Raw genomic sequence first — 266,355 nt, 5'->3', positions numbered from 1 at the left:
GTGAGATAACCCCGCCCGCGGGGGATTACCGCCGCAGCAGGCGTCACGTGGAGGCACTAACCGCCGCCGTGATTACTATACTAAAAGTGTCGTATCCTCATCACCCATCACTCCTTTACTCCAAAACTAGCATCGACCAACACAGTGAAAACGATGAAACGTTAGCACGTTGGGCTCAGATACCTATCTCTGCACGTGGTTGGGATTGCAACTGATGAAGACGGTGTTACATTGACGATACAGACATATCATTCTAGTAGAGCCGGCCTTCTCCCTAAACGATTCGGACGATCCACAAGGACCATACGCTCCACTCTCAGTTCATCACGCGCAGGCCGCCGTCTCCCATTATGATCCACACATCTCCACCATGTCTCCAACAGCATTATTATTCGGCGCCAAGTAGGGCTGTTCCGCCAGAGACGCTCTACTGGCATGGCTCGCGGAACTGAACGGTGAAGCCGCCGACGCTGGACCATTTGCCGCCAGCGTTGCAGGCTGCGCCGTCCTTGTTACGTTTCTTGTCCACGCAGACAACCTGGCAGTCTTCTGCAGCACCAAAGTTGTTCTGTAAAGGAGCGAGGCTGCAATTAGCTCAAATTCATGGTCAAGAGCTTTGAGAGACTTACGACACTGGCGCAGCAGTGCGAGCCATCCTGGAAAAGACATTGGCAGATGTGGGAAGCTTGAGCTCCGAACACGATCGTGAAGAAGACCGCGGCGACGGAGAGAAGGCGGACCATGATGACGGATTGAGAAGAGAGTGAGTAAGTTGAAGTAGAGCTGGGTGTTGAAGTTGTGAGAGAAGTATTGCTGGTTGCTGTGATATCTTCACTGCAGAGGCGAAATCACCTGCCTTTTTAACATGTTCTCCTGCATCTATCACATTGTCCTGAAGGCGAAGCATTTCGTTAGTATCGTGATAGCAACACGGGTAAAGCGGATTGATTGGTCTGTTTTCGGACCTTTTCGTGTATCTCTTTCGGACCTTCTACTACCTGCTCAACTAGGTACCAATCTCGGCTTGCTTCCCCATACTGTTCTTTACACACCGCAAATTGCAAAGAACAGAGAAGATCTAAAGCCTCATCGGTACATCTTTCGACGATACTTCGGTGGCCATTAGCAGTAGCCCAGGCACTGGACTCTTTAGCTTAGCTGAGCTTGTCTTTCTAAGCCAAGATAGGCCTTGGTCCTCAACACGTGGTTATGGTATACGAGGTGTACTCGGGCTTCGCGTGTCAGGTACTGTGTTCATCGCATGGCTTCGTCTAATCAGAATAGCCCTGAGGTCGTATTCTGCTCGGCCCTCAAGTGTCAGGGAAACAATGGCGATGACCGTGACACTTGATTCCACCGCAGTCACCTGCGAGATAGACTGGCTCATTGATCCAGGATTCGCTCAGTCAATACATTCGTTCTGACCACTGGATGTCTTGGATTCTATAAAGTACCTAGACTCGTCCTCTTCATCCATTCACTCGACTCCAAATCAACCAATCTCTATCTTCTTCCAGATCAACAGCAAGATGGTCCGCCTCTCTGCCGTCTTCGGCCTCCTCCTTACCATGGCCATTGGTACGCAGGCTTCTATCTACTGCCAGTGCTTGTACCAGGACGGCTCCCATTGCTGTGTCGCTGTACGTGCCTCGAACTCCTTAGGAAGAGAGACACGGGACTGACCAAAATTTTAGGATAACAATGGCGGCTGCACCAGATCTTGCTTGAACGTCGCGCCGCTGTTTGAGGACGACAAGCCCTGCAATGCTGGAGGAAAACACTCCGACGTGAGCTTCTTCACCGCCCAGGGCCGCCATGCATGCAACGACTAAGTTCGTCATGAAATATTCGGGGGGCGTAACAGGGAGGTAGGGGAAAGGACGATCAAGACAAAAAGTTGGAAAACGTATAGCGAGCTCAGAGATGACCGGCTTTGGTGGTGCTGGATGACATCTATGTAAACCATGTCCTCATAATTCCATTGTCTTCCTGTTCTTAGGATGAAGGGGTTCTTCGCACTGGCTTTGCAGCTTTTCGTTATTATCTAACATTCGTCTCCCATTACTTCTTGTCATGCTGACCGTTGCTATCATACTTCGCGTAATATACATGCATGTAAGTCATTCAAGTGCCATATATGACAACTAGCATGTCCAGATCCAAATCTGCAGCTGGAATGAAATCTAACTCTTTCTTCCATAAATTATCAGGCCCCTCATCTGCACATTGCTTGTTATCATACAGCCATGCCCGCTATGCCAACTCCAACAGCTGCAGCAAGACCCTTGGCCCAGCCTACTCCTTGTGTGGGCGCAGCATTCACAACGATCGTTCGCGTCACTCCTGTCTTACCAGTGAGCGTACCCATACCGATCGACCCTACGCCTGGAAGTGGGGCGTTTGTCTGAACAGGCTTGAAGTCCAGCGATATAGTGTATGGCCACCAAGTGGAATATGTCCCGCCAATCCATGTTTCAGCCCACACCACAGTGTAAAAGGGTACGTTGCTGAACGGTTTCGCCAATCGCGTAACGTCTGCGCCTGCGGTTCCGGCAACATTGATGGGCGGAGCTGCCGGCGCGATTGCATTGACAGGAGGCGCAAGAGCTGGTGGTAGTATAGGATTGACGACAGGATTGACAGCGGGAACAGGTATAGCTACAGGCGCAGGTAATGCAGGAACCGGAAGCGCGGGGTCGACAGGAAGAGTTGGGGCAGGTTCTGCAGCTGGTATCGCCGTAATCACGGCAGGTGGTTGCTGAACGGGCGCGGGTGCACCCTCGACTGGAGCAATGCCGGGTCCTTGACGAAGCCTATACGATCGTTAGTACCCTGTCACATCACGATCTCTTTACTGGGAAGTTACTCAATGCTGTCCACGCCAGCGATAGATGTCACAATAGGCGAACCCGATGTAGGTACCGAAGCTGGGCTCGCGCCTATTGTTGTCGTAGTCTCCTCTACATCTGGCAGGTACTCAGATTCGGCGAAGAGTCTACCGCTCACGATTGCCGACAAAAGAAGGACGTAGAAGTCTTGGACGCGCATCCCGTCCGGTGCCGAGAGGTGAGAGAAGGACGGTCGGCTGCTGTTGTCGAATATGAGAATTTGAGACTGAAGCACCAAAGCCCAACCTCGAAAGCTGACACACCGACCGGCAGATGGGATGAGATCCCGGAGTCGAGATTCACGCCAGAAGAAAAACTGCTGCAGTTACTCGCGTCGAAGTTGGGACAATGTTGCGATGCCGGTTGGAATTTGGTATGTATCGTACTGCACAATGGAAAACAACAGGTAAAATCTGAACAAGCCAAAAGAGCCAAAAGCCTAGAGACGCGCGCAAGCTGCTGAAGCCAAAAAGAGCGTAGACGTGCAGAAAAGAGTGTGGTTGAAAAGCTGCAGTGTTGATACCTTGCGATAAGGATACAAACGCAGCGACTGGACCCTGAACCACAACAGCAGGAGCGGCTCTCCTTGCGGATAGGAAGCAACTGCCAGCATCTCCATCACGACTGCCGTTATACATTACGGGAAGGTGTAGCTCCTGCTTCATGGCCACGGTACGACTTTGGAGATGGCTCTAACTTACCCGATTGATCTCACGGCGTTATTTGACACCTAAGCATCGTTTACGCTGCGGGTCGTCGGGCATACCTGAAAGCTCATGAGATTGAAAACATACTTACGACTTCCTGTTCATGCATTGTGTCCATACACCCTATCCGCGATGCAGTCCTTGGGCTAGCATTCACTGTGTACTGAAGTCGTCGGTCCTGAAACATCCGTTAACAGATCTCGGGATCGGCTAACTAGTTCCATGCATGCACATAGAGAACGAAATGTGGCTATGCAAGTCGCAATCGAAGTCGGAGGTCGTCTTGACAACATGGTCTCGCCGACCTGGTTCATCGCACCACCCGCGCACGCTAATGCAATGCCAAACAGAAACAAGCCTTCTCCCGCTCAATAGTGCACCCCGAATGGAGCAAGATTGCCGCCATGCTGAAGCTTAGGTGGCTGCAAGAGATTTGAGCAACGCAGGGGGCGCGCAAACACAAGCTTCATGCAGGATGCGAACAGGAGCAGGAGGGGATCCGATGCAGCGGCTGGTCGACAAGGGAGCGATAATGAAAGACGCGTGAGAGTTCAAAGGACGAGATAAAACCAACTATCTCCAAAAGCTTCGGTGGTAACAACTTACCTCGATAGGTGTCATCTCACAACAAAGTATCTCAGAACATCCTCTCGCCACTCTCAGCTCCCAATAGACTTGCAGCCCCACTATCACGGGAGTACCTGGGCCGTCCTCAGCAACCGCCGCTCCACCAACATTAGAGTCCAAAATGCCGGTGTGCAACGGCGCCGAGTTACAGGCCCATTACGTCACTCACTGAGCAGCTAACCCCAAGTACCGAAACGCACCGGCAGACGCCACAGCAGAAATTTGGCGCGGGTACGGCACTAGATCGCGCCTCAGCGTGCAAGTGCAAAACAACGCACCGGGGAGAGTTTAGCGGTCGCAGTGGGAGGTTTCCCGGGCCTTGTAGGTTCAGTCTATAGTCGTAGTTTGAGACTCGCGTTGAGTTGAGGTGCAAGATCTTCAGGCAATTCAGGCAAGCTCGCCGGATGAGTTACATGCCGCGAACATGTTCTCTGACAACTAAGTCGCGGACGCGTCCCGACAGCAGGGCAAGATTTCGATAGGCTTGCATAGCGCGTCTGATTGGCGTTGTTGGTTGCGGACTGGTCGAGACGCGATGGAGGGTCTTCCGACGCTTCCGGAGTGAGGCTCCGTTGGTCGTAGCCCGGCCAGCTCCACTGAGCAAGATATCAGCCATCGCAACTCCGATGCTAGCTGAGTAGTTCTTGCGCGTATGCAAGGTACAGTTGATGCAAACTGGGATCTCTGCAATTGATGAGATGCAGGGCAACACCCTTTTTCATCCTACAGTGCGTGTCAGAAATGAGATGACACGAACGACCGCAAGAGCAGAGATTAAGTTGAATTGTTTAATTTCTTATGGCAGTAGCTGTCATAGGCTAGGATATATCGACGCATAATGGTCTAAGATGGTATCTTCCGATTCTTTTCTCTTTCCAATGCAAAAACAGGCGACGCGGTGGTATGCGGCATGGGGGTATGAGGGCCGAAAGGACGGTTGTGGAACAACAGCATCCGGCGGAGTGCACTCCGATACAATAAGTAAAATCTCTGCCAGAAAGGGCCGAGGTAGAGAAGGAGCCGCTGCTGGACCAGGGCAGAAGGCGTGGGCAAACGGGCTGACTGCGCAGAACCCCGTGCGAAGGGTATATACAAGAAGAGAAAATATAAAAGGGTAAAGACACTATAGGCGGTGTTGCGCCATGAGTATGTTGCTGAATCAAAGAAAAGTGTGAGGCGGTGCGAAGACGGGCCCGTGTAGAAGTCGAAGTGAAAAGTGCAAATCGGACTGCAGTAGTCGTATTACTCCAAGAACGCTGTAGAAGTGGTCGTATGCTCGTAAAAGTTCCCAGCCCATGAACCCGGATATGGGAACAAGCGCTTGTGGTAAGAAGCGGTATTAATCATCCCGATTATGTCTATTACGCCAGCGTTAAGCCGAGAAGTGTGACGAGGAATGGAACTGCGATTGATAATGACGGCGCACCGAATATGCTAGTCGCACTGCCGGTGTAGGTTGTTTGGCCGGGTGTCATATCGTCTCCATCTTGCGAGAAGAAGTAGGTCTTCGCTGCCTCGGGGCCCTTGCTCTGATCCGGTGGGCTCATCTGGTTGGGGATGGCGCAAACTTTCGCGGGGTCATATGTCGGGCAACGCTTCTTGTAGTCGTTTTGCGAGCGCTCGGTGTCGGTCGAGTTGAAGTATGACTTCATGTACGAGATGGTCATGACGGTGTCTTGATCCGGGGGTCCAGCAGACCACGATGGGTCACCGTTGCTCCAGTGGTTCAGGAAGATGCCGCCGCTCTCCGTGGGAATGTTCTCGGTCATCTCGTGGAGGAATACACCGTCAACGTAGAAGGCGACGCGGTTAGGGGTCCAGTCGAAACGGTACTCGTGAAACAGTTCGTCCGGACGGAAAGGGAGAGCCTTGACTTCGAAGCCGTTTGTTCCTTGAGCAGCGTAGCCGTGCGTAACGGATTCCGGGCTTTGGAGTACGAGGTTTACGGCGCCTTGGGAGTTGTTGAACTGGTGAGAAAGGAACTCCATGTCAATTTCTTGCGAGTTGTTGTGGTACTGTGCTTGTTAGTCGCGTTTGAGGTTGGTGAAGAGGGTGTGGGATCATACGAAGAAGAAAGCGCCGCACGTTCCCGAGGAGTTCGACAGCTTCATGCCGACACGGAAGCTTCCAAGTAGAGAGTCGTTGCGCATCGTGACAAGCTCGGCGCCGCTAACAAGACCATCTTGATGGTCGCCCCGAACCCACAACTCTAGTCCGGCATCACCGCCATGGTCTGCATCACCCGACCAGCCCTTCTTGAACGGGTTCGTGACAATGTTTGTCAACTCCATGCTCTTTCCAAAAGGCCCTCTAGCGTTCGTCGAAGTAACATTGTATTCCTGCGGCTGCCAGCCAACCTCTTTCAAGTCGTCGGTCGAAGTATGTAAAAAGTCATTTTCCATGAGCTCTGTGAAGACGGCATAGTTCGAGTCGCTTGTGCTGTTAACCGAGTAGCCGCATTCGCAGGCAGCGTTGGCTGAAAGAGGTTCACCGGTCAGCACGAGTTCACATTGGGAGTCAGAAGCGAGGAGCCGACTTACAGAAGCGGGACAAAGCGAGTAATAGTAACGACGACGTCGCGCTCCAAGTACTGCGGGACAACATGTTGAGAAGATTAGATTAGAAGCGAGTGACTGTAAAGGTGAACCCTTTGCGACGGACGGAAAAGAAAAGTAGTAAAGAGCGTGCGAGGCGGGAGTCGGGTGGTTGATGTGCAGCCGGCCAAAAGTAAAAGAGGTCGGACGGCTGATGGCAGGCAGCGCAGAGGCCGATGATGAACTGCTGGGCCCTCGTGTGCAGAAAGGCAAAGTCCGGCACGCACGCCCAAAGCAGCGCAATTACGGACGCAGGAACCACTCACGTCGCCCTTGGGGTCTGGGCACCTCCGCTATTTTCCTCAGGGATCGCCCGTTAATGCCACCGAAATAACGTGTACGAGGTAACTTTGTGGGTCGCCAGGAAGGTCCAAGTCTGGGCTAAGAGACGTAGCGCACGTCTAAGCTGCTGCTCGAGCGCGGAGTGTCAGTAGCTTTGGCGTATCGTATGCAGGAACCGCCTTTGGTCGGCTGGCTGCTATGGCTGGGACGTGGTGGCTGACTGGGAGAACTACGATGAACGCTGGAGGCGGCTGGTGAGAAGACAGGACTATCTCCGCGCGACTCCATTCGCGCCTCCCCCGTGCCCATCCGTCAACGCTGCTGTCACCCACGCTGGGAAGCGCGATAACACATGCACCATCCCTCAAACCCCTCAGGCTCTCGGAGCCACAGAGTCCATCGACTGGCCAGCGTTCCTCACAGCCGTCGCACTACCTCGCCCTCCTTGATTGGCCACTGCCTTGATTCTGCCCAGTCACAATCGAGATCGCACCCAGCACAATGTCTTGTGATTATATCCAGGCGAGCGTAGTCGCAATGCCCTCCTGAATGCTTTGCTACGTGCGTCGCAAAGCTCCTATTCCAGATTCCAGAGACCAGGCACCCCCACTGCGGCCGTCTTAGACGAGTAACAGCTCACGAGCGCCATGCATCCTCTGCATCCTTTCAAGTCTTTTCCGCTCCTAGTGACAGCCTCGGGGAATAGCGAGCGTATGGTAAGCCAGAGAAAACGCCCCTGCCGCGCCGTTGCTGTGCACGCCTGATTACAGGGTAACGCAATGCCTGCGAGTGCAGCAAGAAATTACCCATCGCTATCAAGCGAGGAGCAGGGGGTACGACGCTCTGGCCGCATCGATGATTACAATCTCAACCTTCTGCTTGACGAGGTGCCATGACGATGCGTGTGCTCAACATGTTCATAACGAAAAGTTGGTCGCATCCATAGACGAGAAGATGTGCATCTGATTTTGTTTATTGTTGATCACCCGAAGTGATAGGCGCCAAAGCAACGCAACACCCCTATTCCCATTCCGGCGGACCTCGGATCCCACAACCCACAACACCAAGGCCCAGCAACATCAGCAACCCGCCCAAGCTCTTGTCATCCTCTTCGCACAATCCCAAGTCCTGGCAAGGCAACACATTGTCCACCTCGGCATTATGTCATAAGCCCTGATGGCTGCACACTGCACCGTGCGACCGCGTCTTTGACAGGCCAGAAACACAAAAGCTGGGGTATGCTACCACAACGGCTGTCGTTCTTTTGGCCACTTTCCCTTGTCAGTAATCTCCCTCAGATTGGATGTGAGGGTGATCCTCGTCCGGCGTCACTCGGCAACGTCCGCATTGGGTCATATCTAAGACGGCACGCTCCTGCCGAAGTCTCATGGCGACTGCGCATGCCATGGAAGGATGGAAGTCTGGGGCAATTATTCCATGAGGCCGTCGCTGGGCGCCTCGGTGATCGTTGCGGGGGTGAGGTTACTGTAGCGCCTGCCTCACCTCCGATATGTGTACCCAGTACCATGTTGCGCTGACCATTGCAGTGGGTGTGCATTCGGAAGCAGCGTTCCTAGCTCTGGATCAGTCACGATGCTCACTCACGTCGGATGGACAACATTCCTGCGCGGAATCTGAAATTTCCGCACAGGACGATCTGCCGATGAGGAACACGAGAGTATCCATCCGCGAGCACTAAAGCAGTCTGACATGTTTGCACTGGGGTGCAAAGTTTGCGTTGCATCGTAGAGTGCTAGTGCTCATCCACGCGTGTCTGCGATATGCACTACCACGCTGACGATTTGACGATGTGAGCATACCAGCCCAGATTGAGATCCTGAAGCTAGGGCGGATTGCTTTCATTCCTTCACACGCCGGCAGAAAGTATAGAGTAAAGTTCAAGGCGAGACACCGGCCAGCAGCGACGGAGAATGCCTCACCCTCTAATGGCATCCACACACGCACAACTAAACAAATGAACAACTCATCGCAGCACAAGTGACGATCCCCACCCTACAGCCCTATCGTGAACTGGTGTTTTGTTCACCGTCACTTTCGCGTCTGAGTCGCTCCGTTAGATCGGCACCCTAGCAGAAGTCAGAGTTAGGGTTGACGGCGATACGAGGTGGAAAGAAACGCCGAGCGACCTTTGCCGCTCGTCCAATAACCAGACACGAGCCCTAGACTAACGGACAAGCTACAACACGAGAAAGCGTCCAGGAATATGCTTCATACGGGACCCTGGGTCATGATACTGCATGTCTTCGCCACAATGGCTGCAGACACTGAATATAGAAATCGTAATCGCGTGTGAATTAGCTACGAACTGCAGAGATGCGCGCCGGCGACAAAAAGACATGCCGTTCCGCTACCTATGGAACAAGAAAGATTTTCCCAACCGCAAGCGCCCATCATGATATCCCGTCCCATGAGCGGAGCTTACCGGTTCTTGCGAGACCCGAGAGAGAGGGAGGAAATTATACGCACCCGCGTGAAGCGTTCGCTCTACGCCAGCAGTAACCAAGCTGAAGATCAAAAAGCCCAACTCGTTTCATTCCATCGTTAGGGGGTGTGGGTGAACCAGAAAAGCAAACGCCGAATACCAAAAAACAACCAAAATACTCCAAAGATTCCTATGAGAAACAACAATGCTAGTGTTTCGTGCGAGGGGGGTATCATCGTCATTTGTCACAATCTCATCACAAGAATCCACTCTCGGAGAGAAGCCTAAAACGCCGTTAGCCCCATCTTCTCTCCAAAAGACGCATTCACATCCCCGCTTTGTTGCTGTGTCCTCCTCTTGAAGCGGGGGTTTGATTTGAGTTTTTCTCTCTATCCTTCTAGCCCGGTTTTGGAACGATCAAAGGAGAAATAGGTAGTGTACCTTGCAATCTTTTCGTCCTCGCGTTCTCGTGGCTCGACGCTCAAACTCATCTCGTACATCTCGTGCACGTCGCCTGCAGACTGCATGTTGGTGAGGATGTAGTCTTGCAGCTCGGGCACGGGCTGTAGTGGGTATGGCACGTTTTGGTACTGCTGGATGTCGCGGATCACTTCGGCGGTTTTGGCGCGCTTTGCGAAGTTGATGAGGTTTGTGCGCTTGATCAGCGATGGAATACCATCTTCAATGAAGGTCAAGTCGGTGAGATAGACACCTGGCAACATGGATTAGCCGGCTGATGCAGGGATGCTGCTGGGGCAGTACATACCGAAGAAGGGGATACAGGGTGGATTCGCTCGATGGAGCGTATCTCGGTACTCCGCAAAATTCTTGGTGCTACCCATGAGCTTGCGCATGCTTTCCAGGGTTGCCATAGAGCGCTGGTTGACGGCGCTCCAGGTCCTGTTCAAGCGGTGAATAGGTGCTGTTCCTAGCGCTGAGATGATCGAGGTTAGTGTAGAAAAGTTGTTCAGTTGCCTGCATTTCTGGTTTGTGTTAGCAATGGATGTCGCATGCCCGCGTTCGTTGACTTACATCTGCGACATTGACGAAGTGCTTGATGACGATCACTCTGCGCTTAACGTCTTGTTGCGTAAGAATCATCTGTGCGACCCAGTTCGTCAACTGATTGGAGTGGAGAATAAGCGCCTTGACGTTTGCGGCCGGATCAGGTTCACCGGGGGCAAGCTTCTTCTGCCACGTCTTGTTCAAACACTCCGTAGGGCGAATCTTTCCGTATAGTCTGGATTCGATGATCGTGAGTTGTCGGGCGAATTCCGTCGCGTCAATGTCCAGGAACTTGAGCTTCTTCATGTGTTTGGGCAGAATAGGCTGCGGCGTTTGTGCACTCAACGTGAGGACTAAGCGTTTCGTGGGCATATCTGGGCCGCGAGACCTTTGCTCCACTGATGTCATCAGTGGTGCCGCTCCAGGGGTGCTTGTTGTGGCAACATGATCCTTCGCAAAATTGTACACCCGCTGGATCAGGATGCGTGCTTCCTCGTCGTTACCTTCCATCCAGTAATTGTCGAACCAACTCTTAAGAATATTGACAACTCGGAACCGGATCGGCTTTTGTTTCTTGTCTACCCAGTGCTGATAGTCCTCCTTGGCCAGTCCATGGGGTGGTTGTATACTCCATCGTTTGACCAGCATCTCGAATAGCTCAGAAGCCGTGGTGAATGATCGATACGTAAGCAGGAAGGTGTTGTTGAAAGCTGGATCGAGACGGTCGTGACGCGTCAGTTGCTCGACAAGACCAGCCAAAGTACCACCCTTCAGCTGTGGTGGTACGGATTTGTGATCGTAGGATATTTCGCCCTCATGGTCGAGCTTCAAGTACTCGGGGGTTTCTTCGATCGCCTGCTGTGGAATAACAGGGACTTCACCGAAGAAGTCCTTGAGCTTCTTGTTGCTGTTGGCTGATCGTACTGGCTCGATCTTGCCCTCGTCGACACCAAGAGGTGTGCCTGCACTGTACGTGTCTGCCTTGGGAATGTTGCCAAGCAAAGGTCTCTCTTGTCCAGATGGCCCTCGGGTATGGTTTGGTAGCTCGCTATCGGTGTTTCTCCTTGGGTCTGCACGGCTCACAATGTCGGACAGGGGGACTGTATCCGAAAGTTGTTGCAACAGACCGTATTGCTGGGTGCACGTCGATTCCAGATCTCGGACAACTGCTCGCACCGCATTGATGCGGTCCTCAAGTGAATCACCACGTAGTTCCGCCCACTCGTCTCCCAAGGGTGCGGCTACTCCTTGACACGCAATCACGAGTTCAGATACGACGTCGTAGGCCTTTTGCTTCTGGACACTGAATTCGCTGAGTTGTTGCCCATGAGTATCTGCGTCGAGAGAAGCGAGGTTGATCTGTTCAATGGTCGAGATCCAGGGTCGGCACGCCTCCAACACCTTTCCTGCGGCACTGCATACGTGATCACCTATCGCTTGGTGCTTCCTATGTGATATAACTGGGTCTCTGACCATCAGTTGCTCATCCAATCGCCGGAGACTGGAAATGATCAAGCGCTTAACATCCTGCAGTCTCTCCAATACGCGCGAGTCAAGCTTGAGAGTTGGTTCAACGGAGGGCTCATAGTCGTCCTGGTCAGAGTACATGGAATTGTTGGAGTCATGGGTGTCAGTTCCGTTATTCTGCCAACTGCCTCCGGTGGTGTTGCCGGCTACAAATCCAGGCACGAGACGGGGAATCTCTTCTCCGCGCTGCTGGCGTGCTACTTCGACAAAACCAAAGACTCCGTTGAGGACGCCCTCTGCTTCTTTCAGACACTTGGAATAGGAATCGGGGGGAGGAAAGTCGGAGGCAGCGATATGCGAAGACAGCACCAACTTGGAGAATCGCGACATGGTCTCGCGGAAGTGAGGGTACAAGGCCTTATTTGTAGATATGATAGAGGGGTTGCCGGAGTGGTTGTCCGTAGTCCCTGAACCAGCAGCGAGCAGTAACCGCAGGTGGTCCGAAACGTCCTCGGCGCGCTTCACAAACTCAGACCTGTCGCTATTGTTGATAGCCTGCTTGTAGCGCTCGATGGCACGGCGCATGTCCTCCACCATCCTGTTCCAGGTGAGAGGAACCGGGCTCACGTCGTCGTAGAACTTGCGCGTTTGCGTCGTGGTGCCGTTCGACCCGCTAAGAGCTGGGCTGTTCGCAAAGGAAGTGGCCGTGGTGCCGGTGGGAGGCATAGCGGAAGAAGCTGCGAAGCTCATGCCGCTTTGGTCGTAGGACCTGCCAGGGTAGCCCGCGTTCATTGACTCCATCGAGGTTGCCGAGGAGAGGCCATCGGACAAGCGCTGCCTGTGCTGTGGTACAGTGTCAGTACTCGCTCCACGTAGAGTAGCGCAAAACTTACGCGCGAGCGGAATGAGCCCTTCATGCCGGGGCCTTCCAAGTCAGACGCTGACGTCTCGTCGTCGGTATCCTCCATGTGGTAGCCGGAGCCTGACGCGAGCAGCTCAGCTGGCGGTCGCGACATGTCGGGGATGAAGACGTCGGTGCGGTTGCGTGGGCCGCTCTCGTTCGCAGAAGGCGACTCGAGAGGCAGCTCCATTGTGCTGACACCGGTGAGGGTGTTAAAGTAGAACAGCATGCCGTCTGGCGTCGCCTGGGGTATCCAGAACGCGGCCTCCTCCTCTTTGTTGTGCGGCACATTATTGCGCTCGAGGGGCAGGATGGTGTCGTTGCCGCCGCTCAGCGACTCCCCGTCCGACGTGTCGAACTCGCCGCCGCCCGTCGACCGCGTTTCGTGGTCGTCGTCGGCGTCGATGCCGTCTCTGTCGCTCTCGATGTCCTCGCTCGGGCGCTGCACGACGGCGCAGTAGTTGCTCGGGAACCAGCCGCGGACACCGTGAATGACTCCGTCCCACCAGCCGCTCTCGAGCTGGGTAATAACCTGTATTATGTCGCCCGTCCGGAAGCTGAGAGATGTGCGGTCGTCTGCCTGGTAGTCATACAGGGCGCGCACATACATGCCGCCCGCGTCCGTGGTGCCGAAGCTCATGGCGTTGTAACGAGTCTACGTTGTTGGCGCGACCGGCGTGTGGGTGGAGGAGGCAACAACAGCCCAGGCGCGAGTGCCCCTCTGCTCAATCCAGGGTTAAAGTAGACGCGGTCGCAATGTGGGCCGACTGAGCTTACGCCTTCGAGGATGTGTATTAGAGCCGGGGGTTGCTTGATTGGACTAGAGAGGGACCAGGCAATGAGGAGCCTGACGTTCGCGCTTAGCTGAGCCGGAGCAGCGAATCCAGCCTCGTAGCAAGCTCTCTCGTGTGATTATGGTTGAGCAGAAGAATGGGCTCGAGCGAAAGAAACGCAACACCAGGGTGGGCGTCGTGAGCAGCGGTGGAGTGGGGACGCGCTGTGCCATCCATGGATCACGTGTTGGGCGTTGGATAAAAGCAGCTAACAATGTGTCAAGAAGACCCGGACCCGTCCCAGGAGGATTATTCTCGGAATCCGCCAACATGCTACATATTGCCCTCTCATGCACATCTATCTGCCCTGCCGACCTGCAGCCGTTTGTGCATGTACTCAGTGTAGCCAGATGGTAAGCGATGGTCCCTGAGCGGGCACATCTCCATGGTTCACGCCGCAGCTGTCAACGAGGCTGTCGTGGCTGTCTACACCGACCATGCATGCTATACATATGCCATTGATAATACGGCCCCACCGGGCCCTCATTGTGGTACGCAACATCTATTGACGCCGCAGAGCCTGGCGATGCAGCGGGGACGGTGGACTTTCAGTCAGTTGTCATCTAGAACACTGTCTGACTCGTTGCATATTCTCGGGATTTTGCGCTATGAAACGTGGTCCTCCAGGATAGCGAGGACTTCCCTCCCGTTGCGGGCGGATACCGGCGCATCGAGCATTGTGCGACCGTCTATCTTGCACCACCTGTAACGTTTTGCATCTACCGTCCCTACGCATTTCGTTTGCACGGGATGTTGCTCGATGCCCCGCAACTCAGCGGGGGGCCTTTGCTTGTTTGTGCTGCTACTCGTCTGAGCCTCCAAATCCTTCGAACAACAGGCAGCGACTGAGGCGCGGCAATGCTACACCGTGATACTACAAAAGCATGCCTATATCACTGCATCCGGCGCTGTATTCCGCGGCCCTTTCGGCCATCTGGGTGAGAGCGGTGACTGACACGCGCATCTCATCGTGGAAGGTGTGATGGAAGCTCGGAATGATTATTGCGGATCTTAGTGGCCGATACCAGTCTCAAACTTGCTTGGTTTGTCGCGTGGAAGCGGAAAAGGCATTTCTTGGGTTTCGCGACACTGGCTGGTGGGCCGGAGGATCAGCCATCAATTGATCAAGATCTTTGCTGCTCCCGAGACATGAGCATTGTTGAGAAATGAAGAGGTGCCGTTGTAGAAGGAGAAGCTCAAACGAAGATCAGGATGCGATAGCTGCCGTGCTGCACGTGGGGGCCTGCAGCGACATGCCGTTCAGATGTCATCGAAGTATCCGCTGAACCCAATGGCAGACTCGCTGCGTCCTGCAGGGCCGACCCATCGAATTACAAGTTGAACAACCCAAATCAGACACCTGGTGCAGGGCCGAAAGGGCGTACCTTTCACATGGGACTGGGCATGATGGCACGTCAATATACCGGCTTGCATTTGCAGCCACCATTCGTCTTCACTGAAATGAGCTAAATGTTTGCCTCGATCAAAATGAAATTACCTGACGGCGTAGGCGGATGAGTACGGCCCTGCCGCGTCCGTGAGCGCGCGGAAGGGCCATCCAGTGCCACTTGAAACCACCATCTGCTTCTAAAGCATTACGGCAAGCGTGCTAGCGCGGGGGGTTTCAGTGAAAAGTAAAGCCCCTCGCTGATACAGTGGTCAATGAGGGGCCGTTAGAGGGGTTGCAGAAGGCATGTGTAGCGGTGGCTTGTGTTCAGGAACGGTGAGGGTAAGAAGGTGTCATGGCAGCAAGAGCGTTTGCTAGGCCGCGACCGACGCTATAAGGTCCAGGATTATACGCGCTCCCCCGATTGAACGAAGACAAGCGGGGCATAATTTAGCGGACTCTTCCACTTTCTGCTGACGGGAAGCTCAATCGTGTGTAGGTGTTGTCCCGAGCCGAAAGACCTCGGCCAGACGGGTCGGTGGAATCGGTGTGTCTGTCGACACACGCAAGAAGCACCGTGTTCGCAGCGTTGAATGTTCGTGTGAGCTCTGCAAGCTGGCGCAGTCTACTGCATGTGTGGACCTGACTAGATGCCAGTGTGGGTCCGGGGAACGGGATCCTGGCCCGAAAGTATGGATAGAGTTCCAGAGGGCAGCCGACGATCGTCTTGAAATTACTCGTGGCACGACTTGCAAGTATACTGGGCGTCATGTTGTGAAGGTGATTACCCCTCTGCAACCCCTTTTCCCGCGCCCTTCGTCATCGTGCAACACAGACCAGCCGCCCTGGAGGGAGGGGCGACGGATCGTTTGGCATTGAAAGCTGTTGCAAAGAACTGGCGCAGGCGTCCCTAGGTGGGAAGTGAGGCGGTGAGCCACCATCTGCATGGCCTGCATCTGATAACTGGCGGCCCACTACTCCTCCAAGAGTGTACTCGACCTTGTTCTTACCGCCACTTTGTCTGCTGGCCAGAGAGCGACAGCGGGTGCTCGTTGAGGCTCTTGTGGGAGAACCATTGGACAGGCGGCTGCCATGTCGCACACCTGGGTCTAGAAGCCTAATGGTTAGGGTTACCCCGGGATGTAAGAGTTCGTGATGATTATCGTAGTATCAGAGGTTGTTGATGGCCTCGGTGTGTGATAGTCAAGAGAACCTCGGAAGAGTCGCACGCAACCTTGGGTGGTAGTGGGGTGCCTGCCACTGTTAACCAATCTGCCAGATACCTAGCTATACAAACACATGGCAGAGCTAGCAGAAGCAAGGCAATTAATTGACACTGGACAAGTCGTGTTAGATAGGTACACTAGCGTTCCCGCAAGCAAGGATGGCGGAGTATGTATGGTGTGCCAGGTGAGGCTGGCTTCGGAGCCCTGCCTGTGCGCGGCCGCCCCTCTCCTCCTTGAGCCCCCATCATAATTCACCATCCATCTCGCTACCAACAGCAGTCCTATCGTTCCATCATCGCGCGCGTAGCCATACGGTGCTGTCGCCTGCATCTTCCCATCTGAATCTGTCACCGGCATCCCTTTCCAGCTTTTTCCGTCGCCGATACGCGGGATGTAGAGCTGCACAGCGATTTCAACACGACGCCTATCCATCACCACACGCCCATTTCATCCATTGAGATGGCATCAAACTCTTCGCCCGCCGTGCGCAAGACAGGCGCGCCCGAAAAAAAATACAAATGTCAGCAGCGCCCTGTACGAGGAGCTGTATGTAAGAACATCTACTGACCTTCGTCCAGGCCAGTTTTGCAACCGCGCTTTCAGCCGTAGCGAACATAGATCGCGCCATGAACGCTCACGTACGTCAAAACTCCCGTCTTTTCCGTCGCGATGGAGCTTCGCTGGGCGGGGTAGCTGTTTACGCGTTCGCCCCGCGCGTGCTGTCGTTGCTACCTGCCCCGCGTTTGTTGGAAAGATTGAAACTGACGTTTGCTACGACATATAGACACCAAAGAGAGACCCTTCAAATGTGCCAAGTATGTTCCCCTGCACATACTTGTTGTGGGAAAGATGCTGACTCCAAATTTAGGTGTCGCTCGACATTCGTACGTCGCGATCTCCTCCTACGACACGACCGCACCGTTCACGCGAAGGATGGTGGCGCGCCCCTCCCCAGCGAGCAGAAGCGCCGAACGAACACAAAGGCAGCCGAACAGAAACAAGCCACGGCCGAGAGCGCGACGACACTTGAACGCATCGAAGCCGAGAACGATGCGATGCACGAGGATGAGGACCTCAACGCGGCGGCCATGTTGATGACCGACTTCCATCACAAGGCAATGGCGAGCCAAGAACCCGAGATGATTCCCGAGCACAACGAGCCCGTCATCTCGCCCACGGGCCCATCAATGATGGAGCCTGTCATCCCATACACTGCACCCGGCCAGAACATGCTTCCGCAGATGCCGTGGCGAGACTCAATGGTGCCTCAATCCGAGCCCAAGTCGTCGCCCAACACCCACTCAGCCTTCAACAGCGCCAGCGCGCTCGGCTCACATCCCCACCAGCTTCCACCCCTGATGGAGCGCACCATGTCTGGCAGCGACAGCCTCGCCCCTACCTTTTCAGCAATGAACGGCGGCAACGGATTGGGTACTCCGGGTGCTCTATCGCCCTACCCCTCCATGATGGGACCCGTATCACCGGTCGACTACCGCAAGTCGCCCGGTCCCAATCAGGCTCTGATGATGACCCGCGCCCCTCAGCTGGACTCTGAAGAGCAGTGTGCAAGGATCTACGAGAACATCAAGCAGTACGACAGTGAAAACTCGCTCTTGGAGACGTTCCACTTGCCCAGTCTGAACACGCTGAACCGCCTGTTGAAGACGTACTTCGATCTGTTCCACCACCATCTGCCTTTCTTGCACCCCGCCACCTTCAACCCCACCGAGGTCTCTGCCCCGCTATTGCTTGCTGTGCTATCGATAGGTGCTCTGTACATCTTTGACCAAGACCAAGCCTATATGCTGCACATCGGATCAAAGGTCCTCGTCAACCAGTTCCTCCAGAATAAGGAAAACTTCAGTTCGCGCAAATGCCCACTATGGACGATGCAGAGTACCCTGCTCAACATGATTTTCTCTAGCTGGAGTGGTGATCCAAAGGGCCTTGAGTGGGCTTGTTCGATTAAGAGTCTTCTTGCCAATGTACGTATACGTCCTTCTCGCTCGTGATCGCCACTAATACATCGTAGATGGTCGCTGGAAACCGATACGAGCTCAAGCTCCGATCTGATGCCCGTGATGGCGCTCAGCCAAACCACGAAGAATGGGTCGTCGACGAGCAATGCCGACGGACTTACTATGCAGTCTACATCTTCTTCGGCCTACTGACGCTCACCTACAACCACACCCCTGCAATGGGTTTCAATGAGTTCGACACCTTGGAGCTGCCTTCTTCGGAGTCGCTCTGGACCATGGAGGTTTCAGACGACGAAGCCTGGCGCGAGAGTCTGAGTGCTTCCAGAATCATCACGTTCCGCCAAGCGCATGACAATCTGTTCCAAGGCGAGACTGCTCGTTATAGTGCTTTCGCCACACGCGTCATGATCAACGCATTGTTCCTCGAAGTATGGTACCACAAGCGTAGCCCTGAAGCTCTCCAAGACGTCGTCACCGAGTACAAGCTTCGCCTGGCCCTCGAAACATGGGAGAAATCGCTTGAGCTCTGCGAGCCTGAAACAGTCGTTGTCCAACTGAGCGCTCCACACAAGGGCCATCCTCTCATTTTCAACGCCATGGCGCTGTACAGGAATACTAGGGCCCGACTCGTAGTCGATCTCAAGTCCATCCAAGAAGCTCTCCGCTATCACGACTCCTACGAAGTAGCTGCTGCTATGACGAATGCCCGCGACAAGGTCCAGCGTTCGCCAGAGATGATCAAGGTCATCCAAGAATGCTTCGATTGCATCGAAGTTGCTGCCGTGCAAGGCATACGCTGGGTCGCTCGAACTTCCGCTACCAACTGGAGCATCGAACATCCACTTACCGGCATGGACCTGATGGTCATCTTGACGCTATGGCTCTACCGCCTGGAGCACGACGAAGAGCCAGCTACCGAGGAAGAACTAGCGATGTACAACAAGCTGCGCAATCTGTTTGATGACGACTCCGTGGATGTCTACGGTGCAAAGCTGAGCTCCACTGTCGCGCGACTATGGGGCAGCATGATCGACGAGGTCGTGGTTTGGGGGTACGTAAATACTTATCAATCTTGCAGTAACCTGGCACTAACGATATCTAGCATCACCAAACTTATGGGCGAAGCTTTCAAACTACATTCGCAAGCACTTGTTGGCTACGAAGATGCCATGTCGTCTCGATCTGGATCCGCTACGCCATCAATGGCTGCTGGTGGTGTCCAAGTGCTCGAGATGCAGATGGCCTACTAAGCGAGGGACAGCTTCCAGAGCTGGTCACGATCTTCCACGATCTTGTTTCCATCTCGCGTTACTTTTACAGACTGTGGATTTCTTCCTATATTTCGTCCTCTCCTTGCACTTGGGAGCATGGCAAGGAGTTTGGCGCCCCCCAGCATCAGTCTATGGTTTATTTCATTTCATTTCATTTTTCACAAGATCGGGGTAATACGGCGCACAGGGCGGGTCAGGTCCAGATTCCTACACTCTCGAGCTCATGCTCTACTCATTTGGCATTCTTCTAATACCTCTCCCTCGCTCATACCCATCGACATTTCTGGACTGTTGAAGGCTGGCCCTAGGCGCGTTATTGCTTCACTTCGGTTCTGCTACTAGCGCTGCCTTTGTTGCATTCTTGCTAATATCTATTTCTTTTTGCCTGTACTTCGGTAATGCCTTTTCTTGGTGGCATTGGGCTATTTCCTTACATATACCATAGTATGTCATGATTCGACTTCGCGGTGACGGAGATGGGAGATATTACGGTAGTGGATATGAAGTTAAGGTGTAAATCGGTCTCAAATAGTACTGTATGAATACGTTTACTTATGCCATCATAACTTGAACGCAAATCAATATATGCCTTGCTGAGACGTTTTTGACCTAGCTGGCCACTAACCCATGGTTGTTCACATATGCACGGACCTACGCTAGCGCGTGCTGTAGAGCTTGAGCCTTCGAAAATTTCGCGAAACCGACTTCAGCACGACGCATTACCAGCCACCACATCTTCGCATTTCTAATTCCTACCCAAAACCTACAGTCGCTTACCCACACAATGTCGAAAGATATCGAAGAGAAGAGGCTGAAGAAGGAGAAGAAGGACAAGAAGGAAAAGAAGGAAAAGCGCGCAGAGACAGACGGCGTGTCCAAGAGCAAAAAGGACAAGAAGGAGAAGAAGGTCAAGGGCGATGTCGAGATGGTAGACGCGCTCGAGGCTGAGCTCGAGAAGGAGCCAGAAGTCTCAATGGTCAACGTCGTGGACGGTGATGAGCCGCGCGGCGCACTCGTTCCCTTTGCCTTCCCTCTCGCAGACAACGACAAGGAGGTCAAGAAGATCCTCAAGACCGTCAAGAAGTGTATGTTTTCCACTTCATATGTGTTAGCCCGTTGGCGCACTTGAAAGAACAAGACTGACATTTATCCTGCTACAGCCGCCAAGTCCAAGACCCTCCGTCGCGGTGTCAAGGAAGTCGTAAAAGCGCTGCGCAAGTCCGCTGCTTCCGGCGCCGGATCTTCCCTCGATGACCCCAGCGCCATCGTTGTCATCGCCGCCGATATCTCGCCCATGGACGTCATTGCGCATATCCCTGTTCTCTGCGAAGACCACAACGTACCCTACATCTACATCAAGAGCCGCGCGCAGCTCGGCGAGGCCAGCGCAACAAAGCGACCCACCAGTGTGGTCATGATTGGAAAGGACAGGATGGGCAAGAAGGCCGGCGAGGGCGACGAGGAGTTCACCGAGGCATACGGAGAGCTGGTCAAGGTTGTTGGCAAGGCTGCTAAGACAGTCAAGAAGTGAGAGCAATGCGACAAGTGGAGAAGAAGGCGATCGGCCATGTGTCGAGTGTATTGTTCAAAAGGGAAATGAGGAGTCTGGCGTTTTTCACCCATGGTTGGCTGATCAGTCCTCCTAGTGTTACTGTTTCAATTCTAGGCATCGAGCTAGGCTTGCAATATACCTCTACAAAACTTCACGCGCTCATGCCAACGGACACTTTGCTCAGTCATCATCTGGTGAACCAGCTGCATTCACGGGTCTCGTGGGGCCTACACAAAACATACAACGGAGCTCCATGAAGATCGTCTGCAATTTGAGGTTCGATCCGATAAAAGAATGTTGGGGTTATGTACATATCAGGACAACCAAGTATAAACACGAAGTGAACTCGTTCACCACCCGCCCGCGGTTGACATCGTCAGTCGCCAGTTCACAACCAAGGCCCAAGAGCCCCTAGCCCTCCAATCCTCTCCATTCGAGCACAGAGCTCTGACAACAGCGCCTAGTTAGCAGCAGTCCACAGTGCCGGACCGGGGAACGTGTAAGTCGTAGGATTGGTGTAGATGTTGAACACAATACCAGGCATGTCCTTCGTGTACAAACTAGTACCGGGAACGCCAGCCGTCGGCGCGACCGAACCGCTACCACCGACTTTGAGGTTCAAGCCTACAGCAATACTTAGCATATGATCACCTCCATTTGAAGCAGCTAGAGAGATGAAGGGACTTACACTGGGGGTACAGCTGCGCGCCATTCACGTTCTGCCCACCGTGAAGAGCAATGATCTCATGACGGATAACATAGTTGCCAGGAGCAAGTTTGGCGGGAAGCACAGTGGAGACCTTAAACTTGTTCTTGATAAGCGTGTCTGTAACCCACGTTCCTGGGCTGACGATGGCGGATTGAGAGATCTTGGACCAGCGGAGAGCACCGGGGGTCAGAGTGGTACAATCGCCTGCAGGGACGGAGTGATTAGTGAAAGTGCATGCTGTACTGGTTCATGGGGCTGACTTACCGTTGCAAGGCGCGATGTAGTTGATAATCGGTCCCTTGTGACTATCAGGCCAAGTGCTCCACTCAAACTCAATGGTGTCTCCCGGGTTGACGTTAGCGTAGAGACGTCCCGCAGTGGCACTCTTGTGGCAGTTGACGTCCGCTGTGCCAACGGACGCGGGCTCGACGAAACCGATGTCTTGGTTCAATGCATCCCAGCCGGCAGTTTGAGGGCGACTGTCCTTCGAGAAGTAGTACCACACGGGGTCGGATCCGTTGGTGAAGGTTCCCTTCACGTTGACACCTTTGACGAAGCCGTGGGCGGATGCTGTGTCGAGAAGGGCAGCGATGGCGCTGAGGAGGAGTGCGGATGTGTACATCGTGGAGTGTGTGTGAGGGAATGGTAGCGAATGTTGTTGCTTTAATGCTGATCTGTTATGCTTGTTTCTACCTACTCTTATATGCCATCCCAAGGTCTTGATAGTCTGTGTGGTCTCTCATGGTTTTCCCAATCAGAGACGGAGCACATCGACCGATCGTCTCAGGTAAGTCAAGGATCGCATAGTACTGTTAGATGACTACAAGTCATTGCCTAGGGCTCTGTAGCAACAACGGGCATAGTCGCTAAGGCGAAGCATAGCTTGTTGCTCCATGGCTACACACGTGTAGCGTGCCGTGTAGCTTCCAAGGCTCTTGATAGCTCAGTATTCCGGTCACAAGCGAGAAAGTTGATATTGTGGTGATATTGAAACCGCATTCGAGTGTGGTTGTGGCGCACAGAGGCGCGCTTCGCGTGTCCTGGTTTTCTTTTGGGGTAATCTATTCTCCCCGGGAAGCCGCAAGCGAGTAATTTAAATACCGAGAGATCAGCGAATAGTAATCACATAGTGTGCAAATTGGGGTCACACTCGTCACACGGGAGCGTCGTAAAGTTGCGGACGTTGAAGGGAGTTTTTCCGTTGGCTCGCTACCTAGGTGCTGCCACAGCAGAAGGTGCACGTGGCGAGTGAGTACCTCGTCCACGACCAAAGTCTAGCCACTTTATTCCTGACAAACTCTCATCTTTTGCTCTCTATAGAGAGGTCTCAAAGAGGCTGTGTGTAGGAATCGATATGCTAGACGCCGGCAAAGGTGCTGGATTGTCTGGTCTATCCTGTTCTGTGCCACCGTAGACTTAAACCTGATCGTTCGATCAAGCATATGGCCTCCAGGACTTCTCTGACACGATGTCTTTGTTTTCGCCCAAAGTGGGTCAGCGTATGTGTCGCGGACGGTATGGTAACGCCTGCGCGATGTCAACACAACCTCTTCGACAGCAATACCTTTCAGACATACCATCTCGCCCTTTGGCTTTTGACCCTGTACTGCTGTCTCCTTTTCGGTAGCCTTCTGCGCCTCGCTCTCGTCTTTGTCGCCCAATTTCTGCTCGACATTGACCTTCGTTTCCTTGTCGCTCACTTCCTCTTCGCCGCCCATGTCCTCGTCGCTCATCTCGTCCTCTGACCACGTCTCTCTCTCTGCCTCTTCGATCTCATGGTCCTCCTCCAGTCTGGCATAGTAATTGTACTCTAGGGTACGAAGCACATCTGTCTCAACGTCCGGGACTGGTGTGTCCTCGGGCCGTTCCTCGTCGTTGACCAAAGCTTCCCTGAAGGCACACAATTTAGTTTCTGTAACCAAATAGTGTAGAGAGAACCCACCTTATCTCTTCCAAGCCCTCGTGAAGGTCATCCAGCGCCTCTTTCAGAGCCGGATTTGGATCGTTACCATGCCATTGCTTCGTAATACGCCAAAGGGTTTCGCCTTTGACGTAAGAGACGTATGCTTCATGGAAGTCATCCAGAATGCCTGCAAGCATTGTGTAACATTTGATGCGGTGATACCTAGGGATATCGGAGTCGGCGAGCATATTGCGCAAAGCCTCAGTACACTTCTCGAATTCGTCTTGTTCGAGCAGCGCAATAGCAGCGTTGAAGTCCGTCGTAAACCGGCGATCGGTTTCATCAAAAGTGGCCATCTGGAACGTGCATGGGGTTGATGTGGGGGTGGGTGAGAGAGATCGTGTCTGCGGTTTGTGAAATGTTGACCTTACAGGGCAGCATAGCGATCCACGGATGAAAGATCTGGCTGCACGTGGCAGACAAACGCGTCAGGATTTCTTCAGGCCCTACGTCATTGTGTGGCACCCGGAGGTGAGTGACAGGTGGGAGGCAGGAACGTTGGGTGTAGAAAGTTGAGATCTGATGATGAATTACTCTCAAATAAGGCGTCTCGAAGTATCAGACGTTGATTGGAGACTCTCACGAAGGTCGTTCTCTCCCTAGACAGTCTTCATCCAGCTCGGTTCCTCCTGCTCAAAAGACTTGAACCCTGGAGCGGGAATCTTATCAAACAGTCCACCCTTCAGCGCAATCTTATCGCCAGCCAGTACAGACGTGATTGGGCTTTCTCTAGTTAGCTAGACCTCTCCCTAACGCTACATAGGCCATCAACTCACCAGCCGCAGTTGCTGCAGAATTGACGAGTAATCGGGTTCCCGCTCTTCGTGTCGTTGTCGCGGTAGTCTTTGAGATACTTGTTCGGATCGTTGATTGTGACTTGGGGACTGTCGAGGATGTATACGATTGATCCGATGCTTCCTCCTGCGCGGCGGCAGTTGGCGCTTCCACGGTCAGTATGGAGATGCATGTAGAGGCTCTAGTGATAATGCGTACCAGTAGCAAATAGCGGACTGCTCAGGCATGGAAGGCATAGAAACTTTGATGCTTCCGCAGTTGCAGCGTCCCTCGGCCATCGTGATTTAATGCGGAACGGGGCTTTCTCGGTGAACAGTGTGCTGGAAGTTTTATAATTTGCAATGCTGAGAGGATTGCAAGTAGACAAACTTTGACGAGAAGATGGAAGCAAAGATCTTGCAGAAAAGAGGTGCTACCTGGGTAGTTACTGGATTAGAGACAGAAACTGTTTGGCTTATGACGTGTTATCCATAGCGGAGTAGGCCTCGGCAAACTAATCAGGGCGAGTCGCTACCAGTAACGCGCATCGTGTATTACTATCGCCGTCCAGAATCGTGTTATTGCTTCATTGAGTCGTTGCATTCTATGCTTAGATGGCGATGATGACGCCTTCGATGAGGCATGCTCCCAAAGGCGAATGCCCCTTGACTACCTACCTAGTTATCTACGTAGGTACTGGGTACTCAATGGAAGCGTGGTGACGTTCCTGACGCAGTCAGTTGAGGAAACATTCTGTATTCCATGACAAGACGGGTAGATGGCCTCCATCGATTCGATGAACCGATCGGCATTTTCATAGTGCTGTTACTGATCCGTCGCACAGGAGCTTCGTGTATAGTGGAGTGTGTAAGCATTACTCATCCTCTCGTCCTCAAAACAAACAGTACAGCAGCTGAGGAGATGTCTTTCATAGACAACGTTGTAGAGAAGATCACTGAGACGGAATGAGGTTAAGGCGTGTAATGCGTAATCCCCAAAGGTATCCAAATCAGGCTAGCGCGCCATTCAGTCCTAACGCGGCGCGATTCCGCGTCTACAAACAATGACCAGGACAACACGGCGATACAACCACAAACCGACACCGACACTACACACGCCTTCACAAACCTCTAGCACCAGAGTTCTATCCCAACATGGTAATCGGGAATCTCCCCAACTCAAGCAATAAGCCCCATACTAACCCCCACAGACGCGCGACTCAACAGCAACCTACCTCCACATGCACTCGTCGCACCACGCCGACCTCCTCGAGCAATTCACCAACCTCACCTCCTCACAGCTCACACCAGAAGACATCTACATCCCGCCGCACCTCCAACCTGTAAACCCCGAAGACGAAGACGACGTCGTCCCAGACCAACACGCGGCATTCGGCATCCAGCGGGCGACACAGACGAAGAAGGAGCCGACGTGGCGGGATCTAGGACTAGATGAACTACTGAGACGAGGTCCTATGTTTGGCGGAAGCGGGAGTGGCAGCGGGACTGCTGTTGCGAGCGGTGGTGGGATTGTTGGGCAGGGAAGAGAGGAGCCGTTGAGGTTGGCTTTGGCCAGGCAGCCCGGTGCGAGGATGGGGGTTAGAGCGGGGAATGGGAGTGGTGAGAGTTCTGGGAGTCGGGGAAGTGGTGCCAGTGGTGCTGCTGGGAATGGTTTGCCGCGATGAAGGGAGACTGCACACTTAAGGACAGGTGCTGTAATGGCAGCAAGACACGGCTCTCAGCTCTGCGAAACGAGACACAGGCAGCAGGCAGATTGTAACGGTACTCTGGCTCGAGCTGCAACACCGAACTTTGGAGGCCGCTCCGACAGGGACACTGACGTCGGCTTCACGACCTACTACAGTCGCCGATGAAGGCCACATGAAGTGGTACTTTTCTGCGCGTACCCAACACTACGGATGGCTCCACGACAATTTTATGGACGAGAAGCATCGACATGGAACGAGCCTGAAAAATCACTACTCGCCCTGGGATTCAAGACTTGTGTGGTGTCTTCATACAGGGTGTGACCACTTCGTAGATGGACAGGACGAACTTGCATTCACAAGAATCGATACGACATGATACAATCACGCACATCATAGATAGCACGTTGGGTGACTAGACGTGACAAAGTTTCGAAAAATGCAAAATGCTGTCTTAAGAATATGTTATACGACCAGACCTTCTCAGCCCACCTGATATGTTCGGACACCCTCCTCTGTCCTTGTAGTATCAACGCTTACCTGCCTTGTACGCAGGCACATCAACCTACGTGCACGCTCGCAGTACGCTTGCCAGACAAACACTGCCTTGATCACGCACCACACATAGTGCCGCCAACGCATCCGGCCGACACCTCCGTTGGCCTGAGGCATCTTCTGTCGAACGATTCTGTACATCAATGCCCGCGCTAGAGTCTCCCAGTTTGCGCATCGACCGCAGCCGTCACCTACTGTGCCCTCAAGATCCCTGATGCGGTCGCACACGAGCCGGTACATCTCAAAAGCATCTGTGTGCTTGGCGAGTGGTGCGTCAGGGCGCCCGAGAGTCTTGAGATCGTTGAACCGAGGTTCAGCCGTTACGAACTGTACTGGATTGTGTCGCTTCATGTACGAGGGATCTCTGGGTACCCCCTCCTCCTGTCGCAACGACTGGTAATGGAAGCGACGAGCAACGTTGATCATCATAATGGGCAGATCGTGGATCATGGCTGCTGCACTCCACTGAAACGGCATCGGCGCGGTAGTGGTGAGCAGTTCTCGAGTCTGCAGGCTGATGATTCGATATGTCTCCTTTGCCAAAGATGTTGGTATATGGAGGGCTAGGGAGAGGCCCTGGATGCCGACATCGCGTCGACCGTCGTCTGTGTTCTCTAGTTCGTATAAAAAAGGAATCTCAATCGGCTCGCGACACATGGGGCAAAGACATTTTCGCTTTCTTTTGAACCACACACTCAGACAAGAAAGGCAGAAGACATGTCCACACGGTGTCCGGATGGGTTCGACAGTTTGTTCGAGGAAGGTCTTCCTGTATGCTCCCGGTAGTTGGCTGAGGAAGTCCAGGTGTGTCTCGACGCCTGCACCGATGTTTCCATATTCTCGACCACAGACAAAGCACGTCGGCTCATCCCGTGGTGCTTCCGTGGGTGTAGAGACGGCGAGTACGCGATCAACAACGTCTTGGTATGTGGCAGATGATGAGTCCATGTTCGGTTGAGGTCTATAGTTGTATAAACACATTCAGACTACTGGGTAGCCCATTTATCCTCCATGGCTCTGGGTTGCCACCAACGAATAGTAAAATTCCTGGTTGCATTGAATGATCGCAGACGGAGTCCAGTCGCCACAGTCATTCACCTTCGAGCTGTTTAGCCCAGGCGATGTGTGATGCTATGCATGTAAGCGTTCAACCGACACAGCTTTCACATATTCGTGTATAGCTCGTGATATGGTATTAACAGTGGGTGTACTTGGTATATAGCGGTGAATGCTGAGTTGAGACAAATATGCTGCTCAGTCATCCGTCAGATCAATACACTCAACCCCCACTGGTACCTTATAAGTACTTGTTGGTTGTTTGTTTGGCATGACAGCAAGCGAAGAAGTACGTGGCTCGTTTGCGTCCTTGGCAGGGTCGGGAGATGTCGTTGCGAAGTGTCGAAGCCGAGCAGCGCGTATCTCAGCCGCGGTAGGTGCAGGAGATGGTGTACTTTGATCTTCTGTATTTGGATTCGAAGGTGGAGTTGCAGACACTGGCAATAGATTAGTGCGCGGAGAAGGGCGCGACCAGTCAGGTATGTCGACTGGTTCCCTTCCTATAAGACCTGCGTGAACACCTCTCATTGGCATACTTGATATGCGCGATTCATTCTCCACTCGTCGGGGATTTTGAGAAACTCTGGAGGGCACAGCCGCGCTGAGTGCTTCATCAAGCGACCAAGCAGGTACAGAGGCCCCGTGTACATCTCTACCGGCTTCTCTCATTGCAAAAATGCTTTCATATCTGCCACGATTTGAAGAAGGTAAAGCGGAAGACCTTTGTATTGGGGGGATCTTGGCGCCTTGATCTTGCATGCTTAGCCGCAAAGCTAATTGCAGCTCTTCGTCTTCTTCATCTGGGATATCGAATGGCAATGTGTTTGCTACGGGATTCCGGAAAGGATCCGAGACGGGTGAATCGTTCTCCTGATCTGACGGCTCAGGCGAACCAAGATCGATAATATGAGATGTCGTCGGTTGATTCACTGCAGATGCTTGAGAGCGTGCATCGGCTGGTAGAGAAAGCCCACCTTCATCTTCAGAGTCCGAGAGTGCAATATAATCGAAGATCTTTTGTGCTGTGGGCGTCATTTGCGTTTCTTGAGACTTGGCCTTCGCGGCTGGTCGTCTGGATTTCCTGGGGGATGCACTGTATGTAGCCCGGGTAGCGGAGATATTGTCTCTTTTGTTCGTACATTTTTGCTTAGCTGTGCCTGAGGCTTCGCCGTCCTCCCCAACTTCAGCTATTGGTCGCTTGCGTTTTGGCGTACGCTTTGGTGGTGCAGGGGGCGGTTCCAGTACGTCCGGCGGAAGAACTTTACGCAGCCAGTACTCAGGATATTCGCATTCGACACGATGCTCTGGGTCAAACAAGGTCTGCTTGTCTCCATTCCAGCACCCTAAGCGCTCACCCTCGAAGTCGGCTCTGCTCAGGGTAGTGACGCCAAAGGGTGAAAAAGTCAGCTTACGTTCGAAAGTGCGTATGGCCAGTTCGTTGTCGGTCTTCTTCGCTTTTTGCTTTGTGAGCCTGATGCCGTGGACCAGTTCTTGTGGTAAAGATGAATCTCTTGCGGTCAGGCTTCGTGTCAGCAGCACAGGCCCAACCCAGTTCATGTATAAACGTCCCCATATGTTGAAGCGCTCGCTGGTAAGTGTAAGCAACTTCAGCTCCTGGATCGGGCGAAGATAGTCAAGGTTGAGGCGCGACTTGTTAAGTAAATCTGCGTCGCTGGTGACTTTCGGTTTGTAGTATTTCTGTAGGGTCTTGAAGTCTGGAAAGGCTGGCGGGATTTCGATAGCGCGCCCGCGAGCACTCCGCTCCAGGAACATGGCCAGCTCCACAGTCCAGATGCCGCACTCCATCTGATCTCGACAGGCACAAAGCCGCCGACCGAGTCCCTGCTTGACTGCCTGCAAGGCTAGAGCCGGCCCACACTGTGGTAGACCTTTCACGTCGTAGTCCCCACCGACAAGCATGGCAAAAAGCACCAGCCCTTCTCGGTCTAGGCCATATTTCTCTTTGAGGTCGTGTGCTCGTACAACGTTGGCGTATTTCCCATTCTTCTTGGTGTTCTCCTTGGATCTGTCTGTCGTGCCCTTTTCTTTCGCGACACGGTGATCCCGTAGCCAGAGGGTGCAGCCAAACATGAGACAGTCAGAATCTTGCGACCAAACAGCGTCAACCATGCCCAGAATCTGCAGACGAGCGCATTCTGCCTCTGCTTCCCCCGGGGCCTCGTGGTATGGGATCCCAAAGTATTGAAGCATCTCCTTGAGCAAGCGCTGCTCCTCGTAGTTTATCCGTGCTCCACCTCGCTTTCCCCGCTTCCAAGGTCGACCGGGGCCATCGAAGACGAATATGAGCTGAATGTTTAGGGTAAGGAGGCGGCAGATACGGTAGAACATAGCTTTCTCGATGCCTTGGTAGGCGTACTCGTTGGAGGCTGGTCCTATTAGCAAAAGCAAAAGCAGAGACGACGCGTGTACTACTGACTCTCCCGTATGGTGTAGACTTGCTGCACCGTGAGGTTGTTGAAGCGCCAATCGGCCTCGTCGACAGCAATGCGGAGTGACCTGCCATGACGCCGGTGATGCTCTTCGGCGAGTTGCGCGACGGGTACGCTTTCTTCGTGCTTCTTAATCGTGTCCCACAATCTGTCCAGGCGTCAGTACGAGCTCCAATCCCAATTGGTCTGGAGGCTTACGCTGGAAGGCCCATGACGTGGGTGTGGGGAAGATGGGAGGTCGGCTAGCCGACCGTTGCACGCGTCTTAGCGCGATTGGCGTGATTTGGGAGAAGGCTGGGGTGTCGGCGCCCAACAAGATGGTGAACGGATCTGCTATATTGCGAGGCTTAGGTACCTAGGCATACATGGTTTGCTGGTTTAGACGACGGTGAAAGGGTGTGGCGCGGTCGACCGTCGCCAATCTCCTTATCGCTCCTTCCAAAGTTCCATTGCGCGACGCGAGAACACGTGATTTGCCTTTTCAGTCTAAGCGCCATTTGGGCATCCTCTAAGGCTCGATCCATCTCAGTACTCACTCTTTCACTTCATCTTGTCAAATTGCGCATCATGGTCACGAGAATAGTACATTGTGGCTGGCTTATAGTTCACAGTCCACCTCGAACGCCCCTTCCAAATCATGCCACAGCTCACTCTCCAAAAAGACGCTCATGTCGCTAACCCGATCTTGCGCACTTTTGCGTCGCAGCTTCAACGCCTCTCCCAAGATATTCGCCGCCGAGAGGGCCATATCCGATTTTCTACCCAAAAACCATAACGCCTTAATACAAGCATCCGCGCGTTGAAAAGCATCCTCTCGATCCAGGTCTGACGGCAGCAGAGTATCTGACTCAAGCAACAGTACGCCTGCCTTGGCGAACGCGCGAATCAACACTACAGTCCATGGCTCCGTCAGCAGTGCGCCTTCGTTGACTGCGAAATGGAACTCGGACTGTGCGAATGATGCGTCTTCTCGCGGGCATGCACAGCTCGCTAGGTCTGATAGGACCCGGCATTGGTTCTCGCGGAATTTCGCGATGAAGGCACTAATATTCCGTTGATGTGTGGCTTCCTCAAGTCCAAGCTCTGATTCGTCTACCACTTCCATCAAGTCCGCAAGAAGGAGAGTCGCAAGGTGCCAGTGTCCGGTGACGCATACGTACCATGATTGGACGCGTGGTGGAAGGCGGTCGTGGTTCTGTATGCAGTCTCGGACGAAGGGCGCATACAGCGCATCCCAGTGGTTACACACGTCCATTGCGGCACTGACAGCCTCTTCGACCTTCGCGCCTCGTGCATTTCTTGTGAGAAGCGTTTGGATCCGACAGACTCTTCTGAACAGCAACACCTTGACCGGGGCTGCGTCACACAACGCAGCTGCGGCTTCATCGAATGAGCATGGCCATCTTGTGGGCGCATGTTCTGGATTCTGCTGTTGCCGAGAGAACAAGTAGTCGTCCCACAGTCCATCGTCTGTTGAGGAAGGTGTTGCCGCTTGTTGGGCCGAGTGCTCAATCTGCATGCTTTCGCTCATGACTACATCGCTATCTTCATCCGATACCACCAGTGGTCGCTTGTGCATGGCTGCTGATAGCGTGTCGAACATGACACCGACCCAGAACAGAAGGTCCACTGTCGCACGATCGGCGTCTTCAAGACGCACAACGGGCGAGCGTCGTTGCCGTGCAGAGCGCCCTGGTCCGGGGTTGCTGTATCGCGCTTCTCTCGACATGGTCATGCGCGACCTCAAGGAGTGAATGAGTCGAAGGCCTGATTCAAGATGTACAGGAGGTCCGTCGGACTCAATAGCGAGATCCAACTTCGACATCAGATCTGCACACTCATCGACGTCCTGATCGGTCGAAAGCATAGGGGTCTGTTCCATCGGGACTTCCGTGCAGGCGTCGGTCGCCAGTAGTTCGGTCTTCGAAAGAGCGTTCTGCTCATCCTGAGCCCCGTCTGCCTCCACAGGCCGTTGTGTCAGGGCGAAAATGATCTGTGCAAGTACCACCCGGAAGGACTCCACTTCACCGGCTTTTTGCAGTGCATTGCGGGCCTCATGCCACGCTGATATCTGCAGGGTACGATCAAAGTTCACGCCAGCCGGTGCGCATTCGTCCTCGATACTATCAAAGACGCTACTGCCACCATCGGTCGAGGTGCTGTGGAACGGGTACTTCGTTCTGCTTCTGGGACTGGACTGTGCCCATTGTGAAGCGAAGGAAAAGACCGCCAAGTCTAGAGCTCTAGATGCTGCGCGGTCTTCCGTTTGAGTAAGCTTGCGCCCTCTGATGGCTGAAGCTAGCCTATCGAGGCGCACCACTCTGTGATAGATTCGATTCCAATCAGGCTTAGCGTTTGTGGCTAGCAGGTTATCCGATTTTGCACTGTAGGGACAGGTTCTTTCTGTGACCCAGCATGCAAGTGCGTTTTCGAAACTATCATGATAGATCCTCAGCAGGCTTTCAGTCAGATACGCATTGTTGCTTGATGAAAGAAGATCGCTGGCATATGATATCACTGGGTAAGGTTGCGCACCGTTTGAGATTGATGCTGAGGAGCTAGAGCGTCGCCGTTTGAGACTAGTACGAGCGATCGTTCCATCCGATATGGTAGAAGGCGGATTACTTGGACTTATGCTGCTGGTGTCCTGACTCTCAGAGGGGCTGTCGCGTTCGAGCTTATCATCGCTGATCTCCGATGTTGTCTTCAGAGACGAGCCTCTGCCAGAGTCGCAACCGAGTATAGTCCAGCTTTCTTCGGCAAGCCCTCCAGCGAGTTCTGGTTCATCTCCGGTCCCTTCTTTCTCGAATACTTGCGATGGTTCTTCAAAGAATGCGATTGTAGGATCGGTGGTGAACATGGATGAGCCACACGGAAAATCTGCAAACGTCACGCCCAGTTCCACGGGCGTGGTATGGGACAGAAGGTCATCGCCGTGCGGATGCCGGTCTTCTTTCAGTTTCACGGTTGCGCTGGATTGGCACGATAGGTTTGGCTTCTGTGCTCGGCTGGTCGAATTGCTTCTTGTGCGGCGCCTTTTCGCTGGCGGTGAAGTTGTCGACACTGGTTGCGCAGCTTGCGATACGCGTTGTGAGCGCAGCCATTCGAATGTGCAGCTCTTTTTTGTCTTCTCACAATTACCGCACGATGCTAGCGGCCCATAAACGTCTGACAGGTTAGCTTGCGCGTTAGGTACCATCGACGAAGGCATGACTTACCACTATAATGGAACACCGTAGGGGTTGCTCCAGATTTGCTCGTTTCTAAAAGAGTGTCTTCTAGAATTGCGGCGTCGCACGCTCTTTTCCCTTTTCGACATTGGTCGCAGCATCTGTTCTGTTTCCGACTCGTTTTGGACGGTTTGGTGGCTGCCATCGCCCCCGAAGATGGCGACGTCCAGGCATAATCGAGGAACGACTTTGGTTGCACGTCCACGAAGTTCATGGCTGCTGCTCGGATTGTCAGTCGAAAAGAGGGAAAAGCACGAGAGGTCTGCTTATGCAAAGAGGCAAGTGCGTTGCTGATATGCACACCCCGCGTCGCCGGCTAGGACCCACATCCCAACACAGAAATGCGGGGAAAGCTAACGCGTGGCAGGGCACAACGATGCTCAACGCAAGCTTCAGTCCGGCTCATCACTGACGATTATGGATGCTGCACGGCCGTTTCTGTCGATCGAAGCTATTCTATCATATGTTCCTTGTCTTGAGATGCCTGTTTCTCCCCAAAGGAAGCACTGCCTCTTCCATTGTAACGGCATCCAGACAGCTCACGGGACAGCTTGTACCGGACGCTCGGTCTCACCTAGGCACTATTCTCTGAGCCTGCAGCCATCCTTGTTATAATTGGTCCCTCGAATGGCGATCGGACTGTTCCGAAACTTTCGAGGCAGGCTACTTACGGAGAACGAGCATCGGATCGGCCCACACAGGCAGCCACGGACGGGTTTCAACGTCTCAGCCAGCACGAAAGACCACTCGAATCGCAGTTCAAACGACAAGTTCTTTACATGTTCATGCGCCATATCCGTTCACGGCTTATCTCTCGCCCATATGCAACCCTGTATGGCACACATGACGCTAAAAAGATGTGGGGGTGTGATGTGCACTACACTCATAGCACAACTCAAGGTTTCTCGACCCAACATTACGGTTTTGACGTTTCTCAAAGATTGAACCAAGAGAGCAAGGAGATCGGCCGGTCCTCAGGGTGCAATTTGACGCGAGTTTCGATATGAAGACAATGACGATCACGTCCATCCGGCCGAATCCGACAAAACAAAACGGACCGACTGCATAAGCAGAGTCACCCAACATGACATACGATCAAGCCCCCAAGGCTTTGTAGATCTGCGTCTCAACGTCGAACCACAATCCAAGCACTTTGGGATCGCCAAACGGCAGGATCTGACTGCAAACGATCCCGCCGACTCCCTTCTCTCTGTCACACCACCACCAGCAGTTCGGAAGCCCAGCCCAGAACCCAGTACTCTTGGACCGACCAGTCGGGCCTCCGTTGGACAGCATGAACGTCAGACCCCAGCCTTGAGGAGGCTTACCCTCCACTGGGTATATGTCTGGAATAGCGTTTGTGAGCTCAGGCTTGGCCGCCGGGATTCCCTGACGACCAAAGTCGGGGAACTGTGATATCTGATTCGTGAACATGAGGTCTACCGTCTCTTTCTTGAGAAGTTGGACGCCGGTCTTGGCCGACTTTCCGTCGTTGAGGAGCGTTGCGATGATTTCTTAAACTCTGTCAGTGGTGTCGTATACATATTGCTTTATGGGCAACTTACGCGCATAGTCTGATGGTGTTGCGAAAGCACCTGCGCCTCCGCTGTTCAGGATGCCGCCAATCTCGTTGCTCGAAGCTTTCAAGGGCTTGAGGAGTAGATGGTCTCGCTCGACCAAGCTGCCATCTTGGTTTCGTTGATGCATGGACGCCAGCCGCTTCTTCATATCCTCGTTGGGGAACATGGTTATGTTCTTCAACCCTAGCGGTTCGTAGATGTTCTTCAGGCAGTAGTCGTTTAGCGACATGCCAGTCATGCGTTCGAGAGCCAGGCCAGCGAAGTCGATGTTTACGCCGTACTGCCAGCCCTCACCCGGTTGGAAAGTCAGCGGCTGAAGTATGTCCTTAACGTCCCCAGAGAACTCATCGAACCCGTCCAATACGGCACACAGAGATTCGTTGAAGAACGTGTAGCCGAAGCCAGCTGTGGGTCATGATTAGTGAAAGTATTCAACTTTGCAAGGACGGCCTCGTACCGGTATGCGTCAAGAGCATTCTCAGTGTTATCTTCCTCTTCTTGTCCACCAGGCTACCATCCTTTTGCAACACTTTCGTCTCTTTCAACTCCGGAACCAATCTCTCTATCTCGTCTCCATCATCCAAGTGTAGCTGTCCTTGCTCAACAAGCTGCATGCAGGCAAGCCCGGCGATCATCTTAGTGCACGATGCGATCCAAAACACGTTGTCGAGAGTCATGGTTTCGTTGCTTGCAACACCACGTTGACCAGCGGCGTGCGCAAAGAGTTCTTCGCCATCTTTCCCTACAACAACGACGCTAGTTCCTGGGATAGATGTCTTTGGATCCGCACAGGCTGCATCAACGGTCTGCTTCAGGTTTTGGACGACTTCAGTGGGCAGCGGCATGGTGAGATACTATAGCGGTACGGGTTTACAGAAGAAGTGCTTCGCGTATTCGGTAACACAGTAGGTGCTGTCGGTATGTACTTTTGGTACATCTATATACCAATACATGATCTGCGGCACCGGACGTGCGGGCGTGCGGGGTGATTGCCATTCGGTGTCGACATCGGGTACTGCCCCTCACGTCGCACATCGTGACAAAGCCTAAAACATTGGCAACGAGACTCCAGCCAAAAGCTCCAGCCATGAAGATCATCCTTTAAGTTTCGTGCGTAGGTAGGCCAAAACGAACGCGATGTACGCTCTCGGTTGGTGCGGGCTACAGCGCGCGATGACAGCTAGCGTGCTGAGCTGGAGCTCGGCCGAGGCTTCTGCAAGCATCCAAGCGTACCTAGGATCTGGAGTCGTACTATACTACCATCTCCAGGTAGGTCGCGCCGAAGACTTGAGTGCTCACCGCATTTGTCTAGCAGCGGCAGCGCTTAGCTGGCCGTTACCAAATGGTTGCTCAATCTGTCTCGACCCAGGTAATCACGAGTTACTACTACTACGTCTGTTCCAGTCCGATCTGACCTCAATATCTGTGCATGCAGGCTATCCTGTTTTCACAAAGTGAAACTGTGGTTTGATCACGAGTTGCACTTCCTGCTCTGTGTACTTCCCATGATATGCCCACATCCAATGTCTTCGCCATGAACAGTGTAGAAGCAGTCCCCTTCTTCATGACCCTTTGAGTAGTGCGTAGACGATTCATGGTCATTCGCGGAGTCCAGCATGGCCCCCTTTGCCTCCATAGCGATACAAGTCAGGTCGTGCGCGAGTGGTGAGTCCTTTCTTCCATCTTTCCAGACCTGTCGCAATCCGTTCCTAAGCGCATATCGATCCCAGCCATTCTTTCCTGCATGGCGGACACCCGGTTTTTGTAATTGCCCATGAATTCGATGACAATTAGAACAATGTTCAGGCAAGTAGCGATTGCCAATGATACGAAAGGGCGTACAGCCATCGGCCCGCCAGGAGTAAGTATGCCCGAGGCAGCGAAAGCACTATACAATGTACAACCAGTACATATTGTAGGAGGAACAGCGCTCAAGTATGGATGAGTGAAGGGGTTGGCGAAGGTTGTGACATTCGGGGAACCCAACGTCGAGACATCGTAAGTCCTATGAGGTCCTAATTCTTCTTGATCTTCTGTATCGCCTGTCTCTATATCTTTGAATACATGCCATCCCATGCAGAGGACGAGGCCCGCCAGTTTGACGATAATGGCTAGCATTATACCAAATCGAATCGGAAGGACCGTTGTCCAGTCTGTTGATCCAGGGTTCTTGCGATGCATATTCGCTCCGTAAGCTATTATGAAGAGAGCGAGAATGACTAGCGATAGACCAAGCTTCTGTGCATAGCGCCATGGGTAGCGTTGTATAATGCTTCTCCAGAATCTTTCCTCGTTGATCGTCCCGGAAACGTCAATTATTGCCGGATCTACTCCGACCGCACGTCGAAAATACGTATCCTTGAAGAAGTACCAGCCCATGCAAGCTCCGATACCAATATAGACTATGAACGTACCCAGAACGCCGGCGAGAATGTTCGAGCAACCGATGGCCTTACCTGGATAAGGGTCCATCGTCCAGTAATCAAACGAGTGAGAGAACGTGAGCCCTCCAAGAAGAATTGCATATAGACCGGGTATGTAAAGGTATCGCCACGGTATGTTGTTGTGGACTTTGAGCGTTATGCGGTTTGATGGTAAGGTGTCTTTCATGGTTGGATGTGCGATTTGTTGTGATTGGAATGATCTTCTGGTGAATTCAAGCACTTAGAGAACATGAGCATTAGTAGTGCGTTTACAAGGAGGTGCCGAGATACCGGAACGCCTGTATGAGATCTCCTTCATACGTCATCTGACTCCTCGAAGAGTACGCGCGCCTATGAAGGATGCAGCTTGGATAAAGGCGGCAATGCGGCAATGCGGCAACATGATATCGCGAGAACAAAGGAGATCAGGCGACTGGTATTCGGGTAGGTCGGTGGCCTCGGGTGGTACAGGCGCTGCAGGCTCGGCGCATTCCAGTTGGTCGCATGTCGCAATATTCGAGATAGAACCACGACCCCAACTGCAAAGCTTATCCTAGATCATGGTACACGCTTGCTCATAGGCCGTCAGCCCATACGCCAGACGTAGAGGTGCGCGTACAGTCGTCAAAGGTTTGGTGGTCGCACAATGATCTCGAGATAGCGATGGGCGCCCCATCTGGCAGCGCCAAGCTAAGCAACACCCAGTTGGCAGGTACAAAGCCACAAAGCCCGCGGAGCGCGACCGTGTCACTAAATTAGTTATGTGCGTTCGCGTCTTCTGTCACTACGTACATTTACTGCCTTACTCCGTTACAGCTCGACGCAGCGAAACCTTCGCAAGCCTTTGTCGCGGAGAGGAGCTTCAGCCGTCACCCCTGCATCTTCGTGCGCACACACACAATTCCACGAAAACTCTTCCTCAATCCACCACCAGGGTAGTGGGATCAATGAAAAGCTCGAAAGCAGACCAGCAAAAATTGCCCCGCCGAGATCCCCGAAGGAAGCTCGTAACAGTCCCATACCGCGCTGTGCAATGCAGACGAGACTGTTAGATGAACCCAATCTTTGAGCTGGGTCATCGCAAGAAGGTAAGTATGCAGAATAAAAGAGGAGGGAACAGCGGTATTTAAGCACTCAGAAGAAGGGCCAGTGCTAGATGCATGTGACCTTTGCACTAGAGAAGGCTGACCGCTTTCTGGCGTGTGCGGAAAACACTGCAGTGGTCCAGCTCCACCGGGCATTGCTTCCGGGTGGCCTAAGCGGTTGTGTTCCGTCTCTGCCGAAGCGGCCATCGTGAAGATTCTCCTAAGCTTTTCCAAGGTCTGCTCTTGGCTGAACGTCATAGAATGTGGAAGAGCGATGAATTCGATGAACAATTTTCACACGCGTCGGCCAAGAGTCGGCATCTACGATACGATCGAGCAGACGGGAGATCAGATCGCGTAGACGATGGAGTATAAGTTGTTGGTCGCGGTGGAACCGCAGAGCCAAGTTACATCTAACCAAACTCCTTCAGAATGATCTTTGGTGGTGCAGGCCGCCTTTCTCTCCTTGCGTTCGCATCGTGCGTCTCGCTTGGTAAGGCAGCGACACTGTTTGCCGGTGGGACAGTAATCGGCTGGGACACTTCGGCCAATCATCTCGATATTATCAGGAACGGTTCTGTGTTGGTCGAGAACGACACCATAACCGCTGTATTCTCTGGATCATACAACGGAACTCTACCGGCTGACCTGGAGGTCGTCGATACCACCAACGACATCATCTCCCCAGGCTTCATAGATACTCATCGTCATAGTTGGCAAACGGCCTTCAAGACCCTGGGATCGAACACGACCTTGATGCGATACTTTGAACGCTATGGAACCGACTCGCCCGCCAATACATTTTTCACGCCCGAGGATGTGTACATTGGCCAGCTCGTCGGGTTGTACGAGGCCCTGAATGGCGGTGTCACTACCATTCTGGACTACCCTCATTGCACCTGGTCCGCAGCGCACGCTATGGCGGCGCTGAACGCGACGTTCGAGAGCGGTGTTCGGACTGAATTTGCCTCTAGGCATCGACACACACTTCACGTTCTCGTCGGATATACTGACACAAGCGCGATTGTGGCTCCAGAGTGTCAGGAAGATCTTCTACCGCGAAGTTGTTGATCGACGCCATCTTCCCGCCGAGAATCCCATGTCTGTCAACCAGGCTTTCCTTCTCGCGACTCGCAGCGGAGCGCTCGCACTTCGACGATCCGACATTGGTATCCTGGCACCTGGAGCCAAAGCAGACCTACTGGTATGGAATGGGCGCGCTCCAAGTGTACTTGGCTGGACCGATCCGATCGCTGCCATTATGTTGCACGCGAACGTAGGCGACATCAGGCATGTCATGATTAACGGAGAGTTCAAGAAGCGAGACTGGCAGCTAGCCGTAGCTGGATACACAGCGCTGCAAGACCGCTTCTTGGAGAGTGCGAAGAAGATTCAAGATCACTGGAGGGAGATGCCGCTGCCAGTTACCGAGGGTGAGGCAGACAACGGAGTGGCTTTTGAGAAGCCGATGATGGCAGATATAGAGAGAGGTGATGGAACTGGGTACGGACCTTTGTTCGTGTAGCGCGACCTTGGGTATACTTGGGATAGATAATGACTTGTAATGTAGATGCTTAATTAAGAACATAGCATATAAGACTGCTGTTCACGGGCCCAGTCTTGTTTGACTCGTTCGTCTCCGGTATGACAGCGAAACGTGGCAAGAGCCTAGTACTTTCCACAGGAGCCGTGGATACTATGAGTGACACCGCTAGTCTTCGAAGAGAGTTCGAATCGCCCGTAGCCATTCATCGGGATTGTGCTCCTCCCTCGCCGCAGGTATAGTTCTATGATCGTCCCATAGATTACCTATCTCATGCCAATACATCTCACGCACATCCCACACCCCTAATCGAGACCTCATAGCACGCAAGAATCGCTTTTTTTTTCTGGAAGCGAGTTGCTTTCTATCCGGGATCGAATACTTAAGCTGAATGAGTGTGATCTGTAACGCCTTCTTGACCCGTAATAGACCTGTGAGATCTTCCCAAACATCCTCGTTGTTGATGAAGCTGTAGCCGCTGTAATTCTCATAAGTCCAGTCATCCATTGAGATTCGATGGGTTCTTTCGTACACGCGGCTTTCGTCGAGTAGAAGGTTGAGCTGCTGTAGATGCGGAGCGTTGGCGATTGCATTGAGAAGCTGACGGATCGCCTGATTTGGTGAAAAATCCATCCGACAGAGGCTTGGATTGATGGCGTTTGGTTGCAGATCGTAGTCAGATGCGCTCGACAACCGATGCAGCCGGTTTTGAAGGTGGTCGACGTATCCCCGGAACGGTGCTGGGATCGTGAGCTCTTTGAGATGACGAAAACTAGATCGGGGAAGGTAATCTGGGATGCTGCAAGTCATGATCTCGGACATGCATCGGAACTGGTTTTCGCCATATAAGACATTCGTTGCCTCGGCGTGAATTCGCGTACAAGTGCGTAACAGGGCAACACCAGCCGGTTTGTCATCGCAAGACCGAAGACTGATGGTAGGGTAGCGAGATAACACGATAGACCCCGACGATACGAGGGCGAATCGATATATCTCTACCCTAAGCTCCGCAGGTAGCGAGAGGAAGGGTGATAAGCCCCTGCTAGTACTGCCGTCTTGAGAAGCGTCGCAGCTTCCGGTAGGGTTTGATTGGGCCATATCGTTGGTATTCGATGTAGGGTCAGTGTAGTTAATTGTAGTGTTCAAAGATGTATAAGGATCGGACGCGACGGAGAGTCTTTAAATTGGTACCAGAAGAGATTTTTAAAGGCAGTGCTATTTGGTAGCGAAAATATATTCTGCCTCTGACTCACATCGCTGTGTGCGCGAAGCTGTACTTTAGTAGGTAATGTTACTTCTGTACTATGGTACTCCTAATAACCTATCGCAACGAGCGACTTACAACTTCTAAAATCTATATGTACCTATCCAATTAGGTCCTCTTGAAAAGAGAAGTATTGTCAAGTCAAGGAGCTTGGTAGCAAGAAATCTCCACGTGTACCGGCCGTCCAATACCTCTACGTACATATCGACTCACTTGTCAGTGCGTCGTCTTTCCAGTGTGAGTGCAAAGATGGCTCTTTGTACAACCTGTCGAGATTGTGGGACGCACAAACACTCATGGGCCGCAACACCCGCTTCCTGAAGTCCGCAAAACGTGAAGTTCAACGCAAATGCCTCTCTCATTGTGCCTTATACCATCAAATCCAGCGAACTAGCCCCAATTCTAGGGGTAGTTGAAGGGCAAACAGCATTGAAAATTAGCATTGAAATCAGGAATAGAAGGATCTGCGGACATTAGGACACCGTACGACAGTCTGATATGGCGAGGCTTACGGGCAACCCAAGGAATATCGCATGCAGGCGTGTGACTGGATCGGGAACAATAGCCCAGATGCCATAGGAGGCAAGGTGGACCAAGAGGGGTACAGGGAGAGCTAGGAATACTCGATTGGTCGTTGGATGGGTGGCAGAGGCGAGTTTTGAGAAAGCGGCGGAGGTAGCTACAAGGACTATCATGAACAACTGTATATGCTTAGTGCTTCCTCTGGCTATTAAGAGCGAGTATGCGCTCAACTGGTAGTTCCAATAAGCAGATCGAGTATATTTGCGACTCGTCGGGTGTGCCGGATAGGGTGACGTAAATGCTCAAAATGAGCACAAAAAAGATGCACATAAAAGCTATGGTTCCCAGAACGCTGGTGATAGTATTGTCATCACCGCCGGGGGTGGTGACCGGTCGGTTTGGCGAGCGTGCGCCTGTCTCGGATGCGGGAGGTGTAGCTATCGGGGTGGACATCTCGCTGCTGAGTCGTACCATGCTTAAGGAAGTCACCCGCAAGGAGGTGATGAAGGGAGATGGGATAATCGATGGCCGGAAGTCGGGGACTTTGACTGTGCCATACATTCTTCAAAAATTCCCGAGGGTGCTGTTCTTGGTAGCGGGAGGCTTGCGCTTCGCGAGGAACCGCGGGTGGGCCAATGACCCTGCGCTCAATTGCCAGCGATTACACGGCGAAGAGGCTGCATTCTCATAGCGTGCACGTCTTCGAATGCGCCCACATGTATTTCAGAATTCGCTGTGGTTCACCAGAGACCAACAAAGCTACAATGTTCCACCGCGAACGAACTAACGTCCCTCGCTTGGTACGTGTCATAACCTGTGCTGCAGTCTCTTCCTTCATAAAGTCTCGTAATGCTAAACGACCGATGACATGTACTCCAAGCTTGCCTGTGCAGCGGCCTTTACCTCGTCATCGAAATCTCCTTGAGACAACTCCTCCAAACGTCTCCTCCAAAACGACCATCGCTCAGCTCCATTCTGGAATTCCCTTGCTTCGTCTGGCATTTGACCCCTTGACCAATCCCCTAATCCCTTCGTCACAACTTTGTCGTAGATTTCGCGCCCATTGTACTTGAGCATAAATGAGACGGCGGGAATGTGAAAGTCCAGCTTGATTTGATCGTAGGCAGTAGCTTCATCTGTGGCAAGCTGCTCGTCGCTCTGGTCGATTTCTTTCTCGAGCGCTCGGATGATGAGTTTAATCATAGCCTCATTCATCTTCAACACGTGCTTCGCAACCAACTGGGCTTCGATATCTTTTCCCTTTAGATAAGATTTCCGTGCCAATGCAAGCAAGGTTGCGTCGGAATACTGCCGGCAAATTTGGCCTGGCTGGATGTCTGCGCCAGTGCTCTCGTTCCAGGCCATGCCAAAGTACGGGAATTTTGCCCATGTGAGCTGTTCTCCCACATGGTTAAGAGCCTCGCCTTTGTGGATCTTACCCGGCGCCTTCGCGATCGCATCCAGTAGCGTAAAGATCTCCGGGACACGTGTGGATGGCCATTCCATGAGAGCGTCTATGATAACTCCCCATAGGTTATCAACAGCCAGGAGATGATCAGCATAGCCTCCTAATGCTGGTACAGGCGAGGTGGACAGTGGGTGTGTCATGGACAATCCCGCCTCATCTGCAGTAATGTGGCCATCGTGGTATGCTTTCAATGCGTCGACCTCCGTAGCAAGCCAGTCGCGAAGGCTCGGGTCATGGCTCTCAACAGGACGCTGCTTCTGTCGCTCAAACCATGCAGGGCTGACATTGTGCTCATCTTCACTGGGTAATTCGTAGCTGTCGTAATATGACATGGCGGCGTTGGGTTGAGGTTGAGAAACGTTCCACACTTCAGGGTATGCTTCGCCTGTAAGTGCACTGTAGGAGAACGAGCTGCCTTGTAATCATGAGTTCTGGGCTACGCCTGCGCTTTGTCCATTCCTCGCTCGGTTTGGCAAAAAAGCGCGGTAAGTTCCACGGTGCAAAAAATGGCGAAAACATACAACAGCGGGGATTCGCTAGTGGTCACCCACCTAACTACTAATCCGCCGGTACACTGCTTGTATATGGCTGAGCGGACGGGAAGCCTAATTCTCAGTGTCCTATGGTCGTATGTGGAAGAATGGACGGTGGTAGCGGTATATGATGACGGTTGGTGACTACGGCGGCAAGCAGACGGAAACTGGCACGTAGCATGAGCCGCAGCAGTATATCCACCTTTTGTATCAACAAGTAATGTGTGGTCGGAGATCGTAGCGAGGATGGAGAAACGCAGTGGATTGATCGTATGAACAGTCGTACAGCGAGGAAATGTGAGCGCTGATTGCGAACGGCTTCGGTGACGCATGCAGGGTGCTAGATTCACAAGTAAGCCAGAGGGTGACTATAGAAAGCTTGCAACATCATGTGTAGTTGTCCGAGAGTGTCGACGCAACAATGGGGAGGAAGAGGAGGAGAATGAGGCTGTTGGGTTGTGCTTGCAACGAGCGGCGCTGGGCGCGATGGGGGCGATGGATTGCGGCACAGTTAGGAGGCGTCATCCTTGTGCGCATGTAGGTGCGCTTTTGTTGCTATGGCACACCTGAGTCACTTTTCGTGTGTCGCAAAGGAGATGCGGTGGCTGATGGAAGTATCGCGACGTACACGACAGAAAGGCAGTCACGTCGTGTGGGTGATTGCGACGCGCTACGCGAAGAGCCCTGGGGGCGTGTCGCGCCCACGACGTCGAGATCGCCGCTAAGCAACGGGGTCTACTTCCGCACCGCGCTCGCTCTTTCTTGGAAATGACTGCATCTAAAGCTATCACGGTATTGTCTCATACTCACACCTAACAGCGCCGTACTGGGGCTGCTGAGGTGCAAGTGGCGTGAAGCGCTGATGTATGGACACAGCACTATTGTAGGTAGCGATGCCTCAACTGCCTAGTAGTTCATTTGTAGAGGTCTACATGTCTCAGTCAGACGGTCTATACGACACTTTGCAGCAGACTTCGGAAGCAACATGTACGATGTCGCTTTCTATCCTAAGTTCAATATCATTGAGTATGCAAGATAGAGTATTGAGCCTGTCTATGACGTAAACGTCGTAGTTCGACTTGGCTACACCAGTATCAATATGCGACATAGGGAAGAAGCTTCAGTCTCGCGAATTGCTTCGTTTCTCCGCGTACGATTCAAACTCCAGCCCAAGAAGGTCAGGATGAGAAAGCTCCACATCCATAATGTGCGAACGAGCCCGTCTCTTCTTCGCCCTTAGCCCCACCTCAATCAACGCCGTACACAGATCCAGCGCACGATTAAAGGCAAGTACTACTAGCGGGAATACTATTACCAGTATGCAGAGAGATAGCACGAAGCTTTTCGCATTGCGCTCAAATCCGAAGATATTAACTTCTGCCGAAAAGTACTGAAGGGTCACCAAGGCCGGAGTAGTAAGCTAAGCCAATTCTTTAGCTATGTTTGTTGTGTCAACCAGGATACCAGAGGAGCTTACCCATATGATGATGGTATTCCTTCTCGCTACCATGGATGTCGCCTGGACAGCCAGCGTGTTAGCTCTGCTCAGTGATTGCATATCTTTGTTGATCCGGTGGGGGTCCAAGTTGACTTCGTGAGTTCGTCGGCTCCGTAGGCTATCATCAAGTTCGAGTCGTAGTTTGAGCTGCGCAAGTCAGTTGACCATCAAGATATAAGAGTAGATAACTTGCCGACTTCAGGCAGACTTTGCGCCAAACATCCAACGCCTCCAATTTTACTTTCAACTTCCTCATAACTTCCACATTCTCCTCGATTTCTCGCAGCAGGAAACGGGTATCATGGCCTTTGAGATCGGAAAAGTAACCTATATCCCCATCAGGCCGTACGAAGTGATCCCAGGCATCGATCGTCGCAGAAAGCACCAGGCGAACTTCGGTTACTATACTTTCTAGTTCAGCCAAGTGCACGTAAGATTCTTCAAACGAGTTTCTGTTGGTGTTGGATAAAATATTCTTCCTCTTAATGCGCATCAGAGTCAGTATAAGCTGATGTAGTAGAGGTCGAGATGACTTACCAAGTTCATTGAACCATGTTCAAGGCTATAAACAAGGTATGTCCATTCTCGGCAAGCGATACCGATGCGGGATTTGATGCAACAGAGGAAATATCTGCGTGAGCTTTCGTACAAGTCACGGTGAATGTACCGTGGATTATCACCGTCGAGGCTCGCGAACAGATCTTCTTGAGGCATAGGTTCTGAGGTCTCTTCCTCATCAGAGGACTCGCCGTCAGAGTCTTCGTTACTGGGCGGCATATTGTTACCGAAAGCATACCCTGTCCATCGGTGTTCACTCCAACCACAAATTACGAAAGATGTCGTGGCTTCTTGTATTCTCCATTGAGAACTGCCTGGCCTTGTTGTGGATCCTGGTAAGTTGAGGAAAGACAGATCGGCTCGTCGGCTTATATCTTTCGCTGCGTGGTGTTCGCTCACAGATGAGGAAGCAGTGTTCCGCAGTGTGAGGTAGGGAAGCGAAAGCTCCATGCAGTATGTCATGTCAAATCCGTGTTGCTGATAAATGTAAGCGCTTGCGACAAAGGATTGTAGTGCGGCTTACAGGAATAGTCACACTCAGCGACATCTCCCGGTCGACGAATCTAGCGATGATTCCTCGTAATGCATCGACACAGCTCCAGGATACACTGTTCACAAGGGCCGAGAAAGCTGTGTGATTTAGGTGAGGAACGTATCTATACAAGTAGTCAGTGAGTGCATCCATGTTACACATAGCAAGCTTGCTTACATAAGGTGCCGGTGACGAGACATAGGTATATCGCCAAAACGCGACTACATATCGATTAGTACATTATCCAGGCTTTTCATCATGCTACCTTACCTTTGTCCACATTTCATTTTGAAGATCTGATAGAGGCACCCATGCAGGGACTGCACTCTCGGGCCATGATATCTTGTAGTACCAAACTCGCTGTTCTGTCTTATATGCAGACTCTGAAATTGAGTTTGACGGTGGGATTTTCTCTCGGTGGATAGTCTCCAGCGTGTGCCTTTCCCAGGAAGGTATGCCGTTCTCGGAATGGCATATAAAGGTAGCGAGAGGGTCGAAGTCGCAAACTATACTTCTCAGCCCCTCAATGTATGGTTGGTCTGTGAAATGATCAACTGTTCGAAGTCTCCATACTTTTGCGCCACGATTGATGGGTGTCTGACGGATAGAAGATCTTTTCTGACAACCCTTGAGATGTGGAAATCGAATCTTTGGCTTCGAGATAGTTACCAGGTGTGACAAAGTTGCGGGGCTTTTAGGACGAACCGCGGCCGCTCCTTCGTTGCATTGCGACTTGGTAGGCTGCGCACCAAGGAGATCAGAGGCGGTTGGTAGCGTCACCGATATAGCTCCCAAACATTCTCTCATGTTCTCGAAAGTATCAAGAGCAGGAATCATGTAGGCTTCTCCAAATGGGTTTGTGGCGACAATGTGGCCGTAGAGATGAGGGGCAGTTGGGTGGACAACCCATGATCCTGAGTCACCTTCACGTACTGATAGATTGTCATTAGCATTGCGTCTACTGAGATTGCTGGTAACTTCTCACCGTCGCCATGCCAGAGGTTCAGCATGTATGCGTCCACAAAGCACTCGTTGTGAGAAAGCCATAACCTTGCGGAAAGACTAGAGAGCTCTCCGTCGCGAGAGCCTTCTGTAGCGCCTAGAAGCTGGACTGCTGCTGAGATGTCGTCTGGGAAATGCGGCTTCTCCGCTATCAATATAGGCCGATTCTGAAGACCCTCGGGTTCGTGGGCTGACGCATGCTGGACCTGAGTGACCGTATTCGGCAAAGGAGTAGCCACGTCAAAGAGGGCCCAGTCATGCGTCAACGTCGATCGACCGGCAGACACACCTGGTAATGCTGATGGAAGCAAGACGCAGCCGAGCACGTCATCATCGGCAATCCACTCCAGAGGATCGAATCCGTTCCGCTTTGTAGACGGTTCCGTATGCATTCCAGGTAGTACCGCAGTACACTCTTGGAGCAACTCTTTGACTGCGTGACCAGCCGTCATGCCATGAAACCCAGTCTCACCACTGCCATAGGTGACCTTGAGCACACCTCCGAATGTGGCTTTCCGGGTGAGGGTCTGCGAAGGCTGCTGTAGATTTGTTCGCAATATGACCGGACTTCCGCAGTAGGTGCTATGCCGAGCGAAGAAGGCTCTCTGACCGCAAGCATCAATTGTGAAGTCGTCGCTCGCTAATCTTATAGGCCTCGGTACTACAGTTATGTCTAACTGAGGTACCGTTTCGCGGCTCGAGCGTCGGAGTTCGAATACGACCGGTAGCTTTATAATCGCCTCGAGGGATTCTGCTAAATCTGTTGCGCAGAAGATGAGAACATGTAGTTTGGCTGCATCGAAAGTCCTGCCAACCATTCTAAGCTCTATTGAGACGTCCCTTGGACGGCTCGGATCTTTCGCAAACACGTCCTCCTGGATCTTTCCTTCGATCGCATGCCGGACTCCAAGGCCATGTCGTAGCGCATCCTTATTATACGCTTTCTTGTAGATGTACAGGTCTGTTCCAGGTATTTCGTAAGCTTCCGATTGCGTTTGTGCTGGCGCCTGTTCTGGTGTCAATGTTGATTCAATCGCATTCGTTGTCATGGATTGATAGGCAGAGTCAGCGACAGAAGGGGTGGCTCGTTTTCTTGCTGTCTCGTCCGCGTGTTGTGAGCTATGTGTAGAACGTAAGACACAGTTTTCGTTGTTTCGGCCTGAGCTGATGCCGCCACGAGAATTCAGGGCTTGTAATTCGTGGGTCATTATCCTCATGCAACGTCCGTGGAAGAACCGAAAACATCTACAAAGACGGTATTGAGAACGCAAAGGAAGTTGCGACCTAGCTCGGATCGTGGGACGAGTGGGCAGAAATGGGTTGCCAAAGCGGGGTTCATGCCTCAAGATCGCACCGGTGAAGGAAAGGCGTTCTCTTGGCACAAAATCAGCCGCGCCCATATGGTGGCTCCAGTCATACCCCGGCCTAAACGTGAAGGCTTTGCAGCATCTGCAGCCAAGGTAGTCGGTCCTCATCCTGTTGATCCAGTCTTGGGAGTCAACGTGGCAAGGCACGGACACGTGATGAGGCTGAAGAAATCCTGCAGCTACATACTCGTCAACTTTAAAAGGCCAAGACTACCCGCACAGTCAACTTCCAGAGCTCTGATGGCCGCAGAGTTCAAGATATTGCCATGCATGGCACAGTTTCCTTTGGAAAATCCTTCAGTGGACATGAAGGATGAGGTCTATCGGGGACTATTCGGTTGGCGAGATTGTGCTGATTGCAACAACAAGGGAGACTGTGTGGCGACGGGATGCCCTTGGATACGGACAGCTCGACTCGATCACTACCTTCAGTTCTATTTCGAGACCACCAGGTGGAGTACGCCTACCGATCTGAGTGAACGACGCTGGGCGCTGCGCGACCATCACGACTTACTCGGTATTGTTCGCCTCGTCAAAGATCAGCCCAGGCGTAGAAGACGAGAGTTAATCGAAGACCACTTTTCGACCTACGGCCACCCGCAGCCCGCTCTTGCTGACCAAAAGCGCGCGTTCGATCTTGCCATCACTGTGATCACAATGATCTATTGTTCTGAGTGTAATCCACACTATCAGGATCCGACGCTCGATCCAGTCCACTGGAACGACGGGATTTCAGCGTGCGAGTTCGTAAAGTCGAGGCTGCCCATTGTAACGGAACGTGGCCAATGTAGCGACATATCTCGAACAGCATCCAGACCATCAGTGGGAGCACTCGACCGTGTGGGCATCACAGTATATGGAACCGACGACCTTCGAAAGCACCTGCTTTACGATACCGAGGCGAAGGCGGTCTATGTCTTCCACTTTGTTGGCTTCCTAGAAGAGCAACTGCGTCAAAGCTGTCCCAACACTACAGTCAGCCGGTCAGTACGCCTTTCTTTGTTCTTAATACCTAGGTAGTCTGACTGTAGTATAGCGAGGTGATTCCCGAAAGGCTTGTTACAGAGACTCTCCTCACACTCAAACTCTTTCTATTTCCATGGGACGATCCAGCTAGTCGTACCATAGCTGTAAGCCATAGCTTTGATCTGGGTTGTCTGGAAGTCAACCTGATTGACCACGTTGGAGGTTATGCTGCTCAATACAATTACTGGGGTGCGCGCCTTCGGATCTTGGTTGGGGTGTTGGATGACCGAAAACAATGCCGATCGATGGCCGCGTGGCTCAAGCAACGGAGCCTGCTAGAGCTCGCGACACTGGCAACGCTTTTCCTAGGAGTAATTGCGATACTTGTTGCGATTTCATCTGTAGCTGTGGATGCGTGGAAGGTTCAAGGCAAAGATACCTGATTGACGCTTGTAATCGCGATTGCGTAATTGTAATGAAGAAGAGCCACTAGGCACCAACGCCACGAGCCGATAGAGAAAAGAATGCGATAGTCCATGGAAGCGTTGCGACATACGCGACAGCGAAGACGTGACGTCGTCGCATTGGTGGTTGCAGTGACGTTGCCTTTGGGCAGTCGCGATACAAGCCCGCGCACATGAATCCCGAGGTCCAACAATGATCGCCGCACCTACGCCACGATTTCGCACCCTTGCCACCCACGCGATTCTAGGCCCTGTGCACCGCCACACCCGCCATTTATCATCCCATCTACCCTCTTCCATCCCATTCTCTCCCCATCACATCCACACCCACCCGTCCCATCCACCTCTGCCAACAGGCGGCAAGACACGGCACAATCAGGCATCAGGACACGTAACACGTTGCACCAAACGCGCTAACACGCTGTCACATGGCCTGGCCTGGCGCCCAATCAGGTCGCGACAACGACGTTGTTGGGTTGTTGGGCGATGAGGAGAGGCGAGTGGGAGTCATACTTTCGCTCGACGTGGCTGCTGTGGCTAAATTTGCCTCAGCGGAATGTTACCCAAAATTTTGAAGCTGAAGCCTGTGTTGAGGCGATGTGACTAAGAAGGCGAATGTCCGTTCGGAGTCCGTCGGATCAATCATCACCGCATGAAGAAGGCAACAACTATAATCACAACGCCCAAAGGAAGCGTAAGCCGGAAGCCATGGAAGGCGCAAATGACGTGATGCTACACAGTACATACTCTGGTTCTCGCGATGCACCTCGTACTCGGATATCACACCCGTAACGGCATGAATAGCGGCACGGTTGCCTGGGCATATGCGAACGTCTGTCTAGGCAGATAGCGCACGCGCCCTTCTGCCATAAGACATCGCGGGTAAGGCAATCCTGCTAGGCACCAAGGGCGTTGCGAACGAGGCTAAGGTATGCATTGTTTTTGGGGGCCAAAAGCCAAACTCAACCTCATGCCGCGGCAGACAAGAAAATCACGAAGATTGCAAGAAGGAGCGAGACTGTCGAGTGTCTATCTTTTCAATTACAGTACAATAGTTTAGAGTGGCATATTCCATCTATAGGTTCGAGCGAGGTATCATCTGTCCGTATCCCCCCTTCCTTCCCCTATCCAACCCATTCCATCGCAGTCTTTGGTATCATAGCTATCGTGGGTGAACATGTGCCAGCCATGCGTAGAGTGCGTAAGTAGTAAGGAGATATTACAGTTTAGGGGTGTTACAAGGAAAGCAAAAACGCTCAAGTGATATGTACAGTGAGCGACAGTGAAGTTATGGAACAGAGAATGAGGCTAAGCGGAAGAACGCCGGGAAATGCATCGAGTGACAGAAACAAAAGGATCCCATCATCATCTATGACTCTGTTGAAGGGCCATGACTGCCTGCTCGAGCTGCCGTAACCTCGAGTCCTTCTCTTCATTCTCCTGTCGGAGGCGCTTGATCTCAGAGCGCATCTCATCGTTGCCACGGTCCGAGAGGCCAGAGTCAGAGCCAAGTCGCTTGCGCTTCAGACTCATCTCATCTTCCTCGCGGTAGTCCATGGTGCGGTTGTACGGTGACTCCGAGGTGCGTGACTCAGGAATGGGAGAACCCCCCTCCATCTCACGCCTGACCATGTCGCGGCGGATGATCAAGCCATGCATATCTGCCGACATTGATGTTCTGCGGTGAACACGACGGACATGCTCAGCGAGGTTCTCCTTCCGCGTGAAGCCGGCGCCTGAGCTGCGCTTGCAGTCGTGGAAGGGGCAGAAAAGGGACTTCTTGGTACCGCCGTGCATCTTGTGAACTTCGCGTTCGTGGCGAAGAAGGCCACCGCTGTAAGTGAAGCCTTGGAGCTTTTCGCAGCCCTTGACGTTGCACTTGTAAGGCCTGTCATGCTTGTCCATGTGTTTGCTGTAAACGTCAGTGTCTGTTCATGTGAGTCTGGGAATACTATCACTCACCTCCATTCGCACTTTCGGTCAAAAGATGTACCACAGCATTCTTGGTACTTGCACACCATCTTGCCGTCTTCGTTGCGCGGTGGTTCTTCGGCGCGTTTATAGCTGTGGTTCTTCCGTAGTGATCCGTCGTCATCGCCGTCTTGCGAGGAGTCTACAGAGAGTCCCCTGCTGTGGCTTCGAGGCGGGCTTGTAACAATGATTTGACGTTCGCCAGCGGTCGGAGAGGTCATGGGTGATCGAGCGCTCATGCTGACCGGGGTAGGCATGTCGGTGAGCGAGCTGATGGAGATGTTCCGCTTGTGCTCGTGCGGCACTTGCATGGAAGTAGGGTTTGGCGAAAGCTCAGTCATGATGTCTGGATATCCAAGGTTGAAATACTGAGGGTTGTAACTGTGTTGCTGGGCCTGAGGCTGGCGGCTTGGTTGATATATACCGGGAGACGCGAAGGCAGTTTGTGGCTGAGCAAAGAGATCGCTTCCCGCCGCTCCGGTGACTCTAACTCTCGGATCTTGAGTAGAAGTGATCAGATGACGCGGACTGTCTTGAGGTGGCAACGTATATGAGTGCCAAGGAATTTCGTGGTCGGAGCCCAGATGCGGAAAGGCCGTTAGAGGTGGCGCAGCAATGCCTTGATCTTGAGGCGAATAAAAATTAACGGGCGGAACTGCCTGGAAGTTTGGTGCGGATACGCCATAATAAGTATCTGGATTTGGATTTGTTAGTCGCAGCTGCGAACAAGTCCAGCCTGAAACCCAGGGTAGGCAGAGAAGTCGTGACTCAACTCAAACGGACACGGGACACTAGGCACTTACTTGGTCGCGGCTCTGGGTCCGCACCTTCTCCAGCCTGACTAACCCGCAGGACTGGAACTGGCAGCCTGTCCGCAAGACCATTCAAACTCAGATCGGGCTCCCAGGTTTCCGTGTTTCGTGCCTGGAATGGAGCATGGTCCACATGGACGTTTGTCGCAGGCGTCGCATGCTGCGGTTGCTCGCCAATCAGCTCTTGGCCAAAGCTGAGGTCTGCAATGCATTAGCACCAATCGGGATAACCACAAACCTTCTTCGTGTTTTCACGCTCGACCAATCGCAACCAGTCATCCACCTGAGCAGAAGCCTCATCGGGCGGAAAGAAATGTAACACATACAGTCTGACGATGCATCGGTATCCCACGAAAGATTGAGGTTGTGTAGCACGTTGTTGTACGGCACGCGGTCTTTGCCAGTTCCCTCGTAAAACATCCAGCAAACTCCCCACAGAACGGCTAGCGACGGTTTGATAGTCCATGGGAAGGTGCTGAGCGCTTGTGGCTTCTCAGCGAACTCTGTAAACCAGGCCAGGAGTTTGCGCTGCCTCTTGTCGTGATCGCCGCAGAGCAACTCGTCCAGGGCCTTGCGTGCCAAGGACTCGATTAGGTCTGTCTGTAGCCGCAGCAGTAGATGTTCATAGTTGGCAATGAAGTTCTCGTCAAGGATCAGTCCGAGGTCAAGCCCTTGGGCCAAGAGCCAGTCGTCACCATACTGCCGGCGACACCCCGCAAGCACGTTGATCGCTTCGTGTACTGCCACGAGGAGCTGGATAGTTTCGTTCATGGAACGAGCCTCCAAGATCGACGCGTTGTCGTGTTTGAGAAAGAGCCTGTCGCTGTCCGCGATAGACGAGAACGCGTTTCCCGCTACATGGAGTTTGCCGTCGACGTAGCGAAGCATACTAGGCCCGCAGGTTCAGTAGTTGAAACTAAACAAAAGCTTCCGTGAACGTACTGTTGCACCTCATTCCCTAGGTTTCGACTTGCGGGAGCAGCCGAAGCCGGCGTCTGCAGGTTGCGCGACGGTCGAGTGAACGTCGCACCCTTCTGACTCTTGCAGATGCGATTGGCGACGCGACGCGACTGCTTCGCATCCTGGACGCTGATCCGTGATAGATTCTGGGCGACACTTCGGAGGCTCGGCGCGAGGCTGATGCCAAGAGGGCTCGCATCGATTGAGCCATGCTGCACACGCGGCTTGACACGACGACGAAGCTGTTTGACAAATTGGAGGATTCTAAAGGTGAGGATAATGCTCGTTTGCTTGTTGCGCTGCTGGATCGCCATTGCTAAGCGAGACGGGCGGTCCGAAGACGTAAGAAGAGACGACGTGTACTCAACCTTCGCCTCTCGCGTTCGCAGCTAGCATGTATATACTTGGAATCATCCAAGGGCGGAGCACATTGCAGAGTGCCTGCCGGTGAGCCTGCCTCGATGAGAGGAAACCGTCAAGCCACGCTGTACGGCCACACGCGGCGTGATTGGCTGGCTCCCGGCTTGTTGAAGTGCTCAGCCACAACAGAATGCCGCTTGATAACCTGGGGCATCAACGCCAGACTCGACACCACTTCTCCCACCCTATCGTTTGGACAGCCTGGTAAAAGACAAGGTCACGCATTGAGTGAATAGCGTGGCGCAGCGGTTCTCCTACCTTGCACGAACACTTTATGGGCAGGCCCCCACAAATGTGCCGTGTTGCAGTCGTTTGACCGCCATCGTTTTGTCGTTGCCTTGAGAGACAGCCTGTATTCCCCCAGCACCGGTGTCGTCTTCATGCGGAACGTTCAGCGACCATCGGAAAGTATCGCTGACCGCTTGACGTCTATGAATCCTCGGGATCTGCGGCTAGGATGTAACGAGGTCCCCCCGCCATGTTGGTGTTGCGGCCTTCCGAAACAAGGTGGAACACAGATCCTGCATGACGTCTCATAGCTGGGGATGGTTGCGGCTGATCATCGGTAAAGAGGACTCGAACGATAAGGACGAAGCTTTTGGTGATTATGGACGTGGTGTGGAAAAAAAGAAAACATGTAGGCATTGAAGTTGCGGTGGTTGGATGCTTCCGATACCATCTATCTCTCACGTGGAATGAGCGACCCTCTCCCCCCAACTTCAAGTCGCCAAACCTCTTATCCGACTCAACGTACTCCGCCTCCCGGACAGCAGCATCCCAGGCCTATAACCCGGCGTCACACGAAACACCCCCACACCCCATTGCCGAATCGCAACATGTTCGCACCGAGTGTAGATCCGGATGCCAAATGCAGACCATGCATGCGAACTATCACGTGCGGCCTCGCGGCTTCCGAAAGCCCGTTTCCTCTCGGACAATGCATGAACAAGTTTTGAATCTTTGGGCGGAGAGATGTGTACCGAAACCTGAGAGGCCTCAGGCGGCAAGGTTTGTCAAACACGAGCCGAGGTGTAGGAGGTATTTCAGTTCTCGCGACAATATTTCGCGTGATCATACACTGGTCCGTTATTCTCTCTGCGATCGTTGTGCAAGCTGCTGTCTCTCGAAGCATGCTGAATAATGAGCATCGATCGGCTCGATGCATAGGTGCTGTATATTGTTAGGACAGTGTCAGCAAGGCAAATAGTGGGGATTATTCGTAGACAACCTCCCAGCTGACACTACGCCTGGTACGTGAGAGACAACGAGAGGTGAGAAGAGACTCCGGCCTTCAATTGTAGAGAAGCGTTATCATGCTCATGTCAATATATTGTACAGCAACCCCGCTGGCTATGCATTTTCGCCTTTCGTCCAGCTCTTTGTTATCTTCTTTTCCTCTTCCGCTCAACCTTGCACATCCTCAAACGCTCATGACCTTAGGCCCAGCAAGAAGCTGCCTCCACTTGAACCACCGCCAGTGCCGCCAGAATTACCGCCGGGTAGATAGCTGATGTTGGGGTTCCTCGCCAACATCTGCGCAATATCCTTCTGTGTCTCAATGCGCCTGATCAGCACCAAGCCGTCACCACTCTTGGCCACTGCCTTTGAAATTGTGTCGGCAGCCTCGGCTTCACCCTCTGCCCTGATGACGTTGGCCTGCCTCTCCTGCTCGGCCTTCTCGACAATGAAGCGCGCGCGCTCGGCCTCTTGTTGTGCGATCTGCTTCTCTTCGACGGCCTTGGTGAACTCTTTGCCGAAAGTCATGTGGGTGATGGAGACGTCTTCGAGGGCAATGTTGAACTCGTTGGCGCGCTTGAGCAAGTCGGTGCGAATGCGGTTCGAGACGGCCTCTCGCTGGGTGATGAGCTCGGCGGCATCGAACTGGGCGACGATGGCTTTTAGGACTTCGTTACCGATGGAGGGCAGGACACGCTCGTCGTAGTCGAGACCGAGGTTCTACTAGCGCGTTAGATGCAATTCCTCAAGCTGCCTGCTGCACGAGTGGGGGGTGGCATAGACATACCTGGTAGATCTTAGGCAGCTGCTTGACCTCTGGGCGATGCAGCACCCTCAGTGTGAGTGTGACCATCTGCAAGTCCTTGCTGCCCGTCGTGGTGCTGATGTTCCGCGGCCTCGTCCTGACATCGAAGACAATTGCCCGCTGCAGCCATGGTACCAGAAAGTGGGTGCCCTCGTTGACGACTTGTTCCTTGACTCCCGACAGACGATCGAAGATGACGGCGCGGGTTCCGCCCTTGACGTCGTAGAGGGAGCTCTGCACGACACTGGCGCCGATGGCGGCAGGAACGACCCAGCGGAAGAGGGAGGTGGGTATCGCAGCCATGGTTGGCGAGTTGTGCGGATTTGGTGTGGTGAGGCGGCGGCAGGCAAGATGCGGAGAATCGTGAGAAGTGGATGATGCTTCTACTGGAAATATGGTCCGAGCGTCTGCGGCGAACGATGCCCGTGATTGGCGCAAACACTACCACCACGGATGCACAACGAGAACATGCTGGCGGGTTGAGGCGTCTTCATTGAATAGTTCAGGCTGTTGCATCATATTCTTACTCGACCCTGGTACGTTTCTGCGTATGGGGAAGTCACGGAAGAGGGGCTGTCAGATCAGGGAGGAGGCACTCGGTAGATAAACAAAGAGACTCATATGCGTGTCGAAAAGGATGTATTCATCAACGCCGATGCTGATATGCATATGTGTGGCTTAAAGCCCGTCTACGTACTCCCCGCCTCTTCCATCACCCCCTCCACCACCTCATTCTCATCTGAGCGACAGCTACCAGTACAAGGTCGGCTCACTACTGCTCAATGAAGCCCTTGTGCTCCTTGTGCGCCTTGTACCAGTAGCTGTCCTCCTTCTTCGGCCGGAGCTCCTCTGACAGCTTGTCCAGGATGACCGCCAGAAGCTTCTGACGGCCATCCTCGTTCTCCGCGTCCCGGTTCCAGACGGCGATCTGTACAGCGTTCCAGCGAACGCTGTACGAGATCCCGCAGATGTCGTCGTTGAAGGCTGTTGATGATTAGTTTTGAATACGTGTGAAATGTTGGAGAGGAATGAACTTACAGGCACGCTTGGTCTCGACAGCCCCCTGCAGGACGTCACCAACCGCAAGCAGGCACATCTCGTGCCAGAATTGCGCCGCCACGTCCTTGCTGACCTTGAAGTACCATGCGCCGCCGCGCGTATTCCGCGGGTCTTCCCAGACCGGCTTCACACCCAGGTGGAAGAGGTGTATCGAGTCTCGCAGCTTCAGGTTCTCAACCGGGATGTTGTTGAAGTGCTGGTAGAACTCCTTGACGGAGACGATCTGGTCTCCGAGCGGCTTGGGGCGGGTGAGGTACTCTTCTGAAGCCGCCTTGTCCTTGGGCGCGGCTTGCTGACCCTTCTCTGCCCAGAACATCCACTTGAAGCGGAACTCGGGTACTCGCACCGACTTGAAGATGTTGTTGAGCATGGCGGTGCCGCGTGCAGGCGAGGCCGTGGCCGACTGCTCTTCAGCCGATGCCTTCGGGAGGTCAGAGGTGCTGAGCACCGGGAAGCGACCAGCCATGGCGGGAGATGTGATGGGGATGCCGAGGTTGCTGCTGATGAGCTGGAGTTCCTTGATGTTGGAACGCGCGGTGAAGATGCGCTTGCTGTTTTCAATAGCGAGGTCGTTGGCGAGGTCCTCGGAGGTCTCCTTGGGCTGGACGTTGGGGACGACGAGGATGGTCTCACGGGCAATGGCCTTGTTGAGGGTGACGAGGATGCGATCAGCGGCGGCCTTGGCCTCGTACGTCAGGGGCTCGTTGGAGTAGGGTACGCCGTGCTTGGTCGCGTAGATGAGGTCTTCAAGAAGAGAGACGGAGGTGGACTTGCGGGCAGCTGCTGCAGTCCTGAGCTTCTTGCGGGTCTCGGTGGCCGAGGCAAAGAAAACTTCGCGCTCCTTGAGCTTGGCCTGGTCAGCGTTCTGAGCAGCAGAGGCCCTGAGCATGCCGATGATACGAATGGTCTCGTTCATGGTCATGGTGATGGATGTGAATGCGGTATAGGATAGAGTGATGTAGAGAGGAGAAATGACGACTGAGAGTCTCTGAATAGATATAGAAAGCTGGCGGATGGTGGTTTGCAGATTGTGAAGGCTTGTGAAGAACAGGAGTGTGATGGACGAGAGACAGTCAAGGACGAGCGATTGGAAAGTTTTTATGCTCTCCCAGCCTCCTCATTGCAAAGACAAACAATAGCAAAGAATTCTATTGTGGGCTTCGCTTGAATGACGGTGGTGAAGGTGAACGCTGGAGGTGAAGACGAGTGGACCAACCAGCGCTCAGCGTTGGGCTCGATGAAAACTGATCATGCTGGCACAATAGCAGAACGTGCAAGACGATAGCAGATGCTCAATAGGGAAATATGCAATCATCTGATGCTGATGCTGGATTGGGGCAGATCGATCTTGATAAGATCCATGGATGGGTGCATGTGGACAAGTCTGAGGCCGACTTTCGATCGGGTGGCAAGAAAGAGACGATGAGAACGGAGATGGATGAATTTGTAGAGATTGTAGCGACATGGGAGAATGAGTACATACCTAATGTCTGATACTCAGAACTCTGGCGCAAAGACAGTTGAGCCTTGCACACGGTTGGTGAATACTGATGAAAGTCTGAAGCGGGGCAGCGACACACCGACTCTTGCAGACAGCGTCACAAAAGCTATGAGAACAGGTAGAGAGGAAGATCACAGCAGCGAGACTGTAAAGATTGACGAGAAGGGGTGAGGTCGGATATGTACGAGGCCAGCTGGAGCTTTAAGAGGCTTAACCCCTCGGACAGCACAAGTCAGCCATGCAGGCGCCCGCTCTAACTACGTTTCAAGACGCCGTTTCACGACCCCTGCTGACACCAACGAGTCGCTTCTGCCTCAGGCCAATCTGCAGCCGCACGCCTTGGACTGTGGAGCATCTGACGGGATATCCCATTATTATACATGTACTTGAACATGTCATGTGTGCATATGTGGTTGGCATTGGCTGTCGGCGCCATGTGCTGGAGAGGGCGGTGACGTAGCCAAGGGTCTTCTCCGGCTCGCTACCCTGGCGCGAGATCTGCACCCGTCTGCGCGAAACTTTGAATCTTGCCCAACTTTTTCCCCAGACTTTTGTAACCCACTTCCAAACGCGTAGACGTCCTTAACCGTCTCTCCTAAGATTACCCATATCGAACACCACGGAGGAATTATGTCGCCATACGTCCACGAAGCCGTCGCGCACCGCAGCAAACGCGTGCGCTTCTCCAACGAGCCTGAGTCCTCGCCGCCCTCGATATCCTCTGACCCCGCCCTCGCGTCGACAAACGCTGCAGACGATTCTACCACGAATGCAAGCGACTTTGGCACCTCGGATAGCGACAGCGAACTGTCCGAATCGAGCGAAGAACCCAGCAGCGACGAGAGCTCAAGCGAGGAGGAAGACGACGATGGCGAGGACACAGAGATGGAGCTTGAAGAGCCACAATCACAAGACGGCGTCGTAAACCTCCGCGCCAATAGAGGCACGAAGCCAATTATGAAGTTGGGCAACGAAGATCTAGGACCAGACATTCGCGGCTTCCTCAAAGACTTTCTGCCGCAGTTGAAGGCTGCAAATGAGGAACTGGAGGCGCAGAAGAAGGCCGGGACGCTGAAGAGTCTGGAATCTGTAGAGGGACAGGACGAGGGCGAGCCGTATATTGAGATGGTGAGTAATGGATCTTGGAGGTATCGTAGGGCGCTGCTGACAGTGTCTAGGACCTTGGACTAGGTGTTCTCGAAGAAAAAGACCCGAACGCGGATAGCGACAAGGACAGCGCGAGCGATGCGGAAGACAGCGATAAGGAAAAGGATGTGTTGGGCAAGCTGATGGGGCGCGAGAAGAGAGATCCTGCGAGCATCGAGGTCGTGCAAAACACAACAGAGTCAACATGAGATGCTGGCCAAGATGATTGCCGTCATTACGGGCGCCTTCAGAAACGGACTGAGCTACGGATACGACAGTGTTTGTGCGCGATCCGCATGCTCATACTGAGGCCTTCACCTATCCAGCCACTGGTTCGCCTGTCAAAGGCCTGATGTGTGAAGAGCGAACGAGATTCGGTATAACCCCTCACCTGTGGCTCTGTGCGGAAGCTAATGTAGCATAAGGATCACGCAACCTTCCGGTATGCTCTTCAATGTACAATGTAGACATTGCAGATATGGGACCTGGGCTCGGAGTTCAACGACTGGATATCAATATCACGCATACACAATCACATACTGCAAGCACGCAATGCTTCGTCCTGTGAAGAACCCACGATGCATTGGTGGCTATAAGTAGCCGCCCCAGCACTTACACTTACCCTTCCTTAGACCTCACAGACAACGCATACACACACTACCATTTACAGCATCATTCGACTATATCGACAACAAACTTGATCATTATTCCAGCTCCACGAGACACGACTACGCTCAACGACCGTATCTGTCCCTCGTCAAACACAGTTGGGCCCAAGCCTCTTTTCTGTACCATCGGCCATTATGAGTGGAGTACCAGGTAGGGGTAGGGGTAGGGGTTCTGGAGACAAGGATGATGAGAAGAAAAAGGCCGATGAGAAGAAAAAGGCTGATGAGAAGAAAAAGGCTGATGAGAAGAAAAAGGCTGATGAGAAGAAAAAGGCTGATGAGAAGAAAAAGGCTGATGAGAAGAAAAAGGCTGATGAGCAACACCGCAAGGAAGCGGAGCAAGGGCAAAGACCGATTCCTCAGGGGAATTTTGCGGTGACATCCTCTGGGAAGTTTGGAGCACCAAAAGCACCACCCAGCTATATGACATCCTCTGGGAGGTTTGGACCACCAAAGGCAGAACCCAGATATGAGGGTGAGCGAAAGAATATCTCGGTTGATTCAGCGTTCAAGACGGCCAGCTCAGTGTACAAGTCTAAGACTGAGCCTCCTGATTATGCCCATGGACCCAACAAAGCCGCCGTGGACCCATTCTACAACCTGAGCCAGGGCTCTATTGAAACAGGAGCAAAGCTGAAACCGGGTAGACCACGACGTAGAGTTGCTACTGGCAATGCACAGCCCCAAGGTCCACAGCTGGGCCCTGCTTACCCTACAGCTCCGTCGATACCACAAACACGGGACACGTCGCATACTCATAGCTTCCAGCAGCCCCCGCAGCAACAATTACCACCCATATCGTCGATTCCTCATGCCTCTCAAGCTCCGACAAAAGCACGAACATGGGAAATACCACCTGCTCAAGCAGATGGGTCACGGCGGCCTCCAGTGCCACTAGCAGTAATGCCACAGATTTCCCATCCCACTACAACTCCGGCGAGATCACAAACATGGGACACGTCGTATACTCAAGCAAGTAGCTTCCAGCAGCCTCCAGTACCACGATCGGGAATGGAGTCGATTCTTAATCCCCTTACACCTCCTCCGGGAGCTCAAACATGGGCAAGGCCGGCTACTGAAGCAAGTAGCTCCCGGCGGCCTTCACGGCAACAGCCGCGTGCGCCTGTGCCACAGTACCCCCCACCTGGACAATTCGCACAGGAAACTCAACCTCCACGTGCCTTCCAGCAACCCCCACCTAGACAAGAGCTAGGTTACGCTGAAGAGTATGATCCACATCGCCGTCAAGGACATGTCCCCCATCAAGCTGCTGGCTATGGTTCACTGCAAGGCTCATATTCCTATGACACACAGCAACCTGGATATGACGCACGCGAAGCATATCCAGAACCTCCTCGTCGACGACAGACAGACCCAAGTTCGGACCCGTACGCGGCTAACCCGTACACGGCTATTACTCAGCCTCTTGAGACTCTATACATAACCCCACGTCCGATTCGAGAACCGACTTATCAGGCAACCCCGATGGGCGCTACAACCGCCAACCCATCCGGAAGGCCAAGACATAGTCCACCATCGGAGGATGATGATACACGACCGACAAGGCGACGGAACACTGGAGATAACATTGAATCCACACCTAAATCAGATAAAATGGGCTTCGGTTACATCATGGGTCCGAACAAGAAGTAGGGCCGACCTAGAAAGCAGAACGAGCAGATGAAGTTAGGCATAAATGTTGGGATTGTTTCAATAGCTGGATATTAGATCGATGGTGTGTCTTAGCATTCTTACGCGACAGGGTTGGAGCTGGCTCTGTACTCTGGAGGGGGGAAAGATGCGCTTGGGTATTTCTTGTGTTGCTTTCTTCAGTAGCAGATTTTGGTTCTGGTTCTTACTTGTGTGCTTAGTATGGTGTAACTTTATTATGACTTCAGCATAACTTAATCTGGATTTAGCGAAAGATTTCTGGCCCACCCGTACTATCCTGTTGTTCTTGCCCACCTCCACCTTTCAACATGCATCACTAACGCCTCGCAAATGCCTCGGTGACACCACATCCCCCTCAACAAGGGGCGTCTAATGACCAACACCCCCCTTCGCCCACGTCGCATCAGCATTCTCATGAATCTTCGGCACCTCAATATACTCCCTCACCCCCTTCTTCCTCTGATAATCGCTATCAAACCGCTGATCCCTCTCCTTCAACCTCTTCTCAAAATCCGGCATCTGGTCCGCTGCCGTATAACTCGTCATCAGCTGCGGAGGTCCAAGCGGCAACTTGTCACCACGGTCAGTCTGCCAGAGATGGTAGATCTTGCCGTATAGCTCGACCACTTCTTCCATCTCCTTGTTCTCGGCTACCTCCCATGCGGCTTCTGGTATGCCGGTTGGACGCGGCATGATTAGCATTCCGGACTTTACTTCGAAGACGTGGGAGTGCCAGAGCTTTTGCTCTTCGGCGTCGAGGGTTGAGTAGAGTTTGGGTGAGATCATGTACTCTGAGATTGTATTAGTATGCAGTCTTGCGATTGAGGACGCAGGATGCTTACCAATGCCGATGATCCGCGCGCCTTTCTCGGGCGAGTCGTAGAGGATGCATTGGCGTACTTCATCGTTCAGGTGCGCGCAGTAGTGGTTTGCTTCGACTGCATCGCGCTTGGGGTCGTGAGCGTATGCGTGAAAGGCGTTGAGGTGCGCGCATATCCTCTTGACTGGCGCGAAGTTCTGTACAATTGGTTAGCGTAGTCACTATACGAGCAAAGTTATGCTTACCTGAGTCATACCAGCACCAGTTTCAAGTGTGTTGTTGTATGCACTCTCAGGCTCACCGGCCGTTTTGTTGTTCACTGGAAGCGAGTCCATGTTGTGTTGTGTTCTGGATGATGTCGTTTCTGAGTGTTGACTGATGGTGCTACTGGTAAGGCCTTGGAGATATGAACTCTTTCCTTGCTTTTAATCTCAGTTGCTTGTCGAATTCGCCGATGATAATCGCCGTTTAGGAAAAGTTATCGGCGTCTCAAATGGCGAAGTTTTGAGAATGCACATGGGACCATGAACGGAGGTTGACGTCATGATGACTTTTGATTGGGTAAAACACCGAACCCTGCATCCCGAGGTCTTTTCTTGGGGAAGCAAAAGCCGACGGCCAAAGACACTGCAACCTCAACTAAGCTATTATCGGCGTCTTCTCCAAGATGATTATCTCATTAATTTTGGAAACCACAGGGAGGCCTGAACTGTCTTTGGAGCAACACAGCACTAAACGCTGCTAAAAGCGATATTTCGAGGTCTAACCGCGCACAACATGGAAAGCTCAGTACAATGCATACAACTTCTGAATGTGCGTTTCGGCTGGGGCGATGACCAAGCGTCTCCGGTATTGTCTATACTCTAGACTGCGACGGTCTTGCACATGTAACCGCAATACTGACTATATCTAAAAGACTAAGGTGTAGTCGAACCTCTTCGTTTGAACTTGCACTCAACACCAGTCTGGACGTTGAAAGAAGCATTGTGCGTCTTCCATGGCTTGTCATGTGCCATCTCAAAGTCGAACCGATGTAATACTTCGGCAGTTACTTTGTAGATCTGTGTCAAAGCGAGCTGTGCATTGTTAGTACTTTCCTACTATGTGATCACGGTGCACTCACAGGCCTTCCAACGCATGTCCTTGTTCCAGCACCCCAACCCAGAATTGTCTTGTCCATCGCCCGAGTACGATCTTCACTCTGCAGCCATCGCTCGGGAACGAAGTCTAGCGCATCTTTTCCAAATACGTCTTTGTCGTGCGAAACGATCGAAGGGTTCATTCCAACTGTGTAGCCCGCTGGGATGTACTTCCCGCACAGAGTGATTCCTTCGTTCGGAGCGTACCGAGGCATCGATACCGAGAATGGAGAGAATAATCTCAGGGCTTCCTTTACAGTCGCTACGAGGTATGGAAGAGAAGATACCTGACTGTACTGTACTGGTGATGAGAGGGCACCGTTCTCAAAGGCCGCATCAACTTCTGCGCGCGCCTTTTCCAGTTTATCGGGGTTCTTCATCAAGAAATAGAAAACGGAGCGCATTGCGATCGACGTGCTATCAGCTCCAGCCATGCTAATAACAGTCAGCATGATACTCCAGGGTAGCTGTTCTGTCAGTACACATACATTGCAACCCACATGTCCGATGTGATCTCTCTGTGCGAGTAGTTTACTTTCTCTCCCTTTTCTTGCACAATTGCCAGAAGCTGAGAAAGTAAGTCGGGTCGCTTTCCCGTCACTTCAAGGGTTCTCTCTGTAGCTGCCTTTGTCTCTATAATTGCTGTCTTCTTGATGTCCTCCACAGCCAGCACAGCCTTCAGTAAGCTCGGGATGCACACAGCGACCAAAAGCAGAAATGGTCGTATGTAGTACGGAGTGACTGTCAGAAGGGTAAGAAATGGCATTGCAAGATGGACCGAGTGGATGTAGTTGTTGTAATCGATGCTGTCCTTGAGAAAACCAAAGGCTTGACCGAAGAAGGCGACACCGACGCTGTCAAACGAGTACCTAATCCACAGGTTAGACTGTGAAATCCTTGACAACCAATTTGTAGCTCACATCTCGAGCCAAAGACCAAAGTCAAACACTTCGTTGCTGTCGGCGAAGCTACCCAACCGTTCAAGAAAGAGTTCCAAGGTCGCATCCAGATTCGGTTCGTTTTTCAGTATGCTGGAAAGCGAATAGACACCTCCAACAATCCTTCGATACGCTGCGTGCGCTTTCTCGTTGGTCTGCGTGAACAAGTCCGGCTGGCTGTTTAGTCCTGATGGTCGCCATGGATTGTACCAATCCGTCTTTTGTAGGGCCTTTTGAACCGGGTAGATGTGTGGAATGGCCGTGGTGTCGGTCGTCACTACCTCATCGGGTGCGATTCGAATGATGGGGCCATATTTCTGGTGAAGAACGCGCTCGATAATCTCAATGTCGCCTTTGTGATGGTGCCACATAAGCCATGTTCGTGATACCGATGCCCAGAATGGTCCTGGAACCTTGGCTAGTGGATGGAGGGTTCGAGTATAGATGGTCCAGACGAGATAGTATGAGACGAAAGATGTAGAAAGGTAGATCAAGAGGACAGATCGAAGATGTGCACCCAGAAAAACATCATGTAGAAGCGTCATGTTGCATATCCCGACGTTGAAGGACAGAAACACCACGCGAACGATGGTGGAGGGGACAGACGGAATTATCTTCCATCGTCGCTCATCGCTAACTGCAGCACACTGCAGCCAACCCTTTCAGGCCCCCGATAGCGAGCTACGACTCGAACAGGCCGTCCCAGTATACTGAAAGGAGAGACGATGCCGAAATGCGGGTCTCTCTACTGTGGGCACACTGCAAGTGCCGGGGCGTACCGCAGACCCTCGCGTTCTGGCCATGGTGTGCGCTTTGCACGAGTCGCAAAAGCAAACTCATGACATTCTCAGCTTCGCCAGCTGAACCAGAGTCGCCGATGAACCCCGCGAACTATTCGTTGTTCGATTTGATGTGTCCAGACTGTCCAGCATCGCTTTTTCTCATTGCCATGTGGCGGGGAGTCGGAAGGATGCTGCCGCGCTCGGAATGGCCGAATGGGGGTTGCTTTTGCAAGGGGGTCCACGGCAGCACCCCAATTGTAACACCCTGTTCATAGCAGGCTCAGCCGCCGTCCCGTGTCGCCTATCCCGCCTGCCGCCTCCAGAGTTTTGCATGACTTGTGACTTCTTCAACTTTGCTGTCGCCTATCGACGCAGCTTACTCGTGTGTCTGTTCACAGTCTCCTCACGCTCCACGAAGCGAAGCGAAGCCAGCCCTCCACACACCTACCGTCCCCCAATGCCGCCTCAATTACTCCAGAGATGCATAATCACGACGCATGAGACTATAGTCTACAAATGCGCAAGCCTAAGAGCCGCTTCTTAGCTCGCAACAACGTCTAGACTATCAATTTGACGTTGTGTGGATATCTGGACTTCCGCGGGGAGCCAATAGGATCTGAAACCGCGATGATGGATGCACAACCTTGAACGCCTCTCCATCTTTTTTCCTATGCCACCAGGAATACTATGGTAATGATGGCAACGCTGTGTAGTAGGCATTCGGGCCTTTGTACACTGGCGTAGCCACGCATTCTAAGAATTGATCGGATTACTCACAACGCGGCTTACTACATCTTCACAAAACAACTTCCGCATCGATATGTACTTCGGCGAGGACTCAATTCAGCTAGGTTTCTGATCCCATTAACCGTTTCGGTAGTCTCCGGATGCCGAGCCGCCTGGGACGGCACGTCTGTCATGCAGCCTGCTCGGTAGAGTTCGCCTCGAATCCTACGCAGGTCAAGCAGAAACAAATTCTCCTGAATATCAACTGGGATATCGAATACCGGGATGCTGGTAAGGATGTACGGAAACGTGCTGATGATACCTAAGATTCGGGATGGCATTTGGCCATGGCAGCCTCTCTTCTGCTTTTTCACCACCATCGTATGCTATATGTATCAATGATCATTGAACGAGGATCGACAGCTCGTCATATTTGTGGCTCACTTTCTTGGGTCTTTCATACTATTCAGCATGCGGTGGAACGAGATGCTCGTCATAGGGCTCACAACATTGAATAGCTTTGTGCATACAACTCTAGCACAAGATGGCTTGAACATGCTACCGCCATGCGCAGTAAGTCGTGGTTCCTCCTCCACTTCTATGAGAGTCTATCACTGACAGTACTAGGCAAAATGCTTCCAGAACGCTGTCACTGCTCAGAGGACATGCGCACCCACTGATGTGCAATGTATCTGTGACAGTGAATCGATAAACGCGGCCATCCAGACCTGTGTGGGTGGCGCATGTTCAGTCAAAGAATCCCTCAGTAAGAATCTCCACCAACCTCTACATCAACCGCGCTGACCTGAAACGAACAACAGCTGCTGTCAACGTCACTTCCACCATGTGCGAGAGGCCTGTCCGCGACCGATCCAACGTCATATTCTTGACGGGTATCACAGCGGGCTCCGTCGCTCTGGCCGCCGTCACCGTTCGCACGTGGTCAGCAATCAGTCAGAACTCGTTCGGGCTAGATGATGTCTTTGCAATAGCAGCCGAAGCAGCGTGTCTCCCCGTGACGGTGATACAGTGCTACACGCCAAAGCTTGGTTTCGGGAAAGACACTTGGGTAGTTCCCCATAGCGATATCTACAAGGTTTTGAGGGTAAGCACACAACACTCAATGTGTTTGGATGACTACTGACTGCTCGACAGCTGACCTACGGCTCCCAAATATCCTATTTCCTCTGCTGTGGGCTCACCAAGCTCGCCTTCCTATTCTTCTTCCTTCGCATATTTCCCTCGGAGACGACCCGGAAATGGATCTGGGTGTTCATTGTCATATCAGTGCTCTGGACAATCGCATTCGCATTCACAATGACCTTTGCCTGCAGGCCTATCTCCGCAGTATGGACTTCTTGGGACGGGACGAGCACGCCGGACTACTGTATAAACCAAAACCTGTTCTACCTGGTAGCAGCGGCGTTCAACATTGGTCTGGACGTCGCCATCGTCCTGATACCGATCCCCAACCTGATGACGCTGAAGCTCAGTTCGCGTAAAAAGGTCTTCCTCAGCGCAATCTTTGGCGTTGGTGGCATGTGAGTCAATTCACCCACTCCACATGATATCATTGCATGCTAACAAAGAAATCTCAGTACCATCGTAGTTTCCTGCATCCGCCTCAGCGCGGTCGCCAAATACGCCACATCAACGAATCCCATGTACGACAACCTCATGTCCGGCGTATACTCCATCCTCGAGATCAACGTCGGTATAATTTGCGTATCCATGCCAGCCTTCCGGAGATTTCTCGCTCAGCTGGTACCCAAGTGCTTTGGCTCGACGCAAAACAACTCCGACCCAAACGAAGACGACGACACGCCTAATCGGCCATCGAAGAAGAGGGGTAAGCCAAGCAGAAGCATGCTGGATGCAAGCTTGTTCAACACAACGATGGCGAGGACGGTAGACGAGACGCTAGAGGGTATTGGAAAGGCGGACGACGAAGTACACCTCGTAGAACTGCGGAGAAGTGGATCAAAAACTTCGACACAGAATAGGGATGGAAGTATGCGAGGGCATGATGAGGAGAAGATGCCTCCTAGCTACCACGCTTCATGAGATTACGAATCATGCTTTTATTTAGGTTGCGATGTCTATACCCATTGCTTGACTTTAGCGTTGTATTCAGTTCTCTTCTGGGGCTCTCAGGTCTCATACTCGTCTCCTGAGCTTCCCAATTACACATGCTCCTCACTACATCTCTCTACTATCCCTCTGGATCTCTGCATAAGCAAAAACAAAAACATACAACAGCTGGGATTCGCTTATGGTCACCCACTAAGCTACTAGCCGGCCGGTTAAAGGCTTGACGTGTGGAGAGCAAACGGGATCCAGTATATTCCTTTACCTGTGGTCGTATGTTGAGATTATCAACCAGTGAAAGTTATATGATGTGAGAGCCTTCGACGTTCTTGGACTGAATGCTACGAATGGTGGAGCAAAGCGTTTGTGTATTAATGGTCTACGAAGATTATAATGTGCAACTGAACAATACGGCTCCATGCATGCCAGCAGGTGTGAGTGTGGTTGTCACGAGGTCTTCTTTAAGCGCCTCACGACGTCTTTCTGAAAACCATTCCGAACCAAACATTTGTGCCGACCCACTTCCAACCCCTTTCTCCCACAGCACCACCCTCAACATCCTGCTTCCTCATCTCTCGCTCGCTCACACTCACTACCTCAAGCCCTGCCGTCCTGGCTGCCGCAGCAGTCTCTTCCACAGTATAAACGTAGCTGCTTCCCCTAACCTTGACACCGTCTGCGTTGACAAAACCAGCTTGACTGACGCGTCCCATGTCCGCGTGCATGTTTGTGATCAACGCCGTGCCACCAGGTAAGAGCAGTGCAGCCAGTGTGGCGAAATAATCCTTCAATGGGATGTGCTCTAGGACTAGAGTGGATGTGACGGCATGGACGGGTCGCAGGTTTGATACCGCAGGTAGCGGAGAGACTGATGGGTTGTCGACGGTCGGGAAGCAGTCGCAGCACTCTAGTCTTGACCGCACCCCTTGCTGGTCCTTCTCCTTCAACAACGGCGACAGCTTTTTCGCAGCGACATCCAACATGCCTTGTGAGAAATCGAGACCAATGACTTCCACGCTCTTTCCGTTCCAATCATATCGTACAAGCTTCTCGGTGTTGCGTCCAGTGCCACATCCTAGTTCCAGCACATGGAGTTCCTGTTCTGCGGCAGTGCTGCTCTTGACTTGGGATAAGAAATCTGGGAGGAGGGTTTGGAGCTCTAGATCGTCAATCGCTTGCAACATGTTGCCATCGGTGTCGTAGATGGCGGCCCATTGGTCGTAGGCGGCTTGAGTTGGGATGTGCTGGACTGGAGTTGAAGGCTTTTGTGGAGCCGTAGTCGGTTGTAAAGTCTGAGTACGCTTTGCTGTTTGTTGGCCGTCTACAGTTGAGTCCGATTCGGTGGTCGAGAAGGAGGCATTGGCAGCTGCGTTGACATCGACGAGGGACGTGTCGAACGTCATGTCGATGGATGTTGGCTGTGTCATGTTGATACTGGTGCTCTCGAAGGCGGAATGAAAGACTGTTTGCTGACTGTAGATGGCAGTTGGTTGGCTGGGCCTAGAAACAGATGACGAACAGTTACTGCAGATCTGAAGTGGGGTAAAGTTCCTGCGGATTGATGCTTTTCCTGCTCGGTGCCTGGCGAAGTCTTATATGCCAGCCTGCTTCAGCCAATGACTCTTTTGCACGCCCTCTCCACGCCCAGCATGCATCCAGCATTGCCCAATTAGGCGATATGTCGTGCATCTCTCCGTAGCGTGAGTCACATCTGCATCTGCTGGGTTCTGGCTCGCGCTAAACTGCCCCCGGCGTCCGCCACGTCCGAACTTCACTCAACATGCGTTCGGTCCTTCCAAGCTGGCATGAACAGAGCTGATGAGAGGTAGACCTCGCGCAAGCGCGTAGTCGCTGTTTCGTGATTTCCATGACTGGACTTTGATGGGAGATCTGTACAGCGTTTACTCCACTACTGCTCCCAGGAATCATCCTACACTCAAGACCCATCTTCAAAGTATCTAGCAAGTATCCGGTCTCGATGCGTGACCAGGCGTGTGCGCGTCGTTAGCGCGTCGCGCAAACGCGTGTCCACCCAACCCTTGCCCAATTGCTCATCCAATAGCAGATGTGTATACGCAAAGACACTAGCATCGAACAAGCCCGGTCTTTGTGCGCCGAAGAACCAGTCGTCTTTACCCAGCAGTGTCTCCAGCGTTGCGAAAGCTTCGTCTGCCTGGTTGTAGAGTGTCTCATCGTTGATTATGCTCGAGAACTTGAGCAGTTCGGTTTCGGCGGCGAGACGTAGTTCGCGGGATATCGTGAGGCGCACGAAAGGGTTGCGTGAACTTGGGAGGATGTAGAGGGGTTCGGCGATGGTGGTGAAGTTGGGAGAGAGGTAGACAGTGTAGAGCTGGGATAGGTTAGCCATGAGCCAGGTCGTCCTGGCGATGAACGTACCCAAGCTCTCCGTATCCGATGGTCTAGCAGACTCAGGTATGCTTCGTAGCGCAGATCTCCAGGCTCTTCTATTGCCTTCTCACTGTTGTTCATGGCCCATCGTTGCAATTTGTTCGAGGGAACAGGCTGTGTTCGCTTGTAAGAATCTGGCGAGGAAGGTATTACAAAGGGCAGCGAGCCGCTGGGAGAGGCATGGTTGTTTGCCGACGCGACTCTGAAGGGGATTTTAGAAAACTTGAGGTACGTCTGCGACAATGTGAGCTTGGTGGTGGGGTATGGGCACCTGTCGACGTGGACTGACCTGCCACTTCAAGCACGCTGGGTTATGAGATGGTGCGCCTCGAATTGCTCCTCCATCAGTGGTGAATACATAGAGTACATGGGCGTCGTGATGTTGTGGTGCGCGTTGTGGGAAGTCGTTGACGGGATACGTGATGAGTGGGAATTGGTCGAACAGCTGCTTTATTGGAGTAGGCACGGAAAATAGGCTGCGCGACGATGGCTGTCTTCTGATACTTCGAGCGGAAGCGTTGTCATCGTCGTGTCGAGACATCATGGCTATGCGTGGTGATGCTGGCGATGATGTCGCAAAAAGTTGATGATGCGGCGGCCTCGGAGGAGAGCCCGCCGACGTCGTTGCAGCTACAACCCCACCCAACCCACGCGAGACCCTCCTTGACACCTCTCAACCAAATGTCTCCAGATACTCTTCAGTGCTCAAACAATCCTAGCAGCAATATCATCGTAATAGAATCAAAAGTACCAAAGCTTGTTAAGATTGCCGATGACCCACAACGACATTCGATGTTGACGCTTGTATTTATTAATATAGTTAGAACGCTGGATTGGAGAGGGTAATTACAGGTCAACTCGAGACTCGATTTGGGTTCACCCTATCCACACTCACAGGCAGCTTTGTGTTCACATGTTTACAAGATCTTTGGTCAAAGGGGGAATCAAATTCTATACATTCGGGTTATGACTTTCCCTTCTCCTCCATGAAGCGGGCTGCCGCTTCTTATATATCATCACTCATTAAAAGCCAGAGACGATGCTCCAAAACCTCAAATACTTCCAGAAAGCAGATCCTACGCTACGCAAACGCTTAGATAAGCTGCTGGAACGCACGGTCGAGAGGAGATCGGAGAGGCTTGACCTCCTTGTAGAAGTCAATGGTAGCCTTAGCACGCTTGGCAATGCCCTCGGGGGTGAACTCGAACTTGGCGTAGACCTCCTTGTATGGTCCGGAGGCACCGAAGCGGTTGAGACCGAATTGCTCGTGAGAGTACTTCTCCCAGCCCATGGTGGACATGACCTCAACACTGAGCGATGGGATACCGCCGGGGATGACCGACATCTTGTAGTCCTTGTCTTGCGCGTCGAAGACCTCGAAGCAAGGCAGGGAAGCAACACGAGCGGTGATACCCTGGTCCTTGAGGGTCTTGACGGCTTCCAAGCAGAGAGAGACCTCGGAACCAGTGGACACGAGGGTGATCTGGGCGTCCTTGTCCTCAAGAGCGACGTAACCACCCTTGATGGCCTTCTCGAGAGTTGATCCCTCGAGCTGGGGCAGGTTCTGACGGGTGAGAGCAAGGATGGATGGCGTACCCTTGGAGGTAAGAGCCATGTAGTAAGCAGCAGAGCACTCGTTTCCGTCGGCCGGGCGCCAGACCATCATGTTGGGCAGAGCGCGGAAGTGGGCGAGAGTCTCGATAGGCTGGTGGGTGGGGCCGTCCTCACCAAGACCAATGGAGTCGTGGGTAGCGACGTAGATGACGCGCTGGTGTGAGAGAGAGGACAGACGGACGGCACCGGCGGCGTATGAAACGAAGTTCAGGAAAGTACCACCGGCAGGGATGATGGTGCCGTATGCGGACATACCGTTCATGATGGCGGCCATGGCGTGCTCGCGGACACCATATCTCAGGTATCGGCCAGACCACTCACCAATGCCGAGCTCAGGGGGCTGGAAGTCGACGGCCTTCTTCCATCGGGTGTTGTTGGAGCCAGTCAGATCGGCGGAACCGGACAGAAGCTCAGGGACGACATCGTGGATCGCCTCGAGGACGCTCTCAGAGAGCTTTCTTGAGGCAATAGCGGCGTCGGTGGGCTTGTATGTGGGGAGGGCCTTCTGCCAGCCTTCGGGGAGGTCGCCGGTCAGACGGCGAGAGAGATCGGCGTGAAGGTCCTTGTGCTCCTCGCCGTACTTCTGGAAGAGCTTGTTCCACTCCTCCTCAGCAGCAGCACCCTCGGCGGCGTGCTTGTGGTACATGTCGTAGACCTCTTGGGGAACAGCGAACATCTTCTCGGGGTCGAAACCGAACTTCTCCTTGACCTGCTTGCAGTCGTCGGCCTTGAGGGGGTTTCCGTGAACACCGCCGGTACCCTGGAGCTTGGAACCGAAACCGATGGTGGTAGTGAGCTTGATCATCGAAGGCTTGTCGGTGACCTTCTTGGCCTCAGCGATGGCCTTCTCAATGCCCTCGAGGTCGGAGTCACCGTCCTCGACGTGCAGTACGTGCCATCCGTAGGACTCGAATCGCTTCATGACATCCTCAGTGAAGGCGCACTTGGTGTCACCGTCTGTATGACGTCAGTCCCCGTTTTTCCTTTCGAACTCTCTGCCAAACTTACCAATGGAGATGTGGTTGTCATCGTAGATGGCAATGAGGTTTCCGAGCTTCAAGTGACCGGCAGTGGAGGCAGCCTCGCTGGCAATACCCTCCATAGCGCAACCATCACCGAAGAACATGTAGACGTGGTTGTTGATCAGCTCGTAGCCGGGTTTGTTGAAGACGGCGGCGGTGTGCTTCTCGGCAATGGCGAGACCGACGGCATTGGCGAAACCCTGACCAAGAGGGCCAGTGGTGACCTCGATACCGGGGGTGTCGTGGGACTCGGGGTGACCGGGTGTGATGCTGTCGACTTGCTGCAGCGGAATTAGTTTTGACAGGCAGTAGAATTATCATGAATACGTACACGGAAGTTCTTCAGGTCGTCAATGCTGACGTTGTAGCCGAAGAGGTGAATCAGCGCATACTGGAGCATGCATCCGTGACCGTTGCTAGGCACTCAGTCAGCTTTTCCATCTGATAAAACATGGGATGTTGCAGCCCCAATGCAAGCACTGTATCTGCGCGGAGATGATTCTGGTGCAAAAGCCACAACTGGATCTCCGACAGCGGCTGACATCAAGAAAGCAATGCTCTCTTATCTGCCGTCGCCGCGGAGATCCGCAACTTTTCATCCAAGACACCCAAGAACCATTGCGCGATTCCAAGCCTGCCATGACTACCATTGTATGTGTTGAGAAGTACAGAAAAGTACGTACGAGAGGACGAAGCGGTCGCGGTTGACCCATTTGGGGTTCTTGGGGTTGAAAGTCATGAACTTGTTCCACACAACGTGGGCCACCGGGGCCATACCCATGGGGGCACCCGGGTGGCCGGAGTTTGCCTGGAATGTGGCATCGACCTATATGAAAACACCAAAAGTCAGCCATTGAATCTCTCAAACGACCCTCAACAGCCTCCAACAAGCTGCTGCCACTTTTGTTGGGAGCAGGACTGCTAGCGGGGTAGCTATTGATAATGGTGGGGCGGCCTCCAAAACAACAGAGGGATGTAACGTACCGCTAGGGTGCGGATGGTGTTGATAGCGAGCTCATCGGTCTTTCCGTACGGCATGATGGGCAGATCTGTCGATGGGGAAAAGATTGAAAGAAGAGAAGTTGTCGCAGACGTGCTGGTGTTTAGGTTTTGTAGTTATAGTGGGGTGGCTAGCCGTCATGCCTGCCTCACTCATAACGCCAGAGTGGACGTATTAGTGGGGTCTCTCAAAGCCCGATTACATCAACCAGTCGCCGCACTTTCTGCCACAACATGCCACATCCCACCTGCTGCTTGTTTTGTTTTTAGTAAGCCTGCGCCGTGTGCTGACATGGTTTGCCGTGTCTCGTCCTGTCTCGTCCCGCCGGTCAATGGCGCGCTGCTGCAGCTGCAAGTGACTGTCCATTACTAACCTCTTGCCCTGGCCAGCCTCTGTTCCCTCTGCATCCGCCATGCGCCGAGAACGACCGCACTGGCGGACCACAGTGCCCCGATAGCGCAGGGAACGCCTCTCTCAAACTCTTGCTCCAACGTGTTGCGCCATGCAGAAAACTCACGATGCGACAGAATTCTTCCGGGCGGCTATCGCGACACCCGGGATCGGCGCCGCGGCCGAAACAGAACTGCGTACATGAGGCTCAATCGTGAAAGCCCCAATACAGATGTCTCGACTAGAGCCGGACATTTAACCTGTTTATTCTCCGGTTGCGCTGAGAGACTGCGACGACGTGAGACTAGGCTGCTAGGGCAGTTGGGTAAATAGCGCTCCCGCTGTGCTATATACCGCTGGCTGGCTAATCACCATTTCAACACCAAGGAGTCCCTGTACCAAGGCCGCTCAACCAGGCTGTTTGATTGACGGGCAAACCATGGAAAATCAATATGTGTATTGTTACAATTTCGATATACGTAAAAGGATGAATGAGCGCTGTGGGTATCTATCTCGTACTATACAAACATGTAAAGGAAATGACAGTCTTGTCGTCTCCCATCCTCTCCTCCATTTCCGCCATCGTCATTCATTAAGAAAATCTATACACATGAAAAGGTTATGTAGTCAAGAATTGAACTTCGCCTCACAGTTCTTCATCTCCACCCGACCTCCAGGAATAGGTCCTCGCCCTTTTTCCTCGGCGTGAGTCGGGGTACCCATGCAGGACTCTTCAATCCGTCCCGATCGAAGTCGACGTTTACATCTCGGCCGATGTTCAACTCGGACATCTCGTCTCTCTTCCTCCTCACATTCAACGGCCGCACGACGTCTTCCTCGTACATGACAGGGCTTCTACCCCAAGCGCCACTCTGCACGCGACTCTTACGGTCGATACCCGTCTTTGAAGCAGGTGTCGTGCTCCACGACTCTGTGCTGTTGCTGCGCATGTGTGACCGAGCCCTGCGCGGAGGACTAGTCACACGCGGCGGGGATGTAAACGGGTCTCGGTGAGGGCTCTCTAGTCTAGGCCGGGACTCGAGTAGTAGTGGCGGAAGAGCATTGTTGCGTTTCTGAAGAAGTGCTGACGCGTCTGGGGCCCTACGTGGACTTCTGAAGTTCTGCTGCTGTGGCGAACTCTTTGGGCTACGCGGTACCAGCTGATTCGAAGACCGAGGCACCTTTGGGTATCGCAGCTTGGAGATTGGCGACTCAGCGACAGGTGATAGCTGCTGTTTATTGCTGGCACTGTCATCCGACAGTTGCTTGTCTTCGTCCTCATCTTCGGGTGTGGAGTCGTTGGCATTTGTCGTCTCAAAAGATGTCTGGCTGTTCAGGGAATCGCGTAGGCTGGTCGAAGTTCGCGATGTAGTACGCGACAGTGTGCTACCGTGCGATTTCTTTGACTTAATCTGCACAGTCTTCGGTGACTCTTTTGGGCGGACGATGCGCGCTGGACTGGCCTTGGGTGTCTGGTCACGGCTCTGGCCACTGGAGAAATAATAGTCGATGATGTCTCCAGATGTGCTTGCGTCGCGCGAGCTGGCAGTCGTGGCTTTTGATTCGTACGAAGTGGCTGTAGATGTCATCTGGAAAGGTGGTGCCAAGCGCGGGCGTGTTGCAGGCTGCGCTTGAGGTGGTAGTGGTGCACCATGAGAGCGTGTCGCTGCCGCAGCAATCTGCTTCGGCTGGGGCCTCTCGTGACGAACAGGAATATTAAGAAACAACTCGGATCCACGTCCTGCTGAACGCTGGTTGACGGCGAAGTTTGGTGCTCGTCTAGAGGGCTGTAGAGCGCGGATCGGAGGAATGGGTACTGGAGGCGTGGGCAACAGCATCGAGGATCTCCGGTGTGGTGAGGTCTCATCTTCTTCGAAGACAGTCTCCTGAGTCATCGTACTGACAGGCCGAAAGGCTGTGCTGGTATGCGATTGTGTCGCGAGAGGTGCCTTTTGATGCGTTGTGCCGACTTTTGGCGCCTTCTGAGGTACCACGGGCTTTCCATCCAGCTCGGCACTGATGGCCAGACCTATCTGATCCAGTGGCAACGAGGAATTTGAGGAACTGTTGGAAGTTCCCACCCCGAGTCGTTGCGCTGGACGTGCTGGGCCTTGCTTGCTGCCCCTGCGAAAAGCTCGCGGAGGCGCCAAGGGGAACTGCTTCGGTAGTTCAGTACCGTATCCTACTTGGACATAGTGCGAGAATCTTGTCGAAAGCTGCTTTCCTCGCTGAGTCTCTCCCTTTTCGTCTCCATCGAAGACCACCCGTCGCTCCTTTCGTCTGCGCAAGCACACACTGAGCGCCATCAGTCCAATCGCCATAACAAAAGCTGCTACTGCAGCTACTGAAAGTCCAGCAATCTGCGCAGGTGTCATTCTGGGAGGATTGTTTGAAGCCGTGGTTGCTGCGACAGGCGAAGACGTTGCCGACGATGTAGCAGACGGGAGTGAAGGAACAGTATCGGCAAAAGCGGTCTGGGTAGAGCTGCTTTGAATTCGTGAAGAGGATGTGATGACCGGTGTGCTCGTTGTGGTTGGTAGACTGAGAGTCGGCGACATGGTGCGAGTTGCGCTCGTCACGACGTACGTGAGAACACTCTTGGTCGGCATGACCGCATCCTTTTGCCCCAGACAAATCCCGTAGGTTGAACTGAGTGATGCCTGGGCATCTTCCATGGGGCACGATAGGTAGATGCAGCCGAGAGCCACTTCGCCAAGTGACTCTCCAGCATTACTATAACGAGAACAGAGGCATTGAAGACTCTCTTGACCAGAACATGCTACGGGAAATCTTTCGTCCAGCGAAGACCGTAAACATGATTGTGCGCATTGGGGTACACTCTGTTGAAGCGCCTGCGGAAGGGAGTTTGGTGTGGAAGCGACAGTGGGTGCTGCCTGCATCGGCGAAGCTAGTATTATAAAGACTGATGAGATCCATAGCCTTTTGAAGTGGCTCATAAGCATAGTTGTACAGTATCTGTACCAGTGTTAGCTACATCTTCAAGGATGGACGTATGACAATAGTTTACTCACTAAGAGATCTAGACATGAGGGAAGATGCGGAGAAGCGCTGAACCTGCAGCGGAATGAACAAGGAAATTGAAGGAGAGAAACTCAAGGAAATTCGTAACGCGTCCACCGTCTCATGAAGTTTTGTTGATGTATACAAAAGCCATTAAGTGGGGGATGGTAGGCTGACAATATGTATTGGCATCGTTGCCAGCCGCCATGTCAGAGCCCTGCGTGAGCAACCGCTGAGGCGCCACGATAGCGGCTTCTCGAGGTCATTGACACCCATGGTAAGCGCTCGCAGAATTGAGAGAGGCTGATTGACTGGAGAGTCGTCGCTTCGAAGATGTGGTGGTGCAAAGATGCTATTCTAGGCGCTCGCGTCGTGCGCTAAGCGCTGGGGTTCGGGCTAGTCTACCACGTCAGCCAGTCGTTGCACGGCGCCTGTATAAACTTCGAGCAGAACACAAAAGCGAGCCTTGGCCTACGTGCATTACGTGGGACGAAAACACGCTGCAGCCCAGCGTTAGCGACTACCCGAGAACCGCGTCATTGGTGTTCGTTCGCGTTGGTGACGCGAAACTCGACTGACGAGGTCATGGACTATTCTGGGCCGTCATCTGGCTGTGCGCGTCTGTTTGGCATTATCGTCTGTCTTCGTGACAACGGCTGCGACATCTGGTGCTACCTCTCGAGAGAACCATATTCGTCCCAGTTTCTAATTGAAGACTGGAGTAACGCGCAAAAGATGACAATTTCAGTCTTAGCGCAAATCGTACACTGATCAAACCGATACCATGGCAAGTCAGCGATTACAAAGGCGATCGACAACAGCTCGTCAGCTACCCGTTGTCACTACAGTATGCATGACTTGTAACGGCGCCCAGAGGCCGAGATAACAGAGCTTCAAGTAGAGAAATATGGATGTTCTTCGGCACCCACCCAAATCGGTTACCAGATGGCTAAATGCGCAGGAACGTCGTCGCTATGTGGAGACGTCACCACCAAAGCGGGTAACTTGGTCTGCATGTTGCGTAGCCATGTGGAGCTCACGGAGAGAAGAGGTGGAATACAGCCATACTCCGTCATGGGACGCAGATCTTGACGATAACAGGAGATGAAGTTATCGAACAGGAGAACGCGAATATAACCACGATATGATATCTGCAAAGGCGTGGAACTATAAGGTTCGGCATTAGACAAGCTGGGGGAATGCTCGTGCTTCGAGCCATGAACGAGGTGTAAACGTAGTCACCTGTTCGCGTGGCCAGAGCTGTCCCCCTATTCAGCGGCATTCACGGGCGGTCATTGCTCCCACGTGTCGTTCGTGGGTCCTCCCGTCAGTCTGACTCAGGACTGTGCGCAAGAGTTGAGACAGAAGTTGAGACTGTTGATGCATCATCCCAGGAGAAGGGTACTGGAACAGCACAACGCTGGTAAGAAGTATAGTGTTCAGACAGAGTGTATTCGGCACGGCTAAGCCCCGGCTGCCAGTCAGATTAGTGATTTATAGTTTCGTCAAGGACGGGACGAAGATGGCAGTCGCATGACCGCGACACGTTCATGTTCATAAGTGCTGAGTACCCCAGAAGAGCATAAATCCAGCATCCACCCAGACCTGAGGCGACATGACGAGCAGGCAGCCGAGTGCAACGGCAGAAAGGCGAGGCGAGGATACTTGGGAAAATCCAAAAATCTGATTGCGCAATGATTGGCCGAAGCGCGCGAGTCGGGGAGATGAAGCGATGCGACGGACGTTTGGCGAATGTTCGTGTGTTGCGGGGCTAGCCGCAAGGGGACTAGAGTCAATAGCCCCCCGGTCAGTGCTTGGCCGAGGAGCGACTCGAGTGGCTGGCAGAAGCGTGATACCAAACCTGTCAGCGCACCACCACGGGCTGCTGATGGAGGTAGAACAGCAGCAGATAGAGCGACGCAGTGCGAGGCCGGGACCTTGCCTGCAGATGCAAGACTGGACGGGTGAGAAGGAGAGGCCAAACGCGACGGCGTTTCAAGGCACCGTGCCTGGATGCTTTGCCGGCTCCAAGCGTCAAGGCCCTCTTCTTTCGATGGGTCCAAAATTTCCATAAACCTTCTAGAAGCGCAGCTAGTCAGACTCAGGCGGGACGGGATTTACGGGAGTCGCATCTGGCGGTGTTGTCGACAGCGCTTCCATGTCAAACCGCGTAGTGCAACAGAGGCTGAGGAGGCGACACCAGGGCCTGCAGCAAGAGCGGGCGAGCTGCAGCGAATGGAGCTGCTGTGCCCGGCGGCCAATGGCGAAGGCCAACTTACGGTGAGCGAACAGGCGAACAGGTGCCAGACGGGCGGACGAACAGGCGGGCACGTCTGATGGGTGTGGTGTTGGGTCGGCAGTGGGTGGGCTCAGACAGGTCTCCACGTCAAGACAGCGGACAGCGCAGAAGCAGCGAAGATGGCGAACCAGCCAGGGGGAATCGGCAAAAGGTGTTAGTGATGCTAGCACCTAGTCGTTGCAAGATGGGCATCGGAGGGTTTGGTGGTAGAGTGGCCCGGGAGCAGCTGCAGGCTAGCTAGGCCTGGCGATGCTTCCTTTCGCGGGCAAGCGCCTCTCCTTTCGCGGCCTTCATCAGCCTTCTTCATACTCGCCTCTTGTTCTTTGCTTCTCCCAAACGTCAATCCACGGCTGTACTTCGTCGCAATCGCTGCAGTCCCAGTCCCGGCCCTTTTCTGCGCCTCTTGTTTCTTGCTGCGACACGTCGGCGAGCGCGCAGCCAACGTTGCTTCCCCCAGCCGATCCACCCCCGAGCCGACCGTGCAGCAACCCTGAGACCTCGGAGCGAAGCGAGCCTCGTCGTCTCTCATACGCCAGCCATCCCTTCACCTTCGTCCTCCACCCTCATCCCTTCCACATCCGACCGCTGCCCACCGCGCCTTCCATTGGGGGTCGTCTTGTAATACCAGGTGAGCCTCCCTTTGCGTCTCGCCGCCCCGTCGCGCCTGCCGCTGCCTGAGCTCTGGGACCCAAGCGCCACCGTCGAGCGCGAGCGAGCAAACATCGGCATCGCCTGCCTCGCCTCGCCCACGGCTAAAGTCGCCAACCCTCTGCACTCGCACGACGCCGCCACTGTCTGCCATTGAGCTCCTATTGACTCTGCCCTCCAGATTTCCGCATTGGCCGGCCTCGACGGAACATCACCCACCCTACCCTAATAATCACCCCGGACACCGTCCCCTACCGCCATCATGGGTTGCGGAATGAGCACAGAGGAGAAGGAGGGCAAGCAGAGGAACGAGGAGATTGAGAACCAGCTCAAGCGCGACAAGATGATGCAGCGCAACGAGATCAAGATGCTGCTCCTCGGTCAGTATTGCGACGCCCGCCACGTCGCCAGCCTCTAACAGCGCGCAGGAGCCGGAGAGTCCGGAAAGTCGACCATCCTCAAGCAGATGAAGCTCATCCACGAGGGCGGATACTCACGCGACGAGCGCGAGTCGTTCAAGGAGATCATCTTCAGCAACACCGTCCAGTCGATGCGCGTCATCCTCGAGGCCATGGAGTCGCTCGAGCTGCCGCTCGACGACCAGCGCGCCGAATACCACGTCCAGACCATCTTCATGCAGCCGGCACAGATCGAGGGCGACAGCCTACCCCCGGAGGTTGGAAACGCCATCTCCGTCCTGTGGAAGGACGCCGGTGTCCAACAGTGTTTCCAGCGCTCGCGCGAGTACCAGCTCAACGACTCTGCTAAATAGTGAGCATGCTCCGTGCAGTAAATGCGCAACATCGCTAACCGTTGACAGCTACTTCGACTCCATCGACCGTATCGCTGCGCCCGACTACATTCCCAACGACCAGGACGTGCTCCGATCGCGTGTCAAGACGACTGGTATCACCGAAACCACCTTCATCATCGGCGATCTTACTTACCGCATGTTCGATGTCGGTGGTCAACGATCTGAGCGTAAGAAGTGGATACACTGCTTCGAGAACGTCACCACCATCCTCTTCCTCGTCGCCATCTCCGAATACGACCAGCTGCTGTTCGAGGACGAGACTGTCAACCGTATGCAAGAAGCTCTCACATTGTTCGACTCCATCTGCAACTCGCGGTGGTTCGTCAAGACATCCATCATCCTGTTCCTCAACAAGATCGATCGCTTCAAGGAGAAGCTGCCCGTCAGCCCCATGAAGAACTACTTCCCCGACTACGAGGGCGGCCCAGACTACGCTGCTGCGTGTGACTACATCCTGAACCGCTTCGTTTCGCTCAACCAACACGAGACAAAGCAAATTTACACTCATTTCACATGTGCCACAGACACTATGCAGATCCGCTTCGTCATGGCTGCAGTAAACGGTACGACTACCCAATACTACTATGCTTGTATCACGCTGACATGTTCTAGACATTATTATCCAGGAGAACCTGCGGTTGTGCGGTTTGATATAAGTGCAATGGCGGCGGGATAAACGAACATCTTCCAACTGATCTCGAATCACGGGTTGCATGCCTCATGTCCTCCACAGGCGTTTGTGGACATTGCTTTGCATGTTTGCGCTTCTTTTGTCGAGAAGTGGTTTTGCTCAGGCCCGGGTCGCTACCTCTTTGATACCCTGCGGGCGGGCCGAAGAGACCATGGAACACACCACCAGCGAAGCGTCTTTTCATCTTCTTATTTCTTTTAACGTTTTCTTGGGCCCAACGAGGGATTGGGAATTGGAACGTGTCCTTTGATATAAAGAATCTTCCAACGGCGTGCGAAGCGTGTGTACAGCGGCTGCCAAAAGAAGCTTTTTTCCTAATACTACCTGTTCTTCCAAGTCTATTTTCACCGCAGCATGCACTTTTTTGGCCTTCGTATGTATACAGCATGTGTGAGATATGTAGTGAAATGATGAATTACTTTTAACCTCCCAATCATCTCCCCTCATCAGATCATATTACAAATCGACTCGTCCCAGTCGCAACGACTAAAGCCATGCCAATCGATTCGGTCCCAACCAACAAGTCAATGCTCGCACACCTTGCATAATCGGACCCCAGAGTGCGGGAGCAACCTTGTCTCCGGAAGAAAGAAACAAAGGGACAATTTCGCGGAACAATTGCGGGAACAAAGCAAGGGAACCAGCATCGTGCACACCCACACAAACATGGACAACTTTCTGGCAAACCCGACACTCTGGTTTCCCCCCTTCTCCATAGCAAGTCAGTATTCGGGCCGGCCAAGACGAACTGGTTCGGCTGCTGTTGCCCTTGGAATACGGGCACAGATCGATCTACGTTGTGACGCGATGCGATACGATGTGATGTGATAGTCTCATTACGGCTATCGTCACGATGGTGATAGTGGACATGCGCGGTCAGTCTCACAATGAGCAAGGGTCACGGCCCTCTTCCAGTGCTTTTGTTGGTTCGCTACCTGATGTTTGGGTTCGGAATTTACATGACGCATCTTCTGCCTTGCGGGTTTCGATTCAGGACCCGTGGGCATGGTAAATCTGATGTTGTTTGTGCGGGCTGATTATCAAGGTGAAAGTGCGTAAGGGAATGCGGTTAGCGCGGATGTGGCGCCATTCCAGAGGGCTGGTCGTGACTTCCCTTCTCCATCACATCATCAATTCGACGTCTGTCCCTCAATGATTTGCAATGCTCACTGCATATAGAGAACTGTATCGAAATCACCCCCAGGGATCATATCTGCCCCATACACCGAAATCTCGGATCGGTGCGATACTGGCAGCTAGCGGAACGCGACTGGCGGTGCGTAGTCAATGTTTGACTGAAGGCTGCATACGCGTCGCCGTCTAGGGAAGCTGCTTCCAGCTGTGGAGTATATCTGCATATGCTATTGCCTAATTGCAAAGTCGCAAGGCGGTGAGTGTTGTCTCGGCCGCGAATCTGCATCAGTCAATGCGGGCACGCATACATACACGGTGTTTGTCTCAGCACTCGCATTGGACTCCGAGGACTTCGCATAGATGCTTCTGAGTTGGCATTCTCGTTGCCCTACTATCTGGATATCTAGTATCTTCTTGCGTACCGTCAGCGGATCAGGTTCCGTCATGCAGCTACGTGGTTGGAATTGTGAGCGGGTAACGGTGGCTGCGTCGATGTTGTTTGCCGCGGAAACGGTGATCATCTTGCATTGCCGTCTACACCGGAAATGATATGGTCAGCTCCTTGAGGAACAGGTATTTACATGGCCTCTTTCCCACTCAAGTCTTTATCATGTCTCCTTTCCTATGTCTTGCATCTTGCTTTGTACAACTCCCTCTCTTTGCATCATGTACTTTCCATCTGATTGAGAATATATACGTCTCATCATGTTCCCTTCCGGTCCTGTTTCTGGCTCATGCCTCCTCGTAGTACACTTTGTCTGCTGGCCAGAGGACTCGTATTCCCATCTTGACACATACTGTTCGCCCAGATCAGCCATCCAGGCTTACTATTACTGAGTATCCAAAACCTCTTATATACACACCCGGACCGTTGCACTCTGTTCACTTATATCCCGTCTCCTTTGTTCTTATATAGCACACCTTGCTAGGCGCAGAGGGCTGCCACGGGGGCTGGAACATGACCCTTGCATTCGCCGCTGCTTCTATCGCACCTGGCGCTTGACAACAACCCACTACCCCTTGAGACGCTGATAATCCGCCGGTATATGGAGCCCCAGGTACCGATAACATTGGAATCGACTTCGGGCCTGAATTTCTCGGTGAAGAAGCTTATGTCTGATCCTGACGATGGATATGACACCCGACATAGCTGCTCTTCAAGATATGCGGGTACTTCCATAACTTCCATCATTCGCACAAATTCGGAGAGACGAGAAAGATGGACGAGCGCCTTTGGACGAAAGAGAGGTCAATACTATTCTGCGCCGAGCTAGCTGTTACTGCCACAAAGCATTACGTCGACGTATCGATCCCAGCCTTCCACTCTCCAGGTCATGGAACTTCGACAGACTCTATAGCCACGGCGTCTTCCGCGGAACTATCTCAGAGGCAGGTTCGTCGCCTATTGCGCTCAGTTCCTTGCCATCCGCGGCTCTATCGACTGCGCCACTCCTATCGTCTCTGCCATCCCCATCGTTTGCGGTTCCACAGGCGTGCTCAGTCCAACAGTTTCGCCACCTCGAACGCACCAATATAGCTTTGTATATACACCACTCCTGAGCCTTTCGGCACATTCTGTGCTATTTCGCAATCCTTCAGAACTATATATAGCGCATACCCATCTGCATGCACTTATGCTGCTACCAATGTTTGCGCAATAGTCGTTCGACTCATACGCGAGGAGATACTCTACGAAAGAGAGAAGTATCGCATCTCCAAGAACCTCCGCACTAGTCGTCAACCCACTCGAACGATTGTCCTTCGACATCACGCCTGTGGAGCCTGGATCCACTCCGAGATATTCCATGTGCCTACGAACACCCATACCTTCTGTACTACTGATGTCGGAACCTTCCTCATCAATCCTAGGCTACCACAGGCCGATCCACTCAACAGTAGAAGGCATGGAGTAATCTGGGAAAGAGTCAGAAGCCTACCGTCATGGATGACTGACTTCTATGCCTCGCTCGGCACGCCAAAGAGTCTAGTAGAGACACTGCTGCTCTTCGAAAAGTTTTATATAAAGTCTGGATCATTCCAGCAGGTGTTCAACGTACGAACTGCCTACGGTTTCATCCCGTGTGGTCTCTTCTATTTCTGCTTACGGCATTCGGCACGAGTTATGTGTCCTATTCCACCAAGCCGTCGGCTGAGCCAAGCGCTGGATAAACCTGCGGCCTTCCCCCAGTACCGACCTTACTAGGTGCCATCCAAGCTCTCCGACAACACTGACGACACTCTGGTACGTAGTCTGCCAACATAGCTAATACGTAATAGGCTGACAGCCACAAGGTCTTACTATCTGTGTTTCCTGGATATGTACCGCTTCACCGTGTAGGAAGCCCTTCGTATTGATATATATATACGATCAGATCAGATCCGATGGACCTATTGTCTGGACTGTATCTTCGACACCCAAATTTGGAACCGCCAATAACGAGGACGACGAGCACTCACATAGTTGACACGCCCGCGGGGATCGCTAGCAAGGCGGCTGAACTTCTTGCCATCGAGCGCCTACGCTCTAAGATCCTCCAGAACGGCACTAAGACACTCGGTGAAGAAGCCTACTTGCGCGGAATGGCAAGCAAGCGCATGGAGGTAGGAGAGGCCCCATTGGAGCACATTCGCTTGCCTCTCATAGCCTCTCACGATTCCCTGATTCCGGTACTCCCACGCATGTCCGATCTGCAAAGATAGAGGAATATATTTATATACACGCGAGCCAACTAGACATTATAGACGAACTCGCTCTGGACACCAAACACTCCGATACTCACGCAGCGGCGCCTGAACCTCTCTCCATACGACACAACTATGCAGATATACCATGCAGGAGAAGAGGGTGGTGGATACGTCGATGCTGTGATGGAACTTGAGAGCGAGGACGAAGTGAGGGGGGCATCACACCAAGCTCAAGGCGGGAAAGTAAGACATTACGATGGCAAGCAGAGCGCTACTTCGATATCATCCCTACCCCGGAGTCATGCCGAGACGAGAATCACGAGTCTATATATACTAGGTATGAAGCAAACCGCTTCGGTTTACCCCTACCAATGTTCCCTACGAGGAGCATTGTGATTCGCAGGCTACGAGCCACTATGCAGCCAAAGACGCTGAAGACAATGCCATCGCCCAGGAACAGGAAACTAGACGCATATATGAGGATGAATTTGCCCTCTGCTCTTACGTTATATTCTCTCGTTCGAGAAAGGTCGGCCATGTCGAACCTTTTACCATGTCGCATTCCTCGTTCACAACCGCGACCAATCAGCCTATCGCATCCTCTGGCCCCATCCTCGACGAACCGTACCACTCTTTTCTTTACGAGATAAGAAGGTCAGAAACACCTATGCAGAGGCCAGCGCCACCTCTTTAAAGACCAGCAACACCCGTTACCGAGCCTTGAGACTAAATCGCGCCTCTCTCAAAGCAACCCCAACCGTATATATATCTAGATGTGGAGGCTGACCAGCTTCGATCCAATGCATCGCAGTGTTGTTACCGTTGCCAAGCCAACTTTCAGTACGATGTACTGTCGACGCACTTGACGCCTACAATTGTCGCCTGGAGGCCGTAGTAGCCACCGCTATATATACACTCTCAACGGATACCCTGTCACCTTGTCGTTTTTATGCCTGGCTTGGAGTTTGTATCACTCTACGAAAGCACCCACAATGCATTATCATGGCGGCAAGTTCCTTTTGGCCGGCGTATCCCTCTACCTTTCGGGCTGTGCCACAGTACAGCGCAGTACAACAGCTGCCCCCCAAACTACGCGAAAACGCTTGACCGACTGTGTACGAGACAACGACGAGATGACGGATTTGATTCTCACGTATATAACTCCCTGTTGAAGAGAGATTATCTCAGAGAGAATGCCGGGCAAAGCGCTCATAAATCATCTGGAGAGAGTTACGCCTGATCAGCATTTCCAGGAGTCTCATCGAGATCTAGTGTCAGGAATTGAGCTGATGACATTGCTTGCTTTCGTCGCCACTCTCAATGCATACGTGCCTTTCGGCGGTGACTGAGGGGGCTGGTGATCGCCATTCTCGTGGACCACGTCGCCGGCTACATCCCAGCGAATGGAATTGACGCCTCATCGGAGTGCGTTTGTGCGTATGCTGCGAATCCTTCGAGCTGACGATATACGCGTCACCATTCAGCATACTGCTACTGGAGTTCAACACGCTCAAATACACTCACTCTTCGAATCGAGTAGAACACCTCTCATGACTTTACGTATCGTCAGGGATCGCCTATATATCGATGTCGCCCTTTCTTCGGAAGAAAGCCAAGAAAGTATATATAAATGAAAGAAGATCAAGCCCATAGTTCCGGCATGGCTCTTTGAGACATGTTATTCCGCAAGGTACCGACAAACCCTACCAGAATGTTCGTCCATCCCTAAGTCCTGGAATCGCATTTAATGACAACACCAACGCCCTGGACGGGCAAGCGCACAAATTACCTTGTCTGCAATCTTGCATGCGAAGAGAACAGCCGACTGGATGCAGAGCTTCCATGCTGGTCGCGCAACGAAGGAAGTGGTACACCTTTGCGACAAAGCCCTCCCGAGCCGGGGAAAGTCCGCGAGATGGACCGACTTATCTCCAGACGACCCGAAAGACAGCGTCAGTAACTTCTCGCCAATCGCCCTCGTGCTACTGCAACATCGCGATAAGACCAGCACTCATGCTCCGAGTGGAAGCAGGTGGATGAGACGAGACAATGCGGAATGCGAGAACGGCCTGCTACCGGGAGTACCTGAACGAGGCTGCTGCAGTTATATACGGATGACGAGAACAACCCAGGAGAGTCGACGCCTGAGACCATGGAATCATGATCCCAGCGCCCTCGACATCATCAGTGGATTATTGTGTCCACGTCCACAAGTCCGACTCCAGGAACAATTGAGAGGAGCTCAACCCCCAACTCCACATTCTTCATCACTCGCGACTACGAACACGATGACAGAGCTCGGGAGATGGAACAACTGAAGACCCAAGTTTCAAGTCGTGTACATGTTTTGATTGTGGTCGGCAAGAGGTTCACGCTTCATAGCTAAACAGATAATTAGAAAAGAGGAAGACAAATTAGAGCAGGGTCGGAAAGCCTTCGTGTGCGAAGTGTTCCAGAAGAAAATGGTGATTCGACGACAAATTACGCATCTTCCACATCCGTAAACTAGATTAGTTGGAAGTCAAGAAAGAATAACATGTCGCTGGACGACGATGAAATCAACATGGATTGTTACCACAAGGAGTCTTGCTGTTGACCGATTGTTTGAGCCTGCAATGGTGTCCCTTTGAATATCGATGAGAGAATGCAATTAGTAAATTCCACCACAGCCACAGCCACAGCCACGTCATCAGCCACGGCTAGCGGAACGGATGGGCGGACCAAGAATGTGGAGAGGTGGTATGACGTCGCGTGCGGATCGCGACTGCCGGTACAGTATCCAACAAAAGCCCCACCAACGAGGTCGTTTACCCGCAGTCGTTGTGCGTCTTGGAGTTTGGTACGACATATCTGACGGCATGCAAGGCGCCCAAGGCGCGCGTTGAATTGACGGCAGCCAGAAACTTGACGAATCGGGCCAAGCGACGGGCGTGGTACAAGTCACAGATTCGAGCACAAGCTCCCGGCTGACAACGTAGACAGTATAATTTGTGGTTCCATGTAGTACATCAAAGATGAGATGCTACAATACCCAGCAAAGATCGGAAGAAGTGATGCGCGGGCTGGGCAGGATCCCACTCGTTCACATGTACCCCGCTAAAGGTGGAAGGTGGTCTTTGGGAGTACAGTAGGGTAGTGTTGATGTGGTTAGAGGATTTTGTTACAGGACGGTTCGCGTAGAGCTGCAAGCTCTCCCAGGTAGCCCCATTTAGCCCCAGTGTAATAGTCCACCATAGTCCCGGAGCATCTCAATCGAGATAGGTATCCGCGATGTATACGATGTGTTGTTGGCCCGGAAGCCGTCAGCGCGACGCGTTAGTGAGACAGAGGAGACGGCATGGGATATGCGGCATTTGTGACAGGCTTGCGCGCATAGCTATATATACTGCGGCCGGTTGCTCGGATGGCTAGCAGGCGAGGAATGAGGGGTTCCTATCGAGATAATACGCGCAGGGCTGATTAGGGCTGCTTCCACTGAGTCTTGTTGGTTGCGGCTGCCCTGATGCCTTGCGGTGGGTTTCGAGTGGAGATGGAAGACAGTTCTCGGCTCTGACTATTGGCGGCTGAGTCGCGCGTAGATGCAGCAACTGGCAGCGGGCGGTATTTGCTTTTGGCCGTCTTGTCTTGGGCCATGCATAGAAGTTCAGCATAGTCGTCGATCACACATGGGACAGGCACATCCAGAGGGCCCAGCCGCAAGTTCCGGCAGGCGCTGCTCCTATCGACGCCGCAAGAGACACATTGCGGGCCTGCCCTCCTTCAGCTGGCTGCGCGTGCACATGTACCGACACTAAGGTATGCGGCGGCCCCCAAGCTTAATTCAATTCACTCTTGACCTGGCCGCTGTCAGCACTCGCACCGCGTCCTTCCTGCTGTTTCTTCTACCTCGTGATATTGCATGCTCAGAGCCACGTTCTGCCAACCGCCGGCGCGACGTCAAGCACTCCCTAGGCACTTGGCTACCGCGGTCCGGCCAGCACGTTCCGATTGAACGCGTAGCCACGCCGGCCGTAGCCCACCATGCCGCGACCAGCCTTTACCAGCAAACTCTCCCTTCCCCACCGCCTCAAGCAGCAGTCGAGCTACACCAACGGCGCCAATTCCACCCCAACCTCAGTCCCTGCCAGCCGCAACGGCAGCCCCAAACTGCGCGCCATGAACGAGCAGCCCACGCCCGGCCTGGTCCTGAGGGCCAATGTCATCAAAGTGCGCCCGCCCATGCTTCCCCGCGGAGGAGCCCCAGCTAACAGCGACGCAGGGCAGAGACCTCGCTGCAAAGGACCGCAGCGGCACTTCGGACCCCGTGAGTCGTGCCCCGTCTGAACTGCTACCAAACTCCCGCTGACGTGCATGGCCGCAGTACCTAGTCCTCTCCCTCGGCGACGAGAAATTCACCACGCCCACGATAAACAAGCAGCTGAACCCGGAATGGAACGAGACGCTCGAACTGCCCATCGTCGGCGAGCAGAGCCTCCTGCTCGAGGTCGTCTGCTGGGACAAGGACCGCTTTGGGAAGGACTACATGGGCGAGTTTGACGTCATACTCGAGGAGCAGTTCCAGAACGGCCTCACCAAGCAGGAGCCGCAATGGTTCCCGCTGCAGTCGCGCCGCTCCGGCAAGAAGAAGTCTGTCGTCTCCGGCGAGATCCAGATCCAGTTCTCCCTCATCGACCCCCTCAACCTCGCCGCCACGCCCGAGCAGATCCTCCAGAAGTTCTACGCCATCGCTGGACAAACACCGAGCCCCGACGAAGACGACGAAGACCTCCTAGAGCGCGGCGATAGCAACCTCACCGATGCCGAAGACGACGAATCGAGCTCAGACGAGGCCCAGGACGAATCCAAGAAGGCCGAGAAGCGGGAGAAGCGGCGGAAGAAGCTCAAGCTGGCCAGGCTTAGGAGGAAGGTCAAGGGTAAGAAGGCCTACGAATACTCCAGTACGGGAGACATAGCTGGTGTGCTCTTCCTGGAGATCCAGAAGTGCACCGATCTGCCACCACAACGCAATGGTAAGTCTCCCCAACAGCGCGCTACTGCCTGAACTTACACATGAATAGTGACCAGAACCACCTTCGACATGGACCCCTTCGTCGTAACCTCCCTCGGAAAGAAGACGTACCGTACCAAGACCATCAGCCACAACCTCAACCCCGTCTTCGACGAGAAACTCATCTTCCAAGTCTTACGCCATGAGACCAACTATTCTGTCAACTTCACTGTCATCGACAAGGACAAGTTCTCGGGCAACGACTATGTTGGTACCGTCAATTTCCCAATCGAAAAGGCCGTCTCCACAGCTCCACAGGAAGACCCAGAGACGGGACTCTATAGGCTACCGGAGCCATCAGACTCTCCTGGTATCTCCCCTTCGGATTCGGGCAGTTCTAAGAAATCCCGCTTCCGCCTTCCCATCTCTCGTTCTGCTTCAACAAACAGTCTATCTCGTCTAGGCCGCCCGTCTCTGAAGAAGGAAACCTCGACAGGTTCATTAACTGCGCAGGAATCCACCGCATCTCTGGGTGCTCCGCCAAACGCTGCAGCCGACTCCAACGGCAATCTTGCTGTCGCTGGCGATGTCAACATCAACCCGTCCTCTGTAGATGATGAGGATCTGAAGATGTATACTCTCCCATTGGAGCTGAAGGACAAAGAGCGCTGGGGCAACAAGCACAACTCTACCCTCTATATTCGCGCAAAGTATCTCCCATACAAGGCCCTTCGACAGCAATTCTGGAGAGCTATGCTCAAGCAGTACGATGCCGATGAGAGTGGCCTGCTGGACAAAGTGGAATTGACTACCATGCTCGACACACTTGGCTCCACTCTGCATGAGTCGACCATCGACAGCTTTTTCGAGCGGTTCGCGGATGCTCACAATGGAGACCTTCTGCTTACGTTCGATGAAGCTGTCATCTGCCTCGAAGACCAGCTCCAGGCCACGGAGGCCAGAGACTCCCGAAAGAACGGTCTCGCATCAGGCACGCAGACTCCCTCGTTGGCATCCGGAATGCTCACACCCATCAACCAGGACAGCTCGACAACGTCAATTCCAGTACTTGAAACAAACACTCTAGGAAAGGAGGGCGAGGAAGGCGACAACATCCAGATTGATGATCTCGCAGACGAAAAGGGAGAAGAACATGTCATCGAGATCCGTGAATGTCCCATCTGCCATCAACCAAAGTTGAACAAGAGGTCCGATGCTAATATCATTACACACATTGCTACATGCGCGAGTCAAGATTGGAGACAAGTTAACAACATTGTCATGGCTGGATTTGTCACTTCGAGTCAGGCCCAGCGCAAGTGGTACTCCAAGGTTATTACCAAGATCTCATACGGCGGATACAAGCTAGGCGCAAATTCGGCCAACATCCTTGTCCAAGATCGCCTTACAGGGCAGATCAACGAAGAGCGTATGAGCGTATACGTCCGTTTGGGTATTCGATTGCTGTACAAGGGCCTCAAGTCGAACAGCATGGAAAAGAAGCGAAGTAAGTCACTCAGCTTTCGTTAATTAAACGTAAAATACTAATTCGTCGCAGTTCGCAAATTACTCAAGTCTCTCAGTTTCAAACAGGGAAGGAAGTACGACGATCCTGCTTCAGCCTCGGAAATCTTGCCATTCATCAACTTCCATCAGCTTGACATGTCTGAGGTGTTGTTGCCAACAGACCAATTCAAGAACTTTAACGAGTTCTTCTACAGAGCATTGAAGCCTGGTGCGCGTCCGTGCTCTGCGCCAGATGATCCCAGGGTCATCGTCTCCCCCTCCGACTGCCGAACTGTGGTCTTCAACACGATCGACTCAGCACAGGCTATCTGGGTCAAGGGTCGCGACTTCACTGTCGAGCGGCTGCTTGGTGATGCATACCCTGAGGACGCAAAGCGCTACCACGGCGGTTCTCTTGGTATCTTCCGACTCGCGCCGCAAGACTACCATCGATTCCACATTCCTGTTGACGGTGTCATGGATGAACCGAAGACGATTGAGGGAGAATACTACACTGTCAACCCAATGGCTATCCGCTCAGCCCTGGACGTGTATGGCGAGAACGTGCGCGTTGTAGTACCCATTGACTCTGTCGCCCACGGGCGTGTCATGGTCATCTGCATTGGTGCTATGATGGTAGGTAGCACCGTCATTACGCGCAAGAAGGGTGAGCACGTGAAGCGTGCCGAAGAGCTGGGGTACTTCAAATTCGGTGGAAGCACGTTACTGCTTCTCTTTGAGCCAGGTCAAATGCGATACGACGAGGACCTCGTAGACAATTCAAACGCGGCTCTCGAGACTCTTGTAAGTCGCCGCCTCTTGCGATGAATTCGCTTTACTAACTACGGCAGATTCGCGTCGGCATGTCCATCGGCCATAGCCCCAACAGACCAGCTCATGTTCCCGACATGCGCAAGAACAACCCCACCAATGAAGAGAAGCAGGACGCGAAACGCCGCATTGAGGGCAGCTTTGCACCGCCGGGCGTGAAAGGACCCATGCCTGGAGCTGGGATGTAGAATAATCCCCACTGAAGTGCAAAAGAAATGGAATACACAAAAGGAAATGGGCAGGCTTGGATATTCAACATTGTTCTGGCGTGTCTGGAGTAACGTGGTCATGAAAGTATGAGAGCATATGGATTGGCGGCATGGGTAGTCGCTTGTTCTTGGGCGTTTTTGAGCGGCTTTACCTTCGCTTCCTACGAAGACTTTATTTATATACATGCAGCGCAGCCGGTGCGGATCCTACAAACCATCATCATCTTCTGAACCTTGGCTTACTGCACCCAAGGCCGAGTGAGAGCAGCCGAAGTGAGCGCGTTCGTTGGTGTGGGGAGCGCTAAAGGCTCACGTGAACGCGCTAGTCCCAAAACCATTGTTTTGATGATGCTGGCGGCAGGTGCACACACCAGCTTCCTTGCTCCCGTGTGACAACCGTTCCCCTCCACGCCCGACGCCTAAGGATATTCGCATTACCGCCAAATCATTACGAGCCCCGGATACCCAGGCACATACCTAATTGCACGCGTACCAGCCTCTCGTCGACCGCACATCCTGCGTAGCTCGCCCCGTCTGCGCTCGCCCGTTTGTCGCGCCAATGCACGCGCTTTGACCGAACTTCAACTCCCCGAAACTCCCGTGACGCAGCAACTGGACTCATGACTACCGTCTTCGCGCGCCCACCGCTCCAATCGCTTCCTATGGCAACAAACCGACCCACGACGCGACGAAGGAGCGCAAGACAAGCCTTCGACGACGATGATGCGCCGGCGCCGACGACCAAACGAGCAAAGGCGGACGTGAATGGGACGAGCAAAAAGGCGACTGCTGCGCCAAAGAAGACAGCAAAGGCAGCTGCATACGACGAGGACGATGATGGCTTCCAATTTTCGCGTCGCACGTCGTCGCGAAGGACTACCAAGGCACAGGCTGTGCTGGCACCAGAACCAATACCCGAGGACGAACCAGCAACATTCGCGCGCGCTGCCGAAGCGCAACCGGCCAAATCTACTGCGCGGCGGAAGAAACAGTCAATCGCGGCAGCCGATCCGGAATCCTCAGACTCGGGAAAGCGTCGGCGTTCAGCGCGCATATCTGGTGACAGTAGGCAGCTGGAAGTGCGACCAAAGTCTACAGAACCTCCACCGGCGAAATCACGAACAAAGAAGACCGCGCCCGTAGAGAAGGAAAGGAAGAAGCAGATCACACCAGCTCCTGAAGCACAGCCAGAGCCTAAGAGCGCGTATGCAGGCGTGCAAACACCGACACACAACAAGATACAAGTCGCAAAGAAGCGCGATCCCAACGCTCAAAAGATCATGCTGCCCTTTGCGGACACCCCAGTTATTACGAGGAACAAAGAGATGCGGAAAGGCGGCAACAAAGATGGGTCGAGAAGGAGTAGCACAGGCTTGCGAGGGAGAAGGGCAAGCTCGCTGATTGACAGCGGCCAGTCGAATGGTGAGTCAAGCAATGATGCACAGGAGGGCTGGGCACAGGACCCTAACGGCATGGAAAAGCGCCCCCTGGGGATCGGTGGATACTAACACTTCCGCAGCGCTACCGCACTCAGAAGTCGAAGTTCGAGATTTCTACAAATATATCGAGCAGAGCCTACCCGAACCACGACGGATGAAGCAGCTCTTGACATGGTGCGGATCGCGAGCTTTACCAGCAAAACCATCAGGCGACGTGAAGAACGCGAATGCGATTATGGCTGGTATGTCCAAACGAAGCAGGGCGGACAAGACGAAGACTGACAGGAGCGCAGCGCGAGCTATTCAACAAGAACTCATAGACGATTTCGCAAGCAAACCCGAGCTTTCCGACTGGTTCAGCAGGGTATGGGGATCAATTCCATCGAGGCAAGAGCATGAGCTAATAGCTTTACAGGAAGAAGTAGCCCCACCACCTGTGGTTAAGAAGCCGAATCCTCAGAACGAGAAGAACAAAGCCACATTGGAGGAATTGGAGGAGGAAGTCAAGCGGTACGTCACAGAGTCCGCGTGTCCTATATTTGCTCCATGCTAACAGCGAAGCAGCCTCGAAGAAGAGAAAGCCGCATGGGAAGCCATTGCATCAGCTTCGAAAACCAAGCCCCCGCCACCCGCGCCCTCAATACCGACATCAACACCTACACTGTCCGAAATCGACACGTCTCTCCTCGATCCCGCCCAAGCCGCCATACTTTCCTCCCTCCAGTCATCACAAATACAACCACCAACGTCAGCATTCACATTCACTTCGCCTACAGCACTACAATCACATCTCACGTACCTCGCCGACTCGCTAGAACCGCACATCGACCTTTTCGCAGACGGCGTTCATAAGATCGAACAGTATCGCGCAACGGCCGAACGGGTAGCGGATCGCGTGCTGGGTACTGCGGCTAAGAGGTTGGAAGAGCGAGACCGGGAAGCGAAGGAAAGAGTGGGCACAGAAGGAATTGGAGTCGGCGATATATTGAGAGGCCTTGCTGGTGTACTTGGCGAGCACTAAGAATAACTTCGCTGCTGCAATCAATACCAAAGTTGCCGGCAGGAACGGGCAAGGATTGACAATCCGAACAGACACTCCTAGGAGGTCTTATGAGAATGATCTATGTGGCGCACTTTCTTTGACCCTTTTCACCTTGTTTTAGAGACACACACCATTGACGCATCTTCGCATGGTGTTTACGGGCTTGGGAACGGACTGGGAGGATACGATATACCCTTCTGTTTTCTTGACTCTTTCGTGTAAATGTTTTCGAGAAGGAATACCATCATACCCATTTTGAGCCACGCCAGGCAACTCATTCGATCAACGTAGTGCGCTCGAACATTCTTGAAATGTCATGACAGATCTCGTTCCCAGAACCTTAGATCCTGTTCATCTCTCTATGTGTCTCCTTCAGTCACTCTCACTCAGCTCTTGACACACCACACAGCCAGCCTCCCAATCTCATCTTCAAGCTTCAGCGCAAACCCCACCGAGATACGCAGGAACAGCAAGCGCTGCTCCAGATAACGAAGGACATCGAGACGGGTATCGACGAGCTGCTCTGGCGAGCGACCGAGCAATTGGGTCCACGCGACGTCAGAGAGGATAAGCTTACCGCTGCTGATCTGGCCGGTTTCGTCGAGGAGGGGACCGAGCTGCGAGAGTCGAGAATTGGTAAGAGAAGAGGATGTGGCGAACGGGGGATGCGAGGGGTAGATGTGACTTACTATCCTAGGATTGATTCTCAGCTCAACAAGCTTCTCACACTGCTTACACATGACCTGAGTGCTGTTGGCGAAGATGGGTATACCACAGCACTCATTACTCATGAGCATATTCCGTTTGAACGGCGTGACGATATTGAGTTCCGTGATGATGACGCTCAGGTACCCAGCGATAGTTTCTCTGGACCTTTTGCTCGACAGCGAGCGAGCGACATCATCAACATCCGCAAGTGTATACAGTGCTCTCACGGCTGCATTCTCGAAGCCCTCGACTACATCGTCGGCGATGGGGAACGGCGGGTTGACATGCTCTTTCTTCGTCAACCTTTGTGCTAGGGCTCTCAGTCGCCGCGCATCACCCATGTCGGGGTCGATGTCGACACGTGAGTTGCCGCTGATTGTGAGCTTGGCCATTTTGTCGATACGCCATCCAGGGTTTGAGATGAGGAGGACGGTTTCTGAGGGGACGAACAGGGAGGCTGAGTCGCACATGGAGGAGTATAGCGTGAGGAGGCCGTCGGATGTGTCGTCGAAGATGCCGAGTGTTATGAGTTCAGAGGTTGTGCTGTTGCGGTTTATGTCTGTTGGCAAGTTAGCCGTGAATCATAATCGAGGATATCGTAAAGAGGAAAGCCACGCACACTTCTTCCGCGCGCCAATACTCTTGACGCATACCAGTAGTTTCGGCTCTTCGATGTCATAACCGCCATCAGTAAATGTCTTCAGTGTCATCAACCCACTCAGCACTCTGTTGTCCCGCACACCATACGGTCTTTTGAACCTTGTCCCATCATCGCTATTCTCATGCACCATGACATGGCAGTGCCTCTCGCCTTCGGGGAATATCGTAGTGAACAGCGGCGCAGTATTCGGTGCCAGTGAGTTGTACTCTGAAGAGTTCGAGATATGCACCGTCCACACGCTGAGCAGCTGCCCGAGCTTGAGCTTGTAGTGGGTATTGTTATACCAAAGGCGGACGGTGAGTACTCCGGTGTCGTCTGCAAGTAGGATTTTGATGCAACCCTGGGCTGCTTTATGTGATTTGCTGGGTTTGGACTGGTCGTTGAAGTAGACGATACGGCCCATGAGGGTAAGGTTGCAAGGGCCAGGTTCAAGTGTGTCTAGGTCTGCTTCTTCGTAGTCGAGAGTGGGCTTCCGTACATTAGCGATGGGTTGAAGTTCATTGAGGGAGATACGTTACAGCCCATGTACCTGCCGTGGTCGCTCCTTCCGCAGTAGTGGATTGTACGTCCTCTGCTGTGAAGACATCACTGCTTTTCGTAGGCGAAGATGAGAAGTAAGACTGTATTGACGAAGACGCGGGCATTTTCTCGTTTGGCGCGAGTTGGAGGTATTGGTGTGGCAGTCTCTGAAGTAACTCATGAGGTGAGGATCGAAGCAGGAACGTTCCTGCTGTTTGCGTAAGTGCGACCCACGTTGGAACCACGACAAGGAAGTCGCACCATCCACACCACAATCGGCCATATCTGTTATGTGCACATGCGTAGGCAATGAAGCGTATGGCCTGATCACCACTATTAGCTCACCGAAAACCGACAATGTTGCATATGCGTGCGGATTTCGTAAACAGAATTTTATTGCTTTAAAGAAAGTAGTGAGTTGGTCAAATCAAATGGTGAGTGACATGTGCTTCAAGAGCTCATGCACCGTCTGCCAGCTGGCACCATCAACATGCATGCCCGCCATCAGTTCATCCAGAGACCTAAAAGAGCTTGTGCTCCAAGGTCATGTCGTTCTCTGGCTCAAGTCCGACGCAGGCGCGGAAGATGTTGGTGAGAGCCGCACGCTGCTTGGCAAGAGCATTGACAACAGGGGTGCCAGGAGGAGTGAGAGGAGCCTTGAGCATGTAGCTGAGGACACTGAGCACGCTGTGGAAGTTGTTGAACTTGCCATCGCTGCCTTCGGCAGTGTGGGCCTTCCACTGGACACGGGTCATCATCTCAGCGACCAGAACTAAATCGATAATCAGAGGCGAAGCCAGGAGAGAGTCCTCGCAAACGTTGAACAAGCTGATGGTCTGGTGGCCGTCGAGGAAGATCTCCGCGTAGTACTCGTCAAGAGCGCGCTTGTCGTCTCCAACAGCAGGCATGTACTTGATGACGACGCAGTGGTCGGGGTGTTCGCCTTCCTTGTACAGAACGTTATTGGCAGCGACCATGTCATCGACGACGTTGGACTTGGAGATCTCCTTGGAGCGGAACTGCTTCTGAGAGCTGAGGTTCATGCCGTCGTTGTTGCCCAAGTGGTTGTAGGAGGCAATCGAGGTGAGCTTAATACCGGCGCTGATCATGAAGTCGACGAGGGCCGACTTCATCTTGGTCTGACCCGACTTGAAGTCGTCACCGCCAATGAAGGCGTTGTGCTTCTCGGCGAGCTGGATAGCACCAGGAACGAACGTGTTCTGAGGGGAACCGTTGATGAAGGGAACACCCTCAAGAATGGAAGCCACAGCAAAGACAGTCGACGGGGAAACCTCTTCGTGACCAGATTCGATCGCTTTGAGCAGGTTGTCCGCCGTGTCGTTGACGCCCTCGACGATGTCGGCATAGCGCTCAGTGTTAGCAGTCCACTGCACAATGACCTTGTCGAGACCGTTGGCAGACTTGAAGTCACTACAATATCGTCAGTAAAGGTGGGTTTGATATGCATCGAGTCTCGGCTTACCGGATGTCCTTGCGGATCTGCTCAACATGGGCATTGGAAGCCTTGGTACCTTCGAGAACATTGTCGGCACGTTCCTCCTGGTTGGCAGCAATGAAGTCCGGGTAGTAGATGCTAGGAAGAGGCTTCATGGCGCTCATCTCCTTGCGAACAAGAGACTTGAGGGACGGTGACAGAACCTTGGCGCGGTCCATGGCCTCAGCGAGGTTCATCCCGCTGATGTCCCATCCGCCAACGACGAGGTCGTTGGGGTGGACCATAGGCAGGAGGTCATGGAATGGGATGTGAATCTCTTGACCAGTCTTGCTGTCGACACCGAGCTTGGTGGTTGATCCCATGATGACCGAACCATAGTAGTTAGCGCCACGCTTGCCCTCCTTGGTCTCCCAAACGAGGTTACGCTTGTTCGCGATGATGCCGGCCGTGACCGTAGTACCGTTGTTGCCGCCCCAGCCAACCAGCATAACACCAGTCTTGGGGATCTTGCGGTCGACCTTGAAGTCGTAGAGCGTCTCCTTGGGGATAGCTACATACTTGCCGTCGTCGTTCTTGGTAACGTCGGTGGTACGGTAAGTGTACTTTGACTTGATAGTATCCTCGGTGTATTCTACGTTAGGAGAGCTGACGACAAAGAGATCCTTGGGAGTTGCCTTCGCTTCGAACCCATTCGCGTGACCGACGGCCTCTTCTGCGTGTGGTGCCATGATGATTCAAGTTCTTGTTGAGTTGGTGAACTTAGTTGCGGAAGTCTAAATCCGACGCTGCCCCAGAGGGAGAAGTGCGTCGGCCGGCGAATGGGTTGTGGATCCTGTCAAGTGTAAGTAAAGGCGACCCCATGGGGTTATGGCGGGGCACATACGAGCTGAGGAGATTGGAAAACGTCTTGACAGCTGGGCAATGGCCCGGGGAAATCTGGGTGTGGTTGATAGAAGGGAGAGAGATTGTAAGCTTGACAGTGGGCTGCTGTTTACAATCGGTGGTGTGCGGTGGGGTGAGAAACGAGGGAGAGAAGTCGCGATATAAATGCCTCCCGTGTCCGGCTGACTTAGCAATAATCGTACGCAATCGCTCCCGCTTCCTGCCGGACAGCGTGTTCACCCACCGCTTCTTTGCCTGTACCTTCCATACTCCCCACTTTTCATGCTAATGTCTATCGCCGTAGCCGTCTTCGGGATGTGCAACACCAATGGCGCGTAGCCGTGGTATTCGCGATGCTCGCCTTGCCCCACTATTTCCCTCACTACCTCAACAAGCAGCAGCGACAACCGCAGTAGGGAAGGTGACGATGTAAGCGACGCGACGAGAGCGCTCTGTTGGCATTAAGCGAAGGCACATTGCATGGACAGCTGTCTCTGCATGCTCGAGTGTACCGCTGTGGGAACTGTTTAATTCCTCCTATGAGCTACGTACTGGACAGGTGTGTAGCTAGTGCTAGAGTACCTAGGTACGGGTACGGAGATACGGACCCCGCCATCACGTGCGCAACACTACAGAGAGGGGATCTCGGGAGCCGGGTGTCGATGTGTAAGAGTTTTCAGGCATATGGGAATTGGCCTGGCGCCAGAATGGCAAGCATGGCATTTGGACGGTGTCTGAGCCACGGACTGTTTCAAAGCACGGTGATGTCGTCAGTCAAGCACTGTGGTAGCACCCGATACGCTGTGTGCGTCAGACATGTTTACGGAACGAAAAAAAGGCACGCGACACAATCCGCAGCGTATTTTTGTGTGGAGTCTCGGCGATGCAAGACGGCTACTGTTGACAGATGACAGATGCTGCTTGCTGGCAAAGTGTCCATACGAGACCAGTGTTGACATTATTTTCTTGGTGTTATTAGCCGCGATGGCAAGCAACATGGGGGAGACCCTGGGGTCGGCTGGGAGAACGACGAATGCGGCAACCTGCATGGGAAGTTTGCTGATCGACAATCAGCCTCGCCGTTCGCCAAGGGAACCATGTTAGGCCACCATGCTGCATGCAGACGGAGACAGGCACGCAGGGAGATGGGTCTCCCCAGGGCAGCAGTTGGCGCAACGGCATGCGAGCAGTTCGAAACTTCCAGCACCTGCGACATGTCAAGCACTGTGTGTCGCGGGCCACGCCGACGTGAGAACATGGCTGATGGGAACATTGCGGACGAGAAACTGTTGACGTAGCGAAAGGGGCGCTTAGTTATGGATAATTTGTATCTGCAGCGTCGATCGACCAACGAGAACGATGCCGCGTGTGGCCAATCAAGCCCGAGAGTAATGTCCGGCCCTGGTGGCTTATACCAGCGCATGGGCAGCAGGCGACCAGAGCCTCAAGCCACCTGCTCGTCGCTGCAGGACTTGGCTATACACGGTGCACGCATCTGGCAAACGTTGTTGCCGCGATTTGCGACCTCCTGGAGCTTGCGAACTCTGTTGGTCTTGGGTCGCAACCGTGACATCGTCACTGCGACGGTGCTGGGTCCGAGACTTTACGCCAGCGACTATGGTTTCATCGCAGCCGGCCGCCTCTGGTGCGTGCAACTGACACGGAGAGGACCACACGATGTGCCCATGCCCAGGTAGCTAGGTACAGGCCGCCGTCCCGTGCACATGGCCATCGAATCATGGAGGCCGCCGTGCTCGACCACTGACGCCGCATCTCAGGGACGCGCGAGTTACGTGCAGGACACACAAAGACGCGCAGAAGGGGGCGCGTCGTCCCTTGCGACTGGCTGGCGATTGGGTGTTCATCTCTAATGCCGATCAGCCCTGTTGTGCTCAGCGGGCTGTGGGTGGCCGGCGCTCAGACGCGGTCATTATCTATCTCATGAGGATAATTCATTAGCATCAAATACCCAACATTGCGCGTGTCGATTGTGGGGCCCAGCAGCCTCTTAGACCGCAGGACGCAGCGAGGCTAGCCATTATCCCGCTGCCGTCCCTGGCTGCTAGCCACTTCAGAACGACGCCCGCATGTGCTTCCCCTGATTCAGCAAGGCCCACCCACACCGTTTCTGAGGATCCAACAACCCTGCACCTTTGTTTCTCGGCGCTCCCGCCCATCATCCGTCCTCGACCACCGCCGCATACCTTGCCTGCTCCCACCTCGTGCCACCATCTTCGAGATAGCCTTACGACGATATTCCGCTGGACGTGAACGGCCTTAATACTGAATGTCCAGGCACGAACCGCCTCGGACTCCCTCTCTGAACCAGCACCGCATACGCGCCCAACATGGAACGAATGAGCACGCTTCCGACTATCAAGTGTTCATCCTGCGCGGTGGACATTGACATCCTCCATTTAGCCGACCATGTCTGCGCTGCAGCACCCCCAGCGGGTGAGTACGCCACGAATGCACACTATAACACACACTCATCAGTTGCAGCAACGCCCGCTCCTGAGCCAATGTCGCCCACCTCGACCATCTCTATGGGTTCCCCGCCCTCTATACTGTCGCCCAAGATGAACCGCGCAGCAACCTTTGGCGGTCCCACGTTCAGCAACCGCTCGGAACGTCCAGCGCAATCGGGGCGCATGCCTCCCCCGCCCAGAATCGATTCAAATGCAGCGAGTAAGCATCCAGAAGAGTAAATCAATTTGAGTAGTAGACATTGTGCTGATCTGTTTAGACAAACCATTCCGGCCGCTGGAACCATCGCCAATGAGCAACCAAGTTGACTACAAGAGTCGATCCCCAGGTCTGGCGCCACCAAAGTCTCCTTTCAAGATGAACCGCAGTGTGACAACTCCGGTTGGGCGACCCATGGCACCCCCATCGCCCGATTACAGTTCCAACTTGGACTGCGCCTTTCCCCGATTTCCCTCCAAGAACGGTACTCCTAAGAGCGCTAAACCTCAACCACGAGAACGCCTGGAACCCTTCCAGCAAAACTATGCTCAACCAAGCCCTCTATTCGCACCCCTCAGCCCCCGGTTTGATGGTGGAGAGAACATCGCCAAGCGCATGAACAGCATTGCACCAGGACCCTTCGACGGAACGGCAGACCGAAGGCCGAGCACATCAAGCGCAGCAAGACCATTCGCGGAAGAAGGACCGGCGCTTGGGCATAGAAGGATGGGCACAAACGGCAGTATCGCCAGTAATAAGAGCGTGTCGAAACAGCGTACTTCCACAACATCGAATGCGTCGCGGAGTTCAGCACACTCCAATCGCAGCATAGGTCTTCCTGCTCGCCCGAAGCCGGGTATGGGTGGAGCCAATGCGCTGCCACCACTGCCATCCACGTCCGAACAGGCTGAGGGTATTGATGCTTTCCTAGACCGCTTGCAGAAGGAATCTACCAAGCCTTCCAGAGCTTCCCAAGAAAACCTTGCAAGGTCAATTCCGTCACGACCGAACAGCAGAGAGCGAAAAGAACCCCCACCAAGACCTAGGAGGCCTTCAGAAAAAGATCTACCGCCAGCAGACATGACCGATCTGGACCCCCCGGAGTTCATGTCTCTCTCAAACAACATGTTCCCTTCTCGCGGCTCAAGCCGAAGTGGCTCGGAAAGCGACATGCCACGAGGCCTTGCGCCAACGCATTCCTTACGTCCACCGCCACTAGCAGCTTCTGGGCTCGGTGATGCGCCCATGAACGCACTCCACACCCCTTCGGACTCTGGCTTCTCAGACGATTCATACGCCAGCTCGGGCTACCGCAGCATGACAAGCTCCAGATCAAGCCCCCCAGAGTCCGAGGCTGCGCACTCACGCCAGACTTCCAAGATCAGTCGTCCTGACAACATCGTCGAGGAGAATGTTGAGAGAAGCGCAAGCCCGGAGTCCTACGCCGAAGCACGGCCTGTTCGAGCGCCGAAGAGTTACATGCGGCCCGATGGGGCGGAGCCGTACCCAAGGTCGCTTTCACCGGGATATCGCCAGGACACGTTTCCGCCTGGAGGATATGCGAAATACCCTGAGTCGCCAATGGACCCCGCCATACAGATGGGCGCGTCAACACCGCGTGACACATTCGAAAGAGAGCCGGCAACACCCCAGGACCCGGCGCAAGTCAATGTAAGCCCACCAAGACGCATGGCCGAGCCTGAACCCCAGCAACAAGACGTGCGCCGACCTAAGGCTGCTAGCAAAGGCAACTGTCGTGGGTGCTCGGAGCCAATTGTTGGAAAGTCCGTGAAGGACTCTTCCGGCCGCCTTACGGGACGCTACCACAAGCATTGCTTCACGTGCAGAACGTGCGCTGATCCCTTCCCGACAGCGGAGTTCTATGTCTTCGAGAACTCGCCATATTGCGAACAGCACTACCACAAGCTCAACGGATCTTTGTGCAATGCCTGCAACCGGGGCATCGAAGGCCAATATCTCGAAACCGATTTGCGCCAGAAGTTTCACCCAAGATGTTTCACGTGCACGACCTGCCGCATCGTCCTCCGCGACGGCTACTTTGAAGTCGCTGGCCGGCGATACTGTGATCGACATGCGCAAAGCGCCGCAGCACCTCCGAGAAGTAACCTAGGCCCGGGCAATTACAGACCGCGAAACCTCCAGAAGCGCGGTACAAGGCTCATGATGATGGCGTGAACCATGCACCTCTCGCATAACCGTTGTCGTTGCTTCTTCTTGCTCATATTTTGCTTTTCATTTGTCACGTCCTTTAGCGATCTGGTTTTTGTTTGGGCCTTTTGCATGAATATTCACCCTCTTCATTCTTTCTGATACCCGGCCAGTCCGCTGTTACTTTACCATATGTTCTGCGTTATACCCCTTACTCTATACATTCGCTACATCTTATAATTGTCTTTTGTATCGATGTTGGATGGTGGTCAAGCACCGACTTTTGGGGTTGCTTTGGGTGGTGCTCGATATACCACCTTTTGTTGGAAGGTTTCAGTCGCTGGAAGACTGTTCTTACTTTGTTGATAACGAGGTCCGACTGCACGTGTACATATATGTAACATACTTAATGTTTACTGCTCACCATGGTGGGCTTATCAATATCGATTGAAGAATCATTTTGCGTTGCCTTGTTGGGTGATTCCTTGTCATTCCCGCGATGCACACAGCTAAACACTCAAGGTGTCCACATTGAGTGATTGGGCGTTCCCGCAAACGTGGTCAGGCTTGGAAGAACCGGCGAACCATCAGTCGGCATCAATCAAGGCTACTCCAATATCTGAATATTCATACTAGAACTGGAGTCGGGTGTTTGGTCCATCGATCGCAAGTGCTATAACGGTATCACCTTCAAGAATCGCCCGCTATCGCAATCTCGCCATTCCCTATCCTGTTCACGGCACCATCAATACCCTAAACGCCATTGCCCTTGAAGAGCACAAAATCATGAAGATTGAATCAGTTAGAGAGGTATATAAACCATGTCCGCTATGCGCTCCATTGGTTCCTACATAACTACCACTGCAACTTCTACCACCACCCAGCTACAGCATCCACTACAATACTAGTAACAGCACCCTACAACTTATTCAAGCAATAACCATCAGTTACACAAACACCATGTGCGACATCGACCAACCTCTGTTCAGTGAACAGATTCCTCGTCTTCCGAACTCAAGCAAGGGTCCCGAGCCCAACCCTCCTGACACCCCACCTCCAACACCTCCGGGCGGATATAAATGTGTAAGTACCCAGAATGTAAAAAGACGTTCATCATACAGAAGCTAACATTCATACAAGAACCTTGGTCCGGCGCCTCCAAAGCCTCTGGGGCCACCTTCCGGTCTTCCATCATCGCCCTACAGGCAACGAGAAGACTTTGTGCTTCCAGAGCCGTCTGTAAGGATCGCTTTCCGAGAAACCGATGAGCAAGTGAACTGACTGTTGTCTCAAGGACGCTAAGACTGGTTACACACCTCCTTCTTCGCCAGCACCGCCGCCTAATACGCCCGAAAAGAGACGAGGAGACCTTCCTCTACCAGAGCCCTCTGTGAGTACTATCTTTCGAGAATCTAATCCTGTAGTTGAGCTGACCGTTTTGTCAAGGACGCTAAAACTGGCACCACACCACCACCGAGGCCCAAGACTCCACCAAACACACCCGTGAAGCATTCCGCGGTTTTTAGTTCCAACACTCCTGGTCCATCTTCTGGCATGATCTATGTCATGGCTTGCGCTTAAATGCCGAAGTCCAGTGTTCGACTGAGGATCATGAGTGAACGGAAGAGGGGGAACGGCCTAGCTATGGCTATGAACAGTGATTGCGCATGATGATCATTGGCAGCTCTGCAGTACATGTTTGGACTCTATAGCTCCCAATGATAAACTAAATCCTTTGACATATCAATGATTGCCTTACAACAATGCCAGCAGCTGATATCACCTATACTCACTTCGTAGCAATGACCACCCACTGACTAGCTCTCATCCACACTTCTTCGTGCCCTCTTGCTCCAAAAGATGCTTCACCAGAAGCTCAACCGCCTCCTCCCATCTTTCTCCATCTGTCTCCGCCCATCCACCTATGCCACCCAAATATGCCCAAGATTTCTCCGCCCAGTCTCTCAAATCGCTAGTCTTTGCCCATGCCTCACTTTTCTCTACCCTCATGTTTGTTCGCGAGAAACCTGCCTCCAACACCACTTTCTGGATCTGCTGACCGTCTTTCCAAAGTATAGGCGGTGCGGGGTACGGTTTCTCTGGACGGAGGGCTTGATGCACGAGTGCGAAGGGCGGGAGCCAGGTGACGTCTTCCCAGCAGTTTACTACTGCGGTGCCGCCGGGTTGGAGTGTGCGGTAGATTTCCTTGGCGCCGTCGAGACCAGCGGAACTGGTGAAGAAGATGCCGATGTTGTTGATAGAGTGTGTGAAGTGTTCGTCTGGAAACGACAGGTTCTCCGACTTCTGATTCGATACCTCGATGGGCCAGGAGTTCTTCTGCACGTCTGATTGGAGTGCGTCGAGGAAGACTTGGTCGATGTCTGTGGCGTGGATCTTGAGACCTGAGGGTTTGTTTGTGGAGAGAATCTTCCGAGAGACTGTACCGGCTCCACAAGCGTTGTCGTGGATGATGGCATTCGGAGGTATGGGCGGAAGGAGCGAGAGGTTGTGTGCTGCGAACTGGGAAGTCACGGCACCGCCTGTAGCCTCGTACACATCGACCTTGCGTTGGCCTTCAAGCAGGTCGGCGACTTGCTTTGGTTGATGTGTGGAACTGGAAGTCATAATGATAGCTTTTGAGGTTTTTGTCAATGTATGTTTAGGTAGGTAGGGTTTGATGTGCTGAGCATACAGCAAGACGGCTGCCTCTACGTCTTATGTAGTCATCTCTACAGCGCCAAAACGCCATGAAGCCATGAAGATTACGGCATGCATACCGCGTCGGACGTCTATGAGACCGACGAATCGACCTTAGTCATACTGCTCTGTTTTTACACCTTTATAGGGCAGACTAGATTGGCTGGTGGCGTTCAAGGCTGACATGCGTTGTGCTTACGCCCAGCTACACTATACTAACGTAAATGACTTGTAGCGAGGACTCGCCAGTGATTCAGGCGTTTCCAGAGCTGCAATCGACGTGGTAGTGTTGTGGTTGAGAGATGATGAACGAGCGGACATCTGGAAGTAGCGCCCGGAGGAGGCTCGTCCGGACATGTCGGATCCGAAACGGTTTGGCGCAAGTCCGCCGTCCTCCTCTGCTTGTCGCGAACAACGCGACTTTTGAGCACATGCCTCACATCCTTCCCCCAGCGAACGAAAGCAACGTTTGACGCGTCGTGCCAACACTTACGTATCCCATCTCGCCTTCGTGGGTCGTTACCAATCGATACTGAGCTTGCGCGGTGCCGACTCACACGAGCGCGAACCTCCGTCTGCCCAACGCCCGGAGGCTCTGCCAGCAATGTCGGAAAGCCATACTCGCGCGCTGAGACCTACAAAGATGGAGAGACTGGACAATATATGTGAGCTGGATATGTGGAAATATCCGGGCCTGTGTGAACAGGACATTGTAGGCTGTAGATGACGCGTTGGCCTCCCAGCTGCGTCGAGACGCGACGCGGCCGGGCAAGCTTGCATGGTCATCACACGCTATCGAGCTGATCAGATGAGCTGTCATCTATATCGTACGCAGTGTGGTGTGGGGAAAATATAGGCTCGAAACAGTTGCGCACCTGGAAAAAAGAGACCCACGGCATGCTCATCGTGAGCGCAAGCACGCGGGGATAACTTGATTCATCTATGGTCCTGCCTAGATAGGCATCTACGTTGACACAAACCCCAAAAGTCATGTTCTGTATAACACGATGCTGCGAGGAGCCTTATCGAGGTAACGTTCCGGTTATTGAACACCATGCCTTCTGACAGGCGCTGTGCGCCGTTGAGCACGAGTACAGACCTTTGTCTCTGGATGCCTTCTACATATCACATCATGGGAGACAGTGTCGTGCTGTATGCTCAAGCAATGTCAGACAACATGTTTTCATATCTTCTGCTTCTCCTCTTTTGTATAGCTAACACCATTGCGCAACAAGCAGGGTAAGACAGCGGATTCGTCTTTTTATAACCCGTCTTTTACATTGCTCACTCTCTCTAGACCGGTTTACTCACCTTTGCGACCACCTTCCATCCCTCTCGCAGTCCGCTCCCCATACACTAGCGCTTGGAGCACCACCTCCGGCGGTAGCACGCTTAATAGTCGGAATGTCACCTTCTGGACCGGCGATCCCATAGGATGGAGTGGCATCATACGCGTAGACGGAACGGCTTATGAGTACATGGGAGACTCGCCCTCCGTACAAGGTCTCCAGAAAGCAACTCCACTTACCGTATCTTACGACTCCCACTACAGTAACTTTACATTCGACGCTGGACCTGTCCGAGTAGAGGCGCGATTCTTCTCTCCTGTTCTACCAAAGGATCTTTGCAAGAGCAGTATTCCGCTCAGCTATCTGGAAGTCGAGTGGGTCGCCACCGACAAGCTCTCGCATGATGTACAGCTCTACTCAGACATCGATTCTATTTGGCTTGGGGGCGGCAACGTATCATTCAACTCGACCATTGACTGCCCTGGTGAGTCTTTCGGCGAAACCCAATGCCCGCCCAAGGGAACGGAGACGCCCGACACATTGTTTCATTGGTAAGTTGCTGGATCAAAGTATGTTCAGTATAACTCTAACCAGCTTCAAGGGAAGCACTAATTGTAGATGAGCTTTCATGGTCCGATCGTGGCCACAAGCAAGAACCATACTGGGGTAGCCTACACTACGTCTCTTCTCCCGGCATGAGCACCAAATTCGATAGTGTGAACGGTCCAGCGACCACTGTACGACGCCAGTTCGTCAAGGACGGCACAGTGAATAATACCCTTGACCAGGACCAGTCTCAGGGACCACCAGTTGATCGCATGCCAGTGTCCGGTTTCTTGCATAGTTTTGGGTCTAGTCAGTCCGGGTCAGCACTGTATACTGTTGGCACGACTCAAGAGCCTGCTGTGAACTACCGCACTGCTAGCGGGGACGTCGAGCTCCGACCATGGTGGCTTACGAGCAACTGCTATTATAGTACCAACTACATGATCCGCAGGCACTACCAGGACTACGCAGCTACCGCAAAAGAGGCCAAACTTTGGACCATGAAGCTGCGAAATGATGTGGAGTACTACTATGCCGAGGATAAAGCAACAGATATGCATGCAGAAGCATCCTCGCTATCTGAAGAGGAGTCGTATTACGCCATCGTCGCACTTTCTGCCCGCCAGATCCTGGCCGCAAACGTTCTCACAGAATCCGCAGATAACACCACGGGTCCAACTATCTTTCAAAAAGAGATCTCATCAGACGGCAAAGTGAACACGGCCGATGTCGTCTACCCTGCGTTACCTTTCTGGCTCTATGCAAACCCGGAGCTTCTCCGCTTACTGCTCAAGCCAGTATTCGAGTTTCAGGAGTCTGGACTCTATCACGAGCGATACGCCATGCACGATATCGGGCGCTTCTACCCAAACGCCATAGGATACTACAGCTCCACCATTCCTGATGAAGAAGGAGAAGAAGCGATGCCCGTTGAAGAGAGCGCGAACATGGTTATTCTGGCAGCTTCGTACTACTTAGCCACCAACGACACAGCATTCCTTATTAGCCACTACGATATCCTCAAGCGATGGTCGGAATACCTCGTAGAAAATTGCCCATACCCTGAGCATCAGACCACGACAGGCAAGTACAGAGCAGCATGTGAACACCAAGAACGTTGTACTAACGAGCCTGAAGATGACTTCAACGAACCCATCGCCAACAACACCAACCTCGCAATAAAAGGCATCGTAGCCCTAAATTGCATGGGTATCATAGCCCAAGCCAATGGCGACAGAGGCTATGGAGCAGGCAGATGGATACGCAACGCATATTTCTACTATACCCTCTGGTCCGAATCAGCCATAGACCCCGCAACCAACCATACTCTTCTCGCTTACAACCTCCCTGAGTCCTATAGCATCCTTTACAACATCTTCCCCGCCCTACTCTTCAACCTGCGCGCAATCCCCAAATCTCTCTTCACCATGCAGTCAGACTTTTACCCGACTGTCGCCCAGAAGTATGGCGTTCCTCTCGATAACAGACGCCTGTGGACGAAGAGCGATTGGGAGATGTGGGCTGCGGCTACTAGTCGACCTGAGACGCGGGCTTTGTTTGTGAACTCGTTGGCGAAGTGGATCAATGAGACGAGTACAGACAAGGCGCTTTCGGATCACTTTATGACGACGGGGGATGGGGGCTATACTGATTACCCGTTTGTGGCAAGGCCAGTCGTTGGGGGGCATTTCGCGCTGCTGGCGATGGGTCTTTTTGGGAGACATGGGGTTCTAAATGGAGAGGATGAGTAAGCTAGCTGGGTAAGATTGCCAATGAGATGGTGGATAGGTCATGTCACGACATCACTGCACATGCTAGAGTTCACCCGGGATGATTTGAATGGTATCATGTTTCGTATTCATATCGCTTCGATGCGATCACCAGTTGCCTTCTCTACTTCCCATTTTCGCGCCATTCTCATATCATGCATTCGAACATCCCTTCATGTCCTTCTAGTGCTATCTCATCGCGCAAACTTTTAGCGGAAACTGAAATATAACGGATGGGAAGGATCGCTTGGGTACTTGTTGAGGTACCAGAGAGGGGGCCTAGTTGTGCGCCGCTAGCGATCACGCTCCTTGAGCTCCTCTGCAACAGCCTTTAGACCCTTCTCATGTTCCTTCTGGATCTGATCCCAGTACTGTGCCCAGATGCGAGACTGTGAATCGTCCTGACCAATACCGGCTTCGGTGCCCATTTGCTTGTTAAGCTGCATTGACACTTTGAGCACGCCCTTGGCGCCTTCGTGAATCTTCTCGATCTCCTGCTTGACAGCATTCTCTTTTGGCTTGACGGCAAGTACAGTGCGGAAGTTCTCGGCAAGAGAATCCAGACGCGAGCGGACCTGGTCCGGTGCAATGACCATAAGCTTGGTGAGCATGAGGTTGCACAGAACTCGGATGTCATGCTCGTCGGTAATACCAGCGACAATGCGATCGAAGAAGTCGGAGACCTCGATGGGTGACAGACGTGCAAAGGCCTTCTCAAGAAGAGCATAGAGGGTCTCGTATGCGCTCTTACGGATCTCTAAGCCATCATCGACCTTGAGCTTGAATGGACCCATTTGCACCTCGCGGATAAGCTCAGGCTTGATGACAGTCTCCTTCATGGCGAGTGGAAGCAGCTGGTCGAGCGCAGGGAGGATAATGTCAGGCTTGTTGTGCATGGCGGAGTTGAACGTCATAAGAGCAAGACGGCGATTCTCGAGATCAGGCTCGTTGAGCATCTGTACAAGCATAGGTACAACGATGGGGCGGAGGTATTCGTCGTAGGCTTCATCGGTATCGGTGAAGGTGTATCGTAGAGCAGAAATGACCATGGCGCGTAAGCTTTCCTTGCGGTCGTTCAAGAACGCCTAGATTATAAGTTAGCTGTTGAAAAAAAAAAGACTATGAGGGCTTACCTGAAGTTGAGGAAGGTACGTCTTCGGGTCAATGATAGTAAGCCTGCCAATGCACTCTGCACCGATCGCTTTGTTGTCTTCGAGCTGCGAAGCAACAACGAGGTTTTCCCACAGTCTTGACGTGTACGGGATGATCTCCGACTCCGTGTCGTCATGCTGAAGGACTTCCTTGATAGCGTGTAGGAACAGATACTGCGGTGAAGAAGGCTGTCCCATAGATGAAAGAATGACGGGAAGATATTTGCTGACACTTCCAGCACCGGCTCGGCCAAGCGCAACAGCGGCCGCAAGTGGTACGTTCTCGGACTTAGCAGAGAAGTACTTGATGAACAACTTGGGATCAATGGTAGATTGCGAACCAAGGCGCAATGCAGATTCTCCAAGCACTACCAGGGCAAGACACTTGCGCTTGTCGTCTTGTGCCGTCTCAAGCTCGGTGATGAACTGCTCAAGTTTTACGCCAACACTGTTGCCACCATATACAAGCAAGTTACCAATGACCTTGCCTACCACCTCTGGATGCCCAGATACACCGACTTGTTGTAGCAGTGCTTGCATCAAGGCCTTTCCGGCGCCTTGCTCTCCGATAGTGCGTACTAGCTGGAGGAGTGCATCCAACGGCGTTCCGCTTATCGAGCCTTGAGCAACTTGACAAAGGGCATCGTTGAGGCTGGGCGTCATGATGACTTGCGCGTCGTCCTTGACGAATGTAGCCAGGATGATAAGAGCCGGTCCCAGGAGGTGCAGATCGCTGGCGTTCAGCAGCGGAAGCAGCATCTCCACCACCTGCGCTTTTGTCTTGTTGTCGAGTTGGCTCCGTGATAGCGAATTCAATGAGAGAGTGCGTAGTGCGCTTAGGCTGGCACCGCGTAATACGCGACTGGCTTTCCGTAATTGTGCAGCGAGTTCCAGTGCGACATTCTGTACCCATTTGGCTGACAACTCATTTTGCGCCTTGGTGTGGGCAGCGACAGAATCAACAGCACGTACTGAAGCAAGCCTTGTCAATTCGTTCTTCAGGCGCTCTACCAGAAGTTCAAGTCCAGCCGTTCGCTTTGGCGAGGAGAGGAGGCCTTGTTCACCAGAGCTCCTACCAAGCAACAATCCAAGGACGTGAATAGCACTCCGTCGAACTTCCACGTCAGCGTCGTTCGCTGATATGCGGTTGACTAACGCATCGAACAATTGCTCTAGATGCTGCTGGTTCTCCGTTCCTGCTGTAGCAGCTCGGGGAGGTGTGAGGGCCTTGATGACCTGCTCTGTTGCTGCCAGAGCTTCGATAGACAACTTGCTGTACTTATCCTTGACCCCACGGAGGAGCGCGTCAATGATAGCCGCTACATATGGCTGGATAGATTTAGACGAGTGAGTATCGGCGATGGCTCCTATCAGCTGCAAAGCTTGAGTGCGTAAGGTGTTAGCGGTAGCGGAAGCACTACTTGTCGAACCGCCAGTAATCTTCGCAGCTTCTACAACAGGGTTGATCAGTTGGTTGAGGTACCCATCGAGACCACCACGCTGAGTGATGACGATGTCCTTGATCAGAGAGATGGACGCCTGCTTGGTGGTAGGCGGGCATGATGACTGCTTCAGAAGCTGCGCAATGCCCTTGACAATTTCCGGGCTGATCTTAGCTAAGCTTGCGCGAGGGCCGACCGGAGGCGTGCCAGCTGGTGCGGGTGAAGCATAGCCCATTGACAAGGACGAACTACCCTGCAGATCAAACATGCTGGCATCGCTACCGCCGCGACGACGCTTCTTGCTAGGCGGTGGTGGCATTGTGCCACTCTGAGGAGTCTCGTCGGCGAACTTGACAGGCGAGGGTCCGTCACCCGACTTCTTGATCAAGTTGGATAGAGTGGCCAGGACCTCCAAGCGTACGTTGTCTTCCCGCTCTTTGAATCGTGTTATAAGCGCTGGCGCAACCCGGTCGTAGAGAGTTCCGTCGTCGAGAAGATCGCCGTTACTCCGCGTCGAGATCAAAGTGTAAAGCACCTTGGCCGCACACCTACGAACCTTCCAGCTTGCGTCCTCGTCGTCATCATAACCCGTCTCCTCTTCAAAGTCATCGCCCTCGAGCGCGTCTTCTTCGTCGCTTGGCATGTCATCGTCGTCCTCATCGTCGTCGTCTTGCGCCAGATTAGGGTCGTACTTGAGGTAGCGCGTCGCGGCTTCGATGGTTTCGTCGGTGTACATGCGCATGTCTTGCGGACAGGAGGCAAGGAAACCGTCCAAAGCAATAAGGGCGGCTTCGAGTACCTCGTCGATTTCGGGGTCGCGCTCACCCTCGTCGTCTGAGACATCCATCTCCTCGTCTTGCTCCTGTGTGCTCAAGGCGCCCAGGACAAAGGGCGCCAGCGTCTTTAGGTAAGGACCGAATTTACGCGGGATCGACCGGGCCATGGAGCCTAAGATGGTAATGTACAGCTTCCGCTTGCTGCGAGTGAGGTGGGGATCGCGCAGAAGTTCGATGATCTTTGAAAGGAAACTGCTCAGAAGCTGGTCTGAGAAGTAACCGGCCAGGACCGAGATGGCAGTGACGGACTTCTTCTTCATCATAGAGCTAGCCCGATCGTTCTCGAGAATGGCGAAGGTGATCTGCTGCAAAGCCTGGATTTCTACATCCTGCAGCATAGGACCAAAGCACTTGGCGACTTCGATGAGAACGTCGAGAGCGTTGCTGTCCGAGCCTTTCTCGAGGTCTGACTCCAACATGCCCTTGGGCGGTTGAGTCAGGCCCTGTTGTGCTGGTTGTATAACATTGTATCCGATCAGACGCGGTATCAGGACCCTGCTGATGGCGCTGTATGCATCTTGTACCGACTTGCTGCGCGCAGCACCGGTGGTAGGACGGGGAAGGGTTATAACGACTTCGCGGAGGGCCATAGCGGGTATAGACTGGTCGACCGTGTTGCCAGTGGGAAGCGTAGAGAGCTTGTCAATCATGACAGGCAGCGTCTTATCGCTGATCTTGTTGACGAAAGGGCCCAAACACTTGATGGCCTGGTTCTGGACCTCGCCGTTGGTGTCGACCAGTGTTGTGAGGAGACCCTCGACCGTCTTGGCCGAGACGACATCATCGTGGAGGAGGAGGCCGGGGTGAGCTATGAGGAGGATGTCGTGCAGGTCGCTCAGGGCCATGAAGCGGAAATCGGGGTCATCGTCGGCGAAGCGGGGGAGCAGCTGGGCGACATTATGGGAGGTGGGGTTAGGCGGGACCGAAGAGGGCGCCATGGCTGATGTTTAGAAGGCCTGCAGCACTTCGCGCGTCTGGTATCACAGATGTGAGCCCGCAGTCTGGGGCGCGTGTGGTGTGGCGGGGCAGCTTTGGCGGGGTTGACGGTGCTGTACAGCTTCAATGTCGCGGTGGGGAGCGGAAGGGAGGGAGAGAAGGGAAAAAGCTTGTGAGGGAGCTGCCGTTTTAGTATGCGAGGGAGGCACCAGTGGCCGGGTTGGAAGAGCTTTTGGACAATTGTTGCCTGCGTCGCTTTCAGAGCTCCAACCCGCGCACGGCCTCTGTGCAATTACAGGGTATCCAAGAGCTGCTTCAAACGCGTGAACACCTTATACAAGGGGAAACTAAACACCATAGAACCTACATCAAGATCAAGCTATGCAAAGTAGAGACCTGACGTCAACGTAGGCTCTATAGTGTTCAGCTGTTCCCTTGTATCAGGTGTGAGCAGATGGCATTGTTTTCACATAATCTCTTTCATTCACAAAGCATGATGAAACACTCTTACGCGAGCTCTACGGATAATGGTTTGATACTACGTGCACAATCTTTACGCGATGGCTCTGCAGCCTCGCGCAGGTTCGCGAGTGTTCGAGGTCGGGCACACGTGATGCAAGAACGCGGAGCTAGACCTCGGAAGCAGGGGCCACAATGTGACGTACCGATAATTCTGACTGACGTGATCTTTCTCTTGCGCGCATCCCAACTCCGAGTCTGCCATCAATTGCCCGTCGCGAGCTTCAATTCGTCTCTCTACAGCTTCACCATGTCTTTCATCAGGTCCTCTGCTCTCCGCGCTTCTTCATTGGCACGCGCAGCTCGCCCGGCGAGGTCTATCCGCGCTGCCGAGCTCCAGCCATGGCAACGAGCTGTCCAACGCCGAACCTACGCCAGCGGCCACGGTCCCGAGGGCGAGGCTAAGAGCAGCGACATCCCATGGTATGTCAATCCCATTTCGATTATACAGATGAGCGCGAATGCGGATATAGCATGTTACCGTTAGGAAGCACACAGCCCTCGAATTGAGTAGTTGGGCGTGTGGAAGTGCTATTCCGCTTTCGTAAAGCAGCCAAGCTGTGTACACATTGTGTTGATTTCTATGAAATACCTGATACTGACCGAGATATCCAGGATGGCCTCAGCCGTCGTCGGCACCGGTGTCGGTCTCTACATTGTCCTAACCCAAGACACGAACCACGGCGCTGAACACCACCCTCTTGGCGACCCACACGGCGAGGGAGGTGCCAAGAAGACTGGTACCGAATCTACCGTCGGAGAGGAGAACAAGGAGGATGAGCCCGAGGAGGAATCTAAGGACGAGTCTAAGGACGAATCCAAGGATGAGTCTGAGGAGAAGCCAAAGAGCGATCAGCAGAACCCGGACAAGCCTACCAAGGAGAACAGCGAGGAGAAGGACAGCCAATCTCCTGACGTGTCCGACAAGGTCGGTGTATGAACATCTTCATTGCGCACAGGATGCTAACTAGTACAGCCCGACCCCCGCAAGGACGAGACCAAGAGCCAGAACGAGATGTCTGGCAAGCAAAAGGGACTCTCCAACGACAACACCCACCACACCTCGCAGATCTCCAAGCAGGAAGAGAAGAGCAAAAAGGGCGAGGGCGTTGCCGAAACCGCTAAGCTGCAAGGAACCGTCTCCACTGAGCGTCCAGGCGCGGAGAACAAGGAGGAGCGTGGAAAGGCCCAGCAGGACAAGGACGCATAGATCATACCCTTATCTCGTCCCGGCCCTCACTATCTCGATTCATATAATACCTTTACGGCGAGCGCGCATTCCGCCGCCCTTGTATAGTCCTGAATCAATCTTCTCACCACTTCAAACGTGACTTTTGTGTGTCTCACCCGCGAAGGTACAGGTGGGGTTCCAAGCACAGTGTCTTTATCTACGTGCCCAGTGCTGTCATGGTATTGCAATCGGAGCACATGGCTCGATCGCGTTGAAACACGTGAACAATCCTAGACCCGCAGTTTCTGCGCCACCGGGCTGTGCTCGTTGTTCTTCAAACTGCGGCGTTTTCCAATTATGGGGAGCCTTTGTCCGGATGCAAGAGAAGGGCCATAAATGCGACCCAGGAACTGTGGCCGAAAACGCGTAGTGGAGGGGAGGGCCTCGTGATTGGTCTGCACGTTGGGGCCGAGCCACCCGTAAGCGCCGACCGACTCGCTCCACAACGTTGTCACACCTCACCTCCAACCTCAATTGGCCAAGCCCGCGCCTCACTGCAAGTCTAAAAAGAGAGCCATCTTACGGCGGGAGCTCTACGAATCTGCGTCCACTATGCTGCTCGCCTATGACATGAAGCATGGCCAAGAGCCAACCGGAGCGATAGGCGGCTCTGATGCAGGGCTGCCTTTCTTTGGACCTCGTACTTGTGCATGTACCTGACGTGCAGCCCTTTGACCTGATATCAGACCTCCTGGCCCCCGGCTTGAGCCCACCCATATTCCAGCTCCCCTCCAACAGCTCATAACGACTGTGCCACCGGATGCTCCCGCTGACTCTACACTCTGAGTAAACACCGGTTTCATATACGATATAGTACACAACTCGTCTTCTCTGTTAGAAGCACCTCGTTGCAAGCGGATTTCCTTTGAAGACAATCGCGCATCATGGATCCTCGACAGCATGGACAGAACCAGCAGCTCCAGCCTCAAATGACTTCCCAGCAGCACAACAGGTTCTCATGGCAGCAACCTCTTGAGGATGATGCCCCAGCCTATACACAGCCGCAACAGCAACCACCACAGCATCAGCCTCAGCAGTACCAGCAACCTCAGCAATACCAGCAGCCGGCACAGCCTCAGCAACCTCAGCAGCCTCAACAACCCCAGCGGCCTCAGCAACCTCAAGTCAACACAGATTCATCACGGCACTTCTCGTATGCGCAGACACCCGCAGAGATGCGTGCTTTCGTATACACATCCTCGCCGAATGATCCGCCAATGCCACATTCCATGCCCATCTCCCTACCAACATCGCCAGTGGGATACACGCCGATCGACCCTCGCCCCCAATCGATGCTTGACGCGCAGCTCCCGATCATTCCGCCCCAATCGCAAACAGCTTACATGCCGCCGTCTTACGCGCATGACGTTAAACCCCCCGTCTCGCCCAACTCGCCTCAGCATGCTCCGCAAGCGCAACACTTTTCCCCGGTTTCGTCAATATCACAACCAGAACCTGTTCATCATATACCACAGGTTGAGACACAGCAGAGCAGGCACGCTCGGCAGATGAGCAACCTGTCGCCCATCAACACGAACATCCGGACGTATGCCATGCCGCCCATCCCTCCTACGCCGCCGTCGGGCACGCATCAAACCTCGCCGCTACCGCACAAGACACCAATGACCCCCATCTCCGCCAACTCGATGCACAAAGAACAGCCGCGAGATGTTCCAACCTCCCCCACGCTCCGAAACTCGCCGTATCCGAACGAGCCCTATTCACCACACGGTTTCTCGAACCAGAACAGCAACTTCCACGCCGTATTCTCCCCAGACGCCGCCCATGGCCCCAACGGCCTCGATTTTGCTGCACACCAGCCAGGCCAGATATCGCACCCAAACATGGAGCTAGAGAAATCACACGAATGGTCAAACGGCATCTGCGCATGCAGCCCCGACCCTTCAACCTGTCTTACAGGTCTGTTCTGCCCTTGCATCCTCTACGGCCGCACCTCGTACCGCCTGTCCCAGAAATCCGCGAAGAAAGATCCCACGGATATGCTCGGCCACAGCTCCACGAACGGACACTGCATGGTCATGGGCCTTTCCTGTGGACTGTGGTGGCTATTCCCTATGCTTCAACGGACACGTATTCGGCGCGCGTATAAACTTGGAGGCAGTTTTGGGAGCGATCTGCTCAAGGGATGTTGCTGCTGCTGCTGCGTTACTGTGCAGAATGAGAGGGAGGTCAAGCACAGAGAGGAGGTTAGTAGACGGTGGGCTGGGCCGGCGAGCACAGACGCTTATACGAGGACGGGAGGTATGGTGTACAAACCACAGCAATAGACATTGATGGCATAGAATTTGCGGTTGTAGCTACTTTCATTCAATGATACCCACGGTCCTTTTTCGCATAATATAAGCATGCGCATTCGGTGAACGTAATCCTTACATCGCCTTCACTCTTTCTTGACGCTCCGAAGCAAGAGTGCGAACCGTTCACTCGGACTTTGTCTAGGTCCTCGCGGCTGAGGTCTGCGCAGGCCGTCATCTGACAGGTTTACGGGTGTGGCGGGGGATGTGGTGGAACCCAAGGGTGAATGTTGGAGTGAGTGCTTTGAAGGTGTGACCAGAGCGCTACTCTGCATCGGAGAAGATGCGGATTTACCTGGAAACGTAACAAGAGGCTGTGCGACAGGAGTCGCCGATTTGGCAGGCTGGCGCAACTTCTTTGCTGAGACTGGAAAACTCGTATTTTGCTCATCAGAGAGTGAATGCTTTCGCTTCGGTGGATGTTCTGTTCCACTGGGCTCCGTTACCGTCGGTGTGGGAATCGGCAAGACCTTGCGCAAGAGAAATGCTGGCATTTCGTAAGTGACAACATGGCCGGGTGCTTCGTTGATATCTGGTATCGGCTTGTCCCTTTGTGTTACGTATGCGGCCAAGTTCTGTACCTTCAGTTCTGTCACATCGAACGCTCTGAATTTGACCTTCCGCTCTAGCGGGGCCTGAGATGGTGGAGCCGCTGCAGCCGTCTGTCGTGTGTTCACGAGAGTGAGGCCATACGGAGTCGTTCCAGGCAATGGCTCGTCCCACGCTGCAAGGATGCGAGAGAGTAGTATGGGGCCAACGTGGTTGAGGTACTTTTTCCAGAACATGTTGATTGGCGGACACGCTTTGAGGAACAGATGTGTCTCACGAGGTGGATGGTCGTAGTCCATGTTCTCTCTAGCATGGTCCCGGAGCCAGTCATCCGAATGTACTTTGGGTTGGTTGTAGAACTGTAGAAGCTCGTATCGTGGAAAGTTTGGAGGGACAGTGATTCCCGGCGCTGTTCTCTTGAAGAAGTTACTGAGGGTAACAGCACCCCATTTGCTACACTCCTCTTGGCTTTGTCTGCTGCAGAGGCTGCGACCAAGACTCGCTTGAGCTGCTTTCAGGGCATTGTCAGCACCGCATTTCAGAAGGCCTCCTACGTTGTAGTCGCCACCTGCAAGCATGGCGAACAGCACGCATCCCTGGCGATCTAGTCGGCATTTCTCCTTGAGCTTGTCAGCGTGGACCACTCTAACCCGCTTCTCGTCCCTCTTGCTTTCGGCAGTGTGCTGGGTCTTTTTGGATGTGTCTGTGCTTATTCGGTGATCTCGGATCCAAAAGGTACATCCAAACATCAAGCAACCAGAGTCTGTTGACCAGACAGCATCAACAAGACCAAGAGTTTGCAAGCGACAACACTCAGCTTCGGCTTCTCCAGGTGCCTCGATATGAGCCACTCCAAGTCCATCCAGGATCTCGTTCAAAAGCGCACGTTGTTTGCGATCTACCCGGCGTCCAGCATCTCGGCCACGTTTTGGTGGGACATCTGGTCCATCGCTCACGAACACGAGGCGGATGTTCAAGGGAAGGATCTTGCAAATACGATGAAAGATACCCCGTTCCAACGGGTTACAGCGCGGCTCATCTGTGTCAGGGAGTTAGTCATTGACTCTAACAGTAAGAAGAATATCCAGGCTGTCTGACTCTTGCGCATTGCCTGTATCTGAGCTGGTGACACGGAATGAAATCTCCAGTCTGCTTCGTCGACCGCGATCTTTAATGGCCTTCCATATTCTGCATAGTGCTCCTCGGCAAGCTGTGCTATGGGTATAATCTCCTCGCATGCTTCGATTGACCGTCGTAAACTGATGGTGAGGAGTTAACGCTATTAGTTGATCTAGTCTCGTGAGGCGCACACACCCCGGAATGCCCATAATGAAGTGGGTCAATGCCTGCGGACGAAGCTAGTGCGGGACAAGCCCTCCAGGGCTTAGTGTCGCGCACGCGTCGCGTTTGGCGGCAGCAACGATGCAACTAGCAATGCCAGTACGATGCTTTTGTACTGGACTCCGTTCGAACTGCGTGATTGAGTATAGACGGTGAGTTTAATATCGCTTGGAGCGATTGTTGGGCGATGCGGCGCGGGTTCTCGACGCGTACGGGTCTATGAGCGCCGTGTGTCGCTGCGAAGCGAACCTGGCGATGAGGTAGTCGATACACTCAGGACAAGGTACAACGAATTTCTTGAGAGAGCGGTAATATATCCAACGGAAAATTCGACAGCGGGGTTAGATGTAGGAAGAGAAGAGAGCTTGAGCCCGAAGTTCCTGCAAGCTACCATGTTCATCATGTCTCAAACGCGAAGACCCGAAGGTGCCGCACCGATCGTGCGTCCTAGAGTTAACTCCGCCAGCGACAAGGCGCGGTATCACGTGATTTAGCGGCTGACAAACTTCTCGAAGCTCCCGGGGTCCAGGTCGTCGCCAGCTCGCAACACCGCGCCTAAAATAAAGTCGCCTTCAAACAAAAAAGCCATATCGTCGAGGCGACCAAGATGAGTACTATGATTTCAGTATCGGAATGATAATAAGACTGACCAGTTATACCTGATTGGCCTCAGTTTCCTTGTCTTAGCGTTCTCTTTCCATCAAGGAGCCCTCAATCAATGAAACATACAAGTCAAAGTCCATTTCCTCACTTCTGATTGATTACTGCCGATATCGAAAAGTGGCATATGTCTCATAGGATACAAGTCAGCCAACGATTGTTCATATTTGTACACATCTCCAAACACCCCCTCGCATGACTGTCAACGTCTTCATGTTCCCCTCTGCTTGCTCTTTCCGCGCATCCTATCGACTATCCCATCTTCCACCCTTGAAACCCTCGTCAGGAACAGCCCCGTTTGCCCTACAGGTGTCGCACATATCCGGATACTTGATGGTCCGCCGCACGCGACTGTACCGCGGACACTGCCTTGCGTTGACATCGTCTTCGAGTCGGTGACAGCGTATAGTTCGCCTCATTGGGATATGCTCGTGGTTGCAGTCCTTGTACTGAGTCCATCTTTCTTCGCACATGTCGGGAGTAAAAGTTGATGAAGTCCTTGGGTATAGATGATCTTTGGTATATGGCTTTGCGCACGATGACGTGGGTATGGTGTTTTGGAGCGGAGAGATGATCTCAACGATATGTTTTCCAGCGATTAAATGCTTGTGCTTAGTAGTTTGAGGGAGTTGATAGTAGAAACGTCTTACTCTGCGTACTCGAAACTTCTTATATATCGAGGCGGCCAAGAGTCACAACTTCGCCAACGAGCTTTCTGTGTCTGTATCTTTGTGAACATTCTGCTCTGTCCTGTCTGCTGGCAGTAATCGATACTCAGATGGCACTCCTTTCCAGAGATATGGTCGCAAACACGTAAACAGATGTTGGTGTTCATTAGCCAGTGAAGCAGAGCAAGGCCCGGAAAAGCATCTTGTCATCGAGAACAGCGACTGAGGGTGCTTCACTGATTCGTAATACATTGATCGTTATAGCGGTTGATCTATGAGCTGGCAGCCTTGGCTTGTAGCTCCTCGAGTTGCTTTTTGGCCGCCCACTGCTTCTCTACGTTGATCTTTTTCAAGATCTTGTCGGCGCCCTTCTCGATCAAGACCTTGGCAACCTCTTGTCCCATCTCTTCTGCCTCCTCTGAGCTTCGGACTTTGCGGGCTGCCTCGTACTCAACAGACTCCGTGCCATCTACGCTCACCACCATGGCTCTTAACACTAGTTCTTGATCGTCAACATCTGGCTCTTCCTCTTCTACCGCATTTCCGTGGATATCGTAGTCCTTTGCTGGTTGTGCACCGATAGTGAGGCCCTTGCCACCTCTCCATGATGTCTCAACGCCGATAGGCACGCTGCAGCCCCCCTCCAGAGTGCGTAGTAGCGCTCGCTCAGCCGAGCATGCTCTTGTCGTCCGCTCGCATCGAACACTGCTCAAGATGTCTTTCATAGCTGCATCCTTCTTCCTGATCTCGATTCCTAGAGCACCCTGACCGACCGCATGAAGCATACCTCCGCTCGTACTGCTCAGATACTGTGTGATCCTGTTGTCGAGGCCCATTCGCTTCAAACCGGCAGCCGCTAAGATGATAGCGGAGTACGGGGAGTCTTCGGCATCGAGCTTTGCTAGTCTTGTACCGACGTTGCCTCTCAGGTCGGCGAACTTCAAGTGTGGGTATAGCTTCCTCAGTGTGGCAGCTCGTCGTACCGATGACGTACCGATGGTGGCACCTTGCGGAAGGGTAGCTAACGTCGTCTCCTTGGGCAGGCGTGGGGAGATCAAGAGGGCATCGCGGGGATCTTCACGCTGGAGTATGGCACCAATCTCGAGGTGGTCTGGCAGCTGTGTGGGCATGTCTGTTCTACTAGTCAGCCCAATTCGTTCGAAGTTTCAATGCGCGAGCTCCATAACATACCCTTCAAGCAGTGAACGATGATATCCAGATCGCCGGACTCCAGCATGCTCTCCAGTTCGCCCGTCCAGAGACTCTTCGCATTCTCGCCCTGACTCAGTTGCTGCAAGGGTGTGATCTTGTCCCTGTCTCCCTGCACCACGACGGGGCAGATGTTGAATGTTCGGTCCGGGTACGCATCCTTCAAGCTTCGCTCGACTGCGCGGGCCTGGATCTGGGCGAGTACCGAGTTGCGCGTGCCGATGTTGACAGCCGGGAATTGCGTGCTTGCCGATGTGTTGAGGCCTTCCGGGTTTGGATGAGATGGACCCTGGATGTCGGCTGCTGTTGCGGAGGCCATGGTGAGATGCGTACACGTGGGTAGAGAGGCGTGTTGTCGTGGTGGCTAGGAAAAGATCTGGAGCCCTGGCGGGATGGTGGGGCTCGGCCAACGTCATGTTTGCCGCGGCTCGACACTAGCGTCAGGTACACACCAGATGACGGGAACCTTCGGCGCGAACAACCCTGTGACTTGTCTTAGAAAGATGAAAGGTACGCTGTGATTTGCATACATATGAGAACGACGATGGATAGAAACTCAAGGCAGTGTTGAGTCCAACGTCTTCTACTTCCACTATAGGTTGATGGCACAATTTTTTCTACGATCAATACCAACAGCAGCTTCACACACGATGTCGTTTGGATTGACGTTGATTGTTATTATTATAATACAGTGAACTTCCTATTTGCCAATCATGTACTACCTAGGTAGGTATTAAGACGCGATTACTGGTCTCCGGTGTTGTGGATCGAGTTAGGAAGAGCTTCGTTTGTGTCAGAATCGCGTCATTATTGCATTGTATGTAGAACTCTTACCTCGCTCGACAGACTCGGGAACGATCTCTTGGACCTTCTTGGGGACGATCGAGTCCTCGCCGTCGTTCAGAGCATGGGTCTTGCTGGTAGACTGGCTGTTGGGGTTGCTGCCAGTGGGGTGGACCTGTGACAATGTTAACATGCTTCACTTCGTGGTTGGCAGATATAATCAACTTACACCTTCAGGGAGGCTCTCCTCGAGACCCTTTGGTGCAGACTCCTGAACCTTCTTGGGGACGGCACTCTGACCAGTGGCGTGCGATGCACCCTGACCATGCTCATTGGTGGAAGACATTCTGATGGAAGTTCGTTTGAAGAGATGTGATTGTTGGATGAAGGGTCGGGAAATAGTGCGGAGCTGTGTGGTGAAAGGCATTTTGGGATGGAATTCGAATGGTATTTGAATGATTTCGATGGAGAGCCTGAAGACAGCAGCTTATGTACATGTGGATGGTGATATGACGCGTGTGGTGACACACCCAAGCCGCATCTCACTTGCACTCTATCATGCGCGTCATGAAAGTGCAGTCCATGTTGCTTTTCGTCCGATCACTAGTGGAGTTTCTACAGGATTGTGAGTGACTATCCGTGGCGAAATAACGAAAACGCCCTGCGTAGTTGTCCAGGTACCTCGCTTGGGTAGGTCAGCGGCAAATGATGCGGTCACGACGATACCAAGGACCGGTCCGCGGCGAGCCTCATGGTGCTCACGAAGCTCATGAAGCCACATTGCAACATGGAAACGCGATCGCCGTAGATTTCGACACAGTTAATTGCCTCCGAGGCGCCGACCTCCCAGATCCGAGGAGCTATACGAAAGGACGTTGATGGCGTAGGTGTAACAATCACCCGCGGTCGGTCTCCGAAGGCCCCGATCGCGCTAGTACGGATGCCTCTCCGCGGGCTCGTATTCTCGTATACCCCACAGGCCATCTTACATTGGATCTGAATCTTGCGCACTCCGCCCAATTTACAATCGTCGTCCTTGCCTTTTGTTCTTACCGCCTAGCGTGACCAAGAAGACGTCATCTTTGGCAACTCATTGCACCATTCCAAGGTTGAGTCTACCTGCATTGTGGTCTTCACGGCCGCATAACTCATGTTGCCCAAGTCTTTCATTCGTACATATGTATGATATCCGAGCTTTCAACAATCACAGCTTCGCCTTGACCCAGCTTTGCACCACCTCTTGACTTCCGGTGCCCGAATCGCCCTTATAACCCAAAATTCGCTCCACAACCATCTCTTCGTGGCACGCTTTTGGCGTTACGACGGTAGTGACCAGCCCACCATTGCTGCCAAAGCCCTGCGTGAACTTCTGTGCAAATGCCTCAATGCCATCCTTCAACACCTCGTTATCGCCCGCCCATATTAAAACCTCTTCCACAAAATCGGCAACAGGGCCCCACCACTCCGGAGCTGCGAGAACGGGTTCGCTGTAGAAGTCGCCAGCGAATGGAGAAGAGGAGCCGAGGAAAGCAGTGGCCCAGCGGGAAAGGGTTCGCGCGTCAAACATGTCGCGTTGTGCGTTCGTGACGAACGCTGGCGTGTTGGTCTGTGTCAAAGAGCACCATGGCGAGATGAGAAGCGCGGCATGGATCTTGGATGGAAGTTCCAAAGGCGCAATCTCGGGATGTGGATGTGCGAGGTGCGAAAGCAGACCGAGTATAAGGTTTCCGCCAGCCGAATCGCCGCCCAGAATCAGGTCTGAAGGGTTGCGCCCCTCGACGTGCACGAGATGGTGAAGCAGCTCGACTGCCTGCTTCAACTGGCTGGGATATCGGGCTTCTGGTGCGAGATCGTACGCGAGGAGGAGCGCGGATACGCCGGGACCGAGAGACTTTTGGAAGTCATCGAGCCATAGCATATGGCCTGGTGTGCATGGCATCACATATCCACCGCCTGTTCATGTCAGTGAGATGTCCATCATCCTGGAAAGCGGAGACCGACCATTGAAGTACACAAAGACCTTCTTCGCGCTCCTACTACCCAGCCAATGCGCTTGTGTTCCATTGGGCAGCTTGATGCTATCTGGAACAAACTTGTACTTCTCGGCATGCTGAAGGTACGTAGGCGTGGATGATGCGCCGTTCATGTACCGGTCTTGCGCAAGGTCGAGGTTCCCCAGATTGGTCCGGAACATGGCGAACATGATGTCCTTGAAGTACGTGTTGGAGCCATTCTCGCCTTTGAAGGGTGAGGTAACGGAGCGTTGCAGCGCAGAGCCCACTGCCGAAGATGTTAGTGCTTGCTTTTGACCTGATGATGCAGGCGCGTACTGGCTTTGAGCGTCGCCGAAGCGATGCCCAGCTTGCTTACATTCTGATCTGCCATTGTGTTGTGATGGTGCATGCGATGGCAGCAAGACGCTGCCAGCACCCACAGCAAACTAGCTACCCCATGGCGCGCGTCTGGATCTAGACTCTGGGAGCCGTGCAAGTGCGGAGAGCGTTACCCGACGAGATTCCCGAGGTTCGCGTCCCCCACGCGTGCTGTCCCCGCGATCGATCAGGGCGGCGATCATCCACTAGGCCTGCTCCGGCTTAGCTCGCTGTAGGCAAAACTCATCGCAGCTGCAGTGTCAGGGTCATGACTCGGGGCAGGATTTGTCCATTTCTGTCCTGAGTCGCAACCCACACGCATCCATGATCAGCATGGCGTCGCCGGCGGAGGCAGACACGCCCGAAGGAGCCCCTAGAGACGATGGTTCGGGCGATGGTCAGCCCAACAAAAAGCGCAGGACTGGCCCCAACTCGCGTGGCGTCGCCAACCTCACCCCCGAACAGCTTGCCCGCAAGCGCGCAAATGACCGCGAAGCTCAACGTGCCATCCGTGAGCGCACGAAGAACCAGATCGATCGCCTCAATCAGCGCATCCGGGATTTGGAGAGCCAGCAGCCGTACCATGACCTGCAAGTCGTCCTCCGCGAGAAGGAGGCGGTCCAGGCGGAGAACGGAGACATCAGGAAGAGGCTCGAGAGCGTCCTGAGCATCATTCAGCCTATTGTGCGCGCGACGGGTGGCCTCAATGGTACGATGACTACTCCCAAAGAAGGAACGAATGTTGAAAGCAGGTAGAACTGGCAGCTGCTGCCGAGCGATCGCCCCTTCCTATCCACCCTCACCAACAGCGCGACGCGCCTGTGCAACCTACCGAACCACGACAGTACCACATCGCGTCCCACGAGCTATCCACGGCCTCACCTCAGAACGGCGTACATTCTCCAAGCGTGACCGAGGGAGGAAGAGCATGGCTATACCCCAATGACGCGCCAAACAGCCACTTGCGCCGCTACTCCAATGGCAGTCCCGGACCGCATTTCGACCAGTCGCGAACACCCCATCTGCAGTCAGAGATGCCCTTTGATGAGCGTCTAGGCGTAGACTTCATACTCGACAACGGGCAAAGGAGGGCTGTCGATCCAAATCTTCCCCCTCCACAGCAGCCGCGACCCAGCAACGTCAGTAGTAGCCAACATGCCATGTATGCGCCGAGCATGGTCGCCCACCTCACGTTACCTCGCAATCTTCCGGCGACATGCCCTCTGGATGTCATCCTGCTCGACTTTCTGCAAGATCGTCAGAATCGCGCTGCCGAGGGCGTACCCATGAAGACCCTGGTTGGACCACACTACCCCAACTTCACGTCTCTAGCGTATCCCGAGCGCGCAGTAGATGCACACCCCCTGTCAAAGCTCTTTACAGACATTTTGCGCACGTTTCCAGACATCTGCGGCAGGCCGGAACAGGTTGCGATAGTATTCATCATGTTCCTGATCATGCGTTGGCAGATCGAACCTACGCAGGAGAACTACGATCGGCTGCCACACTGGGCTACGCCACGACCTTCTCAGCTGTTCACTGCTCACGCGTTATGGATCGATCATCTCCCATGGTATGTACTAATATCCGCTTCTTAACTCGATTGAAAACACATAATGACTGATCTATTCTAGGCCTCGCCTTCGCGACAAACTCGTCGCTGGCCACCCGCCAGTATCCTTCGAGAACTTCTTCATACCCTTCACGACTACCATTTCCCTGAACTGGCCTTATGAGCCCCGCGACTGTCTCCTTCCTGCTTCGAAAGTCCATACCTCGGCTCTCTCGACGACCTCCTCCGTCTCGGTCTCATCGCCTTTCTCCACACATGTCAACGCCGGCTCGCCGCAAGATCCTTCCACCCCACAGCCTCCTGCGGCGCATACCTCCGCCGGTATCACATCCATGGGTCCGCTACCCAAGGAAGACGATCAGTGGCTTATCAACCCCGCGTTTGAAACGCACCTCCGCGACCTGAATAATTGGACACTGGGCCCAAGCTTCAGAGGCAACTTTCCCGCGTTTGCTGATTGTGTAAAGATCAAGGAAGGCAGGTGACGAGGATTGTAGATGCAAAACGCGCCGCGGTCAGGCGCTGGCGTGCGGGACAGGAAGGTGTTTATTTGGTATTGCATGTATCTTTACTGTATCATTGGTGGGTAATGTGGTGGCTCTATTGTGTATTATCATCCAGCATTGGGTATCGTATCTTTCCAACTGTACACGCTTGGGCATGCATCAAAGGGAGCAGTCGGCTGGCTTGGGGTGGTGGATGCTTGCGACAGGCGATTTAGCATTATATCGGTATCATAACGACGCCACACGAAATCTATACCAACATTGTCTTAAACCCTAGGCTTTTATCTTCGTTGACCCACCAAATTAGCACTACCTACCGCTTCGGGACGACCAGGACAATGTGGGAGAGCATGTGAAGGTGAGTGCCCTCTCCACTTTTGCTTAGTAGTGTCCAAACGACTGACCCGGCCAAGTGGCTTGCTTCACTTCTCATTCACACCCACCTACAGTCTCCTCCAACATATCCAATATTGACGACACACCGTCTCCCAACAATGACGTCCATGGTTCGCGATCCCTTACAGCAGCTCAATGGCAGTCTGCCTGCCAACGTCGTCGAGACCATTGCTGGCAAGTCCAATTCTTTCCCATGAAGACATGAAGTAACTGACGGCCTAAATGCAGGCAACATCACCTTCCTCATCAAGTACACTGGCGGTCACGAGATCCTCGCGTCCCAGATCTCAATCACTGTCGTCGACGTCCGCGGCCACAATAATAGCGAAGTCGGCCACAAGGCAACCGTATGCATCCACAACGGCCCAGGTGACTTTACAGTTGTAGTCTGGGAGCAAGTCAAATGGGGCCAGAATGTTGTGCAGGCACTCGGAGAGAAGGTGGATAAGGTTGTCAGACAAATCCTGAGGGACGAGGGGAATGATGGATATGGCGACTCCACGGACTAGGGATTGTGGGCTCGATGACTGTAAATCGAGAGAGGTGACAAGCTTGCACATCAGCCACATGGAGATTTACTACAACCTCGCTCTTGCCGCGGTTGGAATTAGTCGACCTGACTGAAGAGGATAATTGCTAGTCAGTGGGCCGGCTTGTAAAGCAGACATTCCTTCAGTATTCGCGTCATAAAAATGATACTAGATCCCAAGTCATAGCTCTTAGATGATTCCGCCGTCCCGCACGACCCTCCATCATTCACCCGGAATTCACTCTCAACACCTAGACATGCAGTGACGCAGGCTTTGTCCTTAGCGCAAATACCCCAGATCCACTCTCCTACATGGGAGTCTCGTACGTCCCAATCTCTCCACTTTATCCTCCCCACTTTGCAATATACCAATCAAGCCGCGACCAATCACCTCATCATGTCAACTGATTCGCTCGAACAGCGACTCTACGATCTCCTACAGTCTTACCGCGAGGAGTGCTACAAGAATGCCCCAAACACCGCGCCGGCAATAGAAGAAGAACGCCTGCTTCTCATACTTTGTGGTACGTAGACATTCTGCCCGGTTCAACTTCACTTCTGGTCAGACCTGACTCCTTCCCACAGAGAACATATCATTCATCATCCGCCACAACCAGTCTTCGTATGGCAAAATCATCGTTCCTATCGATATCTCTGTCGGCTCTCGCAACTGGTCTACCATGATCAAAGGCGGCGGGGGGATAGCTGGAATGGGAATCTTCGTCAATGGGAACGGGTATACACACACCGTCATGCGCTGCTGGGCGAGAAAGGAAGACGGGAAAAGCGTAATCGAGATTCTGACGGAGGAATGTGACAGGGCGTTGGCGAACTTCTTTCCCGAAGTGAAGGTGGAACCTCACTGAGAGCGATGGGCAAGCGCGAAGGCAGTCACTGTGTTATTGGACTAGAGCGAAGAGAGGCAAAGCGAGGGGGGAAAAGGAGGAGGAGGATCTCAAAGCACTATCGGCAATTATATGAGCGGTGAGGGTGAAGACTCGAGCTTTCAGTCTATAGTTTCCAGTGCAGTCGCGGTGCCTTGGCGTTCTCGTCATTGGTAGCTACAATTTTCCACACTTCTGTCTCCTTCCACAAACACCCGTAGACGATAACCAACCTCCCGACGTCAACTCAAACAAGCCTTCTTGCCAATGTCTACGCCCCAGCCCGCAAACGCGCTCGAACAGCGCATCTACGATCTCATGCGCCCATTCCGCAACGAATGTTACAAAGCGCCCGACACCGTCGATCAAGTTGCCGCCGCCAATCGCGCTGTCAAACTCGAGCGCAGGATCCTCGTTCTAGCTCGTACGTTGAAGGCACATCCATCTCACGCTTAACATCTTGATTGACATGTTGCCAGAGAACATCGCATTCCTCGCACACAACGACGTCGCCAGCACCGGACAGACGCTCAACGCCTCCGATATATTCGTGGTGATGAGAGGTTGGACGGGAGACGGAGTGGCAAAAACGGGTGGTGCGATTGCGGTTCTTGCACGCTATCCGGAGGGTACTACGGGCGTTGTCAAAGCTACGTTCGACGCTGGTGTCAGTGTCGTTGACGCACTGTGTACGAAAGTTGACGAGATGCTTGCTGCGAGCTTCTGAAAGATGCAGCAACGGTTGTGAGCAGACGGTAGTGATGTTGGTGGGCAGGGAGCGATTGGCAAAAGCAGGCGAAAGCATGAGCTCCTCAGTGGTTGGGATTTTACGAGATGCCCACTGTGGCTGAAGAGTTCTAGTACCACGATTGTTTTACCCACTGCTTATAATGTCGTGGAATTAAGCTCATGTCCCAGCTCCTGAGGTGTGACGGGATAATCTGGTTGCGGCAAAAGTGGGGCTTGCTAGTCCGAGACCCCCAGACATGGCTCAAGCTAGGTGTCTGACTCGTGGGCTACATCTGAATGGGCTGTCGATGTTTGCGGCTGCTTATTACTTAGCCCAGCGAACGACTGATTAGTGAGCGGAGTAGGTCGCATGATCCAGAATCTTGCGCAACAACCCGAACTGAGCGCTCAATGCGTCCTCGCCCACTCTCGATAGAAGTCTAGGCATTCGGCGTTTGCAACACTCGCGCTCGTCTTGACGTTGAGTCCGCAAAGTATCTGCTTGACAGCACCTTCAACCTTTTTGCCGTTGGTAGTGACAGGTATCTCTGGACACTCATCCACTACAGCTGGAACATGACGTGCGCTAAGCGCTTGCTTGATCGTTGTCTTGATCCTTCCAACGAGATCAGTAGAAATCTGGCGACCCTCTGCCATCTTCAGAAAGAGCACGACAGTCTCATCCGTATCAGTCTCTCTCCTTCGGCCGATGCAAAGCGCGTCCGCGACGTCTTCAGGGAAATGCTCCAGTACCACGTTATAGATCTCAGCTGATCCGAAGCGTACGCCCGCGGGTTTGAGTATGCCGTCGCTGCGTCCAAGCATCCACAGTCCACCCGTTTCGGGATTGAATCGCACGAAATCGCCGTGATGCCAGATCGGCTGATTCTTCTCATTTGTGAATTTGTCAAAGTACGACTTCCGGTACTTTGACTCCCCTTCGGGGCCCCAAAATGCTATTGGCTGACAGATGAAGGGCTTGGTGCAAACTAGGTCTCCTGGTTCGCCTGACATCGAGACATCGGCACCTGTGTAGTCATACGCAGCGATTGCCATACCGAGACCGGCGGCTTGGATTTCGCCTTCATACACGGGCAAGAGTGGGTTGGGTGCGCCAAAGAGCGAGATGATGTCTGTGCCACCGGTGATGCTGCCGAGATTGATGGTCGAAGGGAAGGCGGAATAGACGTAAGAGAACGTGGAAGGAGCGAGCGGTGATCCTGTCGAATATATCGCTTCGAGCTTGTTCATCGCGAGTCCCGCGGCAGATGGGTCGATGGACTTCTGCTCCAGGATAGAAAGGTACTTTGCGGACGTGCCGAAGTGCGTGATGTCAAACTCGTCTATCAGACGATGCATTGCTAGGTCGTCTGGAACGGACGTCGATGCGTCGGAACCGTCTACGTATCGAAACGGAGAGCCGTCATAGAGTACTAGTGTAGCGCCCGATGCGAGCCCGCTGACCAGCCAATGCCACATCATCCAAGTACATGTGGTAAAGTAAAAGAGTCGTGAGCTAGGTTTTATCGAGCAGTGAATGATGTGTTCCTTTTTGTGTTGGAGTAGCGTACCGATGGCCCCATGAACGATACATTTGGGTGCACCTGTCGTGCCACTCGAGTAAAGGATATAAACTGGATGGTCTGGCGGCAATTGCTTGAAGGTGAGTTCTGACGTAACCTTCAGTGATGTGAATGTTGCGTAGTCGTAGGCTTTGCCAGATTGTACAGGAATAGAGGTGACTTCGAATTCTACTGAAGCTACAGTAGGAAAGATGACGACGGCTTCGAGCGATGGGAGATCCCTGACGATTTCAGTAACCTTGGGAAGTACTGGATGACTCCGACCATTATAGAAGGCCGCATTGTCTGCAAAGAGCAGGGTTGGCTCAATCTGGCGTAGTCGATCGAGAACGGCATGGACGCCAGTGTCTGGGCTTACTGCGGTCCATACTGCCCCCAGCGACGACGCGGCCAACATTGCTACCAACGCGTTGGTGTGGTTCGCAACATAGCCAGCTACTCGGTCGCCTTCTTTGAGACCCAAATGTATCATGCCGGCCTGACATAGCTTCACTCTACCCCTGAGTTCCTTCCATGTCACTGTTTCGCGTGTAGTCTCTGTAGCAGCGATGACGGCGGGTGATTCGGGGTTGACTTCGGCGGTCGGGAAGAGGAGATTCTCAGCGAAGTTCAATGTCGCTCCCGCGAAGAATGCCGGACGGGGAAACATGGGCAATTCTTCATTTACGGCCTATCGTCTGTAAGTAGAGGCTACATGTATGGATCTACGATGACTGACTGATGTGAAGGCTCCCTGGTGTCGGACACCCACAAATTCCCACGTCCTTTGCCAGAACTCGTTGATGTTGTCGATGCTCCATTTGTGTAGTTGCGAGTAGTCGGATAGTTGCAGGTTGTGTGTCTGGTTTACTGACTGCAAGAACTGGTACATGGGTGTCGTCTTGGGAGAGGAGTGCTTCCAGAGAAGCTTGGGGCCTGTTGATGTGCCATTGGCACCCTTCGTGCCGTTCATCGCGTCGTGATCGTTCCGATAAGTGTTCTCAGGAACCGTAAATACCGATGTTGTGAAGAAATTGAGGTTTGCGGCTATTGCAGGCTCCCGATAATTCTCAACGGCGGTCTCGGTTTCCCCGCGCCCCCCATGCGATGTTTGGCAGCGGCAAGTTCCGATGCAGTAGCGCATCACGAAAACGTCGCGGTTCCCCACCCCAAACACCACAGCACCTCCATCGACTGTGGAGCCATCATCACGTCCGATCCGCGTATTTCCAGTTTGGCTTCTATCCTTCCATCGACTCACCAGGCTGCCGGTGCGTTGCCTACGTCACTCGAATAAGGCCGTGGGGTGTCTACGTCGCGCATATGCGGAGGCGTCAACTACGCGCCCAGGCACCCAATAATTTCGGACTACGCCTCGACTCTCAGCAGCCCTCGCAGCTGTATTACAGCTACGCGAACTCAACAGTTTCATCCCCGTTATGCCACGACTACGAAAATTTCGGGCGGTGAAGGCACGCGACATGCGGACGCAACACGGAGCTTAGGAAGGGAAGAGCGGCCAAGACATCTCCCTACTATCGCCTCGATTTCGAGTTTCGGCGCTGCGACCGGCACTCTGCCTTGGGGCCAAATTCACCGGTCTGCCAGGGTCGTTCGCGTCTAAGCTAAATGGTGTGTAGAGAATGGCCAGCGCATGCCCCGCCTATCCTGATGGGGGTAGCGCCTGGTCCTTGCACACTCCTCAGTATCGAGCACCTGCCACTCTATCGTCTGGCCTTCTACGTTTGTTCTTAGAAAGTTCGTCTCAGGAGATTGCGAAGCGTACTTGGTATACACCACTAGCGCTCGGGCAGATTGGGGCGTCGATTACAACCCTCATGGCAAGATTTGGGTGCAGGAACGATTTCACTCCTGTCGCGAATGGGCGTCAGGATCAGATGCTCACTCAGAAGTTTCACGCGGTGGCGCCGATGTCTGCCTGCTTTCCTAGCGTCGAATTCCACCACACCTACACGTGGAACTTTGTGGACGATCCTGCCCGTTTCGCTCCTCCAGCCTGCTTGGAACATCTGAGAACCTTGAAACCTTGAGGATTGCCATGGCCGCCTACGCTGAAGCTTTGAGAACATCCTCCATTGAGTAACACCGGCCTCGAATGAGCTTAACATGTGTATGGTTGTACATTCTTTGTCAAGAAACCAACTGTAATCGTGTAGTTTCAATACGCGACACTAGAGGGGCCATCGTATTCCAGGTATGCAGGCGAGCTTGCTCCACCCGGCCCACACCCAAACCGACCCTCGAGTTCGCTCTGTCTGCTCCAGGTACAAGGATGTGTGGAAGATTGGTACCTGCATTAGCCTTTCTCGCACCTTTCACTTGACCGCTACCCGGGGTAATGACGCGCGAACACTCGTATGGTCTCAGGCCACTAAACCAGATCACCATGCGTTTTACGATTCCGCCATCGGGTCTATGGTCGGGCCTACAGTCAGCCTCCCAGGGGTATCGCTAAGATTGACGGCAGCTTTGTTCAACGCAAACGCAAGTCTGAGGCCGAGCCAGGCCGAGATGTTGCCAAAGAAACCGGATGCTGTCTCGACGCAGCTCTGGGCATATTGCTGAGCGTGCAGGCGTGGTCTGGTGTCGCAGATCTTTGTACTCTTTTGCACGTCTTACATGCGTGCCAAGCGCATGCAGGTTGCACCCACCACAATTTCATGTTCCCCACGCTCTCAGGTCATAGTACGGGATGGATGTGTTTTGGCACGCGCCATCCTAGCATTCCGGCATCATGAAGGCGATCAGGGCCTTGCAGGTTGACGCTGACAAGATACGCGATGCGCGTGCCCGCTTTCGTACGTATAGTACCTGCATCAGCCGATGCTTGTCCTCAGTGTGTATGTTAGCCCTACAACCCTTGTCCCTGTCCCTGTATTCTCCTTTCACTGGATCTGCGCAACATGAAACCAGATATGCTCGGGTAATTCGGAGACTTCTGCTTTATCGACCAGTATGAGAGGTTTGATTTGATGAATTTTGTACTGACAACTTCACACAGGCAGAAAACATCCGCAGTGATCTTCATGACAGGGGTAGGGGCTTGAGACTCTTGTTGACAGCATGCGGACGCCATGCCAAAGAAGTGCAAAACAGAACGATACGAGCTCCTTGGTGGACATCGCTGTGGAGAATAAGAACGCCACTCAATTGCTGTCACATCCTTGTACCTTGCTCCGGTCCTTCGCTGCTCTTGCCCAAACCGCGACGACTAGTGAAGTCCCATGCTTCATGTTGCCGCAACTGGCCATGACCAGGTGTCAGCAGAAGGAGAAGCTAGATATCAGCGTTTTGAGAGGTCGGTGCGCCGCTTGGAAGGAGGGTGTACATATAAACAGGCCCATTGCCACTGTGATATCGGCACCAGCACCAACAATTCGAGAACTCTCTCGTCCGCCACTGCCAAATCGTCCCTGGAAGCATAGTCTGTAGACATTTCTGGTACGTTCAAGATTGTTCTCACCCTTGAGGTCCACCTGCGGAGACACTCGCTCAAAGCATCACATCCAGTACATCACCCCAACACGCTCACTGCAACACTCGTCTTTTGTAAAGATGGACAGCAACGATCGGAACGATGCCTTTTCTCTCAAGTTCTACAACCAAGGCCTGTCCTGTCCGGCCACGAACGTAATACGGAGGTTGCCCTCAGATGCGCCATGCACGTATCATGCGGCTGTGCTTGGTCCTCGTCCTCAGCAACCTGGCTCGAATTCAGCGACATTTTCTCGGCAGATGCTCCAATACGTCCCGCCGTCATGCTTGACGCAAGACTGGTCTACTGGTACTTCAGCGAGTTGTGGTTGCACGTGTGCATCTGCTAGGGGGATCAGAGGGGACAACATGGCTCGCGAGATCGAGACCATCGTTCGAGCTTCAAAGATCGCCCCTACTACAAACACATCCGGGGAACGATAAGCAAAGCGCAGGCGGATTGACAACTGGGAAAGCGTCCTGTCATCAGCTTGGTGAACCTTGCATCCGTGACTTCTGAGCAAGCCTTCTCCCCGAATCCGCTGCACATGCGTTGTTTCTTACCGGGACAACATTTCTTCAACCGGTGCAGCAGCTGCTACCGAATTTTGTACTTTACAATGTATTACTACACTTCTCCCGCCCGACTACATCCTACTTGGGAGAGATTTCACCAATCGTCACCTCCCATGCTAAGCGATTGCCTCGACTTCGCTAGCATACATGGGTTCCTTGCTGTACATCAATGATGCCGCCACCACAACCAGCACAGACGAGCTTACTACCCACAGACTGCGCCATTGCCGCCAGGCTGGTCGAACGACAGGCGTAGTCTCCACTCTGCTAACTGTAGCCTAACAGCTCTTGTACGGACGGAGCGGAAGTAGCCCGAGCCCAATGGCAAGCGCGTCCAGGTACGGCACTTACCAAATCTCCGTGGACTGTGTGTGCTTTCAGCCATGGACGCCTTGACGATCCAATTTGGATACCCCCACGTCGCCAGTTTGATGAACATAGATCTTCGGTTCGAGATGCAGACTAACACGCATACACCATGAGGTTTGCACTAACTACGAGCAGCTCGTTATGTTGAAGGTCGGGACAAGAACACCATAGTTCATGGCGAGTATCGCAACCGCAACGCGATACTGGTCATAGGGGAAGATATTGTATCTCCGCATTACAATGTCAAATCTTCAATCTCACCTTCAGCTCCGTCTTACATCGTACAGCACGTGGCAGACAGATTCCACGAAATGTCCGGTTATGGTCAGCCCGGTGATCTAGCGTCGACTGCACAGGCCTAGCCAACACGCAGAAGGCTGTTCAACGACGCTTAGATCCTTGGCTTGACATAGCGGTGTGTAAAGAAAACGCGCGCCAGTTGAGAAACCTCGCTCCGTTGCTGCATTCGGCCAGCAAATCATACAGCAATGGCCATATCCCTGTCTGCCAGTTGAGATTTCAATAAGATTCGAAACACACCAAGCCTCTTCGGATTCGAGGTACTATTCCTCCTACGCTGCTGCCAGCGTAAAAAACACCGTAAACTTAGCTCAGACACTCTCCGCGGAGCCTTACCAGCAGAGCTGAAGCACCACGGTCTTGAAGAAACGCGGCAGAATAGAACTGCATACGAGACGCCTCGATCTTCCGGGGATTCATGCGCAGCTGCGCAGTAATGTGCGGCTTGAGTCATCTGTCGCACAGTAATGCAGAATCAGTGGCGAGTTTGCTGCGCTGCGGATATGCCACAGCCACACAATGCATTGTCACCCATGATCGAATATGCACATTCATTCTAGGGAAACTGAACTGCAAACGGGGGGTTGGACGGACGCGAGAGAGATTTGGGCTTCGCGCTTCCGGCTTCTTCACATCCAACCAGATAAATTGCCTGCCACACTTCATGCAGGCAGATGCAGGGGAAGCGCTTACAGTTGCGACTGTTAGACTTTCGATTACCGACCATGGCAACCATTTCATAGCAGCAGCACGGATCATGCACATAAGAGCCTTTGGATCTTCAGCTGTGTAGAGGAAAGCGCTTTTCGCCGATGATCTTGTCGTCGATCTCACCCCAGCACTGCGCCTGGGGTCGTCGCGTGGGCCTGAAGAAGTAACGCCTTGCCGCTTCCACAACCGACAGCCTTCTAGAAGCTTCCAACAGCTTTCGGTGGAAGGACATTCGGCCAGCCTCAACCTTGCAGTCACCTGCTTGAGAGTTTTGGTCTACCAAACCGTTGGCGTGCGGACTGGTGATGCGCAATACTCTCAACTTCATCCTGAGTGTGCGCAACTTCAATCTTGCGTTTTACTGAGCTAGAAATCCCGAAGGAGATAATTGCAACAGCCTTTATGATAGCTTGTGCGACGAGCGACGAGCGTTCGGCCGCCAAAGGACTTGCCGTCCCCTGTTTCCCCGCTGCGCTTGTGTATGAATTTTGCTGTGAATAAATCTTCCTACACTCATACCATTTTGACGCTTTGCAGCGGGTCGAGAGATTTGGGAAGCTGATCGGTAGGCTATGCGACCGAGAATTAGGCTGATGTGGACACACTGCCTCGCGCGGAATCGGCAGGGCTGTGCGTGTAACGGCACCAGGGCAGTGATGCATCTGGGTAACATTACGGGATGACGAAAGTGTGGGATGACGCTGTTGCGCACTTTAAGATTGCCGGGGAAGCGGCTTCGCGTCCCTTTCCTTCCTGTTTGGACTGTCAAGGCTGAACAGGGCTTACAGACTTGATGGTACCCTTGCATTGTCTTCGCATCGGCTTCTCTCCCTGATGGTGCTTACTACTGAATGGTGTAGATATCTCGGGGAAGCGGCTTCTTCGAGCTGTTGTTCTCGTCACCCTCTTATCAGGTCCCTTATCTATACCACCTAGGGTCAGATCCTAAGGCACAAGCGTGCCTGGGACAAACCCTCAACCCCCTCACGCAACGTAACACCGAACCCTCGTTTCTAGAGGAAGTGGCATGAACCCACCTCCGAAAGACAGTCAAAAGAGTTCTACTGATCGAAAAAAAAACCGCCACTCATCATCCAAAGTCCAGGAGGTCGGATGGCCAGCAAGTAATAAGCAGCGACTTCGGGTCGGGAAAGCTGTGCAACTCTGGTCCGGTGCCACTTCTTGTGTCGAAGCGGGTTACCCGGGCCGTATTTCGTGAACACCCGACAAGGCCGATGTGAGCAGACCGGCGACCTCGACCGCCTCTTCTGCTTGTGATCCTCGGTACGCCGATCCCTGCTCTATGCACCACCAGGCTGTATACAAATGGTCTCACTGCCTAGTCGGCACTACATCCGCGGCCAGATCGTACCGTCCAGTGGGAGAACGTGCCCTGAGCCCGTTTTTAGCCCCACGGATCTCGCGTCTGGTTTGACCGCGGAAGCTGGCTGTAACTGCCATGATCAGGGGGTCTTCCAATCCGAACAGCTAGTGGGATCTCAGTATCCACAGCCACGCTCCCACCCCGGGTTAGGGGTCCTTCTACTCTTGCCCCATGGGTACAAGAGCATGCAGTGGCTATCTTCCCGCTTCCGCGCAAACGAGGCAAGTAAGAAAACCTTCTAGATACGGCTAAGCGGCATTGCGAATGAGAGATGAAGTGAGTGATTCGAGTCATCCTGGCTATGTGCTGTCTGTCAAAGTTCTGCTTGAGGCGCTGCGCAACTAGCACTTGTCTCACACGCGTAGACTGGCTCACTACACCCTAGCAAATGGCATGGCAGCCAAAGTATAAGTAGCACCTTGCGGGCGGCTGTTGGAATGTAGTTGACAAACCTTCTACAACTATACTACTGCTTGACTGAACAAGATGGCTTCCTCGGCACCAGTGGCCGTGACCTCGGCCGTGGCTACCCTTGGCTCTTCTCAGCAGAATGCCCAAGAACCTCTCTCATCATCACTTCATCAGCACGGCACTGCCCAAGCAAACGGTAACAGATCTACTGGTACTGCTGTCAGGACTCATAGTAGTGACCTGACCTTTGTTGGGATGTGGGCCAACACAGAAGAACACCAGACCAACACTGAAACGAACGGAGGTAACAGTGACCTACCACCGGTTCGACTCAGAAGGTACTGACCTCTCATAGTCGAGCCTCCTGTATACCACACGGGTTGTACGCGCCACCGCAAACTGAGCGAAGCATGCTCTCTCCCCGTCGATTCCCCCCAGGTTGTCAGGCTTCTCACAAACTCGTACGCGGTCGAATTGACCGAAAATATACGGGACGGAGGTGCCCGTGAATCGTCCGCCGCGGCGTGCACATGCGTCGTAGCATTCGAGGTTTACGAGGATGAAGCGGAGCAACGGAGGGCAAGGACGAACGGAGTGGCGGCGTCTGAGAAGCGGCTGAATGGGGTGAGGTAGTGTGAAGCTTCCTTCAGCACCCTTCATGTATACGAACCATGTGTATGAGCGACATGACACCGGACGTTTGGTTGAGGGTAGAGCGACGTGGTATTAGGGACTAAAAGCTGTGCTTTGCGTTACTTGTTGGCTTGCGGTATATCGGTAGAGAAGAATGCGTCTAGATTTTTGTGTGTCACAATGCCTACGCGTGGCTGTCTAGCGCCGTTGTTTTGTTGGTCGCAATGGTATTGTGGCCCCCATACGCGAGGCTGTGCCGCGTTGGGCTGTTTTGCTACGCGCTCCAGCCTTGTCCCGATCACATTGCATTGGAGCCTTCTTCTCATGGAACCACTACATTGCTGTGATGCCTACCAAATTACGAAGCGTCAACACCGGTACCTTTTGCGGATCGATATCAAGATCGTTGTCGACACTGAACGAAGACTCGCATCTACACCACCGCGCCCATTCCAACTACCCGTACAATCATCCTCACGGAAAAGCCGTCGTCCCGCCATGACGACTGCGCTTCACGTTGAGGGCTCGCGATCCAGTCCATAAAGATCGAGGTACCTATCACAAGACATGAAGCGCCTCACAAGTACCTATGTAGCTCGACTTCGTAGCAGCTACCTGTCCCTAGTACACCCGCCACTCCCATCTACAATCTCACAGCTTTCATGCGCCATGTACTAACGCTCATGTATACATAGACCACTTTTGCCCCAGCACCCGAAATCATGCTGATGTCTCACATCTCAGCTCCTTAGTCCACAAGTTTCACGCGCTACCATCACACACGTCGAACGATACCCATCGGCACGACTACAAGCCATGCTCAGCCATAAAGCTACTAATGGCTTCTTCCAACTCCCCAATAATACACTCGCCTGTATCCGCTGATGCACTAAGAATACGTTCGCTTCTTCCGCACGCATGTATATAGACGGCCAGCACAGTTTCCAGCGCAACCGGAATCGATACCACAAAATCTACTTCATGACCGATGGGTGTGAGAGTCCAGCGAACGATAAATGCGAGGTTGTCTGTTGGGTAAATGTCAGAGCGACGACCGTAGTTGGGGCTTCGATGCTTACTAGCGACTATCTCGATCTGTCGGTTCATATCCGCATCGTCTTTTGTAGGAGGTCGGTGTGGCCAAAGGAGATTAAAGATGCGTTGCTCGAGGGGCCCCATCGCTGTCTTTGGCATATCTTGTTGGAAATGGATATTTCGACGGGTGTCAGACGTGGATTACGATATGGGCATGGTAGCACTGGCTACACTGGCTACACGGGCTTTTTGTCGGTACGTTATTTGCGTAGCTACCCGGAACATGTGTTTGTCGCATCAGATTGAGGAAGAATGCCCTGGTAGTCGCAAGAAGCTGTTGCGTTATATGTCCATTCCACGGAAATGCTTAGAGGTACTTCTTTCATAAGGTCTGCCAAATACCTACACTATCATGTCACTAGTCATGTCGCATTCGTCTCCATCAAAAGAGAGTTAGGTTTTACGAGGGTTTCAAGCGCGTTGGTAACTATGCGGCTGAATTGAAAATGCATACATCCTCGTATAAATCCACCTTCCGCACGAAGATGTATTCTCAAAGGCCTCGAGGCTGACTTCCCGCAGTCGGCCATGATGCCAGATTGTGAATTGTGAGTCGCACTTCGCCGTGTGGGTCGAAAGTGGCGAGTAAGAGCATCCTAATCTCCTCGATAGATCGAAGAGAAACTTTACTGATTAGTTAGCAGACCATGGCGACAAACATAGAGCGCCTTCTCGAATGTGCTTGTGGCATGTTTTGACTTCTTTACCCGCCGGCGTGGACGGACAATTGCGGAAGACGCTAGACAGCTTATCGATAAGCCGCCGCACGGGCCGACTTTCACTCGATCTTTTCTTGGGTCTGGCCGTCTGGCCACTCGTGATGCTACTCGTGCAGCCCGTGTATTGACCTTATCTCTGCGAACTCTCTGCGATCGATCGCAATTGATGCGACTTCTGGAACGGCTGTATTTCCCATTAAGGAAGCCTCAATTGATCCAGGTGCCGATACGCCCCCTCGCCCGGCCATACCTCTACCGTCCTGCCGCGGCTATGGATCTGTCTACGGATGCCACTGAGCGTGTTCGTATGTCACCCTTTCGAATTAAACGGGTCTGGCTGACGATCATGGCAGAAGGGCTCGGTGCATCATGACACCCATGCTACCCCGCCACAATTTATTCAGAAAGAGCATTGGCGATATCAAAGCATGCGCAAGGCCGACCTTGATACCGATCCAAACATATTCGATCTTAGTAAACGCGATGAGTTCAGTGAAGAACGCAAAGATATCTGGCGCCCCGCAGGCATCATCCCAGCGGCTCAGATTGACGCTGCTTGCCAGGCGTATGCAAGGGGCAAACCACTCTCTGTACCTGCACAAGACGCACAGATCTTCGAGCATCGTGACTTCCCCGGCCTTCAAGTCATCTCTGGGCTCCTCCCACCTGAGACGCAAGTTCTTTTCACGTCATGTCTGATGCACAGAGACCTAGCAGATCCAGGCCATAAGATCAACCTCCAGGCGGACTATGACATACCATACCCCCCGAAACCAACGTCAGATGGACTGCGGTTTGATAGTTCCTTCTTCCTTCGCCAACGGTCAGATCCGGATGACTGCCTGACCCCAAAGCTTCCGGACAAGTTGAAATCTCTGAACAACGAGCAATTCTTGTACACCAAGCTTCGTTGGCTGACCCTCGGCGAGCAATACGATTGGCCAACGCGTAGTTACGCAAAGCATGCGACGCCATTTCCAGAAGATCTATCAACGCTTGTGACGGGTCTTTTCCCACATATCCGGCCTGAATCTGGCGTGGTTTTGATGTACTCAGCCAAGGATTTCATGCCTGTGCATCGCGACGTCAGCGAGCAGTGTCAACGTGCGCTAGCGAGCTTCAGCGTCGGATGCGATGGAATCTTCATCATGGCTCGAGGGGAAGATGACGGGGAAGGTGAGAATGCTCCACGAAGCGTTGCGATTCGAGTCCACAGTGGCGACGTTGTGCATCTCACTGGCAACGCTCGTTGGGCTTGGCATGCGATGGCGCGTTCAATACCAAGCACATGCCCAGATTACCTTGCAAACTGGCCAGCTGGCACACCTGGTTCTACGGCAGCTGAAGAGAAGACTTACAAGAAGTGGAAGGGCTATATGGGAACCAAGCGCATTAACGTGAGTTGTCGGCAGGTCTGGGATTAATTCAACGGCAGCCAGAGGGCCGGCCCGTCTGTGGGATTCCATCGCACTGGACACGAGTGCCTTCGTGACAATCGGATCCGTACGCTCGGTGTCGTAGTTTTGCTGACGGCGGCTGCGTAGCGCACTCCACGGTGGAGCAGCTCTCGGAGCGTTAATGAACCCAGTTTCAGCAACTTTATGCAACGTCAAACGCACCACAACTCAATTTTCCGAAAGCTTGCACATTCTGTCACAAATCTGCTCATGCATGTGCATGCTCTTCTCCACCTAAGCCCTGTCTTCACACAGCAACCCCAACTTCCTTTTCCCGTGAGGTGCAGCGCTCAGCACGGGACTTGAGTTCTCCAATGCACCTCCAATGCACTCCAACGCTCTCCAATTTCTTTTTCCTTGGCCTAGGCCACCAGCTCTCTTCACGGGTTGAGGGCCGCCCCTAGCGAGTCAGCTAGCCCAGTACGGGAACCTGACGCTAGCATCTGGCCAGCCGCTATCACGGAGTTTTGGTTCGTCGGTAAGCACACTGCGCATTAGCTTTCGAAGCCACTTGGATGCTAACGAAGATTAATGCCAAAAGAAGCCAGATGAATGCATGGGGCCTTGAACACCATGCGTCAGGACCCTGGCGGTTTCTGACGTGGTACTATCTATCGGTGGACGCTGCATCCAGCCCTTGGTCGCCTCGTACTGAGGGTGTGAGTTTGTGCTGTGGGTTAGCGCTTTGCGCCCACTCTTGATTCTTATGGTTCTCATCGAGGCGCAGTCATGGATGGCTTAAAGTTTAAACCCTTCGCACGCCTCCTCGGCCCGTCTGTTTGTTAGTGTAACGTTCACCTCCGCACTTGAAGTTATCCATCCTTCTTCCATCTTGCCTTTGCATTGCGTTGTTCTTCCCGGAAGAGCTGACGTGCGACGTCATGGGGTTCCTGGCCCTCCCCCAGTTTCGTTACCATGGACCGTGGGTGCAGATGCTGATTGCTGGTCTCGGTGTTGGCTCTTCAGCGGGCATCTACGTTGCGCTCAACCTTCTTGGAGCGGGTGGTGGGAAGCCGGACTCAGCGCAAGTAGTTCAGGTTGTAAATGCGACATTATGTGCAGGTACGCGATCATTCACAATCTAAGAGGACGACGCATACTGATCATACCGCAGTTTGGTTCTTCTCGTCCTCTTTTGGCGGCTCAATCCTGAATAAGCTCGGGCCCGGTCTGACAATGTGCATTGGCGTTCAGACCTACGCTGTGTACGTTGGGTCTCTCTGGTATTACGATGAGACGGGTAAGACGGGCTACCCTTATGCCGCTGGCCCTATCATCGGCATTGGCGCAGGTATGGTCTTTATCACTGCGGGCTATGTTGCGACAGGATATCCGGAAGAAAGAGAAAAGGGGTCTTATGCGACCATCTTGATGAACATGCAAGCGCTCGGGTCCGTCATTAGTGGCATTATTCCGGTCATCATCAACAGAAAATCGGACACTGTTGCTGGTGTACCGCGATCAGTCTATATCGCCTTCATCACGATTATGGTCATCGGCGGTCTGCTATGTCTGGCATTGCTTCGGCCACACAAGCTTACGAGAGACGATGGCTCTGTCGTTGCTGTTGATCGCCCAAGAGGTGCTTGGGAGGAGTTGAGATCCAACCTGCGGGTCTTCACCGACCCTGTCCTTCTCATGATGCTACCCGCGTTCTTGCCAGCTGAGGGATTCTTGGTGTATAGTGGATCGGTCAATGGTAGGTCTTCGAGCACTCGTCAATATAACGCTCACACATTCATAGCCTTCAATAACAACCTCCGCACCCGTTCACTGCTTTCGTTCATTGCTGTCGTTATGCAAATACCAGCGGGGTGGGTCTTGCAATACGTTCTTGATTACCCTGGGTGGGGTCGTCGCAAGCGCGGACTCATCGGTCTGACTGGCGTGTGTATACCTCTAGTAATTGCATGGGTCTGGGAAATGGTATGCCTCGAAGTCCATTACCCGCCATTGCGTCCTAACGTCATCTAGATTCGCACCCGCAACTATGATCGCAACAATCCGCCCACCAACCCTACAGACTGGGACGAGCTCAAATTCGGTTGGGTGTTTTTCCTTTTTATGCTAAACTGGGTCTTCTCACAGTTGTGGCACAACATAGTCTACTACTGGATTGGTGCCCTCACGAACTCCCCCCAGAAGCTCACACATTATGTCGGCGTCTTTCGCGGCGTGCTCGGCGCAGGAGAAGCAATCTGCTTCGGCCTCGACAGCATCAAAATCCCGTTCATCGCCGAGGCAGGCGGCATCTTGCTATTTTACTTGATGGGTATCGCGAGTTTCTACTACCTGGGATTCTATCACATGACAGACACCAATTACAATCGTGCCGAGGAGGGCGCGGTAGTACCAAACCATATCCTGGAGCAAGAAGGCATCACTTCAGGCCACGAAGTCGTTATTCGAGATCGAGAAGCGAAAGAGGGGTATGTTGCGGAAACCGAAAAGGACGGATCCAGTAGCGGAGAAAAGGTCTGAGTATTTGGTCCAGCACATCTTTTCCTTCTCGGAGTATTTCACTGCAGTACAAGTTGTAATAGGTCGCGTTGCGCACTCTAATGTTTAAACGAAGGTATCGCTTGTAGCGCTCACAGCAGCAAGACTGTTGACCCAATCGGTGCATGCATGCTTTTCCTGCGCTTTTGCTTTTTCACCGTTCAGGCTGGACCGTCCATCACCCGCGCTATGGGACCCCATGCGCATAGAAGTGTGGTATCATGCAGATCAGGCAGGCCATGGGAAGCAGAAACCTGTTCGTGAGTGCACGCATACGATGTAGGTGCGCTAGTAAGAAGCTATCGCTTGGGCCGTTGTTCCGATTCGCTCACTGTCCACCCACCCACGCGGAACTCTCGATTGTGTATACAAAGGTTTACACTCCATTAGAGTTTCCCCTTTATCCCCTGCATTCACTGAGCCTACAGCGACGCACCACCAGATGTAGGTGGTATAATCACTTCCACTGTATCGCGACGGGCCGCCCCTGGAGTTCTGCACGTATGCAGCGTAGGTACCGCTTGGTGATATGGGACGGGCGCGAACACGTGTTGGTGTAGTGAGGGGTGGGTGGGCTGGTAGGGGTCAAGATTCTGGCGCTGACATCACGAGCTAGGTACGAAGCTAACATGCGGGATGGGCGCGCCACGGAAGTATCTCTCAATTTGGCGCGGGAGCAAGGTGCTTGCGTCCGTGTTCGCATTCGGGCGTTTTTTGGCATGTTTCGACAAGTGGAGATTAACGGGTGTTAGTGAGCGGCTTTGTGCTCACTACTGTACTGTCCTGGCAGAGTCGAACCTTCAGGGTCTAGGATCGTGAGTGCAAGGATCTGCAGGATTCTGCAGAGATCTGCAAGCCTCGGAGAAAACCTCGGGCTATGATGCCGAGGGGCAGAAGCATGCAACCGAAAACACTTCTTTAGAATTAAATCCGGTGCTGTAGGAGGTTTAGGATAGTAATGGAATGCTCAAAATCTTCCTCCGTCACCGCACAACTTCTCGCGCACTTTGGCGACTTTACACAACCAGCCTCTCCCGCAGTCTCCAGGCTCATCACTCTCATACTCACTCCCAGCCCACCACTCCTATAGGTCTAGTTGCTCGAATCTGACGAGCAATGTGCATGTGGTCTCGTGTCCGCCAAGATCCAGCATCCTAATGAAATTCCACCCAGGTGTAACGTACATCAGTCTCACCGCGGCAACGGCGAAGATGGGATTGCGAGAGAAACTGTCATCGCTCTTGATCAACAGGCGCAGGAATGTCAGTTCATTATCCTCATACTCCCACTCCAGGACGTCTTTCCAGATAGGATCGTTTGCGGGCGAGTTGTCCTTGTGCATGAAACCGGTCAATTTGTGGGGCTTGTAAGGAGCAGTCTTGCGCTTTGGTGGCAGGTTGTTCATGTCGTTAGGATGAACGAGTGTGCATGTCAGGTAAGGCTTGATGTCTTCATGTTCGCGGTCATTGGGTAGGGGAACGTCTGTAGCGCCAGCAACGTGCAAGCGAAGTTTCTTCCGGCGTCCGGTGCTGAGGTTACCCGAGCCACCAGCACGTAGCGCAGCTGGTTTAAGTACGTAGCCACCAGAGCCGGCAAAGAGCGCTTCGTTGATTTGTGAGCTTGCGCCAAAGGTTTGCCAATTGAGAGCGCAGATCTGGGCGCCAATACCCCAGAATGGTACCGGCGCAAGATTCTTCGAGGAAATGCGAGTTCCTTTGGGGTAGACGCGCATCAAATGGTGCGCATTGTGTCTTGCTATCTTGGCGCTATTGGCGGGAAGATGCGCTTTCAGACCTGACTCTGAGACGTTGATGAGTTGGTGATGTGGTGCGTTCTCAAGCTCCGCTTCGAACCAAGAGTTGTTGACAGGCTTGACTGATTGAGCATATACTCCTAGCTCGGCCAGTTCAGGGACAATAGTACCAGCATTAGCAGCCTTCTTTTTCGCATCATACTCTTGGCGAGCTTGCTTCTGTTCCTCTTCGTCCGAACTCGAATCACTGCTGCTACTCTCCTCTTCGTTCGGCAAATGGTACTCTACGATGACCGCAACTTTGTTTCCAAGCTCAGCGAGGGTGACATGCTCATGCTTGCTGGGGTCGTCTTGTTCGCGCGTGCCCTTGTCGCGGATGGCCTTGCTGAGGAGTCGGGGACCGAGGACTTCTTGCATGATCTGTGCGAGGCGAAGCTGCCCGTGCGCGTCGCAATGGTTCTCTAGGGAGATCATGATAGGTGCAGCGTTCTTTTCACTGGCAGCTTCTTTGTCAACGACATCGCGGATCGTCTCACATACTTGGCGGAAGGGTATGTTAGACACGAGCGTGAACCCGTGCGTGACCTTCGGCTCTTCCTTGTTGTCGTCGTTGTCCCAGGCGTCGATCTCGACGCAACGCGACCCAGTATGCAACGCGATTTCGTACGCAGAAGCATGCGATTCGCCAAAGAGTTGATGAGCCATCAGATATGTGTTATGAGATGAGCTGATGAAGTATTCGGGAAGTGGATGGTTCCTGTCGATAGCCTCTGGTGGGACGTTGATGTGACTCTTGTCGAGCAATTCTCGCAACGCCGTAGTTGGCTTTTCACTTTTCAATCCAGCCTCGGACTCCTGCAAAACACCTTCCTTGACTAGGAAGCTTTTGAGTGCTCCGCTGACACGTAGTTTGTCCTTGGTGATATGCGACTGCCTTGCGGCGTGACCGCCGCCCGCTACAGTTCCCGCGTCGACAAAATCGCCCTTCTCCTCATCATCGACTTCCTTCTTCGCGAAGGGATTGAGCTTCGAGATGCCTGATATTAGTTCGGCCATGGTACGGTATAGAGGGGGCAAGTTAGGTAAGGATGTGTATGAGCAACAGCCACAGGTTTGCGATCCAGCTGCTGGCGGGGTAGGTTGGCTTGGCTTACGCCTGCCCGGAAATGCGGAAAGTGTGGCTGGGGATTGATGACGCGTTGGACCGACCGTCTAGAAGGCGCGGCGCATCTTGGAAACCTGCCACATATCCTGTATCTTCTGAGTCCAATGTGTTCAACGATGTTTCCAGCCAGAAGCTATCGCGTTCACTCTTTGCTCCGGGTGTCCACATCGGGTTAGCCAGCGGACGCGTCGGAGCATTGGAGCTAATACAAAACAGTCTGCCCCCTTCCCACTCACGCGCCGTGCCAGCAGTCACACCAACAGCATCTGCGTTCGATAACCACGAGGTCTTATCAACAGCCACTATCTCTCTCGCTTCGATCTGAAGTGTTATCTCACTCGAGTAAGACCTCAAACCACCAATGACACCGACAGAGCCTCATGAGCTAGTGCCATCTGCACAACCCATCGCGCCTGCTCAGCAGCGACGCGCTTCGAGATCGTCGCAAACCATTGACATGACAAGTCATGCCGTTCGACCAACAACGCTACCCAGGTAACCTAGCGAAGATGTTTCCCTGCGCAATGCATTGCGCACATTGGCCAACATTCATCTCGTATTAAATAAGATGAGCTTCCAGCCCAGCTTTCTAAGCGCTTGGGGGCTCTGCGCCTTAACAGAAGATACATCGCGAGAACCTTCAAAACCAGAGCAAGCGTGTAACTAGGTGACTGGTTGATTGCAAAAGCGCATCTGAGTCAAAGCCGCCTTCTGACACGTAACCCATGTTGCGACTGGGCGTAACTTTTAAAGCCGGTAAAGCCGTGGCGGGATCTAGGCGGACGGCACCACTAGAAGGTCTGGTAACGACAAACCGGGCGGCTTCACGTGGACTGATGAGCTGAGTGAGACCACACTGACCGGTACCAGGGAGCACCAATAATGAACAATCCTCCGCCGCCCCCATTCTGCTTACGAGGCGTGGGTCTTGGCAGGGCGGACAAACACCAGTACAAATACATGCATAGATGGCTGCTATGAGATCTTTCAGAACGCTCATACAATCCGTGGAGTTCATCATCATCATGTTCGGCTTCTTCTCTACAAAGTACAAGCATCGCAAACGCCATCCGGTAGATGACGATATCACAGCATCGGAACTACAACACCTTACCCACATGCAGATGCCGCACTCCGAACCTTTGAAAAAGTCCAGAGATACATTCACTAAAGGTTGGAGATTCGGCGCCCTCAACTGCGCGATCGCAGCCTCCATAGTCTTTCTCATAAATCTGATCGCCACTATAGCATGGGCTGCCAATACTGATAGCGGTGTATTATTCAGAGGGGACTGTGATCGTGCGCGTAAGATCAACGCAGTCCTTCATGTCATCATCAACTTCTTGAGTACAATTCTGTTGTCTTCATCGAATTACGCTATGCAGTGTCTATCTTCTCCAACCAGAATGGATATCAACGTCGCCCACTCTCGAGGCCAATGGATGGATGTAGGTGTCCTAAGCGTTCGAAATCTACGTCGCATCAGCAAGAAGCGCGTACTTCTTTGGTCAGCCCTAGCGCTCTCGTCGCTACCTCTACATCTCTTGTAAGTATTGAGTCGAAGCCAGAACCTATAGTACACTAACATGTGAAGTTACAACTCGGTCGTGTATCTGTCTCTTGCAGCATACAGTTACGAAGTTTACGGGGTCAGACAAAACTTTGTTGACAGCGCTGAATGTCTGGGCTGTGTGAGTCCTATCAATGGCTCCGACTTCGCCTTCACCAGGGAGATACACCAAAGGATCCAAGAAAGCCGGTTCGAGAGGCTCGATAACTTGGATTGCATTGACGCATACGCAACAACCCTGCAAACGCATAGAGGCGATCTACTTTTAGTGGCTAAGTCTGATGACATTGTATGGGCAAATCAAACTGAAGGGGTAGACGACGACTACAAGAATAACGAAAACTCGGGAGTTTTCTGGACTCACTCGCTCACAAGTGCTTGGGAATATTTTCCACAGGATACTTTCGAGTGGATTTGTTCGGGCCATACGGATGTGGACAAGTCATGCGACGCAGTAGTAGACGACATCAGAGGCTCTGCACGGAACTGGACCATAACAGGAGATATTGGCTACCTCGTGAGTGTGTCTGGGTTCTCCCACATGAGAGGCCCCATACAGTACTGTTTGCGTGAAAGGAAAGACTCAAAGTGTCGAGTTCTCTGGAGCATTCCCATCGCGTCGCTGGTGATAGGGCTGAATCTTATCAAGGCCATATCGATCTTCTATTTGGCTCTTCGCATTAAAGAGCAGCCACTCATGACGATGGGTGACGCTGTGCTCTCATTCCTGAAACAGCCGGATCCATGGACTCGGAATATGTGCCTCGCTTCCTCCAAGGACATCGAGAGTGCAAAAAACAATTTCATTGCCGGACCGAAGAGATGGAAGCTTCGAATCTATAGATGGAAAGATACTACAAGTCTAAGCCGTCGCATTAGCACTTTCGCTGTGTAAGTGCGCACACGTCGTTCTACCATCGCAAAGATTCGTTAACATCCCCCAGGCTTCTGATCTCGATAGCAACCGTAGGAGGATTTCTTTCCTATGGGTTGCGTCATCTCCGATCTGGTAAAAGTAACTCCCTTCGCAATCTCGCTGCGTTGGGTTTTGGTGCCATCGACGCTCGGACACTAATCGAGTATCCACGTGAACACAATGTCGACTCCATAATAGGCAACACTCTCATAGCCAACGTGCCACAGGTTGTGCTTTCGATCATCTATTTCTCATGCAACAGTCTGTTGACGTGTATGCTGCTAGGAAAAGAATGGTCATCGTATTCATACGTTCGAAAGGGTTTAAGGGTTTCGAGCGCCCCGAGAGGGTTGCAAAGATCAACCTACTTCTTGTCGCTACCTTATCGGTTTGCAATACCACTTATGGCAATCAGTGGATTGCTACATTGGATGATATCACAAAGCATCTTCTTTGCCGCCATAGAGGTAGGCTCTTTACCTGGACATGTTCTGAACTTAGTGTGATAGCTGACGATGACATTAGTTCTATGGGATCGGTGATAGTGTGCCATCAGATGTACGATATACATGCGGCTATTCTCCCATCGCCATGATATCTGTGATCATCGTTGCGAGTCTCGTTCTCATTGTCGGCGTCGGAGTGGGATTCGTTCCTTTGCGACCAGGAACCAATCTGGTTGGCAGTTGTAGTGCAGCCATGAGCGCAGCTTGTCACTTGTCAACCGCTGACAAGGAAAGAGGTGATGAAATTGCCGTTAAGAAGTTAATGTGGGGTGTTGTTGAAGTACAATCAAATGGAGCGGGGCATTGCTCCTTCTCCGACGAGGCCGTGGAAAACCCCAAAGAAGGTGAGCTATATGCTGGGCCGCGTGCGCAGGCTTATCCACAGCGACCGAAAAGATGAAATAGATGGTTATATAGAGGATAGTTGAGCGAGTTTGGGTAGTCGCTGGAAAGGTGTCTTCGTAGCAAAGCGATGGTGCCGTCGCACGTGGACTTTTATTCGGATGCCGGACGGAGGGATGACCTAAGCGTGCCATAATCAGCATTATCTCCACCTTTCGGAAGCGGGTCCGGCTACCAACCACCCTGCTTCGGCTCATGACTAGCACACTCACGCGACGCACTAAATGATGATTTGCAACGTCATTGAAGCCACAGCAAAGAAAGCGTCCACATGGTGCGGATCAGCGTTGGATGCGGGGTCCGGACTGACCTCGGTGTACAATGCCCCATATATCAAGCTTCTCCAAAGTGACTTTGGGGTCTTGTAGAGTAACATCTTATAACCTACGATAGCAAAAGTATTGATACAGTGACTATGGCGAAACAAGAGTACAAATTCCCGGCGTTTGACGACCTTCCGAAGGTCGAGGGCATGCCACAGGGCAGCATATGGGGGTTCTTTGACAAAGACGGGCAAAAGGATGAAGTCGGAAGTAAAGCAAATTGTACCCCATACAGCAATCGTATATCTAACAGGCGACAGCTATCAACCTTCTCACCTCGGATGTCGTTAAAGCGGCCTCCAAAGAGATCACCACCGGCGAGCACATCCAGCTTGACTGGGAACTACACAACGTGCAATTTCCAGGGTTCAACAGAAAAGAGCTCGAGCAAAAGCAAATCGATTTTGCGGACTTCTCCGAGTTCTGTGCGAATGATGACGAACTTCACATCAACACTCAAGCTGGTTCTCAATGGGATAGCCTGAAGCATTTCGCGCATCAAGCAAGCGGCATGTATTACAACGGTCTCTCGCATAAAGAGGCAGCCAACAGCGTCACGAACGGTACGCACAAGTGGTGCGAAAGAGGTGGTATTGTCGGAAGAGGTGTACTTTGCGACTGGCTTAGTTGGTATGAAGAGAAGAACGGGAAGAAGGCACCGAGCGCGGTGTCGAGACACGAGATTCCTATCGAGGAGATTGAAGAGACGCTGAAGTGGCAAGGCACCACTTTGAAGCAGGGAGACATTATGATGATTCGAAGCGGTTACGTAAGATGGCACAAGTATGTTGTCTTACCACTCTGAGAGACATGACTGACGATCCTAGCAATGCGAACGAAGCGGAGCGCAAGAGCGGTACTCGCGACAATAGTGTCGCGATTGGTCTTCAAGCCAACGAGAAGACGGTACGTTGGCTTTACGACCGTCACCTCGCGGCGATCGCTGGTGATACCGTCGCTTTTGAAGCATGGCCACCAAAGTTTACCGACGGATGGTGCCTACACGAGTGGCTTCTCGTTCATTGGGGTACCGCTATCGGCGAGATGTGGGACCTTGAGAAGCTTAGTCAGAGGTGCAAGGAGATGGGCCGGTACACTTTCTTCATGACAAGTGCTCCATTACATGTTAGGGGTGGTATTGGAAGTCCACCTGGAGTTATCGCCATCTTCTAGGCTCATTGCGCCACTTTTGCTATTCGAATTCTACGAACGTCGTTTGTGTATATCTAGTAGTACCGTTCAAATGGAGTTCGAATTCGGAAACAACCGTAGGCTGGCATGGTATATCGCGAAGATCTCGCCATCGGCTTTGTGTTCGCGATCCGCCTCGTCTTGTCGCATCACCCAGAATACCAACCATCACCATGGCTATTAAGACAGACGGTATTTGAGAAGCATGCTTTAGGTAACGAAAGGTCCAAACAATATCCAAAATCATTAAAGCCACAATGTAGCGGAAGAAATTGATGAGGCAGGGTGATCGCGTATGCCAGCGCGTATCAGCGCGTATTCTCTTTCGTTACGAGACCCACAGACCAACACGAAACAACCAAGCAAAGACTCAAAAGATGCCGCGCGGCGCTGCGCCTCTTGTGGTAATGCTTGAGAGAGATAAGAGAACGAAAGAGTTGAATGCGAAAAATGTGCCCAGTCAGGATGTGTATATAGTAACGGCGCGCAGTCGTGTCTTGGAAGGTATCTTCATTCGCTCCATCATCTTCTACATCTCCGTACACATTCTGTCTTTAATCTTTTGTTTCTTGCTTACCCAAAATTTTCCTTAGCCGTTATCGACCCAGAATCCGCAGATGGCGTCACACGACATCGTTCCTAGAGGCGAAGCTGACTTCGATCTTTACCCTTACACGCCCTCAGCAGGCGCCGGCTACACATTTCTCATACTATTCGCGATCGGCGGCCTGACGCATCTCATCATACTCATTCCGTTACGAAGTTGGTTCTTCATTCCATTCGTTCTGGGCTGCGTAGGTCAGTTACCTCGGTGCTTTACCCCATCGCCGAAAAGCACATCGCTGATAATTTGATCCACAGGCGAAGCAGCCGGCTACTACGGTCGCGCCTGGTCCTCACAGAATATCCGACAAGGCAGTCCCTATCTCCTCCAACTCATGCTTATCCTCGCGGCCGCACCACTTCTCGCAGCCACCATCTACATGACGCTCGGTCGCCTTATTCGCTCTCTCGATGCTACGCACCACGCTGTAATGAACCCGCGCTGGACGACGAAGATATACGTCATCATCGATATCGGATCCTTCGTATGCCAGATCATGGGGTCTGCGATGCAAGCTTCCGGTGACCCGGACGGAGTGAAGACTGGAACCACCGTCGTCATCGCAGGCCTAGGTACGCAATTAGTCGCTTTCGCCTTCTTCATCCTAATGGCGGTGGTGTTTCATCGAAGGTTAAACAACGAACCTACCAGCACGTCACGGCGAACACATGTCAAGTGGCGCCGCTACATGTGGGCTTTGTACAGTGTCAGTGTGCTTGTCGTTGTTCGGAGCATTTTCCGGCTGGCGGAGTTTATCGAAGGGCCAGAGAGTAAGGTGTATCAGACAGAGGCGTACTTGTATGTCTTCGATGCGGCGCTCATGTTCGCGGTGGTGGTCATCATGGCGGTCTTTCATCCGGGGTTTCTGTTCAGGGTCGTCAGAAAAGCTGAGTTGATGCCACTTAGTGATGACGAGGGGAATGGCAGCTATTTACTGCGCGGAGATGGTCCAAGATAGTTTCTCCGAGTGGATGACAGATGTACAGTATCTAGAAGGTGGTAGAGTAGACAGTAGAATGCCACTCTCGTCGGCCGTTTTGTATACCGGGTTCCATCCAAGCACCCGAGAACTAATCAAACAGCTTACCAAGCTCTCAATTACTGCCAGTGTGATGATCAACTGAGTGATACCGAATGCAGATATGGTATCAATGGTGTCAATGTTGTGGTCATCTTGGCGAAGAGAGATTGGAGTGAATTATCGGCCGCAAAGGTTGCGACAGCAATGAAGGGTCAAATACTGCCTGAACTCCATCATGAGCTTCTTAGCTCACCTTGGCAGTAACGCAGAGTTCCGAGGGTATATAAATATAGGGTTCACCGTACCCAGACTCTCACTACCCCGCGCACAATCTCTACTCCACGATGTCGATATACATGATGTCGGGCTCACATAGTTCCTACACGCCACCATATCCTCATCAGTACTATTCCTCCCTGCCTTCGCGGCCCCAGGATGCCGCCTTCAATAGCCCAGTGCAAAGTTCCGTCAAGGCCTTCAACGTCCCAGTCTCTGACCATACCCTCGAGTACCGAATTCTAGAGCTGCTACAACCTTTTCGGGACACCAGCAGTCTCTTGAACGCCACTAATGAAGCCAAGAACGTTTTATTGCTGGCTCGTAAGTACAACTGTCTTTGAGTCTTTTCGGAGCGATCTTTCCTCCAGGGTATTGTTGTCAATACTTGAAGTCGATTGTGCTGCACGCGCAATCCCACCACTGGCTATTTCTTCCACCCATGTAAGTAACAAAGCTAAGAGATCTGTCAGAAAATATCGCCTCCATCATTGTCAGCAAACAGTCCAAGGATCTCTCCAAGGCGGGAATAACCGATGTGTATATCATGAGCCGCAACTTGAACACCACCGCAGTCAACGGTACCGCCGCCAGCGGTCCGGCGTATCTCCGCATCTTCTTCCATATCGACTACCAATCGATTACAGTTGTTAAAGCGAAGATCGAGAACGGGAAGAACGCGATCGGTGCGCTTATCGACGAGGTGGACAAGGTCATAGAGAGCCTCATGGAAGACTCATAGTGGTTGTTTGAGGTATGCATGTCGTCGGGTGGTCGAGAGGAGAAGGAGACGAATTTTGGCGCCCGAGTCCATGGGTGACTGCTACATCGCTGGATAGCTCCTAGTCAACTTCAGGGCTTTGTAGAAACTGCTATATTGTGTAGATAATGGCTGGTCGGCGTCTGCAGCAATCAAAGTACTCCCCTCTTCTGTCCACGGTCGCCTCGCCTTCTTCTGGGCTGTAACCCAGGTATGATCCGCCTGCTTGACACTTCCGACATACTTGTACGACAGCATGTTCGCATCAAGTACACGCTGAGAACTCTAACGACACAAACTTTCCCGAGCTTAAGCAATGCGGCGATGCAAGGCATAGACTTTAGGGGCAAGTTCTTTGACGTTGAGACGACACTACGACGCTAGTAGGGATAGCCGGTGCGGCTATGGTGTGGTCGGACACATCGTTGACTTCTGAACTAACCCTCCGATGGTTCGTGCATTTGACAACTTTGTACATGATTAATCGGAACGTCCCGAGTACAGGGACAGGAGCAAGATGGTATCTCAAACTTTTAGTAAGAGCGTTTTGTAGGTTGAGGCACAAGTAGCGCCTGACAGGCTTAGTGGATCGGCTGATCTACGCCCTAGCACGCAGGCACGTCGACCAGTTCTGTACAAGATCGGTCAGGGCGGGCAGATCTGAAGGGAGAGCGCTTCCAGGATTGGCCTTGTCTGGAATTTCCCGGTTTCCGCACTTCACGTGCTGGGGTCGGAGCCGTTTGATGCGTGTGTGGCGCGCACGAACTTGGGAACGTGAGGGCGACGCGCCAGCAGGACCCATTGAAGTAGACGGGCGGCGAATGAGCAGGCGCCCCACGAGATTGCATCGTGAACTCGAAGATGGACGTCGTCATCGTGCGAGCGGTGTGGCCGGCGGTACTCGCGCTAGCCGTCTAGCGTGTCGCCAAGTAAAGCTTGGTATCCCAGGTGTGGCGCAACGAACTAGACAGAGCGACAGGAAAGGAGAGCATCACGGACTCCGCGAGGGGGTGAGAAGGCGTGTGCAAGCAGAAAGTCCGCAGGAAACGGGGTTGTCTAATACATGCAGGGAAGAGTTTGCTAGGCTGGGCGGCGCCACACTTCGCATCAGACAGAATCGAGATTGCTAGGTGTAGCGCTGTCGAATTACCCATGACGCAAGCGGGACACATGTTTTGGCATCCTTTGGGAAACCTGGCGCCGATCGAACCCCCAAACATACCTAGAGGCTCCGTCATACAGGCCAGAGCGACCTCGTTTGGGCGTGGCAGGCCTCGTGCCCCAGGCAAAACGTGGACAGTTGTGGCATTGGACGGCACGTCGTCAGGGAACTGGGCTGCCGCGTTCTGTGAGCGTGTCCGCGGAATTCGATCGCTGGCAGCGGGAAAATGGTGGCCGGTAGTCGCGGGGTCAGGCAAGTTGGTCGTGGTCGGTCGCTGTTCCAAGTCCAGGCTCTTCGCAAGCGGCAAGCTACGACGCAGTGACGTAGTTGCTGCAATCGCGCGTGTTACCCAGCCAGCCCAAATACAAAGCTGCTTTCTGCCCTCACCCGCCTCCCTCCCACACAAACCACTTTGATACCCATCCCCTCGAAATACCCATCCACCCTACCTCCATTGTTTTCCGCTCTGCGTCTGCATTTTGATACCCCACCTTGATACCCACAGAAGCAGTCCTACACCATGAGTTCCGTAAATCGTATGTCTAGCTACCCCGCTTTGCCCCCAAACATTGCTAACAGACTGCAGGTCCGGTGGACTTGAAGCAGAAGGAGAAGGACGTCAACAACAAGCTACAGCTGTACGGCATCTTCGAGGGTATGTGAACACGTGCAATGGCGCGTCGATGCCCTTCGCGTCGCACACGCACATGTAAACAAGCGCTGACCACAACTAGCCTTCTCTAACGGAAAGGTCCCCTCCAACCAGCAAATCGATGTCGCGCTCAACTCCGCGCTGGCCCACAGGTCGCTCAACTCACCATCCAAGAAGCTGTCGAGCGAGGGTCAGCATCTGGTGACCGACCTCAAGAAGGTCATCGAGCAGGCCAAGATCCTACTACTCACCAAGAACGAGGGCAACCTCCTCCAGGACTTCATCTGGCAGGCAGAGCACCTCGGTGGCAACAGCGCCGCCCTCCCTAATGCCCCTGTTGATAAGGACACAGCGAAGCAGCACGGAAACGAGGCGCTTGACGGTCTACGGACTCTCGGTACCCTCCTCATTTCCAACGGCCAGTTCAGGAAGTTGCTTTCAGATGCCACCGTTCTGCTTCGTGACATGGCTGGCGATGCCGCCCAGAACACCGCCAACAAGGTCAAGCCCTCAGAAGACCGTCTCAACAAGCTAGATGAGCCTGCCGAGGACAACACTTGGCACGACACCTCCGACCTGAACCGTGAGAACCTTCGCAACCAAGCTAAGAGCAGTCTGCCCTTCGGCAACAAGAACAAGGACGAGGCCAAGGGTGACTTGAAGGAGCATGCCAAAGACATCAACCAGGCTGCCAACCCTGATGGCTCGCGCGACCCCCAGCACACCGCCCAACTTGGCGCTCACGAGGGTCAGACTGGCCAGAGCACTGGCGTCGACGCCCGTGGTGCTCTCGATGCTGCCAAGCAGAAGGTTGACGCGAACACTTCTGAGGAGGACAAGAACATGGCCCGCGCCCGTCGCGACCAGATGAACAACTACCTCAAGGGCAAGATGCCTGAGGAGCGCCGCGAGCAGACCATTTGGCGTCTTAAGAAGATGGTAGTCGAGATTCAGGGCCACCAGGACTACCAGCGTGCCATCGAGACCCTACTCAACCTGGCCGAGCAGTACTCTGGCCATGGTAAGAACCTTGGCCAGCAGGGCAAGGGTTCTGTTCAAGGTGCGCATCAGAACGATTCCCTAACTACTGCTGAAGCTGATCTCAAGGTGCGTATTTAGGCTTCCTCTCGGAAAACAAATGGCTGACCAACATGAAGACTCTTCTTGAGCGTTTCGCAAACAACACCTCGTTCGATGACTTGATTGAGTCCATCAACCAGGTCTACAAGGACGCCGACCAGGATCCAGAGCTCAGGAACTGGTTCACTCGCATCAACCAGTTCATCCGCAAGACTCTCCAACAGCAGGGCTTCATCCTCGAAGACCGTAGCAACGAGGAGTGGAACCAGATCTACGATGACGGTCACCGCCTCCTTCGTGGCCGCTACCGTGGACACACTGACCGCATCGCCGACGAGTTCAAATTCGTTGGCGAGCAGTTCGACGCTGACCCGCAGAACAAGCAGTTCGCTGAGTCTGTCAACAAGCTCTTCCTTGACCTCGGTCAAGATGAGAACGGCCAGACTGTGTTCAAGCCCCACCTTCTCAAGGACCTGAGCGACGTCATCCTCCCGTCCATCTTCGAGAACGTCCGTTACGTCCCCATCCCGCGTATCGAATACAGCGACCCCATGGTCGACGCCGTCGTTGAGAACCTCGTCATCGAGGGTGATAACCTTGCTCCCAACTCTTTGGAGTTTGGCTCGGACAACTACTGGCGCTGGGGACGCAAGTCCATCTCGAGCAAGAACAAGAACAAGGTCATGCTCTCTGTCTCGGGTGTACAGATGGATCTCAGGGATGTTTCTTACTACATCAAGCGCAAGCAAGGCTTCCCATCCATCACCGACAAGGGTGTTATGGACATCTTCATGGGTGGCTCCGGCTTCAGCTTCAAGGTTGAGATGGAGACAGCTGACAAGGCCCGCGAGAACAACGCGCAGACCCACTTCTTCAAGGTCACCAAGGTTGAGTCTGACATTAAGAACCTTCAGATCAAGATGAAGAAGAGCAACCACAAGCTCCTCTTCAACATGTTCAAGCCCCTTCTTCTCAAGGTCATGCGTCCTGTCATCCAGAAGGTCTTGGAGAAGCAGATCAAGGACTCCGCCAACCAGCTCGACGGCCTTCTCTTCGACATCAAGACTGAGGCTGACCGCGCCGAGGCTGAGGCCAAGCGCAACCCCGACCCTCAGAACATTCAGAACATGTACCAGCGCTACGCCTCTGCTATGCAGCACCGCATCATGCAAGGCAAGCAGAAGAAGGAGCAGGTCAAGGAGAAGACCAAGGACACCCAGGTCAACATGGCTGTTACTCAGCACGACTCAATCTTCAAGAACATCTCCCTACCCGGCGGTATCTCTTCCAAGGCTACTGAGTACAAGGAGCTTGCCGGCAAGGGCGAGAAGTGGGAGAGCCCCATCTTCTCTATCGGCTCCGCCAAGGAGACTTCCAGCCTGCCTCAGGTTGGCAAGGTCACTCGCAAGCCCCACGGTCGCGCAGGCGGCTACGGTAGCACCAGTGAGGAGTCTCGCGGTCTTGGAGCCTCGCAGGGCATCAACCCATCCGCCAACCAGTACGACAGCCAATACACTAACGCTGGTGGCCTCGGCGGTGGTCAAGGCGTTACCACTGGTCAGGGTCTGATGGGTGGTGCTGCTGCTACTGGTCTCGCCGGCGGCGTTCCTTCCACCACTGGCACCCAAGGCTTCGGCACTCAGGTTGACGATGCTTTCAACACCACCGGCACCGCCGCACCTGTTGGATCGTCTGGCCTCGGCTCCACTGGTCTTGGTTCAACTGGTCTGAACGACCCTACTGCCACAACTACTTCAGCAACTCATCCCGCTCACCCCACTGGTGCCCCGGCTCCCGGCGAGTATAACACTACCTTCGGTGACCAGAACCCCGTCTTCCAGGGCCGCGTTTAGATGCTTGTTCGTCGACCAGTGATACCCGATACGCTTGGGGCTGCGAGTCATGATTACGACTTTCCTACCTTTTGATCATGGATGATACCACGATTGCGCCACGGCGCACGCGCACATGAGTAGCAAATAGCATGTTTTCTTGGTTCTTCTTTCTTGCTTTCGGCGGATTATGAGTAGTGTAGGACGATTGCGCCCGTAATGGGGAGATGGTTGCCGGGGCGGACCCGAAGCTGTCAAAAGCTTTTGGTCAACGAAAAATTCCTAGTTTGTCGCTACTGCCGTGTTCCCGTAGTAATAGTTAATTAAATGGTGTTCAAAATTACTTCGTCTTTCTTCTAGTGAAAATTTTAAATATTCGATCGTGAGTTTCTACGGACCTCGCTCGGGTCGCATACTGCGGATTGGACTGTCACGTCACGGTCATGTCAAAGCACTTATGGAATAGATGATTTTCCTCACCTAAGCACAGTATGACTCCTTTTCGTTTGAGAAAACATCAACATTGGGTTTTAGGCCAAAACGAGATTTGAATTGCCGCAAGTTCTTTACCTGATCTCTATCTATACCTGTGACGTTTAAGTTTTTCCTCTTGCCGCCTCTCAATATTCTCCTCCTGCCTCTCAAGCTCCTCTTCCATTGCCTCATACTCCTGCCCTCTTCCCCTTCGTGGGTGGCCTGGAACTTCGCTTGCGCGATACGAAAAAGAGTCCCCAGATGGCATGCGGTGTCTGAAACTTTCTACAGGTTCATCTGCATAGTGGACGCGACGCACAGGTGCTCTTTCGTAGAACCGGTCGCGACTCTGGCTTCGACTTCGGCCAAGGCTCCAACTACCGCTCCGTGACCTGCCACGTCGGGAATATTTGGATTTCAAGTCGACATCACCACCGCGTGTGGACGTGTACCATTCGTCGTCGTCGTCAGAGTATGTCAAGAGCTCCGAGCGTTGGCGAGTATATGGTTGTTTGACCCATTCTTCGTCGTCGTCTTCGTCAGAGTATGTCAAGAACTCCGAGCGTGAGCGAAAAATTGTAGCATTTGGTCGTGGTCGCGGCGGAGGTGGTGGTGGGATATGACCGTACTCTGCAAGTCTGCGCCGACTGGCGTCATCTGCATATGGACTGAAACCGTCGACAGGATCGCCTAGACTGAATGGGTTGGTCGAGTTGGTGTAGCGACTTTTTGTTGTTCCCATTCGACGAGGGTGGTCTCGCACAACATGTATGTTGGGAGTTAAGTATGGAGATTCTTCGTAGTCATTACGTGACGATCTTCTGTAGAGCACGTGTGGATCTGAGTATAGTGATTGCCGGCGTGCTTCTATTGCTAGGTGTGCCGGTGTGGGGTAAGAATCTTTTCTCTTCGACGCAAAACCACATGGAGATGGTCGAGGAAGATGCGCGGACTTGCTGTACTGATCCAGCAACCTAGGGTGGTCTCGCACATACCACTCGTCAAAATCATCATCGCCATAACTCGCTCTGTATAGATCACGCCGTCGACTAGGGAAGTCGTGGTAAGCTGCGCCAAACGGGTCAATGATGCTGTCTAAACCGCCCTTGGATTTGGACGGTCCTTGGCGTTGCGCAACGGTTATACTAGCGGCTTCTACTGTATCTCTCTCTTTCCTCATCGTTTTGCGGTACATGGACGATAATAGGTCCCGTATGCTATCGCCATTGTAACCGATCAGTAAGCAAGAGCCTACGGTGACGCAGGTTAGTGGTATGGCAACGCTCCAGAAGACAGCTTGTGTTTCGTCCATGTCTCTGATGTCAGAGGCATTCATACCGAAGTAGCTTGTAACGAATGACAATGGCAAAAAGATGACTGTAACGACGGTGAAGACCATGATAGCCTTTCCATGATCTTCTTCGTTGATCTCCAAGATCTGTTTCGTGCGATCGGAGAGCGGGGCGCAACGTCGCATTAGATCAATGTAATCTAGCCGGACTAGGGAAAGGTGATCTAGGCAGGCCCTTCCCAGAGCTTTCTCGTAAGGATGCATAGCCCGACGAGATGGGCTTAGCTTCTCATATGTGTTGTCATCGATGACCTTCAGATAATTTCGTACCAGATTGGTCTGCCAGGTGTTTACTAATTGTAAGACTTGTAGCTCTTCTTGAATCAAGTTGATGGCGCGCAGAAGGCGCTTGCTTGGTCTGTGATTGATTTCGAATTGCTAGTACATGTTAGTAAAGTCTAACAATGTATCACGGCGTATTCTCGCTGCTGTCGAAGCGTGTATAGCTCCTCACTTCTTCTCTCAGACATGTAGTGTTGGAATTGAATGTACTTACAACTTTGGAGACGTACACATGATACATGTCGCCGATAGTCTTGTCCTGCTCGAGAGGCTTCATCAGCAACCCTCTCATAAACCATAGAGACACATATTCTGGTCCCAGGGAAAGATGCTTGCGAAGGTTCAATGGTAACTCGGGTCTACCCATATCGCAGAACAGAAACCGAGCTTTGCGCAGTGATCGTCGCGCCTGAAATCCAAAGCGTCTGAGTACTTCGACATCTCTCGATGAGTATGGTCTGTTTGTAAGCTTGCGAGAATCCTGGAACCGAGGGTCGAGTCCATACGTCTTTTCATTCTCGTGCAAAGCTCGCTCGATCGCCAGGTAGTAGATCAAAATCTTTTGAAATGCGTGAATCAGTTCTTGCGGCAGCGTATACAATGACGATAACTGTCCATCCTCATTCTGAACACCTTCGGCAAGCTCTTTGGCTCGAACTAAAAAGTCTTTGGCGATCTCACTAGCATGTGTAAGAATCACCAAAGCGCTCGCATTCGTCAGTTCGCGCCGGTACTGTACGGAATTGATTATCCAGTCTTGCAGTTCTTCGAAACTCGGTATGTCAGCGTCAGGATGTGCAGTCCCAGCCGAATATTTCTCCACATGTCGCACAAGATGTTTCATTGCAGATGTTGCGCTACTGAATGGGCGTCTGCATCTTGCACAACGCTGAATCGACCTTTGCAGTGTTTTCCTGGATTCTGGGAGTGAAGATGGAACTTCCCAAGCGGAGGTGCGGATGGACCAGATACGGTTGTTTAGCATGTCAGGGTGTTTCCAATCGGAGTTCGTGTATTCCTCTGGGTCGGGCTCAACCGCTCCACGTTGCGCAATGGTCGTTACTTGCTGATGGATGTTTTGCATTGCGCCCGATAGCTTTCGAAGCATGCTGCTACTATCTAGGTCATCTACGAAAAGACCTAAAGTTTTGCAGACAGTGTCGAGAAACTCGACTGATCTTGTCAAAATCTTACTGCAGTGAGTGGTGACAATCATCTTGTGGTTTATGGAACCCGACTCCGGTAGAGGCGTTGCTTTGACAAGCTCATGTAATTCGGACCGTCGCGTGGAAACGCCTTCACATACCGTCTCTGGCAAGGAGTGGTAGTAGTTGGTTGAGGTGAAAGCATCTTCTACAGGACTGGTTGAACGAACAAGAGACCTCGACGTCATGAGCTTCTCCACGTAGTCCAGGCAGGCGATGGACCGGTCTTTCCCGGTGGTACCGAGTAATACCGGCTTCCCACTTCTATGAGAAAGATCGTTGGTCTTAGACTGCAACCAGTGAAAGAAGGGCGGAACACACTTGGGGGGGCCGACAGCCGCTAGTTCTGCGGTCGAGGCTTCTTCATCTCTTCCGTCACGAATCTGGTCGTATGGAATCGTAATGGTGATCGAGACAAGCTGGGCTGCTCGAGAGACGATGGTTTTCCAGTTCCCGGCCCCGACTATAGTACCTCCATCCACATCGTCGACTTTCAAGTTGATCCCTTCGCCAACAAGGGGCCCCTCAAGAGAAGAATTGCTGTGGAGAATTCGCGATTCCAGCTGGAAATAGGATCTGAAATCACCTATGGGATATATGAGGCTGCTCCCGTCGCGATTGGTGATGTGAACCTTGGTCAGAGTGTTCTTTGTGATGCTCTGCCTGCCAATAAGCCTAATATCTTCTTCAACAATGCCGATCGAATTTTTCATTGCTATAGGCAGAGTCTCGTGTCCGTATGTCACAATAGCAGTAGATCCAATGTTAATGATCCACAGGCCGGGGACATGAACGATGTTATTCATCGGATCATTGCCAAACCTCCTGTATGACTGTTCCTCATCTCTTTCACGAACAGATTCATACGGATACAAAGCCTGCATCAAGGTACGTGGAGAGAACAGTGAATCTTCTTGCCCAGTAGTAGGCTTTGCAACTTGTTGGAGACCGAAGTAAGGTACGCAGCTGAAGATCACGGACTGGGTGTCTGTTGGATCGGATTCGTCGGCTCGAAGAACGGTCCCTGGCTCGATGAACCTACCGCCTACAAATGGCTTAATCTTTTCGCCTCGCAGTTTCAACAAGACCTCGCGGGTAAGGGCCTGTAGGCGGTCAGACAAATGTGGGATAGTGAGGCAGACGTTTTCGAAGCGGTCAAAGTCGAGATGACTACCATTGAGGTGGTACCATGTTGTTGCTATGCTTGTTCGCAATCGAGGGCTCGCCAGACTTGGTAGAGTGTGAATTTCAAGCATGTTCTGGGCGTCAGACTCGATCGCCATTGCTCTGGTGATTCTCCGTATCTCCAGATTCTTGTCTCCCGGTTCCTTCTTCTGTGCTCCCGGGCCCTCCTTGTTTTCGAGTTTATCAGATTCTTCACTCAAGGCGATGCTGCTGCTCAAAGGTTTGGTCTGCACCTGAAATGAGAGCCTGTTGCCCTCGATGTCCCTTGGATGCATCGCATAGCGGTTAGGCTGTAAAAGTGGGGGATCTCTCGGAGGCGTATCCTCTTCGCTGCTCAATGACCATGACTCGCTCTCACTAAAGTCTTCGGTGATGATACTGCTTTCTGATTCTTCGGGGGTTGAGACCCGGCGCGGGAGCTCAAATCTGAGCGCCAGTTCTTTTCTAGAACTATTCGTCCCAGGCTCTACACGTGAAGTGTTTTGTGGCTGGGATCGTGACGGTCGCCGGTAATTCCTCCATGAACGACCATCGTTGCGCGTGGTAGTGGGTTGCTGATGCCCCGCGCTGGTCGATTGAAGCTCTTGAGCAAAATCGATGGGCTCCTCGGTGAAGTAGTCGGCTATCCATTGAGAGTTTCCTGCGTCGTGGGCCTCGCTCAATGATACGTGTCGGGGCTGGTTTCCGCCCCCATACAAATCATCATGCGCAAGCTCATCAACGGAAGCTTCGCGCACCTCAGCCTGATACTGACGTGGGAGACGCGGCGTGACTTCAGAATCTTGCGTTTGGCCCTCCATAGATAGGTAATCTGGAAGTTGGCGGGCGGGATTGCGACGGCATGGGAGAGGCGACGAGAAGAAGACAAGGCAGACATGATGTGTGGGGGCCAAAAGCTGAGCTGAAGGAAGAGTGAGAGTCAGACGCTAGTATGTGCATGCAGTTGCAGATGGTCACCTCAGCCTCTCCGGGGTTCAGCTCGACTCCAGCCTAGCGTCTGCTTTGGTCAGCTATCGTGCCATCCTGATTGGCCGCAAAAGGGGCAAGCGCGCCGTCCCGCTATGCCTGCCTCGAACATGTGTTCTCCATCAGTCTAGTCGTAAATTCAAGAGACACAAGTTGTAGCAGTCGTCATATTGCATGGAAGTCGCGAAGTCATCAAACATAGTTATGAGATTTGAATTCAAGCCCAAATCAAGGGCGACAAGCATATTACAAAGGCTACTACTGTTGACGACAACATGAGGCAAGTCTGGACAAAGGAAACAATCTGCGAAGGAACATGCTGCAATATCCAATATCGTCGAGCAAAAGTATCCAACTGGTATCAAAGGGCCCCATCAATGGGCGGCGGTAAGGCTAAGTCGTAAATCGTGATGGTATCGTAAGGAGATAGGGTTAGAGAATGTTTGCGCGATTAGTGGTGGCGGTGGAAGGTCGGTTGGTGAGGGTATACGTGTGCCAGCGTATGTACAATTGTTGTCAGAGTAAATGTCGGGTATGTTGAGCGATGGTCATCTGATTGTGAGAGGCTGCTGAGCTGGCGCGATGGGTGACGGCAAGAACGATTGGGGTTGCTGCTGCGTGTTGATGGCGGTGGGGGTCGCCTGCTGTATGCGTGTCTGTGGTAACTCCTTCTTCTTAACCAGCAAGCTCTTGAATGCGCCGAGCCATTTGGCCAGCGAGTCTTCATTGGAAGCGCAGAATTTGTAGTTCTTCTCCTCAGATATGACCTGCATGCAGTACTGCTTGCTTCGCGAGACTGGGTCTATGTCGACAGCATCGATGATGCTGGAAAAGGGAATGATATGGGTCGCGGAGTATTCGTCGTCGTTTTTGTAAAAGGCAAGGCACTTTGGCCGCAGAACCACCCAGATCTTCTTCCACTGGCGCACGCCGCCTTTGGACTTGAGGACATATAGCCAGCCGTGGTAGACTACGCGCTCGTTGGTGGGGGTGGCGCCGATGTTGCTCTGCTGGCTCGCATTGCGCTGTGTTTGCGGCGTTCGCGGGAGAGACTGGGCGGAAGCTTGGTTGGTGTCGGAGAAGTCGAAATCGGAGATGGAGCCGCGCTCGCCGCCGGAGTAGTTGAGGGCTTGCGAGGGACGCCGGGCGCTGTGCATGTGCTCCGGGGCGATTGAGCTCGAGGGCCTCGGCTCTGTCTCGGAGGAGCTGGAGACGATGTTTTCTCTGGCCGCGCGACCGAAGCCTGAAAATGTCTTCCTCCCGGTGGTCGGGCTCATGACAGTCATCTCGGCCTCGTGCTCGCCGATGCGCGCCTCGGTGCGTATGAGGTGCACCCACTCCTGGGCGTCCTTGTCGGTGGTTGCGCCGAGGTGGTAGTTGCGGGCGGGCGAGAAGATGCCAAAGACATGCTCCATCTTCTTCTTCGAGTCTCGCTGGCGCGCGACGGCCGTGATCTCGGAGAGGTTGATCTGGTGGCGCAGCTTTGTCTCGTCCTTGTCCTTGTAGATGGAGAGGCAGTTGGGGCGCAGGACGAGGTAGACGGGCTTCCATTGCTGTGCACGTGTTAGTAGACGTCATGGCGTGCCTGTCGGCAGCGTGCGTGCATGCGTGCCTTTGTCTTGCGCGTGCGCTTCACGACGGTGCCGGCCTTGATGATGCGGTCGAACTCGAAGCAGCCGTTCTGGTTGACGGGCGACATGATGTCGACGCTGGCATTCGCGATCTTGAGGTTCTGTATATGGGGCGGGTCCAGCTTCATGCCAGCAGAGCGGATGGCCACGGGTTTGGCGGGCGTGTGCTGGCCGTCCAGTGTCGCTGCCATGTCGGCGGTGGGAGTCACATTCACGGACAGGCAGGCGGGGTCGATGGTGGTACGTATGGGTGAAGGCAGACAGGCGGGAGGCTATAGGGGCGTTGCGGTGCTCGAGCGCGGTCGTTATATCCAGACTGTTATTCAAGATCGGCAAGGGCGACAGGGGCGATGCATGGGCATGGGGCAGGCACGAACCACACCAGCAACGGCAGGCGCACAGGCTATAAGGACGTGGCCAGCACCAAGGCCCGAGTCGCAGTGGTGAGGTCAAACAAAAGACCGGCGACGATGATCCCACGACTAACACGCACGCGATGCGACGCGACCGCAGGGTGGCCGTTGGGCGTCTGTCGCCGTCAGCAGGGTCTGATGTCAGGGTGCAGCTTGCCCATGAGCCATAGTGACGCGGCGGGGTGGTAGCGCCTCTGTTTCATCCAAATCTTCAACGCCCATCCCAAACCACACAACGAATCTGTAACCTCAACCACTGCTGCATCCCCTCCACCCCTCCAATTTGCCCTTTTTGGCCTTCGCGCCTCTGATCTGCAGCGAAACGGCCTTGCCCGCGCCCGACTGGGTCACATCGACACGCGAAACACGACAACCGCCTCAGCAGTTTTAGCTCCGAGTCTCGACCACGCTCGCCCAGGATGCCCGTCGTTCCGAGCGACAAGCTGGTGTCGCTGCAGCAGGCGGCTGATGGCATCAGGAACATTTGCATCCTCGCTCACGTGGTACGTTGACTGTCCGCGTGACGGCGACATGTGCTGAATGCAGCAGGACCATGGCAAGACGTCCCTCACCGACGCCCTCATCGCCACCAACGGCATCATCTCCCCCAAGCTCGCCGGCAAGATTCGCTACCTCGACTCGAGACCGGACGAGCAGCTGCGCGGCATCACCATGGAGTCGTCCGCCATCTCGCTATACTTTTCCCTGCTGCGACGGTCTGCGCCCGAAGCACAGCCAGAGCAAAAGGAATTCTTGATAAATCTCATAGACTCGCCCGGACACATAGACTTCAGTTACGAGGTCTCTACAGCATCACGTCTCTGCGATGGCGCTGTCGTGCTCGTAGACGCCGTCGAAGGCGTGTGTAGTCAGACTGTCACAGTCCTGCGACAGACATGGATAGAGAAGCTGAAGCCCTTGCTCGTCATCAACAAGATGGACAGGCTAATCACAGAACTGAAGATGAGCCCTGGAGAGGCATATACACATCTGAGCAAACTGCTCGAACAGGTAAACGCCGTCATGGGCAGCTTCTACCAAGGCGAGCGCATGGAAGATGACCTCCGATGGCGCGAGAAGATGGAAGAGAGACTAAATGCTGCAGCTGAGAAGACTGACTCAAGATCCTCATCCATACTAGAAAACGGCGACAGCATAGACACCACCAACACGCCCGCCGAGTACGAGGAAAAGGATGACGAGGACATATATTTCGCCCCAGAGAAGAACAACGTGATTTTCGGCAGTGCCATCGACGGCTGGGCATTCACGGTAAGACAGTTCGCCAGCCTGTACGAGAAGAAATTAGGCATCAAGCGCTCCATCCTCGAAAAGGTACTTTGGGGCGACTTCTACCTAGATCCCAAGACGAAGCGCGTGCTCAGCTCCAAGCATCTCAAGGGCCGCCACCTCAAGCCCATGTTCGTTCAGCTCGTCCTAGACAATATATGGGCCGTATACGAAGCCACTACAGGAGGTAACAACGGGAAGGGGTGCGTGGATTTCCTTCCCTTGCGTGATTTGTCTGCATGTATCATAGCAATATACTTATACCTTCCATTACAGAGATCCTGCCTTGGTTGAGAAGATTACCAAATCGCTCAACCTTAATCTTCCAGCACATATCATGCGCTCGCGCGATCCGCGCGCACTCCTAATGGCACTCTTCGCAGCTTGGCTTCCGCTATCGACCGCCTTACTAGTTTCCGTCACCGAATACCTGCCTCCACCCTCGAAAGCGCAATCCGAGCGCATGCCTGAACTCATCGACAGCTCCCCGGGCGCCGACTACGTTGCACCAGAGGTGCGCGACGCCATGACTAGTTTCAAGGCCTCCAAGGACGATCCTGTCGTAGCCTACGTCAGCAAGATGATCTCCATACCCTCCAGCGAACTACCACAGAACAAACGAAGAGGTGGTGCGCTCACGGCTGAAGAAGCCAGGGAGATGGGGCGAAAGAAGAGAGCAGAGATCGCCCGGCAGCAGGCTATCGCCAACGGCGAGGATGCCGATGTCGGTAGTGTCACCGACGCTCTGAGCTCTGCCGCCATCGGCGAGACTGAGACGCCTGTCGAAGAGACACCAGAGCCGGACGTAGAAGCCGAGCATCTCATCGGATTTGCACGTATCTTCTCCGGCACTCTGAGTGTCGGCGATGAAGTCTACGTCCTCGGCCCGAAGTTTACCCCAGCCAACCCACATGCCGCTCCGGAGCCGCAGAAAGTCAAGATCACTGCGCTATATCTGATGATGGGGCGAGGCTTAGAGCCTCTCACAACTGTGCCCGCTGGTGTCGTTTTCGGTATCGGTGGCCTCGAGGGTCACATCTTGAAGTCGGGCACGCTATGTTCTCAGCTTCCCGGATCGCTCAATCTTGCTGGTGTTCAGATGGGTTCAGAGCCTATTGTGCGTGTTGCGCTCGAACCCGAGAACCCCTACGATCTAGACAAGATGATCAAGGGTCTGAAGCTCCTCGTTCAGAGTGACCCATGCGCAGAGTACGAGCAGCTGCCAAGTGGAGAGCATGTCATTTTGACAGCCGGTGAATTGCATCTTGAGCGATGCCTGAAGGACCTCAAAGAGCGATTCGCCAAGTGCGAGATCCAGGCTGGTGAGCCCATCGTACCATACCGAGAGTCGATCGTGGCTGCAACAGAGATGAACCCGCCAAAGGACCCCAACCTACCACGAGGTACTGTTGTTGGCGAGACAGCTAGCAAGCACGTTTCTGTACGCCTTCGAGTCCGGCCACTACCAGCCAGCGTCACCGAATTCCTGGGGAAGAATGCAGGTGCTATTAAGAAGCTGTACTCTGATCGACGAGCCGAAGACGAAGGAGAACATGCTCCACATCATGTACATGGCGTCGAGGACGATGGCATCCAAGAAGCAGAACAGCGCGAAATCGGGCAGAGCCTGAGTTTCGAGGAGTTCAAGAAGCAGCTCAAGGAAGCGTTCGCAGAGGCGAAGGGACAGAAGGAAATCTGGACCGAAGTCATTGAGAAGATCACCGCATTTGGGCCTCGTAGGATAGGACCGAACATTCTCGTCGATGCGACCAAGGATGGGATATGTGGTAGAGCGTGCGTACACCTGTCTATGTCTTCACTTCATTACTAACTCTTTGCAGGCTCCGCGAATCAACATCCCCAGACGCTGACGCAGACAACCCCGCCGATCGCACCATTTCCGCACGCACCTTCTCTTCTACAATCTCATACGCATTCCAGCTTGCCACCGCGCAAGGCCCCTGTTGCGCCGAGCCTGTTCAGGGCATCGCCGTCTTCCTTGAGGACGTCATACTCAACATCCCCGATGACGAGAGCGCACAAGACCGCGGTCGCTTGACAGGTGAAGTCATCAAAGCCGTACGCTCATCTATCCACCAAGGCTTCCTGGATTGGTCGCCTCGCATGCTTCTCGCAATGTACAGCTGCGAGATTCAAGCCTCCACCGATGTCCTTGGTCGTGTCTACGCAGTCTTGACACGCCGCCGCGGAACCATTCTGTCCGAAACACTCTCCTCTACTTCCTCTGCGTCCACTACTGGATCGCAGACTTTCACCATCAACGCGCTCCTCCCCGTCGCCGAATCTTTCGGCTTCAGCGACGAGATCAGAAAGCGAAGTTCTGGCTCTGCGAGCCCGCAATTGCGCTTTGCTGGCTTTGAGATGCTGGACGAAGACCCCTTCTGGGTGCCGTTCACCGAAGATCAGCTCGAGGATTTGGGTGAGTTGGCGGACCGAGAGAATGTCGCCAAGCGATACGTAGACAAGGTCAGGAGGAGAAAGGGATTGAGGGTTGCGGGTGAGAAGGTGGTTGTTGATGCAGAGAAGCAGAAGACGTTGAAGAGATAGGCTGGTGTTGTAGGATACAAAAGGAACACGGGGCGATTAAGAGTATGACTTAACGATCGTGGCGACGACCATGGCGAAAGATGTGATGAATCCTCGTTCAATCGATAAGGCGCACGTGACGTTTCACCAGGGCATACATAAAGTCCCCGGAGTCCTTTCACACTTTTCTCTCCTGCACACAAATTGTACCAAATTCAAAAGGATACGCGAAAGCATGTCTGCGCCTTCTCAGGTCTTCTTTCTAAAAGGCTGTTGTTTCCCCGTCATGTGTCTGCCTCGCCCTCGTTCCTCTTACACCAAAATGGATAGAAACCTCGGCCATGGTGGGCCTGGTATTTGGGTTCCTAAAATATCAGAGAATCGGCCTGATGGGATTTCTAAGGCGTGCAACGAGTTCAAAATTTGGCAACGAGCGATATGAGGTCGTGTTTCGGTTGTTATCGACCGATGAAAAAATGTCGCATGGCTTGCCCGATGGCTGCGTTTCTTCTGGTCTGCACTATGAAGTCTGAATATAACTACAAAAGCACTTTGCAAACTGTAAAGAGCAATACCTGCGAGCTACGCGGTTTATCGTGTCCTTTCTCTCTTTTCCAGAGTCGAGACATCAAAATTCTGGCTCAATAACAAGATGCTGCGCTGCTCCGCGCTTTCTTAAAAAACTACAAGCACACGATTAATGTGTCGCGTCCTTGGCTAGGAGATGTACAGATATATCTTTCAGCTGGAGACCACTGCGACACCTTTCACTCGCTTGGCAAAAACACACAAGGACACTGCTATGACTTTGTAATCATCTTCGCTCTTTTCTCAAATCAGAATAGTAGCTGCTCATGACTTTCGCTGGGTTGCCTGGAACAAAAGCATACAACCTTGGAAGATATTGTTCATGTGCTGTCGCGCCTGTCGCTCGTTCGTGATAAACAGCACAACCAAAATGGACAGCTTCATTGTTGATGTGTATCAAGAGCTCTACTTCATGACATTTGCGAAGAAAAGCAAAGGACAACTGTCATCCATATGAAAGTGACCGTGCGTCAGACGGAGGGTATAAGACACTGCCCGTCTATTGTTCCTCTTCTCCTCCTCATCTTCATCATTTCCTGGACTGTCAGACCAAAATCGGTGCTGGAAACTTCCATGTCCTGCGTCCTGTTTCTTTCTGAATCACCGCCGCTGAACCTCATGTTTTGTGCCTCTTATCAAAACGTTATAGCACAGTACTATGACCATCTCTCGTTATTTGCTTTCTCTGAAACTTGACTACAATAGCACAGATGACATTGTTATGTGTTGCGGAAAAGAGCGGTCATACCTACAAATCGTCGCAAGGAAAACCCACTCATTGATTGTACCCTCGCTCGTGTACTGCCCACAGAATACTACCAGACACACTCTAGGATAGCGCATGTTACCATGCTCTAGCGGCAATGACACGGTTGGCCGGACTATATAATCTCATCCTCGGGTGCAGCTTTCTTTCCCAATTCAATTCTCTGCATATGCAAAACTTCAAAATACCAATCAACCTTAGAATGTCCTTTGGTCTTTTCTCTCGTTGCAGAATCCAAATACTCGCCAGCAAGAGCCCATGTGCAATTCCTGTGGCTTTTGAAAATACCTAGGTAACCTCGGAAGCTTAAAACCCATCATGATTCTCCTTTCTGGCCGTGTTCATATCCGTACTCTGAATGCTCCACTACCAAATCACGCGGCAAGTCATCACATAACTCTTGTCCGGCCTGGAGTTCTTATTCAACAAACTTACTGAGCACCGAGTGTATAAAAACCACGACTGAGCTCCCTCTTCACCTCTCCATCTACACACCCCTATTATTCTCCACAAAATACTCTGGAAGAGCTTTCGATGTTCTGTTCCTTCTTCTCAAACACTTCGCCCAACACTTCATGCGTCGGTGGCCTTGCCTCTTAAAAAACGGACTTGTTGCCTAATGATCGAGAATCCGGCGCTCCAACACCACCTAGGTACGAAAGATATGGCCAGACCTAAACAGGTAGACAAAATGTACATGATCTTCCGTTCTGGAGACGGCAGCTATAACTACCCACCCATATCACCCATTCTACCCGTCATCTTCAGACGATCTGCCGAAACTATATACCAAAAACATTCCTTCCACAGTAATGTGCTCTTGCTCACGGCAAAAAGCAAATCTCCAGTAGTCAATGTCATCTGCCCAAGCCTCTTCTCAAGGACGTTATGACCTTCTGTGCGGATTCGACGTTCGTAAAAGTGCCCTGACTGTGCCTGTAACTTCCAAAAATGATGATACCAACGCCTATGTGTGTCAAAAAATATGGCGGGGCTTTCCATGGCATGAAGCAAACCGACCCTTTGCCAGGAAACTGAAGAGCCTGTGGGAAGACTCTCGACATGACGTTCTGTAGAGTCGCTTTCGTGGGGTCACGAACGAATGTGTTGTTTAGTACGGACCTCACATCACCCAGGTCTTTCCAGGAGACAAGAATCTCATGTGCCAGATAAAAGCAGACACCGTGCTTTTCTTTTCTCAAGTTCTACGTGTCTCACTAGAACGAGCATCTAGACAAGTTAAACGCGGAAAGCGGCTCGAAACCGCGGCCCACAGAATGGTATCGCGTGTGAATGTTTTCCCTTCCCATAACCATATCAACCAGAGATGTAGACAACCATCCCATCTCCGTGAAGTTTTCGTAACATCGTGGCATTCCAGCCTACCATGAAACCTTGACACATTCCTCATATCAAAACTCATCACGTTTCCCGTCCGCTTGACCCAGGACACATAGCCTAGGCACTACCCGGCGGCCCGCCCATGTTCAGAAGGATATCTAGCATGTCCATACCACCGATATCCGGTCCCATGGCCGTCTGGTTGATCTCCGCACCCCACTGATCCAACAAAGGATCAAGTGGCAGTGCAAGCCAATCCTGATCTTGCCCAGCGCCCCAGCTCGCACCACTATTCGCCCACTGACTCCAGTTGGTGTTGTTGTTGCCGTTGGAGTTGGAGTTGTTTGTATTGTTGTTCTGGTAGTTCTGATAGTTGCCAGGCGGTGGCATGATGCTGATGGAGTTGCTGTTGGGGTCGTAGGGTTCGGCTGAAATACCCCAAAGAGGAGTTGCGCGACCACTTGCACCGAGGCCCATGCTAGGGGAGCCGGGCACGCTGGTACCAGTACCAGAAAAACCTGTTTGCTGAGATCCCATGTATGCCGGTGCAAGATGGTTGGTATTGTTGAGTGGAGCGGGCGGAGGCATCAACGGTGCCTGGTTCGGGCTCTTGCTGCCAGCGCGGGATATGCCACTCGAACCGTTGGCAGCCAGGCGCACGAAGCGCGAACGGATGCGGTGGGTCAGGGTTTCGACGAGGTCAGCGAAGCGGTTACCGACGTGCACATCGTCGACTATGCTCGTTCGTAGGGCATCAACTGAGTCGCTGAGCAGGCTAAGGCTGACGGCCACGTCTTCTTCGGTTGCGCCCAACGCAAATGTCTTGAGCAATATTATGGCCACACTGACGATGCGGAAGAACGTGCGCACTGGCGCATGCCGTAGATAGCCACCCGGATGCAGACCCTCCACCACGACTTTCAGTACGTTGCGTGACGCATCGATGACTTCGTTGATGTAGTGGCGATCGTTCGCGTACCACTTGACGAGTGTACTAAAGGGAATAGCGCCGCCGTCATCGTTACCGGTGCCATTGCCGTTGCTATTTGGAGTGCGTCCGTTCATGCCGTTGGGCTGAGCATGTGTCTGTAGCGGAGTGTTGTGTGTGCAGCGTTCTACCACCGCCTGGAGAGCGAGCGAGTTGAGATATACACGCGTGTACTCAAACTCGATGATGAGGACGTGGCGGAGTTGCGCCGGAACTAGAGGTTGTTAGACAAAGTGTGTGAGCAGTGCAATAGTAGTCCTACCTTGAGGGGCTCGGTCGAAGCATTTCCTCCATTCCACCAATGGCCCTTGAAAGAACTTTAGCATCTCTTCGTAGCCTCCCGACTTGAGCAACTCCCTGGTCTTGCGTCGATTGGAGAACAACTTCAGGTTTCCCATCTCCATGACCTTGGCAATGCGGGCCCAGAAGTCGAGCACAAGATCTTGGACAGCATGGCGTTCCTGTGTAGCGATGGACTCGAGTGGAAGGCGCTGGCCATCTGAGCGCATTCCAAACTGAGCTGGAGGAGCCTTGATGCGGCTGATACGCTCTTTGTATAGCTCAAGTGGCGAGGGCCCGCCGACTAGGTTCTCATCCCGCTCAAGCTTGGGAAGCATTGAGGTGAGACCTAGTCTGCCACTGGTCTGGGTGACGTATATGATGAGCAAGTCGCGGAGATGGTTCTTCCTCCGGTAATAGGCCTTCACTGTCGCATGCGAGAGGTGCTGATTTGCCTCTTCGAACTCGGTCTCGTTCGTCTCGTCGAAGACACCAATCTCGAACGCGAGCGTCATGGCGTTGCCCAGCAGCATCCAGCACATGCGGTCACTGCGCCAGCACGGCTCCAGCCAACTATCGATGCGCTTATCGCCCACGCCTTTGTACATATCAGCCTTCGGTCCTGCCTCGTAGGGATCGTCGGGAAGAACGAGCTCGTCATCGTCATCGCCAGGAGGGAAGTGCAGCGCGCGAGGATGCCATTCAGTAAGGAGCATCAGACTCTCGACTGTGCCAAGTGTACGAAGGCCCTTCCGCGACAGAGGGTTCACATCGGATCCAGGCTGCTGGCCTGCGCCACAGAAGCCGCCGCCGAACTGCTCTTGTCCGAAGATCATGCGATCTATCATGCCCTGCAGGTACTTCCATAGCTTCTCGTGGATGAGGTATGATCGAGATGTTGCGCCAACACCGCTCGAGCCGCTGGGTTGAGAATACCTCGCCGAGATGGTCAGTAGGGTGATGACCAGCATAGGCTCCTCCTTAAGCAGCTTCGCGTGAAAGGCATGATCGCGGTAGTCGGGCACGACGATGGGTGTGAGCGGCGATAGGAAGGCGTAGAAGTAGTCGATGTATGCGATTGCCTCTTTTGCCGTGAGCCATCCTGCGCGCACAAAGCGGAACTTCGACCAGGCTCTCACGGCGTCGGCGAAGGCAGCTTCGTTCGGCGGGTCGGGCAGCATGGGCTGCTGTATAGCGGGATCAACCGAGGGCTCGACGGTGGCGCGCGAGTTGGCGCGCGCATGGGAAGTGTTGGGCCGGGGGCTTGCGAAGTTGGTCTGCGAGCCTGGTGTGCTGCCAAGGGTCGGTCGCTGCATGCTCGAGCTGCTTCCGGTGCGGTGGTGGTTGTTCATGCCCGCCGCCTCGAACAGCAGGTTCAGCGCATCGTGGCCGCTGTAGACCTCGCCCGCCTGCAGCGTCGCGACCGTCTCGTTGTTCACCTTCTGGTCCTCTTCCTCGTTGGGCGTGGGCTGGTGGCCGCCCGACGTGTTCGGCCGTCGCAGCGGTTCGTATCGTCCGATGGAGCCGCCTGGGGTCAGAGGCTGCGATATGTACGCCGGGTTGGTCGTCGTGGTGATCAGAGGCTCCGGCAGGCCATCTGAGCGCTGGCGCTTCCGGCCATTGCGCAGCTCGTAGTCGTCGACCTCGTCATAGTCGTCCTCGCCGTCGGCCTTGCGCTTGCGGCGTGTCGCAGAGAAGAAGCACTCCTTACTCTCCCTCCTGCATCGCACGCAGGGCGGATCGTGTGGGTTATCTACCGGGCCAAGATCTGGAGATATCAGCAATTGCGCGATAAGCACTCTGCAGCGTCAACGTACCGCATCGCACCTTCCTGCGTCTGCACGGAATGCAGGCCTGGTAGGTGCGCGTGTGCTGGGCATTCTGCGTGCGCGGCGGTGGAGAAGCGTTGGAGCCCGCCGTCGACATGGTGGTGGTGGATTACGGTCGGCTTGCACCGGCTGAGAGCTGGCGGACTTTGGCTCTGATAAGGACTGGAATACCGCCGAGGCTCCTCAATCCAGCGAGACGGTACCTGCATGCAATGTGCTGCAAGTGTGCGCAACGGTAACGCCTACAGGAAGGTCTTCGTGTATGACTCCGCGTAATTCTGCTATTTGTTATCGTCGACTTGAGCTTACGGTACTGAGGCGTCGAAGGACTCGGGAGCGGGTCACGAGCGCGGGGGCTTTGGCTATTACGGAATGGCGTGTCCGCTCCTCCAATCTTGAACCACAACACCACGTAACAGTCGCAAACTCCCTCGGGCACCTCACGATCCACTGCCGGGTCACGCGTTGAGTGTGGCCGTGCAATCCGCTGCTTACGTCAGGGCGACCGATGCTTCCTGGGTGTACCTGCTGCTCGCGGCATGTGATCTGCTCGTGCACTCTGCGCGTGGCACAGCACCCAATCCGGCCAATGGGCAGTGAGCGGAGACCACGAACGTCATATCCGTCGTCTTTGTCCGTGTCTCGATCTGGCACGGTTGGTGGCTGGGATGTGTATTGTCGCTACTCACGCGTCACGAACAGCCCGAGGTCGCGTCTCGATGACATGCCATAGCTTCTACTAGCGCACAATTGCATAAGCATGTACCCGGGTAGGAAGGATAGCTACAGGCCTTGGACAGAAGATAGGATCATCTTTCAGCTGGAGATATGGATACATGCAACACCAGCACGCTTAGCACCTGTCAAGCCGGAAGACGATTACTTTCGTCATATCCTCCAACACCCTATGGCCACGCAATGTATCCTGACAGCCATCTCGGTCAATGCCAACATGATGCCAATGTTGCACCTTTCCAATATGCGATCGCTGGCTTCACCCCGCGTTCCCTAGCACCAGAACCCACAGGTCATGTCCGAAAGCTGCAACGCCGTTAGTCATCGTACCATCAAGGAATCCCAGGATGACTTACCCTTGGGTGATCGTTCTGGTGATTCTCATCACAGCCAGTCTCGGCGCGCGTCCACGGGTTCCAAGAGCAAATGCCCATCGCATCCGGGGTGTTCTGAGTCAGAGTGCTCCAGTAGCCACCCTTCGGCTCAAACGCAAAGTACATCTGCCTGTCGTCCGGACTATAGACTACAATCAGACCGCCCATGCCCAACAGCCTCACAGCACCCTTGTCGATACGTCCGGTCCCCTCGGGGTACGTGGCGACGGATTTGCGGTTGTTGTCTTCGACGCTGTAAAGCATGCCAAGCATCTGGTTGTGCCAGCCTTCAGCGGGCGTGTGAAGACACTGCTGGAAGAGTTGCAGCTTGAAGGAGCAGAAGCCTGGGGCGTAGTCCACAGAGGTTAGGTTGGTGCCGGCTGGACTGGGCGGCATTGAAAGGATATCGGGGATCGCCTCGGAGCGCGCGCGCTTCACGGTGAAGTCTGACTCGGGCTTTGTGCAGTCGAATTCGCAGGTCAGGGCTTGAGACTTCAGAATGGTCAGTGGGAGTAAGCAGAAGAGTATCTTGAGAACTAACTCGATGATTGCGGTCACTATCGTTGCAATCCAGCGGCAGGTTGTCCCACGGCTTAGTGGTGCAGTTGAATTCGCTGTCTCCATTCTGGTTAGGCCATTCAGCGTCGCCGTAGATGACTATCTCGCGTCAGCACTTTTGGAATCCCAGTGGCTCGCGATAGTACACACATCCGATGCTGTCCCTCTCATATCCAATCTTCAGTTTCTTTCCAGCAACCACGCCCGTGAGCGTCTCTCCATCGGTCAAGTCAATGAAGTCGGTTTGCTCCATGAACTGGTTGCCAGCGCCATCATAAACGGGTGAGAGATCGACGTAAGTGTTAGCGTGGTCGTCCCAGCAATCCTGAGTGACGACTGCGTCGAAGGAACAGCGACCGGGTGTGAAGTCGGGACCGACACCTTGAGCGACTACAGAGGTAGTCAACAAGAGGAGCGCGGAGGCGACAAGGGTAGATCTGATGAACATGTTGGTAGTAATCGTGTTTCCAAGGCGGCGGGATGATTGAGGAAGGTAGCAAGGGTAGGAATAGGCTGGGGCGGAAGGTGAGTGTTGTAACAGGTGATATGACGTGATCGCTGGTCGCAAACGCTCAAATGTTGGGCAGTTCAGGTAATGAATGTGTTGTGGTAATCCTGAGAATGAAGGGGTGGTTCAAGGTTAAGAGTGCCCAGGTACCCACTGCACTTTCCTGGGACAGGGTAATGACTGGGCTTTCAGGATCCACGTTCGATCCAAAAACTCGTCTCGTTGCCCGTCCGAGCCGCGATTCCTTGTTTCTGGTGCGAGTCCTCCTGACAGATCCGGCGATCTCGCGTTTGTCATGACGCCAACAAGCCACCTGTCGATGGAATGCTGCCCAAGATGTGAAAAACAACTGTATCGTGTGGTGCATACTCCAATACTTGGCGCTACGTATGTGTAAAATGTCCAACAACTAAGGTGACGCTCACCATTGTCTGATGCTTAGGTATAAGCTTGTAGCATGAGGGCGCGCCGGATCAGGCTGCCAAGGCTGATGCAGGTGTCGTGTCACTTACCCAGGTACTTACCATACGTTCTAGTGTTTGGAAGTTGGAAAGCGTAGTGCATGCAGGAGATTCAAACAAACGATCATTTTCTACCTTCGAACATGACGCGTGACTATGCGTGTACGATCCGTTGCACCGAAGAAGCTACAAAAAGCGTGCTGGCTAGGTATAGTCGCAGCTACCAGTGATTTGTCGTTTTTCGGACAAAGCATGAGAGCACGCTCGCCATGTTTTCAGACGCTCGGTTGACTCACAATCAGTTTTACTTAACATATAATCTGCGCAGTTCATTAATCATCTGCGAAGTGTCTAGATCAACTCTAGTGATCGATCCGACATGTCACTTAATGCATCCTCATCCCTCGCAGACGACTCGACGAAAGCGCCACTGTACGAGATACGACCAGTTGCAGGGAAAGGAAGAGGCATTGTAGCTTGCTCTAACATACCGAAGGGAACACGAATCCTGTGTGAGAAGCCACTTCTCACATTGGCTAGCAAGATTGATAGCCTCGATGATAACATCATGAGGAAAGTTCAAGCTCTCTCCAAGGATCAACAACGCCAGTATCTTAGTCTCTACAACACCCACACAAACGGCAATACTTTCACCGGTATCTTTCAGACAAATGCTCTGCCATGTGAGTCGACACCACCGACCGTCGGCATTTTCCCGACTATCTGCCTAATCAACCACTCTTGTGTACCCAATTCACAGCATAGCTGGAACAGCATGAAGAATAGCCAGATGATACATGCAGTTAGCGACATTGAACAGGGAGAGGAGGTTACGATTTGCTACGGCGAGCAAGGGGCTTTCGATGCGCGACGTGATTATCTAACCAAATCGTTCGGTTTCGAGTGCGACTGCAGTGTCTGCTCGCTTCCAACACCGGAGAGGCAAGAGAGTGATGCTCGCCGCATTCGCATCGAGCAACTTGACAAGGTCATGGGTAATATGGAACGCGCCGTATCCAAACCAGGTATTACAATCTCCACCGACCCCATTCTGAGGCACCTTTCGCTAAGTCGTGATAGTAAGCACAACCTTTCAGATCGAAACCAGACACGAGAATGAGTTTCCGCACACCTTCTATGACGTCCGCTAACTTTTGCTCGTGTGCTTTAGGATGAAGTTTTAGCGCACTGCCGACACATGGTACGTCTCCTGAATGAAGAATTCAGAGGTTGCGCCACTACCATGGAGTCGAGACTATATTTCGACGCCTTCCAGGTCGCCATTATGCATGGTGATCAAGCTCGTGCCAGCGTCTTCGCGGGAAGAGGTTACGACGTCCGGCTCGTTTGCGATGGAGAGGATAGTTTGACAACACAGACGATGAAGAATTTCCAAGTCGACCCACATACACATCACCTCTTTGGATATTCTTCTCTAATGTGGAAAACGAGCCAAGGTGATATTCCCGAAGGTCTGGGTGAGACGGAGTTTGAAGACTGGCTCTGGCGATCGCAATCAGGTTGATATGCGAACTCGAAGGTGTGAGAAATACCCACGCACGTGTTACAATGTTGAGCTCATGGTGTGGGAGTAAACAGTGGGTTTGAGAGGTAATAGAGCGGCTTGACAACGTGATGAGATCCTGGTTTGCGCTTAGCTGGTGTAGAAAAGGTCACTTACTCACTCACAATGCATTTCTTCTAGACCCCTACCTTTCCCTTACCCTCGCTCAACACACAGCGAGAGCAGTAACGTCCTTGCCAAAGCAATACAAGAGCGTGGTAACCACGAAGGTTTGCTTCCGCGTCGGCGCTCGCAAAAGATATACTTGACTGCTGCAATTAATTTCACTACTGCCGCATCCCATACAATGAGTTCCTCGCTCTACGATGTTCGAAAGATCCCCGGAAAAGGCAGAGGCCTAGTCGCTCGCTCCGACATTCTTGAAGGCACCCGTATCCTCTGCGAGAAACCGCTGCTCATGATACCTAACAACATGTCCAAAGAGCAACTGGAGGCTCGACTCGCACGAGATCTAAAGGCTCTGGACAAGACTCAGCAGCGACAGTTCTTTTCACTCCACAACAGCTACACTGGCAAGTACGTCCTCGGTGGTATCTTCAAAACAAACTCGATGGCTTGCGGCAGCGACTCGTCTGCCATTGCAATCTTTCCCACCATCAGCTTCATCAATCACAGTTGCCTTCCCAATAGTCATTACAACTGGAATGACTCCATGGGGATGCAGACGATCCATGTCACTCGCGATCTCCGCGCTGGAGAAGAGATAAGTATCTGCTACACCGACTCTGGAAGTGCCAGTGTTCGCCAAGCTTACCTGAAGAAGCATTTCGGGTTCGACTGTTCGTGCGCAATCTGCTCGCTCTCAGCTACTCATCGGAATGCCAGCGATGCGCGTCGTGAGGAAATCTCTCGGCTTCAAGACACATTTGCTGAAGCAGATCACGCAATGTCCCAGCCTGAAGAGGCATTCTTCGACCTTCGGAAGATAGTCGAACTCTTGAACAAGGTACGTGATCACGCTGAGTGAGACTGCAAGCCCATACTAATGGATTCCAGGAGTTTAAAGGTGCTGCCAAAGTCCCGGAGGCGGATATCTACTGTTATGCGGTACAGCTTAGTCTCTTCCATAGTGATGAAGCGCGAGCAAGTGTGTTCGCCGAGAGGGCTTACAAGGCGTTGCTCATCTGTGTGGGCGAAGATGGGGAGAATGCACAAGAGATGAAGGCACTGATAGACAACCCAGCCTCTGACGCAGACTTTGGATCGTTGTCGAGCAGGTGGAGATCTAACAAGTACGATGCTCCAAGAGGTAGAGATTTTGGCAAGAGTCACTTCGAGGATTGGCTTTGGCATTCCGTGGAGAGGATGGAGAAGGCGGACCTTAGCGATGATTAGTTCATGAACTGTCGGCGGGGGAGGACCTCGTAGCCAGTTCGGAGCTGCATCTTTGGGGCGAGTAAATCCGGATGCCTATGCGAATCAGAAATACTTTGTAATGGAGGATGCATCATATTTCCACAACACTGTGATCTTTCTCTGTGCTAAAGGGGATGTTGTACATGCGGCGACGTTGTTGAAAGCTTCGTAAGTAGTGCGCACTGCGCATTCCGACAGTATTTCAGACGAAGACGATGAGAGGTGTTGTGCTTGCTGCTTCCAACGAAGTCAATGATCTGTTGTTCAGGAGTCGAGGACGCGAGAGGTGCGCGGCCTTTCGGGCCGATTTCGGCATAGATCAGCGCGCGAGCTGCACTCCAAGGTGGGCGGCGATGCTTCTGCATCCGCATCCCGCCCCCACCTCTGCACACTAGAGAAGCTCCATGCATGGAGCACCGAAGACCACGCGATGCTCTCTCATGCGATCGTTGTCGCGCGAAGAAGCTAAAGTGCTCGAAAGATGCGCCAATATGCACTTCCTGCGCCCATAGCGGCTCGCACTGCCATTACAGTGGCAAAGTCGCTAGATCACCCTTGACACGGGCATACCTCACGGGTGTAGAGAAGCGACTGCACAGTCTGGAGTCTCTGGTCACGCAGTTGCTACCTGGAGTTGATATTGAAGACTTGTTATCAGCTCCAAATGTGGCTGGCTCTGCACGATCCGTCATCATCCAGTCTCAGACGCCAGAAGTAGCACCAAGCCCCCAGGGCAGCACCCACTCAAGCACACATGAGCCTGCGTTACCTGAAGCTGTACCCAACAATGTCGATGGCTTCAATTGGCAAGAAGAAGACGTCAATGTCGATGGGCTGACTGATGGCATGGCCGCCCTGTCAGTCGAGCCTACTGGTGTAGGTTATTTGGGTCAGTCCCTTCACTCGAAGAGCAAAACGCGTGACTGAAACTATCTAGGCTCGACTTCTGGAGTCGTTTTCCTTCGATGTTTGCTGGATTGGGCCGGCTTTCTGCACCAGTCTGTTCCCCGGACTCAACAGAGTGTGGCGACTCCATCCGCTTCCTTTCGAAACGTATTGGCATCATCGCACATTTCGCATGCAGCTCTCACAACCCAGCTGTCGTCGAGCTTGATTGATGCCTACTTTTCCAACTACCACGTAGTCTATCCATTTGTTCACGAAGCAACATTCCGAGCGCAGTACCATGAAGTCGTCCCGCGGCCCTCGAAGAAGTCGTGGAACATGCTTTCTCATGCGATCATAGCACTTGGTGCGTGGTCTTTGAATAACGACCAAATTGGACTGGAAGACTACCTGTACCGCCGGGCTTTGACCTTGGGTCAGGAAGAGTCTGTGTTTGAAGCTGCTAGCCTGACCTCTGTACAAGCACTCATACTTCTGAGCAACCTTAGTCAGAAGCGCAATAGCCCAAATACAGGATGGAATCTGTTGGGCCTCGGCGTTCGCACCGCGCTGAGTCTAGCCCTCCACAGAGAACTTCCTCACTGGAACATCACCCTGATCGAGCGCGAGACGAGACGTAGAGTATGGTGGGGTCTCTACATCTTCGACAGTGGAGCTTCGACGACATTTGGTCGCGCCATCATGTTGCCTGACCAAGAGACAATGGATGTTCATCCTGTACTGAACATCCACGACGAGGTATGGCCGTCCAGCGAATTTTGTATAGTCCTTGCGAAACTGACCCATGCTAGTCACTTACACCACAAACTACAACGCTACCCACTGAGGTTGACGAACCGACTATATACTCCTCTCTTAGAGTGCAGAGTAGTTTTCACCTACAGACGAACCACATCTCAAACAAACTACTAGCCGAACCCGGGCTCTCTGCGGAGGCCGCGCTCGCTTTGAACGCTTCCATGGATGCGTGGACACATACAGTTCCGACATATTTCCAGCTTTCGCATGCGTCCAGATCGACGGCTCCATGGTATTCATTCGCTCGCTCTCGGCTGTGGTGGAGGTTCTGGAATCTCAAGATCATCATCTTCCGACAGATCTTGTTGCGCCGAGCCATTTCAGAGCGAGGACAAATCCCAGACTTAGCCATGCAGTCAAGCCAAGAGGACTGTAAGCGAATTTGTCTTGAAGCCGCGCATTCTACAGTGGTTTCGATACATCAGTATGCAACACAGGACTTAAACAGACTTGAGGGGTGGTACGCGACGTAAGCATCTAAATTGGACCCTTCATATGAATGTCTAAGCTAATCGGATTACAGGTACTTCCTTTTCCACGCGGCACTAGTTATAACGCTTTGTATCATCAGCTTCCCACGCGCTGAGGAGACTGCAATCTGGTACGACGATGTTCGCTTGGCCCGAACCACCTTCCGCGAACGGCTTGTTGGGGATTCGCTGTCAGCACGCTGCGTGGCCATCCTCGACCAAGTGGTATCTGACGGCGAGTTGAACTCCGGTACACTACAGGATCTGGAGCTGGATAAAGATGCTTTGAGTACATTTCCATGGTCCGTTGAGTCCAATGAGTTATTCAACTCCTTCGATTGGGATTTCACTACGTCCGGGTTCTGACCTCAGGCTGGATCTTAATGGCACGATTCCTCAATTCTCGATGATGACATCCGGCTTTACCATCATGGATCGTATCAAGTCACCGTTTGGAATGTCGTTCTCCTCTGCTCGTGCGATTGCGGCTGACATCGACGTCTCGATGCCAGCAGCGAGGTGACGTTGTGCTAACCTTTCACGAACTGTGTCCACAGGCGCATCGACAAACCATCTACAGAGTGTCAGTACCAACCCGCCAGGCGAAAAATATGACCATGACCAACCTTTCATCACACATCTCTGCAATCTGATCCCATGGGTCTTGTTTCAAAAGTGTGTAGTTGCCCTCAACAATAACAAGTCGAGTACGAGAAGAGATCTTGATAGCGTCTTGCACGGGGTCCTTGACAGCATGGTCGAAGCCGGGTGCAGGAATACAGATGTCGGCTTCGCCATCCTTGGTGACGGGAGCTTCTTTGAGTGTCTTGACAAGTGTCACACATGCCTCCGCATCAAATGTGAACGGCGCCCCACGTCTTTTGAACGCTACTTCGGCATCATCGAAAGTCGACAGGATTTCCCGCGTGTAGTGGAAGCCGTCCTAGTGGTCGTCAGAGATGTGGCATCGCGGGTTGCGGTTGGCTCCTACCATCGGTACAACAGCAACATCTTTGATACCTCGCGCAGCAAGCTCAGAGACGAGCGCATCAGACACCGTTGACTTTCCCGCGCCTGGCACGCCTGCAAGAGCAACAAGCATGCGATGACCGGGATTGGTCGCTTGGCGAGACAGAAGGTTTTCCGTGCGCTTGGCCACATCGAGTATGGCTGCACGCAAGCCGTCCACCTTTGATTCGGCTGGCATCATCGGCGACTCTGGAATAGCAGTCACGAAATCCTTAATGAGATGCGAAAATGTATGAGATGCTCGGGTGAAAAGACTGGCACAAGGTGAGCAGTGTTACAGTACTGCATGCGACGAGCTATGATCTAAAGATCACGTTGGCGTTGTGGAGTTCGTCGGACGACAGCTGTCCGAGCATAAGTCATGTTGGAACCCCAGTTCCCACAACTGAATCAGGCAACTTTACCATGCGGGGATCCCGCATGGCACTTACGACTACCGGCGTAGACGCATGGAGAATCGTGGAGTCGGACGACAGTGCTCCGAAGATGTCGGACCCCAGCTACGATCGTGAAGTTCTCATGCGATCGGCAAAGGTATATAAGCACGCGACACTACCACTACTAGACTGCCTACTCATAGCTGATTCCAACCATCGGAGCCGAAATTGGCATATCCACAAAGAAGACGGCTAGCATGTCTTCAATCCAGGATGTTAACGCCGACGGAGTTGCGCCAAAGATTGGTGTCTACAAGGAGCTGAGACAAAACCCATACCTCCTTGGCCTGTCCGCTGTAAGTCGATACGAGGCCAAACCTACCTCAGTCCCAACTAATATGCATAGTTCGCCTCACTGGGCGGTTTTCTCTTCGGTTATGATCAAGGTGTCGTCTCTGGAGTGTTGACCATGGAGTCTTTCGCGGCATCCTTCCCGAGAATCTCCACAGACAGCTCCTTCAAGGGCTGGTTCGTCTCGACTTTGCTACTCGCCGCTTGGTTCGGTTCTCTCGTCAACGGACCAGTAGCCGATCGCTTCGGTCGCAAAGGGTCTATCATCATAGCTGTCGTCATCTTCACCATCGGCTCTGCGCTTCAAGCTGGCGCGATCAACATTCCGATGGCCTTTGCAGGTATGAGATATCCGGCGAAGTACAACTACAATTCAAACTGACAATATCCACAGGCCGCGCAATCGCTGGTTTTGCTGTTGGCATGTTAACCATGATTGTACCAATGTACATGAGTGAGGTTTCAACCGCCGGCATCAGAGGCACTCTAGTCGTTCTCCAACAGCTTTCCATCACACTCGGTATCCTTGTCTCCTACTGGCTCGAATTTGGCACCCAGTACATTGGAGGCGTACGCTGCGCGCCCGACATCCCGTATACTGGTGGCACTGCAGCAGAGCCTACCTTCGACCCACGAAACGACGTTGGCCCGAACGGCTGCACTGGTCAGAGCGATGCTGCGTGGCGCGTTCCTTTTGCGCTCCAGATCTTCCCCGGTCTTGTTCTCGGTATCGGTATGCTCTTCTTCCCCGAATCACCTCGCTACTACTGTATGCGCGACAACGAAGAGGCTGGTGTGCGAGCCCTCGCCCGAGTCCGTCGCACCTCTCCAGATGATGAGTCCCTGCAAAAGGAGTATCTCTCCATCAAAGCCGAAGTCATGTTTGAGGAGCAATACAACCGCGAGAAGTTCCCTGGCAAATCTGGAGTTTCGCTGTATCTTTCCGGTTACTCAACGCTCTTTTCGACCTGGCCATCTTTCAAGCGTACTGCCATTGGTTGCTGTGTCATGTTCTTCCAACAGTTCATCGGATGTAATGCGATCATCTACTACGCGCCGACAATCTTTGGCCAGCTAGGCCTCAGTGGTAAGACGACTGGTCTGCTTGCAACAGGTGTTTATGGAATAGGTATGTGATCTGCTGTCAGACGCCACGAACTTTGATTACTAACTCGATCCTCTAGTCAACACATTGTCTACTCTTCCTGCGCTCTTCCTCATCGACAAGATTGGCCGCCGCCCTCTCCTCCTCTGCGGTGCCGCCGGTACTTGCATATCCCTCTTGATTGTCGGTGGTGTCATCGGCGGTTACGGATCTACACTCAAAGACCACCCCGCAGCTGGATGGACGGGCATCGCCTTCATCTACATCTACGACGTCAACTTCTCATACTCTTGGGCACCAATCGGCTGGGTCCTACCCTCGGAGATCTACAACATCGGTAACCGCTCAAAGGCCATGTCTCTGACCACCTCATCGACATGGATGTGCAACTTCATCATCGGTCTCGTCACACCCGATATGCTGGAGACTATTGGTTTCGGTACATACATCTTCTTTGCTGCTTTCGCTCTGATCGCATTTGTGTTCACGTGGTTCCTGATACCCGAGACCAGGGGCAAGAGCCTGGAAGAGATGGACGCTGTGTTCGGTGACAGCACTGCACACGAGGAGAAGACGAGGCTGTACAACATTGCGCAGAGTCTGGGACTGGAAGAGGCTGAGGCTGCGGCATTCGATGAGAAGCCCATGAAGGCGCTGCAGACCGAGGTGACGAACGTATAAGAATAGTCTACATAGATGGCGGCAGTACATCAGATATCCGTTAACTATAACAGATGATGTAGACAATCATGACAAATCTTCCCATTCACGACAAAAGACAGAAGCTAAACACCGTGAAGCGTACGTTAACACTAGGTCTCCTTGTTTGCTCAATATTATCCTGACGTAGGCTGCAGGCCTGTTCATTTTCTTCTTTATTGATCTGCTGTCCAATCCCTCATCTATAACTATCGTCCAACTGGTCAAGCGTGGTCATATCATGCTGGTTGAGAATCCTGCATTGACTCGTCTTCATCTTCATCATCATAATAATCACTTTCCTCATACTCGTCATCCCCAAAGTCATCCTCTTCATCCTCAGAGTCGTCTTCAGAATCAGCCATCCATCCCGTCATCCGTACCTTCTTGCGTTCGTTACAAATTTGAGCTCGGCATTCCGGACAGAGATTGGAGTTCGGGGAAGAGCCATTCATCCATTTCTTGATGCAAGCGAAGTGGAGGTAGTGATCACAAGCGCTTATTTTGACACCCAATAGGCCGTGAGGCTCAAGACACACAACGCAGAGCTGGTCTTGAGGGATGTCTAGATCCCATTTTGCATGCTCTAATGGCTGTATGCAAGGTCCGTATGCCTCTAAATAAGCCTTGCCGTAGACGTTGCGTAGGGTGTTCGTGTCGAGGTTGTTTTCATCTTCGGTGTCGTCGGCAGTGTTTTGTCCGTTGTCGCTTTGCGCGCTCTGTGCGTTTTCTGCTGATGACGCTCCAGCCGATGCAGCTACTGGCCCGTGTGGCTTTGCGAACCAAAACGCGTGTATCTCCTCGCTTTCGTAGGAGTCGTTGCCAATAGTTTGCGCCTGAGCCATATTTCGTGGAACGCCTCCGAACTCGCCCTTTCTAATGCCATCTGCTGACAGCGAAGAAGCGGCTTCGGGTATCTCTTTCCATGTTCGGAATTGTAGGCCTCCATCCCTCCACAGCCCTCTTAGCAGAGCCCTCATATTCACAGTCTGCGATTTCGACTGGATCGAGGCCCTGGCAAACTGGTTTATCATTCCTTGGTACATGCGGTCTACAATGGGCTTTTCTATGCTCAAGGCAAAAGCCTCAAGCCACAGATCATCCCAGATATCCCTGAACTTGATTTCTTTCAATGCGACTCTCGTATGGTAAGGGAGCGCCTTGATTTGATCTCCGCGAAGTGATGGAGTTGCTTGAACTATGTCTTTGAAGCGGGCGCGTGCCTGTACAAAGCCGCCGAGATAGGTCGCATACGATGGATAGAAACATGGGTTTCTTTCCCAGATTGCGACTACGTTGAGTGTGATGTCCATTACGATATCGAGCAGGCTTGCTATAGATGCTTCGTCGCAACGGGACCACATGGTGAAAAGACGGAGCGCGGGTTGGATGGCTGTCATAGTTTGGCAGTACTCCTCCTCTCCCCGGTAGTCATGACTATCGTTGTATTTTGGTTGAGGCGTAAGAAGTTGCTGAAGCGCCGTCCTCGCCCCGGCGTAATAAGCAACTCCATCCGGTAGTCGTATCAGTGCGCACTCGACAAGCCACTTGACACCGCGAGTTACGGTCGTATATCCTTCACTTTTGTCCCAAAGTACTTCTCCCGACATCAAGTCCGTCTGATGAATGTACTCATCCATAACGTGCGAATACTGTCCTCGGTAGAAGATACCAGGCAGGACTCGTCTTACGGATTGCCTAGTTTGAAACTGCGGTGCCTCCCGGTCCACGAGTTCCGGTATCGTGGCGCACACATCGTCGTATCGCTGAGGGGTGGGCGTGTACACAAGGCAGTACTCATCGGCTTCGCGTTGACTGAGTATACCTGCGAAGAATCGGAGGACGAGCTGGGATCCGTAGGGAGCGTCTAGGAATCTCTCAATGGCGTTGGACAGTTCAGGAATATAGCGCGGTTCAGGCTCGCGATCATCGAGTTCGCAGTCTCTGTCGACTTCCTGCATCGGCGCGGTCTTGACAGGATCGGATATGAATTTTCGGCGTCCGAGTGCGGCTAGGAAGGAGGGCAGGAGCAAAGACTGTTTTTACTGCCGAAAGCTTGGACGTAGCAAACACTCATCCGACTAACAATGGCAGTGAAAGCTTTTCGATCCTCTTCTCATCACGTAACACCAAGGAAACAAAGCAGTGTATGGCGAACCCCCACAGGAGGCATATGTTTGTACACTAAATGCTAGCAATACAACGCCGCCACCGAAGAAAGTAAGAGCGCACTGATGCGACTAACAGGTACAAGGCTACTTGTGATACACGAGCAAGGAAAACAAAAAAAGCGAGCGCTATGTCAGAGCAATCAAGAGGGGTATTAGAGACAGTAGCGAAGATATAAACCAGCCACCACCAGGGCTCCTATAAAGATACATATTTCGCGCCGCGAGCGAGCGGATGATGCAGGCCGGAAGAAAACAGAGATGTAAAATGGGGGGATGACAAGCAAAGGTATAAAGAAGCGGACAGGAAAGTAGAACCCCAGCCCAAAAAACCAAAGTTCTCCCAAGATTTCGTTCCACATAATGCGTCCCACAATCCCCAGAACGCCGGTTGAGGATAGAGGAAATAAGCCCCTAGGGTATACTGAAAAAGCAAATAATGTAACTCACAACGAACGAGCGTCTAGAATCTCGATCCCGCCCTCAAACTGCCGTTTGCGCTTGTGCTGCGTGCGGTGCTAGCACCACTTCCAGCTCGCTTCATGCGCTTCTCCATAAGCCCGTTGAGCAGACGATCTAGTTCGCCACTCAGGCCCTGCATGGTCTTTGTCTCTTCGGAGAGATAGTCCTTCATTAGTGGATGATCGCGACCAACAGGTACAACGCCCGTAGTGTCGTTGATAACGACGAGCATATCACGGATCTCGCTGCCGTCATCGAGGTAAGCGCGGAGTGAGGCGTCGGACCATGCAGGAAGCATCGTGCTTTCCGATGATACGGGCGGCGACGGTTCGCGATCCTTAGTAGGGATTGGTGCTGGTCGTGAAGGTGGAGGACCGGCCGGTTCAGATGGATGATGCGTGGGTGAGGAAGTGTTGTCAGACCTGAAAGTCGAAATCGTGTTGTTCTCTGGAATGGTTTTCATAGGGCTGTCGTCAGGCGTAGGCGTCGAGATGGGGGAGCTGGTCTCTTGGCTTGAGCTATCGGTAGACAGGCCTGGAGTGTGGTGGGATTCAGACTCTCTCTCTCTGTCGGCAGCACTCTCTTTCTGTGAGGGTTGTGCGTCCGCTGCAGAGACGTGTACTGGAGACTCAGAAAGGCGTCCAGCAGACTCGGACTTCTCAGCCTCGCCTGGCTTATCCTGAGCATCAGGATCGGCGAAAGGATCGCTGCTTTCATCTGAATCGAAATCATCCAACTGCACGCGCTGCTTCGCCTTGGTAACCTTCTCGCGCTTGACCTCTCCTTCTTGTGGTGACTTCATCATGCTACTGAATGGGTTTCTTGAACCTGTAGGCGCGGATGTTGAATCTGGCGACATAGTCTGTTCTTCTACAGAAGGCCTGTCTGCCTGATCCTGTTCGGGCGGAACTAAACGCATGGTCGACGTAGATTGTTGCGCGGCGGACTGATTGTCAGGTCCATCCGACATGGCATCTGGCTCGGCGCTCAACTCAGTCGGACTCTCGGTCTTCAAGATACCCTTCGTCTTTTGCGGTGAATCGTCTCGGTTACGTTGACTTCGATGCACCTTGGGCTTGCTCAACTGTCTCAACGGTGCTGGAGCTGTTGCCTGTTCAGCTGACGGTCGTTCTGCGAGTTCATCCGATGGTTTCGATTGCGGCGAGCTGCGGTCCATTTCTTCCGGCTTCTCGATGTCGCTGTCCACGGAGTCTTGTGCGCCCTTGCCTTTACGATCCTTGCGCTTGAAAAGCCCACTGAGCATGCCAGACTTCTTCTCTTTCTTCTTCTTGTCGTCCTTGACCTTGTCCGCGAACCCATTCTTCTCCAAGCTTTCGAGGCTGGGGCCGCGCTCGCGGGAGCCTGTAGTCGATGTACTGGAGTCGTCGCGAAGCAGGTTGGGAGTGAGGGTGATTTTGCGTGTCTCGGTGTTTTCGTCTTTGAAGAAAGAGTCTGTGTTGCGGAGCGTGCCATTCCGAGAGACTTTGGGGTCCAATGGCCGATCGACCGCATCTTCGCTACCTCTTTCACGGTCCTCGCTTCGTTTGGCAGAGTCCTCGCTTGAGCCTCGTGCTTCACCATCAGTCTGGCCATCCTTCTTCGCGCCGTTAACCTTGAGAGGTTGCACTTCGAGGTTTTCTTCCTGTGCGGAATCGCCATCTTGTGTTGCTGCCTGCTGCTGTTGCATTTGCTTTGGCTCTGGGCCACCAAAAAGCTCACCTTCGCCCTCATCAGATGAGTAGTCGTAGTCCGAGGCTTCGACGTAGGTAGGAGGAGCGAATTGTACGGTCTTAGCATTCCTTCGCCGCATAGCCTTCTTGAGCGGGTTCTTGGATTTCTCAGCAGTGTCACCAAGCATCGTTGCGGAGAGGTCTATATTTCTGTGCTTGTTGAGGCGGGCCAGACGTTCTGTCGGTGTCTCGATGTGTTCGGCGGGCAGGTAACCTGTAGATTGAGTCAGCAAAAGCTTCAAATTGGTGACGGATGCCTACCGATGCTGTTGTCCTTGACTACTCGTACTAGCCACCAGTAGCTGTTACTGTCATCAAGTAACACCATCGTGTCACCTTTCGTTGCATTTGCCTGACCCTCGACGGTCGCGACAAACGTGTGCAGGGCGTAAACAAATTCGAAGTCGATGTCCTCTGTTTCTCGTAAGCATTCGCCTCCCCATCCTGAGTCGATAAATCTGGAGTCATCAGAGAAAGAGACGTCGTTGGATGCATCATCGTTGTCTTGGTCCATGTCCTCGTTCCAGGAGTCGGCGTCGCTGTCGGTGGTCCAAGAGCCCTCCTCGTCTTCAGAGTGACCATCGTCGGGGGAAGGGGTGCTGCTCGTCCCTCGAGGTGGACCTGGGCCGGGTTCTAGGAACGGATCGTCCGGCGTGTCCAGAAGTGCGCGGTTGATCGGTTTCAACATGCTTTTGACCTGCTCCTCGTCCAGTTCGGAGATTAGTGATGCCTGTGAGTCTTCTCTCATCTCAATACGGCGTTCGACGGCCTTGAGTTGTCTCGTCCTCGGGCTCATACCGACCTCGATCCGTATGGTGTCGCTGTCGTCCAGTGCGTTGGTGGCCCTTGTCCAGGAATACTCACCACGATGATGCTCCGCTGACTGATTTTCCGTAGGTATAGGGAATCGAAAAGAAATGGGAATCGATGTAGGTCGACCCCTTGACATAAGAGAAGTGTCGGACGCTGGGACGCTGAGTGGTCTTCGAGCGTTGGCGACAGAAATAGGAAAATGAATGGGCGTGTTCGTAAACGGGGAGGAAGAAGCGACCGTTGAGAGGAACGGCGAAGACTGCGGAGTCGTAAACTCTTGTCTTGCCGACCAGGTCGTGGGGGAACAAGGTAAAGAATACCCACCATCGTCTATCGAGGGCGAACTCGAAATCTTGTCCATCATGTCGTCGTCCATGTCCTCCTCAACGTCGGCGTCCTGCATGTCGCCATCATCACCGTCGTTGGACGTTCCACCATTCAGCCTGACAGCCTGCTCGTCTTGCTGTGAGCCCTTGTTTCCATTGATGACAGTGCGGTCGTCGTCTGAGCCGGGGTCGTCTCGTAGCGTGTTGCCAGCATCGCTCCATGCATCGTGTAGACGCGCCTCCTCTGAGGTGCGCTCCTGCTCTACATGCCGTATCGCAGCCTGCTGGTGAGGTGCTGCTGGGCCAATACCGAGCGGCGCAGGGTGTTGGGGCTGCTGGGAGTGGTCTTGGGCTGTGGGCGATGATTTGTCCTGCAGGTCGATGGTGTCTACGCACTCTAGTTAGCATGCGCACCTCCAATTGCGCACTCTCTATTGTCTCCGTACCTGCTCTGATGATATGCGGTCGCGTCATCCTAGCTCATTCCTCTTTGCGCGTGCAACGTTGGGGGATCTTCGTTCGGAGGAATGGCTAGGTGAGATGAGGCGCAATCGGTGGCTGGGTCGACTCGCGCAGGGTCACCGTAGCGCGACTCCAGTTGCCGTGGAAATACAACAATACAAAGAGCAAAGAATCGTGGACGTGGGTCGATCAGGGCGTTACAGGTGTCGCATGCGTTATCTGAGCGTGTTTCGAGGAAGGAGCGGCTGAGGGTCGGGGGAGCGTGAAGCGGAGTGAGATCCGTTGGGGGACATGCGAGTCTCTGACGCGGCAGCGAGGGCGAGACGGCGGCACAGCGAGACAGCAAGAGGGCGAGGGGATGGCGATGAAAGCGTCGCTGCTGGCAATGAGGGGCACGTCGTGGGCGGTGCAGTGGTGAAAGTAACGTCGTATGGCACGAGAGTGAACTGTTTCGGGGTCGCGCCTTCCCGAAGTTGTGCCCTGTCTAGGTCAACTTGAAACACCTCACTTCTAGTTCCTGCGCTAGCCTGTTCCTGGTCATCCCCATCGCAAAAAGGAGATGCGGCTCGGTCCTTCTATATCACCGCTTTAATGACCGCATCTGCAGCCAACTCCTGTCTGATTGCCCGTCTTGTCCTGAACGCATCATGCGTTCACGGAGTCGTTTCCACATAGGCGACGTTATGTGGGGATCCCGGCTGCAACAACAAGCCGTCCAAACACTAACTTGGAACAATGTCAAACGTCATTGACTTTGGCAGCTTGCGACAGCAGATACGCCATGTCGCACAAACTGTCTCAAATTCACGAGTTCCAGAAACATGTTTGAACGGTACAGGACAAGGTTCTTCCTATCTTGCGAGCGCCAAATGGCTTGGTGGTTCTATGTATCTATTAGAGGCTTGGCAGCGCAGTGTACTTCGTATGGCACTACTACATGCACTATCACGACTAGATGTTTGTTCCACGAATGTCGCGGATGGCGTAGTATGGTGTACACTTTGGAAACGCCTACGTAAGCCAGTGGTAATCAGCATGTTCAAACCTTTCAGCACTATGACGAACATATATATATATATGTTCCGCATTCGCATTCATCAATACTAATCGCTGGAATCATGACCTTCTGCATGGCATGTCGATTGAGACGTACCCAACCATATCACTGGTGCTTAGCACGGCATCTACTCAACTTCACCAAAGTTCCGTATTCGAATTTCGTCGTCCGAAACCTCTTCGAAATACGAAGAGCCCTTCCAGCCACAGACGCGCATGTTGACGAACTTCTCGATGTCTTCGTCGGAAACCTGTTCCTTCCCCGCAAGTTCATCCAGCATCCATTCCAGGACCATCAGGTCCTCTGGATCCAACCACCCCTTGAAACGTGAGAAGCTACTCTTCTCCTCTTCAGGAATGTACTTAAACCAGTCGCCCGTGTTATCTATCAATGCTGGCCCGACTACTACGTATTTGTGATCATCCAATTCTCTGATTATCAACCCATAGCTACCATGCCAAAAAGGGGGGTTTAGATCCTCAGCAAAACACCAATCACCCACTTTCGTGTCGACGTTTGCGCGCACGGTAATTTGTGAGCCCATTCGTATCAAAACAAAGCGTCCGTTCTGTACTTGCTCCATATAGCATGAATGTAGGCTACTCTGCTTTCGGCCGTCGGCATGCTCGGAAACTCGATTGCGTTCGATGATCTGTATGCCCCTCCATTTCCTGTGAACTTTGGCAATATCGGAGTCATGATTGTCTTGTAGTCCAAGGTCCGTTTGGGGAGCCGCGCTCGAACGTAACGCAATGGCGTCGCGAAAAGATGCGAGTTCCAAAGTAACATCGAAGAGTTTTAACAACAGAGAACACTGATATGTAAGGAGTAGATAGATTTCATCATGAGCCCAAAGGCTGAGAACGTGTTTAGCAACTTCGAAGTTATCCTTGGTGTAATCCGGGGCTGGTCCCTGTCCATCTGGCCACTTTACAAGTGACAGAATACCGTATAGGTTGTCTCGAACGTCCACGCAATTGAAGCACTGAAGCATTTGCAAAACGTCCCCCAGAGTTGGCTTTCGTGCTGATGCACTGAGTCGTAAACAGCCCCGATGCGGCACTGTACTAGAAAAACCCTGCCATGGCGATTGCCAGGAATTCTTCGAGGGTCTGTCATCCAGAATACACCTCTGCAAAACCCATCTCTGGTACTTTCTTTTTGACCACAATCCACTCGCATCGTGACGTCTGATCCAGTATTCAATCAGCGAATCCAATGCTCGGAAATGCTCGCCTGGCAGCACGTCCACCCCACAACAATAGGACACTCTAGTGGCTAGATGCAGCTCTTGTAAGACCCAGACGCGTGTGAAATAAGGCCTCTTCATGAATGCTATGAACGCTTCGCTCGTTCTCAATCGGTATGATGTACGCATAGTAAAGAGACACTGCAGTTGTCGTCGCACATGCCTGGACATTGGATTGTACCAGGGGTGACCCGTGCCGATCGTATTATACCCCACGAGCGATCGGCCCCATAGGTAAGCTTTCTCGAGAAAAAGTCGCTGCGAATCTATAGTTGCCATTAAGTATTCGCTGTCATCCGTATGTGGTCCAACACAAGCAAAAACGTGCTTCGCTCCCGAATAAATCTTGCCCATGATGCCGACTTGGTGATTCCTCTCCTGTATGCTCATCTGGGCAATACAAATAGCATCGACCCAGTAATAACGACTAGCCTTCGTAGCAAAAGCTTGTTGAAGTACGTATTCACAATTCCGCCGTACAACCAAAGGCTTGCCGTTGACAGTAATTTCGGACGTATCAGCTGGGTCGCCCCAGGTATACGATATCGCGTAGTAGGACGGCGCATCGTCAATCGGCCATGAGGAGATCTCGCATTCTACATGTTGACCAAAGTCGCCGCGCAGGATGTATAGTAGGCGGAAGTGGGTCGTAGAGTCGGGAAGTGGGTCGTGCTCGAACGCGGAGGATGGAGTTTCGTTGGTCATGCTCGCGCGTAGTAGGGAAGCTGCAAAGCTTCGGGGAAGGTGCGCGACATGCGCAACTTTGTGGTACGGAATAGCGCTCGATGAAGATCTTCTGAATTCTTGGTCCTGGTCTATTGTAAAGATGGGATGGACGGACAACCGTCGGAAGGCTGAGATGCTGCCTGCCCATCAACTCAATCAGGCTGAGCTGATCCTCAGTCGCAGTCAGCCATGCGGAGGCTGTGCGGCAGCGTCTCGCGTCTCGCATCCTCAACCTCCGACATCATATTGTACCTTCAGCACGTCTCCCATCGCGAACTAGGCAATACAACAAGCATTCGTTCTGGTCGACACATCCACCACGGCCTCTCGTTTCGACTGCGCTAAATCGTCCGATGCAGCTTCGATACTTAGGCAGGGTCGGAATCGAGTGCGGATCACAGATTCGCCGTCGTCCAGAGTTACTCAAGGATTTTGGGATTTCCTTCACACAAGAAAATATGCTTGCGACAAAAGTAACGGTCAATTTCATGATATCTCCATTCATCGATGGAGAAGAGTTGCTAGACGCTGAGAAGTGTAGACCCGCCGAGGAAGGAAGGCTGTCGCGATGGGAGTTCCGACCTTGCACTTGCAGGGCTTGTGCCACAAGTACGAGGTGCCGACGAGCTCCATTCTATCGTTACCGACGTGAACGACGCTGCTATCGCGTGAGATCAATCGCACGCATCAGATCCAAAGCGTTAAAAAGACAATGACGGTGCGCAGCTCAACTTCGTGCATTAAGAAAGAATGCGTGGTCTGTACGATCACACCTGAACAAGCGGATCCTGCGGAGATTTGTTCTCGCGGATATTCTTCGGCTTATGGACTCCGTATCGGTATTACGCAGCGATGGCACCTTCGCACTAGCTTTCCTCGACACTCCTTTGAGATCAGTCAAATCCTGTAGAGAGCATCTTCGTTGTTTCATTCTCTGCGTACTTCACGCACGTCATAAATCCGCTCAAAACTCCCTTGCAATTCCCATCCAGCCCTATCCGTACTAAAAAGCCCACGTTTGTGGATCTCTCCGGGCCGATGGGCGAGAGCTAGTCCTCGTACAGCCCTTGCGTGCCCCTTTCCGGACAGTGCACATCGGCCCGTGAGCCTCATCTAGCGTTGAAGTCTTCCAGAAGACCACTTTTGTTAATTTTAGAACACGACCGTCATCTTCGGTCTTCAGGCTCGAATGTCAATGGACAGAACCGTTGAAACGTCTTGCGGGTATCCTTGTAAATACGATGTTCAGGCTGTATTAACGAGTAGCGCGAGCGCAGGTACTCATATATACCTCCGTCATGCCGCCTAGTATTTCCTCCTTCAAATCAAGAGCGCCTCATCTCTGGACACTCACGACCCCGTCTCATCCGAACACCATCTTTCACCATGGTGGCCCAAATGAAGAAGCTCCTGGCCGTCGCCACCACCGTCTCGGCATCCGTTCTTGAGTTGCCCGTCGTCATCGACAACAGCTATGCCAGCGTCAAATTCGAAATTGGAACACCCCCGAAGGAACACCGGTTGTTGTTCGACACCGGGTCATCAACGCTGTTCGTCGTCAACACCGACTGCACTGAGGAATCTTGCCCTGATGGCAGGGTCACGTCATACGTTCGAGAGAAATACAATGCATCTGCTTCATCAACATCTGTCGACCTCAACATCCCCGCGGCGATTCCATACCTCGGCGGCGACGTTGCCGGCGATACTATCCAGGACGTTTTCAGCACTCTAGACGGTAGCGTGGAATGGAACCAGACTTTCCTGTCTGCCAACCAGAGCAGCTGGCGTTTCATCACTGCTGATGGCTTCCTGGGCCTGGGTTTCTCCTCGATCGCGGAAAAGAACACGTCGACCCTGGTCGAGACATTGTTGTGGGACGGAAATCTGGACGCACCCCGTTTCAGTCTATTCTATGGAACGAACTTTGAGGATGCGGGTAACGGTACGCAAGACGGTGTGCTAACCGTCGGCGGCAGCCATGAGGACAAGTACGTAGATGGTGAGGTGGTCTCCACGCCCTTGAGGAAAGAGGATCCATACCAGCTCTGGCGTGCGCCACTGAGGAGCGTCAACGTCCTCGTTGCGGAGAACGTATCGGAAACAAACGCAACCATTGAGATTCACAACGGCCACCTTCCCACCACTCCCGTGTCGAACGGTGGTGAACCAGATGCCAACGTAACATGGTCAATATACCAAGGTGGAGCGGTTTTCGATACTGGATCTGGACGTGTCTCCTTTCCGAGCGACATCATCGACGCCATGTACTTCAACCTCGGCTGGAATTACACCAAGCTCACCAACCACGGCGAAGAGATCATGGAGTGTAAACACCTGAACGCTTCATGGGCCATTACTGTGACACTTGGCGAGGGCGCCCGGGAGGACGATGTCTCCTTCACCCTTCGGGGCGACGAGTTTCTCTTGCCGGGCCACCAATGCATGCCGCCTTTTGACAGCAGCGAGAGCGAAGGTTTCGCGTTGATCGGCGCTCCGTTCCTGCGAAGACATTACTCCGTCTTCGACTTTGGTGCTGACAAGGTCGAGGACTATCAGCCCACCATTGGTTTCGGAAGGTTGAAGAAGGAGTACGATTTCATGTACTTGTGATCACGGGTCATGCAACTTTGTTCTGTTCTTTGTAAATATACGTAGTTTGCTGCACCATGGAATCCAGATGCGCTCGCGCATCAACATATATCAAGATGTGCCAGCTTTCCTGTCTACTTCCTTTATCTCCAGATGGGGTCGCCCAGTACCTCTCGCAACTCGCATGTGCAACGTGAGAACTTTTGAATCGGGTTTGATCTTTTCAATCTTTTGCATTCTCGCGTCGCCCATTGTGTCGAAGTAGCGGAGCTCTTCAAGGTTGTCCCGGTAATGCTTATGGAACTTCTTCTGTATGTTGGTCCACTGGTCTCCGACTACTGCCGTAGCTGACCAATGACCATTCCTGAAGAAGAACACGAATGCGAATATGGGATACGCATCCTTCTTGAACTCCATGTAGCCTATGATGGCGCCTGTATGTGTCGCGTGTAGCCATTTTGCAGTAGGATCCCATATACCGCGAGGTTCGACTCGACTGACATGCACACTGGCGGGCTTCTCTACCCGCATGACTTTTTCCATGATTGTCGAAGCTTGCGGACCTGTCAACGACTTGACCGCAGTAAACTCAGTGTAGGTCACTTCAGTCTTGACCCTAGGGCACTCTTGAGGCAGCGCGCGAACGAACAGATCCGGCCCAACTCTCCTGAGATAAATTCCAACAGGTCTGCCGACCGCGCCCAGGGAATGTTTCACTGGTAGTATAGCAAGTCCAGTATCGTGGTCCCAGGCGAGTCCCAATTTCAGTCGGATGCCACGGTTTGTCATGTAAAAGTCTCGTGGCTTAACAGCCGGTTCGGGGGTGATTGATCGCATTTGCCGGAAGCAGCTGGGAGACGGGGCGAGGAGTCCCGACAGCTTGTGATACGAGAAGGCATCATTCCAAAGGAAGAGTGAGTCATCGGCAGTTTCGCTGAGTATGTGTTCTTGCAACCGGATGAAAGCCTTTGACCCTTCTCCGTAGAGCATTGCCATGTTGATATCGAATATGCCCATGAGACTGTAGGCAATGTCTTCTTCCCTAGTAGTCTTGCGCGTAGACGCCCACGAGAACCTCTGAGCAACAGGCACTTCGCTTAGCTCCATCTGGTGTCTGAGAATATCGTCCGGAATGCCTGTGATTTCCGTGATCTGCTCCGCTAAGCTCGCCTTGGTACCCCTAAACTCCCAGTTTTGATCGAAGAAGACGACGTTCTTCGGCGCAATGAGCTCTTGGAGCGTCCAGCCACGACGGAACCATTTCGATGACTTGAAAGAGAAGGCGGTGTGATCAATGTCGAACAGATAGGCGAAGCACACTGAGGCTTCTTTATAGTACCTGAACATGGAGTTGATTGCCTCGCTGAGCTCTGCACTACTGGACTTGTTTATGCAGCACGTATCGCACCATGCATACTTGAGTTTGTGTCGGGATGAAGAAGCCATCTTACACGTCTCCACGATCTTCTTGTACCCAGGCTTCGAGAGTGTTGTTTCCGAACGGTCTTGCGGTGGCACTAGCATTTCTTCGTAAGTCACCTCATCTATGGTGCGACCCCACACATGTGATAAGATGGCATATTTCTGATCCGGATCTGCATGATCCCGAACGTGGAGGGCCAGTGTCGTAGTGTCGATAAAGATCATGATTGAGTGTATATGTAGAGTAAGATGCGTTCGAGAATTCAAAGTGCTGATGACTTTCCAAGCATCCTTGGGGGCGGGAGGCGAGTTTATCGGATTTCGACCCCGCCGCAACAGGTGCGGCTGAGGCTACATCTGTCCTCTAGCGTCTCGCGATATGCATCATGCCGTGTATGTCAGCTTATGTCAGCGGCACATATTGTTGATGAAATCTGATTCGTACTCCTTGTCGTGTACATGTTAGTGATCGCAGCAGTGGTGCATGTCTGCAAAGTACGGTGGGAGGCGGGTATCGAAAGCACTAAGCTCAATACAGCTAGCTTGGGTTCTAGTAGCGTTGAGCAAGACCTCGGGAGCCCTGGAGACGCATACATCACAAGTATGCTCTGATACGATGATTGCGTGTCGCTGAGTGTAGTAGGGATCTTTCTTTCCTAGGTAGTTCGGAAAGAGTTACAAGTCGATGCATCAGATCTAACCACTACTCGCAACCTTACCCTCCTTGCCTTCCCAGGCTTGCTTCTTCCCGCCTTTGACGTTCAGCTTATTTCTCTGTTTCTCCCTCTCGTCCATATCGATATTAATGTTGAAGTGCTGGCCTCTGATCTTTTCGTAGAACCTACCCGCAGTAATACCATTCATAGGTTCAAGCCACTTGCCAGTAACTTCAGTCTCGAAGGAATCAGAGTTGATGATGAGAGGTTCGTGGGCGCGAAGAACGAAAACGATCGAGAAGCGGTACTTTTTGTCGTCCGTCGAAGGGGTGTTTGGCGAAGGCTCCGGAGACCCGTAAGCTACCACTCGATGACCACCAGCTGGGTATCTACCATTGGAAAGTCTTTCGAGTTGCCGTCCAGCGAGCATAGTAGCACCTTTGCTCCCAGAATCTTCAACTACTTTCTCGACCTCGAACCAGTTGGCCCCATCCCAAACTTCCAAGCCAGGCACATCACCCACGACCACGCTCAGCAGTCCCAGATCAGCATGGGGTTCAGCTACAACCTTCGCCTCCCACCCCTCATATCTGAACAACCGCAGCATCGTCGCAGTCTTCTCCTTATCGGAAGCTTGCAATGCACCACAAGGCCCAACAAACTGTCTCAGTCCTTCATCTTCGCCATCTGGTAGCCCAAGGGACGTCGAGATTCTACCCAACGTGTTCGAGCAATGCTGTCCAATGAGATCCCAATACCTCTTTGCAGGCCCTCTCAAGACTTCTGGACAGTACTCTAGACTTCGCAAAGTGATGAATTCCTTTTCGCCGGGGATTTTGGACCAGCCTTCTTCAGACTTGAGCTTGTGCTTCCATCGCTGCTTTTCCTTATCGGGCTGGTTGAAGAAAGCTTGACTTGCTGCGAAGAGCTGTTCATATGCGGCCTGCAGAGGGTGAGGCCCAGGCGCTGGGGCTTGAGGCTCGTGATTTGTCGCTTCAGATTGGGATGGTGATGATTCAGGGAAAGTGACGGTTGTCCAGCCGAGAGCTGACAGGGTCTGTTGATGTTCTGGTAGGACTAAGGGTAGTGGCGCGGGCTTTAGTGGTAGGCGCGTCTCTTGCGAGACCTCCCGCGACGGTTGCGCATCGGACTTTTTGTTGCTTGTCCCTTTCTTTGACCGAAATTTGGAGATGATGTTTGAGATGGAGAAGTGATGTTCTGATGACCTTGAGGGTAGTGTGGCGGCCATCTCTTCGAAGAACCAGGATGTGGACACACGAGACGCGAAAGAGGTTTTCTAGGGGAGAGAGTACTTGCAGAAGAATGTGAAAAGGGCAGCGATTATGACCACGGGTATGGCACGGATATATCGAAGTTACGATGTGGAATGGCCAGATGACGTTTCCCTAACCGTACGAGCTAAGCCACAATTACACAGCCCCACCCGCGATCATAAGCTCACGGACTATTGCGAACAAGGCGTCCGGTGAACACAAAACCCGCAGAAGCAAATTTGACAGGAGACATAAGGGTAAACGAGAATTCTAGAGAAGATATAGCGTTCCCTAGATAGAATAGCTCATCACAAGTCTATAGGCTTGGTCTATTCTTGTTCTTCTCCCAGAGCTCCCTCTCCCTCTGTACAAACCAGTCGTGCAGAATGGGCTTGATTTTGACAACGCCTTCGCCTGTCTCGCATCCAAACTCCATTTCCGGCTTCCATGTGCCTCCCTCGGCACTAATCTTCATGCTAGTCATGTTCTCCAACCGACACATTGCAAGACCTATTTGCCCAATGCCTGCAATGAATTTGCCTGTCGCACGACCTCTCTTCGTTTTGCCATCTTCATCTAGCTGTTTGATGTCTGTGCCATGGTCTGGAAGGGCTGCGGATGCGGCAGGTTTCTCAATGTGAATAGGCAAGACGCGCTTCCGCACGATGCCGGTGTGTTTCGTGCGGATGGTAAGCTCCTGGCCAACATAACAGCCTTTCTTGAAGTCTATACCATGCCAGAGATCGATATTGCACTCCATTGGTAACGCGCTTTCTCTTGGTATCTCTTGCGGTCCTTCGGGGATGCCGTTCCTGTAGCGTTGAAGGTGGTATTCCTGGATATCCACTGGCTCCGCCCCCTCTATTATTGTCGCTACGTCGGGACTTACGAGGTAGCGATGCATGTCTGGTGCACGCGGATCGCTTATCGCAGTGACAACATTGTCGGTATTGGCATGCTCAACCTCAGAGCCCCAAGCTGCCCACACACGCATCTGGTTCGGTTCTACCTCCTCGATCTGCACCTTACTCCGTAGCTTGTGTCTTTTCAGATGCTTCCTGAGAGACTCCATCTCGCTCTCATCCACCTCAATATAACATGCCCAATGCTCCTTGCCCTCTAGTAATTTTGGCCACACCCAGACAAAGACATCCCACAACACGCGGCCGCGCGCATCTAGAAAGGCCGCGTAGAAGGGCGACTGACGGCTCGAATCGACATTGTTCGTTATCAGCCCCTGGAGGAACTTGACGGTATCGGGCCCAGAGAGGGAGAGGAGGCGGCGATGTGGGAGCGGTGCACAGCCTGAGCTGGCAGCTTGCGATGAAGAGCTCGTTATCGAGTATTGGCGCCTCTCGGATCGTCCGCGACCATATTCGTTACGCAGTGGTGAGATGATAACTCGATCGCGACAGTACGGAAGTGATATCGGTCGCGTGGGGATTTTGCCATTTGAAGATGACGCGGTGCTGAAGGTTCGGTACGTATCGACGGCCGCCCTGCGTAGAGAGCGCACATTTGTTCGGCAAGCGTCGCATATGTATTTGGGCGTCCGTAGCGGTGCGCTCAGTGAAGAGGTCGCCATGGCAGTTGTGAGGGTGTTTAGTCAGGTGCGTGAGGGCTTGATCAGAGCTCAAGATGCCTCGGCAATTACGGAGTTACGGCTAGAGCGAGATGCGACGAATCGATGTCATCGAACATGCTAGATCTGGGCCTTCAGGCCAAATGTACTACGAAAACGCTGAGAACGCCTAATCTATCAAACAACATGTTGGGGATAACGCTAACGTCATAAAATGTGTTGTTGGCCATCCAACGCCGTTGTTTGACGCGCCAAATCAACACCTAGTCGTTCTTTCGACCAGTTAATCTGGACCGCTCGCTGTCCTTCGCTTTTGAATTCGATGGCCCTGACTCGTCTGAATCGTCCGAGTCGTCCGAATCATCCTCCTCATCCTCACTTTCTTCCTCGTCGCCACTTTCTTCACTGCTCCACTTATCATCCTCGCCGACCGCGAAGATAGTGTCGCCATCAAGGCTCTCCCTGGGAGGTACAATGGGCTTCTGTGCTTGTGGTGCGGGCAAAGGCGATACATCGCGCGCAATGTTGTTGTTGTTCGACCTCTGTGCTGGGTCGTACGAAGGGGGTTGGTCTGCTCCTCTCTCCTCTTCATCGAGAGAGTCCCTCATCGAGGCAATTTCGAAGCCTTCGTCATCTTGTGCAATCTAAAAGTCGTTAGTAAGGTTGTGGTTGCTGGATTTGCGAAAACTTACCTCATCACTCATGGCAAACCTTCGGTTGTTGGCCGTTGGTCTCCACATGTACGCGACGAAACAGACGTCGGCCAGGTAGACGAGGTTTAGCCAGCCATCGAGCACGAACCACCGTGTTTGCCAATGGGTCGGCGCGAAGTCAGGTGTCGACGCTCCAGCAAAAGTGAAGCTGTTGATGAAGAAGAAACCAAAGATGACGACGATGCTCGTCAAGATGCACCACCATAATCTCTTGTACATGGTAGCTTTGACGTGCTGCTTGCGCTCCATCAAATCCTTCATCGTGAGGTTCAGCGAGTTCAGAGTCCAGATGTAGAATGCCGTGAGGGTAGCCGACAGAGGAAGGATGACTAGCAAGACCAGAGGTCCAGCGTCATCTGGGCGAACAGTAAGCGAAGCTACAGCGTAGATTACGCCAAAGATGAAGTGAGCTACAGCAAGCCAGCGAACAACAGTCATAGTCTTGCCAAGGGAAGGCTTGACAACGCCGTATCCCATGCACACGATCAACAGGAGGAAGAACGAGAAGGAGTTACGGAAAGCGTTCAGTACGGCGACGACGATCATGAGAGCTTTGGTACCGACGTTGTTACCGTGGCGGTTCTGGTAGTCGTAGTAGCCCCAGGTCATCAGCATCTCCACGACCAGGAAGACTAGGATGGCTGTGATGTAGTTCTGGACGGCAAGAATGTCGTGGCGATTCTGGAAGTATAGGAAGCCCCAGAATGCCAGCACAACAAAGTACACAATTGTAATGCCGCCGTAAAATGGGAGTTTCGCAATCTGGGCCGCCTGGAGCTCGCCATAGGCATTCCGGAAGGTCACAATAGCCTCGAATTCCAGTTCTTTGTCTGCCGCATTCGCAGCCACACAATAGTAGCCCGTCTTGATTGGGACCTTTGTTTCTGCGGTGGAGACTGGGTATTTGATCGGTTTCGGGTCGTCGAGATTGATGGCGTCGGTTCGAATAGGCATCTGAGAGGCGTCTTCAACGTCTTCGGCAAGTACCCATTTGCCTTTATCTTTTTCGTCGCAGAGTTTCAGTTTTATCGATTCGTCGTCGCAAATGTAGTGGCGATTTTCCTGGAGGAAGTCAGTTGGGTTATGCGGAGAGTATCGGGACCCACGTACATCATTCACGGGCAAGTCGGAAGGTGCGCCCAGAAGTAAAGTGTCTTTCCATTCCCAGATCACCAGGCTGACAGTTTGGTCCTTGACGCCCTCGTTCTTCTTGGGATCTTTTATGAACTTGACAAGTATGAAGGGATCGACCTTGCCTCCCCACGATTTCTTGCTGTACATGCCGCTGGACTTGTATGAGCATGCTGCCTCTGGCTAACCCAAGATGCACATCTTCCTACATACCTGCACTTTTGCGTCTCCTTATCGGAGAGCGTAACATCCATCGCTGCTACTGCTGTTATCGTAGTGAACAGCAGCAGAGCGATGTTGCGCAGCCGTGCCTTCATCTTGCCGGATGTGAGGCCAGCTGGCGGAGCTGACGGCTGGAGGTTTGCGGCGCTTCAGGCGGAGGTATGCGCTTCGATTCGAACTGGCGACAGAGTCTTTCCGTCAATTCCTGGTTAACGGCGGGGCATGGGTGGGAGTTGGTGTTTAGTTGACGATGTTTGGCTTGCGCGTCAACGTTCCCGATCGTCACCTACGGCCGCCTTCCCGGTAGCTGTTAGCGCGCATTCCCAGAGTGTGGCGCAGCCGGGCGTCAAAGGGCAACCACGACCAGAACCGCCGAAGAGTCAGCCCTACCAAACACATTCACCAATATCAGCCCAACACACGCACATCATGCCAGGCAAACACATTGCTGGCGCCTCTGACGAGCCTTGCAGACGATGCAAAGATCCTTCAGTTCTTGTTGTGCGCTCCGAGCCGCTTTGCCAGTCAGTTTACGCCACCTGGAGGGGAAGAAGAATTCGCTAAATTTAACATAGTGACTGCTTCGCCCGCTACGTGCATACAAAGTGCATCAAGCGCTTGGAATCATTTCGCGTTAATTTTGGAGCAGAGCAGCAGCGCAAGATCCTAGTACCCCTGTCCTTTGGGGTCTCTTCTACCACTCTCCTCCACGTACTGGACCTGCATCTCAAGACGCAAAAGAGCAAGACTGGCCGTACCGGATTTGAAATTAGCGCAATATATATAGAGGATCCAGAACAGAAAGTGCAAGCTGCGCAGCTACTCGACAAGGCTCGCGAGCAATATCCGGACCATCAGTACGCCTCACTGCCGCTGCACGATGTATTTCGCCTGGTTCCAGAAGATGCCTCAATACGCTCGTTGGTGCCGCAGGACGACCAAAAGGCAGACTTGAGTCCCGAAGAGCAATTTGTTCACATGATCAACTCTCTTACCTCGGCCACGGCTCGTGCGGACGTGCTATCTACTTTAAGAACACGGCTAATTGTAGAGCACGCGAAGTTGGCCGGGTGCGAAAGTATTCTTTGGGGAGACAGTACGACCAGACTCGCTCAAAAGACGCTTGCCGAAACTGCGAAGGGTCGAGGGTTTTCTCTGCCGTGGCAAGTCTCAGACGGAATGTCGCCCTTTGGTCTTAACTTCCACTACCCATTGCGAGACGTCTTGAAGAAAGAGCTAGTATCATATACCAAAATGGCGGAACCTGGACTATCAGAACTCGTACACGAAACATCGACAGGCGCTACCCAAGCGTCGACAAGCTCCAGGAACACTACCATTGACGACCTCATGACGCAGTACTTCGAATCCGTCGAAGAGAATTTTCCAAGCATCGTCGCAAATGTGGTACGCACGACAAGCAAGCTCGAAGCTCGCCCCGATGCTCTCTCAGATCCGCAATGCAGCCTGTGCAGCATGCCTGTGTCTGGCGGCCGGTTTGGCATACACGGCTGGGGTGGCGATCAGCAGGACGGCGATGACTTTGAATCCACAAACAACAGAAGGGATATTTGCTATGGCTGCACAAGATCACTGCCCAAAGCCACGATGAGCGCCAAGGATCCCTGAAAGCATTGCTGTACAGTACATTTTTCGTACTTCAGTGTTCCGGATTGCTGTTTAGTACATGAATCCAGGCGACTGTGCGAGAGTGCGCAGTCTTTTCCAGTTCGCGGAACTCTAGCACCGACCGGTGTCAGCGACGGTATCTTCATAGGAGCGGCCCACAACGCGCGGTACAGACACTTCGAACTCCTGGTCGGGTTATTATCATAAAAGTACCCGCGCCGCTGCGAAGATCCAACTCGCCATACAGCACACAAGCTCGACCAGCGTCACTTTACGCTGCTTGTGTGCAGATCCACATTGCTATTGGTGGTTTCGGCGTGGAAAGACGTGATGCAGTAGTTTGTTGCATTCTGCTCGGATGCGGTCGGGAAGTTTTTGTTCAGAGGATACGATAGTCGCGAATAGATGCAATATTCACTTCGCTCCCGCGGTCTGCGTTCATGATCCAATCTTGCGCAGGTGGAAGGACTGAAGTGGGGTCTTCGGTGACCCAGCAGTTTGACACCAATGTGTAATTTGCGGATTCATCCTGTCTTAAGACAAGTGGGGTCGGCGCACCGATGGGAAGTATGACTTGGTCTCCAATGGCGACAGATTCGGGAGCCAGTGCCTGGTATTCGTTGTCTATGTTGATCATCCGACTGAAACCATAGGACAGTTGTCTCTCTGAGATCCGCTTTACTGTTCCGAACGGTATGGCTTCAAGGGTAATGGAACGGCCATCCTCATTTACTACAACACTTGGTTTGTGCCTGAATGACATTCCATCTGTGAACTCAGATGCGCATGCTGTGAACGGTTCCACGTCTAACCATCCGTCTCCGTCGATCGTAGGAAGATATAGAGGAGGAGTGCATCTCCAATCAGGTACCCATGACGGGATAGTTCGTGGCACCTCATTATGGGTATGTTGAAAAGCGCCAGCACATGAAAGAAGGTTGTAAGCTGACGTCGAGGCGAGTGCTGCTTGTGCAAATTCGAGATAGACTTGCTCGGTAGTCGTTGTGTATGTGGGCATGTAGTAGATCGTTGGCTCGTTGGCCGTCGACAATTTTGGACGGGTGTCCGTGATTACGACATCACAAGACCCGCCTAAGAGTGCGAAAAGGCGGTCCCGATCATCGCTGCATTGCCTGTCGTTGAAACCATACATCATTGTGAGTATGTGAAACCTTGAATCATTGATCCCCCGCGACTCAGGCTTGTCATCCGATGCCCTATGGTCGTCCTGCCAAAATGAATACCAATCATCGTGACGGTACCACGTTTCTTGTCTGTTATAGTGAATACTAGTCATCCTTGCATTCAGATATTCTTGAATGACCTGAGTTGGGTAAGTTAGAGTCACGGATGTCACGTCTGACTTTACGAATGGTATTTACTTACCCATCTTCGCGAGAACCAGCTACTTGTTGCTGGATGTCTGCCTGGCTCCACGGTACCCAGAAATACGTGCACACGCTTAGAATAGCCATATATCTTAGCCATTCTCTTGACTTGACTGTCTCGCTCAGCTGGATTGTCTTGGTTGATACATATGCTGTCAACCCAGTATCGTTGGTGGCCATCATTCTCAGGCACCGAAGCGAGTCGCTCGATGACGTCGCGAAGATTGGAGGTCACCTTGAGATGACTTGTACCGTTATCACAAATAACGTCATGGTTGCGGTTGGGTTCACCCCAAACATATGAGATGGCTTCATAACTATCCCCCTCCTCACTCAAGAGACAGTGCTCGATGGCGCATTCGATTTTATCGCTGACCCCATTACCAGCCATGAATTTGACGACCCGAATCTCTTCATTGACATCGCTGAGAGGACGGTATGTGTATGGATTGCGCAACGCAATTTCGATTTGCGCTTGGTTGTGACCCTGGATCGTATTGTCGTCTAAGCCGTTATTAGCGGCCATGACTGCTCTTGTAATAGGAGCCTGCTTCGTATGCTGTCAGCTTTTCGCGGCGGAACTAGAGACGGAAGAACTACGTGCTACTCTAGGCAGCCTGGAAGGCAGGACAACCCGGCACCATGTCGGGACTGTGCCACATGACGGCTATGCTGCAATCGGCGCTTGAAAGAACAGGCGCAGCAGTCCCGAGTTCGCATCCTTCGCACAGGTCATCGTGAACGTCATCGTCTTGGTATTCGCGCATCCAACATTCCGAGTCTTCGGCAGTACACAGTCAATCAATTAGGCGGTCACTGATTGGTGCGGTAACACGCAACTGGCCGGACCCCGGGCAGACGAAAGTGTGTTGACACGGCACGGATTAGAACGGCAGCATGACTGTAAGTGACAGCTGCCGTTATGTTACGCGGTATTCTTTTTGACGTGAGTGTGAGTGTCCCTAGGTAGGATGCCGAGGAAGCGACATCCGTGACCTTCACCCCGCGCTAACCCTTGCTTCTGTTGATGATTGGCAACTGCAGGGCGTAAAACGAAGGAGCACCCAACGAGCCCTAAAGCCTGTTTTGTAGCCAAACCTGTACCGGAGTGATTGGTTCATTCATTCAAACCGCTAGTCTACTGCGAACTGCACCCTCTAATCTAACAGTCCCGTCTAGTAAGAACGCGGGCGTCTAAGCGTCTAATCCATCCCTCTCAACCATACGTCTAACGACATCAATAACCTCACTCTGCCTATCACTAACCCCCAGCCCTGGTTCCTTCACCATGCTGTCCAGCACACCATCCAACATACCCCTCAGCCGACTGACCAATACACCAATCCTTGCCCAACCCCTCAGCCTAATCCACTCATCAACGACCAGTCCCCTACCCAGCGTATCAACCTTGATCTCTCCAGCAAACAACAGCAGACTGTACGCATTGAAAGGCGTGATATCCCTGATGAAGACTTTACTTGTAGCCATCTTGTTGAAGTATGCGATGAAGGAAGCGTTGTGTGGGAAAGTCTGGCTGGAGAAGAGTGTGGAAGAGGGATGAACGAATACGCGTCCGTTTTCTTGGTTGAAGTACTTGATTTCGCGGGCTGAAGGATCGAGTTCTACGGCTCCAGCTATACCTGCTGCGAATTTCTTGTCGGGGAGCTGGATGCGTGCGATCTGCGGGTTAAAAGATCCGGCGATCAAAGCGCGTAAGAGCGCGTCATTCGCGTTGTGTTTGTTGTAGTACGAGTGTGTCGAAGGGTTGGCCGAGGAGTAGTGTGTCGGAATGAAAGAAATCTCCTTGAGAGACGACAAGTACTGGGTGCGATTGGATGCTATGTCGAACATGGTTTGGGGGTTCAGTCGGTTGTCTTGACACCAGAAGCGGAGGTCTCGTGTTGATGTGCCTTTGCTGCGCAATGCAGACCACTGTTCGTATGCTCGCAGGTCTACAAGCAGATCTCCCTGATTGTTGGAGAAGGAAGCGCGGAGACGGTCGAACTCATTTCGAGTCTCCTGATCTCGCTCTCGTGGTGATATGAAAGGGCTACGAGCCGTGAGAACAGACGCAATCGTCAGCACAGCTTCAAGACAGCCAAACGTCGCGCCATAGACTAGAAGCTTGCCCAGTCGGAGATCTGCCGGGATCATAGACATGTGTCGACCAAGTGCAGTGAGTTCGTCGTCTGTGATGGCACCCATCTGCGAGAGCAATTGGATAGCACCCTCTACCGCTGTACTCTCTGGTGGTGTGAGCGCTGAAGCAAGAAAGCCTGTGACGTCCTGCACCCCCATTGCCTTGATAGACAGACACATTTGCTCAAGTGGCACACGGCGAATCTCTGGATCCGGTCGCTCCATCATCTTGGCTTCAGCGTTGCGTGTGTACAGCTTGTAGCAGTCGCCCGCTCGGACACGCCCCGCTCGACCTCGTCGCTGTTTACATGCTGCCCTTGAGGCCCAGGTTTCGGCAAGGCGAACCATGTTGTTTTGCGGGTCATAGCTTGTCTCCTTGACCCTACCCGTGTCGATGACAGCAACGATATCCTCGATGGTGATCGACGTTTCGGCGACGTTGGTACACGCGATGACCTTACGCTTTCCATGAGGAGCAGGAGGGAACACACGCTTTTGCTCGACTGGCATTAGTGATGCATGTAGAGGCAATGCATGGAGGTTTGCGAACTGGCTGAGCGCTTGGAGCGTTCGGTCAATCTCCATGGTACCAGGGAGGAAGATAAGAATACCGCCATCCTTGGTACCTAGCTGGCGGTCAATGTGACGAACAGTCTCCGCGATGAGGTCGTAGTTGATGCCAAATCCGATACTGCGAAGGTTTGCCGAGAACGACTTGTCTTCGGAGGCATCTTCGTCACTCATGCCATATCCCTTGAACCCGGTGAAATGCACGACATCGTCGACGTAATAGTCCGTCACAGGATGAGTCCGACCTTCAATCTCGACACGGCCTACAGGCCCGACCTCCTTGAAGTACGCTTCGAAAACGGCAGCATCGAGAGTAGCACTCATCAAGATAACCTTGAGATCTTGCCGCTTTCGTAAGATCTGGCGCAAAAGAACGAGCAAAAAGTCCGTGTCCAAACTACGCTCGTGAACCTCGTCGACGACAACATGACTGACATCGGCCAGGGCGGCAACGACATCGTCGGCATTGCCACCCGACGTTTGAAGACGTCTTAAAAGTACACCAGTCGTTACGAATGTGATCTTAGTAACTCCTGGCTTCTGTTTAGATTCTCCGCGGATAGTGTACCCAATCTCGTCGCCGACCTGAGAGCATCGCTCGTCGGCCACACGATCAGCAAGACCAAGCGCAGAAATCCTGCGTGGCTGGGTACAGATGATGTTCGCAACAGCACCAAGCTGTCGCTGTATCAGATCATCGAGGACGAACTGCACCGATTGAGTCGATTTTCCCGATCCAGTCTCACCTGAGATGATCGTGACCTTACAATCGTTGACGGTGCGGACGATTTCATCTCTCAACCTCCACGCAGGTAGTGACTGCCGAGCGTTCATCATTTTTTGCTGAGCTGGAGATCCCTGCTTAGCTTGCCAATCGGACAATATTCTTTGGCTAGTAGGCGTGGCGAGTGTCCAGTCGATAGGCCTTCTGGGTCGTCCCTTTGCTCTTCGCTTTTGACTTTGCTGTTCCGACGAGTGATCTGCTGCTGCAAGGCCAGAGGAAACATCGGTCAATCTTCCTGGGTTCTGGAAAATATCACCAGCGTTTGTTTGGATCCAGTCTACAATATCGTATACCATAGGCATGCCAATGAAGTTGGCTTCAGCGTGAAGAAGCGCTCGGCGAATGATGCTCAAACGAATATATGCTGGGATAGCCGCCTCGAACGTGATGATAGGCACGACCGCGGGGTAAGGACCGAAAGGCTTCCTAACCTGCAGTATGAGCCGCTTTCCTTGTTGCTTAACGTCTAGCTCAATGCGACAAGACTCGGGCGCAGGGCGCGAAAACAGACCGTCGTATATTGCCTCAAGTGACGACATCTCCACTTCCCACGGATCGTCCTCCGGAGACGTCTCAGGCTCACCATTGCTCAACGAGAGATCCTCCAGGTCTTGTAATAGGCTACTCTCTTCATCGTCTGGTCGGAGTAGACGAGCTTGTAACAAAGCCGCGGCCTTTCTCTCATCACTGCCTTGACTATCGTATGCTTCTTCGCAAAGGTCCATAGAGTATCCGGCTGCAGCAAGGCGCTTCACGGCACCCTCACGCTTGAGGTTAGAGCTAGCCATACTGACGCCGGCAACGTAGCCTTCTGGTAGCGACCACGATGGTAGGTCGTCTTCAGGTACATGAATGAGAAGCCATTCAATAATCTCCTCGCGATCTTTGCAAATATCGGCGGCCTCGTCGACGTGGCTTCTCCGAAATCCAAGGTTCGCGATCTCCTCGACTAGTCGGTTCTTTGTAGACGGCGGCATATCAATGCCGTTCGGGTTCCAGAGTGCGTCCCGGCGAATGAGACGCTCTGCCTCTTTGCGTGTCCTCTTCCCGAGTTCGATCTTGGGCACTCTTTCCCATCCCTTGAGCAAGTTCCGGCTAGGCGCTGGACCGTTTGAACTTGGCATGGCGGCACCTGGCTGTTGGTTGTGGGCTTTCTGCGCCTCTTCCTGCTGCTTCTGTCTCTTCTCACGCGCCTTTGCTGCTGCCTCTCTCGCCTTCTCCCTTTCAGCAAAACCGAAGAAGGGGTCTGCCTCATACATCCATCCTTTGCCCTCTTGTTCATCCCTCTTCTTGAGGTCCATGAATTGTCCCTTCCAAAGGTCTTTATACGTGGGCGGAAGCATGGTGTGGAGGTTCTTCCCGCTGGCGACTCGGAAGAGAGTATAGGCGGCGGCAAAGTTGCGCGCTTCGACGGCAGTAGGCTGATGGGCTTGCTCTTCGAGCTCCGACGGGATCTTGATGGGAGGTAGGGTGGTGGTCTGCCGTGTCTTCTGGTTCATCTTGGAGAGTACCACAGCGTAGGCAAAATGCTGGTCGCCATCTTTCCGCTGCTGTAATTAGCAATGATCTGTTATCACGGCACGACTACTTACGATGCGATAGTCAGGCTTGCTCCACTGCTGTTTCTGGAAGTGTTCCGACAGGAGGTTGACCGGGAGCTTTCCTGTCCACGATGCGCCGGCGATGAGCGTCCTTGTATCCGGCTTCTTGGGACCATCCTCAGCGGCTCCAGCTGCGGGCTTGCCTTTGCCCTTACTCTCGCTCTGGGCAGCGTCTCCGCCAGAACTCTCGCCCTTCTTCTTCTTGGGTTTGCTGTCACCGAAAACAATGAATGATGTGTCTTCCTCAGGAGGCACGGTCTTCTTGGCGGGCTTGCCGCGGGGTGGATGAGCGTTCTTGGGCATCGTGCGCGGTGTGGATGGTGTAGTTGAATATACCAGACTCCATATAAGTATACTCAGGCAGAAAGAGTGGAGGTATGATGATGTGATTTGTTCGTAGGCGGTGAAAAGGGCGCAGTCGCTAATGAAGGGGCTCAACCACCGGGATCAATATTGCACCGCCCTCCAGGGTGTACAAAGAGGAAAGTAGAGCCTGAGATAGTAGCCATCGCGAGTTCCTGGCGCTTTCACTCGAACGCGATGCGCAATCCGAAATTCCGATGATTGCAGGGATGCCTCGGTACGCTTGGACCCACTACGAGCCTCATCGTCATCGTTGCTTCACGAAACCCTCACGAAGCATTCACGAGCTTCCATGCGCCCACTGGCCCCAAGTTTGTTAGTAGCCCGTTTGTTTCGCGCGCCGTTTATACAGACCTCAAAAAAGCATACGAGATCTTTTCGCAAACCGAAACGCGACAACAAATCGACAATGACGGACCGCCCAAGCAGGACGGATACCCACGATGCCATTACGGACAAAGAGATAGCAGGCAAGGAGACGGCAAACCAAGCTCAGCCCGCAATCGACCCTGCCTCTTCAAAGCGACCCAATGCATGTACGTCTCATTGCACGCCTCCTATAATATCAACGCGCAACCTTAACTCACGGTGCAGTCACAGAACTCATGACGCAGTCGAAGAAACCAAAATCACCTATCATTACCGCCGCAGATGGTCCCAATACGACACAGAAGGCTGCCAAGGCAGCTAAGCGTTGGGATGGCCGGAATGGGCTGGGCGTCTATATCGAGAGCCCGGAGACGAACCCGGAGAACAAGATACTGGAGTACGACGATGACTTTGTCGTAATAACCGACAAGTACCCTAAGGCGAGGTATGTACCCATGGTATTGGATAACTGAGGAGAACTAGCGTGCTGACGACCAACAAGTGTACATCTTCTACTCATCCCGCGGAAACAGGTCTACTACGATCAGCACCCACTCCAAGCTCTCTCCACAGACCCAGCCTTCCTCGCCGAAGTACGAAAACGCGTCGTTCGTCTCAAAGAACTCGCCGCATACGAACTCCGACGTCAATATGGCGACTTCAGCGCTTCAGATAAGCCATACAACGAGGCTTTCGAGGCAATGATGAGCTCTCCCGACCCACCACCTCCACCCGAGGAGCGCGCAGCCCTCCTTCCACCCGGCCGCGACTGGTCTAAAGATATCGTGATAGGCGTACATACCCACCCCTCGATGAACCACCTACACATCCATATCTTCAGTCGCGACATGCATTCAGACTGGATGAAGCACAAGAAACACTATTTGAGCTTCAACAGTAGTTTCCTGGTTCAATTAGACGAGTTTCCTCTAGAAGAAGATTGTAAGAGGTTTTCTCCTGGAGATTGGCCTAGTTGGGACATGAAGTGTTGGCGATGTGGGAAGAACTTTAAGAATAAGTTTGCGGCATTGAAACAACATCTCAATGAAGAGTTTGACGAGTGGAAGAGGCAATGAATATGGCAATGTTGGCCCTGAACACCATGCCCGAATTCAAAATATTTTGACCCTGAAGCCTACATTGCACCAAGAGTTTGCGAACTTCCGTTGCTGACACAAATGTAGACTGCGGGGTGTTCATGAGTGGCAACTTGATTCAGGATACATTAAAAGTTGCTAATGTCTGAGATTCTACCAAGCCATCTCCCATCGGCGACTTTGTCATACAGACCTCCGTACTCCCCCATCTAGCGAACGACCAGGGTCTTGACGACATTAGTGTCGATATCATGCAAGCTCGCTGGGAACTTGCAAGACTCGCCGAAAATACAGCTCTTCGTGCCCTTGGCGTAGTGAATCTTGTTGGGCGGTGCTGGGCAGCGGTGGCCATAGATACACCTAATATCCTGGCAAACACTGCCGTTGCTGCAAGGTGCCATGCGGGCGACAAGACGGAGGGTAGCCAACTCGTCGCTGGTAGGTTTGTACGCATGGAGATGGGTGCATTTGGTGTCGTAGGGGCATTCGGCTCGAAGGAAATGAACGTTGCACAATTTGATCTTCTTCATGCGGTCCACCTCAGCCTTATCGTAGTCCTTACACGGCGGATCGACGCGTTGGCCGGCACGGTTACGTGCGATGACTTCTTCGCGGTTCGCGGGCTTGTACACGGGGGTCTCTGTGACGGGCGGCGGCGGAGCAGCGGCCTTGGCGGCCCAGTTCAGCAACGGCGCTGGTGGATCTGGCTTGAGTGCTGGGAACGTACTGTCCGAAGCCAGTGTTGATGTGGAAGGCGTTCTAGGCAAAGTCATCATTGCCGCTCGGTTTGGCAAAGGACTGTCCATGATCGGGGACTTTGATGGGGCTGGGAACCGGCTTGGGAGACCTGTCGAAGCTACGGACGCCTTAGAACTATCATTCGAGTCGATCCTGCCCGGAACAAATGCTGGTGGAAGGCCATTGGCGTATGTACTGGCGGCGTATGTAGGTCCAGATCCCCAAACCACGAGCTTGGTCTCCCTGAAGAGACCTGGAAACTTCTTCGTTTGGTACGGCAGGCCGACGAGTTCCTACAGAGAGGTGAGGTTAGCGTCCGGGCTGTGCGAGTGTTCGTGGATTCATGGCTCGCGCGAGTCAGTCACGTACCTTCTCAAATGGAACACCCTCAAGGAGTACCACCTTGTTTGTCACCTGAAGGCGATCGGAGCACTGCTCAAGCGTTCGCGCGTAGCCATTATCGTGTGAGCACCCGAAGAAGATCCGACGGCAATGATAATCTTGGGAGTATAATTTGAATAATTCTAAGATTGTCAGTACAGTCAGAAGCCTACATGGACGTCTAGACTCGGAAATAGCTAGGGATAGTGGGTTTTGTGGAATACATGGGGCTGGAGACGTAGTAGAACAGTGGTACTCACCGATGATCTTCTCGTCAGCGCGATCTTTTCCCGCACCGACGTCGATAAAGTCGAACAATGTCTTTCCCCGCGTGAATCCACGCACGAAGTCCTCGAACTCGATGATGTCTTCATAAATCCCCCTGCGTACGAGTACGTCGCCCAGCCCCCGAACGTTCGCATAGATGCGGCAGGCGACGCGGTAACCAAATGGGATATCTTGGCACTCATTCTCGATATACTCGTGGATATCGGCGAACAATTGGACAGCAGCCCGGCGGCCACCTTGCTCTCCCTCGCGGAGGAAGTCGTCACTAAACTTGTATGTAGTCAGCAAAATGCACTCAACTCGCAGTACGTGAAGCTCACAATCATGCCGTCGCCGTCAATCAGTACCATAACAAATGGATTCTCAGCCTGTCACGTCCAAGTCAGCTCCAAAGCGATGTGTGGCTGGATGGGATTACCATATTCCGCTGCAGGTTCCGGTGCGACCTCTCATATTGCTGCTTCTCATTTTGCCATGCGAGGATCCAGTTGCGATCGCGGTCGCGTTCGGTGGCCAATATTTGGTACTGTAGCGTACGAAATTAGTACATGCCTCACACGTGTTTCGCACAGTTAGAGCTTACCTGTTGGTGCATATATTCATACCGATTTTTCATTTCCTATTGCGCGTCAGTCACGACTGAGTGATAGTGACAGTTACAGTGCACTTACGGTCATGAACTTGGCCTTTTCATCCTCGTACAGCTGGAATTGCTCGAAGCGTCTGGTAAAGTCTGCTAAATCGGCGTCGGAGGGGCCCGGTGAAGCCAGGCCAAGGCCGCTGAGCGAAGGCGACATATCGCAAAGGGCGCAGGCGATCGGCGAACAGGGTGTGTGACTGAATGATAGATAATCGAATGACTGCGATTTACGTGTATGAGAGAAGGTGGAGAGAAAGCAGGTTCAGGAGGGTCGAGCGCTCTTTCTGCGGTTAGTATAGATTTTTCAAGCCCGAATAGGAAACCGCAAGTGAAGGTGAGTTATTGCGGTGACATAAAACATCACTGGGCAGTGAAGACAGCCAGTCTGGCTTTTAACGGTATGCAGCCATGCGCAACGCCGGCGGGCAGCCACTCCAAGGCGGCGTATGTGCAATTATAGCAAACCGCAGAACCATGGGTGCCGCTGGGTTTGAAATAGAAGGAGCGACATTTGCGGCGTGGATGCCATGTACAACGCGACATGGCGCGTACCAGGAAACAGTCCACGGGTCTATACTTGGAAGGGGCCAGCCACAGAGAGTGTCAAGCGATAGCTCATCTTGACGCAAGGATGATAGAAATAAAATGACCTAGGAGTCTACATTGCGCTCAGGTTTTGCGACATTTCGTGTTCATAATGATGTAGGCTGCAGTGCACCTGTTCACCATCTTCGTTGTAGGGGAGGAGGTGGAGAGATGGTGTCGCATTGCCGCGGCTCTAGTTCCGTCCTCCGACGCCAAGAGGCAGCTGCGCCCGGACGTCACTTCCCAGAAGCCACGTTCGAATTACCCCATCTGTTCCCACACGCCGTCCCTCCTCCTCTCATCCCTCTCCCCGTCTTGTGTCGTCTTCATCATGGTCAATTGGAAGTTTTCATCTCTGCTCCTGCTCTCTCTCCGAGCTCTCGGCACCTATGCTGAGCCCGCGGTAAGCTCCAAACTTTCTGACGCAGCATGACATCAGATGGCTAACGGTCGCGTCTCCAGGCTGAGAAGGTGCAACAGGCAGTAGACGAGCCGCAAACGCCCAACCTCAACGTCGCCGTTTCCGTCTCTTTCCCCCAGTCTGAGATCTTCGGCGTCAAGCTCGTCAACGGCCAGGCCACCCAGGCGCGTCTGTCTGTGGTCAACAATGAGCCAACCCCCGTCGGCGTCACCATTGTCGGTGGCTCGTTGATCCAGGAGATCAAGGGAGAATCTCAGATCCTTCGCAACCTCACTCGCCAGCGCTACTCCATCCAGATCCCCGCTGGCGCCAACGAGACGATTCCCTACAGCTTCACGACGGAGATGCACCCCCAGAATCTCCGCCTCCAGCTCGTGACTGTGCTGAAGGACAGCAAGAACAACCTCATCACCGTCCCGGTCTACAACGAGACTGTCAGCATTGTTGAGGCGCCCACTAGCTTCTTCGACCCCCAGATGTACGTAGCAATCCACCACTCAGCCTGGACACATGTACTTACTTCTCTCTAGCATCTTCCTGTACCTCGTCCTCCTTGGCGCCTTCGGTGGAACCGTGTACTTCATCTACAACACCTGGATCTCCACCTTCTTCCCGCAGAAGAAGGGCCGCGGCAAGGGTGGTGAGCGTGCTAAGGCGTCTTCGGGCCAGAGCAAGAAGGTCGACCCCGCCGATCAGGTTGCCGTCGTTGGTGCTGATGGTCCTGCTGTCACTTCCGGCGCAAAGGCCTACGATGAGAGCTGGATCCCTGCCTCGCACCTTCAGCGCCCCGAAGCCAAGCGCGTCCGCAGCGGCCGAGCTTAGATCCCCTGAACTCGACTTTGAATTCTTTGGGACAATTGGATAATACGAACGGCATGTCAGCATGCGTGTTGTGTGGATATGCTTGCATGTTCGGATACCTGGGCGCAGTTGTGCGCTGCAAGATACGTTAATGCTGCGGATGCAGAAGGCTTGGATAATGACTTGGATGTACTATATTGCGACGTCTAAAAGTTGGCCGACCTTGTACGATATGAAAAGCAATGTCATTTCTCTGACTACGACTTGCCAGACATCCGCCTGAACGTGCTGTCGTGGATGCAGCCTTGAAACACCGTTACACCGCAACAATGACGAGACTGGGCTCACATGTCGGGCTGATTTCCCAATACCCGCGGAGTCTGGCTTCTCGCATGCATTGCTTTGCAGTTACACCCGCAGTATACATGAGTACACGCATATATCTTCGCGCTAGTGCAAGCCGCAAAAGAAACGTTGTAGAGCAGAGCATGTATTACACCGTTCGCTGAGGTTACCTGTGACCCATCAGCTGCCCCGCATCGCGATCTCCATGCCAGTGTCGTACATGCCATCTAAACTTACTCCGCTCAAAACAACATCTCTCGTATCCAGACTCACGGGAGATCCTCCGACGTCGGTGATCTACCTCGCGTCGTATCTTTCATCTCAGGCTAAAACTTGTCCAAACATTCGGTGGAAGCATGCTAGAAGCTCTGTGGCCGTCAAACCAGACGCCGTTGCTTCGCCCTAGCCAGTGTTCGCGGAGGCCCACCCCGCACTTTAGGCTCCGTGCATGACGTGTCGCAGCCTCCCATCTCCAAACAAGCACACACACGAGCACCATACAAAGTTCAAACACGCACCAGCTACCATCACACGCCTCGGCACCTTGGCTGCTGCTCGAATTGTGTAGGTGTGTAAGCTGCAAGTATATGCGCAATGCGATGCGCCTCTCGGCCCTTTTTTGCTTTTCCGGGCGTTTGGGGGGTGGAGGTGGAGGGTCGGCTCGCGCAAACTGGGGGAAAAGACAAATTGCTCAAAGCACCGTAGTCGCACACGGAAAACCCACCCGGGGTAACGGGAGCTAGATGAGCTGGACGCAACCCACGATCGCGTGCATGTCGTTTAGTCTGCGTTGATCGTAGTCGTCTCCTTTGGAACGAGAATTATCCGCCGATTGGGTCCGGATCCGCATGTGCAAGACGTGATGCTCACGATGCCGTGGGGTGATCATGGCTCGAAACGGGAAGGGCTTCACATGTCACGGCGCGGGCGGGTTTGGGGGGCACGCGCGCTAGAGGCTTGCGTGGATGGGCGAGTTGCTTGTGACTCCGAGGGTAGAGAGTTAGTGTGGGTCTAGTTGGGTGAGTCAATTTGGATTCGTGGATGGATATAAGATGAGTGATTGCTGCTCTTGCTACGCTTTTTGCTTATAACAGACATTCCATCAGCTGAGAAGAGACATCCAACATCCGGTTACTACACATCGTGCCATCGTATTGACGACATCAAACAACAAGCCCTGCTCTTATTACCACCGAACGATCATCACGTTTCATCCTCGAGCATACCACATCAGACCAACAATACAGCTCGCATACACAATCACAATGCCGCCAGTCAGCCAATTCCCACCTGCGCGCGTCTTCCTCAAGAACGCAACCTCATCATCTCCATCATCCATCAACATCTCGACATCACGACGAGCCAGTCTGACATCACCGCTAAGCCCCAGATACGCAACTTCGTCAGCCTCAAATGCGTCACAGTCCATGGCACAGATGTTGTCGCAAAGACCAGGCGCTAGAGAGATGGATGGCGGTGCGAGACGAGTGACGAACTGAAGCATCGAGCTACTATTCAATTTCAGCAAATAAAGCTCGCCCGACATACGACTCCAAGGACGTCACAGTCAACAGCAGGCCGCTTGCTCTTGTCTAGCAGACGAACCTTGATGCGACATGAACGCCGAGACGCGAAGACCTGTGCCACTATATCGCGCCGTCAGGAGTGACGACGCAGAGCGCAGAGAACCGCTTGGATGTATCGCAAGACCAAACTTATCATGCGAAAACTTGCACCAAGCGCGGGACGCATGTGCTCACTCACGAAGAGATAGTGGGATGTCTGGCACAAGGCACGACAGAAGTTGTCAACGGCGTTTGGGTGTGGTTGCATTATGTTTAGATTCACGATACCAAAGAGTTCTCTTCAAATACAAAAGTTACTTACTGCATCCGTCTTCTCTCGGTGCCTACTTAACATGTTTCCTTCTGTACATTACAAGATTCAACACAGGTTCAAAGTCACGATGTCAACTCCTACAATCTAAAGTTGCTCCTGTGATCAAGCCAACGCGGACCAGCTCCCAAGTAGCACAATACCCATACTGTCTCATCATGAAAACAGTGCTTTGTGACATTTCAGATCTATAACGACTGTGTGTATTCATGAAACTACATATGTCATCACCATCCCTTTGAACTCATGCCTTGTCGTCGCAGTAGAAGGCACGCGGCCCAAGCTCTCAGCCAGAGATCTTCTTGCCGAACGAGCTCCGCGCCACCAAACTCCTGAACCTCTTGCCAAACACATACGCCGGAATGGTAAGCGCACAAATTCCCAAGTTGATGACCGTGATGCCGTCGAACACCGCGCGTGGTCCGATGTTGGCCATGATGCCGTTCGCGTACGTTGTCGCGATGAAGGTGAACACCGCCTTTGTGAAGTTGATGGTGACGAAAGCCTGGTTTGCATCTTTGGGGTGGCAGTCAATCACGTAGGTCAGACTGGCTGTTGATGCGAACGGCACGGAGAGCGAGTGAATGGACATGAATACCAATGGCCAAACAATAGGGTAGCCAGCTGAAGTACTCATGCCGAAGCCGAGGAAGCCAATCGTAGCAAAGATGACGGCTGGTACCATCAGAGTCAGGCGGAATTCAGGCTCGAAGACACCCTTGTTGCGGCGGGCCATGAATTTCGCGAGAGCATCGGCTGTCCAGCCGGACAGGGGCGAGCCGATAAGTGCGACAACGAGGAGAGGCAGGTTGGTAAGACCGACTTGTGCCGGGTTCAGCGAGTACGGTGGCGCAGAGAAGATGTTGACTGAGAGGACGGAGATGGTGAGTAGCCAAGTCTAGAGGGGAAGATGATAGTCAGCGCGTGTCTCGCAGAAAGCTGATGGGCTTTGCTCACAAAGTAAGACCCATACACGATTGTGCTGAACAGTACTGCCGGGAATGCTATGAGCGGCACAGGCTTCCAAGCGTTCTTCCAGAATGATTCTTGCGACAAGCGGCCACGGAAGAGCGCTAGCTGGCTGTGGTATGACTCTCTCTCTTCTTCGAGCTCGAAAACGGAGGAAACGGACTTGTGCTTCTCATTGACGGCAAGCTTGTCCGTCGTAGGACGGGCGCCATAGTAGGTGGTCTCGACGACGAAAAAGTACATGCCAAGGAGAATCGGAATGAAGATCAGAGCGGAGATACCGAAAGTAGCCTCAAAAGAAACGTTCTGGATGATAGCACCGGCGATTGTTTGGCTAAGACTGGGTCAGTACGCAGATGCGATGAACTGGGTGGAAAGGAACTTACCCGAGAAGCACACCAGAGGCTAACATGCAACCCCAGACTGCGATTCTAGTACCTCTTTGGTGGACAAAGTACATGTCGGACACCGTGGAGGTGACGAGTGTCTCGAGAGGTGCTGATGCAATACCCTGCACGACTCGCATGACAGCGAGAGAGACGAAAGACTGCTTTCTGTCAACGAAGAACCTGTTAGCTCATCTTTCGATACATACCCTGGTGAAGAATCCCCACACGTTCGTTGCAAGAAGGATCACGGTGGAAATGATGAAGAAGGGTCGCTTGCCCCAGATATTCGCTCCAGCAGCCGTGAAGAACGTGGTGAAACCGATCCAAAAGGCGAGAAAACCAATGATCAGACTGGAAACCATATCGATGCTGACGTTGTACTTCATGGCGATGAGTGGAAGTGCGGGTGTCACCATGGGTCCAAGACTGGCGGAGACTCAGCTTGTGGAAACAATGGACTGTCTTCGATGCTTACGCTGTTGTCACACCAGAACTGAAAGCGAGCAGAATCATAATGCATTCCTTCCTTTTCGGTGACCTGTGGCGCGTGAGACAGTGTATCGTGACGGAAATTTCATAGTCTCTCACCAGTTGAGCGGATCGTTGGGACTATCCGAAGGCTGTGGTTGCAGGATGACATCGCCATCGCGCTTGACGTCGCTGAAGTCAACCTTTGAGTCTACTAAACAGGGATTAGTGACACCGTGTTACTGTTCCGAGGGATGAATCCTACGGGAAGGTTCAGAGTCGTTGATGGTAGATGTTCCCGGAGGAGCTGCCATATGGCGGTCTTCTAGAATTCCGAAACCCATCTTGGTGGTACCTAGGTCTGCTAACGTGAAAGAAAAAGAATGGTAACGAGAATGGAAGGAATGTAGATGACTGCCGGCAGTCTTTTCGAACGCGCTGCGTTGAGAAAGAGTAATTAAAATGTGTATTGAATGAAGCAGCAGCAGTAGGACAGCGAGGCCAGCTCTGAACGATGAGTGCCTTGGGCCAACCTCTCTTATGACCGCATTGCGATAGGGCTCGAGGCATCAAGGGTAGCCTGATACTAACGAAACTACGCTGAAGCGTTTGAGACAAAGCGATATACCAACCATGCTCGTCGATCGACGCCTTGCATGGGCTTGACTGCCGAAGCCTGACCAGGGCTAGCCGAACGCGACGTCCAACGCGACGTGTTTCAGTATGTCGGAACTTCCCAGAGATATATACGCCCCAGCGAAAGCAAAATCCGCGGTCGTAGAAAACCCCAGTGTCCGAAAATACAGGGAAATCATGCCTGCCTGGCAGCATATCTATCGATGCAGCCGTTGATAGTTGGTTGTGGACGCGTCTCAGCCGCTACCAGTTGCTTTGGACATTGACATCTGCCAAGACACCATCACAAGCATATCCACGCGGTGATGTGATGACATGGTGCGCCACAGTGCTATCTTGTTGGGACCGTTTTATGTTATCGGGAGGTGGAGGTAGACAGGTAGATCCGATGGCGCGTGTGGTGCCTGACCCTGGAAGAGATGATACAACCGTTGGCGTGTTGCGCGTTGGGTGCGAATGCACAAATCTTCTGTAAGCATTGCGACGACTGTCAGTAATCCAGGCTGCGCTCTGTGACTGCTATCAGCATAGCATACGCGTTCATGCGTGGATGTAGAGCGCTCTTCACGTTTCGCTTCAACTGCCGAAGACAAGACGCGTGATGATCGCGTGTCCAATGCGCGACATGGTATGCATGAAAGTCGCGTCGATCATGCAGGACAGGAAGCTTGACAGATGTGCGATGGGCGTTGTACGATATCGATGTTGATGGAAGGCCGACTCCAGGGCTGCGACAAAGTCGGCAACCCGTGGAGCTGATCGCACTTGACCATTTACGGTATGGTGCCCGACGTCATCGCCATCGTGGGGCAGCGACATGTACCCCGCGACGGGTCATGGCGTAGATGCTATTGGAAACGATTACTATTGGAAGAGATTACTATTTCCTCCGCTACAATTGCCATTTAGCCGCAGTACAGCCGTTATTGGGACTACATATCTCGAGGGGAGTGAGCTGTACAAGATCTTCCAAGAACTCCTGTGCCATCAACTTGGGGAACTTCCATCAAGATGTCTATCGGCATAGCTATCATCGGAAGCGGCATCTTCGCCAAAGAAGAACACTTGCCCGCCATTCAAGACACCCCGTCATTGAGCCTAAAAGCAGTCTACTCGCGATCACTCAAGTCGGCGAAGGCTCTATCCGAGAAGCTATCCGACGTCGAACTCTACAGCGATGACCAGGATGGCAAGAAATTCGAAGACCTACTCAAGAGGGATGATGTGAAGGGCGTAGTCATCGCGTACGTATACTGGCTAGAGTACAGAAAGTGAGTTGCTAACGTGTCGCAACTCAGACTACCGATCCTTGCCCAGCCAGACTACATCAAGAAAGCCCTCGCAGCTGGGAAACATGTCTTTGCTGAGAAGCCCATCGCGAAAGACCTAGAGACCGCACGCGAACTGCTCGCATGGACACAAGACTCCTCCAACACCTCTGCAGTCTACACCGTAGCCGAAAACTTCCGCTTCATCGACTCCTACGTCTGGGGTTCTGAGCAGGTCGCTTCTTTAGGTCGCGTTCTTACCTTCCGTGTACGTGTTGCTGCCATGGTGTCGGCAGGCAGCAAGTACTACGAGACGGAATGGCGCAAGAAGCCGGATCACCAGGGCGGCTTCGTGCTTGACGGCGGCGTGCACTTCGTAGCGGCGACGCGTCTTCTGCTACAAGGTGGCGGCCGAAAGATCAAGAAGGTCAGCGCATTCACCGCGCAGCTTCAGGAGCACCTTCCTCCTGTCGATACACTCAACGCCACTATGCAGCTGGACAACGATGCATCTGGTACTCTGTCCATTTGCTTTGGCACCACCGACACCGGCTCTGAGTACCTGGTTGCCTGCGAGAAGGGCTCAGTTCATGTCGCTCGCGGCAAGGTCACCATCACCAGGGATGGCAAAGACCCAGAGACGAAAGAATTTCCCGATGAGGGCAATGGCGTGAACCAAGAGATCAAGGCTTGGGCGAAGAGTCTGGAGCAAGGAAAGAGGAACGAGATGCAGAGCCCTGAGGAGGCGTTGAAGGATCTGGAGATCCTGGAGAGTTGTTTGAAGAGTGGAGAGCAGGGCGGTAAGCCGATTGATGTTAAGCAGTAGGGTATGTAGCGTTCGCCGAGTGCGCATTCCACGAATGTTAAATCCAAAAGTAAAGCTTCTCTGCGTTAATCTTAAGTCTCCTACAAATTGCCGTCTCTATAAAGCAAGTCCTTCTTAGCTATCTTACACTTCTCTTTCTTTCTCTAGCTTTTGCGCAACGCAAATACATGTGGAGAATGCTAGACGCCTTGCCTGTAAGTAAAATATACACGAAAAGTAAAAAGTAGAACATAGTAAAAACGATGTTGCAAAAAAGAGCAAAAAAGCATCTTCTATCCGAAGATAGAAGACGACGTCTAACCATTGCTGATTTTTCGTTTCTGGACATTATTGTCTGTTGTATCCTTCAAGGGTCCACATGTTCCTAAAGGCAGACTAGGGAATCGAACAAGGCGCCTTGGGTGAGTTGGGTCTGGACCGATTAACCATTCGGAAGCCGTTAATATTGTGGTTGCGGGCTCCTGTCTTTGGTCGTTCCTCTCGAACTTCAGCCAAGGCGGCTTGTTGATGGAAGATTGCGGATTCAAGTGCTATGTATTGGGGGAGATGGTGTGGAGTGTGGGGTGGGACCTGGGATGGAGTGAAGGCGCGTTTGGAGGCGAGTGCGCAGGTGCCTGGTGAGAGCGCTGCGTGCGCGGGCGTGCGCGTTTGCATTTTAGGTGTTTGTTGTGCGATGGCGGAGGGTCGGGGCGCCGACGGGAAGCGAGAGTGATGGTGGTGAGAGTGATGACGAGTTCAGAGGAGGCACCCGCAGTGCTTGACGGCCGTTCTTCAGGGCGAAGGTCTATCCCTACCGATCAGTCTCGAGTAGAGCGCGGAGGGTACGCCGGATATTCGGAGAGTAGTGATAACGCGTAGCTACTGCGAAGGGATCAAACGTCAGCTATGATCCCTTTGACGTGTATGGACTCGCTTGTAGCGCGACTTCCAGCCGTGCTGTCCACGGGTACTTCCGTATTCGAGTCACACCTTGAAGACGATTTCTTTGCATAATGAAAAAGGGGAATTAGATGATCAAGCACATATGTATAGATGATGATAAGGGTCAAGAGAAGAAGCAGAACGATGGACGAGACAATTACTTGGTGAAATGATAATAAAATAGAGCAAGATCACCTGTCGCGCAATAGGAAAGAAAGATCATAGGAATTCAGCAACAAAGAGAAATGAAATATATCTTACACAACGCATATCAGGTGTCACGTCTACGACATGCACCACTAGAAAGACATCCTCTCACTTGGTAGTTTGTCCCTGCTCTTGCATTTCCTTCATCTTCCGCTGCGTCTCCAACTCAAACGCCTGCTTCTTCAATACATCAATCTTGTCGTCAATCACCGCGATCTGGGCCTCGACCCGAAGAAGCTTTTCCTGCATCATGTTCTCGTAGTCGTCGTCGGTCAAGACTTGCATCGGACTCCACTTGCTCTTTGCAATCTTTTGCATAAGGTTCTCCTTGGGCTTGGCTTCACCTCTCGCTCGTTCCTGGATTTCGCTGGAGTTCTTGGCGTCGAGGTAATTGTACCCATGCTGTCCTGCCCAGCCGAACAGGGTGAACATGATGGTACCTGGAATGACATTTCGAGGGCCGCGAAAGAGGAGGCCGAGGTTGAATCCAGTCAGTCCACCAGCAAGGGCTGACGCGCGAACCTTGTCAGACGTGGTTGGGTTGAGGTCGGTGCGAGGATAGACGGGTGCCCCGCGAGTGAGGTTCCACCAGTTGAGTAAGCCAGCGTGGTTGAGGACTGACGTGCGGATGCCCCAGAACGTGCTGCCAATGGCGAACCATTGCGCTCCTGAAACGATGGAGAAGAGAACCGGAGTTTGCGTGCGGATAGTACCGTAGAAGGCACCAATCACGGTACCAGGGACGGCTGGAACAGGTTAGGCAAAGTTTATGAGGTGAGAAAAAGCTGACAAGACGACGATTATGCAGCAGTGAAATGAAAGCGCACGACTACAATGAAGCGAGACTACGTGGAGTGGTGAAAAGACCATGTGCGTACCTGAGGCTCCGCCAATATAGAGTGCTTGCCGGGCAACCTCGAAAGGCTGCGTGACCTGGTCTGGGTCATGTTTGGCTTTCATCGCTCTTTCATGGGGGCTGAAGGTCGTGGACCAGATTCGGGTAAGGACAATGCAAGGTTCGCCGCCGTTGGAAAAGCAAAGGCGCTGACTAAGCGAGGCCCAACGAACGCACAGCCTGAGCTTAAGATTTCCGTTCGGGAAAGTCTCAAGAACTCACCCCACACACGCTTCAACCACAGACCCCGCAACCACCAAGACCACACCCGAGAGCAAGAGACCGCTCTCCAGACTCGAATCAGACAGCGCGCCGAACCTACTCGCGCACAGTCTGCCAAACCGCAATCATGGGTACGTCGCCGCGGTGCGCACGCAAATTGCAGGCGTCACTCGAGCCGGCTTTTTTGCCCCGCTCTGTACCGCGCCCAAAACAAGAAGCCATGGCTGACGATGTGTTGTAGCGCCCAAGAAGAAGCAACAGACCATGGGCCTGGGAGAATTCCTAAATGACCAATGTACGCCCCGCCTACCTGTCCCCGAGCGCGCAGAAGACTGACATGTAGCAGCGCTAGGATCATGGGCCGACGAAATGGAGGACGCGCCAATGCCTGGTGAGTGACACGCATTCTGCTTAGGGAGTGGCCCGGTGTACTAACGTTTGCAGGAGCCGGTAATACACCCCACCGACTGTCGCAGCGCGAACATGCACATGACGGAAGACTGACACATTTTTAGGTGCCGGTAGAAGCTCTGGCTATGGAGGCGACAGGCCTACCTTTGGCTCTGGCGGCGGCAGCGGCTTCGGTGCTGACCGCGCTGGCAGCTATGGTGAGGAGAGACTCTTTACATGCATCTGCGTATGCTAACAATACCCCAGCCGACCGTGGATTCGCAACTCGCGAGGCGCTCCCCATGCCCTCCAAGCCCCCGTACACCGCCCACCTGGGCAACCTCTCCTTCGATGCCACCGAGGGCGACGTGACCGACTTCTTCGCCGACTGCGAGGTGACCAACGTGCGCATCGTCGAGGACAAACTGGACCGAAAGCCCAAGGGCTTCGGCTACGTCGAATTTGGCAGCGTTGATGGACTGAAGAAGGCGCTTGACCTGTCTGGCACATCTTTCCAGGGCAGGAATATCCGTGTCAGCGTCGCTGAACCCCGTACGTCATGTGTCTACACGATGCACTCAAACAATTACTGACAAGTCACAGCCAAGGACCGCGAAGAAGCCCGCGTCATCACAGACTGGACCCGAAAGGGACCCCTCCCTGATCTACCTGGCCAGCGCAGCAGCTCCGGACGCGGCGGCTTCGGCTCGGGCCGTGACCGCGCTTTCGACGCAGGATCCGACGCCGGCAGCGAGCGTGGTGAGCGTCGCCGCCCACCTCCATTCGAGAGCGACGGAAAGCCCCGCGACTTTGGCAACTGGGAGCGCCGAGGACCCCTTTCTCCATCCGCTGCACCTCCCCCCAGCGAGGGCGGCCGCACTCGAGGTGGCTTCGAAGGAGGTCCCCGCGAGGGCCGCCGACAGTCCCCCGCCTGGGGCGAGGGTCAAGGCACTGAGGGCTCTCGTGGGCCCCGCCGTGAGTTCCAGGAGCGACCGCAATTTGAGAGGCAGCCTACTGCGGCAGACAATGACAACCAGTGGCGATCCAAGATGCGCCCCGATGCGCCTATCAAGTCGCCAACATCCACACCCGACGCTAGCACGCCATCATCACCGGCACCGCAGGCCGCTGCACCCGCCGGCCGCCCTCGCTTGAACCTGGCCAAGCGAACCGTCTCCGAGGCTCAACCAGCTCAAGACGCGTCCACTCCTTCGGACAAGCCCAACCCATTCGGTGCCGCCCGACCCATCGACACCGCTGCTCGTGAGAAAGAGATCGAGGAGAAGAGGCAACTTGCTTTGCGCCAGAAGAAGGAAGCCGATGACAAGGCGCGCGAGGAGAAGAAGGCCAAGGAAGCCGCGGAGAAGCCAGCGCCCAAGGACTCAGCACAGCCAACGCCGACAAAGAAGGAGGAGAATGATAGCGAGGAGAAGCCCAAGTCCAACTTCGAGATCCTCCAACGGGTGGACGAGGGTAATTCTGCCGGCCAGGATGAGGATGCCGAGGGAGAGATTGTACACGACAAGGACGTCAAGCCGCAAGAAGTCACTCGTGACCCACCGAAGGCTGAACAAGGCTCATGGAGGCGGAAGTCCAGCACAGCTGCGGCACCTGAAGGCACTACTACCGAGGTCATGGACGACGATGGCTGGAGCACTGTCACCAAGCCCACCAAGAACGTTAAGAACAACCGCCGAGGAGGCGGAGGTGCCCCGGCCCGCGCCATCGCGTCTTAGGTGGACGTATCAATATTGAGACTAGCCCCGATGCTGTATCTGGGATGAACGCAACGCATATTCGACGGCGTGGTGGCGTCCTTTGTGTTTCTGGGCTTTGCTGTTAATCACAGCTGTTTTTGTTCGGCGGTTTTCCCATATTGTTGCATCACTGCACAATCATCGTCCTTTCGACAGCCCTGTTAATCCGAGCGCGATTTGCAAGGCGTCCGTGGCTGGACTTGGGACGTTTTACGAGCTTCTTTCTGCATGCCCCTTACGATGCCGTTCCTTGGCGCTGCTCGTTTCCAAAAAGTATTGGTCGCCCTCCTAGACCTTCCACATCCGGTAAATATAGGATATGCCACATTTTCGATTATCTCCCCTCGCCATCAGTATGTCTGTTGTTGTGGCCTAGCCAAGCTCTCTCTTTGATGGATCTGTGTTAGGGAACTAGAGGGATGGTATGCACTGGCATGTATTTAGCTGCAACAAGAATTTCGAAAGTATCTACACTCCAATGTTTGACGCATGTTTGCGATAATGCGGTGCATTACTGTGATGTATATGTAGGGTTCGTATGAGGGTCTGACAGGGGTGGGTCGTTGTCAAGGATTCAAGCATGCAGACCATGGTTCGATTTGGGACTATAAAATCTGTTCTTTGGTCGTCATCCTCCGCTGTCATAGCTACAATATTCGAAGTTGGAAAACGAAAGATCATCTACACTATGTCTGGCACTATTGTCATAGAAAAGATTCAGGGCCATTACGTCTCGGAAGAGATGATCGCTCAAGCGGCTGAGCTCTTTTCCTCTAACTATGGAATCTGGGGTCCTCTTGCTGAAGAGAGAATGGGCACATTGGGTAAATTCTGCAAGCCAGGTAGGTACAGTACTTACTCTCGCTGATGAATACAATGCTAATGTTTGTGTAGGACGCCCCGTGAAGATGTCCAAAAGTCGACTTCGTGAGCAGTCTCTTGCTCCGGGTACTGACAGCGTTCTGGTGCGCGCTACGGTCGATAACAAACTTGCTGGACACGCCTTTGCAACTTTCTGGGACTACGAGGGCCGCAGAATTGGCTGGATCACTCAACTATGTGTCGGTCGGGATTTCAGGCGCAACGGGCTGGCTACAAAGGTCTGTCTTCACACAACTTATTGACCTCAGCCAGCATTCACTGAACCTTACAGATCTTGTTCCATCTGAGCGAAAACGAACACGACCGCAGTTTCGGAATCCTTTCGTCTCATCCTGCTACTATCCGTGCTGCTCTGCGAGCCTTCGGACATGGGATCGAGAAGGTGGATTTGAGCGGGATCAAGGAGCTTGTACCCGCTATTATGAAATCCTCGCCAGTTCCTTACGTCAAGATGGCTAAACCTACGGGCTCCTTGTTTGATCAGGGTGATCAGACGGGTGCTGTCTGCTGCGCCGACACTGCGTTCTGGGTTGATCACGCTGAGCCCCTGACTGCGCTGAATGTCATCAAGGAGGACGGTATAAAGTGGCCGTTTGGAGATCTGCCTGAAGGCTGCGAGTTCTTGGCCTTTGTCAGTAGATCTTCTGTTACATGATGCTGCAGTCTACAACAACACACGATGCGGAAGACCTGATGGACCCCAGGGTAATGTAGACTTCTGGGTTATCGATGCAGTGGTATACTGCTTGGATTGAGCCCGTTGTAGCAGGCTAGGAGGAAGCAGCCGCTAAAAATGTCTGGTCCTTTCCCTTGCATGTGGTGCAGCGATGCTAACGTCTAGTCGATCGCCGTTGACGTGCCGCGAACAGGGTTCACGACGCAGGATCCCGGTACGTGCGCCACAATACGTCAGATGTGCCCGGCCTGTGTCCAACTTCGATATCTTGCTTTGGCGGCGATCGCCTACGCTATCACTTTCCTTTTCGTGTCTTGCGATGCATATAGTGTTTCATTCCAATTAGTTGAGCTAGGAAATCGACACGTTCATGGGTGTTGCCCCAATTCGTCATTATACAAACCGAGCGGAAGCGTACCATAGATACGACGCGCGCTGTTAGGGGTTTGGTACACATCATTCCTGGGCTCAAATAGAGGGGACATCTTTACACAATGGCGTCGAAGCCATCATCACCGGGACCCAATGCGACACCTGCAACGCCAGCCAAGCAGGCACGATCCAGGAAGGCCGCTACTCCAAGTCAGACTGAACAGGGAAGAGCAGGGTCCGCAGGCGGAGTCGTATTACCAAAAGAGCCCGCTGCGAAGGCTTCAGCATCGTCAGCAAAGAAGCCTGCAGCAGCACCAAGCACAGATGACGTTACCGCACCGGCAGCGAAGACACCGAAGAAGAAACCCAGGAAGCTGAACAAGGAGCCCACATCAACATCTACAGATGCAGCAAAGTCTACTACTGCAAGTAAAACAACGGCAGATGTGCCATCGCCCTCCGAACTCGAAGCGTTGAAGTCTCGTGTCAGAGGCTTGGAAGCCAAGGTAGAAGAGCTCTACAAAGCCGGTGCGATTCCCGACTCACGACCTGGCCGCTCCCCTCGCCGACGAGGAAAAGGGCGAAAAGCCTCGTCTACAGCGCAGGTTCCCACACTTAGTACCACGGCCAATGAAAGCGATTCCCGGGTCCAGGAACTTGGCGACGACGAAGAGGAGGAAGCAGATGAAGAACTCATACGCCTCGAGGGCGAGTTGGAGGTGGCAAGACAGGATCTAGAACACTTCAATCCTCGCAGCCAAGGAGCAAAAAGAGGCGGAACAGAACACGTTGAGGAGATTGACAGGGACGTACCCGGAGCAAGAGCAGGTACAGAGAGACAAGTCACCCTATCCGGAAGCTACCGTATCCCCATCCCGGCCAACGTCAACCTTGAAGACGTCAAGACGATAAAATCAGGTGTCTCCGCTGCCCAAAACGTAGCGCGTTCTTTCCTCGAACAACGACGCGCCGCCGCCGCTGTGCGTGCTTCCGAGAACAGCGCCTCTGCACCACAACAACAGTCTAGCAGCAGAACTACCAAAGTTCCCGCTTCAAAATCTTCTTCTGCAACCACGCCGAAGCCAAAGAGAAGCATGAGCTCGACGATGGAGGTTGCCGTGGATAACAGCGATGGTAAACAGAGTTGGAGTGAGTGGATCGGTGGATACAGCATGGCGATTACGAGGGCCGTTAGCAAGATTGAACATGAAGCTGCTGTTGAAGCGCAGAGGGGCGGTGGAAGTGCGGGTGCGAGTAGGCCTTCGGCAGGTGGAAGGAGGACGAGCGCGCCTACGTCTAAGAAAGCGGCTGGGAAGAGACCTGCTGCGAAGGCCACTTTGAGTGGAGAGCAGGTTCATGGACTGATGAGTTAAATGGTGGGGTAGAGACTTTGTACGATATAGTTTGAAGATTAGGTGCGGGTGTTTTGGGTAGCATTGAAAAGCATAGGTGCCGTCGAAAGTAGTACCGCAAGCATGAAGGGTTCGTTCGATGTGAGCACGGTTATACTATGATACAGTACCCACTACCCTGATTCTTCATATCTTTAGCGCTCCTTCATTTTACTTCTGAGCCCCTCCCTCTGCTTCTGCTGCCGCCTGTCCCACATGCTCGTTCTCATTCTCATTCGGAACGGGTGCAGCGCCCTGACCACCATCGTCCACATGCTCTCGTTGCGCATCATCGGCGGGACGAGCTTCTTCCCTCGATGCTTGTATTCGCGGACCCTCAGCAGTGGCGGGGTTAGCTGGAGGAGCATCTACCGCTGGTGCAGCAGGAGCTTCTTCCGGCACCGGGTCTAAGGGCAACTCTCTGTGTGCCTCGCTACCTGCGGCAGCGGATCTATGGGAAGTCGAGGAATGACTGCTGTGGCTCTTTGTGCTACCCTTTGACGAAGAGGAGGAGCTAGAAGATTGAGACCTGCCTGACTTCACGCTCTCTGCCTTCTCTTTCGCTGCAAGCTTGCTTGCTTCGGGTGCAACTGCAGCTGCAACATGTCGCGGAAGCTCAGAATTGCTATTGTCATTTCTCACACTTTTCCTTGATCCATACTCGGTGCCTGCGTCTAACCCATGGAGAGCCATTCCAAACACTCCGCCCATCCTCCTTCGGGGCTTCTGACTCTTCCAGCTAGCAGTGGTGATCGGTTTACCCTTCCCACCTGCGAGCCAGAAGAGCGTGGACGGAACACGCTGATGATCTCGCAGAGCGGAAGGTGAGCCGGCGCCGCCTCTAAGGCTGACCGTTGGAGGGAGTGTGGCTGGTTGTATGTTATGACTCGCGGAGACGGCGGAAGTATCGATAGAAGGGCCTGTGAGGCGAGCAAAGATCGAGGCGAGACCGAACAATGGTAGATAGGAGAAGATCGAGCGTGGCTGCGGGTACGTAGCTGTAAAACTTGCAGTGCGTGAGGTTGCTGGATTGGTAACGTCTCCGCCACCAGATGTAGATCTGCCCGTTCGTGGCGTGTCTTGACATCCATCGCGTCTCGAGATACCTTTCGGAAGGCGAGATGTACCGTGTGCCCTCCGCAAAGCGCGTGCAACTTCGGCGATATTGGGGGTTCTCGCTGGCGGCAAGTAATCATCGCTACCTGAATCAGTTTCATAACCAGGCCTGTGACAAGTAAGTAGCAGTTGCTTCATCGCCAGACCACAGCTACGAGTATGGATGTTTTCGTCTCCTCCACTACCACCTCGCAATCTTGGCATTTCATCGTAAGCAGGACCCTCTTGAAAATCTGGTAGCTGGTCGTTTGTCTTAAAGTCATCTTCAGAGTTTCTACGCCTCCTGCGACGGCGACTATCAGCTGACCGTCTTGAAGCCCGGGATTGTCGCCCTGATTGCTCTGGGGAGCGTCTAGGATAGACATTACTATGGTACAATTGTGCATCGATACTAGCTTGCTGCTCAGGGCGTGGTCGTTCAACGACAACATGTCCACCGGTTTCGAGATAGCCCTCAACGACGAGATTGCTACGCGACGGCTGTGACAACTGGCGTTGCTCTGCACTTTTAGTGAAGGCGGCTGAAAATTTCTGGCCATAGAAGACCGTCTCGGAGAAGTCTGTAGTCGGATCCGAAGTTTTCTTGCGACGAGCAGCGCGGGCGAAATCGATTAGCGGACTTGGGGCTCCGGCACGAATGGCATCCAGGTGCTGCGAAACTTCACTTTCGCGCACGTATGGGTAATCCTTTGAGTTGCGTAAGTAACGATGATAATGTAGTTTGGGACTGATTGGCCTCACTTCGTTATGATCAAGAGCGCTTTTCGATCGCCGGGGAATATCGTCACTCCTGGTAGCATTTCTCTGCTGTAGCGCCGGGTTGATAGCACCTGGTCGTGGCACAGGCAGTGCTGCTCTCCGCGGTGGGTTGCCTATCCTTTTCGCCGCGATTTCTGGAGGGACTATACGCGGACATTCTTCGGATGAAGGACTGTGCTGTGGACGAGAGCTCTGAACTGCTGGATCCTCATTGATCTTACGACCTGGCTTCCATGTGAAAGCTGATTTCATGTGGGAAAGTGCGCTTTGGGACTGACATTCATTGCATGGTTCGCCAGAGGGTGACTTCGGTGGCCGCATGCCACAGAAATCGCAGCGTCGGCGTTCCACGCTAGGGAAGGAATGGTATTCACTCGCATCATAAGGACAGGGCTGGCTGGTTTCGGACAGCGATGGTACCTGTAGTCGAATGACTGGAGGGGGTTGAGGAGCCTGCTGGTTAGCGCCAGCAACGCCTCGTTGTATTATGGCCTCTTCTCCGAGTTCCGTGCATGATCGTAGACTTGAACTGATATGCGGGCTTGATCTCCGTATGGGAAGGGCTGCCAATATAGTATTGAAGCTGGAAGAAATGCGTCGCTTGAGGGTCCTTGGCCGCTCGGGTGGGACTATCGGTGAGTCTGGTTCAGAGGTGGGCTTCGCTGGGTTCGGCATTTTCTGTAGATTGAGGCTATGGTTATGGGAGATCTGAATAGCGAAGCGCAGGTTAAGAGCAAGCGAACGTGTGATTTGAGAGCTTTCGTTACTTCCAAATGGCTCGAACGTCAGAGATCGGTAGACTGTGAAAGCCCTAATCTGGACCATAAGTTGGGCACCTTATGAATGGTAGAGCATTCGTGAATATTGACAGCAGCCATGACGTGGTGGAAGGAGGAACGTCTGCGAACGGTCTATTGGTGAACACAGCGGCAAACGTGAACAGGAGGACAACGCTGGAATACCAGCAACCGTAGTCTATACAAGATGTCGTAGTCTCATACCCGAAGAGATCGTGGCCGTGAAATGCTCCAGCTTTGTGCGCGAGGTTATCATTGCTACCGGCTGCGGCCAACGACATACTGCCTACCCACAGTCGTTGACAACACTCTCGGTCTTAGTACCTTGAGAGGCGTCCCTCTTCAGGCCAGTCGTACATGTCTCGTAGGTGGTTTCGATCAGATGCGCGTTCTTGCCTCCAGCCATCGTCATCGTCGTTGTTGAAGTAGTCACAGTTGTAGTTGCGTGACGGGCCTGGGGAACAACCAGCGCACCTACCACGACGGTCGCCAACTTGATCTGTGAGAACTCCGCAAAGGCAGAGTACGTGAACTCGATTGCAGATTGTGAGTAGTGTTCCTGGGACGTACAGCGCATCGCTTACCCCGCATTTGAGACAAACTCTTGTGTGGGCCAAAATACCACTGCGACACCATTTGCCTTTTCTCATATCGTCGGCAAAGGCTTTCCAGTGGTGAAAGCGGATGCAGCCTTTGCAAGTATACAGTTGTTTAGTCTTGGCCCAAGGAGTTCCTTCGGCGGCCAGAAACTCGGCATGCGTCGGGGTGGGTATGATTGATCTGAAATAGCGAGTTGTGAAAGCCCAGTTGGCTTTGTTGCTTAGGTCGAGAAGACTGATTATTTCCAGATGAAGCTCGACGGGCAGGCGAAGGAGGGGCGGAGAAGACATGGTGTGCACACGCTGTGCGCGTCGGACGGGCTTTCGAAGTCGTTTCGTCTAAGACCAGCGCGTCAGTTGGTGTTATGTGAAGATCGGCGTCCAGCTTACGATTGATGCCTTCCAAGTGGTTGCGGACCTCTTCCCCGGCGCCCTTTGCTGTCTGTTGCGCAAAGTATGCAGAACGCGAAGGGTGAAAGCAAGTCGCAGACTCTGCTTTTTGTCGAGAGGACGTGCAATACACTCCTAGGACATGAGGATTGCAAGAGTGAGCAGGCTGTGAGCAAAATGCAATATACGCCTCTTGTGTAATGCCAGAGTCACACGGACCTCCAAGCCCGCGCATCCCTAGGTTCCTCAGGCACGACCAATGGTGGAGCCCATTGTCCGCGGCAGTGTTGCCGTGTTCCGCCAGTTGCCTCCCTTGGTATGTTACACGACTTCAGGGTCCGGAAATTGCGATGGGGTGTTCTTTCCCGTTTGTCAGCCACACCATATACGTAGCACATTATCGCCTCAGCATGGGCCTACTAGAGTTCAGACTAGAAGGTCTCGATGGCTACAATAGATTTCCGGTGCGCCTTCCAACACCACTGCGACTATTCCTTCTTCAAATCGTTGAGAACCATGTAGCGCGACAGGGAGATCCAGCCCCAACGAAACCAGCGCATTTGGCTTTCGTGTGCCGTGGTCATGGCTTTCTGGGCAGTCCTGTAACCGACCGGTGAGCTGACGAACAGGAGTGGAGTCGGAAAGCCTCCGAGCTCTTTCTTGCGGAGAATTGCGCCAATAATTGTAGCTGGTGCGTCCAACAAGCTAAGATATTTACGGAATATGGAGGTAGTGGTGAGGGTGTACAGCTTGACAGGGCACTCCCACCCGCTGTGTCGGTGCATGAGCGCCTTCAAGAAGGTATGCGCTCCGTCGTGGAGCGACTTGTGATTGGGGTGGCCGGAGACGCCGTGTGCGTCAAAGGTGATTATGGTGTCGACAGTCGCCTGCGGTGCCTCCTTGGAAGAGATCGAGGTCATGTTTGGGGCGAAGGCGGTGGTGAGTAGGTTGGAGATTAGACGAGGGTGCCATGTTACTGTCATGGAATCGGGGAAGTTCCTGGGACACAGTCAGTATGTTGCAGTCGGACGTGCAGGGCAATGCGTACTTGTCTTCCACCACGAGAATGTCGTCCTTGCTTCCGATTCCCAGCTGCAGCCCACTCTTGACCAGCTCCTTCTTGCGGATTTCGCCAAGACCATCGGCATCGCCTGTTGCACGAATGAGATGAGTGATTGCCTCTGAGAGCACTGGGGATGTGTGAGGGCCATACCGCTACTGAGGCACAATATCTTGACGTGATTTCCGCGTTCCGGACGCGTCAACGCCAGTAAAGTCGGCGCAAAGAACATGGCCTCATCGTCAGGATGCGCGATCAGCAGTAGGATGCGTTTGTTTTGTAATGTGGGGAAAGACGCGCCGAGGGTGCTGGTGTACATCCAGAAAACAAAGATGAGGACAGGCACCGATGCCCACACAGTCCAATTCATGGTCAGCAAGCGCATATAAGGAGTATGTTCGATTTGGTGTTTGCTACTGTATTGCTGCTATGTACCTGCGTCAGGAGAGGTAGCGCGTGCGCATGAAGCCATTGAGGTTCTGGAACGAGCTTTGACCCACGTCATCTTCGAGATTCATTAGAGCCGCACACGACGTGTCCCAAACCACCACACTCCCCGATACACATCACCATGTCTACCGGCAACAGGAAAGAGCGACGCGCCAAAGAGTCCAAGACAAGCGCGAATGGCAAGGGAAGCGGCTTCCAGCCCACCAACGAGATCGATGAAGACGGCGTCGAAATGATTCTGAAGCATCCCGACTTCTCCAAGCCAACGGGCAAGACACTTTTCGACTTGGCCGAAGAGAGACAGCGAGAGCTAGACAAGATAAACGGCAGAACACGAGTTGTCAAAGTGCCGGTAGCGTCCACGCCTGCATCGCCCGACGATATTCCTCCGATCGGACCCCTCGGGGACGCCATCCTCTACTCCATCACTATGGCAGTCCTCCACCTCACCCTCGACGTTCTCGTATACAGCCAATATCGGGAGGACATACTCTGGAACGAGATCCTGTGGCGCGCTTTTACAGCGTGGCCCATATTCATCCTAGCAGTCTACCTCACCCACGTCGACTTTTCATACCGATTTCCCATACTCAGAAACGCTACATTCTTTGGAGGCTCTGTCGTGGCAGGGTGCTATCTGATATACTCGGGCAACAAGCACGGCTACTTCTACGTCATGAAATCAGCTCCTCCAGTTGGTACGCTCTGGATCTGGAGCGTTGTGGAGATGAGCCTGCCTTTTGCAGTCACGAGCGTGACCGCTGTACTCGGATACATCTGGTGGAATGGTTTCGATTTCTTCTAGAGCCGTCGCAAGCGCAATTCATATCGTGCATGGAATGAGCTGCGTTCACTGCTGCCTGATAACATTTATGTGGACGCATGTATCACTGGAGAGCGAATGGCATATTCTGGAAGCTCCATCAGTGTTCAAGTCTCCTTCAGTCTGCAGCGTGGCCACTCGTAACAGCGAAGCGACAATACACCTAGGCATCTACATGTGCTCTCACGTGAGAAGTCTAACGCCTCCCGGCGCCAAATCTCCAACAAACCCCGCTTATGCATCATACCTCGCCAGCTTGCGACTCCTCGTACCGTTCAGTATCTGTCGCGAAAAAGTTGCATCTTATCCGGGCTTAGTCTACTTATCGAATCTCTATAGCTATTCGACCACTTTTGAGCCTGGTTTGCCATCCAATCGCCGTTCGCAAGCGACGGATCTAGCGCAACCCCAGCTCCGGCCCCACAAGTATCATCGTCGTCTCTCGAGATGCTTTTCCTTCGTAGAGACGGATCTTATGCGCCAATCGGACCTACAACCGACCTCCAAACCATTCGGAACTGGCGCACAGCTTGCCGCAAGACACACGGCGCTTGCTGCAATGACAATTACGCGATCGACTTGGCACAGCAAATTGATGAACTCATACTGGTTGATGTGATCAACGGCTCGCTTGTAACCCTATCTACCTTACCGCCGATTAAGTACGTTGCCCTTTCGTACGTTTGGGGTAACGCGCCGATGTTCAAGACAACAGGATCGAATTTCGAAGTCTTGCTGCGTCCAGGAGCTCTCTACGACAACGGAAGCGAGCTAGTCCTTCCTGACACAGTTCGCGATGCTATACACCTAGTCAAAGCCCTTGGTGAGCGGTATTTGTGGGTGGATTGTCTGTCTGTTATTCAAGATGCAGATTCAGACACTATCAACATCACTTTGCGGGCTATGGCTCGCATATACGCAAGTGCCGACTTCACCATCGTTGCAGCCGGTGGTGAAGACGCAGGCTACGGTCTGAGGGGTATTGGAGGTCCCTCGATGGATCGAGGTCCTACCTCCTGGTCATCTCCTCTATGGGATGCTTATCCAGAAGATACGAAATGGGCGACTAACGCAGGCTACGGTCTGAGGGGTATTGGGGGCCCCTCGATGGATCAAGGTCCTACCTCCTGTTCGTCTCCTCTATGGGATGCTTATCCAGAAGATTCGAAATGGGCGACTAGGGGCTGGACATTCCAAGAATCGCTGTTCTCACGCCGTCTCCTCATTTTTCAAGATACTGTGTCCTGGATATGTGGGCGCTGTGAGTGGCGAGAGGGGATTAACGAGTTCATAGGCGCGAGGGACAGCCACAATTCCCAAGACATCACGCCTTTAAAGATGCGAGACACTACTTGGCCTGAAGAGCGCTACCATCTCGGCGTCCCAATGGGCATGATGGCTTTGATCCATATGGTGCCATCTCTCGGTCGGTGGGGAATGCTCGTAGAAAACTTCTCTTCGCGAAATCTAACCTACGAGAAAGACGCTCAAGCAGCATTCGCAGGCGCTACTGAGGTTATGGACACTACTTTCCCTGATGGTCTACTTCATGGCATGCCGAAGTTCTTCTTTGACATCGCATTGCTCTGGCTACCTAAGGAGTCTGTATGGAGACGCGAGGGTGAACCTAGTTGGTCGTGGACAGGCTGGAAGAACGGAAAAATAGACTGCCTGTCTGCTTGGTATACGTTTTACGCAAGTATTCGACGCGATACCGGCGATGCATCGGCGTGGGCCTTCATGGCGACCCTGAGTCCTGTGGCAGAGTATCGGATAACGAACGCAGTAGACGGAGTTAGTTCGAAGTTCAATGGTTTCTACCGATATCAAGCTCTTCGGGAACAGCCCCATGTTGCGCTGCCCACGGGATGGAGTCGCCATTACTACCCAGTTGGCGACTACTTTACGAGTACTGCTTCTCCGCGAGATACGAAATATCCCTTCCCACTTCCTACCGTCGATCCGGCTGAGCGACGTATACACGTTCAATCTTCCCCCGTTCTTCACTGCATCACTCCATGTGCACATCTGACTTTTGGGCATATGGTAATTTGCGACAACACGCATCGTAAGCTGATGAGCTTGTGCAACGACGGGGAGACAGTCGGTAATCTTGTCTTGATGTGCGATACTATCGACCATCAGCCTCAGTATGGCAGTGTTTGTGAACTCGTCGCTCTCACTGAAGCCGAGACCTCTCGACCAGTGAAGACATGGCTAAAGGAACAAAGGCTCCTTTTCTGGAAGTTGACGAAGGATGATTACGGGAAAACATCGTTCTACAATGTCATGTGGATTGAATGGGTTGAAAATGTCGCTGAAAGACGAGGATTAGGTGTTGTACTGAAAGATTCTTGGGATGCATTACAACCCGAGATCAAAGAGTTCAATCTGGGTTGACTCACATCATGATAACAAATGGTCACCTCATCAACGGAAGAACTGAACACCCTACAGCCTTCATGGACGTTAGTTCGCCTATCCCGCATGTTTCCTTCTTGATGTAGGCTACAAAACTATCCAGATTATTAAAGGAGGCACGGGTGTTTATGTAGCTAGCTACTCTTCCATAACCAACTTCTCTTGATCCACCAAAGACATCATACACCACTCCTTCCTCAGTCCTCTCACCACAGTGTGAAGAACCAATGAAAAAGCCATCAAAAATTATGCCAGAGACCGCCCACAAAGAGCCATCAGACAAGATCAGTCCCGCAATGGTGCCATGCAGCTGATCTAAGCCGGTCTTTGCGAATGCGTGTGCTCGCAGACCCTGACTGGTAAGTATGGAGAACAAAAGGGAAGCGATGCGAGCTTATCTAGACAATGGGTTCAGAAGATAGACAGGTTTAGTGGGAAGGCAGTAAGATGCATATATCACGGGTCTGAGGATGCCTAACAAATCGGAAAGGATGGCGAGACGGATTCAATAGTGTGTCCGGAGTTGTGGGGACGTTCAACAGTGTAGGCAGAAGCTGACATGCATGGGCACGTGATCGTAGCAGCCTATTAGGCTTTATTCCGCACTTCATTGCACCCCTTTCACTGGTTTGGGCATGCTTTGGTTCATCCTTTTTGGCCAAAGATAACATCTACGTGTTGTAGACCTGCACGCATCCCACGTTACTGTCCCTCTGCCAGCCTCAAGGCTTCCATCCTACTCGTACTTTGTGGATCCAGATATGGTCTCTCGCCCAAGCTGACCACTCTATACCCCTTCCTCGGTCCTTGGCCATCGGTATCGTACGTCGCTGTGTGTAGTACGCTTCTGTTGTCCCAGATGGCTACGTCATTTGGGTTCTGCCATCTATGTCTGATCTGCAGATCGTGATTCTCGGTGATTAGCTGGAGGAACCAGGCTTTAGTACGCTCTGATTCCTCTGAGCTCAGCTCATTGATACGCTGGACGTGGTGGCCAACGCTGTAGAGTGACTTCCATCCCGTGACGGGGTTCGTGCGGATGCAGGGGTGGATAGCGGTCAGAGAGTCGCCAATGTTCTCCGGCGCACCTCGTGCAGCGGTATAAACGGGAAAGTTGTTTTCTTTCGCCGCGCGATTAAAGTCTGGTTGGGCGTATGTTGCGGTGAGAGATTCGAAGAACTTCTGATACGGTTTCGAGAGGCGGTCGTAAAGGTCGTACCCTGATGCCCATAGAGTATCTAGAGTATTCTTAGCCTAGTCAACGAGGGTATGACTACTTCTCGCACTCACCTCCACCTGACTTTGGTAGCTGCGTCATTCTCAGAATTGCATAGTCGCTTGGTACCGGCTCGAAAGTGATATCGCTGTGCCAGCCATGCTTGCCAGTCTGTGACCGCTCTTTGAAGAGTTGCTTCGCCAAATCCGAGCTAATGACACTGATCTCGTTGTCATTGCCTCCAAGACGGTTCCCCGCGTTTCTAACTGGGTGGATATGCAGCTTGGATGTTTTTGGTTTGCCAGAAAGCTCGCCGAGGCGCTGGGCCAGCTCTTTTTGAAGTTCATCATCCAAATCATCCTGCTTGCGGAAGTAGACAACACCGCGCTGAGAAACTTTCCAAAATGTTAGTGTTCAGTCATTGGGAAAACATTGAGTGTGGCTTACTTGTGATTGCCAGGTCGCGTATCAAATCGTCAGAGTTTGGCGCGCGCAACCATTCCTTCAGACTTACATCCACAAATTCGCGGCCGATGACTGGTGTAACGTCGAAAGACTCGAAGACATCCAGAACGCCTTTGGTCTTTAGAGGCTCGCGAGGATATCCAGGCTGCGTCTTGATGCCTATGTCCTCAATGGTAGTGGTGGTCAAGGTGTTCGTAGCCATGATCAACGATGCTGATTTGCGCTGCTACAGGGTATTTCGCATTCCGACAGAGCAGTGTCACACTTATCTCTTACTCGCGTTCGCCACATCTACTATCCCTGAGCGCATGTGCATCGAAAGACTGATGAACAGTAGCTCGTCGGCTTGTGCATTGGCATCGTAGCATCATCGCATGGATACTATGGTGCAATCATTCTCGGCACACTTATGACAGTGGCGGTAGTCGCTTCCTGCAACCACAATCTTCCATGATGCGCGATATCGACGAGGTGTTGCGGGGTTGAGGCTACGACATGTGGGGGTGGAATGGCGTGCTGCTTGGCAGAGTCCCATTCACAGCTGGCAATGACATCGATCCGGAAATAACGCGTCGCGACCTTACCGCGCATGCAACGGCGGATGTAGTATTAGTATCGCAGAGAGGTGCTTCGTCGTTCTTGCCTTCCTACCTGTAGGGTGGAGTGAGCACACTAGTCCTCGATTAGTTTGGACCGAACGCGACGCGACCGCGACTTCCCAGCCCCTTGCTCTTTCGAGCTGCATCATTCATGATAACATCGCTGGCATGTGCACAGGAACTCTCAATTATCTCAATAAAGACATCACTACACTTACAAGGTACTCAGATTGTTAAGTGCAAATTTCGCGTAGGCTATTCCAGCAGTGTCTGACGACATCTTCGCCATTCTCGCAACATACCTCGCTACGATGCACCGGCGATCAAAGACGGATCCTCTTCTCAAAACACTGATATCGACCCTTGTATATGACAACCGAAGTACACCAACAGCGTTCATGCCAAGCCCACAGAGCCGAGGGTGGACTTTTCGGAACGAATCTGCCAGCATGGATGTCGTATCCTTCCGATGAACGGCTGTTGTATCGATGTTCAGAGACTCCGACTGATCTAAGGCGATGGTGGAATACCCGCTATCGTGTGACTGAACTTTCGCATGCGGTCAATTTGTAGCTGCACTGTCTTTTTCCCTACGCCAAATTGGGGTTCACATGTGGCCGCGGAAAGCATTTTCTCGACTCAGATCGCAGGGTCATGGCGGCATTAAAGTGTATCATCAACTGACCTATCAGCGTGTCTCTGTCTGGATACGTATGCATTTTCAATGAAGGTCCTCGCATGCTATCATTGGTATCGAGTTTCTGTCGCATAAACGTCATTCCTTATCTATGGCTTTCGTAACCAAGTCTCTCGGCTTTCAGAGCCTTGTCTAGACGGTAAGGTTCTTCATTTTAGCGCATGTTGTCACATGTACCCGCGGTTGCATCATCTGTCGATACAGTCCCTAATCATGGACATGTCCGGTCCCTATAACACTCCCTCGGCACATTCGATCATCAGTACCGACCGATTGGTCTAAGCCAGATCAAAACGAATCACGATAAGAAGTCCGCTTTCATCTATCCTTGCAGACATGGCTGCATCTACACCAGTAGAAAAGCAGGCCCCCATCACCGAAACCGCTGACCCAAGGTCGTCACACGGCTCGAAGTCACCACCGCCACAACATGGCTCACACGAAGACCATCCGTTCAGCGACCCGGCAACGGCTCAGCGCTGGCGACAAATATACAATGATGCCGAGTACGAAGGACGCCACCGGTTCGACCCAGCGTATACATGGGAACCTGAAGAAGAGAAACGTCTAGTCAAAAAGGTGAGTAAACCAATTCATGGCACTGATCAGAACTGACTTTCTCATTGTAGCTGGACTGGCGAATAGCTCTCTGGGCATGGATCATGTTCATCTCGATGGAGTTGAATCGCAGGAACATCAACCGAGCAATCTCGGACAATTTGCTGAAAGACCTTGGTGTGTGCCATCTACATGAAGGACAAAAGATGGTGGATTACTAACTTGGACCAGGAATGAATACGAACGACTTCAACTATGGTCAGACTGTAAGCTTGATACAGTTAGTCACTTTCGGAACTCTCGTTGACGTCAAGCTAGATCTTTCTCGGTTCATTCCTCTTTGCCGAACTTCCCAGCGGCCTGATAAGTAAGAAGCTTGGTGCTGATCGGTAAGTCCATCCGGCCTACTCACCGTCTCGTCACGCTTCAAGTACTGACCTTATGACAGGTGGATCCCAACCATCATCTGCATATGGTCCATTGTCAGCGCCTCACAATGCGCAATGAAGACTAAAGCCCATTACTTCGCCATTCGATGCATCCTTGGTCTTCTCATGGGCGGCTTCATCCCAGACATCGTCCTATGGTTGACATACTTTTACAAATCCACTGAACTTCCACACCGACTGGCGTGGTTCTGGACTGCGCTGAGTACTTGTAATATCGTCGGCTCGCTGCTTGCAGCAGGTATCTTGCAGATGCGAGGACTCCATGGTTGGGGAGGTTGGCAGTATCTGTGAGTCCCTTCTACTGTACTTCAACTTGCACCATCCCTAACACAGACAGGTTCTTAATCGAAGGCATCATGACTCTAGCCATCGGCATCCTCTCATTTGGCCTCATGCCCCCTGGCGCCTGCCAAACGCAACACTGGTTCCGCGGCAAAAACGGCTGGTTCACCCCTCACGAAGAGTACATCCTCGTAAACCGCGTCCTCCGCGACGATCCCTCAAAAGGCGACATGAACAACCGCCAAGCAGTTGGCCTCCCGCTCCTCTGGAAAGCAGCGTGCGACTGGGAACAATGGCCCCTCTACATCATCGGCCTGACTGCTTACGTCCCACCTAACCCACCGCAGAACTACCTCTCGTACATCCTGCGCCAACTCGGCTTCTCCGTCTTCGAAGCCAACTTACTCGCCATACCCAGCCAGTTTCTCTACGCCATCCAACTCCTCGCCGTGACCTGGCTATCCGAGAAGCTCAAAGAACGCTCCATGATATCCAGTCTATCCAACATCTGGATTTTCCCCTGGCTCGTCGCTCTTGTCGTTCTACCTGCGGACGCAAATCCCTGGGTCAGATACGCGCTCCTCACAGGTCTACTGTCCTATCCGTACTGCCACGCCATCCTTGTAAGCTGGAACGCGAAGAACTCGAATTCCGTCCGTACACGCGCCGTCTCCGCGGCTTTCTACAACATGTTTGTGCAGTCTGGCAATATCATCGCTACCAATATTTATCGCGATGACGATCAGCCGTTGTATCGCAGGGGCAATAGGATACTGCTGGGTATCTGTGTGTATAACGTTTTCTTGTTCTACGCGGTGAAGGCGTTTTACATTTGGAGGAATCGCGTAAGAGATGGGCAATGGAAAGCTATGACCAAGGAAGAGCAGGAGGATTATGTTTTCAACACGAAGGATGAGGGGATGAAGAGGCTGGATTTCAGGTTTTCCCACTGATGAGAAAGCGCATGGATTGATGTTGATATCAGCGCCCGGTGCCGTTCACTCAGCGTCCATGGCTTCCCCGTTATCTTTGCGCCTTGGTCACGATGAATTGCGATTGGTTGATGGCTCATAACGTGGCCGGCGCAAATGGCGCCCAATAGCAAACATATCTGACGGAAATTACTAATATTCAGTCTACATAGGCCTTCCTAGGTGACCGCGTACAGACCGCCAGTGTGGATCATCTTGGCTTGGCGCAAACACTTTACTCATGAGCATAATAAATGTCTTCGTGACCGAGTCCGCCGACACTCCTACACCTCACACTTCCGATTCTAAATCTAAGATGTCTTTCTCTTCTACACCCAGAATTGGTAGCGCCTCCCAAGATATCTACAATAGCCCTCACTACTTTGGTTTCGGCGGTGGCAGTGGCGGTGGCAGCGGCAGCGGTAACCAACGCACGATCTTCAATCCGCCTCAGTTCCCTGCTCCAGCCGCGACAACTATCAACACTTCGGTCGCTCCGAGTGTGAGGCAGCGTCTCATCGAACTCCTCCATCCGTTCCGGGGCGACTTCATCAACTTCGTCGCTACTGAAGCCACACTTCATGAAAGGAAGGTCCTCACTCTCGCCGGTAAGTGTTTTTCTTGACCTTCTCTCACCTGAATTACTCTTCTCCTTGCCTGAATGCAAACATTTCTTACTACAAATAACTAACAATTCTATCAGGGAACCTCGCTGCGATCATCCACCACAAGGAGGCTCAATACGGCGAAGAGATCAAGGCGAATCATGTCCACGTCTTGAGTCGCAATCTTCAAGCCCTCAACGGTCAGGCGTGTATCAGTATCATCGTTCAGGCAGGTGGCGTGGCACATAAGGTCGTCAGTGTTGAGGTTGAGAACAGAGACACTGCCGTTGATGCGCTCACCACCAAGGTGGATCACATGATCGGAACTTTGTTCATGGGAGCTTAGGCAGCGGATAGGGCAAGAGTGGTGATAGAGGATATAACAGGAAGCGACGTTGGCTTATACAGACGATGGGCTGGGGGAATAGGTAGACTCAGTGAAAAGGCAGCAGGGAAAATTTACTTGCTTAAGTCACGACCGTACACAACTTGCTTTTCACGGTTTTATTCTCGTGAGGGCCTTACAATCGTACGCTGTACCCGGTGTACAACGGGGGCCTGAAGGATAACATTCCGTACTTGACGCTGTACCTAGGGTATAGCTTTGGTTTGAAGAGTACAATAGAGCTCAAGTATGGTAGAAATGACTTCCTTGTCTCCCCTGAAAGCGACGTTCCAGCTTCTCAACTCCTTTGAGCAGGTAATGCGCCCTTGCCATCTCCTTCTGTCTATCTTCGTATGCGGAGTACCCTGTCACCACACCTCTAAGGTTACCTTTGGCGATGTGAAGGCGTTTCTCTTGAGCCCTTATGAGGCAGTATCTGAACTCAAAAGCCTCTTTTGCCGACGGCCACAGCTCTGGGTGGAGTTCGCGGTTCTACCGTCGTTCAGCGAGCCACTTATCTGCTTCTGCCCAGACCTGCTTTGTCGCGTCTGGCACAGTGGAATTATTCGCGGACTTGACACCGGCACATATGGCGTCCCATAGTGAGAATGCGGACTTGAGATCGCCAGCGAGGTTAAGTGATTGCGGGAAGTAGCGTTCTGATGCGGTTTGAATAACACGTGACTTGGTCGTTGGGGAGGTCGGATCGGCATCGCCAGTGAGAAGCTCATCGAGGTACGACTTGGCTGCTATGCTAAGCGCACAATTGTTAGGAAGAAGGAATGGAAGTCTAAGGAGCGTCAGTTTATCAGACTTGGGTTACTGTGATTCGGGACGACTAACTTCATCGCGATGACTGATATATCAGCATGTCTAGTGCAGCAGCCAGTACAGAACATCTGAGTGGCGGCCACCTCGATAATATCTCGAAGTGACTGACGGACTTTGTTGATGATGGAGTTGTAACCGAGCAAGTGCTGACTGAGAGGTCCGGTGAAGCCAATCGGTCGGTGGTGCAGAGTACCTAAGCCAGCAACACGAGACACTAGCATATTGTACTCCTTGTCGTTCGCTAGGCGGCTGTCAGCTATGCAGGACTTGGTCAAGGGCTTCCCACTTACTGCTACCACGCATTGGTGCGCCGTTGTACATAGAGAACATATCGATGTCGGAGTTCAAGAGGCCCAGCCGTATCAGTTCGACCGCGATCACTGCAGCCTCTTCGTGCTCTGGCTTGCCCTTTAGGCCAGCGATGACAGAGACAAGGACTTTACCCCATTGTGTCAGGTTATGGCTCTTGGGGTCAATGTACTCCCGTAGGGCGAGGAAGCGCCATATCGAGTTGTACAGTATCTCGGAAGTGGAAGAAAGGGGATTCTTAGGATCTTTCTTAGCGACCGATTTGGTGACGAAGTCGGAGTTTTGCAGTGATAAGATGGCTGCACCGAGAGTTCCGCAGTCCTGTCTGAGTGTTAACAATAATCTGTCAATTCGGTTGCCGCTTTGCTAACCTTATACTGCCCGACAACATCCTTAAATGTAGCTTCCTTCACGTTCCAGGTGTCAACGAGCGAAGGAGCTATGGCTTCTGATGGCTTCTCGACAGGGATGGTTGTGGATGTGCGTTTCCCATTGGGCTCTACAGGAGAGTACCAATGCGTCTGGTGCAGAGATTGGTGCCGATACCAATTATGTAAGGTGCTAGACAAAAGGTTGACAGCGGGTGTTCGAAGTGGGATCAGTTTAGAGCTGACGAGGTCCCTGTATTCTGGAGACAGGCCACCATCCATGGGAGGGACTTCGAATACCTCGCAGGTAGTGCGCCACTGGATGATGTGCGGGCTGATGAGACCTTTCGACATGTAGTGGAGGATCTCGTCTGGAAGCCTTTGACCCAAATACTGACCTGCATCGTTAGGCATCGAGCCAGAGTTCCGAGGCTCGACCTTCCCTTCCTCGGTGTAGACTGGGTGATTTTTGACGGCCAGTCGTGCTTTCTGGTATCGCGTGACGTATTCCTTGCCCGCGGGCGGGACATCATTGTTGTTGACAACCACAGAGTATCCGGACTGACCGTTGTTCATGATGGCCTTGATGGCGCCGTGCGGCTTGATCAGCTCTGCCCTGTTAGGCGCGTCGAGGATCGGGTGGGTCGGGAGGAAGGGCGTGCCGGCGAGTATGCAGGTATCGAGAAAGATGTCGTCTGAGATGTTGGGAGCGCCGACAATCTTCGAGAGGTCGGCTACGCATTTCTCTCGGCGGACGAAGCTGAAATGTCGGGCCTCGAAGTCCCAAGATGTTATGATTTTGGAGCATTCGAAGATGAGGATATCTGACGAGCCGTAGACGGCGTGGACGTATTCGTGTTTCTCGAGATATGCCAACTGTCGATAATTAGTCACTGCGAACAGAGATTCCAGAGATGCTTGCCTGGGCCCAGGCGCTGTATGGCGCGACTGTCCAACGAATGTTGCGCTCGGTCAGGGTTGACTGTAGGGCGCGGAAGAGGTCCTCGGGCGTGACGTATGCTGAGAAGAGTCAGCACGATACACAGTCTCATCTTGACGGTGGCCATACTTGACTGTCCGAACTTAGCGACAGAGGCTTCCGCCTCGTGACTGTCGTACAGAGTCCACGCATTGATGTTTACCGATGCCTCGGTCTCCTTTTGCCTGAAAGGATCATCGTGCTTTGTAATGTCCAGCCCGCTGAAGACGAAGACGGGTTCGATGTCGAAGCTGCGGAATTGGGCCAGATCGTCCTCAATGTGTTGTGTCAAGGCCAGCGGAAGGCCTCCCAGCGCGGGCACAAGCGGCTCCTTTGCGCGCGGGTGATTGAGGATCCGCTGGTTCAGATATTCGGCGGCTTCGATGCCTACGCGGCAACCGCGCAATTGTTCGAGCTCGCCCGTTTCGCCCAGTGTGGCCGTCCATTGTACGAAGTCGCGGATCATGGTGCCAGTCGCGTGGTGGGGCTGTTTGAAAGTAATGGGAATGAGGGATTGATAATGAACGGAGACGATGGCAGCAAAGTCTCGAGTAATACTAAGAGATTTGCCTGGCGTGATTACTGTATGTAGCGACGACGTGTGGTAAAGTTGTAGAGGGTTGCGGGGGTGTGGACAGTAAATTGGAAGCTCCGATGCAGCTCCACGCCTTGGCAACTACACGATCCCTGATCAGCCGGGCGCTAGCTCAGGTACAGCGTCTAGCCGTACGAGGGAACGCAATCGCGCCGAGTAGAGGGATGAATGACGGGTAGGCGCAGAATTGAGATGATCTGCTTCCGTAAATACACCCCAATTCGAACGTAGCTTCTCTGTTGCTTTCTTAGTGCCTAATCGCGTCTCACGTCTCACCTCTGCCCCTCACCTAGCGTTACTCCAGGCTTTCACGCGTCACATCTCACTCTCTCTCCAAATGGCTAGTTCAGGACACCACTCAGAAGCCATACCGGTTATTGATATCTCAAGCCCCTCCGAAGACGTCGCTCGGCAAGTGCTGGACGCGGCTTCAACACATGGCTTCCTCTACATTAAGAACGATGGTGTGACCATCCCACCCCAGGACATCGATGACATGTTCAAGTTGGTATGATGTGTCGATTATCCAAAACTAAACTTATTGATTGATAAAAACAGTCTAAGGAGTTTTTCGCCGCTCCCAAAGAGCAGAAATCGGAATACGCAATCCACTCTGAGAAAGCAGGGGGCATAAACCGCGGCTGGGTACAGATGCAAGGCGAATCTCTGGATCCTGAAGGTCAAAAGGTGATTATCAACAAAATAAGTAATGAGATGACCTGTTGACGAAATGAATGATAGCAAGGCGATCCGAAGGAAGCATTCAACATCGGGCCCCCAAACCCAAACCTCCAACCCCTACCTTCTCCTCTCCAGGACTCTTCCAAGTTGATTACCCGCTTCCAACATTCCTGTCACACTCTCTGCACCCAAATCCTCTCTCTCCTCAACACCGCTCTTCACATCCCCGATCCCAATTACTTCAGCACGCGACACGACCAATCTCTCGACCCATCCGGCACCATCTTCCGCATGCTCTACTACCCATCTACCATCTCCCAAGGAAAAGACTCCAAGCAAGGCGAAACCAGTATCCGCGCAGGTGCACACTCAGACTACGGTAGTCTAACGCTCCTGTTCCGTCTTCCGGGCCAGCCCGGCCTTGAATTGTCTACGCCTTCAGGGTGGAAGGCAGTGCCGGTGAGCCCATCGCCATCGTCGTCGCCTCCAATCTTGGTCAACATAGGAGATTTACTATGTTATTGGACAAATGGGATGCTGAAATCGACAGTCCACCGTGTTACATTTGAGGGCGGGCAGGAACGATACAGTATGGCGTACTTCTGCCACCCGCTAGATGAAGCAAGGTTGGACGCCGTACCCAGTCCCGTGATTGAGCAGTTTGGTAACAAGGGGGAGGAAGAGTTGAAGAGTCAGAGGAAGAGATTGGGACTGAGAGAAGATGGGCTCGGAGAGGAGGTGATAACAGCCAAAGGGCATTTGGAGAGACGACTGAAGGTGACATACGGGATATGATGGGATCAGATTCAACTGCCAAAAAGTATTACTATCAAACGCCTGCGCTATGCTCCATTGTTACCTCAAAAAACACCTCGCTATGCTTTGCGCCATCCCATGCAGACAAATCCAAGATGACTTCTTCGCACATACACCACTTACATCATGACTGTACAGGATGAGGGTCTTCTTCACCCTCGCCTCTTCCTACCCGCCCGTCCCGTAGTATTCCCTCCAACGTCCTTTACGACGCCGATTCCTTCAACTGCCACGCTCTTCTCCTGCATAGTCCCACCCAGCTTCTTAATCATCTGCTCCCTCGCTTTCGCAGCACCAGGAGAATCCCAACCTAGCTCCTGGCTCGGCTGATATTCCTCCACCAGCACCGTGTTCTCCTCTTCTTCCTCTTCTCCAGCCAGAATGTTCCCGGAGCTATCACCCGCTGACGCGTTCGACCGCGTGGACGTTGCGCGACCAAGCTGCCGCCGTTTCCGCGTCTTGCCAGGTGCCTGCTCGACGGACGTTGGCACGGTCTTGCGGTTTGCGCGCATCTGAGCTAAGATTGAAGAGTAATCCTTTTCTTCTTCCGGTCCTTTTGCCTTTATTGTTTCCTTTTCTTTTGGTGCTTCCTGTGGTACCGGCTCGGTATCCGCCGGGATCACGGAGTCGGGTTCAGGAACAGGAACGACCGGATCTGGGATCTGACCAGCCTTGGACTTGCGGGGTGCCGGGGCTATGAGAGACTCGGCCGACGAACTCCTGGGTCGTGAGAATGATTTTGAGGCATGCGGGGACGTTGATGGGCGGCGCGGGGAGTTGGCGCTGGTTTCTTGGAGGGGGTGGGAACCTGCGCCATCCAATCCAGGTATGACAGACTCATCGTCATCGTAATTCAGGCCGTTAGTATCATTGTTGAAAGTATCCGCCTCATCTGTAGTTGATGCAGGCGTTGCATCTGCTGGTGCAGTGAGAGCAAGAGTACCACGCTGCTGTGGGTGCAGAGACGTTTTCACGGCATTGGTAGGCTGTTGCTTTTTCTGACGAAGCTCAAGGCTCTCTTCCGTGGACAACAGTGCAGTGGGAACATCATCTTGTGGTTGAGGCCTCTGTTTAGGCTTCTGTGGCTGAGGCGGCGCTGGCTTGTTCAATTGATACTCGGCATACGACTGTAGCCGACCACTACGCAGACAATCCCAAAGCCATGTGGCATGAACAGCGGGTATCCGTTTGTCCGTGGCGAATTTGAGTTTCGGTGTGTTTATGGTAGGAGGGTTGCAGATCACAACCGAGGTCTTCGCCGATAGCTGTTCATCGTACGAGGCACCTGTCAAAATTGTCAGACGATTTCAATGGAGGCGGAGCTGATCCCGTACCCATAAGCGTGACAACTTTGGTCACATGCAGTAACTCGATGCCGGAAAAGCCCGTAGAGTTGATGGTGAGTCCAGAGAACCCTGGCTACGTCAGCGACCAATAAAATAACCGTGGAGCACGAGCTTACCACTGATACTAAGCTTTTCGAATGGTCGACTTAACACATCGTCCGATGGATCTACTAGACGTTTGCCATACAGGCAGCGCTCGACCCACCAATTAGTGGCCAGGTTCATGTGTTCTCCGGCACGCCCCGGAAGTGCCGCCGAATCGACCTCGACGTCATGTGGTATTACGAAGTAGCCTCGTCTTAGATCGTCGGATGGCGCATTGTTGAGATCGGTCGCATGGATTACGTGCGCGCCGTTGCTCTCGAGGTGTTGGCGCAAAATGCTTGTCTAGCGGGAACGTCAGCCAGGGCTGGAATGTAAGATGGTATGACAAACCTTCTCTGCATCAAAGCCATGCGTGCATACGAGTCGTCCTTGAAAGATGCCATCATGTTGGGACACATCGTTCGTATGTGGTGGCAATGATGGTTCATGACTGTCTGCATTGTCATCAAGGTGCGCCTCAATAAGCGAATCATTCTCATGGACTGATGCATGTCTGTGAGGGGACGCTGGGGTATGTGTGCGAGTGCTTGTCCGCGTACTATCTGGCTTAGTAACGATTTCCTCTGTCCATTCATCCTCATCAATCGGTCGTTCGAAACTGGGCGCTGTGATGCCCGCCCAAAAGGCATCACTTTGGCTGCCAACCTTGGTGCTTGCTGAGCGACGTAGCTTCCTGCGGAAAGGATTCAGGGCCTGACTCGGCTCTGCATCTCGTGTGCGCTTGCCTATGGCGGGCGACGCGGGCATTTTGCGATCCCAAGCACCTTGGCCGCGCTCTTCGACAGGCATGGTGGGGTTGTAGAGGGCTTCGTCCAGCACCATGCCCCTCTCCAGACTTTGTTCGAGCCACTCCAGCGACACAATCTTCATCCTCCAGTTCAGGGCGTGTTCGTACTTCTTGCCCGATGGCGCGGCTGCGATGAGGTGGGTGACGGACTTGGTGAGGTCGCCGTGGTACTCGGCTCCGTTGGCGTCTACTGACTCCTGAATGGTCTTGCGTTGATCGGCTGTAGTAGTCAGTATCGTCGTGTGCACTTAGAACTCGCAACGTACGGTTGTCGAAGCCGGTAAGGCATATCTTCAGCCCAGCGAGCGTCGGCATGCGGTACTCTTTTTCCAGCGCGGCCATGTCCAGGTCGTCATCGCCGGTCATCCACACCTCCCTCAGGGCTTCGAGCCATTCCGGGGAGAGGACCTTGACGTCCTCGCGAGACTTGGCGACATAGCGATATTTGGCGCTGTCGGTGCTGCCGACGATGAGGTGGGTTACGTCCGATGTGAGGTCGAGCTTGATGGTCGCGCCCATCTGCGCGCCAATAGCTGCGAGTTTGGCCTATCTGGTCATTAGAGACAGCGAGATATCAGGATCTGGAGTAGACGTACGCGCTGCTCGGGGGCAATAGAGGTGCAGCAGAGGATGGCCCCAGCCAGGGGCAATTGGCCTGCTCCTGCATCATGTGAGCATGTGTATGGTAATAGTGATACCCTATGTCCTACCATAGCCTCCATCATGCGCATCCATTACTTGCAAAGTCGCGGTGTCGTGTGCTTACGCCGAGCGAAGCGCGTCTGAGCTAAGCCCTGTCCTTCGCCCGACGCGTTGCGGGGAAGCCAGCGTGGTCACGTGGTGCCGCCTCACGCTCGCCATTCCTTCCGCACTGCCCGCCCTGCCGTGTCCGCTCCTCAACCCTCCCCCAGATGCGCCGAATCTCGCACATGCCACGAAAAAAAAAAGCTTTCCACCCCACTGCCGAGGATCCACCGCAGCCAGAATGACGACTGCTTCGTTCCTGGCCTCGAACTTGAGGGCGGCTGAGTTGGCAGCCCGCCCTGTTCTTTGCGCCGATCTGCCCACTCACGTTTGCTGTAACTCCAGATTCAGAACCCCAGGCGCTGATCACTACGCGATTGGGCCGTCAGGTTTCTTTTCGGCGATCGTGGGAGGTGACGCCCTGTTTATGTGGTTGTTCTGATGCACCATGGCACAAGATGCCCGGGCATGATCTATCATCTGTTCGATAGTTCCAAAACAAGGAAGACGAACTCTCCGCCCATGCGCTGGCGGAGCATCGCTTGGTCTGTCGCGAGATTGCGCGTTGCCCATGCCCAGCGTGGCTCTGCCATCTTGGAGTCTAAGCGATGCCATATCCTGTCAGCTATCATGGGCGCGTGCTCGCATACATACTGTAATCAGTGCCTGTCGGGGCTTTGCCATCCGTGCGAGCCTAATGGCAGGATGAAGCATGCCTTGTCGTCGTCGATCAAGGTAACGTGCCGGGTATGCCGTAGTCGGTCGCTATCCGCCAACGGGTCTAGAAGCAGCCTTAGCAGATGCCCATTGAGATCTGACCCCTGCATCGAGTCTTGCAGACTCTTGGTGCTCAGCATGATGTAATGCATCCGAGCCTCCGTCCGCGCAAGCTACTGCTGCGCTGCCATGCCGCTCCTAGTAACGCCTAGCACGCTCATATACCCGCTGCGGGAATATCCTGCCCTGATGCGCTGCTTGCACGCCCTCACGACCATTCCTTACCCCATCCGGGTACCCACTGATATACCTCTGCTAGAGCAGTAGCAGCCCGATGTCACGCTGCGGAAGACGTTAGGGCATGCCTATAGGCTTATTAATTACTAGTCTACCTAATCTTATCTCTCTTATTTACTTTAAACTAAAACTAAGATATGTCTTACTTATCTTTATACTCTCTTTTAACCTCTATATATAAGCGTCTTAATAATTTTATCTTTAGTAGATATAGTATTATTAGTAAAGACTCTTACATAAAGTTATTTTAGAGCTGTAAGCTCTCTATATATAAAGAGCTATAGTATAAAGTTAGTAAAGATATTAGTAGAGATAGACTTAGCTATAACTTTATAATAAGTAATTACTTAAAGCTTTATAGTACGCGTATAGCTAATAGTATACTTATACCTAAAGGTATAGTTAGAATACTTCTCTTTAGAGAAGTTAGCGTTAATAAATTATTTATATTTATTAGCGCTAGGTGCTTATAGTAATATATATATAAGCGTATTTAATTAAGTTTATATTACTATTTTAATAGAGTTATATAGATAGATAAAGAAGAATTAATACATAAGTGTAAAGATTTTATTTACTTATCTCTTCTAAGTACTAGAGTAGTATATAACTATAATAGTATACTTTAGTTATTAAGTTAAGATTTTTCTAAGTTCTTATAGTTAAGAAACACTAAAGCTTAAGGCTTACTTCGGACACGTGATAGAGTAGTAGCAGCCTATCTCAAATTCATCATCCTAGCTGCTGCGACCCCGCCGACCAGCTGCGCTGCACACCGTCCATCGTCCGCGTCATCCGTCTGTTCCCTGCAAACTCGACGCTCGCACTCGACGCCGGTACACTTTCGCCGTCCCTGCACTGCCCTAGTCTGACATGCTCGCGTCCTCGTAACATGCCTGCTCGCTGGCTAGCTGCAACTCACTTCAAAACACCCGCGAGTTCCTGTTATTCGCCGTTGTTGTCCTGGCAGGAAACTCCTCTCTGTCGCCAGCGCAAACCCTCGCTCCAGGGTATTCCCGCACGCTTCCGACGCACCGGCGACTTCACCGCTCCACTACCCTACAGTGGCCTGTCGTGCTGATCGCATTTACACATCATTAACTAGGTAGCCTCACCCACGCCTTTGGATACCCTGTCTCTGCTCGTGAGTCCTTGTCTCATCTCCCCCTTCACCGCGTTCGGGCCCTTTGTCCTAGTAGCGCCCAACCTCAACGTCCCTTCCCAAAGCATCCATATGGAACCTGCTTGGGTTACCGTGGTCAAGAAACCTTTGTACCCCTCTCATGACTCTGAGGTGTTGCACAAGCCAAATTCTTCTCTACTTCCTGAATTACACCTCGTATAAGACACAACACGCCGCATGCCTTGTCACCACACCTTGATCCTGTCCTCCACCTCCACTTCAAGTCACTAACGCATCGTCGCTATGCCAGAGTACCACACCGTCTACTCTGAACGTGGCCGACTACGATATCTACCCGACCACTTAGACACTCCCAAGAAAACCTACCGCGGCATCTTTGCTGGCCGCAATCGCAGACCGCACCGCATTCACATCGCACACGTCGGTCCTGATCCGACTTTATTTCGCAGCCAGAGGCATCAGACGACTAGTCAGTCGTACTTCACAGAAAAGCTGGCGGCCCCACGCGACGGCGCTAAACGTTTCCTACGGTCGTTTATCGACACCCACTTTTCCACCAAGCCCGAAACTACAGACATACCTACCCCTCAATCGTCGACGACTCCTACTAGCAGCAACCGCAACTCGGTTGCCTCTGTTCCTGAACCACGCACCGCCGACATGCGGTCGCTCACGAGGAATTCTGGCAGCGGCGCAGTAGGCGCAATCGGAGGCACATTGGCTGCAGCAGGCATGCCGAGACCATCAGTCGCCGAGTCACATTGGTCTTCCGGTCGTGCATCTGCAAAGAGCATAATCTCCAATGTCAAGAGCCTGCCAGAAGAGAAGCCAGTGGCTTCAGGTGGTGGCGTCAGTGTGAACGTGCAACTCACAGAGCCGGTTCTGTTTCTACGGGGCTTCGAGCAAGCCGAGCACGCGGAGCGAAGTACAGCTATGCTCCGTGGAACACTATGCTTAAAGATCTCGAAACCCGCGAAATTGAAGGCTGTGACGCTCAAGTTCAGAGGTAAAGCGACGACCAAGTGGCCAGAAGGTACGTTCGTTCATCGTATTCCTCGTTCAAACTAACAGCAATTAGGCATTCCTCCAAAGAAGGTTGAATTCGAAGAGGTTGATACCCTGATGAGCCACACATGGCCATTCTTTAACTCTCAATTCCCCACTGCCGAAAACGGCACTGGTGCAGATCACGTGGAACTCTACAAGGGCTCTAACGGATTGACTGGATCGCCAAACAACTCTTCGCTGAATTTAACGACAAAAGAGGCCAAAAGACTATCGCTACAAGTCAACCAATCGCGAAGCTTCGGTAAGGGCGACACCCCTGGAGGCGGGCCCTCCGTAGCACAGAAGGGTTACAGGACCTTTAACCCCGGAGAGTACATGTACAACTTCGAGCTGCCTTTGGATAGCCACCTTCCCGAAACCATCGATGTCGACCTTGGTTCCGTCAAGTACGAGCTGGAAGCGACTGTAGAACGCGCTGGCGCCTTCCGCACAAACCTCATGGGGACAAAGGAAGTTACCCTGATCCGCGCGCCATCAGAGGGGTCACTAGAGCAGGTCGAGCCTATTGCGATCAGCCGTAGCTGGGAGGACCAATTACACTACGACATCGTCATCTCCGGCAAATCCTTCCCACTCGGCGCTCAGGTTCCTATCGCTTTCAAGCTGACCCCACTGGCGAAAGTGCAATGTCATCGTATCAAGGTGTTTGTCACGGAGAATGTCGAGTACTTCTGTAACAACAAGCGAGTGCATCGAATGGAGCCTGTCCGCAAGGTTCAGCTGTTCGAGAAACGCGCGGATGGCCCACCGACCAGTACATTTCCCGGTAGCACAATGCGGATAGTGTCTGGAGGGGGTGTCCCGTATGACCAGCGGGCAGCTGCTTCTCGGGGCGAAGATGTACAGGTGCAAGATCCCACCAACCTCCTGGGTGATCTTGGAGGAGATGCAAACATCGGGCCTACTGAGATGGAGTTCAATGTACAACTGCCAAGCTGTCACAACCTCAAAGAGAAGGACAAGTCATCCAAGTTGCACTTCGACACCACGTACCAGAACATACAGGTGCACCATTGGATCAAGGTACGTCTAATCTTGGGTTTCATTGTCGTACACACTAACAATGGACTAGCTTGTCATGCGCCTTTCGAAACCGGACGCTACCGACCCGACCAAGAGAAGGCATTTCGAGATCTCGATCGATTCGCCCTTCCATATCCTTTCGTGTCAAGCTACGCAAGCCAACACAGCACTCCCAGCATACTCGTCGCCCGAACCTGCCCTGAGCGGCACACGGGTACCTGAGTGCGGATGCCCCAATGCACCATCCCGGCGCAACTCACCGACCAGCTTTGTACCTACATTGAGCTCTTTGGGTCGCTCGAGAGGGAACTCGGACGCCGTACTACCAACACCATCACCAAATCTCACCCGCCCACAAGCAGCACACATCGGCGGACCAAACGATTCTACGGTACAAAGACCCATTCACTTGATGCGCGTACCCTCTTTCAACCCACCCGCATTCTCGGAAATAGAACCACCGCCTCCTCTGGAAACCCCACCCCCTCTATACGAAAGCATCGCATCGCCGACGAGTGGTCTGGCCGATTACTTCTCCCGTTTGTCTGATGCATACGACGATTCTGACAGCGACCCCGAGCGCAACGACCGAGCGCGCGTCGAGATCCCCCTGACGCCAGGAGGTCGCACCGCCAGGAGTATGGACGAGCGCCGAACTTGGTTGCCTGTCGGCCACTGAGCATCACCATACTCCCATGACGTCATGTGTTACGTTCTCTTTCAAGTTCATGCATATACATTTTTACTTACATTTACGACGTTTCTCTTTTCGCTTTTAGGCGGTCTGTGCATTCATTGTCTGGGAGATATAGGGAATTCCCCCGGTACCACGGTGCATTCGGAAAAATCTGCAGCGCATTTTCGTTACTGTCGCATTGCTCGCTCTCGGGCTGTTTCGCGTGTTTGGGTCAAGGGGTCGCTGGGATGTTCCTTCGCTGGACCAGGCGCTTTGTTGTTTCATGGGCACAAGCTTCATGTTGGATGGGTGGCCCTTAGGTCCCCAACTTCACGCTTTCACATTTCCCGTAATCATCATATCTAGTCGACCACATAGGTTGTAAATATCACGACGTACATATTATTGATATTCATGACTATTTACACTGTGCCTGAGCTTGACTGTCGCGTGCAAAGGGGGTTGAAGAAAATCATTTTCGCACGACGATCTCGATGTGCTGTCTCACCAAATGTATTGTTACATACGTTTATCAAAGTGATGTACAGCGCAAAAGGCGGAGCCAGGTCGCAAGTCCGAAACATGAATTTATGCCAACATACAAAATCTATTTTCGTCCTCTTCAAAAAACTTATCTCGCATACCTTGATTCAGCAGCCATCATGGCCTTTCATTGATACACAACAACCAACTCACACGTCACGAACATTCATCTTTCACCCGTCATCCAACCGTGTTCCCCGTGCTAAGCGCCCGCGCAACGCCCGTCATGGCTCTCAAGTCA

The 266,355-nt window shown here is 52.9% G+C and overlaps 81 protein-coding genes across 81 annotated transcripts; 36 read left to right on the top strand and 45 right to left on the bottom strand.

Annotated features, from left to right (window-relative positions):
* Nucleotides 1-5,583: 5,583 nt before the first annotated feature.
* Nucleotides 5,584-6,624, bottom strand: J4E92_002023 (uncharacterized protein; the record flags this gene model as incomplete). The annotated part of the gene is made up of 2 exons (XM_051493429.1): nt 5,584-6,237; nt 6,289-6,624. 2 exons carry the CDS (start codon nt 6,622-6,624, stop codon nt 5,584-5,586), a joined length of 990 nt encoding a protein of 329 aa, XP_051356660.1.
* A 3,173-nt stretch (nt 6,625-9,797) lies between these two features.
* On the bottom strand, nt 9,798-13,554 carry J4E92_002022 (uncharacterized protein; the record flags this gene model as incomplete). Its single annotated transcript, XM_051493428.1, has 5 exons — nt 9,798-9,825; nt 9,983-10,253; nt 10,308-10,524; nt 10,574-12,856; nt 12,907-13,554. The coding sequence occupies 5 exons, from the start codon at nt 13,552-13,554 to the stop codon at nt 9,798-9,800; spliced, it is 3,447 nt and encodes a 1,148-aa protein (XP_051356659.1).
* A 3,265-nt stretch (nt 13,555-16,819) lies between these two features.
* Nucleotides 16,820-19,589, top strand: J4E92_002021 (uncharacterized protein; the record flags this gene model as incomplete). Its single annotated transcript, XM_051493427.1, has 6 exons — nt 16,820-16,894; nt 16,939-16,998; nt 17,156-17,175; nt 17,229-18,345; nt 18,393-19,390; nt 19,442-19,589. 6 exons carry the CDS (start codon nt 16,820-16,822, stop codon nt 19,587-19,589), a joined length of 2,418 nt encoding a protein of 805 aa, XP_051356658.1.
* An 805-nt stretch (nt 19,590-20,394) lies between these two features.
* J4E92_002020 (uncharacterized protein) lies at nt 20,395-21,141 on the top strand (the record flags this gene model as incomplete). Its single annotated transcript, XM_051493426.1, has 2 exons — nt 20,395-20,695; nt 20,771-21,141. The coding sequence occupies 2 exons, from the start codon at nt 20,395-20,397 to the stop codon at nt 21,139-21,141; spliced, it is 672 nt and encodes a 223-aa protein (XP_051356657.1).
* A 481-nt stretch (nt 21,142-21,622) lies between these two features.
* On the bottom strand, nt 21,623-22,493 carry J4E92_002019 (uncharacterized protein; the record flags this gene model as incomplete). Its single annotated transcript, XM_051493425.1, has 3 exons — nt 21,623-21,786; nt 21,851-22,075; nt 22,136-22,493. The coding sequence occupies 3 exons, from the start codon at nt 22,491-22,493 to the stop codon at nt 21,623-21,625; spliced, it is 747 nt and encodes a 248-aa protein (XP_051356656.1).
* A 661-nt stretch (nt 22,494-23,154) lies between these two features.
* J4E92_002018 (uncharacterized protein) lies at nt 23,155-24,130 on the bottom strand (the record flags this gene model as incomplete). The annotated part of the gene is made up of 2 exons (XM_051493424.1): nt 23,155-23,761; nt 23,814-24,130. 2 exons carry the CDS (start codon nt 24,128-24,130, stop codon nt 23,155-23,157), a joined length of 924 nt encoding a protein of 307 aa, XP_051356655.1.
* Nucleotides 24,131-25,848: 1,718 nt separating this feature from the next.
* J4E92_002017 (uncharacterized protein) lies at nt 25,849-26,292 on the top strand (the record flags this gene model as incomplete). Its single annotated transcript, XM_051493423.1, has 1 exon — nt 25,849-26,292. The coding sequence occupies one exon, from the start codon at nt 25,849-25,851 to the stop codon at nt 26,290-26,292; it is 444 nt and encodes a 147-aa protein (XP_051356654.1).
* A 1,830-nt stretch (nt 26,293-28,122) lies between these two features.
* Nucleotides 28,123-30,448, bottom strand: J4E92_002016 (uncharacterized protein; the record flags this gene model as incomplete). Its single annotated transcript, XM_051493422.1, has 2 exons — nt 28,123-30,311; nt 30,442-30,448. 2 exons carry the CDS (start codon nt 30,446-30,448, stop codon nt 28,123-28,125), a joined length of 2,196 nt encoding a protein of 731 aa, XP_051356653.1.
* A 524-nt stretch (nt 30,449-30,972) lies between these two features.
* On the bottom strand, nt 30,973-32,852 carry J4E92_002015 (uncharacterized protein; the record flags this gene model as incomplete). Its single annotated transcript, XM_051493421.1, has 3 exons — nt 30,973-32,571; nt 32,602-32,609; nt 32,849-32,852. 3 exons carry the CDS (start codon nt 32,850-32,852, stop codon nt 30,973-30,975), a joined length of 1,611 nt encoding a protein of 536 aa, XP_051356652.1.
* Nucleotides 32,853-34,699: 1,847 nt separating this feature from the next.
* Nucleotides 34,700-36,029, bottom strand: J4E92_002014 (uncharacterized protein; the record flags this gene model as incomplete). Its single annotated transcript, XM_051493420.1, has 3 exons — nt 34,700-35,118; nt 35,170-35,589; nt 35,642-36,029. 3 exons carry the CDS (start codon nt 36,027-36,029, stop codon nt 34,700-34,702), a joined length of 1,227 nt encoding a protein of 408 aa, XP_051356651.1.
* Nucleotides 36,030-39,124: 3,095 nt separating this feature from the next.
* On the top strand, nt 39,125-40,217 carry J4E92_002013 (uncharacterized protein; the record flags this gene model as incomplete). The annotated part of the gene is made up of 2 exons (XM_051493419.1): nt 39,125-39,641; nt 39,667-40,217. 2 exons carry the CDS (start codon nt 39,125-39,127, stop codon nt 40,215-40,217), a joined length of 1,068 nt encoding a protein of 355 aa, XP_051356650.1.
* Nucleotides 40,218-42,873: 2,656 nt separating this feature from the next.
* On the bottom strand, nt 42,874-43,821 carry J4E92_002012 (uncharacterized protein; the record flags this gene model as incomplete). Its single annotated transcript, XM_051493418.1, has 1 exon — nt 42,874-43,821. One exon carries the CDS (start codon nt 43,819-43,821, stop codon nt 42,874-42,876), a length of 948 nt encoding a protein of 315 aa, XP_051356649.1.
* Nucleotides 43,822-47,443: 3,622 nt separating this feature from the next.
* Nucleotides 47,444-48,661, bottom strand: J4E92_002011 (uncharacterized protein; the record flags this gene model as incomplete). The annotated part of the gene is made up of 1 exon (XM_051493417.1): nt 47,444-48,661. The coding sequence occupies one exon, from the start codon at nt 48,659-48,661 to the stop codon at nt 47,444-47,446; it is 1,218 nt and encodes a 405-aa protein (XP_051356648.1).
* A 3,113-nt stretch (nt 48,662-51,774) lies between these two features.
* Nucleotides 51,775-54,466, bottom strand: J4E92_002010 (uncharacterized protein; the record flags this gene model as incomplete). Its single annotated transcript, XM_051493416.1, has 5 exons — nt 51,775-52,321; nt 52,372-52,726; nt 53,184-53,393; nt 53,519-54,081; nt 54,135-54,466. The coding sequence occupies 5 exons, from the start codon at nt 54,464-54,466 to the stop codon at nt 51,775-51,777; spliced, it is 2,007 nt and encodes a 668-aa protein (XP_051356647.1).
* Nucleotides 54,467-56,000: 1,534 nt separating this feature from the next.
* PHB1 (Prohibitin-1, subunit of the prohibitin complex (Phb1p-Phb2p)) lies at nt 56,001-56,916 on the bottom strand (the record flags this gene model as incomplete). Its single annotated transcript, XM_051493415.1, has 2 exons — nt 56,001-56,528; nt 56,596-56,916. The coding sequence occupies 2 exons, from the start codon at nt 56,914-56,916 to the stop codon at nt 56,001-56,003; spliced, it is 849 nt and encodes a 282-aa protein (XP_051356646.1).
* A 469-nt stretch (nt 56,917-57,385) lies between these two features.
* J4E92_002008 (uncharacterized protein) lies at nt 57,386-58,594 on the bottom strand (the record flags this gene model as incomplete). The annotated part of the gene is made up of 2 exons (XM_051493414.1): nt 57,386-57,597; nt 57,652-58,594. The coding sequence occupies 2 exons, from the start codon at nt 58,592-58,594 to the stop codon at nt 57,386-57,388; spliced, it is 1,155 nt and encodes a 384-aa protein (XP_051356645.1).
* Nucleotides 58,595-59,803: 1,209 nt separating this feature from the next.
* J4E92_002007 (uncharacterized protein) lies at nt 59,804-60,528 on the top strand (the record flags this gene model as incomplete). Its single annotated transcript, XM_051493413.1, has 2 exons — nt 59,804-60,301; nt 60,352-60,528. The coding sequence occupies 2 exons, from the start codon at nt 59,804-59,806 to the stop codon at nt 60,526-60,528; spliced, it is 675 nt and encodes a 224-aa protein (XP_051356644.1).
* Nucleotides 60,529-61,122: 594 nt separating this feature from the next.
* Nucleotides 61,123-62,640, top strand: J4E92_002006 (uncharacterized protein; the record flags this gene model as incomplete). Its single annotated transcript, XM_051493412.1, is given in 2 exon segments — nt 61,123-61,126; nt 61,139-62,640. The coding sequence occupies 2 exon segments, from the start codon at nt 61,123-61,125 to the stop codon at nt 62,638-62,640; spliced, it is 1,506 nt and encodes a 501-aa protein (XP_051356643.1).
* A 387-nt stretch (nt 62,641-63,027) lies between these two features.
* J4E92_002005 (uncharacterized protein) lies at nt 63,028-63,813 on the bottom strand (the record flags this gene model as incomplete). The annotated part of the gene is made up of 3 exons (XM_051493411.1): nt 63,028-63,449; nt 63,501-63,675; nt 63,724-63,813. The coding sequence occupies 3 exons, from the start codon at nt 63,811-63,813 to the stop codon at nt 63,028-63,030; spliced, it is 687 nt and encodes a 228-aa protein (XP_051356642.1).
* A 582-nt stretch (nt 63,814-64,395) lies between these two features.
* J4E92_002004 (uncharacterized protein) lies at nt 64,396-65,926 on the bottom strand (the record flags this gene model as incomplete). Its single annotated transcript, XM_051493410.1, has 4 exons — nt 64,396-64,554; nt 64,602-65,052; nt 65,106-65,486; nt 65,538-65,926. 4 exons carry the CDS (start codon nt 65,924-65,926, stop codon nt 64,396-64,398), a joined length of 1,380 nt encoding a protein of 459 aa, XP_051356641.1.
* Nucleotides 65,927-67,907: 1,981 nt separating this feature from the next.
* On the top strand, nt 67,908-69,127 carry J4E92_002003 (uncharacterized protein; the record flags this gene model as incomplete). Its single annotated transcript, XM_051493409.1, has 3 exons — nt 67,908-68,168; nt 68,219-68,604; nt 68,662-69,127. 3 exons carry the CDS (start codon nt 67,908-67,910, stop codon nt 69,125-69,127), a joined length of 1,113 nt encoding a protein of 370 aa, XP_051356640.1.
* Nucleotides 69,128-69,621: 494 nt separating this feature from the next.
* Nucleotides 69,622-70,868, bottom strand: J4E92_002002 (uncharacterized protein; the record flags this gene model as incomplete). The annotated part of the gene is made up of 2 exons (XM_051493408.1): nt 69,622-70,651; nt 70,861-70,868. 2 exons carry the CDS (start codon nt 70,866-70,868, stop codon nt 69,622-69,624), a joined length of 1,038 nt encoding a protein of 345 aa, XP_051356639.1.
* Nucleotides 70,869-71,087: 219 nt separating this feature from the next.
* Nucleotides 71,088-71,641, bottom strand: J4E92_002001 (uncharacterized protein; the record flags this gene model as incomplete). The annotated part of the gene is made up of 2 exons (XM_051493407.1): nt 71,088-71,501; nt 71,549-71,641. The coding sequence occupies 2 exons, from the start codon at nt 71,639-71,641 to the stop codon at nt 71,088-71,090; spliced, it is 507 nt and encodes a 168-aa protein (XP_051356638.1).
* A 4,601-nt stretch (nt 71,642-76,242) lies between these two features.
* J4E92_002000 (uncharacterized protein) lies at nt 76,243-77,961 on the bottom strand (the record flags this gene model as incomplete). Its single annotated transcript, XM_051493406.1, has 1 exon — nt 76,243-77,961. One exon carries the CDS (start codon nt 77,959-77,961, stop codon nt 76,243-76,245), a length of 1,719 nt encoding a protein of 572 aa, XP_051356637.1.
* A 3,855-nt stretch (nt 77,962-81,816) lies between these two features.
* Nucleotides 81,817-83,024, top strand: CGA1 (Glucoamylase 1 precursor (Glucan 1,4-alpha-glucosidase) (1,4-alpha-D-glucan glucohydrolase); the record flags this gene model as incomplete). The annotated part of the gene is made up of 4 exons (XM_051493405.1): nt 81,817-81,934; nt 81,983-82,325; nt 82,375-82,931; nt 82,981-83,024. The coding sequence occupies 4 exons, from the start codon at nt 81,817-81,819 to the stop codon at nt 83,022-83,024; spliced, it is 1,062 nt and encodes a 353-aa protein (XP_051356636.1).
* Nucleotides 83,025-90,898: 7,874 nt separating this feature from the next.
* J4E92_001998 (uncharacterized protein) lies at nt 90,899-94,390 on the top strand (the record flags this gene model as incomplete). Its single annotated transcript, XM_051493404.1, has 6 exons — nt 90,899-91,084; nt 91,137-91,181; nt 91,239-91,887; nt 91,936-93,372; nt 93,424-94,175; nt 94,223-94,390. 6 exons carry the CDS (start codon nt 90,899-90,901, stop codon nt 94,388-94,390), a joined length of 3,237 nt encoding a protein of 1,078 aa, XP_051356635.1.
* Nucleotides 94,391-95,073: 683 nt separating this feature from the next.
* J4E92_001997 (uncharacterized protein) lies at nt 95,074-96,871 on the top strand (the record flags this gene model as incomplete). Its single annotated transcript, XM_051493403.1, has 5 exons — nt 95,074-95,762; nt 95,893-96,092; nt 96,144-96,214; nt 96,266-96,360; nt 96,415-96,871. 5 exons carry the CDS (start codon nt 95,074-95,076, stop codon nt 96,869-96,871), a joined length of 1,512 nt encoding a protein of 503 aa, XP_051356634.1.
* Nucleotides 96,872-97,278: 407 nt separating this feature from the next.
* J4E92_001996 (uncharacterized protein) lies at nt 97,279-98,664 on the bottom strand (the record flags this gene model as incomplete). The annotated part of the gene is made up of 3 exons (XM_051493402.1): nt 97,279-97,509; nt 97,582-98,159; nt 98,220-98,664. 3 exons carry the CDS (start codon nt 98,662-98,664, stop codon nt 97,279-97,281), a joined length of 1,254 nt encoding a protein of 417 aa, XP_051356633.1.
* A 637-nt stretch (nt 98,665-99,301) lies between these two features.
* Nucleotides 99,302-100,964, bottom strand: J4E92_001995 (uncharacterized protein; the record flags this gene model as incomplete). The annotated part of the gene is made up of 2 exons (XM_051493401.1): nt 99,302-100,211; nt 100,264-100,964. 2 exons carry the CDS (start codon nt 100,962-100,964, stop codon nt 99,302-99,304), a joined length of 1,611 nt encoding a protein of 536 aa, XP_051356632.1.
* A 2,502-nt stretch (nt 100,965-103,466) lies between these two features.
* Nucleotides 103,467-105,780, top strand: J4E92_001994 (uncharacterized protein; the record flags this gene model as incomplete). The annotated part of the gene is made up of 3 exons (XM_051493400.1): nt 103,467-103,572; nt 103,621-103,806; nt 103,865-105,780. 3 exons carry the CDS (start codon nt 103,467-103,469, stop codon nt 105,778-105,780), a joined length of 2,208 nt encoding a protein of 735 aa, XP_051356631.1.
* A 1,797-nt stretch (nt 105,781-107,577) lies between these two features.
* On the bottom strand, nt 107,578-108,378 carry J4E92_001993 (uncharacterized protein; the record flags this gene model as incomplete). Its single annotated transcript, XM_051493399.1, has 1 exon — nt 107,578-108,378. One exon carries the CDS (start codon nt 108,376-108,378, stop codon nt 107,578-107,580), a length of 801 nt encoding a protein of 266 aa, XP_051356630.1.
* Nucleotides 108,379-109,582: 1,204 nt separating this feature from the next.
* Nucleotides 109,583-112,036, top strand: J4E92_001992 (uncharacterized protein; the record flags this gene model as incomplete). Its single annotated transcript, XM_051493398.1, has 3 exons — nt 109,583-109,629; nt 109,850-110,290; nt 110,341-112,036. 3 exons carry the CDS (start codon nt 109,583-109,585, stop codon nt 112,034-112,036), a joined length of 2,184 nt encoding a protein of 727 aa, XP_051356629.1.
* Nucleotides 112,037-112,347: 311 nt separating this feature from the next.
* Nucleotides 112,348-116,421, bottom strand: J4E92_001991 (uncharacterized protein; the record flags this gene model as incomplete). Its single annotated transcript, XM_051493397.1, has 2 exons — nt 112,348-113,139; nt 113,188-116,421. 2 exons carry the CDS (start codon nt 116,419-116,421, stop codon nt 112,348-112,350), a joined length of 4,026 nt encoding a protein of 1,341 aa, XP_051356628.1.
* Nucleotides 116,422-117,188: 767 nt separating this feature from the next.
* On the top strand, nt 117,189-118,148 carry J4E92_001990 (uncharacterized protein; the record flags this gene model as incomplete). Its single annotated transcript, XM_051493396.1, has 3 exons — nt 117,189-117,361; nt 117,554-117,866; nt 117,915-118,148. 3 exons carry the CDS (start codon nt 117,189-117,191, stop codon nt 118,146-118,148), a joined length of 720 nt encoding a protein of 239 aa, XP_051356627.1.
* Nucleotides 118,149-119,461: 1,313 nt separating this feature from the next.
* On the top strand, nt 119,462-120,457 carry J4E92_001989 (uncharacterized protein; the record flags this gene model as incomplete). The annotated part of the gene is made up of 1 exon (XM_051493395.1): nt 119,462-120,457. One exon carries the CDS (start codon nt 119,462-119,464, stop codon nt 120,455-120,457), a length of 996 nt encoding a protein of 331 aa, XP_051356626.1.
* Nucleotides 120,458-120,570: 113 nt separating this feature from the next.
* On the bottom strand, nt 120,571-121,782 carry J4E92_001988 (uncharacterized protein; the record flags this gene model as incomplete). Its single annotated transcript, XM_051493394.1, has 1 exon — nt 120,571-121,782. The coding sequence occupies one exon, from the start codon at nt 121,780-121,782 to the stop codon at nt 120,571-120,573; it is 1,212 nt and encodes a 403-aa protein (XP_051356625.1).
* Nucleotides 121,783-123,974: 2,192 nt separating this feature from the next.
* J4E92_001987 (uncharacterized protein) lies at nt 123,975-125,230 on the bottom strand (the record flags this gene model as incomplete). The annotated part of the gene is made up of 2 exons (XM_051493393.1): nt 123,975-124,834; nt 124,894-125,230. 2 exons carry the CDS (start codon nt 125,228-125,230, stop codon nt 123,975-123,977), a joined length of 1,197 nt encoding a protein of 398 aa, XP_051356624.1.
* A 425-nt stretch (nt 125,231-125,655) lies between these two features.
* On the bottom strand, nt 125,656-126,040 carry J4E92_001986 (uncharacterized protein; the record flags this gene model as incomplete). Its single annotated transcript, XM_051493392.1, has 3 exons — nt 125,656-125,693; nt 125,746-125,869; nt 125,924-126,040. 3 exons carry the CDS (start codon nt 126,038-126,040, stop codon nt 125,656-125,658), a joined length of 279 nt encoding a protein of 92 aa, XP_051356623.1.
* An 858-nt stretch (nt 126,041-126,898) lies between these two features.
* Nucleotides 126,899-128,079, bottom strand: J4E92_001985 (uncharacterized protein; the record flags this gene model as incomplete). Its single annotated transcript, XM_051493391.1, has 3 exons — nt 126,899-127,647; nt 127,696-127,974; nt 128,025-128,079. 3 exons carry the CDS (start codon nt 128,077-128,079, stop codon nt 126,899-126,901), a joined length of 1,083 nt encoding a protein of 360 aa, XP_051356622.1.
* Nucleotides 128,080-128,390: 311 nt separating this feature from the next.
* J4E92_001984 (uncharacterized protein) lies at nt 128,391-130,124 on the top strand (the record flags this gene model as incomplete). The annotated part of the gene is made up of 3 exons (XM_051493390.1): nt 128,391-128,775; nt 128,823-129,639; nt 129,701-130,124. 3 exons carry the CDS (start codon nt 128,391-128,393, stop codon nt 130,122-130,124), a joined length of 1,626 nt encoding a protein of 541 aa, XP_051356621.1.
* A 515-nt stretch (nt 130,125-130,639) lies between these two features.
* J4E92_001983 (uncharacterized protein) lies at nt 130,640-131,050 on the top strand (the record flags this gene model as incomplete). The annotated part of the gene is made up of 2 exons (XM_051493389.1): nt 130,640-130,644; nt 130,741-131,050. 2 exons carry the CDS (start codon nt 130,640-130,642, stop codon nt 131,048-131,050), a joined length of 315 nt encoding a protein of 104 aa, XP_051356620.1.
* Nucleotides 131,051-132,221: 1,171 nt separating this feature from the next.
* J4E92_001982 (uncharacterized protein) lies at nt 132,222-132,681 on the top strand (the record flags this gene model as incomplete). The annotated part of the gene is made up of 2 exons (XM_051493388.1): nt 132,222-132,378; nt 132,434-132,681. 2 exons carry the CDS (start codon nt 132,222-132,224, stop codon nt 132,679-132,681), a joined length of 405 nt encoding a protein of 134 aa, XP_051356619.1.
* Nucleotides 132,682-133,091: 410 nt separating this feature from the next.
* J4E92_001981 (uncharacterized protein) lies at nt 133,092-135,218 on the bottom strand (the record flags this gene model as incomplete). Its single annotated transcript, XM_051493387.1, has 2 exons — nt 133,092-134,936; nt 134,985-135,218. The coding sequence occupies 2 exons, from the start codon at nt 135,216-135,218 to the stop codon at nt 133,092-133,094; spliced, it is 2,079 nt and encodes a 692-aa protein (XP_051356618.1).
* Nucleotides 135,219-144,209: 8,991 nt separating this feature from the next.
* On the top strand, nt 144,210-145,362 carry J4E92_001980 (uncharacterized protein; the record flags this gene model as incomplete). The annotated part of the gene is made up of 2 exons (XM_051493386.1): nt 144,210-144,239; nt 144,292-145,362. 2 exons carry the CDS (start codon nt 144,210-144,212, stop codon nt 145,360-145,362), a joined length of 1,101 nt encoding a protein of 366 aa, XP_051356617.1.
* A 914-nt stretch (nt 145,363-146,276) lies between these two features.
* On the top strand, nt 146,277-147,876 carry J4E92_001979 (uncharacterized protein; the record flags this gene model as incomplete). Its single annotated transcript, XM_051493385.1, has 4 exons — nt 146,277-146,457; nt 146,510-147,094; nt 147,140-147,321; nt 147,370-147,876. The coding sequence occupies 4 exons, from the start codon at nt 146,277-146,279 to the stop codon at nt 147,874-147,876; spliced, it is 1,455 nt and encodes a 484-aa protein (XP_051356616.1).
* A 1,102-nt stretch (nt 147,877-148,978) lies between these two features.
* Nucleotides 148,979-150,703, bottom strand: J4E92_001978 (uncharacterized protein; the record flags this gene model as incomplete). The annotated part of the gene is made up of 1 exon (XM_051493384.1): nt 148,979-150,703. The coding sequence occupies one exon, from the start codon at nt 150,701-150,703 to the stop codon at nt 148,979-148,981; it is 1,725 nt and encodes a 574-aa protein (XP_051356615.1).
* A 3,918-nt stretch (nt 150,704-154,621) lies between these two features.
* On the top strand, nt 154,622-155,702 carry J4E92_001977 (uncharacterized protein; the record flags this gene model as incomplete). The annotated part of the gene is made up of 3 exons (XM_051493383.1): nt 154,622-154,739; nt 154,790-155,312; nt 155,357-155,702. 3 exons carry the CDS (start codon nt 154,622-154,624, stop codon nt 155,700-155,702), a joined length of 987 nt encoding a protein of 328 aa, XP_051356614.1.
* A 635-nt stretch (nt 155,703-156,337) lies between these two features.
* On the top strand, nt 156,338-158,363 carry J4E92_001976 (uncharacterized protein; the record flags this gene model as incomplete). Its single annotated transcript, XM_051493382.1, has 3 exons — nt 156,338-156,518; nt 156,582-156,896; nt 158,071-158,363. 3 exons carry the CDS (start codon nt 156,338-156,340, stop codon nt 158,361-158,363), a joined length of 789 nt encoding a protein of 262 aa, XP_051356613.1.
* Nucleotides 158,364-160,063: 1,700 nt separating this feature from the next.
* Nucleotides 160,064-163,128, top strand: J4E92_001975 (uncharacterized protein; the record flags this gene model as incomplete). Its single annotated transcript, XM_051493381.1, has 4 exons — nt 160,064-160,079; nt 160,130-160,198; nt 160,278-161,302; nt 161,353-163,128. The coding sequence occupies 4 exons, from the start codon at nt 160,064-160,066 to the stop codon at nt 163,126-163,128; spliced, it is 2,886 nt and encodes a 961-aa protein (XP_051356612.1).
* Nucleotides 163,129-163,866: 738 nt separating this feature from the next.
* Nucleotides 163,867-168,404, bottom strand: J4E92_001974 (uncharacterized protein; the record flags this gene model as incomplete). The annotated part of the gene is made up of 6 exons (XM_051493380.1): nt 163,867-163,973; nt 164,014-164,306; nt 164,535-165,310; nt 165,429-165,979; nt 166,409-168,048; nt 168,106-168,404. 6 exons carry the CDS (start codon nt 168,402-168,404, stop codon nt 163,867-163,869), a joined length of 3,666 nt encoding a protein of 1,221 aa, XP_051356611.1.
* Nucleotides 168,405-169,118: 714 nt separating this feature from the next.
* J4E92_001973 (uncharacterized protein) lies at nt 169,119-170,392 on the bottom strand (the record flags this gene model as incomplete). Its single annotated transcript, XM_051493379.1, has 2 exons — nt 169,119-170,123; nt 170,183-170,392. 2 exons carry the CDS (start codon nt 170,390-170,392, stop codon nt 169,119-169,121), a joined length of 1,215 nt encoding a protein of 404 aa, XP_051356610.1.
* A 641-nt stretch (nt 170,393-171,033) lies between these two features.
* Nucleotides 171,034-174,472, top strand: J4E92_001972 (uncharacterized protein; the record flags this gene model as incomplete). Its single annotated transcript, XM_051493378.1, has 4 exons — nt 171,034-171,117; nt 171,164-172,107; nt 172,181-173,698; nt 173,746-174,472. 4 exons carry the CDS (start codon nt 171,034-171,036, stop codon nt 174,470-174,472), a joined length of 3,273 nt encoding a protein of 1,090 aa, XP_051356609.1.
* A 2,791-nt stretch (nt 174,473-177,263) lies between these two features.
* J4E92_001971 (uncharacterized protein) lies at nt 177,264-182,357 on the bottom strand (the record flags this gene model as incomplete). Its single annotated transcript, XM_051493377.1, has 6 exons — nt 177,264-178,348; nt 178,397-180,132; nt 181,009-181,025; nt 181,334-181,843; nt 181,893-182,008; nt 182,060-182,357. 6 exons carry the CDS (start codon nt 182,355-182,357, stop codon nt 177,264-177,266), a joined length of 3,762 nt encoding a protein of 1,253 aa, XP_051356608.1.
* Nucleotides 182,358-184,749: 2,392 nt separating this feature from the next.
* On the top strand, nt 184,750-185,798 carry J4E92_001970 (uncharacterized protein; the record flags this gene model as incomplete). Its single annotated transcript, XM_051493376.1, has 2 exons — nt 184,750-185,409; nt 185,460-185,798. The coding sequence occupies 2 exons, from the start codon at nt 184,750-184,752 to the stop codon at nt 185,796-185,798; spliced, it is 999 nt and encodes a 332-aa protein (XP_051356607.1).
* Nucleotides 185,799-188,389: 2,591 nt separating this feature from the next.
* Nucleotides 188,390-189,200, bottom strand: J4E92_001969 (uncharacterized protein; the record flags this gene model as incomplete). Its single annotated transcript, XM_051493375.1, has 3 exons — nt 188,390-188,567; nt 188,620-188,936; nt 188,985-189,200. The coding sequence occupies 3 exons, from the start codon at nt 189,198-189,200 to the stop codon at nt 188,390-188,392; spliced, it is 711 nt and encodes a 236-aa protein (XP_051356606.1).
* Nucleotides 189,201-189,656: 456 nt separating this feature from the next.
* J4E92_001968 (uncharacterized protein) lies at nt 189,657-191,536 on the top strand (the record flags this gene model as incomplete). The annotated part of the gene is made up of 4 exons (XM_051493374.1): nt 189,657-189,755; nt 189,806-190,091; nt 190,145-190,879; nt 190,935-191,536. 4 exons carry the CDS (start codon nt 189,657-189,659, stop codon nt 191,534-191,536), a joined length of 1,722 nt encoding a protein of 573 aa, XP_051356605.1.
* Nucleotides 191,537-191,793: 257 nt separating this feature from the next.
* J4E92_001967 (uncharacterized protein) lies at nt 191,794-193,515 on the bottom strand (the record flags this gene model as incomplete). The annotated part of the gene is made up of 1 exon (XM_051493373.1): nt 191,794-193,515. One exon carries the CDS (start codon nt 193,513-193,515, stop codon nt 191,794-191,796), a length of 1,722 nt encoding a protein of 573 aa, XP_051356604.1.
* A 670-nt stretch (nt 193,516-194,185) lies between these two features.
* Nucleotides 194,186-197,527, bottom strand: J4E92_001966 (uncharacterized protein; the record flags this gene model as incomplete). Its single annotated transcript, XM_051493372.1, has 5 exons — nt 194,186-196,128; nt 196,176-196,735; nt 196,779-197,001; nt 197,052-197,441; nt 197,500-197,527. The coding sequence occupies 5 exons, from the start codon at nt 197,525-197,527 to the stop codon at nt 194,186-194,188; spliced, it is 3,144 nt and encodes a 1,047-aa protein (XP_051356603.1).
* Nucleotides 197,528-198,699: 1,172 nt separating this feature from the next.
* On the bottom strand, nt 198,700-199,019 carry J4E92_001965 (uncharacterized protein; the record flags this gene model as incomplete). Its single annotated transcript, XM_051493371.1, has 2 exons — nt 198,700-198,956; nt 199,016-199,019. 2 exons carry the CDS (start codon nt 199,017-199,019, stop codon nt 198,700-198,702), a joined length of 261 nt encoding a protein of 86 aa, XP_051356602.1.
* Nucleotides 199,020-201,933: 2,914 nt separating this feature from the next.
* J4E92_001964 (uncharacterized protein) lies at nt 201,934-203,160 on the top strand (the record flags this gene model as incomplete). The annotated part of the gene is made up of 1 exon (XM_051493370.1): nt 201,934-203,160. The coding sequence occupies one exon, from the start codon at nt 201,934-201,936 to the stop codon at nt 203,158-203,160; it is 1,227 nt and encodes a 408-aa protein (XP_051356601.1).
* Nucleotides 203,161-203,250: 90 nt separating this feature from the next.
* On the bottom strand, nt 203,251-204,663 carry J4E92_001963 (uncharacterized protein; the record flags this gene model as incomplete). The annotated part of the gene is made up of 1 exon (XM_051493369.1): nt 203,251-204,663. One exon carries the CDS (start codon nt 204,661-204,663, stop codon nt 203,251-203,253), a length of 1,413 nt encoding a protein of 470 aa, XP_051356600.1.
* Nucleotides 204,664-205,257: 594 nt separating this feature from the next.
* On the bottom strand, nt 205,258-206,466 carry J4E92_001962 (uncharacterized protein; the record flags this gene model as incomplete). The annotated part of the gene is made up of 1 exon (XM_051493368.1): nt 205,258-206,466. One exon carries the CDS (start codon nt 206,464-206,466, stop codon nt 205,258-205,260), a length of 1,209 nt encoding a protein of 402 aa, XP_051356599.1.
* Nucleotides 206,467-206,807: 341 nt separating this feature from the next.
* J4E92_001961 (uncharacterized protein) lies at nt 206,808-208,076 on the bottom strand (the record flags this gene model as incomplete). Its single annotated transcript, XM_051493367.1, has 1 exon — nt 206,808-208,076. The coding sequence occupies one exon, from the start codon at nt 208,074-208,076 to the stop codon at nt 206,808-206,810; it is 1,269 nt and encodes a 422-aa protein (XP_051356598.1).
* A 260-nt stretch (nt 208,077-208,336) lies between these two features.
* Nucleotides 208,337-210,234, bottom strand: J4E92_001960 (uncharacterized protein; the record flags this gene model as incomplete). Its single annotated transcript, XM_051493366.1, has 4 exons — nt 208,337-208,717; nt 208,766-209,848; nt 209,897-210,071; nt 210,131-210,234. 4 exons carry the CDS (start codon nt 210,232-210,234, stop codon nt 208,337-208,339), a joined length of 1,743 nt encoding a protein of 580 aa, XP_051356597.1.
* Nucleotides 210,235-210,568: 334 nt separating this feature from the next.
* NCS2 (cytoplasmic tRNA 2-thiolation protein 2) lies at nt 210,569-211,768 on the top strand (the record flags this gene model as incomplete). The annotated part of the gene is made up of 2 exons (XM_051493365.1): nt 210,569-210,663; nt 210,715-211,768. The coding sequence occupies 2 exons, from the start codon at nt 210,569-210,571 to the stop codon at nt 211,766-211,768; spliced, it is 1,149 nt and encodes a 382-aa protein (XP_051356596.1).
* A 2,582-nt stretch (nt 211,769-214,350) lies between these two features.
* Nucleotides 214,351-218,553, bottom strand: J4E92_001958 (uncharacterized protein; the record flags this gene model as incomplete). Its single annotated transcript, XM_051493364.1, has 2 exons — nt 214,351-218,196; nt 218,242-218,553. 2 exons carry the CDS (start codon nt 218,551-218,553, stop codon nt 214,351-214,353), a joined length of 4,158 nt encoding a protein of 1,385 aa, XP_051356595.1.
* A 665-nt stretch (nt 218,554-219,218) lies between these two features.
* On the top strand, nt 219,219-220,058 carry J4E92_001957 (uncharacterized protein; the record flags this gene model as incomplete). The annotated part of the gene is made up of 2 exons (XM_051493363.1): nt 219,219-219,427; nt 219,485-220,058. 2 exons carry the CDS (start codon nt 219,219-219,221, stop codon nt 220,056-220,058), a joined length of 783 nt encoding a protein of 260 aa, XP_051356594.1.
* Nucleotides 220,059-223,042: 2,984 nt separating this feature from the next.
* Nucleotides 223,043-223,954, top strand: J4E92_001956 (uncharacterized protein; the record flags this gene model as incomplete). The annotated part of the gene is made up of 3 exons (XM_051493362.1): nt 223,043-223,114; nt 223,174-223,610; nt 223,663-223,954. The coding sequence occupies 3 exons, from the start codon at nt 223,043-223,045 to the stop codon at nt 223,952-223,954; spliced, it is 801 nt and encodes a 266-aa protein (XP_051356593.1).
* Nucleotides 223,955-226,460: 2,506 nt separating this feature from the next.
* On the bottom strand, nt 226,461-227,918 carry J4E92_001955 (uncharacterized protein; the record flags this gene model as incomplete). Its single annotated transcript, XM_051493361.1, has 4 exons — nt 226,461-227,072; nt 227,132-227,477; nt 227,530-227,712; nt 227,758-227,918. 4 exons carry the CDS (start codon nt 227,916-227,918, stop codon nt 226,461-226,463), a joined length of 1,302 nt encoding a protein of 433 aa, XP_051356592.1.
* Nucleotides 227,919-229,647: 1,729 nt separating this feature from the next.
* Nucleotides 229,648-230,730, top strand: J4E92_001954 (uncharacterized protein; the record flags this gene model as incomplete). The annotated part of the gene is made up of 2 exons (XM_051493360.1): nt 229,648-229,880; nt 229,935-230,730. The coding sequence occupies 2 exons, from the start codon at nt 229,648-229,650 to the stop codon at nt 230,728-230,730; spliced, it is 1,029 nt and encodes a 342-aa protein (XP_051356591.1).
* A 1,236-nt stretch (nt 230,731-231,966) lies between these two features.
* J4E92_001953 (uncharacterized protein) lies at nt 231,967-232,818 on the bottom strand (the record flags this gene model as incomplete). Its single annotated transcript, XM_051493359.1, has 2 exons — nt 231,967-232,604; nt 232,737-232,818. The coding sequence occupies 2 exons, from the start codon at nt 232,816-232,818 to the stop codon at nt 231,967-231,969; spliced, it is 720 nt and encodes a 239-aa protein (XP_051356590.1).
* A 526-nt stretch (nt 232,819-233,344) lies between these two features.
* On the top strand, nt 233,345-235,101 carry J4E92_001952 (uncharacterized protein; the record flags this gene model as incomplete). Its single annotated transcript, XM_051493358.1, has 5 exons — nt 233,345-233,366; nt 233,420-233,425; nt 233,491-233,583; nt 233,633-233,917; nt 233,969-235,101. The coding sequence occupies 5 exons, from the start codon at nt 233,345-233,347 to the stop codon at nt 235,099-235,101; spliced, it is 1,539 nt and encodes a 512-aa protein (XP_051356589.1).
* Nucleotides 235,102-235,810: 709 nt separating this feature from the next.
* J4E92_001951 (uncharacterized protein) lies at nt 235,811-238,178 on the top strand (the record flags this gene model as incomplete). Its single annotated transcript, XM_051493357.1, has 6 exons — nt 235,811-235,964; nt 236,017-236,222; nt 236,276-236,635; nt 236,846-236,894; nt 237,287-238,032; nt 238,080-238,178. The coding sequence occupies 6 exons, from the start codon at nt 235,811-235,813 to the stop codon at nt 238,176-238,178; spliced, it is 1,614 nt and encodes a 537-aa protein (XP_051356588.1).
* A 4,414-nt stretch (nt 238,179-242,592) lies between these two features.
* On the bottom strand, nt 242,593-243,549 carry J4E92_001950 (uncharacterized protein; the record flags this gene model as incomplete). Its single annotated transcript, XM_051493356.1, has 3 exons — nt 242,593-243,103; nt 243,153-243,255; nt 243,318-243,549. The coding sequence occupies 3 exons, from the start codon at nt 243,547-243,549 to the stop codon at nt 242,593-242,595; spliced, it is 846 nt and encodes a 281-aa protein (XP_051356587.1).
* A 186-nt stretch (nt 243,550-243,735) lies between these two features.
* J4E92_001949 (uncharacterized protein) lies at nt 243,736-244,419 on the top strand (the record flags this gene model as incomplete). Its single annotated transcript, XM_051493355.1, has 1 exon — nt 243,736-244,419. One exon carries the CDS (start codon nt 243,736-243,738, stop codon nt 244,417-244,419), a length of 684 nt encoding a protein of 227 aa, XP_051356586.1.
* A 3,141-nt stretch (nt 244,420-247,560) lies between these two features.
* Nucleotides 247,561-248,741, bottom strand: J4E92_001948 (uncharacterized protein; the record flags this gene model as incomplete). Its single annotated transcript, XM_051493354.1, has 3 exons — nt 247,561-248,096; nt 248,149-248,469; nt 248,522-248,741. The coding sequence occupies 3 exons, from the start codon at nt 248,739-248,741 to the stop codon at nt 247,561-247,563; spliced, it is 1,077 nt and encodes a 358-aa protein (XP_051356585.1).
* A 1,430-nt stretch (nt 248,742-250,171) lies between these two features.
* Nucleotides 250,172-253,046, top strand: J4E92_001947 (uncharacterized protein; the record flags this gene model as incomplete). Its single annotated transcript, XM_051493353.1, has 8 exons — nt 250,172-250,414; nt 250,465-250,570; nt 250,625-250,659; nt 250,712-250,782; nt 250,842-251,129; nt 251,180-252,064; nt 252,468-252,703; nt 252,799-253,046. The coding sequence occupies 8 exons, from the start codon at nt 250,172-250,174 to the stop codon at nt 253,044-253,046; spliced, it is 2,112 nt and encodes a 703-aa protein (XP_051356584.1).
* A 531-nt stretch (nt 253,047-253,577) lies between these two features.
* Nucleotides 253,578-256,038, bottom strand: J4E92_001946 (uncharacterized protein; the record flags this gene model as incomplete). The annotated part of the gene is made up of 6 exons (XM_051493352.1): nt 253,578-253,839; nt 253,929-254,157; nt 254,207-254,546; nt 254,597-255,469; nt 255,516-255,613; nt 255,663-256,038. 6 exons carry the CDS (start codon nt 256,036-256,038, stop codon nt 253,578-253,580), a joined length of 2,178 nt encoding a protein of 725 aa, XP_051356583.1.
* Nucleotides 256,039-256,504: 466 nt separating this feature from the next.
* Nucleotides 256,505-257,643, top strand: J4E92_001945 (uncharacterized protein; the record flags this gene model as incomplete). The annotated part of the gene is made up of 3 exons (XM_051493351.1): nt 256,505-256,675; nt 256,726-256,854; nt 256,909-257,643. 3 exons carry the CDS (start codon nt 256,505-256,507, stop codon nt 257,641-257,643), a joined length of 1,035 nt encoding a protein of 344 aa, XP_051356582.1.
* Nucleotides 257,644-257,816: 173 nt separating this feature from the next.
* Nucleotides 257,817-260,624, bottom strand: J4E92_001944 (uncharacterized protein; the record flags this gene model as incomplete). The annotated part of the gene is made up of 5 exons (XM_051493350.1): nt 257,817-258,949; nt 258,999-259,079; nt 259,655-260,122; nt 260,169-260,448; nt 260,613-260,624. 5 exons carry the CDS (start codon nt 260,622-260,624, stop codon nt 257,817-257,819), a joined length of 1,974 nt encoding a protein of 657 aa, XP_051356581.1.
* A 2,462-nt stretch (nt 260,625-263,086) lies between these two features.
* On the top strand, nt 263,087-265,574 carry J4E92_001943 (uncharacterized protein; the record flags this gene model as incomplete). The annotated part of the gene is made up of 3 exons (XM_051493349.1): nt 263,087-263,837; nt 263,883-264,895; nt 264,945-265,574. 3 exons carry the CDS (start codon nt 263,087-263,089, stop codon nt 265,572-265,574), a joined length of 2,394 nt encoding a protein of 797 aa, XP_051356580.1.
* Nucleotides 265,575-266,355: the final 781 nt, after the last annotated feature.

This window comes from Alternaria infectoria (assembly GCF_024043175.1).
Source record: "Alternaria infectoria strain BMP 0036 chromosome Unknown scaffold_2, whole genome shotgun sequence".
In the NCBI taxonomy this organism is placed as follows: Eukaryota; Fungi; Ascomycota; class Dothideomycetes; order Pleosporales; family Pleosporaceae; genus Alternaria; species Alternaria infectoria.
This window is presented reverse-complemented; position numbering and strand designations above follow the sequence as displayed.